The sequence below is a fragment of the Chiloscyllium punctatum genome, chromosome 45 (genome assembly GCF_047496795.1).
Source record: "Chiloscyllium punctatum isolate Juve2018m chromosome 45, sChiPun1.3, whole genome shotgun sequence".
NCBI lineage: Eukaryota > Metazoa > Chordata > Chondrichthyes > Orectolobiformes > Hemiscylliidae > Chiloscyllium > Chiloscyllium punctatum.
In genome coordinates this window covers 58,013,216-58,301,573 of record NC_092783.1, presented here as the reverse complement: position 1 = coordinate 58,301,573, position 288,358 = coordinate 58,013,216, and the positions used below count along the sequence as shown (strand labels likewise).

At 42.7% G+C, this 288,358-nt stretch overlaps 2 protein-coding genes across 8 annotated transcripts in view; both read left to right on the top strand.

Moving 5' to 3' along the window:
* Nucleotides 1-76,124: 76,124 nt before the first annotated feature.
* LOC140467470 (uncharacterized) lies at nucleotides 76,125-212,153 on the top strand. Of its 5 annotated transcripts, XR_011955470.1 has the most exons (3): nucleotides 76,137-76,385; nucleotides 76,610-76,713; nucleotides 199,004-212,153. XR_011955470.1 is itself a non-coding variant. In XM_072563872.1 (2 exons), exon 2 carries the CDS (start codon nucleotides 199,045-199,047, stop codon nucleotides 199,144-199,146), a length of 102 nt encoding a protein of 33 aa, XP_072419973.1. In that variant the 5' UTR covers nucleotides 76,139-76,713; nucleotides 199,004-199,044; the 3' UTR covers nucleotides 199,147-212,153. The 5 variants fall into 5 exon arrangements, 2 of the variants coding, with proteins under 2 accessions (XP_072419973.1, XP_072419974.1); XR_011955472.1 differs by lacking the exon at nucleotides 199,004-212,153 and adding an exon at nucleotides 190,009-190,174 and having other exon boundaries at nucleotides 76,125-76,713; XR_011955471.1 differs by lacking the exon at nucleotides 199,004-212,153 and adding an exon at nucleotides 122,356-122,691 and having other exon boundaries at nucleotides 76,125-76,713.
* Nucleotides 212,154-268,661: 56,508 nt separating this feature from the next.
* LOC140467469 (lamina-associated polypeptide 2, isoforms beta/delta/epsilon/gamma-like) overlaps nucleotides 268,662-288,358 on the top strand; it is a 63,270-nt gene continuing 43,573 nt past the window's right edge. The window contains exon 1 of one of the 3 annotated variants that reach the window (XM_072563870.1): nucleotides 268,662-268,793. In XM_072563870.1, the coding sequence (XP_072419971.1) occupies nucleotides 268,698-268,793 (96 nt within the window). In that variant the 5' untranslated portion in view covers nucleotides 268,662-268,697. The other 2 variants (XM_072563871.1, XM_072563869.1) reach the window with 2 other exon arrangements.

Genomic DNA, 288,358 nt, shown 5'->3' with positions numbered 1-288,358 from the left:
CCTGTTCAGCCTCTCCCTATAGCTCAAATCCTCCAACCCTGGCAACATCCTTGTAAATCTTTTCAAAACCCTTTCAAGTTTCACAACATAGGAAGGAGACCAGAATTGCATGCAATATACAAACAGTGGCCTAACCAATGTCCTGTATAGCCACAACATGACCTCCCAACTCCTGTACTCAACATTCTGACCAATAAAGGAAAGCATACCAAATGCCTTCTTCACTATCCTATCTACCTGCAACTCCACTTTCAAGGAGCTATGAACCTGCACTCCAAGGTCTCTTTGTTCAGCAACACTCCCTAGGACCTTACCATTGAATGTATATGTCCTGCTATGATTTGCTTTCCCAAAATGCAGCACCTCGCATTTATCTGAATTAAACTCCATCTGCCACTTCTCAGCCCACCTGGTCCAGATCCTGTTGTAATCTGAGGTAACCCTCTTCGCTGTCCACTGCACCTCCAATTTTGGTGTCATCTGCAAACTTACTAACTGTACCTCTTACGCTCACATCCAAATCATTTATATAAATAACAAAAAATAGAGGACCCAGCACCGATCCTTGTGGCACTCCACTGGTCACAGGCCTCCAGTCTGAAAACTTACCCTCTACCACCACCCTCTGTCTTCTACCTTTGAGCCAGTTCTGTATCCAAATGGCTCATTCTCCCTGTATTCCATGAGGTCTAACCTTGCTAATCAATCTCCCATGGGGAACCTTGTTGAATGCCTTACTGAAATCCATATAGATCACATCTACTGCTCTGCTTTCATCAATCCTTTTTGTTACTTTCATCGTGTCCATAGTGTCTAGCTGGACTAGCCATGGGAAATGCAGGGTCACAAGGAATAGGGGAGGGGAGTGAATCTGGGTGGGATGCTCTTCGGTGTGGACTCTATGGGCGTAATGGCCTGCTTCCACACTGTATTCTATATTCTATATTCTATATATAGAATATTCTAACTCAATATTCTAACTCAATATGTGTGGTAGCACTGCTTTATTTACATCTGTACACAGTGAGTCTCAGATAGCGATAGATATGTTTTCAATAGTTCATGCCGTTTGGGAAAATTTTGAACTGATCTGGCCGTGGGGTGGGGCACGTAAAATCAGGAATAAGGTTCAATCAGATATAGAAGGAATACTAGGACAGTACAGTAGGTGGAGAAGTCAGGGACAGGATCAGGATAAGGTACATGGGAGGCCCAGAAAGCTAAGTTACATCTATTTTAATGCAAGGAGCCTAAATGGTAAGGCAGATGAACATAGAACATCGATTAACAAATTAGAATATGATACTGTTGCAATCAATGAAATATGGTTGAAATAAAACCAAAAGAGAAAATGCTGGAAAATCTCAGCAGGTCTGGCAGCATCTGTAAGGAGAGAAAAGAGCTGATGCCAGTCCTGCGGAGGTGTTCCAGCATTTTCTCTTTTGGTTTCAAAATCTGCACTAATTTTCTTTTATCCATATGGTTGAAATAAAGGCAGGGCTGGCAACTCAACATTCCAGTATATAGAAATTTCGGGAGTGCTGGATGAAGTGTGAGAGGGATGGGTGCATTGCGTTATTGATAAACAAAACCATCACTGCACTAATAATGAAGGATGTTCAAGAAAAACCCTCAAGTGAGGTCATCTGGGTAAATTATTTTGCTGGAATTGCACAGGTCTCCCAACAATCAGAGGAGCAGATAAACCAGCAAAACACAGAATGGTGTGAGTAGATCAGTGTTATAATCGTAGGGATTTCAATTTTGTTAACATTAATTGGAACCACCTTAATGTGAAAGAATTGATTAATTGATTGATTGATTGATTTTTATGTTGGAGAGGGTTCTAAATAGATATCCCAGGATGTTACTGGGAATGGCAGTTTGAGTTATAAAGAGAGGGTGGAAAGGCTGGGACTTTATTTTCACTGGAACATAGGGGGTTGAGAGATGACTTTATAGGAGTATATTAAAATGATGAGGGGTATAGATAAGGTGAATGATAAGTCTTTTCCCTAGTGTGGGGGATTTCAAGACTGGGGGCATATTGTTAAGGTGACAGGAAAGAAATTTTAAAGACTTGGATCTGGTGGTGGGACGAGAGGGATTGAGGGTTTATTGGATCCTGTAGGGTGGAGATGGAGGGACTGGCAGGGAGGGTAGGAAGGATGTGTGGAGAGGGAGAGGCATATTAGGTTCACTTGAGAGAAGGGAGACATCATGCATGACAAAGTAGAGGGAGTGGGTTGTTGGGTCCTGGATGGAATGGTGGAATCATGTTGGGTTGAGGTTTCAGTTCTGGAACTGGCTTGTTATGGCTTTGTAAGAGCTCAATGGAGGGTGTAGCTGAGGGGTGAACATTGAATCTGGCATTCAGTTTAATAATTAACCAGGAGTTAGTTTAGGTTCTTAATCCTCTAATTGTTTTTCGAGTAACTATTAACTTCATTTAAGCAGAACCCTCCGACCCCTCTAAATTCAATAATTTTCATTTGGAGACTTCCAGATACAGGAGAATTCCTGAGGAGGCTGCTGCATCTGGGAATCTGTGCAGTCCATTCTATGCTGTTCCAAAGACCATCTGTCCATTGGCCAATGTTTCAGGTCCAGCTTTTGTCGGAGGTTTCTGTCCACAGATGCTGCCTGAATCTGCAGACTATTTCCAGCATTTTCTGTTTCTTATTTCAAAATTTCCAGTGTCTGCAGATTCCTGCTTCATGAATTATTTCATAATATAACCCCGTTGTTGAAATGACAACTCATCAGAAAGCAAGATGTGATCTGAAGTGAGCAAAATGGCAATGTGATAACGGTGTATTCAAACTTACTTCACATCCTGCAGTCTGAGTGCAGTCTTACTGCAGGATATAAGCTTTGCCAATAGAAAGCCACCATCCCTAGACTGGTGCATGTTGGTTGTCTAGAGAATGCGCAGTCTTAGTGTAGCGGAGATGAAATGGTCTATGCTATTATTGATCATGTAAACTGTATGCATGTGAGTCTCCATCTAATATCTGTGAAATGGAGGGGGGTGGAAATTGGCTTCCTTGCCATTTCTTGTAATCAGGCTTTTATTAAATATTTGCTTCTGACAGAAAAAGACAGTGAGCTTCGATGATGAAAGGAATTGTCCAAAACATAACCATGGCAACAGAAGAGTTTGCACTTTAATGATTATTAATCTATAATGAAACTGTAACAGTGTTGAAAGAAAGGAGAAAGGTGTGAGAGATATTTTTAGACGTAGCTGTCATCCTGGCATATCCTGAAACTACATCATAATTGTAAAATGAATGAAACCACAGCAGCTTTGAACATTTAGTTACAATGGGTACAATATATAGGCTGTACAGCATGGTCTGTTAAATCACATGAAAAACTAAACAAAGAAAACTGGATAGAGTCCTACAGTCATAGAGATGTACAAAATGGAAACAGACCCTTCGGTCCAACCCGTCCATGCCAACCAGATATCCCAACCCATTCTAGTCCCACCTGCCAGCACCCTTCCAAACCCTTCCTATTCATATATCCATCCAGATGCCTCTTAAATGTTGCAATTGTACCAGCCTCCACCACTTCCTCTGGCAGTTCATTCCATACACGTACCACCCTCTGTGTGAAAACATTGCCCCTTAGGTCTTTTATATATCTTTCTCATCTCACCCTAAACCTATGCCCTCTAGTTCTGGACTCCCCCACCCCAGGGAAAAGGCTTTGTCTATTTACCCTATCCATGCCCCTCATGATTTTATAAACCTCTATAAGGTCACCCCTCAGCTCTGATGCTCCAGGGAAAACAGCCCCAGCCTATTCAACCTCTCCCTATAGCTCAAATCCTCCAATCCTGGCAACATCCTTGTAAATCTTTCCAAACCCTTTCAGGTTTCACATCATCTTTCCGATAGGAAGGAGACCAGAATTGCATGCAATATTCCAACAGTGGCCTAACCAATGTCCTGTACAGCTGCAACATGACGTTCCAACTCCTGTACTCAATACGCTGACCGATTAAAGGCAAGCATACCAAACGCCTTCCTCACTGTCCTATCTACCTGCAACTCCACTTTCAAGGAGCTATGAACCTGCACTCCAAGGTTTCTTTGTTCAGCAACACTCCCTAAGACCTTACCATGATGAAAGACAGATAGACTGAAAGAATGGAGGGATAAGGGGAAGAAGGAATAAAGGGAGGAAGGAAGGTCAGGAGGTGTAGTGATTGTAATGAACCAATGGAATTTGAGTTCCCTGATTATCTGTTAATCTGGTCCAATCAGGGAGCCTTGGCTGGCAGGTTAAAGGGTGAGTGTCAGAGATAATGACATTTTGGTACCTGACTCTCAATGCAGCAGTGTTAAAGTCAAGGATTAGTGATGTGTAAATAAAGGGTGACTTATTGATGGGATAGACATAGAACATAGAACAATACTGCACAAAACAGGCCCTTCAGCCCTCAATGTTGCGACGACCTGTGAACTATTCTCAGCTCCCCACCCCCCCCCCCCCCCCCCCACCCCCATCCCACACTATCCCTTCATCATCCATGTGCTTATCTAAGGATTGTTTAAATGCCCCTGATGTGGCTGAGTTAACGACATTAGCAGGTAGGCCATTCCATGCCCTTACCACTCTCTGAGTAAAGAACCTGCCTCTGAAATCTGTCTTAAATCTCTCACCCCTCAATTTATTGTTATGTCCCCTCCTACAAGCTGACGTCATCATCCTAGGAAAAAGACTTTCACTGTCTATCCTATCTAATCTTCTGATCATTTTGTATGTCTCTGTCAAATCTCTCTTAGCCTTCTTCTTTCCAAAGAAAACAGATCCAATTCTCTCAGTCTTTCCTCATAAGACCTTCCCTCCAGACCAGGCAACATACTGGTAAATCTCCTCTGCACCTTTCCCAATGCTTCCACATCCTTCCTGTAATATAACGACCAGAATTGGATAAAATATTCCAAGTGCGGCTGCACTAATGTTCTCTATAGTTGCAGCATGATATTGGAACTCAATCCCTCTACCAATGAAGCCTAATACACCATATGCCTTCTCAACAGCACTATTAACCTGAGTGGCAACTTTCAGGGATCTATGCACACGGACTCCAAGATCCCAATTGGATATTGGCTTTTGTAGAGTCTTTTCAGGAGGGATGAAGTAAAGGAAGGAAGGAGGAAAGAAAAGAAAGGAGGAAGGCAAGAGGGAAAGATGAAAGGAAAAAGGGGCAGGTGAGAAAAGTGGAGTAAAGAAGGCTGAAGGAAGCAAGGGAGGGTGAAGGAAGAGAAGGAGGAATAGAGGAGAGAGTTAGAATAAGGAAGGGAGGAAGAACGGGAAAGAAGGAGCTTGGAATAATATACAAGACCTTAACACGTCATCAGGATGTTCCTGATGTCAATTAATTGCATTTTCTTGAAGGTCTGATATAGTTGAAAAGTTATTAGCAGTAAAAGGTTGATCAACACGTTTGTGAACAGATATTAAAATCAGTGGAAAAAACAGAATGGATTGAGTACTCTGAGGGTAGAAGTAATTTACTTCATCCATTTAACAGGTTGAAGCTTTGAAGCTGGTAGTTATCCTTGTGCCAATATCTCTGAGTCAAGATCTAAATCCCATGCAGGTTAATGGGTATCCAGTGGTTGCAGTTTCAACATTAAATGACAACATGGAAGATTTTTCCACCAGTGTTTAATGGCTGTAACAGTAAAAATTGGCATGACAGTAGGAAAAAATCTATGGGAAAAGCTAAAACCATGGTGCAAACTATTGAAGTATAAGATTCTCATTCTTATTGTTGGGAAATTGAAAACCTCAAGGTTTCGAATTTTGAAAACAAATCAATGGAAATATAAGAACTAATCAAGAAAGTAATTTCAATATATGATTTTCATAACAAGCATTTTGCTTCTGAATTAAAAATTCTGCATTGTTTTTAATTCACCGTTTCGATCTCCATGATCACTTTCACTGATATTTAATTTTAATCTGATAGATGTCATGTTTCAATTATCCACTCCCTGGAGTTGTGATGGATATTTACTACAAACCCACAGACTCCCATAACAACCTGGACTACACCTCCACCAACCCAGTATATAGCAAGAACACTATCCCATTCTCCCAATTCCTCTACTTCCACCACATCTGTTCGGACGAGGAGACAGTCCACTTGCGAGCATCCCAGGTGTCCACTTATTTAGAACAACGTGCTTTTCCTTCCTCTGTCATCCAGACAGCCCTCCACCACATTACCCCCATTCCCCACTCCACTGCTCTAACCCCCCCCAACGCAATAAAGACAGAGTCACCCATGTCCTCACCTACCACTCTGCCAGCCTCCGCACCATTGCATCATCCTTAAACACTTCTCTGCCAACTCCAACCAGACCCCACCACGAACATCTTCCCCTCCCCACCCCTCTCTGCTTTCCGTAACGACCGTTCCCTTTGATATGATGTGGAGATGCCGGTGTTGGACTGGGGTGTACAAAGTTAAAAATCACACAACACCAGGTTATAGTCCAACAGGTTTAATTGGCAGCACTAGCTTTTGGAGCGCCGCTCCTTCATCAGGTGGTTGTGGAGGACACAATTGTAAGACACAGAATTTATAGCAAAAGTTTACAGTGTGATGTAACTGAAATTATACATTGAAAAATACCTTGATTGTTTGTTGAGTCTTTGTTCGAATACCATGATAGTTTCACTTCTTTCGTGTGTAAATCACAAAACCTTTTTGGATACTGACCCATTGATAATGAAGGAATGGGCTAATATATACAAAAACAGAAATTGCTGGAAAAGCTCAGAAGGCCTGGCAGATTCTGTGGAAAGAAATCAGAGTTAATGTTGTGGGTCCAGTGACCCTTTCACAGAACCGTTCTGCGAAAGGGTCACTCTATCCAAAATGTTAACTCTGATTTCTCTCTATAGATGTTGCCAGACCTGCTGAGCTTTTCCAGCAATTTCTGTTTTTTTCTGATTTACAGCATCTGCAATTCTTTCATTTTTGTTATAGTTCAATATGAGGTCCCTTTGAGATGGTGTGTGCCCTGTGAAGAACTTGGAGATGATACTGCTCCCATTCACATGTTGCCCTTGTCTTTCTCTTCATAGTGGCCCCAGGACTGGAAAATAAAGTGAGGTTAGCTGTGGACCTTGTGTAGAGTGGCTTGTCTTTGATTATTCTGTATCCTTAGTGCTGAGTAGCACAGAAGTTTCTGGTCTTCCTGTTAAAAAAAAAGGAAGTAATAAAAGATTTATAATACATCAAAGAATTTTTCATTTCTCATTAAAAGACCAAAACTGACTCCCACCCTTTGCCTCCTTCCTGCCCCAACACACTGCGCTATTCAATAAGCTGCTTGTTATATCTTAACATGCATGCAGTGGATAAATGACAATATTTGATTAATATGTTAATAACATAAACTGCAATTTGCAGCAAACTTGTCCTGGCAACTTATGAAATTCTTTTGACTGCCTTCATTGCAAAATCTTGTTGAATTAAATGCTGCATCTTCCATTGATTCAGGGTCATGATAGATTTTATTTTCATCGCACAGTGACACACAATTACTGTAAGTGAAGATTTGCATTAGTGCAGAGTAATAATCAGTTCAAATGGGTGCGTGCTATCAATTGTTCCATAATTAATCTTTCAAATGTCCTGCATCAGACCTGTAATTGTTCTGTTCCGTTAATGAGTTGTAATTTAACAATGATGTTTATCTCATTACAAACATATTTAAGTATTTGTCATTCATTCATGCAACTGGAAGCTGAATGCAACATCACAGCTAATACTTGGTTACATTGTGTGTTTGTTTTGCCTTCCTTGCCAGCCATTGTTTTCCATAGTCTTCCATAATAATAACTAAGGTACTCGATGTCAGTAGTGTGGGAAACATCAAAGTCAAGACCAATGTTGCCCTAATCCAGTATTTACACACAGCTGGGGTTTGTGTGTGGCGATTCCTATTATTTATTCCTTTGCAAGATGTGTGTATGACTGACAAATCCATAATTTGTTGCCCATTCCTAACTGACTTGGAACTGAGTGGCTTGCTGGAGCCATTTCAGAGTCAACTGCATTGCTATGGGTCTGGAGTCACTTAGCAGATCAGATCAGGTAAGGATGGCAGATTTTCCTCCATGAAGGGCATTGATGAATCAAGTGGGTTTTTACACTACTTGATAATTTCATCATCTCAGATTAGCCTTATTTTTTTCGATTCATTGATTGCTTTTAAATTCCATTACTTGCCAAGGTGGGATTTGATTCCTGATGAAGGGCTTTTGCCCGAAACGTCGATTTCGCTGCTCGTTGGATGCTGCCTGAACTGCTGTGCTCTTCCAGCACCACTAATCCAGTAAAGTGGGATTTGAACCATGCCCCTCTGGATTACTAGTCCAGTGACATTTCTCTATATCACCTTCTCCCCCAAATATTAGTGAGATATAGTGGATTATGTAATCAGTGCAACTGCATACCCTGGCTGTACTCCATTGAGTATAGGAAACTGAGGTGATCAAATGTTTAGAAAACTCAATAGGATCGAAACAGAGAATTTGTTACTAATAGCGGAGGAGGGGGAGAGATCAACGATAAGTAGGTATACACTAAGCAACTGAGGATTAAAATCAGGAATCACTTTCTTACACAAAGGGTAGTGGAAATCCAGAACCTTCTCACAAAAAGGCTATGAAGGTCACTGAGGGATAATTAGAAATTTCAAGACCATGGTCAATCAACTTAAGATGCTGCAGATATTCTGGTTGTGGTATAAAATTGTGGCAGATCAATTTGCCTCAAATAGTACGTTAGGCTAGAAATTAGGTTTGGAAAATGGACTTGAAAATAGAAAGGTAGGATTCAGAAAGTGGAAAAACTAGGGGTCCCTCTTTTCTAGAGGAAGGAAAGTTGAGCCTAATCAGCCTAATAGATGGCATTTTAATTGACTGCAGACTGAAACAGAATGACCATTGCTGAATCAGCCATTCTTAAAACCAATCAATATTTGTAATCCAACTGAATTTATTAATAGATCAAATAAAATGCTTTGAAAAAGAGACTTGATAATTCCTGCAGGATACTTTGACATGTCTTTCATTTTCCAATATGTAAGTACTAGAATGCTTACCTTGTGAATTTTTTTTAAATTTTATGACTCAACCTTTTCTGAGTGTTCAGTATTGTTATTTTATTGATTTGTTAACAAAAAAAAATTCAGAGTTGCTGGGATAATTTATGAGAGTCAGATTAACTGAGCAGGTCTTGCAGCGAGCCAGCATGGGAGAAAACAGGCTGAGTGGTCTCCTTGTTGTGTTGCAACCAATCTATGATTCTAAGGTGAGAACTGGCCTTCTCAAATCTTAATCCCCTTGACCTTTCCCTTCCTGCTTGGAAGGCTGTGTTGGGTCAGATGTGTGGAGTATTATTGCAGTTACAAATTAATGTTCCATGAATGTGTAATGAGAGTCTCCAAGAGCTGCCAGAGCTCTTTGTAAAAGGGCTTTGCAGATATTTCCACAGGCTGCCATGGTAGCTCAATGTTCAAGGTGAATTAAATAAACAGAGAAAAATAAACAGACGCATCTCAAGCTCAATTTTGTAGGGCTTTTAGATTTCTGTCTGGCATGCAATAAACATTATACTGACTAAAAGGGAATGAAAGTATCGAGCACATGTTGAAAAAAGAAAGAATGAGAGAAAGAAAGAGGAAGAAGTAAGGATAGATAGAATAAACAAAAGTATTATGGGTCAATTTATACCTAAAATGTAATGTTTTCCCTCTTTTTTTTGAAAGATGACTTACAGATGTAGGAATACCCTAATATCTGTGACAAGTTGCTTGTTTTCCACATTGAAACTTTAGTTGGGAAACATTAATGCATTGAGTGACCTTCGGGGTCAGGCAGAAATATTGATTATCTCTACGCGTTAAAGTGGCAGAACCTATTTCAGCAATGGTAATGGAGATAAATTACAGCAGCCCCTCTCTCAGCGCTGCTGCTGAAGCTGCTCCAATGAAAGGAAGATATCACTGGCTTCTGTGACACCAGGTTATTTATGTGGTGGCGGCTCTCTTCTTTCTGCAGTAGGCATTATTTCATTGGCCTTAATGAAGAAATATGGAAACAGATATGGATTGTCAACCCCATGAGAACCTGTGAGGAGAGGGCCAGGGAAACTGGTGATGCAGGACCTGTGCTTTTATTATTCTAAATGTAGTCATGCAAATAGAATTTAATGAATGACAAATTCAGCAATTGAGATGGCTGTTAGAAACAGAAAGAAAAGTTAGGAGCAGGAGTAGGCCATTTGGCCCTACAACCTGCTTCGCTATTTAATATGATCATAAATGATCATTCATCTTGGTCCCCCGTGCCCACTTTCTCCCCATACCCATAGAACCCTTTAGTCCTAAGATTTATAGGTACGTTGTTCTTGAAAACATTGAATGCTTTGGCTTCAACTGCTTTCTGTGGCAGAGAATTCCATAGTCTCCCCACTCTCTGGGTGAAGAAATTTCTCCTTATCTCAGTCCTAAGTTTATCCGGTATCATTAAACTGTGATGTCTGGTTCCAGACTCCCCAGTCATCAGGAGCACCTTTCCTGCATCTACCTTATTTAGACCCATCGCAACTTTACAGGTTTCTTTCAGGATCTCCCCCTATTCTTCTAATCTCCAGTGAGTATAGTCCTAACTGATCCAGTCTCTAGTCATTCACCAGTACTGTCATTGCTAGGACTCAGAGTGGGAAAGCTTTGTTGCACTCCCTCCATAACCAGAACATCTTTCCTCAGGTAAGGAAACCAAAACTGTATGCCATACTCCAGTATTGGACTCACTAATGCACTGTACGATTACAGTGACCCATCCCTGTTCACCGCCTGCTGTACCTGCATGCTTACATCCAGCAACACCCAGGTCTTGTTGCACCTCTCCTTGTCCCACTCTATCACTTTCAGAAAGAGGATAGCCTCACATTTATCCACATTATGCTTCATCTGCCTTGCATTTGCGCACTCGCTCAACTGGTGCAAATCGCACTGAAACATCTCTGCATCCTCCCCAAATGATTTGGAGATGTCGGAGTTGGACTGGGGTGTACAAAGTTAAAAATCACACAACACAACAGGTATTGTGTGAGTTTTAACTTTGTCCTCCCCACAGTTCACCCTCCCAACCAAGCTTTGTGTTATCTGCAAACATCGCGATTTTACATTTAGTTCCCTCATTGAAAATATCAGCTGAATCCGATTATTGATTTGGTTTTACATAGAACATAGAAAAGTACAGCACAGAACAGGCCCTTTGGCCCACGATGTTGTGCTGAGATTTAATCCTAATGCAAAATATAGTAACTTAACCTACACACCCCTCAACTCACTGCAATCCATGTGCATGTACAGCAGTCGCTTAAATGTACCCAATGATTCTGCTCCCACCACCACCGCTAGCAAAGTATTCCATGCATTCATAACTGTCTGTGTAAAGAACCGACCTCTGACATCTCCTTTACACTTTCCTCCTAATATCTTCAAACTATGACTTCTCGTACCAGTCAATCCTGCTCTGGGGTAAGGTCTCTGGCTATTGACTATCTATTCTCCTCATTATTTTGTACACCTCAGTCAGGTCTCCTCTCTTCCTCCTTTTCACCATAGAGAAAAGTCCAAGCTTATTCAACCTTTCTTCATAAGGCAAGCCCTCCAGTCCAGGCAGCATCCTGGTAAACCTTCTTTGCACCATCTCCAAAGCTTCTGTATCTTTCCTATAGTAGGGCGACCAGAACAGGACACAATATTCCAAGTGCATCTCACCAGGGACTTGTAGAGCTGCAGCAAAACCTCACGGCTCTTAAACTCAATCCCCCTGTTAATGAAAGCCAAAACACCATATGCTTTCTTAACAACCCTATCCACTTGGGTGGCAACTTTGAGGGATCTATGTACTTGCACACCCAGATCCCTCTGTTCCTCCACACTGCCAAGAATGCTGTCTTTAATCCTATATTCAGCACTCGAGTTCGACTTTCCAAAATTCAAAATCCATCTGTATTTCTCAGTCCAGCTCTGCATCTTGTCTATGTCGCGCTGCAGCCTGCAGTAGCCCTCTATATTATCGACGACACCTCCAACCTTTGTGTCATCTGCAAATTTACTAACCCATCCCTCAACCTCCTCATCCAAGTCATTTATAAAAATTACAAAGAGCAGAGGCCCAAGAACAGAGCCCTGCGGGACCCCACTCAACACTGACCTCCAGGCAGAATACTTTCCATCTACAACCATTCTCTGCCTTCTGTCAGCCAGCCAATTCTGAATCCAGATAGCCAAATCTCCCTGTATCCCATACTTCCTGACTTTATGAATGAGCCTACCATGGGGAATCCTATCAAATGCCTTGCTGAAGTCCATATACACCACAGCCACTGCTCGACCGTCGTCGACCTGTCTTGACACCTCCTCAAAGAACTCAATAAGATTTGTGAGGCATGACCTGCCCCTCACAAAGCCATGCTGACCGTCTTTAATCACACTATGTATTGCCAAATAGTCATAAATTCTATCCCTCAGAATTCTTTCCAAAACTTTACTGACCACAGACGTAAGACTGACTGGTCTGTAATTGCCAGAGATTTCCCTATTCCCCTTCTTGAAAAGAGAAACAACATTCACCTCCCTCCAATCCTCCAGAACGATTCCCGTGGAGAGTGAGGAAGCAAAGATCTTCGCCAGCAGCTTAGCAACCTCTTTTCTCGCTTCCCGGAGCAGCCAAGGAAAAATCTGGTCTGGCCCTGGGACTTATCATTCTTAATGTTTTCCAAAATTTCCAGCACATCAACTTCATCAATCTTGATCTGGTCAAGACTGTATCCCAGCTCCTCTACGTTTTCATTTACAACAAGTTCCCTTTCCTTGGTGAAAATCGAAGCAAAACACTCATTTAGGACTTCCCCTATGTGCTCCAAGTACAAGTTCCCTACACTATCCCTGATCAGCCCTACCTTCTCCTTGATCATTCACTTATTCCTCAAGTATGAGTAAAATGCCTTTGGGTTCTCCCTCATCCTTCTTGCCAAGCCTTTTTCGTGCCCCCTCCTGGCTCTCCTCAGTCCAATTCTGAGCTCCTTTCTAGCAAGCCTGTAATCCTCTAAAGCTGTGCTAGATCCTTGCTTCCTCCACCTTATGTAAGCTGCCTTCTTCCTTTTGACGAGAAGTTTCTCTGTTCTTGTCATCCAAGGTTCCTTAATCTTACCCCTTCTTTCTTGCCTCAGAGGAACAAATTTGTGCATCACTCGCAACAATTGCTCCTTAAATAGTCTCCACATGTATGCTGTGCTCTTTCTGTGGAACAATTGCTCCCAGTCTGTACTTCCCAACTCCTGAATGATAGTGTCATAATTTCCTTTTCCCCAATTAAATATCTTCCTTTGGTAACTGCTCCTTTCATTCTCCAAGGCTATGCTAAATGTGAGGCAGTTGTGATTGCTGTCACCAAAGTGCTCTCCCACCGTGAAATCTGACACCTGTCCTGGCTCATTGCAGAGCACCAAATCCAAAATGGCTTCTCCCCTTGTCGGCCTGTCTACATACTGAGTAAGGAAACCCTCCTGCAGACACCTGACAAAAATGGCTCCATCCAAACCATCTGCACTTAGGAGGTTCCGGTTGATATTGGGAAAGTTGATCTCATCCACTTAAAACCTTCCCAGAAGTCCCTCGCTCCTCCTTCACATCTCTCGGTAAATGGAGGCCCCAACATCTGAAGTAAGTCTGTTAAACAGTTAGATTCACCTTCCCAGAAGTCCCTCGCTCCTCCCTTGCACCTCTCGGTAAGGTGCGAGGTACATATCACAAGGCATTGTGTTTACAGTGCAGAATTTGGACCAACGTGTCTCTACAGCTGTTCTGCTCCATTTGGGCCTCTTCATATCATACCACAACCTTAAGACCCAATAATCCTGTCCCTTCTCAACAGATCAACCCAATTATCGACTCGCTTACCACACCCCATAGCCAGTTCTCACTTCAGTAATGTATCTGATTCGTTAAACTTCCTTGATATTAGAAACCTTCAGTCCCAAGAATAATTTGCCTACAACACTTAGTCACTTAATAGCCCTGGAAGATTTATTTATGCCACAGAGCTTTGCATGATTTTTCATACCCACACTTTATTCTAATCCCATTTCTAACTCACCTCGAATTTGAATCGCTCTGTATTAATCCATCGAAATTGTTTTCCTGCTCCCAATCATTATCCCAGCACTCTCGATGGTCGTGCAAGGGTGGGATCGGCAGTGAGTTGATTAGTCTTACCTGTTCTGGGTTCACACTCTGGGGTGAGCCAATCAGTGTTTACCATCTCCTGTGGAACTGTATTCCAGTCAGAGCCCATCCCAAGTTTAAAGTAAAGGGAGCAAAGTGGAGAAGGGGGAGAAAAACATGATAAAAATAAAGAGATGCCTCATGCTAGAAAATGGAACATGGATAATTAACGTTTTATTGCTCTCAATGCTCTGACAAAGCCTGTTAAATTGTGAGTCAGACATTAAGAGCAGGGCTCAGCAACAATCTAATCACTGTTCCTGCACAGTTTGCTCACTGTGTGTGTGGCGGGTGGCTGGGGGGGGAGGGTGGCTGTTCTCAGACTTTGGTGGGATTCTACTAACCAATAGTACTCTCCATCTCCAATACTGTATTGGTTCCAATGCCACTGAGAGACCTGAGCATTAAAACTGGGCTGACATTCCCAGTCAGGGGGACCTTGCTGGTGGGAATGCCTACTTTCAGATGTGATATTAAACTGTCAGGCTTCCCAGCTGGATGCACAAAAATATCATGGCACTATTCCACGTTTCAACAGTGACTACTTTTCAAAATGAATTGGCTTGAAGCTTTTCCAGATATGATGATAATATAAAAAGTGTTGAAGAAATGAAAGTCCTTCTTTCTTTTTGATTCATTGAAAGGGAAGGGGAGAAAATATAAACTCAGTGGTATTGTTTGAAGAGGCGTGCAGGAACAGAGTTAATTGGAAATGTGCAAACACAAAACGTTGAAGGTGACAGAGCAAGATGAGAAGGTATGTGGGATCCGTAGCCTTACCAAGACAGTAGAAATGAAAGTTATACCAAACTTCCATAAAACTCTGGTTTGGAGCCAGGTGGAGTATGGCATTTGATTTTGGACCCTACACATTTGGAAGAATGTTAAAGCCTTGTTGAGGATGCAGAAGAGAACCAAATGTGACAGACTTCCATCCCTGAAGAGAAACTAAGATTACCTGCTTGATGACACATACAATTGGGAGGAGAGAAAACAGAGATTTTCAACATAGTGAGGACTTTTGTTAGAATAGGTAGGAGAAACTAATGGCAGGAGGCTTGGGAACATTAGAGTGAGTTGGAATACGCTGCCTGTAAAAGCAGTGCAAGCAGACTCAATAATACCTTTCAAAAGAGAACTGGAGGAATATTAGTAGCTATATAAATGTAGCTGCAGGGTAAGAGCAGGGCTGTGGAATGAATTGCATTGACTGTAACCCCAGAGATGGAGGCCATTCAGCCCATCAGGTCTGCTCTGCCATTCAGTGAGATCACACCTGATAATCCTCAATTCCACGTTCCTGTCATTTCCTTTGATCCCCTCACCTTTTAGAAATCTGTCCATCTCAGCCTTAAATATGCTTAATGACCCAGCCTCTGTAGCCCCATGCAGCAAAGAATTCCACAGATTCACTACCCTCCCAGAGAAGAAATCCCCCCTCATTTCTAATACAAACAGGTGACCCTTTATTTTGAGTTAATGCTTTCTGGCCCCAGACTCTCCCCACAAGGCGAACCAACCTCCTCCAATCTCCTCCAATCAATCTCCTCCAAGTCCCCTAAGAATCGTGTATGTTTCAATAAGCTGCCCCTCATTCTTCTAAATTCCAACAAATGGAACACCTTCAAATTCTCCTCACAAAACATTCCATCAAAATGAGCCGAGTGAACCTTCTCTGGACTGCTTCCAATGCTAGTACATCGCTCTTTAAATAACAGGCCCAAAAACTATCATCTAGCCTTGTATAGTTTTAGTAAGACCTCCCTAACTTTATATTTCATTTCCTTTGAATTAAAAGCCAATATTCCATTTGCCTTCCCCATTATTCACTGAACTTGGGTCTATTAAAAAGACAACACACTCACGATGCTACAGCTCCCTGTTCTGTATTATTTAATGATTCTGAGCTTTTATATTGAAGCCTTGTCACGGGTGCACAGAGTCCATGCAACTACACACAGCACCAATGATTTTTAATAATGTTTATGTAAGCTGTGATGTGCCAATACTGAGTTCTTTTTTTCTTGAACAATGATTGCAATAGTGGAGCATTGGAAGACTAAATTCCCAATGTTAACCTTGATATTTTGTTCAAATGACATTTCTTGCAAGACCCTTTTCAGGTTTTCAACTGTCCCAGCACAAATTCTTCCCAGGTGCTGGACTTGCACAGTGCAGGATGGTGCAGTGGCACAATGGTAAGCACTGCTGTCACACAGTGCCAGGGACCTGGGTTCGATTCCACCTTTGGGTAACTGCCTGTGTGGAGGTTGCACATTCTCCTCATGCCTGCCTGGGTTCCCTCCAGGTGCTCTGGTTTCCTGCCATGGTCTAAAGATGTACAGGTTAAGTAGATTGGTTATACTAAATTGCCTATAGTATCCAGGAATGTGTAGGGTCAGTGAATGAGCCATAGGAAATATGGGGATAGAGTGAGTCAGTGTCAGTGTGGGCTGAATGGCCTGCTTCCACAATGTAGGGATTCTATGTAGAGTCGTGCTCAGCAAAAGCACAGCTCCCAATCTCACATTTGAATTGTTTTGCTCAAACTACTCCCAAGCTAATCACCTAACCTAGACTGATCATCTTCTCCACACTGCTCCCCACTCCTAGCTCTCCTCCACCCATCCCCTGAGCAAGACCCATTCAACTAGGGCTCCCAGAAAGTTGGACAATCAGACCTCGAGCCACGAGTGGATAATGCACACCTGGGACATATCATTCATAGAATCAAAGAACTCCAAGCAAGGTAAGAGAGGTAGGCAGCTAGTGGATAGCCCCATTTCAAACAGGTGTGCTGTTTTGGAAAATGTTGGGGATGATAGATTCTCAGGGGAATGTAACACGAACTGCCAAGTTTCTGGTATTGAGACTGGCTTTAATGCAACAAGGGGTATGTCAGGTTCCAAGAGATCAATTGTGTTAGGGGATTCTGTAGTCTGAAGTACAGACAGACGTTTCTGTGGCCAGCAGCAAAAAAGCCAAATGGTGTGTTGTTTCCCTGGTGCCAGGATCAAGGATGTCTCAGAGAGGGTGCAGAATGTTCTCAAGGGGGAGAGGGGCCAGGGAGAGGTCATTGTCCACATTGGAACCAACGACATAGGAAGGGAAAAGGTTGTGATTCTGAAGGGAGATTACAGAGAGTTAGGCAGAATTTTAAAAAGGAGGTCCTCAAGAGTAGTAATATCTGGATTACTCCCAGTGCTACGAGCTACTGAGGGGAGGAATAGGAGGATAGAGCAGATGAATGCATGGCTGGAGAGCTGGTGTATGGGAGAAGGATTCATATTTTTGGATCATTGGAATCTCTTTTGGGGTAGAAGTGACCTGTACAAGAAGGATGGATTGCACCTAAATTGGAAGGGGACTAATATACTGGCAGGGAAATTCGCTAGAGCTGCTTGGGAGGATTTAAACTAGTAAGGTGGGGGGGGGGCACCCAGGGAGATAGTGAGGAAAGGAACCCAGGGAGATAGTGAGGAAAGGAACCCAGGGAGATAGTGAGGAAAGGAACCCAGGGAGATAGTGAGGAAAGGAACCCAGGGAGATAGTGAGGAAAGAGAGCAATCTGAGACTGGTACAGTTGAGAACAGAAGTGAGTCAAAGAGTCAGGGCAGGCAGGGACAAGGTAGGACTAATAAATTAAACTGCATTCATTTCAATGCAAGGGGCCTAACAGGGAAGGCAGATGAACTCAGGGCATGGTTAGGAACATGGGACTGGGATATTATGGCAATTACAGAAACATGGCTCACAGATGGGCAGGACTGGCAGCTTAATGTTCCAGGATACAAATGCTACAACAAGGGTAGAAAGGGAGGCAAGAGAGGAGGGGGAGTGGCACTTTTGATAAGGGATAGCATTACAGCTGTGTTGAGGGAGGATATTCCTGGAAATACATCCAGGGATGTTACTTGGGTGGAACTGAGAAATAAGAAAGGGATGATCACCTAATTAGGATTGTATTACAGAACCCCCTAATAGTCAGAGGGAAATTGAGAAACAAACTTGTAAGGAGATCTCAGCTATCTGTAAGAATAATAGTGTGGTTATGGTAGGGGATTTTAACTTTCCAAACATCGACTGGGACTGCCATAGTGTTAAGGGTTTAGATGGAGAGGAATTTGTTAAGTGTGTACAAGACAATTTTCTGATTCAGTATGTGGATGTACCTACTAGAGAAGGTGCAAAACTTGACCTACTCTTGGGAAATAAGGCAGGGCAGGTGACTGAGGTGTCAGTGGGGGAGCACTTTGGGGCCAGCGACCATAATTCTATTTGTTTTAAACTAATGATGGAAAAGGATAGACCAGATCTAAAAGTTGAAGTTCTAAATTGGAGAAAGGCCAATATTGACGGTATTAGGCAAGAACTTTCGAAAGCTGATTGGAGGCAGATGTTCAGAGGTAAAGGGACGGCTGGAAAATGTGAAGCCTTCAGAAATGAGATAATGAGAATCCAGAGAAAGTATATTCCCATCAGGGTGAAAGGGAAGGCTGGTAGGTATAGGGAATGCTGGATGACTAAAGAAATTGAGGGTTTGGTTAAGAGAAAGAAGGAAGCATATGTAAGGTATAGACAGGATAGATAGAGTGAATCGAATATAATGGAAGTAGGAATATACTTAAGAGGGAAATCAGGATGGAAAAAGGGAAAAAGATAACTTTGGTAAATAGAATTAAGGAGAATCCAAAGGGTTTTTACAAATACATTAAGGACAAAAGGATGACTAGGGAGAGAATAGGGCCCCTCAAAGATCAGCAAGGCAGCCTTTGTGTGGAGCTGCAGAAAATGGGGGAGATACTAAATGATGATTTTGCATCAGTATTTAGTGTGGAAAAGGATATCGAAGATATAGACTAAAGGGAAATAGATGGTGACATCTTGCAAAATGTCCATATTACAGACAAGGAAGTGCTGGAAACTGGTGAAAGTGGATAAATCCCCAAGACCTGATCAGATGTACCCGAGAACTCTGTGGGAAGCTAGAGAAGTGATTGCTGGGTCTCTTGCTGAGATATTTGTATCATCGATAGTCACAGGTGAGGTGCCGGAAGACTGGAGGTTGGCTAACGTGGTGCCACTGTTTAAGAAGGGCAGTAAGGACAAGCTAGGGAACTATAGACCAGTGAGCCTGACATCGGTGGTGGGCAAGTTGTTGGAGGGAATCCTGAGGGACAGGATGTACATGTATTTGGAAAGGCAAGAATGATTAGAGACAGTCAACATGGCTTTGTGCGTGAGAAATCATGTCTCACAAACTTGACTGAGTTTTTTGAAGAAGTAACAAAGAGGATAGATGAGGGCAGAGTGGTAGCTATGATCTATATGGACTTCAGTAAGACATTCGACAAGGTTGCCCATGGGAGACTGATTAGCAAGGTTAGATCTCACAGAATACAGGGAGAACTAACCATTTGGATACAGAACTGGCTCAAAGGTAGAAGACAGAGGGTAGTGGTGGAGGGTTGTTTTTCAGACTGGAGGCCTGTGACCAGTGGAGTGCCACAAGGATCAGTGCTGGGTCCTCTACTTTTTGTCATTTACATAAATGATTTGGATGTGGTCATTGGAGGTACAGTTAGTAAGTTTGCAGATTACACCAAATTTGGAGGTCCAGTGGACAGCGAAGAGGGTGACCTCAGATTACAACAGGATCTTGACCAGATGGGCCAATGGGCTGAGAAGTGGCAGATGGAGTTTAATTCAGATAAATGTGAGGTGCTGTATTTTGGGAAAACAAATCTTGGCAGACTTGTACACTTAATGGTAAGGTCCTCGGGAGTGTTGCTGAACAAAGAGACCTTGGAGTGCAGGTTCATAGCTCCTTGAAAGTGGAGTCACAGGTAGATAGGATAGTGAAGAAGGTGTTTGGTATGCTTTCTTTTATTGGTCAGAGTGTTGAGTACAGAAGTTGGGAGGTCATGTTGCGGCTGTACAGGACATTAGTTAGGCACAGTTGGAATATTGCGTGCAATTCTGATCTCCTTCCTATCGGAAAGATGTTGTGAAACTTGAAAATGTTCAGAAAAGATTTACAAGGATGTTGCCAGGGTTGGAGGGTTTGAACTATAGGGAGAGGCTGAGCAGGCTGGGGCTGTTTTCCCTGGTGTGTCGGAGGCTGAGGGGTGACCTTATAGAGGTTTACGAATTATGAGGGGCGTGGATAGGATAAATAGACAAAGTCTTTTCCCTGGGGTGGGGGAGTCCAGAACTAGAGGGCATAGGTTTAGGATGAGAGGGGAAAGATATAAAAGAGACCTAAGAGGCAACTTTTTCACACAGAGGATGGAACGTGTATGGAATGAGCTGTCAGAGGATGTGGTGGAGGCTGGTACAATTGCAACATTTAAGAGGCATTTGGATGGGTATATGAATAGGAAGGGTTTGGAGGGATATGGGCCAGGTGCTGGCAGGTGGGACTGGATTGGGTTGGGATATCTGGTCAGCATGGACGGGTTGGACCGAAGGATCTGTTTCCATGCTGTACATCTCTATGACTCTTTGACTCTAACTCCTACAGTGTGGAAATAGGTCATTTGGCCCAACAAGTCCACACCAGCCCTCTGAAGAGTAAACCATCTAGGCCCATTTACTACCCTAATATGGTACATTTAACCCTGACTAATGCACCTAATCTATACATCCCTGAACACCATGGGTAATTTAACATGGCCAATTCACCTAACCTGAACATCTTTGGATTGTGGGAGGAAACCCAAGCACCTGGAGGAAAGCCACACAGGCTCGGGGAAAATGTGCAAACTCCACACAGACATTGGTCTGAGGCTTGAATTAAACCTGGGTCCCTGCTGTGAGGCAGCAGTGCTAACCACTGAGCCACTGTTTCACCCATTGATTTGATTATCATTGATTCGACTTATTTGTCACGTGTTCCAAGGTACAGTGTAAAGTGTTGTCTTATGTGTTTTACAAGCAGATTGTACTATACAAGGGTATCAGGGTAACAGGAGTACAGCATACAATGTTACTGCTGCTGAGAAGGTGCAGAGAGGGATCAACAGTAACAAAGAGGTCCATTCAAAAATCTCACAACAGCGGGGAAGAAGCTGTGCATGAATCTGTTCATACGTACATACAAACATTGCAATCAGAAATCAGTCCATCATTGATCACCCAATCACAGCCTGAAATACCATCGATCACCTCCAGTCTGATCATTCTGTCCTAGCACAAAGCTCTTTGGTCAATGAATAGACAAATACTTAAGTGATCAGCCACCTTCAGAATGATCACCAACTCCAGTCACCATTCATCCACTCCTGATCACTCAGTCTATCAGGAACCCTAGCTGATCTTTCCCATTCCCAATACAGCCTCCCAATTCACATTGAAGCTGTGATCCCAGGTGACTGTACGCAGGATCGTAGCCTTCCTCCTTTATGTAGTTATGTGCCATCTTGGGCATGAGGGCTTTTTGAGTAATTGTGGAATGTTTTGTGACTTGGAGATGGGGTGTGAATTCTTGGATTCACTTGTATACATGAATTTGTAGTAGCCAATTTGGCAGCAATATGATATTTATTTTTGGTTTAAGAGCTTTTTATCAAAATATTACTTGAAGCTTCATCTTCTTTGTAATGCCCCCCCCCCCCCCCCGTATACAGAGCAAGAAATCATGGAGGAATTTTACAAGTGTCTGTTCCCTAATTTTCTTATGCTTTTAACCTTCTAGGATTGTTCTGAAGTCCACACAATTCTTTGCATTTATATAGCACCTCCAAGAACCTCATTTCCCATAGTGATTTTCAGCCACTGAAGTGGTCACTGTTGAAAAGTAGGAAGCATAGAAGTCAATATGTGTAGAGCAAGCTTTTGCAGACAGCAGTGAGATAAGGAGCAGGAATTTGTTTTTCTGTATGGAGTGAAATCTCAATGAGGCAAAACCAGAAATTGCTGGAAAAGCTCAGAATCTGTGGAGACAAATTAGTTAATGTTTTGGTTCAAGGGACCGATGGTAGCTAGGAAAAAGTTGTCTTTTTATGCAGAAGATAAGGTGGAGGGAGGGGGTAAGCAGTAGAAGATAGGTGGAGATAGAGGTGGAAGAGAAACAAGAACAAATGGACAGACAAGGCAGTGAATAATGATCAGCCTTGGGAGAATGAACAGCTACAAATGGGGAAAATTAGTGGCTAACAAAACTCTGGCAGTGGTGAGATGGTCAGCCATCCCTACAAGCAGAATAGAAGGATCCAACAGAAGGATGACCGCAAAACAGTGAAGACCCAGACAGTGAATGTTGGATTAGCCAAATGCACACACACTTGTCATTTTACTGTTTGAACTACCCCAAGTGAATTTAGAGCACCCCTACAGCTCAACATCACAGGTAAGCCTTCAGCAGAATGGTCTCACCCACATCCGAAATGAGTACACAGCAAGAGACATTTTTTAGCAGAGACAAAATTGGATTGTTTTGCCATCTATTACCATATCGCTCTTTAATGTTTGAAAACAAAGCCTGTAATGGTGGAAACCAAAGCAAAGGGAACTGCTATGGGCTCTGCCAATGGGGATGACACCCAGAAGCTGTCACTTCCTGTGACTGGAAAGTCTAAGAGGCCACATTTAAAAAAAAGTCATCACCCAATCAGCATGAGGCTAACAAAACCAATGGATAATCTCCAGCATCTTCCAGGTATGGATCAGGCAAGTGGACAAAACGCATCATCAGAAGAACAGGAAGGTTCTCACCCTGATGACCCTGAAGAAGCAGGTGAATGCCTATCCCCACTCACTCGCCTGTTTACTTGGCCAAAGCCTCAAGGTTGTGGAGATGTTTCGGGAGGCCTCACTTCAGTACAGAAACACAGAGTTTTTAACGACATGGACAACACAGCATACCCATCTGAAGACAGCACGCTAAGCAAGCCAAAAGTTTTGTGTTTTTCCAGAGACAACTCCAGACATTCTTCACTGCCTAAACTAAAACAAAGAACTGTAGAAATTTAAAACAATTTCTGGAGAAACTCAGCAGGTCTGGCAGCACATGCAGAGAGAGAAAGCAGAGTTAATATTTCGCATCCAGTCACCATTCTTCAGAACTGGTTTGAAACGTTAACTCTGATTCTCTCTCCACAGATGCTACCTGAGTTTCTCCAGCAATTTCTGTTTTTGTTGTGACTCGGTGCCTTTTTACTGTACGAGGTCAGACTACTGCAGGGTGTGAACAAATTGAAAAATGCAGCTTTCTCATATATTTACAGCAGCATTGTGTTTTCATTTTTGTTTTGACATAGAGCCCATTTGTAGGCAAACTGGGTTACAAAGGGGCATTCTGAGTTACTGCAAAGCTCCATTTAACACAAATTTGTTGGCAGGCTTCCTGTGAATTGATATATTTTGATTTTGCCACATATTCAGTGCAGATTGCACGCTCTCGGTATGCATCGTAAATACCTGGGGTTTTATAAGGTATAAAAGTCTGATTTATAAAATGATCCCATTGAAATCTAGACAAGTGAAAATGTAAGCCAAGGCATCCAATTGCTTCTTTATAAACCAGAGCAATACATTGCTATGGAAACAACAGGAAGAAGTCCAAATATGGTCATTCAGCGTTGGAGATGGACAGCAAGCTTGACATGAAGAGAGCGAGAGAGAGAGACAGGTATCTGCAATGTCCTGTGAAGTGTGATATTTACTACAAGGAATGAATCTGTCTGATTAAGGCACAATGGCAGGGTTCTGAATTCCCTCTTTGATCTGTATTCTTGTCATCAGACTTTCTAACAGGGAGGTAATTACAAGACTGAAAATCAATCACAGGAGGTGGGCAGTATTTTGTGAAGGCAATCAAGTGGCTTATGAATGTCAGCCAAAATCCCAAGAATCTTTAACTCTTGTAATCCTTTTCAAGTCACATTCTATTTTGTGTCATAAATCCTCAAAATGTACAAACATGTTCCCTTTTTGTTCCCCTCGCCCCACTATTTCCCATGGAGAGGGAAACATCACAGCCCACTGTGGATGTGATTCTTGGGATTGTCAGTATGAGGCACTCTAGAGCAGCTGGGCATTGGTTTTCATTTGCACCTTTGTCCAGTAACGACCACACTGACGAACCCCTGCTTCTCGTTTTCTTTTCTGGTAAGGAGCAGCAGTGAACACAAAGCTCTCAGGCTTCACTTCAAGCTCTTCACCTGGTTAAACAGGCCCATTCAGGGAGACAGTGAAGGTTTACAAATTGGTTCAGTGTTATTTTTATTATTGCACAGATCTCAGAAAGGCACTGTACCTTTTTAAACGGCTAGATGACATCATGAAATGTGATGATCTACTACAAGAGATCTTTGTTCCTCTCTGTTCATTCAGTTAAGTGACAAGCTAACAGCTACTTGGCCCTTCAGCACATCAGTCAGTTGGCTATATATGTAATATAATGGTAGGGTGTCATGGTGGTTAGTGCTGCTGCCTCACAACACTAGGGACCTGGGTTCAATTCCACCCTCAGGTGACCGTCTGTGCGGGGTTTGCATGTTCTCCCTGTGTCTGCATGGGTTTCCACCAGGTGCTCCAGTTTCCTCTCAGTCCAAAGATATGCAGGCTGGGTGGATTAGCCACTGCAAATGCAGGGTTGTGGGGATAGAGTGGTGTGTTTGTTCTGTGTGGGATGCTCTTCAGATGGTTAGTGATGACTTGATGGGCTGAATGGCCTCTTTCTACACTGTACGGATTCTATGATTCTAACTGCAATCAAAGCAAACATATAAGCCAGACAACATTCATAAGTCTGAGATGTCATCTTAGCTGTTAGTAAGCTTCCAGATTCTGACTCTCTCTATGTTATGTGGCCTGACATACAGAAAACATCAAGCATGTCAACAATATGCACTGGAAGGCAGTGACAGTTGGCAGGAACTAGAATCTGCTAACAGTAAGTTGACACCAAAATGGCAGTGTGCAAAGTTATTTCCCTGTTAGTCATCCATCACATATCTGAGCTCAGAGCTGAAGTTACCAGTACAGCTAAGACTGAAGAATACAAGATTAGTGAAGTAAGAGGCAACTTTGGGGTATTTTTTTCTCTCATTAAACAAAAATGGATAACTACCACTGTTATGATTTTTTTTAAAATACAGCTTTTGGAAGATGACTAAAGGACTGCTACAGCCTAAAAAGAAGTTCCTAGAATAAAAGGCAGAAAAAAAGAAACAAAAAACTTTTTATATTGAAAAGTCACTATCAATGTCCAGAATTCAAACAATTCCATAATCTTTCTTCTTGGAGCCAGTGCAAGAGTATTTTTTGACAAAGTGAATGTGACATTACATTGCTCTGTCTTGGGGCAAATTCCACCTATAGCCACATCTTTCATCCAAGGTGGTGGTGGAACAGCAGCACAATGTACAGGCTCCTTAGCCTGGGAGCTCATCTACTCCCTCAGCTATTTTTCTCTTTTTATGCTTTTTAAAAAAATATTTTCATTTATTATGTTACCTTGCCTTCTTTTAACATCTTCCCGCTGGCCCAGGCCAAACAATGAGGTGGCTTCCAGCAGCCCATAATGGTGGTAGACATCTGGCACTTGGAGGGGTGTCAGTTTTCTTCAGGAGGGCAGTTTCAGCCAGGCATAGTGCACCATGGAGGTCTCGTCCCGATATGTAGGTCTTCTTCAGTAAAGTCCGGGTATTCCAGCAGCCTGCATGAAGGTCTAGGCCTCATGCAGAGGTGTGGTCTTGGTATGGAGGTCTCATCCTGGCTTTGGAATTGGCTTTCGGGGTCTTCCAGTTGCCCAGTATGGAGGTCTAGTTCCAGTATGGTGGGGTGGTCTCATCTCAATGTGATGGTCTCCGCCCAGCCTTGTGTGCCCAGTTCTCCAGCATACCCCAAACCCAGGAACCATTAATTGAACTGTGATGAACCTTTTCTTGTTTTTCTTCTTATTTATGACTTCTGTCATTAATTTAGATGCCATGGTATGGCAATTTACAAAACCTTTCGCTGTTCTTTCTTTTGTAGACATACATGTGATGATAAATTGCTACTTATTCTAAGACTGCAACTTTAAAAATAACTGCAAAAAGAAAATTGAAAGCAGTAAAAATAACAAAAAGCTGGGAGGGGTGGGGACGTTGCGAAGAAGAAAATTCAGCAGAAACAAAGGTAAGAGAATGTGGCGCAGATTACTTTACTTCCTACAACTTAAACAACGAAGAAGTGCAACAAAAAGGGAAACAAATTTCCAAACATGGATTGACAGTCCACTGATATTCTGTCTAAATTCCAATTGTTCAAGAAAAGAATGAATACTCGTTTTATAGAACAATAAATCACAGATAAAGAGAGACAGGATATTTGCTTTGGGAATGAAAAATTGAGAACAATTAGAACATAGGAGCATCAGAACTAGGAACAGGAGTAGGCCGTCCGGCCCATCGAGCCTGCTCCACCATTCAATAAGATCATGGCTGATCTTTTCATGGACTCAGCTCCACTTACCTGCCCTTTCACCGTATCCCTTAATTGTATTATTTTTCAAAAAAAATCTATTTTAGCTGTAAAAATGTTTACTGAAGTAACGTCAACTACTTCACTGGGCAGGAAATTCCATCGATTTACAACTCTCTGGGTGAAGATGTTCCTTCTCAATTCAGTCCTAAATCTGCTCCCCCTAATTTTGAGGCTACGCCCTCTTGTCCTAGTTTCACCTGCCAGTGGAAACATCCTCTCTACTTCTATCTTATCTATTCCCTTCATCATTTTATATGTTTCTATAAGATCCCCCCCTCACTCTTCTAAATTCCAATGAATGTAATCCCAATCTACTCAGTCTCTTCTCATAAGCCAACCCCCACAACTCCACAACCTAGTGACCTTCCTCTGTACCCTGTTTAGTGCCAGTACATTCTTTCTCAAGTAAGGAGTCCAAAACTGGATACAGTACTCTGGGTGTGGCCTCACCAGTACCCTGGACAGCTGCAACGTAACCTCCATGCTTTTAATCTCAATCCCTTTAGCAATAAAGGACAAATTTGCATTTGCCTGCCTAATTACATGTTGGACCCACAAACCAACCCTCTGTGAGTCATGCACAAAGACACCCAGGTCCCTCTGCAAAGCAGCCTGCTACAAATTTTTTACCATTCAAGTAATAATCCTTTTTACTGTTACTCCGACCAAAATGAATGACTTCACATTTATTAACGTTGTGTTCCATCTGCCAGACCTTTGCTCAGTCATTAAAAGTATCTAAGTTCCTCTGCAAAGTTTCACAGTCCTCTGCACACTTTGCTCTGCCACTCATCTTAGTATCGTCTGCAAACTCTCGCACTGTACCTGTGGTCCCAAACTCCAAATCCTCCTATATTCTGAGTGATGACTGCAAAGATCCTGACAAGATTTTGCAAGTTCAAAAAACTAACTTAGGTCTGAGTCACCTCCAGCATTCACAGACATCAGTTCATGCCCTACTGCAGGAAACCAGGCCACAATATTGGCCAATTCATATGCATTCAGTTGATCCATGAGCAAGCATACTGTTTATGGTCATTTAGAGATAAACCAGAACTCTTTAGAAACATAATTTTCATAGATAAATATGTGATTGTCCCACAGAGATTAGCATGTGAATTATCTGTTGGACAGGCATCAATAAGGGCATCAGTCAATGAAACAAGTTCTACAAAAGATGTCAACTCCATCAACCACAACAATCAACAGAACTTCTGATTCCACACAATGTTTTTCAGTGCCTTAGTGCAAGAATTCAACTGATATTTTCCACATCCAAGTATATAACTGGATTCTGATAACTGACTATTTCACCAAATTCCATTTTATGAGACAAATAAAGATTCCAGCTGTTGTCAACATAGTAACTTTTATATTCTGCATATTATTTTGTTTGTTTTGAACCCTTTCAAGAGATACACAGGATGTGGGGTGTTCAACACATTATCTCCTCTCCTCAATAGCATTAATCAAACTGTCTCATGGAATGCACTGTTTGTAAGGTTAAGTTCATGATCATGAAACACAAAGCTTTTTGACAAGATTTTCAGATAGTTATGTTAAATCAATGACCTACTCCTAAAGGCAATGGCTTACCCTCACCAAGCACTCTCGTGTTAGGAGAATAGACACACGTATTCCTTCAATCACACACTCTTACAATGTAAGCACATGCACATGATGTAGCTTTGGGAGGAAGGGAGAAAATCGTTCAAGAGCATGGGACCAGGTGAGTGAGCAGACAGTTATCCCAATATGAACCAAGGTCAGGGTTGAGACCTTTGTCTGAATAAGTGGGTGCATGGAAAGATGCTGCAGCATTGTCTACAGTCCAAACTGCTTGATGTTGATATAAACAATGAAACAGTGAAACAGATGACACATCTGAATTGTACATGAGCAACCATCTTTCACACAAGATGCTGACTCTGGTATTGAATGTATAACACAAGACAGTAACTATGCATCCACACCCATGGTGTACATTTGTCTACAAAGACAGCACACCGCAATGAGAAACTGCACAACCAAGCCATGATAATTATTTAAGGACTAGACACAGTCACATTGTACATCTGCTAAAAGCATTATCCAAATGTAGAAAGGAAATGGAACAATGTGTATCCTTGTATATATTTATCAGAACAGGTATCTATTCCTGGTTACCAAGTCCTCATCTAACTGTTCACCAAATGGATCCATGTTCATGAAAAAACAACTTTCCATTGTCCACCAGTAAAACAGAATCACTTGTAATTGGGGAATTAAGGAGTAATGTCTGGCTAATGCCCAGGCAGCATTGGTTCCTGTCCCACCATGGGCAGCTGAATCCAACTAATCAAGTCCAAAACCGAAAACTTATCTTATTAATGGTGATCATGAAATGATCACCAATTGGAAATTTGCCATCCTTCCCTGGTCTGACCTGAATGTGACTCTAGTTCCACAGTAATGCGATTGTCTCTTAACTGCCCTCTGAAATGGCCTAACAAGCCCGTCAGTTCAAAAGCAATTAGGACTGATCAGCAATTAAGGACTGATGCCCTTATTGATGCCTGTCCAACAGATAATTCACATGCTAATCTCTGTGGGTTTTGCTAGCAGTACCCCTGTCCCAAAGATTGGGAAAAATCACAGAATGATGGGAATGTGGAAATCATAATAGCAGGGAGTGGCTGAACTGGACAGCTTCGATTCTTTGAGGACAAAGCTGGACAAACGCATGAGGGAGATTCTCATGGAAGGCTGTGCTGACAGGGAGAGGTGAAACAGAGTTGGAGGAGGGGAGAGTGTAAACATCAGCTTAGACTAGATGGGCCGAATGGACTGTTTCAGTGGTAGAGCTCAAGTCCAATCTCCACTGGTGACTGGAGGCTAACAGCATTTTTTCTCTCATTCCGTATGTTGACAGTGAATAACCGAAGCGTTGAAAAATTTTAAAAATGAAGACAAGTTCTTTTGTGAACATAAAGATTTTTCCCTCGGCTTTGTTCACAGTCAACATTCTGCAGATTGGTCTTTAATTCCTGGAAACTCCTGAGCAAGCTGACAAGGTGACGTCAACCCAGAATGCCCCCCACCCTCAGCTCATTGGAGGCTATCAGTGAGTAATTGACCCTGGGGGAGGGGAGGTGGAGGGGGGCAGAGGTCAAAGGTCAGGGAGAAAGCACTAAGAAGCTGTAGGGTGTAGAGAGGCTACACCCTCCTGTTCTGTAGCGTCATCATAGGTCGCCATGTGACCTCTACGGAGATTAATATTCTAATCACACAGGACACTGAGCAAGGAGAAACAGGTACAGTGACTTCAAACACATGCACAGCTGGCATGCTAAGTTACCAGGCAACTAAACTGGGTGATCAAAGCTTGACACTCTGACATCAGGGTAGGGCTGCATTTACACAGCAACACCTTACTGCAACATCTACAGTTGCTGGGACAGCAACTCCATCCAATATCAAGGAAGGCAAACAAGGAAGGTGGAAGGAGGAAGGCCGAGAGGAAGACTTGGAGGAACGAGATGGAGGGGGCTGTGGAGAGACGGATGGAAAAAAAGAGGTGGAGGAGAGGAGGGGAGGGAAGTCGGAAGGTAAAAGGTAGAGGGAATTTGGGGGCGGGGGCAGAAAGAGGAGGTGCAGTGATGATGAAACAGAGGAGAAGAGTAATTGGAGGGGAGGAGGGTGTGAAGTATGGGGATAGATTAAGAGAGAGGGAAGAGAATTGGCAGAAGGAGAAAATGTTGAAGAGAGGTGGAGGGATCTATCAGGGGCTTCCACAGGGGGTCAATTCACATGGGACTGGATCACAGACATATTGGGGAGCTAATGAGAGCAGTTTTTGCCTGGATTTTGAATTAAATTTCGCCTTCGTTGTCATGTCACTTTGTTAGGGCAATCTTCCCAATCAATCAAAAGCCCAACTGTTCTACAGCCTTCAGATGTCTCTGTCTGGAGGATGCCCTGCACAGTGACACAAAATCAGGCCCCCCCCGCACAGAGTAACACTGCCACAGGGACCCCCTGAACAGAGTAACACCGCCACAGGGACCCCCTGCACAGAGTGACACAAACTCAGGCCCCCCTGCTGCACAGAGTGACACAGTCACAGGGACCCCCTGCACAGAGTGACACAAACTCAGGCCCCCCCCGCACAGAGTAACACCGCCACAGGGACCCCCTGCACAGACTGACACAGTCACAGGGACCCCCTGCACGGAGTGACACAAACTCAAGTCCCCCCTGCACAGACTGACACAGTCACAGGGACACCCTGCACAGAGTGACACAAACTCAGGTCCCTCTACATAGAGTGACACTGCCAAAGGGACCCCCTGCACAGAGTGACACAAACTCAGGCCCCCCCTACACACAGTGACATAGTCACAGGGACCCCCTGAACAGAGAAACACAATTTCAGGACCCCCTGCACAGAGTGACACAAACTCAGGCTCCCCCCTGCACAGAATGACACTGACACAGAGACCCCCTGCACAGAGTGACAGAAACTCAGGAACCCCTACACAGAGTGACACTGTCACATAGACTCCCTGCACAGAGTGACAATGTCACAGGGACTCCACTGCAGAGTGTGACACTGTCACATATACTCCTGCACAGAATGACCCTGACACAGGGACCCACTGCACAGAGTGACACAGTCGTACAGTCTCCCTGCACAGAGTGACACTGTCACAGAGACTCCCTGCACAGAGTGACACAGTCGCAGAGACCCCCTGCACAGCGTGACACTTGTCACAGGGACCCCCTGCACAGAGTGACACTGTCACAGAGACCCCATGAACAGAGTGACATAATCTCAGGATCCCCTGCACAGAGTGACACAGTCACAGGGACCCCCTGCACAGAGTGACACTGTCACGGAGACCCCCTGCACAGAGTGATACAATTTCAGGACCCCCTGCACAGAGTGACAAAGTGACAGGGACCCCCTGCACAGAGTGATACTGTCATAGAGACCCCCTGCACAGAGTGACACAAAGTCAGGACACCCTGCACACAATGACACTGTCACAGAGACCCCCTGCACAGAGTGACATTGTCACAGGCACCCCCTGTACAGAGTGACACAATCACAGTGACCTCGTGCACAGAGTGACACAGTCACATAGACTCCCTGCACAGAGTGACAATGTCACAGGGACCCCACTGCAGCGTGTGACACTGTCACATAGACTCCTGCACAGAGTGACCCTGACACAGGGACCCACTGCACAAAGTGACACAGTCGTACAGTCTCCCTGCACAGAGTGACACTGTCACAGAGACTTCCTGCACAGAGTGACAAAATCTCAGGACCCCTGCTCAGAGTTACACAGTCACAGGGACCCCCTGCACAGAGTGACACAATCTCAGGAACCACTGCACAGAGTAACACAGTTACAGGGACCCCCTGCACAGAGTGACACTGTCACAGAGACCCCATGAACAGTGTGATATAATCTCAGGACACCCTGCACAGAGTGACACTGTCACAGGGACCCCTGCACAGAGTGACACAAAGTCAGGACCCCCTGCACAGAGTGACACTGTCACAGGGACCCCCAGCACAGAGTGACACAAAATCAGGACCCGCTACACAGAGTGACACAGTCACCGGGACTTCCTGCACAGAGTGACATTGTCATAGGGACCCCTGCACAGAGTGACACTGTCACAGGGACCCCTGCACAGATTGACATAAACTCAGGACCCCCTGCACCAAGTGACACAGACACGGGGACCCTATGAACAGAGTGACATAAACTCAGGACCCCCTGCACAGAGTGACATAGTCACAGAGACCCCCCTGCACAGAGTGACACTGTCACGGGGACCCCCTGCACAGAGTGACACTGTCACAGAGATCCCATGAACGGAGTGACACTGTCACGGAGACCCCCTGCAAAGAGTGACACTGTCACGGAGACCCCCTGCACAGAGTGATACAATTTCAGGACCCCCTGCACAGAGTGACATAGTCACAGGGACTCCCTGCACAGAGTGACACATTACAGGGACCCTCTGCACAGAGTGACACAGTCACATAGACTCCCTGCACAGAGTGACAATGTCACAGGGACCCCACTGCAGAGTGTGACACTGTCACATAGACCCCTGCACAGTGTGACACTTGTCACAGGGACCCCCTGCATAGAGTAACACAGTCACAGAGACCCCATGCACAGCGTGACACAATCACAGTGACCTCCTGCACAGAGTGACACTGTCACATAGACTCCCTGCAAAGCGTGACACTGTCACAGAGACCCCATGAACAGAGTGACATAATCTCAGGATCCACTGCACAGAGTGACACAATCACAGGGACCCCACTGCAGCGTGTGACACTGTCACATAGACTCCTGCACAGAGTGACCCTGACACAGGGATCCATTGCACAGAGTGACACAGTAGTACAGTCTCCCTGCACAGAGTGACACTGTCACAGAGACTCCCTGCACAGAGTGACACAGTCACAGGGACCTCCTGCACAGAGTGACACAGTCACAGGGACCCCCTGCACAGAGTGACACAGTCACATAGAGTCCCTGCACAGAGTGACACAATTTCAGGACCCCTTGCACAGAGTGGCACTGACACAGAGACACCCTGTACAGGGTGACACTGTCACAGAGACACCCTGCACAGAGTGACACAATTTCAGGACCCCTTGCACAGAGTGACACTGACACAGAGACACCCTGCACAGGGTGACACTGTCACAGGGACTGCTGCACAGAATGACACAGTCACAGGGACACCCTGCACAGAGTAACACAGTCACAGGAACCCCTGCACAGAGTGACACTGTCACAGAGACCCATGAACAGAGTGACATAATCTCAGGACCTCCTGCACAGAGTGACACAGTCACAGGGACACCCTGCACAGAGTGACACAGTCACAGTGCCCCCTGCACGGAATGACACAATTTCAGGACCCCTTGCACAGAGTGACACTGACACAGGGACCCCCTGAACAGAGTGACACTGTCACAGGGACTCCCTGCACAGAGTGACAATGTCAAAGAGACCCCATGAACAGAGTGACATAATCTCAGCACCCCCTGCACTGAGTGACACAGTCACAGGGACCCCCTGCACAGAGTCACACTGTCACAGGGACCCCCTACACAGAGTAACACAGTCACAGGGACCCCCTGCACAGAGTGACACAATTTCAGGACCCCCTGCACAGAGTGACACTGACACAGAGACCCCCTGCACAGAGTGACATAATATCAGGACCCCCTGCACAGAGTGACACTGTCATAGGGATCCCTGCACAGAGTGACACTGTCACAGGGACCCCCCTGCACAGAGTGACAGTGTCATAGGGACCCCTGCATAGAGTGACACAAAATCAGGACCCCCTGCACAGAGTAACACTGTCATAGGGACTCCTGCATAGAGTGACACAAAATCAGGACCCCCTGCACAGAGTGACACTGACACAGGGACCCCTGCACAGAGTGACACTGTCACAGGGACCCCTGCACAGAGTGACACTGACACAGGGACCCCTGCACAGAGTGACACTGACACAGGGACCCCTGCACAGAGTGACACTGTCACAGAGACCCCTGCACAGAGTGACACTGACACAGGGACCCCCTGCACAGAATGACACAAATTCAGGACCCCTTGCACAGAGTGACACTGTCACAGAGACCCCATGAACAGAGTGACATAATCTCAGGGCCCCCTGCACAGAGTGACACAGTCACAGGTACCCCCTGAACTGAGTCACACTGGTACAGGGACCCCCTGAACCGAGTGACACTGTCACATGGACCCCCTGCACTGAGAGACACAGTCACAGGGACCTCCTGCACAGAGTGACACGGTCACAGTGAGCCCTTCGCAGAGAGTCACAAATTCAGGACCCCTTGCACAGAGTGACACTGACACAGAGACTCCCTGCACAGAGTGACAGAGTCACAGGGATCCCTGCACAGAGTGACACAGTCACAGAAACCCCTGCACAGAGTGACACAAATTCAGGGCCCATTGCACAGAGTGACACTGTCACAGAGACCCCCCGAACAGAGTGACAGAAACTCAGGAATCCCTACACAGAGTGACACTGTCACATAGACTCCCAGCACAGAGTGACAATGTCACAGGGACCCCACTGCAAAGTGTGGCACTGGCACATAGACTCCTGCACAGAGTCACCCTGACACAGGGACCCCCTGCACAGAGTGACACTGTCACAGTGACCCCATGAACAGAGTGACATAATCTCAGGACCCCCTGCACAGAGTGACACAGTCACAGGGACCCCCTGCACAGAGTGACACAGTCACATAGAGTCCCTGCACAAAGTGATACTGTCACAGAGACGCCCTGCACAGAGTGACACTATCACAGGGACCCCCTGCACAGAGTAACACAGTTACAGGGACCCCCTGCACAGAGTGACACTGTCAAAGAGACCCCATGAACAGAGTGACATAATCTCAGGACCCCCTGCACTGAGTGACACAGTCACAGGGACCCCCTGCACAAAGTGATACTGTCACAGAGACGCCCTGCACAGAGTGACACTGTCAAAGAGACCCCATGAACAGAGTGACATAATCTCAGGACCCCCAGCACTGAGTGACACAGTCACAGGGACCCCCTGCACAGAGTGACACAGTCACAGGGACCCCCTGCACAGAGTGACACGGTCATAGGGACCACCTGCACAAAGTAATACAGTCACACGGACACCCTGCACAGAGTGACACAGTCACAGGGACCCCCTGCACAGAGTGACACAGTCACATAGAGTCCCTGCACAAAGTGATACTGTCACAGAGACGCCCTGCACAGAGTGACACTATCACAGGGACCCCCTGCACAGAGTAACACAGTCACAGGGACCCCCTGCACAGAGTGACACTGTCAAAGAGACCCCATGAACAGAGTGACATAATCTCAGGACCCCCTGCACTGAGTGACACAGTCACAGGGACCCCCTGCACAAAGTGATACTGTCACAGAGACGCCATGCACAGAGTGACACTGTCAAAGAGACCCCATGAACAGAGTGACACTATCACAGGGACCCCCTGCACAGAGTAACACAGTCACAGGGACCCCCTGCACAGTGTGTCACTGTCACAGGGACCCCCTGCACAGAGTAACACAGTCACAGGGACCCCCTGCACAGAGTGACACTGTCAAAGAAACCCCATGAACAGTGTGACATAATCTCAGGACCCCCTGCACAGAGTAACACAGTCACAGGGACCCCCTGCACAGAGTGACACAATTTCAGGACCCCTTGCACAGAGTGACACTGTCACAGGGACTCCTGCACAGTGTGACACAGTCACATGGACCCCCTGCACAGAGTAACATAATCTCAGGGATCCCCAGCACAGAGTGACACTGTCACAGGGATCCCCTGAACAGAGTGACACAGTCACAGGGACCCCCTGATCAGAGTGACACAGTCACAGGGACTCCTGAACAGAGTGACACAGTCACAGGGACCCCCTGCACAGAGTGACACAAATTCAGGACCCCTTGCACAGAGTGACACAGTCACAGGGACCTCCTGCACAGTGTGACACTGTCACAGAGACTCCCTGCACAGAGTGACACAAAATCAGGACCCCCTGCACAGAATGACACAGTCACAGGGACCCCCTGAACAGACTGACACAGTCACAGGGACCACCGGCACAGAGTGACACTGTCACAGAGCCCCCCTGCACAGAGTGACATAGTCACAGGGACCCCCGAACAGAGTCACACTGTCACAGGGACCCCCTGCACTGAGTGACACTGTCACAGGGACCCACTGCACAGAGTTACACTGTCACAGGGACCTGCTACACAGAGTGACACAGTCACAGGGACACCCTGCACAGAGTGACACTGTCACAGAGACCCCCTGCACAGAGTGACACAGTCACAGGGACACCCTGCACAGAGTGACACAAAGTCAGGACGCCCTGCACAGAGTGACACAGTCACCAGGACCTCCTGCACAGAGTGACACTGTCGCAGGGACCCCCTGAACAGAGTCACACTGGTACAGGGACCCCCTGCACTGAGTGGCAACAAATTCAGGACCCCCTGCACAGAGTGACACAGTCACAGGGACCCCCTGCACAGAGTGACACAGTCACAGGGACCGCCTGCACAGAGTGACACAGTCACAGGGACACCTGCACAGAGTGACAAAAAGTCAGTACGCCCTGCACTGAGTGACACAGTCACCAGGACCTCCTGCACAGAGTGACACTGTCGCAGGGACCCCCTGAACAGAGTCACACTGGTACAGGGACCCCCTGCACAGAGTGACACAGTCTCAGGGAACCCCTGAACAGACTGACACAGTCACAGGGACCACCGGCACAGTGTAACATAGTCACAGGGACCCCCTGCACACAGTGACACTGTCACAGAGCCCCCCTGCACAGAGTGACATAGTCACAGGGACCGCCAAACAGAGTCACACTGTCACAGAGCCCCCCTGCACTGAGTGACATAGTCACAGGGACCCCCGAACAGAGTCACACTGTCACAGGGACCCCCTGCACAGAGTGACACTGTCACAGGGACCCCCTGAACAGAGTCACACTGGTACAGGGACCCCCTGCACTGAGTGGCACAAAATCAGGACCCCCTGCACAGAGTGACAGTGTCACAGAGACTCCTGAACAGAGTGACACAGTCACACGGACCACCTGCACACAGTGACACTGTCACAGAGGCCCCCTGAGCAGAGTGACTTTAACTCAGGACTGACTGCACAGTGACACAGTCACAGGGACCCCCGAACAGAGTCACACTGTCACAGGGACCCCCTGCACAGAGTGACTCAGTCACAGGGACGACCTGCACAGAGTGACACAGTCACAAAGACCCCATGAACAGAGTGACATAATCTCAGGACACCCTGCACGGAGTGACACTGTCACAGGGACCCCTGCACAGAGTGACACATTACAGGGACCCTCTGCACAGAGTGACACAAAGTCAGGACCCCCTGCACAGAGTGACACTGTCACAGGGACCCTCAGCACAGAGTGACATAAAATCAGGACCCCCTGCACAGAGTGACACAGTCACCGGGACTTCCTGCACACAGTGACACTATCATAGGGTCCCCTGCACAGAGTGACACTGTCACAGGCATCCCCTGCACAGAGTGACACAGTCACAGGGACCCCTGCACAGATTGACATAAACTCAGGACCCCCTGCACTAAGTGACACAGACACGGGGACCCTATGAACAGAGTGACATAAATTCAGGACCCCCTTCACAGAGTGACACAGTCACAGAGACCCCCCTGCACAGAGTGACACTGTCACGGGGACCCCCTGCACAGAGTGACACTGTCACAAAAACGCCCTAAGCAGAGTGACACAGTCACAGGAACCCCAAGCACATGGTAACACAGTCACAGGGACCCCCTGCACAGAGTGACACAGGCACGGGAACCCCCTGAAGAGTGACACTGTCACAGGGACCCCCTGCACAGAGTGACACAAAATCAGGACCCCCTGCACAGAGTGACACAGTCACAGAGACCCCCCTGCACAGACTGACACGGTCGCCGGTACCTCCTGCACAGAGTGACACTGTCACACAGACACCCAGCACAGTGTGACACTGTCACAGAGACCCCCTGAACACAGTGACACAGTCACAGGGTCCCCCTGCACAGAGTGACACTCTCACCGGGACCCCTGCACAGAGTAACACAGTCACAGGGAACCCCAGCACAGAGTGACACAGTCACAGGGACCCCCTGCACAGAGTGACACTGTCAAAGGGACCCCTGCACAGAGTGACTCAGTCACAGGGAACCACTGCACAGTGTGACACTGTCACAGGGAACCCCAGCACAGAGTGACACAGTCACAGGGACCCCCTGCACAGAGTGACACAGTCACAGGGAACCCCAGCACAGAGTGACACAGTCACAGGGACCCCCTGCACAGAGTGACACAAAATCAGGACCCGCTGCACAGAGTGACACAGTCACAGGGACCACCTGCACAGAGTGACACTGTTAAAGGGACCCCTGCACAGAGTGACACTGTCAAAGGGACCCTGCACAGAGTGACTCAGTCACAGGGAACCACTGCACAGTGTGACACTGTCACAGAGACCCCCTGAACACAGTGACACAAAATCAGGACCCCCTGAACGGAGTGACACAGACACGGGGACGCCCTGCACAGAGTGACACTGTCACAGGGACCCCCTGCACAGAATGACAATGTCAAAGAGACCCCCTGCACAGACTGACAGAGTCACAGGGACCCCTGCACAGAGTGACACTGTCACAGAGACCCCCTGAACACAGTGACACAGTCACAGAGACACTCTGCACAGTGTGGCATAGTCACAGGTAACCCTTGCACAGAGTGATAGAAACTCAGGACCCCCTGCACAGAGTGAAACAGTCACAGGGACCCCCTGCACAGAGTGACACAGACACAGTGACAGGGGCTCTGTGACAGTGTCACTGTGTGCAGCGGGTCCCTGTGACTGTGTTACTCTGTGCAGGTGGTCCCTGTGACAGTGAAACTCTGTGCAGGGGGTCCTGACTTTGTGTCACTCTGTGCAGGGTGTCCCTGTGACAGTGTCACTCTGTGTAGCGGGTCCCTGTGACAGTGTAACTCTGTGCAGGGGGTCCCAGTGACAGTGTGACTCTGTGCAGGGGGTCCCTGTGACAGTGTGACTCTGTGCAGGGGGTCCCTGTGACAGTGTGACTCTGTGCAGGGGGCCCCTGTGACTGTGTCACTCAGTGCAGGGGGTCCTGAGATTATGTCACTCTGTTCACGGGGTCTCTTTGACAGTGTCACTCTGTGCAGGGGGTCCCTGTGACTGTTTTACTGTGTGCAGGGGTTCCCTGTGACAGTGTCACTCTGTGCAGGGGGGTCCTGATTTTGTGTCACTTGGTGCAGGGTGTCCCTGTGACTCTGTCACTCTGTGCAGGGGGTCCTGATTTTCTTTCAATCTGTGCAGGGGGTCCCTGTGACTGTGTCACTCTGTGCATGTGGTCCCTGTGACAGTGTCACTCTGCAGGGGGTTCCCGTGCCTGTGTCACTCTGTGCAGGTGGTCCGTGTGACTGTGTCACTCTGTGCAGGTGGTCCGTGTGACTGTGTCACTCTGTGCAGACAGTCCTGAGTTTATGTCACTCAGTCACAGGGACCCCTGCACAGAGTGACACATGCACAGGGACCCCTGCACAGATTGACATAAACTCAGGACCCCCTGCACCAAGTGACACAGACACGGGGACCCTATGAACAGAGTGACATAAACTCAGGACCCCCTTCACAGAGTGACACAGTCACAGAGACCCCCCTGCACAGAGTGACACTGTCACGGGGACCCCCTGCACAGAGTGACACTGCCACAAAAACGCCCTAAGCAGAGTGACACAGTCACTGGAACCCCCTGCACTTGGTAACACAGTCACAGGGACCCCCTGCAGAGTGACACAGGCATGGGAACCCCCTGCAGAGTGACACTGTCACAGGGACCACATGCACAGAGTGACACAGTCACAGGGACCCCCTGCACAGAGTGATATTGTCACAGGGACCACCTGCACAGAGTGACACAGTCACAGGGAACCCATGCACAGAGTGACACAGTCACAGGGACCCCCTGCACAGAGTGATATTGTCACAGGGACCACCTGCACAGAGCGACACAGTCACATAGACACCCTGCACAGAGTGACACAAAGTCAGGACCCCCTCCACAGAGTGACACTGTCACAGGAACCCCCTGCACAGACTGACACTGTCACAGAGACCCCATGAACAGAGTGACATAATCTCAGGAACCCCTGCACAGAGTAACACTGTCACAGAGACCCCATGAACAGAGTGATATAATCTCAGAACACCCTCCACAGAGTGACACAGTCACAGGGACCCCCTGCACAGAGTGACACTGTCACAGAGACCCCATGAACAGTGTGATATAATCTCAGGACACCCTGCACAGAGTGACACTGTCACAGGGACCCCTGCACGGAGTGACACATTATAGGGACCCTCTGCACAGATTGACACAAAGTCAGGACCCCCTGCACAGAGTGACACTGTCACAGGGACATCCAGCACAGAGTGACACAAAATCAGGACCCGCTACACAGAGTGACACAGTCACCGGGACTTCCTGCACAGAGTGACATTGTCATAGGGACCCCTGCACAGAGTGACATTGTCACAGGGACCCCTGCACAGATTGACATAAACTCAGGACCCCCTGCACCAAGTGACACAGACACGGGGACCCTATGAACAGAGTGACATAAACTCAGGACCCCCTGCATCGAGTGACATAGTCACAGAGACGCCCCTGCACAGAGTGACACTGTCACGGGGACCCCCTGCACTGAGTGACACTGCCACAAAAACGCCCTAAGCAGAGTGACACAGTCACAGGAACCCCAAGCACATGGTAACACAGTCACAGGGACCCCCTGCACAGAGTGACACAGGCACGGGAACCCCCTGAAGAGTGACACTGTCACAGGGACCCCCTGCACAGAGTGACACAAAATCAGGACCCCCTGCACAGAGTGACACAGTCACAGGGACACCCTGCACAGACTGACACGGTCGCCGGTACCTCCTGCACAGAGTGACACTGTCAAAGGGACCCCTGCACAGAGTGACACTGTCACGCAGACACCCAGCACAGTGTGACACTGTCACAGAGACCCCCTGAACACAGTGACACAGTCACAGGGTCCCCCTGCACAGAGTAACACAGTCACAGGGAACCCCAGCACAGAGTGACACAGGCACGGGAACCCCCTGAAGAGTGACACTGTCACAGGGACCCCCTGCACAGAGTGACACAAAATCAGGACCCCCTGCACAGAGTGACACAGTCACAGGGACCCCTGCACAGACTGACACGGTCGCCGGTACCTCCTGCACAGAGTGACACTGTCAAAGGGACCCCTGCACAGAGTGACACTGTCACACAGACACCCAGCACAGTGTGACACTGTCACAGAGACCCCCTGAACACAGTGACACAGTCACAGGGTCCCCCTGCACAGAGTGACACTCTCACCGGGACCCCTGCACAGAGTAACACAGTCACAGGGAACCCCAGCACAGAGTGACACAGTCACAGGGACCCCCTGCACAGAGTGACACTGTCAAAGGGACCCCTGCACAGAGTGACTCAGTCACAGGGAACCACTGCACAGTGTGACACTGTCACAGGGAACCCCAGCACAGAGTGACACAGTCACAGGGACCCCCTGCACAGAGTGACACAGTCACAGGGAACCCCAGCACAGAGTGACACAGTCACAGGGACCCCCTGCACAGAGTGACACAAAATCAGGACCCGCTGCACAGAGTGACACAGTCACAGGGACCACCTGCACAGAGTGACACTGTTAAAGGGACCCCTGCACAGAGTGACACTGTCAAAGGGACCCTGCACAGAGTGACTCAGTCACAGGGAACCACTGCACAGTGTGACACTGTCACAGAGACCCCCTGAACACAGTGACACAAAATCAGGACCCCCTGAACGGAGTGACACAGACACGGGGACGCCCTGCACAGAGTGACACTGTCACAGGGACCCCCTGCACAGAATGACAATGTCAAAGAGACCCCCTGCACAGACTGACAGAGTCACAGGGACCCCTGCACAGAGTGACACTGTCACAGAGACCCCCTGAACACAGTGACACAGTCACAGAGACACTCTGCACAGTGTGGCATAGTCACAGGTAACCCTTGCACAGAGTGACACTGCCACTGAGTCCCCCTGCACAGAGTGATAGAAACTCAGGACCCCCTGCACAGAGTGAAACAGTCACAGGGACCCCCTGCACAGAGTGACACAGACACAGTGACAGGGGCTCTGTGACAGTGTCACTGTGTGCAGCGGGTCCCTGTGACTGTGTTACTCTGTGCAGGTGGTCCCTGTGACAGTGAAACTCTGTGCAGGGGGTCCTGACTTTGTGTCACTCTGTGCAGGGTGTCCCTGTGACAGTGTCACTCTGTGTAGCGGGTCCCTGTGACAGTGTAACTCTGTGCAGGGGGTCCCAGTGACAGTGTGACTCTGTGCAGGGGGTCCCTGTGACAGTGTGACTCTGTGCAGGGGGTCCCTGTGACAGTGTGACTCTGTGCAGGGGGCCCCTGTGACTGTGTCACTCAGTGCAGGGGGTCCTGAGATTATGTCACTCTGTTCACGGGGTCTCTTTGACAGTGTCACTCTGTGCAGGGGGTCCCTGTGACTGTTTTACTGTGTGCAGGGGTTCCCTGTGACAGTGTCACTCTGTGCAGGGGGTCCTGATTTTGTGTCACTTGGTGCAGGGTGTCCCTGTGACTCTGTCACTCTGTGCAGGGGGTCCTGATTTTCTTTCAATCTGTGCAGGGGGTCCCTGTGACTGTGTCACTCTGTGCATGTGGTCCCTGTGACAGTGTCACTCTGCAGGGGGTTCCCGTGCCTGTGTCACTCTGTGCAGGTGGTCCGTGTGACTGTGTCACTCTGTGCAGGTGGTCCGTGTGACTGTGTCACTCTGTGCAGACAGTCCTGAGTTTATGTCACTCAGTCACAGGGACCCCTGCACAGAGTGACACATGCACAGGGACCCCTGCACAGATTGACATAAACTCAGGACCCCCTGCACCAAGTGACACAGACACGGGGACCCTATGAACAGAGTGACATAAACTCAGGACCCCCTTCACAGAGTGACACAGTCACAGAGACCCCCCTGCACAGAGTGACACTGTCACGGGGACCCCCTGCACAGAGTGACACTGCCACAAAAACGCCCTAAGCAGAGTGACACAGTCACTGGAACCCCCTGCACTTGGTAACACAGTCACAGGGACCCCCTGCAGAGTGACACAGGCATGGGAACCCCCTGCAGAGTGACACTGTCACAGGGACCACATGCACAGAGTGACACAGTCACAGGGACCCCCTGCACAGAGTGATATTGTCACAGGGACCACCTGCACAGAGTGACACAGTCACAGGGAACCCATGCACAGAGTGAAACAGTCACAGGGACCCCCTGCACAGAGTGATATTGTCACAGGGACCACCTGCACAGAGCGACACAGTCACATAGACACCCTGCACAGAGTGACACAAAGTCAGGACCCCCTCCACAGAGTGACACTGTCACAGGAACCCCCTGCACAGACTGACACTGTCACAGAGACCCCATGAACAGAGTGACATAATCTCAGGAACCCCTGCACAGAGTAACACTGTCACAGAGACCCCATGAACAGAGTGATATAATCTCAGAACACCCTCCACAGAGTGACACAGTCACAGGGACCCCCTGCACAGAGTGACACTGTCACAGAGACCCCATGAACAGTGTGATATAATCTCAGGACACCCTGCACAGAGTGACACTGTCACAGGGACCCCTGCACGGAGTGACACATTATAGGGACCCTCTGCACAGATTGACACAAAGTCAGGACCCCCTGCACAGAGTGACACTGTCACAGGGACATCCAGCACAGAGTGACACAAAATCAGGACCCGCTACACAGAGTGACACAGTCACCGGGACTTCCTGCACAGAGTGACATTGTCATAGGGACCCCTGCACAGAGTGACATTGTCACAGGGACCCCTGCACAGATTGACATAAACTCAGGACCCCCTGCACCAAGTGACACAGACACGGGGACCCTATGAACAGAGTGACATAAACTCAGGACCCCCTGCATCGAGTGACATAGTCACAGAGACGCCCCTGCACAGAGTGACACTGTCACGGGGACCCCCTGCACTGAGTGACACTGCCACAAAAACGCCCTAAGCAGAGTGACACAGTCACAGGAACCCCAAGCACATGGTAACACAGTCACAGGGACCCCCTGCACAGAGTGACACAGGCACGGGAACCCCCAGAAGAGTGACACTGTCACAGGGACCCCCTGCACAGAGTGACACAAAATCAGGACCCCCTGCACAGAGTGACACAGTCACAGGGACACCCTGCACAGACTGACACGGTCGCCGGTACCTCCTGCACAGAGTGACACTGTCAAAGGGACCCCTGCACAGAGTGACACTGTCACGCAGACACCCAGCACAGTGTGACACTGTCACAGAGACCCCCTGAACACAGTGACACAGTCACAGGGTCCCCCTGCACAGAGTAACACAGTCACAGGGAACCCCAGCACAGAGTGACACAGGCACGGGAACCCCCTGAAGAGTGACACTGTCACAGGGACCCCCTGCACAGAGTGACACAAAATCAGGACCCCCTGCACAGAGTGACACAGTCACAGGGACCCCTGCACAGACTGACACGGTCGCCGGTACCTCCTGCACAGAGTGACACTGTCAAAGGGACCCCTGCACAGAGTGACACTGTCACACAGACACCCAGCACAGTGTGACACTGTCACAGAGACCCCCTGAACACAGTGACACAGTCACAGGGTCCCCCTGCACAGAGTGACACTCTCACCGGGACCCCTGCACAGAGTAACACAGTCACAGGGAACCCCAGCACAGAGTGACACAGTCACAGGGACCCCCTGCACAGAGTGACACTGTCAAAGGGACCCCTGCACAGAGTGACTCAGTCACAGGGAACCACTGCACAGTGTGACACTGTCACAGGGAACCCCAGCACAGAGTGACACAGTCACAGGGACCCCCTGCACAGAGTGACACAGTCACAGGGAACCCCAGCACAGAGTGACACAGTCACAGGGACCCCCTGCACAGAGTGACACAAAATCAGGACCCGCTGCACAGAGTGACACAGTCACAGGGACCACCTGCACAGAGTGACACTGTTAAAGGGACCCCTGCACAGAGTGACACTGTCAAAGGGACCCTGCACAGAGTGACTCAGTCACAGGGAACCACTGCACAGTGTGACACTGTCACAGAGACCCCCTGAACACAGTGACACAAAATCAGGACCCCCTGAACGGAGTGACACAGACACGGGGACGCCCTGCACAGAGTGACACTGTCACAGGGACCCCCTGCACAGAATGACAATGTCAAAGAGACCCCCTGCACAGACTGACAGAGTCACAGGGACCCCTGCACAGAGTGACACTGTCACAGAGACCCCCTGAACACAGTGACACAGTCACAGAGACACTCTGCACAGTGTGGCATAGTCACAGGTAACCCTTGCACAGAGTGACACTGCCACTGAGACCCCCTGCACAGAGTGATAGAAACTCAGGACCCCCTGCACAGAGTGACACTGTCACAGAGAACCCTTGCACAGAGTGACACTGTCACTGAGACCCCCTGCACAGAGTGATAGAAACTCAGGACCCCCTGCACAGAGTGGCACAGTCACAGGGACCACATGCACAGAGTAACACAAAATCAGGACTCCCTGCACAGAGTCACACTGTCACAGGAACCCGCTGCACAGAGTGACACAGTCACACGGACCACCTGCACAGAGTGACACAGGCACGGGAACTCCCTGCAGAGTGACACTGTCACAGGGACCACATGCACAGAGTGACACAGTCACAGGGACCCCCTGCACAGAGTGATATTGTCACAGGGACCACCTGCACAGAGTGACACAGTCACAGAGAACCCATGCACAGAGTGACATAGTCACAGGGACCCCCTGCACAGAGTAACATTGTCACAGGGCCACCTGCACAGAGTGACACTGTCACAGTGACCCCCTGCACAGAGTGACACAAAGTCAGGACCCCCTCCACAGAGTGACACTGTCACAGAGACCCCATGAACAGAGTGACATAATCTCAGGAACCCCTGCACAGAGTAACACAGTCACAGAGACCCCCTGAACACAGTGACACAGTCACAGAGACACTCTGCACAGTGTGGCATAGTCACAGGTAACCCTTGCACAGAGTGACACTGCCACTGAGACCCCCTGCACAGAGTGATAGAGACTCAGGACCCCCTGCACAGAGTGACACAGTCACAGGGACCCCCTGCACAGAGTGACACAAAATCAGGACTCCCTGTACAGAGTCACACTGTCACAGGGACCCCTGCACAGAGTGACACTGTCACAGAGAACCCATGCACAGAGTGACACAGTCACAGAGACACTCTGCACAGTGTGGCATAGTCACAGATAACCCTTGCACAGAGTGACACTGTCACTGAGACCCCCTGCACAGAGTGATAGAAACTCAGGACCCCCTGCACAGAGTGACACAGTCACAGGGACCACATGCACAGAGTAACACAAAATCAGGACTCCCTGCACAGAGTCACACTGTCACAGGAACCCGCTGCACAGAGTGACACAGTCACACGGACCACCTGCACAGAGTGACACAGGCACGGAAACTCCCTGCAGAGTGACACTGTCACAGGGACCACATGCACAGAGTGACACAGTCACAGGGACCCCCTGCACAGAGTGATATTGTCACAGGGACCACCTGCACAGAGTGACACTGTCACAGTGACCCCCTGCACAGAGTGACACAGGCATGGGAACCCCCTGCAGAGTGACACTGTCACACGGACCACCTGCACAGAGTGACACAGGCATGGGAACCCCCTGCAGAGTGACACTGTCACAGGGACCACATGCACAGAGTGACACAGTCACAGGGACCCCCTGCACAGAGTGATATTGTCACAGGGACCACCTGCACAGAGTGACACAGTCACAGGGAACCCATGCACAGAGTGACACAGTCACAGGGACCCCCTGCACAGAGTAACATTGTCACAGGGACACCTGCACAGAGTGACACTGTCACAGTGACCCCCTGCACAGAGTGACACAAAGTCAGGACCCCCTCCACAGAGTGACACTGTCACAGAGACCCCATGAACAGAGTGACATAATCTCAGGAACCCCTGCACAGAGTAACACAGTCACAGGGACCCCCTGCACAGAGTGACACTGTCACAGAGACCCCATGAACAGTGTGATATAATCTCAGGACACCCTGCACAGAGTGACACAGTCACCGGGACTTCCTGCACAGAGTGACATTGTCATAGGGACCCCTGCACAGAGTGACACTGTCACAGGGACCCCTGCACAGATTGACATAAACTCAGGACCCCCTGCACCAAGTGACACAGACACGGGGACCCTATGAACAGAGTGACATAAACTCAGGACCCCCTGCACAGAGTGACATAGTCACAGAGACCCCCCTGCACAGAGTGACACTGTCACGGGGACCCCCTGCACATGGTAACACAGTCACAGGGATCCCCTGCACAGAGTGACACAAAATCAGGACCCCCTGCACAGAGTGACACAGTCACAGGGACCACCTGCACAGAGTGACACTGTTACAGAGACACACAGCACAGTGTGACACAGTCACAGAGACACTCTGCACAGTGTGGCATAGTCACAGGTAACCCTTGCACAGAGTGACACTGTCACAGAGACCCCCTGAACACAGTGACACAGTCACAGAGACACTCTGCACAGTGTGGCATAGTCACAGGTAACCCTTGCACAGAGTGGCACTGTCACTGAGACCCCCTGCACAGAGTGATAGAAACTCAGGACCCCGTGCACAGAGTGACACAGTCACAGGGACCCCTTGTACAGCGTGACACTGTCTCAGTGACCCCCTGCACAGAGTGACACTGTCACAGAGACACCCTGCACAGTGTGGCACAGTCACAGGTAACCCCTGTACAGAGTGACACTGTCACTAAGACCCCTTCCACAGAGTGACACAAAATCAGGACCCCCTGCACAGAGTAACACTGTCACAGAGACTTCCTGCACAGAGTGACACAATCTCAGGGACCCCTGAACAGAGTGACACTGTCACAGAGACCCCTTGCACAGTGTGACACTGTTAAAGGGATCGCTTCACCATTAAGGTATGGCCTTAGCTTTGACCACCATTACCTGTGGTGCTGTGATACTGTTCCCCTGATTGGCCAACTAGTCCTGACCAGGCTGGGGTTATTGGGCAATCCTTCATTCCTTGGGACGGCCACTCCATTGATTACCAGAGAGGAGATCCTGCCCTGGCATCCACTAATCAGCAAAGCCATTGGATCCCTCCCGAGCTTTGATCCCAAGTGACAATACCCTGATCCAGCACTGTGTGAGTAACAGGAATCTAAATGAACCCCATAGTCAAGAGCAGACAAAGACAGAGAGAGAGAGAGAGAGAGACTCTGTGCATTAAAACTACCCTAAAGGTTGTGAGTGAACTGTAATGATAATTGGCATAAATTAAAAGAGCCAGGATGTCTATGACTCATTTTCTAGCTAACTAATCAAATGCACAATTAGCCACATCTGTTTTTCCAATTAGAGCAATGTGGCAGGAGGCTAATATATTAAGCAATATTGTCCTCTCCATGGTTCTAACAAATTAACTGGTTACTCACTCGCTGACTTTGGGATCTTCCTGTGTGCAAACCAGTGTCCACATCACCCAAAAAAGCATGAATTAACTAGATGTGAAGTGTTTCAGACAACAGCAAGAGGTGTTACAAATTATTTCCTTGTTCACACGCTGATACTTCACGTTATGGGAGGTAAGATGACTTGCATTAAACAATAATCCCAAGTGAAAATAATAAATAATAAAATAGCTCTAACAGCCATGATTGTAAATTAAAATTTCTAGATCTGTAATTTTCTTTCTTTCTCTCTGTGCATCTGTATGCTTCAAGGTGATGGGTGACAGTACTGGGAAATTAAATGTATTAAATAGCAGGGTGAGGTATTCCTGGAGCCTTCAGACTTCAGTAGGTCTTTCTATTGATGCTAATTATCTTTCTTTAAATTTGCTCAGTAGCTTTAGAACAGCTTTAATCTACATTCATTAGATTCTTTCCGTTTAGTATTGTTTAAATCCAATGAACTGTCATCAGTAGGTTCAATTGGATCACTACAACCAGAGCTGTCTCCCACTTTGTTCCCCGAAGGCAGGTTTAGTATCATACTAATCAAGGGAAGTATTAGAGTGTCTTCAATCCAAACTATAATTCTGTTTTCATTGAAAAGTGGTTCAAGGAACAGGAAACACAGATGTAATGTTTTAGTCGAGAGAAACAAGGGTGAGCGGGGTTTGTGAGGAAATACATCTTCCTGCAGTAGCTGCCAATGACCTGGAATGTCATTCGGATGCTGGTGCAGACAGTAACAATAATTTAAACAGGAAGTTGGATGTCAGGGAAATACACTTCCAAGGGTGTGTTTAGAATGGGGAGCTAGGGCTGATTGGGTTACTAAACAAAGAACCAGCATTGACCCAATGGGCCAAATGGCCCCCATCCATGCCATTATCTCCAGAATTCAGTAGGTGGCAAGAGTTGTCAAATACTGAGGCCACACAGCCAACATGTTGATCAGTCTTTCCTCTTCAAATACTCTGTGTTTCTAGAACTTTCTGCTATTCATCATTACCAGCTAAAACTGTACCCGGATATAATGGGCTGAATGACTTCGTTTTGAGATCTAAACTTTGCATGATTTCTCATTTGCTTTGCATTTAGAGTATGAGCTGCAACTTGAAAATAAATTCTTTGTTTTTTACTTAGCAGCAGAGAGACAGAAATAAAGAGATTCACTGAGATGGGAACACTACGTACACCTCACTCCCTTCAGTTTCTCAAGGATGGAGAGAAAAAGAGAGAAGGAGAGGGAGATAGAGAGACAGAGTGTGGAAATGGGGTCTTCAGAGATTGGGTTCATTACAGATTGGCATTCTCCCAGCTCTTTATTCAAACTTTTAAGTGTTGCATGGCCTATTGAGGCAGACTTCATAATAGATTGGCATCTGTCCAGCTCATTTACTCAAGCAAGCAAGAGTGTGAGAGATTAAATATAGAGATAACGGTCATTTATGGCCTGGCACCAGTTCAATATGAACAAGAAAGAAAGTGAGTAATAGGACCTAAAGGGACTGACCTCACCACTGAAATGTACCAACCTAGTTAGTTATTGCTTAATAGGTCTCTGGTGTAACTTAATTTATTTTCTGCTTACTTTCTCCTCCTTTTTTTTTCTAATAAGCATCTCTCTCACAATGTTTATATTCCACATTATGGATTGAACTGGAGAGCAATTTGGGGAAAAAAATAGAATTGTGTTGAACCAAAGGAAAATATTGGCTTATTGTGTGTGTACCTGTCCTTTGGAAGGGTTATTCAATTAGACCCACACTCCCGCTCTTGCCTGGTAAATCGTTCCCCTTTCATGCACAGGAAGCCTCCATGTTGACTTTGGAAGATGTTCAGGCCCTTTAAATGACCTGTTAAACAACACCATTGTTAAAATTACTAAATATTCAAAAGGGCAAAAGCAGAAGACATGAGGGGTATGGATAAGGTTAATGGAAGGTACCTTTTCCTAAGGATGAGGGTTTTCAAGACCAGGGGGCACATTTTTAAAAAGAGAGGAGAGAGTTTTAAAAAAGACAATATTTTACACAGAGGGTATGGACTGAGCTTCATAAGGAGGTGGTGGATGTGGGTACAATTGCAACATTTGAAAGACATTTGGATAGGAAAGGTTTGGAAGGATATGAACCAGCAGCAGTCAGGTGAGACTGGTTTAGTGTGGGATTACTTTCAACATTGACTGGTTGAACCAAAGACTCTATCTGTGCTGTATGATGCTATGACTCAAAGATGAGCAAACTTTCACTAGAGTCAAAGTGCTAGGGAAATTATTAAGGCTAAAGACCAGTAAGTCTATTGGACCTGGTAGAATACATCCTAGGATATTAAAAGAAGTAGTTACAACAATAATGGATACACTAGTTGGAATCTTGCAGGGATCCTTGGATTCTGGAAAAGTTCCAGAAGATTGGAAAACTGTCAGTGTAACACATTTATTTTAAAGAGGGAATGAGACAGAAAGCAGGTAACTATAGGCCAGTTAGCTTCATAACTGTTATTGGGAAAATCGTAGAGTCTATTATAAAGGATGTAATAGCAGACTATCTCGAAATACATAATATGATCAAACAAAGTCAGCATGGCTTCATAAAGGGGAAATTTTATGCATGACAAATTCACTAGAATTCTTTGAAGAGGTAACAAGCTGGATCGATAAAGGGGAAGCAGCAGATGTAACATATTTAGATTTTCAGAAGGCATTTGAGAAGATACAACACATCCAACTATTTATTAAGATCAGGGCCCATGGTGTTGGAGGTAGTATATTATCCTGTTTAGAGGACACAAACTCAGTATAAGGGATCACACATTTAAGACAGAGACAAGGAGGGGATGGTAATGAATGTGGGGAATAATTCTCTGCAGAAGGCTGTTGAGGCTGGGTCATTAAATATTTTCAAGTCTCAGGTAGACAGATTTTATAATTAGCAAGGGAATCAAGGGTTATTGGGAAAATGTAGGTAAGTGAAGTTGAGGATTATCAGATCAACCAAAATCTCATTCAATGGTGAAGCAGAGACATTGGGCTGAATGGCCTACCTTTGCTCCCACATCTATGGCCTTATGAGGTAAGCCATTTTCATGGCTTTCAAAGTCTGGAGAGAGACTTGAACCCAGAGCCTTCCAGCTCAAAGGTAGGTGTACCACACCCACTGAGCCACAGACTTCTTGGTAATAGTCCTTGATGCACATTGGAATGATTAATTACATTAAAGGTGATGCATTGATCTTGGTGTTGTCACAAAGCTCGTCTCTTTTTTTCCTACACACTGTTCCTTGACTCAAAGAGACTCTGTCCTTGGTTTTTTTCAGAGGGGTAATAAATCGGGCTATGCTCCAATCAGTATGGTTTGGTACAGCGATGATAAGGATTTTGACAGACCTTTTGTCTATATGTAAACAGATGAAACTTCAGGCCAAAGTGGTCATGTTTTAGAAGTGACCTGTATAATGAAAGGGGAGTGGTCAGCTCTTTAGCTAGTTGAGTTGAGCTGAGCATTTTTAGTTGAGTCTTGACCTGGGAAGTTCAACAGGGAGCTGTGTGGAAACTCACTCTCTTTTCTGCCTTTCAGCTTCAACCTGTAAGGATGTGTACCATTTATACTGGTTTTTGAATAAATTGGGACTGTTGTGTATATTTGAAACAGCATAATTAAGTCTAGTTGGATAGATTGAGTTCTGTGGGGGTTCTTTATTCTGTTCTTTGTGTTTCATTGTGTAATTTTGTGAATACATTTTTATCTGTTTTAGAATCTAACTTACTCCAGGTAATTTTCACTGTACACTTACCGAAACAAATTGCAAAGTTATGGTCTGGGGCTGCCTGCTTAAGAATGTTTTGAGTGATCTGGCTTAGTCCATAACAGTGTACATACGCAAAATAGTTTAGACAATCGACAAGAATTTTTATCTATAATCAAGAGCACAAAGGCATTTTCTGTTTGTCTAGGTCAATGGGGTCAGTAAGACCTTGGTCTAAAATTGTCCTCAGTGCATCATGATACTATGTTCATCGCTTTGACATTCAGCCCATGGACTTCCTCTGGAAAAGATATCATCATTACTCGGTCTTGGGCTAGATTTTATCTGCATCCTACCACTTCATCTGATGAAGGAGCAGTGCTCTGAAAGCTTGGAATTTCAAATAAACCTGTTGGACTATAACCTGGTGTCATGTCACTTTTGACCTCTTCTTCAGAGATCGAAGAGATGGTTTCTAGCTGCTTTGAACTGTGGACGTTGTGGACATCACAAGGCACAAAGGAGAGATATATCATCTCTCCTTTGAAGATGGTACTTACTCTGTTGGCTGGGCACAGATGTTTTAGCATCCCCACAGGAGTGATCCTATCCTATTCTTCTGAGGGCCAGGACACTCTCCTTGTAGGGGGTGAGGAACCTAATGTCTGGCACCCCTCCACCCATATCTATCCCTTTACCCTCTCTGCCCTTAGCCTTAGGCTGTACCCGCCTGTAATTGTAGAAGAGGAGGCATTGAGTGAAATGAAGGTAGGTGTCTCAACTATTAGTCCTGGTGCAGGTGAGGGAAATATGGTGAGGTGTCCCAAGAGAATGAGGAGGCAGAGCAGAGGGAAGGCAGAGTGAGCGGTTTGGGGGTTCAGGGGTGGCACAGTGAGAGTGACCTAGAGCAACAGTGAGAGAGGTGGAGCGTGAGCTTGGATAGGAGTTGGCTGAAGTAGCAGAGATGGGGTGATTGTGCAATAGCAGAGTAAAAGAGTGTGGGATTTACCCTGACGGAACAGAGAACGTTATTGACCTTCTAATGGTGCTGTTGGCTGTTCCTCCAGACCATTGAGGCAACATTGACCTAGGTTGTAACCTCCAGCCTGTGGTTGGGATTGTGGCTTCCTTGGCTGGTCCTCTGTGAAAAGGACTCCACCTTCTGCACCAACCCTTAACCAGGGCATCCAATTCCCGTTTTTAGCATGGCAGTGCCATCTTCTCCTTCTCCGGCATGTTCCAAACATATCCAAGACAGAGAAAGGCAGCTTTGAAATACCAGTGCTTAGCCAGCTACACAGTAGCTTTTCACACGTCCCTTGGGCAGCAGGGATGTCAACCTTTGAATGGATGTCAAGTGAATGTAAGTTATTCTGGGAGTAGTATGTGTTATGGTGGGGTTAGAATCCGAAATGAGGGGCACCAACAAACAGGTTGGGTAGTTAACGAGGTGAGTTTAGTAAGATATAGTGAGAAAATCGACTGGGTCCCACAACAAAAATCCCTCCAAAAAAACTCAACACAACTCACAATCAGCCAATAAAACCTAAGATTTAGCCCAAAGTAGCTAAGGATGCTACCAAGGAGGCAGTAATCATCATGTCAGACAACGTAACAGCAATATTCTAAAGAGTGACAAAAGCATTAGAAAGATAAGAGTCCTCATCTCATTCTAATTGTCTATTTAATGTGATCATTTAAAAACAAAATAAACTTACTACAAATATCTCCTGATAGAGCTGATTGTCACTTCATAAACAAGAATGTCAAATATGTTTGGAGGTTTTAGCAATCTTAAGGTTGTTAAGCTGAACAAAATCTCTGGACAGTGAATAAATAGGGAAATAAATATCTTATGGTTGAACTAAAATTCAGTTACTCAATAGCTCGCTCAGCCAGGAACTCCAATTTAACAACTCCAGCCTTTTATTGTCACTGTGTCGCCTTCTATTTTGAACACTAAGTTTCATCAAAGTATTGAGTTAATTAAACTTTCCCATCCCAGCTCTCCCAGGCCAGCTAATATGCATGGTAAGTCAGATCCAATCAAACTCAGTTTTTCCTATGCTCCTCATCATCGCAGTAGAGAGCTTCCTTAATATTGCTGAGACAATGCATTTTGTTTTTATACTCCATGACAGCAGCAAGCTCTCCATTGCCAAATGCTATATAATACAGACAGAACCATGAGCCAGGCTGCCTCCTCTTTAACATTGACAGTGTGCCTCATCTTTTAAAGCAAATGAAAAATCAGGTTCATACTAACCTTGGCTAAAATACAAATTTATTAATTTCTCTGACATTAATTCTCTTAGCTTTTTAAGAACACAAGATCAGCAAATATTTCTGGACTTCATCTTTTCAATGATAATGCATTCAAACAAAGGTGTGTCATTTTGCTCTTGTTAACCAACACCAATGGGCCTATGTAAGGGCAGGAATGATTCAAGAAAAGTTGATCAATTTAGCAGAGAAAGGCTCTTTTGTATAATTTGGGTCAGATACAGTTCAGAGCTCTTCTCTATTACTCTGACAACAAGCCTTATCCTCACACTCCAAAGGGCATCTCTGACTGCACCAGTGTTAGATTACTAATTCCCACACTGCTTTCTTGAGCCATATCTGACTGAACTCGAGCTAAACTCTGGCAGTTTACAACCTCATTAGAATCCCTCAATTGTATTACAACTTTGCAATGTACTTCAGCCTATCTATTACCTCACATGTGATACACTCTCAAAAAGGCTCGATACAAAACCTACTGTCCTTGCTCAGTTGCAGTGTTGCCCTGAAGGCCAATGTTTGTTGGAGGAAGAGTGTCCAATTTTCTATTTAGGCACTTCACAACCTTCTGGACTCAACAGTAAATTCAACTCTGTATTCTATCTGTCCTCCATTTTATTTTCCTCCACCTCGCACCCCACCCCCTCCAACTTCCCTCCCATTTTCTGGCTTTCTTGGGTTTGCTTTCAGTGCAGCCGGCCTGTAATTTGCTATTAACACCTACTCAGGATCTGTCTCACTTCTCCAAAACCATTTCAACTCCCTTTGCTCTTTGCTCTGTGACACCAGTGATCTTTAATCTCATTCCCTAACCTTCCCTGACCTCCCTTCTGTTCCACTCTCCCCTCTCCACCTTGAGCTAAAGTGTAAAATCCATCACTTTTCCACCTCCCTCTTCTCTTCCAAAGAAGGGTCATAGTTGACTTAAACATTCATTCAATTTCTCCTCCACAGATTTTACCAGACCTGTTAAGATTCCCAAACATTTACTGTTTTTGTTTCGGGTTTTCAGCTCCTGTAGCGTTTTATTTCTGCCAATTAAAATTAAAATTTCTGTGCCACCTGATGAAATACTTTAAAGAACACTTTACTTCTTGTCCTACTAAGAACCATAAAAGCATGGAACAACCCAAATTGATTATAGAAGACAAAAGTCTCAAAGATATTGAATTCATTTTCCTCTGGGAATGTTCCAAGTGGGCTAGAGTGAAGGGTAGGATGGATTGTGGTCTTGTCTCCATTAATAGGTTCCTTTTCTTGTTCTGCTTTCTTAGGCAACAAACTAAGATTCCAATACTCAATTAGTGCTATGCCGTATCTCTTCAGAATAACATCAATTTTTTTCCTTCCCTGTGGTTTTCCAGCTACAGAAAAGCAGCCTTTTGGACTGCTCACCATAGCTTTATCATAATACACAGGCATACTCTGGTGAATAAAGAAGACATGCATTTATGTCAGAATTTGTCATGTTTGTTACAAACAAGGTTGGTTCACACAAATAACTTCAAAGTATAGACACTGTTGTTTGGTAGGTAACCATGATGCAGAGATGCCGGTGTTGGACTGGGGTGGACAAACTTAAAAATCACACAACACCAGGTTATAATCCAACATGTTTATTTGGAAGTACTAGCTTTCAACGCGCTGCTCCTTCATCAGGTGGTTGATGACCTGGTGTTTTGTGATTTTTAGTTTTGTAGGTAAACACAGCAAACAATCTACCCCCAACAAGATTTCATCAATCTCAGAGGTGAAGGGTCTGTTAATTTGTTTTTTGGGGTGTTATTGAAGGAACGGTGATGAGACAAGAGACAAAATTCCCTGCTCTGAGTTGAAATGCTGATGTCAGATTATTAAATCCAACAGAACATGTAAGCAAAGTCTGTATTTCTATATTTTTAAGATAATACAACATTTAACTCAATATTCAATGCTCATTTAACAGCACAGAAATAGTTGATCTGATCATTATCTTATTGCTGTTTGTAGAAGCTCTCCATGCATAAATTGTTTGTCACATTCCCCACATTACAACAGCAACTACATTTTAACTGGACACCAGTGGCTACAAAATTCTTTGAGATGCTATAAAAATTCAAATGTTTTTCTTTACCTTTCTTCCTCTATTGACAGCTCCTAAACCATTGTTTACTCAGTGCAGTCAACACTAGCAATGTTACAACTGTGCAATACAATGTAGAGAAATCTGGTATTGACTGAATTCTGTTACGTGGTCTCAATAGTGAGAAACACATGGGAAAAGCAGCAGAATGAAAAGAACCTAACAACTGGGAAAATAAACAGGCCTTGGGAAGAGATAGCTTTTGTCCAAGTAATCTCAAAATAGAGGAGCTGAATATTATTTACGTGGAGAGATACACAAAAAAGATACAGCACAAGAAGGATTTAGGAGTCCTCAGAAAAGATACTAACGTCTGAGTTCAGCAGATCATAAGGAAGGCAAATGAATGTTGGTCTTTATTTCAAAGGAAATTAGTATAAAAGTAGGGAGAAAAAGAGGCAAAGAACTGTGTATGCTGAAAGTCTGAAACAGAAACAAAATTTGCTGGAGGTTTGGCAGCCTCTTGGGAGAAAACGCAGAGTTAATATTTTAGGTAAGGACTGAAGAAGGATGACTAGACCTGAAACGATAACTCTGCTTTTTCTCTTTAAAGTGAAAAATCACTCAACACCAGGTTACAGTCCAACAGGTTTATTTAAAAATGCAATGTGTCCTATGTATCCTGCCCCACTAGCTACCTAATAAGGAAGCAGCCCTCCGAAAGCTTGTATTTCAAATAAACCTGTTGGACTGTAACCTGGGGTGTGATTTTTAACTTTGTCTACCCCAATCCAACACTGGCACCTCCACATCATTCTCTCTATAAAAGTAGGGAGATTTTGCTAGAACTAAACAAGGCACTAATTAAGAATGTTGTGAACAGTTTTGAACCCTTTACCTAAGGAAAGGCAGTTCAGAAAGAGTTTGCAAGATTGATCACTAACGTGGAGGGACTCTGTCTTATGAGGAGAGGTTGAGCAGGTTGGGCCTGTAGTTTAGAAAAGTGACAGATGATCTTAGTCAAGCATATACGGTTCATTGGGAGGTTGACAGGTTATATGCAGAATCGTTACTTCCTCATGTCGGAGAATCAAGGACCAGATGGCATAGAGTAAGGGGTCACACATTTAAGACAGAAATGAGGAGGATTAGTTTTCTCTCAGAGGGTAGGAAATCTGTGTAATTCTTTTCCGCAGAGAGCTGTTGAGGTTGGGTCATTGAGTATACTCAAGACTGAGATAAACAGATTTTTAATCAGTAAGGGAATCAAGAATTATGGGGAAAAGGCAGAAAATTGGAATTGAGGATTATCGGATCAGCCACAAAGCAGACTTGATGGGCTGAATGGCCTACTTCTGCTCCTAAATTTTATGATTTTGGCAAAAATGACTGACCTGTTTATTCCAAATGTAGCCGCTTCAAGAGTGAAGAGAATAACTTGAGACAAACACATTTCAATTGTACGTCACACTAAAATTACCACACCACTGTTTCCTTTTGAAGAAATTATACCTCTAATCAAATCCATCTGGTGTCATGTGCCTGGATCTCTAAAAGACCATTTGATAAAGTACACAAGAGACTTGTTTACAAACTGAAAAAAAAGTGTGGCTCAGTGGTTAGCACTGCTGCCTCACAGTGCCAGGGACCCAGGTTCGATTCTAGCCTCGGGCAACTGTCTGTGTGGAGTTTACACATTCTCCCCATGTCTGTGTTTCCTGGGTGTGCTCTGGTTTCCTCCCACAGTCCAAGGATGTGCAGGTTAGTTGGATTGCCCATGCTAAATTGCCCATAGTGTTCAGGGAAGGGTATGTTAGATGCCTTAGTCAGGGGTAGGGGAATGGGATTGGGAGGGATACTCTTCAGAGGGCCTGTTTCAACTCTAGGGATTCTATTCTGTAAAAGTACATGGATCAGGAACTGGCTATAGGCAACGAATAAAATCATTGACCAAAGGGAATCTGACGCAATGGGATAATTCCAGGAACTGCTTGGAGATCTTTCCTTTTCCTAACACACCAACAATCTGAGTGTGAGTGAATTACTCTAGGAGAAAGTGAGGACTGCAGATGCTGGAGATCAGAGCTGAAAATGTGTTGCTGGAAAAGTGCAGCAAGTCAGGCAGCAACCAAGGAACAGGAGAATCGACGTTTCGGGCATGAGCCCTTCTTCAGGAATGAGGAATGTGTGCCAAGCAGGCTAAGGTAAAAAGTAGGGAGGAGGGACTTGGGGGAGGGGCGTTGGAAATGCGATAGGTGGAAGGAGATTAAGGTGAGGGTGATAGGCCGGAGTGGGGGTGGGGGCGGAGAGGTCAGGAAGAAGATTGCAGGTTAGGAAGGTGGTGCTGAGTTCAAGGGTTGAGACTGAGACAAGGTGGGGGGAGGGGAAATGAGGAAACTGGAGAAATCTGAGTTCCTCCCTTGTGGTTGGAGGGTTCCTAGGCAGAAGATGAGGCACTCTTCCTCCAGCCGTCGTGTTGCTATGGTCTGGTGATGGAGGAGTCCAAGGACCTGCATGTACTTGGTGGAGTGGGAAGGGGAGTTGAAGTGTTGAGCCACAGGGTGGTTGGGTTGGTTGGTCCGGGTGTCCCAGAGGTGTTCTCTGAAATGTTCTGCAAGTAGGCGACCTCTCTCCCCAATATAGAGGAGGCCACATCGGGTGCAGCGGATGCAGTAAATGATGTGTGCGGAGGTGCAGGTGAACTTGGGATGGATAGGAAGGATCCCTCGGGGCCTTGGAGGGAAGTAAGGGGGGAGGTGTGGGCGCAAGTTTAGCATTTCTTGCGGTTGCAGGGGAAGGTGCTGGGAGTGGAGGTTGGGTTGGTTGGGGGTGTGGACCTGACGAGGGAGTCACGGAGGGAGTGGCCTTTTCGGAACGCTGATAGGGGAGGGGAGGGAAATATATCCCTGATGGTGGGGTCTGTTTGGAGATTGCGGAAATGACGACGGATGATACGATGTATCTGGAGGTTGGTGGGGTGGTAGGTGAGGACCAGTGGGGTTCTGGTCTGGTGGTGATTGGAGGGGCGGGGCTCCAGGGCGGAGGAGCGGGAAGTGGAGGAGATGCAGTGGAGAGCATCATCGACCATGTCTGGGGGGAAATTGCGGTCTTTGAAGAAGGAGGCCATCTGGGTTGTTCGGTATTGGAACTGGTCCTCCTGGGAGCAGATGCGGCGGAGACGAAGGAATTGGGAAATCTGGGATGGCGTTTTTACAGGGGGCAGGGTGGGAGAAGGGTGGCAGGGTGAATGACTCAGTGAATGTGTACGAGTGAGTGAATAAGGGTGAGTGAGTGACTGAGTGGAGTTTGGGTGAGTGAGTGCCTAAGACTGGGTGAGTGAGTGCCTGAGGCTGAGTGAGTGAATGAGTAAGGATGACAGTGAGGGGGAATGAGTGAGTGAGAGGGATTAGTTGGAAGTGGCTGAGAGAGGCTGAGTGATGAGTGAAGGTGACTGACAGAGTGAGAGTGAACCCTGCAGTGAGACCCCAGCTCGCTGGTTACGTGCCTCTGGTAAATCACAAGGTGGTCACAGTTGGCCTCTGCTTATATACTCAAGTGCAAAGTTATTTCTGGTTAGATTTACTGGTTTTACTGGGGCTTTTTGTTTGCAGCACAAAGCAGTTGCTCTGCTTAAAGGACAAGTGGACATAATTGAACTTGTCATTCAGTTTCAATTGATTTGTCTTTCTGGGCTGGAATCCGTTCCAGTGTGGAATATTATAAATTCTCGCAAATGAGAATGCAAATGTCAAAGCCAAGATCTTACAACGAGAACCTGACAAATATTCATCTGCCTTTATTAATAACAGCTGAAAGTTCAAAACAAAGACATGCCAGGCTTAAAATATAGCATGTATAATGCATCATTAAATGGAACAGAATATCCCAAAGCATTTCAGAAACCAGGAAGAAAAAGGATCTGAGGAACTGTCACTCGACCTGAAATGTTAACTCTGATTTCTCCCCACAAACGCCGCCAAAATTGCTGAGCTTTTCCAGCAATTTCTGTTTTTTGTTTCAGAAACCAGGAGAGACTGCTACTAGACCAGGATTGAAAACCGAGCTAAGGGAGGACCCTAAATCGTCATGCTGAGGAGAAAGCAAATTATAGCAGATACTGGATATCTGAAATAAAAACAGAAAGTGCTGGAGAAACTCAGCTGGTCTGGTAGCATCTGTGGAGAGAGAAACGAGAGTTAATGTTTCAACTACAATATGATTCTTCTTCAGAACTCTGTTTCTCTCTGCATAGATGTTGCCACCTGCTGAATTTCTCTAATGTTTTGGGACCATAAGAAATGGGAACAGGAGTAGACCATTCAGCCCCTCAAGCCTGCTCCACCATTCAATAGGATCATGGCTGACTTTCTATTTTTATTTAAACTTTTGGATAAACCCTGAAAAGGTGGCAGAGTTAAAGCCAAGTGACAAAAGTTCTAAATGACAAGGCCACTTGTGAGAAAAAGCAATATCAGTAAAGTTAGGAACAAAAGGAAAGGATTCCATATGGAGGTACTAACTGGGAATAGCTGAAGGTCCAGGATAGAAGTTCAGGATTTTGCAGGTGCAGCCTGCACAATGAGCCATTGTGAATTCATAGCTCTGGATGAGGATTGTGAAGTCACTATAGCAGGAGGTGCAAACACGTGGAATTAGCGGATAGGTTAACGGACAAGGATCCGTGGTCAGCTGATCAGATGGGCACAGAACTGGTTTGGTCATAAAAGACAGAGTTGCAGATGAAGGGTGTTTATCTGACTGGAGATCTGTGACTAGTGGTGTTCCACAGGGTCAGTGCTGGGATCCATTTGTTTGTAATATGTATAAATGATTGGGACAGGGATGCAAGTGGCCTGATTATTAGGTTTGCCAATGACACAAGAATTAGATGAGCTGCAGATATTTTCTCAGAGGAAGAGTTACGCGACCTGAAATGTTACCTGATTTCTCTCCTCAGATGGTGCCTGGCCTGCTGAGCTTTTCCAGCAATTGCTGTTTTTGCTTCTCATTTACAGGATCCACAGTTAAAACAAAGAACAAAGAAAATTTACAGCCCAGGAACAGGCCCTTCGGCCCTCCAAGCCTGAGCCGGTCCAAATGTACTGTCTAAACCTATCGGTCCAGTCCTAAACATCTGTATCCCTCTGCTCCCCACCTATTCGTGCATCTGTCCAGACGCATCCTAAATGAATCGACTGTGCCTGCCTCTACCATCTCTGCTGGCAGCGCATTCCAGATGCCCACCACCCTCTGTGTGAAGTACTTGCCACGCGCATCCCCCTTAAACTTTCCACCTCTCACCTTGAAAGCGTGACCTCCTGTTATTGAATCCCTCACCCTGGGAAAAAGCTTGTCTCTATCCACCCTGTCTATACCTTCATGATTTTGTAAACCTCAATCAGGTCCCCCCTCAATCTCCTTTTTTCTAATGAAAACAATCCTAAGCTACTCAACCTCTCTTCATAGCTAACACCTTCCATATCAGACAACATCCTCGTAAACCTTCTCTGCACCCTCTCCAAAGCGCCCACATCCTTTTGGTAATATAGGATCAGAACTGTACACAGTATTCTAAATGCGGCCGAACCAATGTCTTGTACAATGTTAACATGACTTGCCAGCTCTTATACTCCATAACCTGTCCACTCTATCCACTTGTGCAGCAACCTTCAGGGTACAATGGACCTGCACTCCCAGATCTCTCTGCCTATGAACTTTTCCCAAGGCTCTTCCATTCATTGTATAATTCGCTCTAGAATTAGTCTTGCCTAAATGCATCACCTCACATTTGTCTGGATTGAAATCCATCTGCCACTTTTCCGCCCAACTCTCCAATCTATCTATATCCTCCTGTATTCTTTGACAGTCCCTTATGCTTTCTGCTACTCCACCAATATTTGTGTCATCTGCAAACTTGCTGATCATACCAACAGTGCCCTCTTCCCCATCATTTATGTATATTACAAACAACAGTGGCCCCAATACTGACCCCCTGTGGAACACCACTGGTCACCTTTCTCCATTCAAGAAACTTCCTTCAACTATTACTCTCTATCTCCTGTTGCTCAACCAGTTCTTTATCCACCTAGCTAGAACACTCTTCACACCATGCGACTTCACTTTCTCCATTAGTCTACCATGGGGAACCTTATCAAATGCCTTACTAAAGTCCATGTATATGACATCAACAGCCCTTCCTTCATCTATCAATTTGGTCACTTCCTCGAAGAACTCTATTAAGTTGGTAAGGCACGATCTCCCCCGCATAAAACCATGTTGCCTAGCACTGATAAGCCCATTCTTTTCTAAATATAAATAGATCCTATCCCTCAATACCTTCTCCAGCAACTTTCCCACCACTGGAGTCAGGCTCATTGGTCTGTAGTTACCTGGAATATCCCAAATACCCTTCTTGTACAGGGGGGACAACATGAGCAAACTTCCAGTCCTCCAGCATCTCACCTGTATTTAAGGATGCCACAAAGATATCTATTATGGCCCCAGCTATTTCCCCTCTCGCTCCCTCAGCAACTTGAGATAGATCCCACCTGGTCCTGGGGATTTGTCCACCTTAATATCCTCTAGCCTATCCAACACATCTTCCCTACTTATGTCGATGTGATCCAGACAAATCAAACTTCTACCTCTAATCTCAAGATTCATCATGTGCCTCTCCTCAATAAACACTGATGCAAAGTAATCATTCAGAATCTCACCCATTCTCTTAGGTTCGACACTCAGCCTTCCTTCATTATCCTTTAGTGGACCAATCCTTTCTCTAGTTACCTGCTTGCTTCTTATAAAAAAAATAAAATGCTTTGGGATTCTCCTCAATTCTGCTTGCTAAAGCTATCTCATGACCCCTTTTAGCCCACTTGATTCCTCATTTAATACCTGTCCTACTCTTCCAATATTCCTCCAGGGCCCGTTCTGTTCTTAACTGCCTGGACCTAATGTACACTTCCTTTTTCTTCTTGGCAAGTCGCACAATTTCTCCTGCCATCCACGGTTCACAAATCTTGCCCTTCCTATCCTTTGCCTTCAACAGGACATGCCTATCCTGCATTGCCGTTAACCTATCTTTGAAAGCCTCCCACATCTCAAATGTGAACTTCCCTTCATATAGCTGTGTCCAATCCATATTTCCAAGCACCTGCCTAATTTTGATATAATTGGCCTTGGCCCGGTTTAGTACTCTTCCCTTAGGACCATTCTCATCTTTATCTACAAGTATTAGATGGCTGGTTCTTTCAGTTTTTCTTGGGTTTACCTGGGCAATGGAGTTCAGAGGGAAAATGTGAAAGATATATTTATTGACAGCAGCAAGAATGATTGTCAGGAAGGGTAACTAAGGTTACCCTTCCTGAATGTGGACAATATCATTTTTAGAAACAGAAACTTGGAGTAGGTGTAGGGAATTCTGTCTACGGAATGGGGACAGCCAATGGGCCCAATACAAAAATAGACAGGGGCCTGAGGAGCCCGGGCAGACCACTTGGAAGCCTTTATAGAAAGCCTATAGTATCTAACTTTTTAGCTTTTTTTCTTATTTTCCAAGCTTATACTATGTAAATCTGTAATGTAGTGTGACTTTTTTCTTTATTTTCTCTTTTTTTAAAGATTTGTACCTAAGATGGTGCCATGTGTTGGCAAAATTGTACTTTTCACTCAGTCCTTTCTTTTGTAACTTGACTACACGTGAATAAGTCTAATTTTAATTCTATTAAGATCTCTCTGTCATTCAACATGGCTGCCACTCTCCCTCAACTCCTGTTCTCTCCCCATACCCTTTGACAACTTTACCCTCTGTATATCTATATGCTACTTTCTTAAATATATTCAGTGACTTCACAACCTTCTGTGATAGAGAATCCCACAGGTTCGCCATTCTTTAAGTTTCTCTTCATCTCAGTTTAAAATGGCTGACCCCATGTTGTGAGAATGTGACCCTTTGTTGTCACCCCCTAGGCCTGGGGAAATAAATCCTCCCTGCATCCAGTCTGTCCAGCCCTGCCAGAATTTTATATCTTTATGTTTATTTTTTCATATTTTTATTTGTTTACATGTTTTCTTATGCCCAGCAATTATGTCAATTTTGGTAAAAACAGGATAACATAATTTCTTTAAAAACTGCCTTTAAATAAATTATAAGTCGGAAAATACACAAGCATACACAAAATGCTAATGTCACGTTTATTCAGTCATATGAATGAAAGGAAAAAATGCTGACAGCAAATTACAAAGTGCTAATGCAACATAAAGAGTTCTGATAATATTCATAAGCCATCACAGTCAATCTTAAGTGCTTTGATTGATAATTGAAACCAAAGGCAGGGTCTTTGCCAGACATGGAGTATTTATTTTTTTATAATAGGTGTATGTAATGTTTTCTTCACTAGTTAGGGCCAAAACATGATCTGACTGTATATCAAACTGTGATATGGAGTTATAATGGACACTTTGAGTTATATTATCAACCTCAAAGTTGGTTTGAACAAATGTACCATGAGTCATTTGCCACTCCACTTAGACATAATTAACTATATTGTGAATCACATGACAAATCAGACTGCAGTAGTTATCACATGATACAACAATGTACCTCTGTCCTGATTTGGAAATCCAGGAGGAAGGAGCTCACTCTCTCTCAAGATAGGGTTTAATGAATATGTAGATGAGCTTCTGAAGTAAGCTGTGATGTAACTGTGACCTCAGTTGTCATGTGACAGTAATTTGCTGAAAGGTTGGAATCTGTATATTTGGTTTTTGAAAAAAATGTTATTCGTTCACAGTATGAGGATATTGCTTGCCAGGTCAACATTTATAGCCCATCCCTAATTGGCCAGAGGACAGTTAAGAGTCAACCACATCGATGTGGGTCTGGAGTCACATGTAGGCCAGACCAAGAAAAGATGACAGATTCCTTCCCTGCAGGATATCAATGAACCAGATGGTAATGAATTCATGGTCATTATTAGACTCAACTCCAGATTTTTATTAAATTCAAATACCACCATCTGTGGCAGGTTTCAAACACAGGTCCTCAGGAACATTACTTGGGTTTTCTGGATTAACAGTTCAGCTATATTACCACTAGGACATTACCTCCCCTATGCATCAAAGCATGCTGCTCTGTATTCTTCCCATCCTGTACAGTGTGTTGGTAAACATTATTTCAAAGAAACTTTGAGCTGTAGCCTGAAGTTAGATGAAGATCCTACACTGGAACACACAGATCTGACGAGAAAGGTAATTTGCAGGATTCCCCAATGTTACAGGGCAGGACAGCAGACACACACATTCAATCATTCATACTGTCCAGGTGCATAACATCTTGGCATAGCAACTGCTCTGCCCAGGGTCAGAGGAAACTACAGATGGTGGTATGCACAGCCCAGGCCGTCACAGGAGCCAACCTTACATCCATTTACACCACTCACTGCCATGGAAAGGCTGTCACAAAGACCCTTTGCACTCTGGTAATGCTCTCCTACAACCTCTTCCATCAAACAGAAGATAACAGAAGCATGAACACATGCACCAGTGGGTTCAGGGACAGCTTCTTCCCAGTCATTAGGCTATTGAATGGGCTCTCTAGCCTCAAATAATGCTGATCTTGCTAACATTGATCTCTCCTGTACGCCCTGTACAATGTTAACTGTACGCCTCCGTCTAAATCTTTTTGTTCTGTATATCCTTGTTTGTTATTAGATTAGATTACTTACAGTGTGAAACAGGCCCTTCGGCCCAACAAGTCCACACCAACCCACCGAAGCGCACCCACCCATACCCATTCCCCTACATTTACCACTACGGGCAATTTAGCATGGCCAATTCACCTAACCTGCACATTTTTGGACTGTGGGAGGAAACCGGAGCACCCGGAGGAAACCCACGCAGACACGGGGAGAAGGTGCAAACCTCAAACACAGTCAGTCGCCGGAGGCAGGAATTGAACCTGGGTCTCTGGTGCTGTGAGGCAGCAGTGCTAACCACTGTGCCACCGTGCTGCTCACCTATGATCTGCCCTTGCTGCTCATAAGAGTTTTTCACTGTACTTCAGTACACATGACAGTAAATCAATCAATAAGCACTGCCCACTATCTTGTTGTCTTATGGATTTGTTGGCTGAACAGCTCAAGATCTTGAAGGAGTGAATCCACCATCTGATCGTCCTCAAGGCCTCTGTCACACTATCTATCATATTCATGTAATCTGTAATTAGTCACTAACATACAATAAACTAAATCTTGTTTTCTAGTTAAAATGGTAAGTGTTTTCTCTCTACAACATGGTACCAAGCAGTCTTTTAGTTTTCAATACTTAGAGGTTGGTGGCATTAACCTTCATCACTCTTTTATCGTGTGATTTGAGTTTGAGTTCAAGACAGACTGGCCAAGGAGAAAATACAGACAAGAAATGATCTTCAGACTTAGACTTCAAAATAACTTTATTATACATTAATGCTAAATACTGATAATCACGGATATCCCTGGCTCTGACATAATGACTAATTAATCTTATTTGTATGTTCATGCCATTGTGCTCATGTGAGTCTCCCAGAGAGTTCTAATGATGTCCACACAGTACTATTTATATTCGATGATGTGCAGCTCTGTGACATCATCGCAGGTTCACTCCAAGGTCCTGAATCCCTTGCACAATAATCATGAGCAGCAGCTCATACAGTGTAATGAGCTGCTATGTCCCAACAATGACCTATTGCCAAGCTCTCCTTCTGTGATTGAAATAGTCTTAACCCCACCCCCCACAACCCCATGGTCAGCTTCAATTTAAAATTTTATGCTGCCCTGCCTCTTCTCAGGCAAGAGCTTCCTTGTTTATATTTCCGGTCTGTCATATACTTTCCCAGATTCACTTTCACTTCCTGGATTGTGCCTCTTTCCTAATTTCCGTCTCTTTTTGTTCTTTTACCATAAACGCGCTCACTCTCTTCAGTCTTTGTGATTGCATTGACCCCACAGGCTGTATACTGATTAGTTCAGAAATATTGATTCTCCATTGGCCTAGATGTGACAAACAGAGAGCAATGTTTTTATAAACTTTTATGGTTGGGAGGTTCAAATGCTTTTGCCCAAATCCTCTATGTATATAACCTTTAGAGAGCGATACTGACAGGGCACAGGCATCATGACATATGGGGGAAAGTAAGAGGGTCAGTAGTATTAAATGAGAGAAGGTATCAGTTGTGTCAATACAAAATTTGTATATGGTATTCTAAAGTATGTGGTTTACAAACTGTCTCTCCTGGCATCTGTACAGTGCAGGATCTATGATTAAAGAATTTAGGTCTTTATTTTGAAAGAGAAAAATCTTGCATTTATATTGCAATGTCCAAAATAACTTTGGAGTCACTTAAGAGCAGATTGTTCTGTTATAGTGCACATTTCATTAACACAAATTTGTTATAACGTGATTGATGAATTGGGGACACTGTTTCTAAAGCACAAAATTTTAAAGCATGTATTGGTTTTAAAGCGATTCTACCCCCATTAGTTTAAATGGTGCTGATATTACGCAATTTTTTTACAACATGGGATTACATGAGAACAGAACTACCACGTCATAACAGAACTGACTGTACTGTTGAAGGGTGGCCATGTTGGAGTGCAGGGAAAGGTGGCAGGAAGATCCCATTAACAAGACTATAGCTCTGCCAATTGATGGTGGATTTCTTAAAATGTTCTGCAACACTCCCATTGTAACAGTGTCCAGAGTGCTGCAGAATTCAGTGGTAAAATAAGAAGACTGGAGGGGTTTGATTGAGGTGTAAAAGAATGAGGGATACGGACGGGGTGGATAAAGAGCAGCTGTTCCCCATGGTTGAGGGGTCAGTCACAAGAGAAACTAGTATTAAGGTAAGGAGCAAGAGTCTCAGAGGGGATTTGGGAATAAAAACGTCTGCACTCAGTGGGTGGTGGGAATCTGGAACACCCTGCCTGGGAAGGTAGTGGAGATCAGAAACCTTAAAATCTCTTCCAAAAAGAAACGAGTACTTCAAATATCATAACATTCAAGGATATGGGACCAGTGCAGGAAATTGGGATTAACACACTTTTTTAGTGGGAGTTTTGTCTGTGCAGACTCGTTGGGCCAAATGGCCTGTTCTGCACTGTATGATTCAATGAATAAGGGCATTTTGGTCATCCTGGGAATTGACTGACTGGAGTTGGAATCGGCCTTGTGAAGGGTGGGCCCTCTGTTCATCCTTTTTAAAACCATAACGGCAGAGCCAAGGGCAAGGACTCCCTGTATTGCCTCCTTGTTCCATTGGTTTAGACTAGACACAGTGTATCACAGGAGGCTGGCAAACTGAGACAGAAGAAGTGTCCAGATGGATTTATGTGGACCTCATATTTTGATGGAGAACGATGGGTCCAGGTTACAGTAGCTGCCAGGACCCCCCAAAAACAGGTTAGTGGATTTTTAAAAGTAACTTGGATCTGCCTTACCCTCTAGGGAGGATGGATTGAAACTTGAAACTCAACTGAAGCTCAGAGAAGACCTTGGGCATCTCTTTAGTTTTCCAGTTGTCAGGTACTGGGCATGTACACACAATGGTGCAAGCAACCACTGGCCTCACAAAGATGGCAGATCTACAGAGCACTCCCTAGGAACTCAAGCATAATGATGGCCAACAAAAGGCTTGGTATTTATTCCAAAGAATCAATTTAAGCGGAAGAATAATAAATTAATAAATAAAGAGGAATACACTGCATAACTTCCACCGTTTTGGAATAAAAATAACAAGTGAATTTTTGGGATCTATTTTAGAGATCTTAAAACCGCATCCTCTAAACATTCTACATGGAGAACAAATTTTCTGTTGTCAAACTCTGTCTCACTACAGCAATATCAGTAAACTACATCACCTAAATATATTGGAAACACAAGCTATATATTCCAGACACTCACTCAAGCATCAATTACAGGGATGGGAGGTGTCCAATGTCCCTTGTTAGTGAGAACTCAGAGCCAGAGCCTGAATCAGAACTATTGATATCGACACAAAGTGAGAATGTCTGTGAAATAATGGTGTATTTTCACTGCCTCCAGCTGTCAGCTCACAAAGATACCAATCTGATGCAACTTTATCATGACTCATTCCTATTGGGCAATAAGATGGGAAAATATTTCATTTAGCAGCACTGATTTCCTATAATGGAACTCTAAAACTCATCCTGCTAAAGAACAGAAATATAAATTGACCCATTTACCAGTCATGATGAGCCTGAAAGAAATGTTATTGATCTCTGAAAGAATTAAACAACTAACTGCATCATTAATATAATTATGGTTATTTGAGAGATCATCTGTTGAAATGAATAAAGTTTAAAACAGTCAATATTTATTTCTGTCTTGCTTTTTCTTTTCATCAAAGTGAGGAATGTTTGGGCTGAGAAATGATGCACTTTTCATTTAGGATTTAGTGTAAACATTGAATATTCTTAAGTCAGTTGAGGAACTACACCATGCACATATTTTTACTTGTTCGTCTGTTGTGGGTGTCATGGGCAAAGCCATCACTTATTGTTCATTCATAAGTGTCTTTGAGAAGGCAGTCCTTGTGGTATAAGTATGTTTATAGTAATGGTAGTTCTTGGATTTTGACTGAGCAACAAGAAATAATTAGATTAGATTCCCTACAGTGTGGAAACAGGCCCTTCAGCCCAACACCGACACTCTGAAAAGTAACCCACCAAGACCCATTTCCTTTTGACTAATGCAACTAACACTATGGTCAATTTAACATGGCCAATTCACCTGATCTGCACATCTTTGGACTGTGGGAGGAAACCAGAGCACCCAGAGGAAACCCACACAGACACAGGGAGAATGTGCAAACTCCACACAGTCACCCAAGGCTGGAATTGAACCTGGGACCCTGGTGCAATGAAGTAGCAGTGCTAACCACTGAGCCACCGTGCCAAGTCAGACTGATGGGAGTGGCCTGGAGAGAAATTTACAAGTGATGGTGTTTCTATGCACCTCCTGCCCTTAGCCTTTCTAGATGGTAGAGTTTGTGACATTGGAAATACTGACAAAGACACTTTGAGTGGCTGCTGTGGATCTTGAAGGTGGTACCTTTCAAGAGTGGACTACCTGGGTGGAGGCAAGAGTGATTTTATTTTTAAAATTGTGGATGGGGTGCCAATCAAGTAAGCTGCTTTGACCTGGACAAAGTTGAGCTTCAAGTGTGTTTCGGACCTACGATTATCCAGGCACATTGAGAGTATTCCAACAGATTCCGGACTTTCAGAAATTCGGTCTGATTCTGAGTTGTCAGAAAATGAGTTACTCCCAGAATTCACATCCTTGATCTGCTCTTAATTGACTCGTTCAATTCAGTTTCTGGTAAGTGCTGCCTACTCCCCAAACTTTTACCAGGATGCCAATGGTGTTCCAGCAAGGTATCTCAGTCCTAGCTTCACTTCAGTCTCTTCAATTACATAAGGAACACCTTTTACCATTTCTCTCACTAACCATCTCTGACATTTCCAAAGGCTATTATTAACTGAACAGCCATTAGCTAGAGTTTATTCTGGATTGATGGGACCACTGAAAGTTGTCATTTTCTGAGACACATTAATGTCAGCAACTACTTTGGAAACTGGTGAGGGTGGGTTTCTTAGGGCACTTCCAGCATAATACCACAGGCAATTCAGCTATACAGGGGAGGAGGAAGAAGACTGGAAGGGTAATATTGATTGTGGGTGCCATATCAGGGATCAGACAGATGTTTCTGTGTCAGTAAAGCTGACCCTAAGAGGATGTGTTGCTTCTTTGGTGCCAGGGTCAAGGATGCCACAGAGTGGCTGCAGGGCATCCTTCATGGGAGGGAGGGATCAGCTCCAAGTTATGGTCCACATTGCTACCAGTGTGACAATGCTGTCCCTTTAACCAGGTTATTTTGTCCTTGGGTTTTCTTTAAGAGAGGTCGTAAAGGCAGAGGTGCCAAAATGTCTGGGAAAGAGTATAGTTTATCAATGGCAGGGGAGTGACCAGTTCTCCCAGTTCAGGGTTTTTCTAGTCTCTTTTTAATTGTAACAGCGAGAAGCCATTGCAATCCAGAGAAATATTCTAAGCTTCAGCAGATGATTCTTGAATGGCTTCTCTCTCTGAAGTCCTTCCTGCCTATAAGAACCTGTGTTTGAATATTCCTTTTGCCAAGGGGTATGTTTATAGGATGTGATGGGAATTGGAACAGCTCCTTTGTTAAGTTGCGGTATCGAGTCGGTTGACTTTTCATATAGTTAAGTTATTCTAAATTCTGTTTTCTTTTGTTCATGTTTCAGCTGTAGTGTTTAAATCAATTCTGCTTTGCTTAAAACCGAGTGGTTTGACCAGCTGCATCACACCTGAAGTATCCACTACACATCTGCCTTTAAAATAAGAAGTTAGAGACTGGGCTATCTTCTTAACATATCTTGAGAGGGTCTGGCCTGAACCATAACACCAGAAATATATTATGAAGAGGGATGAGGACTTGAACGCAGATTTCAAGGAGTTCAGAAAGAAATTAAAATGCTGGACCTTAAGAGCAGATAGCTCAGAATCACTCCCAGTGCTTCGTGTTTAGTGAGAATAAGAACAGGGGAATTGATTGATTGAAAATTTGACTGGAGAACCGGTGTAAGAGGGAGAGTACCATGAAACATAAGGACTGGTTCTGGGGTAGGGGGGACCTGTACCAGCTGGGTGGGTTACACTTTAAGAGAGCTGGGATTGATATTCTCACTGGGAGATTTGTTCATGCTGTTGGAGTGTGTTTAAATGAACTTACCAGGGAGGATGCCCACCTGAAGGGCAACATGAAAGAAGCAAGCTGGGAACAGGAAGTCGAAAAATGTTAGGGTGACTAGAAGATAGGAGAAACAAAGATAAGCATTGAGAATACTTTGAAAGAGGAATGATGTTGAAAGACAAAGAAAAGGACAGTCTACCTGAAAGCATGCCACATTCACAATAAGGTAGATGGTAAAGATAGCTGCATTGGGAACTAAAAACTCAAGGATGCCTTATCTTTAGGAAGGACAAACAAGATGGTAAAGGAGGTGGATTGCACTGATAATAATGAATGGGATCAGTGCATTGGTAAGTGAGAGTCTCAGATTGGACGAATTATGTGTAGACAGTGTTGCTTTCTGAGGGTGCAGCTAAGAAACAGCAGACATTGATTGGAAGCCACCAGGTAACCATGGTAGTGTAGTGGTTGTTATTAATTGGGAGAGGATAGAAGGATGCATTGTGGACAACTCAGTCATCATTGGTGACTTCACTCTGCATGTGGAATGGATAAACCAATTCAACACTTTAACTGTGGATTACGGGCTTCTGGAGTTTGTTAAGGAAGGCATTCTAGGGCAAGAATCATGCTATTTCAGCTCTATTACTATATGATGAATAAATACTATTTAACAATTTTATTGCAAAAGAACCTTTAGGGATGACTGCCCACACTATGGTAGAATTTTACATTATGCTTGAAAGTGAGGTCATTCATTTTGAAGCAAAGGTGCTAAATTTAAGTAAGAAAACTTATGAAAGTATAAGGCACACATTGGCTGAGGTGGATTTGGAAAATATATTAAAAGGCATGACTATACACAGGCAATTGACAGTCTTTAAAGAGCTATTGCATCCCTTAGAGCAATGATACATTCCTTCAAGGAGCAAAACCTCAAAGAAAATTCATTCAACTAACTTTGTTAGTCAGCTAACAAAAGGAAGTAATAGACTGAGATTTTCAGAAGGCTTTTGATAAAGTTTCTCACAGGAGGCTGGTTAGAAAAGTTAAAGTACAGGTATAGAAGGTAACATATTGGCATGGATTAGGATTGGCTAACAGACAGAAAACAAGCAGTAGGAATAAATGGGTCATTCTCACATTGGCAGGATGTGACTCATAAGGTACCACAAAGATCAGTCATTGTGAACAGTCCCAGGAGTTCACAAAATATAATCAATAATTTGGGGACCAAATGTGATATTTCTAAATTTGTCGATGATCCAAAGCTAAGTGGGAACATATGTTGTGAAAGAGATGTAAAAGCAGCTTCAGGAGGTTTAGTGAATGGACAAGAACATGGCAGATGGGATATAATGTGGAAAAATGTGAGTTATCCATTTTGGTCAGAGAACCACTTGTGCTGAGTATTTCTTAAATGGTAAGCTGTTGGCAAGTGTAGGTGCACAAAGGGATCTAGATAGCCTTTTCAATAAGTCACTCAACACTAACATGTCATTGCACCAAGCTATTAGGAAGGCCAATGGTATGTTTAGGGTTCACAAATAGAGGATCTGAGAACAGGAGCCATGAAGCTTTGCTTCAATTGTACAAGAGCTTGGTTAGACCTCCCCAAGAATATTATGTGCAGTTTTTGTTTCCTTCTCTCAAGAAAGATATTATTGCCATAAACAGAATGCAGTGAAGGTGCACTAGCCTTGTTTCAGGATGGCCCAATGCCCTATGCAGAGTGATTGTGCAAAATACACCTGTATTCTCAAAAAAAATGAGAGGTGATCTCATTGAAACATGCAAAATGATTAAAGGGAAAGACAGTGTTGATGTAGGTTAAATGTTTCTCCTCATTATGGAGTCGAGAACCAGGAAGGACAGTTTTCAAAATAATGAACAATGCCACTTAGATCTGGGACAGAGAGAAAATTATTTACTAACAGAGTTGTGAACCTTTGTAATTCTCTATCACAGAGAGTTGTGGAACCTCAGACTTTGAGTGTTTAAACTAAAGATCGATAGATTTCTGATTACCAACAGCATATGGAATTATGGGGGTGGGATGGGTAAAAGGCATTGATTGTATTGAATGGTGGGCCTACTCCTGTTCCTATGTTCTGACAGACCTCTCAGTCTAGATTTGAAACCATCGCTTAGAAAGCTAGTTTCGAAACCATTACATTTTCTCAGTCCCAAAACGATTATTGGGAATAAGTAATTCCGCAAGTTCAAACAAATTCCTCCCACACTGATTTAAAAACAGGGGTGGTGTATTTGTATAAATATGTTTGCGACTGGCCTTGGTATTTTCTCTGTGTGATATGTGTGATTAAATCCTAAGCCCATTTTAAAATAACAAATTTCTAATTTTTTTAATATAACCTACAGGGAAGTAACTTGGTAAATTATTACTTGTGAAATTCTCAGGTTCTTATAGAATCCCTACAGAGTGGAAAGACGCTATTCAGCCCATTGATTCTGCACTGACCCTCCAAAGAGCATCCCACCCAGACCCAGCCCCCTACTTATCCCCATAACCCACATTTACCATGGCTAAGCCACCTAGCCTGCACATCCCTGGACATTGCAGGGCAATTTAGCATGGCCAATCCATCTAACCTTTAAATCTTTGGACTGTAGGAGGAAACCCGGAGCACCCGGAGGAAACCCACACAGATACAGGGAGAATTGCAAACTCTATACATAAACTGAAGGGTGGAATCGAATCGAGGTCCCTAGCACTGATACGCATTCTTTGAGAAAATTATTCTATATATTTAGTTATTTATAAATTTTACTTTCCCAGTGTGAGTTTGAAGTTCAATAAATGTATTGTTAAAGCATTGAATCACAGAATTGTTATAATGTAGAAGCCATTCTGCCTACACTGGTTCTATTACGTAGTGACAATCTCCTGCCTTTCCCCCCATCCCTGTACGTTATTTCTATCCAATTCCCTCTTGACTGCCTCAGTTGAACCTGCCTCCACCACCTTTTCAGCCTTATCCTGGACCTTTGAATCTCAAGAATGTGTAGGGAGTAGCTTTTCTCTCAACGTACAACCAGCGAAAGCGAGCAAATTCGCTGCCTTCTCTCCCCTGCACTGTGTTGTGGGAGTGTCACTAATGTATTTGCATCTCTGATTCCTACTCTAGGGAGAAGAGAGAGAGAGACGTTGGAGCAGAAATGTACAGTCGTTGCCTATTATTTTACAACTGCATGAGGTGCAAGCTATGTGGTTGCTGGTTTGCTTAATTTCTGCTGTAGCTGCAGCCGTGATGGTGTGAGCGAGTCGTTGCTGAATTTGTCTCTCAACATCGACTGGAGGCAAGAGGGGAAAGCGTAAAAACAAAGATTTAAAGTGAGCAGGGCGGAAAATGTTTTACGTGCAAATCTCTCTCCTGCAAAATCTCTGGACCCTGTTGATTTTTTTTTAAAACAATCAATATCTATAGTTATTAGCCTAAGCTGTTAAAACAGAATTGATGTGTGTCAAAGTGGCTATTTTGCTTACTGCACATTGATTGGGTGCCTGAATCTTAGGCTGCTCTCTTGGCTTTTGTGTGTGTGTGTGTGTGTTCACAGAGAGAGAGAGAGAGAAGGAAGCTTTCAGTGCGGAGCTCACAAGAGCTAAAGCGAGGACCCAGCAAATACCAGTCGCTCACAGGAGAACCCCGTGGAACACTCGGGTGAGTAAAACAGCGTTTTTGCAATGGGTGGCGACAGAATAGAGAGGAATGGGGAGAGGGCTGGCGAGAAGAGAACTGGGGCTAGCTCAGGGTGTGTATATAATGCAGAGGGAAGAGAGAGAGAGAGAGAGAAGTCAACAACTGGACAGTAAACAAGATGCTGGGGGAAGGGAGAAACAGTCCTTTTTGTTTGGGGAGGGGAGCTGCTGGGCGTAAGGATTTTAATAAGATGCAGTATTTCAGTTCTCTGACGGTAAGATTACTTTCCAGTGCAGTTCGCATTTTAAAACGAAGTAATTGTTCGATCCTCCTGTACCTGCGCGTTTCACCTCTTGAAATGTGTGTTTGTCTGATTTTAATGCATGCTACAGGGCCATGTTTATAAATATGAGCGACGCATAGTAACTAGCACAGCTTTTAATTCCAATCAGATTCGCTCTGAGCTGAGGTTCGTGGAGGTTTTGATTTGTTTTTTTTAATTGTGTGTGCATGTTTTATAAAGAAAAATCTGCAGTGGATATATCACCGGTCTCAAGGTTTCCATATGCGCTCACCCTTTCTATTGTAGAGCCTTGCTAATGTGCAGCTTACAGAATCCTGAATACATAGATGTAAAGTGATGCAGGGAGATGTTAGTCTAATATAATATTCAGGAGCAGCCAAATTTCACCCAGAGGTTCTCCAATGCTCAATCCAAGCCAACAGGATTTGTACACTGCATTGGAATCTCTATGGATATTGGTAATGGTTGGGATGGGTGGCAGGGGGTTTGTTTTGTGTTCACACTGTATTATTTGGTACTGGGTATCATGGGCACAGTATATGTCTTTGTGAGTCATGTTGAAGTTACTGATAATTCTGAAGCCATCACTGCAGGTTTATCAAGTGTTAACTTGTGCTTGTTTACCAGTAAACAGTTTTGTGTATATATCTGTTTTTAAAATGCAGAATTGCATAGCATAGCTAGCCATTCTGCTAATGTTGGTCCTTGTGAAAGGGCTATCCCAATGAACCCCAATGAATCCCAGTCCTCTGCTCTTTGTCCTTTGACCTGAAATCATTTTCTTTTCATGTTGTAAAGTCTGTACCCAATATATGAGGGATGGGGTGCATGTGGGGATGGGGAGGGTGGTGGTAATTGTGTTAATTAGCTGGATCATCATGTCAAGTGATGCTAACTGCATGGGTTCAAATCCTGCACCACCCTGAAGGGATGTCCTTCTCAACCTTTCCCTCACCTGAGACATGGTGACCCTCAGGTTAAACCAAAAGATAATATGCTGGAAAATCTCAGCAGATCTGGCAGCATCTGTAAGGAGAGAAAAGAGATGACGTTTCAAGTCTAACTGACCCTTTGACAAAGCTGCTTTGTCAAAGGGTCAGTTAGACTTGAAACGTCATCTCTTTTCTCTCCTTACAAATGCTGCCAGACCTGCTGAGATTTTCCAGCATTTTCTCTTTTGATTTCAGATTCCAGCATCCGCACTAATTTGCTTTTATCTCAGGTTAAACCACCAACCTCTAATGAGAGAGCAGACCTATGGTGGTATTATATCCAAAACTCTTGCATTTAGAAAAAAAACCACAAATTGCTGGAAGAACTCGGCAGGTCTGGCAGCATCTGTGGACAGAAATCAAAAGTTAACGTTTCGGGTCTGGTGACCCTTCCTCAGAGCAGTCAGTCACTTGAGCTGAAATGTTAAATTTGATTTCTTTCCACAGATGCTGCCAGACCTACAGAGTTATTCCAGCAATTTTTATTTCTGATTTGCATCATCTGCAGTTCTTTTGGTTTACCTTTTCACTTAGGATTGGTTGAGCAGCCACGCAACGGACCATAGAACCTATGTCCGGTAACTTGGAACTTTCTTGCTGCGCGAGTGTACTCATTATCAAGTGATTGCCAAAGACGACAACCTTTTTCAAAGTGACCATTGAATCTGCTTCCACCAACTTTGCAGGCAGCACATTCTCAATCATAAGAACTCATTGTCCAAAAAACAATTCCCACTGCCTGTCAGGATATGGCATTTCCCTAAATCTGCATTCTCTGTTCACCAACCCTCCTGCCAATGGAAACTGTCTCTCCCTATCTATGTAGTCAAATTGTAATTTGTGTAAATATATATACAACAATTACATATTACAAATGAGACAATACTTATAATAACAAGACAAAGTGAACAACATCTGACGATCAATTTGAGTTAATCTTTTCAGGGCAATTCTTCATATACACTGGTTTTGCGTTATTTATATAGATGTTATTGTCTTCAAAGAGTTAAGAAGCACTGCCAAAAGAGAAAATCCTGGTCACCACTTGGAATACCAGATTTTTTCCTGAAGGCATTAGCCTCTGATGGAATCCAGATCTTGGATCCTGTACACTTGCATAGGTTGTTCTAAAACCAAACAATGCAGATCTGGCAGCATCTGTGGAGTGAGAAACAGAATTAACATTTTGGGTAGATGACTCTTCATCAGAACTTGGAAAAATTAGACATGTGATAGGTTTAAACCAAATGAACAGAGGAAGAGGGTAAGAATAAAAGGACAAAGGGAAACATCTGTAATAGGGTGAAGGACAAGACAGAGTAAATAAAAAAGTTTTCTGATGCAAGACCAAAGAAAATGATAATTGGACCAGTGAAAGAAAGAAAAGATTTATCTACATGAGGTTTGAATAGAAAAATAAGCTACAGGTAAACAAGAGAATGGATCAATTTGAAGACAGAGGTTTCAGTTGGAAATTGTTGAATTCAGTTGAGTCTGGAAGGCTGCAAAATGCTTAATCAAAGGATCTGTTCCTCAAATGTACTTTAAGCTTGATGTTGTAGTAATGCCTGTTAGTTTCTCACCCAAATGGACTTTCTTTGTGTGCGACTTTAGACAGTGAAATGTTTACTTCCTGATAATCACTGGCACTGACTACTCACACTGCTGGTCATCCAAGCTAGAAAGTGGCCTGCAATAATCAGAAATGATTTGGAGGTGTCAATGTTTGAGGTAACCTTGTGTTGTGCAATAATTGGAAATGCACTGATGGTAGGTGGGATTCTTTTACCAGTCATCTTTGGAGAGTTAAAACTTGAGTTTACGATATTCGATCATGAGGAAAGAAATATGTCCATTCTGATACTGTCCTTGACTAATATCCATCTTAAAAAATGGATTCAGGATCAGGAGTACAACCCCTGCAACTTTTCCCTTTCTGAACCAAGGTGGTTGAAGTCAGTTTTATCACATTGACTTCTCTCCGTAACCATGAACAAATCACCAAATGCAGACTATCAGTTGGGACAAGATGAGTTTCATGGCTCTGAGGTCTTCCACTGAGGAAAGTGGAAATGACCCAGGTGCTCCTCTTGATACCTGTTGTAATTCATTTCATTTTTTTACACTAAACAAAGCATTTTCTCTTTTTTTTTGACTGAGTGGGAATTTCGGTGCTGAAAATCAGAATACACCTTCGAGAGTTACGGTTTCCTGCCTCTCTTTTAAACTGCTTCATTCAGAATTTAAGGAATGCATGTAGAAACAAGGTTGTCAAAATGTGAAGCAGGGGACAAAGAAGCTTAGCACAAACCAAACATCACATCCAGTGTGTAACTGCTGCCAACAGCAAGATACAGCATTGTTCTTAATCTTATTGTTAATCTGTTCATCAGATGTACAAATATGAACAAGTGAGGTTCAGGAAGGTGGGTTTTGTAGGTTTTTGTATGTTTTGACCAGAGTGCAATCTTCCTTTGTACTGTTTTTGTTTTGATTTTTGGAGAAAAGAAAAAAAGTAATGTTTGTGTGTGGACGGCTGGGAAGAGAATGAAAAGACAAAATGCCTCCTATTGCTAGCTCATCTTGTTTGCTACGTTGGAGAGCTGTTACAATTTTGCATGCTATCCAGATGGTGCCTGTGTGAGATTTGAGCTGTAAACAGAGTCAAATCTGTAATCTAGGGAAAAAAAAACACAATATTCTCTTAACAGCTGAAATGATTTGGTAAACAGAAGCATTAATAGTGAACTCGAACAAAGGATGGTTTTGATTTTTTTAAAATGTCTGTTTACTTAAATTAATATCTTATCAGCAAGTGTTTAAGGTAAGTGGAGCTGATTGTATCTTGCAATTTATGCAGCACAGGCTGGAGGGAAAGCTAATTTTAACCCCAAATCTATTGTGCCCTATAAAGTAGAAGACCTAGCCACCCTTACTTAGTCGGGCCCATATGTGGCTGCAGTCCCTCAGCAATCTAATTGGAGTCTTTAATTTCCCTCTGACATGGGTGACCAATCTAGGCAGTTGAACCAAACATTTGGTATCCGAGGATTGAAACATCGGAGCAGCAACAGATCATTCAACCACTCGAACCTGACCCATCATTTGGGATCATTGCTGATTATCTCCATTATTGCCATCTTCCGACATTACTGCTATATCCCTGGATGTCAGCAATATCTAGTAATCGCTCATCCTTGCACCTTGAATATACTCATGATTGAGCTTCCACATCCCTTCTCCATTAGAGAATTCCAAAGGTGCACCCTCCTTAGAATCCCTACCATAGGAAAGCAGGCCATTCAGCCCATCGAGTCTGCACTGACCCTCCGAACAGCAAACCACCTAGACTTAGAACCCAGACCCCAACCGCCATCCTGTCCTTGTAACCCTGCATTTCCCATGGCTAATCCACCTAGCCTGCTCATCTTTGGAATGTGAGAGGAAATTGGAACACCCAGAGGAAACCCATGCAGGCAAGGGGAGAATGTGCAAACAGATGAATGAATGTCCATATAGACAGTCACCCAAGGGTGGAATTGAAGGAGGATCCCTGATGTTGTGAGGCAGCAGTGCTAACCACTGCACCACCATGCCAACACTTATCTCCGTTCTAAATTGCCTCCCCCTTATTCTGAGTCTGGATGCATGTTAAATGCCAACCTTACTGTGAATACCCACACCAACAAAATAAATGGTTAGAAATTTCATACATTTTTGTCTGGTTGTGAATTTTTTCAAGGCATGTCAGCCTGTTGTTGCAGTTGGAATTTAATTTGAAGCAAATTTGCAGAAGGCAACACAATGTTATTTCTTGATCTAGACACTGTTCATTTTAGGTTTATCTAAATGCACTGCTATTGGAGATAACTGGAGCATCTGTGGGGTAGATACAAGGCAAGAATACGACTTTTTAAATATCTAGTAGAATAGAAGATGAAACCATATCCCTGGGAGCTCACTGGGGAATATGTATCCTTTTTCTTGGACGTGGGTCCATCAGGCATTGAGTGTCTCTTAGTTTCTTTGTTAATCCAAGGTGTGGATTCCATTTATTATTTGAGTCTATCACTTTGTGGTTTAGTTGAGGTAAGCGTTTTCTTATTATCGTGCTAGTTGGAGTTGGGGGATAGAGGTGATATATCAATGGATGGAAATGAAATGTTTGGTTTCTGCTCCAGGCAGCTTTGAGATTGCATGTGCTCTCTTGGGAAAACTTAAAAGAAACAAAGTCAAGAGTCAAGCAAGTCAAGTCTGATCAAGAGCAAAAACAGTATTCAGTATAACTAGTCCCTAGATTTCATTGTTGTTGGTGTCATTGGTAGGGCCAGTATTTGGTACATGGAATGTAGAAACAGAAGTAGGCCATGCAGTCCATCAAGCCTGCTCTGTCAGTTGTTTAGATCATGACGGATCATCCAACTCAACACCATTTTCCCACAATCTCTCCATATCTCTTGACGTCATTAGTCTCTAGAAAGTGATCGAACCAGTCTTGAACCTGTTCAATGACTGAACTTCCACCGTCCTCTGGGGTAAAGAATTCCAAAGATTCACCAGTCTCTGAGTGAAGAAATTCCACCTAATTCAACCTTAAATGGTCGACCACTTATTATGTGACAATATTCCCTGTTTTGGATTTGGGGTGGCATGGGGGAGGCAATGATGTAGTGCCATGTAGTCACTGCACCAGTAATCCAGCACTCTAAGCTATTCTCAGGGGACATAGGTTCAAATTCCACCATGGTCGATGGTGAAATTTGAATTCAGTCAAAATCTGGAGTTAAAACTGGAGTTTCTAATGGTAACTATTGTCAATTCTCATTAAAAACTCACAACTAATGTGCATTATAGAAGGAAATCTATTGTCCTACCTGGTCTGGCCTGTAATTCCAGACCCACATCAATGTGATTGACTCATAACTGCTGTCTGAAGTGGTCCTAACAAGCTAGTCATCTCATGGACATTTAGGGATGGGTAATAAATGCTGGCCCAGCGTGTGAACCCCACATCCATGAATAATATTTTTCTTTAAATTCAGCAACCAGAGAAAACACCTTATCTGTATCCAGTCTGTCACACCTTATAAGTAGTTTGTGCACTTCAAATCAGAGCAGAGGAAATAGTGTCAATCTGAATGTGGATGATATGGACAAGCAGGAAGCAACAATGCAATTGGGCCAGCCTGGAACAAAAGGTTTGGTTTATCTGGGTGGAGACAAAACAGAAGGAATTCTGATGGCTGCATCAGCAATGTCTTTCGACAAAGGTAAATTACTCTCTCTTTCTTATTCAACTGGGAACAATGGCAACTGTAATTAATTTCAGCTAATATTGAGAAAGATCTTTAATAGAGAGAGTTGGTGAGTGAACTGAGTTAATGAGTAGATAAATGCATGATTGAGAAAGGATACACTGAGTTTGATGGATTAGAGTGGCAGGTGGTTTGTGTAGAGCATAAAGACCAAAATAAGCCAAGATGGCCTTTTGTGGACTGTAAATTCTGTTTATCACAGATGATAGAATATGGACTAGTACAAAGAATCAGTGATCACACTGTTCAAATCTGGTTGGTGGTGAAGGTAACAATACTAGAATATTTGGAAAGAGACCTTGGAGTGCAGGTTCGTAGCTCCTTGAAAGTGTAGTTGCAGGTAGATAGAATAGTGAAGAAGGCGTTTGGTATGCTTTCCTTTATTGGTCAGACTATTGAATACAGGAGTTGGGAGGTCATATTGCAGCTGTACAGGACATTGGTTCGGCCACTGTTGGAATATTGCGTTCAATTCTGGTCTCCTTCCTATCAGAAGGATGTTGTGAAACTTGAAAGGGTTCAGAAAAGATTTACAAGGATGTTGCCAGGGTTGGAGGGTTTGAGCTATCGGGAGAGGCTGAACAGGCTGCGGCTGTTTTCCCTGGAGCGTCGGAGGCTGAGGGGTGACCTTATAGAGGTTTATAAAATGATGAGGGGCACGGATAGGGTAAATAGGCAAGGTCTTTTCCCTGGGTTACGAGAGTCCAAAACTAAAAGGCATAGGTTTAGGGTGAGAGGGAAAAGATATAAAAGAGACCTAAGGGGAAACCTTTTCACTCAGAGGGTGGTATGTGTATGGAATGAGCTGCCAGAGGAAGTGGTGGAGACTAGTACAATTGCAACATTTAAAAGGCATCTGGATGGGTATATGAATAGGAACGGTTTGGAGGGATATGGTCCGGGTGCTGGCAGGTGGGACTAGATTGGGTTGGGATATCAGGTTGGCGTGAACAATTTGGACCGAAGGGTCTGTTTCCATTTTGTACATCTCTATGACTCGATCTCTCTTCAAAACTCTGAGGAATACAGACTCAGTTTATCCAATCTTCTGTATAAGACAGTCCTGCTACCCCAGTAGTTAGTCTGGTTAACCTCCATTGCACTCCCTCTATAGATATATCCTTTTCCTTTGTCCATTTCACTCTGTCAAACACGGTCTTGATGTCAATGGCAATCACCCTCGCTACCCTTGGAGAAACTACACCTGCAGTGCTGTGCAAATTTTTGGTCTCCTTTTCTTACATTGTCCTGTGCATAATAAAAAAAAGGTACAGGGCACATCCATCCCAACCAACTACCACCCATTAGTCCACTCTCAATTTTCAACAAGGTGTCACCAACACACTTATCAAGTAGCACATGCCCACTGACCCCCCCCCCCATTTTGTTTCCTCTAGGGTCACTCTGTTCCTGACCTCAATACAGCCAATACAGCAATACGTGAAAAATGATAACATCAAGGAGCTTTAGCAAAATTAGTCCATTGGAATAGGGGGGCCAAAAGTCTCTGGTAGTTGGAGGCATACCTGGGATATGATTTTGGTGGTTGGAGGACAGTCATCTCAGCTCCAGGACATCTCTGCAGGAGTTCCTCAGGGTAGTGTCCTCAACCCAATCATTTTCAGATGTATCATCGATGACCTTCCCTCTATCATAAGTTCAGAGAAGGAAATGTTCACTGACAACAACTGCAGGATGTTCAGTAATGTTTATGACTCCACTAATAGTCAATCAGTCACAGAGTCCTAGTTATACAGCATGGAAACAGACCCTTCAGTCTAACTCATCTGTGCTGACTGGATCTCCTGTACTGATCTAGTCCACCACTTCCTCTGGCAACTCATTCCACAGACACACCATTGCATAAAAATATATCCCTCAGGTTCTTTGTAAACCTTTTCCCCTCTCATCTTAAACCTATGCTCTTCAATGTTGGACTCCCCTACCCTGGGAAAAAGACCTTGGCTATTCTCCCAACCCATGCCCCTCATGATTTCATCAACGTCTACAAAATCACCCCTCAACTTCTGATGCTCCAAGGAAAAAAGCTCCAACCTATTCAGCCTCTCCCTAAAGCTGAATCCCTCCAATCTCAGTAACATTCTTGTAATTTCTTTCTGAACCCTTTCAAGTTTGACAACATCTTTCTATACCCAAACGCAACAAGACATGGACAGTATCTAAGCTTGGGCTGAAATACAGTAAGTGATATTTGTATCACATCTGTTCCAGGCAAATGACCATTTGCAACAAAAGAGCCACTTGACACCCAGTGCAGTGACCATTACTGAATCGTCCACTCTCAGCATCCTGGGGAGTGGGGCAGGGGTGGGCAACAGAGGGTTAGCCATTGACTAGAAGCTGAGCTTGATAACCATATAGTAAGATGTTTGCAAGAGTGAGTAAGAGGCTGGGAATTCAATGGTAAGTGATTCACCTTCTGACTCCTAAAAGCCTGTTCCCATCTACCATGGACAACTCAGGAGTGTGACGGAATACTCTCCACTGGGAAAAGAGCAGCTCCCACAAGCAGCTACTTTAGAAGCTTGACACCAAAACAGCCCATTTGATTGCACCCATTCATCACCCACGACACTTGTTTTTTTCTACGGCTAATGCACAGTGAAAGCAGTGTGCATCATCTACAAACTGCACAAGTCACCTAGACTTCATAGACTATTGTGCTGTCGTAAGGACAGACTGACGGGCAGAGGGGGTGGGGTGGCCATGTTGGTAAGGGATGGTATTCAGTCCCTTGTGCGGGGGGACCTAGAATCAGGAGATGTAGAGTCAGTGTGGATAGAGCTGAGAAATACTAAAGGTAAAAAGACCCTCTTGGGAGTTATCTACAGACCCCCAAACAGTAGTCGTGGATGTCGGATGTAAGTTGAATCAGGAGATGAAATTGGCCTGTCGCAAAGATGTTACTACAGTTGTTATGGGGGATTTTAACATGCAGGTAGACTGGAAGAATCAGGATGGTATTGGACCTCAAGAAAGAGACTTTGTGGAGTGCCTTTGAGATGGATTCTTAGAACAGCTGGTGCTGGCGCCAACCAGGGAGAAGGCAATTTTGGATCTGGTATTGTGCAACAAACCAGAATTGATCAGGGACCTCTAAGTGAAGGAGCCATTGGGAAGTAGTGACTATAATACAATAAGTTTCAATCTGCAATTTGAGAGGGAGAGGGTACAATCAGAAGTGACAATATTTCAGTTGAATAAAGGGAACTATGGAGTTATGAGGGAGGAGCTGGCCAAAGTTCAATGGTGCAACACCTTAGCAGGGATGACAGTGGAGGAACAATGGCAGATATTTCTGGGTATAACGCAGAAGATGCAGGATCAGTTCATTCCAAAAAGGAAGAAAGATCCTAGGAGGAGGCATGGGCGGCCGTGGCTGACGAGGGAAGTTAAGAAACATATAAAGTTAAAAGAGAAAAAGTATAACATAGCAAAGATAGTTGGGAAAACGGAGGACTGGGAAGCTTTTAAAGAACAACAGAGGATTACTAAGAAGGAAAAACGCAGAGAAAAAATGAGGTACAAAGGTAAACTGGCCAAAAATATAAAGGAGGATAGTAAAAGCTTTTTTAGGTATGTGAAAGGCAAAAAAAATGATTAAGACTAAAATTGGGCCCTTGAAGACAGAAACAGGGGAATATATTATGGGGAACAAAGAAATGGCGGAAGAATTGAATTGGTACTTCAGATCTGTATTCACTGGGGAAGACACAAGCAATCTCCCTGAGGTAACAGTGGCTGAAGGACCTGAATTTAAGGGAATTTATATTTGCCAGGAATTGGTGTCGGAGAGACTGTTAGGTCTGAAGGTTGATAAGTCCCCGCGGCCTGATGGTCTACATCCCAGGGTACTGAAGGAGGTGGCTTGAGAAATCGTGGATGCATTGGTGATTATTTTCCAGAGTTCGATAGATTCGGGATCAGTTCCTGCAGATTGGAGGGTGGCTAATGTTGTACCACTTTTTAAAAAAAGTGGAAATTATAGACCAGTTAGTCTGACCTTAGTGGTGGGAAAGATGCTGGAGTCTATTATAAAGGATGAAATTATGACACATCTGGATAGTAGTAACAAGATAGGTCAGAGTCAGCATGGATTTATGAAGGGGAAATCTTGACTAATCTTCTGGAATTTTTTGAGGATGTAACTCTGAAGATGGACGAGGGAGATCCAGTAGATGTAGTGTACCTGGACTTTCAGAAAGCTTTTGATAAAAGTCCCACACAGGAGGTTAGTGAGCAAAATTAGGGCACATGGTATTGGGGGCAAAGTACTAACTTGGATTGAAAGTTGGTTGGCTGATAGGAAACAAAGAGTAGTGATAAATGGCTCCATTTCGGAATGGCAGGCAGTGACCAGTGGGGTACCGCAGGGATCAGTACTGGGACTGCAGCTTTTTACAATATATATTAATGATATAGATGATGGTATTAGTTACAACATTAGCAAATTTGCTGATGATACTAGGCTGGGTGGCAGGGTGAAATGTGAGGAGGATGTTAGGAGATTACAGGGTGACCTGGACAGGTTAGGTGAGTGGTCAGATGCATGGCAGATGCAGTTTAATGTGGATAAATGTATGGTTATCCACTTTGGTGGCAAGAACAGGAAGGCAGATTACTATCTAAATGGAATCAATTTAGGTAGAGGGGCAGTACAGAGAGATCTGGGTGTTCTTGTACACCAATCAATGAAGGTAAGCATGTAGGTACAGCAGGTAGTGAAGAAGGCTAATAGCATGCTGGCCTTCATAACAAGAGGGATTGAGTATAGAAGCAAAGAGGTTCTTCCGCAGCTGTACAGGGCCCTGGTGAGACCACACCTGGAGTATTGTGTGCAGTTCTGGTCTCCAAATTTGAGGAAAGATATTCTGGCTATTGAGGGAGTGCAGCATAGGTTCACGAGGTCAATTCCTGGAATGGCAGGACTACCTTATGCTGAAAGACTGGAGCAACTGGGCTTGTATACCCTTGAGAGGGGATCTGATTGAGACATATAAAATTATTAAAGGATTGGACACTCTGGAGGCAGGAAACATGTTTCCGCTGATGGGTGAGTGCCGAAGCAGAGGACACAGCTTAAAAATATGGGGTAGACCATTTAGGACAGAGATGAGGAGAAACTTCTTCACCCAGAGAGTGGTGGCTGTGTGGAATGCTCTGCCCCAGAGGGCAGTGGAGGCCCAGTCTCTGGATTCATTTAAAAAAGAGTTGGATAGAGCTCTCAAGGATAGTGGAATCAAGGGTTATGGAGATAAGACAGGAACAGGATACTGATTAAGGATGATCAGCCATGATCATATTGAATGGTGGTGCAGGCTCGAAGGGCAGAATGGCCTACTCCTGCACCTATTGTCTATTGACTGCAACTTCCAAAACATTAATCTCTATCATCAAGAAGAAGGGCAGCAGATGCCTGGGAACACCACCGCCTCTAAGCCACATTTTATCCATTATCCTGACTTGGATAATGTCACCATTCCTTTACAGTTGCTGGAACACAAAACAGCACTGTGTGTGCGTTAGCACCAAACAAACTACAGCAACAATATGATGTGGGTCCAACCAGGGATCAAGCTATTTTGAACCGGGTGGTATATAATGAGATAGGTTTAATAAATGATTCTAGAATAAAAGATATCCTTGGAAACAGTGATCCTAACATTGTAGAATTAAATGTATAGTTTTAGGAGGAGGAATTTGGGCAGAAACAACTTAAATAAGGATAATTACAAAAGAAAGAGTATAGTGCTGGTTGGAATGGATTGGGAAAGGAGTTTAGCAGCAAAGTCAGTTGAACAATGGAAGACTTTGAAGAAAATAGTTCATATCTCACAGCAAAGACACATTCCAGTAACGAAGAAGGATTCTAACAAAAGGGTAACCCAACCAAGGTTTGCCAACGAAGTTAAGGATCGCATTAGATTCAAAGAAAAGGTGTGTGAGAAAGACTAGTGGTAAGCCAAAGGATGGAAATGTTCTAAAAACTAACCAAGGACAACCAAAGCAAAGAATAAAGCGAGAGAAAATAAACTCTTGAGAGCAAACTTGCAAGGAATATCAAGACAGACAGCAAGAGCTTCTTTGAATATATGAAAAGAAAGGGAGAAACTGAAGTGAACATGGGCCCTTAGAGAATGAGGCTGGGGAAATAGTAGTGGGGAACAAGGAAATGAAAGAGGAATTGAATAAATACTTCAGTCTTCCCAGGAGAAGACCCTAATAACATTCTCAAGGGACAAAAGGAGGAGAGGGAAGAAGTCCAAAATTGTCACTCGACATGAAATGCTAGGGAATTTAATGGGTCTGCAGATGAATAAGTGCCCTAGACCCATGGGATATATCCAAGGATATTATGTAATTCCAGAGATAGTGGATGCACCAGTGGGTTTCTTCCAGCAATCCTTAGATTCTGGAAAACTCCCAGAAGTCTGGAATCTGCCAATGTAACACCTTTTATTTAATAAGGGAGGGATACAAGAAAAAGGTAACTTTTGGCCAATTAGCTTAATGTCTGTTATTGGGAAAATATCTATTATAAAGAATGTAAAAGCAGAGTTAGTTAGAAATTCACGGTATGATCAGGCACAGGCAGCATGGCTTCATAAAAAGGGAATCGTGCCTAACAAATTTCCTATCATCCTTTTGAGGAGGTTACAAACAGGATAGATAAAGGGGAAGACATCGAGATGAGATAAGGGGGATGCTTTATGGATGGCAACCTGTAACTAGTGGTGTGTCACAAGGATCAGTGCTGGGGTCTAAGCTATTTACAATATATAGATGATTTGGATAAGGGTAGTGAATATACTTTCGCTAAGTTTGTGGATGACACAAAAATAGGTGAGCAGGCAAGTGGTGAGGATGCCACAAAGAGTCTGCAGAGGGATATAGACAGGTTAATGGGCAAAAACCTGACAGATGGAATATAATGTGAGGTTATGGACTTTAGCAGGAAGACTAGAGGAGCTATATTTTATTTAATGGGGAAAGACTTCAGAAAGCTGCAGCACTAAGGGATTTGGGAGTCCTCCTCCATAAATCACAAAAGGTAGTATCTCAGTTCAACAGATAACAGGGAAGGCAAATGTTGGCCTTTATTTCAAAAGGTATGGGGTATAAGAATAGGGAAGTCTTGCTAACAGTATATACCTGGGATACCGCAAACAGTTTCGGTCCCCTTATCTAAGGAAAGATATACTAGTATTGAAGGCAGTCCAGAGCAGGCTCACTAGTATGAAGGTGTATATATAGAGAGATTATCTAATGAGGAGAGGTTAAATAGTTTGGACCTGAAGTCAATGGAGTTTAAAAGAATGAGGCAATCTTCTTGAAACATACAAGATTCATAGGGGGCTTGACGGGATAGATGCCGAAAGATTTCCCCTTGTGGGAGAGTCTATTACTGGTGGGGTAACATTTTAGAATAAAGTGTCAGTTAGTTAGGACAGTGATCAGAAGGAATTTCTTCCCTCAGAGTAGTCAAAGTGTGGAATTCTTTACTGCAGGCGGCTCAAAAGGTTGTATTGCTAAATATATTCAAGGCTAAGATAGACAGATTTTTAATCAACAGGGGATTGTGTGTTCTGGAGAAAAGGCAAGAATGTAGAGTTGAGGATTATCACATCTCATTGAATGGCAGATTAAACCCGATGGCCTAAATAGCCGATTCTGAGCCTATATTTTGTAGTCTTACCATCTTCCAGAATGTGTGTATGTGGACACCAAGCAATCTTTGCTATCTGTACCTTTTCAAGATTGTGACATTTATGATGTACAGTATTACTTACCATATTAGTTTTCCCAATGCATACCACATCGCACTTCTCTCCACTGAATTTTATCTGCCACATTTCTGCCCATTTCTGTTTGTTAGCCTGAAGTTTGTAATTATCACCATCACTCTTTTTGCCCAGTTTTGAATTATCTGTAAACTTTATAATGCTACTGTCTGCATCCAAGTCTAAGTCATTTCTAAAAATTGAAAAAGAGCAGTGGCCAAAGATTGGGGAGTGGCAGACTAACCACCTCCCCAGGCTGAAAAATGTCTGTTCAACAGCTTGCAGTTACTGAGCCAATTTTGGATTCTTCCTGCCACTTCCCTTTTAGTTCCAGGGGCTTCTACCTTCTTAAGTGTCCTCCTATATGGCAGTTTATTCAATGCCTTCTGAAAGTCCAATGTCTTCCCATCACGTGGCTGCCCAGGAATCTCTCTTGCTCCATTAGCAGGACCTACACGTAAATAATTTGTCAGTGTGGCCTCAAACCCTGGGGTGGGTCGTGAACTTTTGGAACTTCTGGTTCAGTGGCAGGGATATTGATGACCGCACCACAACAGCTCCAACTTTTATTTTAATTGACTTTGTTTGAGCATGTTATAACATATATCCATTGCTCGCTGATCCTCAGATGGGACTTGGACATGGACCCTCATTCTCAAAGTCCATAGATACATTTGCTGCACCATGTTGATCAATCAATAAGACATTGTATGCCTTTACCAAATCCATGTTATCTCTCCTAGAGTAACCCACGCTTTTCCAAATGCATGGTTATTTGATCCCTCATGATTGTTGTCAACAAACTCCACCACAGGAGTTACTGGACCTAAACCATTAACTTTGTTTCTCTCTGCACAGATGCTACCAGATCTGCTGAGTTTTTCCAGCAATTCCTATTTTTGTTCCACCAATACGGAGTTGTTTCATCCCTTTCCCCTTTCTTGGACAATCATGGCACGTCAATACTCCTCGAAAGAGGACAGAAAAATCGTGAGCAACTCCTGTACTCTTTCTTCGTTTGTTTCTTTTTCAGTAATTAGGATAGATCCTATCTAAATCAGGTGACTTACCTATTTTCAGGCATGCTAATCCTTTCAACAGGTCTTTCTTATCTGTTAGTAGCTCTCTCGTCTTTTATGGAACCATTACATCACCTACTCCTATTGTAAAGAAAAAATGTAGAAAATTCAGTTCATGAGCCAGGCTCGGCTTCGATATGGAAATATAGAAAATAGGAGCAAGTGTAGGCCGTTTGGCCCTTTGAGCCTGCTACTCCATTCGATATGATCATGGTTGATCATTCAACTCAGTCCCCTGTTCCTGCTGCCTCCTCATACCCTTTCATTCCTTTAGCCCTAAGAACTGCAGGTATATCAAATTCCCTCTTGAAAAAATTCAGTGTTTCAGTGTCAACTGCTTTCTGTGGCAGGGGATTCCGCAGGGCTCTCTACTCTCTGACTGAAGATATTTCTCCTCATCCAGTCCCAAATGGCCTACCCATGTACTGAGACTGTGACCCCTGCTTTTGGACTCCCCCCATCACTGGGAACGTTCCTCCTGTATTTGCCGAATGATCTCCCGTTGGCTGCTTAATAAAGTGATTTGTTTTCCATGAACATACTTTGTTTGAAATTATTTTCAGGATTAGCTTAACGGTGTCCAATACATCTTTTCTTGTACTTTTTCTTTGCCTTCTGTGTTCATGTTTTAGATTTCTTCCTGTACTTTCCATGTTTTTGGGTTATTAACTGAATCTTCTTGCTGATATTTTTTGGCTACTGAATCTTTACCCAGTTTTCCCCGGAACTATATTGTCCCTGACTTATTTCTTTCCTGAAAGCCTTCCATGGTCATTCCCATGGAATCATACCTGACAGACAATATCCCAGGCCCCACTGTCACCATCCCTGGGTATGTTCTGTCCCACCAGCAGGGGATGGTGGGGAGTATTCCATCATACTCCTGACTTGTACTCATCTATAGTCTTCTTGCTTCCTGGAGCTTTATATTGTAAAGAAATCAAAGCAAAGTAATCGCTACTCCTCTGTTCCAGAACTCAAGCCAAATAGTTCCATGCTGGAAGAGCACAGCAGTTCAGGCAGTTCCTGATGAAGGGCTTTTGCCCGAAACGTCGATTTTGCTGCTCGTTGGATGCTGCCTGAACTGCTGTGCTCTTCCAGCATGGAACTATTTGAGTACAAGTCAGGAGTATGATGGAATACTCCCCACCATCCCCTGGATGGGTGCAGCTCCAACAACACTCATGATGCATGACACCGTCCAGGATAATTGGACAAACAGGAGGCTGGAAGAACACAGAAAGCCAGGCAGCATCAGGAGGTGGAGAAACATTTTGGGTGTTAACCCCTCTTCAGGACTCCTGAAGAAGGGTTAATACCCAAAACACTGACTTCTCTACCTCCTGATGGTGCCTGGCTCACCATGTTCTTCCAGCCTCCTGTTTGTCAACTTTGGATTCCAGCATCTGCAGTTTTTCTTTTACCTTTAACCATCCAGGATAAGATAGGTCCCTTGACTGGCACCACATCCACAGCCTTCAATGTTCACTCCCACCACTACCATCACCTCACAGTGGCAGCAGTATGTACCGTCTACAAGATGCACTGCAATAACTCATCCTTAGCACCGTCCAAATCCACACCCACTTCCATCTGGAAGGACAAATATAGCAGATACATAGGACCACCACCATGACCGGCAAGACACACCATCCTGACTTGGAAACATATTGCCATTCTTTGACTATCACTGAGCCAACATTCTGAAACTCCCTTCCTAACAGCACTCTGGGTATCCCTACATCTGGCGGACTGCAGCGGCTTGAGAAGGCAGCTCACCACCACCTTCTCAAGTGACAGAAAGTTATTGACAAATCTCTCAGACATGCAACTAAAATCGAGTAATAGTGTTAAGAAATGTTCATTTCCCTATGCGCAATGAACACATATTGTTAAGGATAGGAAGGCAAAGGAACTTCTGATATATGTGTACAGGGGAAAATGTTCTCGACCATCGGATGGCACCTTACCAGGTTCTGGGTGACATGGCTATGGTGAGATGTCTGGCAGAATCAGCGAGGCCTATCTCCCCTTCCAGATCATCCTGCTGTATCTTGTTTGCTTTTCTCAAGTGGTGTGGTGAGATTCTCACTAGGCAGTGGGGAATTCCCAATTGACTTTCATCACTGCTTGTTAAATGCCCCGTTAACAGTCCATCTGGCCACTGGTTGTTATCTCACTAAACTCACCATAAAATTTAGCCTTTGGGAAAACTTGACAAGTAAACCAGAGCAGGTTCTTTTGCCCGAAACGTCGATTTCGCTGCTCGTTGGATGCTGCCTGAACTGCTGTGCTCTTCCAGCACCACTAATCCAGAATTTGGTTTCCAGCATCTGCAGTTATTGTTTTTACAAAATAGTTCCATTCCCAGTTCCATTAAATAATCCTGTAGAATTCTAAGAAAACAGTAATCAATGCTGCAGCATGTTACTTGGAATACTTGGCAAACAGGAGTATTAGGAAGCCATCTCCCTAAATGTAATTTAATTCCATGGTAAGTAATGTCTGCAGCTCACCAACCACATTAGGTATTTACAGAAATTGAGGTGGTGTCTCCTTAGTCACTTCACCTCAGATCTCCATGTTCTGCACTGCTGTCTTCTTTGACACATCCACAGGAGTTGGATGTTGTTGGCTAAGCCAGCATGTATAACCCATCCCAAATTGCCCTCAAGGCAGTAGTGAGCCATCTTCTTGAAGTTGCTGCCCTGTGACATAGGTGCTGTTAAGAAAGGAGTTCCAATATTTTGCGACCGTGAAGAAATAGAGATATATTTCCAAGTCAACAGGGTGCGTAGCTTGGAAGGGAACTTGCAGTTAATTGTGTTCCCATGTACTGTGTCTGCTGCCCTTCTCCTTCTAGAGGTCACAAGTTTGGAACATGCTATCGCAAGAGCTTTGAGTCACTGAAGTGCATCTCCTCGATGGTACACACTGATGCTGGCTACTGGCTGATGGTGAAGGAAGTAAATTTGGAAGGTGTTATGTGAGGTGCTAATTAAATGGCCCACTTTGTTCTGCTCTTCGCGTTGTTGTAGCTGGACCCATCCAGACCAGTGGGGAGTATTCTATCAAACCCCCGAGTTGTGCCTTGCAGACAGTGGACAGAATTTGAGGAGTCAGGAGGTGAATTGCTAACTTAGGATTCCCACCCTCTGATCTGCCTGTGGAGCCACAGTATTTATTTGGCTCGTCCAGTTCAGTTTCTGGTTAATGGAAACCCTCAGAAGGAGTGATTCAGTGATGTTAATGCCTTTGAATGTCCATGGGAGATGATAGGATATTTTTGTCTTTGTAAATGGTAATTGTTTGGCTGCTGTGCAGCGTATACATTACCTGCCACTTGACATTGGTCTGGCCTCTATTCAGATGTGATCCATGCAGCCTGTTGTCTCAACACTTCTCAGATTGCATCTTCCAATGTAAGGTGAAGTCCTGCCACCTGAGCTACTGTCTAATTGAAGGCTATATCCTTCCCCCACCCCCGCCCGCCCCCGCCCACTACATGAGCCAATATATGGGCTGCAAGTCTTCGATGCGATTGTTTCAATGGTAACATACCATTAAAAACAGGTGGATTGATGTAGGATGCCAGATTTGGGGGGAGGAGGGGTGGCACTCAACTGACTGTAGAATGTAAACCCTGCTTTATCTGGAAGAATGCTCATAAAGGTGGGAAGTGGCCCTGAATTGGTCACTTGATAGAGTTGGCTCTGCAGCCACTTTTCCAACCTATGGCAATATGTCAGGGCATTCACTTCCCATCCTGACCTCTTCTGCTGCCATCTTAGTGCCAGTCCTCTCACCTGCCATGCCTGTTGCCTGTGCTCTAAGGATCTGAAACCATCCTTCTTGCACCAAGTCTCCAGTTACTGATTAACCTCCTTTAACTGTAGCCCCAAGCACAAAGCTTCTGGAGTCATCCTGAGATGACATCATAAATGTGCTGATTTTCTTAAGCTCCTGAAATTCTGCATGAAGGACCTCAGTACATTTCTTACCCATGATTCCAACAAAAACCACAATTCATGTGCATTTCCAACAGCTTGCAAAATGTCCTCAAGTTACACAATTTTTTTTGTCAAATCTGCAAATAAATGTCCTATTGTTCCACTAAGGCCAAGAACTGGGCCTTATCCAGTTCATTCTTGCTGTGTCGGCCACTGAGGCTGTTGAGAGGCTGTACAATCTGCTTGAGTCCATCAGGAACTCCATGTTCTCAGAAGGTGACATCCGAAGGCCCTTCTGAAGGTTCCTCTTTGTAACCTGAAGCGTCCTGGTGTGTTGAGGAACACCTATTCACTAAGTACAGTTTGTTCAGCTTCGAAAAGTCTGGTGCTGGAAAAGCACAGCCGGTCAGGCAGCATCCAAGAAGCAGGAGAGTCAGCGTTTCGAGCATAAGCTGTTCCTGATGAAGTGCTTATGCTCGAAACGTCGACTCTCCAGCTCCTTGGTTGCTGCCTGACCGGCTGTGCTTTTCCAGCACCACACTCTCGACTCGGATCTCCAGCATCTGCAGTCCTTGCTTTCTCCTTGTGGGTCAGCCTGTCTGCTCCTTTTTCTCTCAGTCTATGTAACAGTGGAGAAGAGGGGAGCTGGCCTGAGGGGGGAAGCACAGCTGAAGAATTTCAGCTGGCATCAGCAACTCAGTCATTTACAGTATAGATGGAGGCTATTTGGCCCATCATGTCTGCACCTGTTAACAAAGATTTGACGTCACTAACCCCATTTACCAACTCTCCTCCGCACCCCTGGAGAGAAATGAGTAAGACAAAGCATTAGGTGATTCATATACATCAGTTTAAAGCTCGAGTCCTTAATCCTAACAAGCATTTCTTATAAAATGTTATAAGAACAACTCATATTTACGTGCTCCCTTACATGTCAGGATATTCCAAAGTTTTTACAACTAATGAAGTACTTTTTTTTTAATATCCTCTTGTGATGAGGGAGACACAGCAACCCGTTTGCGCATAGCAAGCTCCTACAAGCAATAAGAGCCAATTAATCTGATTTTGGTAATGTTAGTTAAGGGATTAATTCCTTTCTCACCTTTGACATTTTGTTATGGACATTCAGTGCCTATTTGAGAGGGTAGACAGTACTCAACTTGACCTTTGGTATGAACAAGAGCATTTCTGACACTGAAGCACCCCCTCAGTGTTGTCCAAACACAAGATCTTTTTGTGTCAGAGCTGACTCATGAAGCCGTACTCCTTGTTCCTGAAGAGAAGTGACCATTTCCGTGTTCTAAGTCGTCCCTTGAATTTATAACCCAGTTAAATATCTGTAACAGGGTGGGGTTTGGGATTGCGTTTTGAATCATCATCACTGACGCCGATGAAAATCAGATTTCCAACAATGTAATTCCAGTTGACATCTTCACTTGATGCCAGGGGCAGATACAAATAGGCCAGCAATCTTAGAAGTAACATGACTGCCATTGCCATTGCCAAAAGCCCAAGATATATTAGGCCAGTGAGTGAGTGACTATCGTTTCCTCTGATGTCACTCTGTCCATGGAAGTATGGCAGGAGAATCAACCATCACCACGTCCCTTGATCCAGTGTCCTTAGTACCACCATGTTTTTCCATAAGCATACACTTGTCCAAAGTTCTGTCACACCCATCCTAATTCTTAGCAAGTATGTCACCCATCACCCATGTGTGCACTAACCAACACTGGCTCTGATTGAGCAACAGTTTGGTTTTAAAATTCTCATTGTCCTATGATCTTGTCCCCTCCCAACCTCTACCAACTCCTCCAACCGTACAAAACCTCTGAACACTTCCATGCTTCTCTAAGTCAGGCCTCCTGCAGGTCTCCAACCCGAAACGTCGATTTCGCTGCTCCTTGGATGCTGCCTGAACTGCTGTGCTCTTCCAACACCACTAATCCAGTATCTAACCTTAATGGCCAAGTCTTCATTTTGTTCACCCTAAGCCCAATCTTTCCTTCACTGAGCCTCTCTGTCTTGACTCCTCAATTTCCTTCATTGACCAAACTTTTGGTCATCTTCCCCACTGTCCTTTTACATGGTTTTGTGTTGAAGTGTGTTTGATAGCACTCAATGAAGCATCTTGGGATGTTTTATGTTGAAGGTGCCATACAAGTGCAAGTTGTGGTCACCTAGCCTATCTCCTTTTCCACCTATCCACTCCACCCTCTCCTCCTTGACCTATCACCTTCATCTCCTCCCCCACTCACCCATTGTACTCTATGCTACTCTCTCACCACCCCCACCCTCCTCTAGCTTATCTCTCCACGCTTCAGGCTCACTGCCTTTATTCCTGATGAAGGGCTTTTGCCCGAAACGTCGATTTCGCTGCTCGTTGGATGCTGCCTGAACTGCTGTGCTCTTCCAGCACCACTAATCCAGTATTTGCTTTCCAGCATCTGCAGTCATTGTTTTTACCTCACCTAGTTAATATCACAGTCTCCTCTCCAGAGGGAGGGGTGACTCAGTTTAATCAATGCTTTGAACTGTGATGCTTTGCTCCTGGCTGTTAGAAAACGTTAACTCCACAACACCACATGGTGCGGAGAGGAAGGAATAATGACATTGATGTGTGTGCAGGTTTGGTTTAGGAAAACTTGGACAAACCAATCAACAATGATTTTGCACAATGCATTTCTCAGTTGGAGAAAGTTAACAGAAAAAAAAGTGCAGTGCACTTAAAATGCATAATACAAATGGAACTCAAGGTGGCTTATATCCTTCCTGAAGAAGGGCTCATGCCCGAAACATTGATTCTCCTGTTCCTTGGATGCTGCCTGACCTGCTGCGCTTTTCCAGCAACACATTTTCAGCTACATGCTTAATGAGGATGGCATATCACTAATGGGTGATTAAAGGCGCCTGTGATTTCTGAGATAAGCCTGGCTCAGTAGAAATTATAGTGTCTTCATGCATTTCCATTTGCTATTCTCTCAATATCACAGAGAGGGAGTGTTTATTCAGCTACTTAATTAGTTCAAATATTTTGCCTGCTGTAAATCCACTGAGACAGTCCCAGGTGACAGAGACAGTGCACGCAAGGAATACCGTGTTCTCCCTTGGATTTCTGTCAGGCACATCGATCGGTCTGTGGAAGAGTTGGTGCTTTGTGTTCCCTGGGTCAATACGAAGAACCTAGTAGTATCATTTTGGAAGTTTGTTTCCTGGTTGCTTCAGATTAATGATTTGAGCTGCATTGTGGGTGATTGCAATGAAAACATCTTGTGATGATTCATTAAAGAAAAAGTTATTGCAACAGCAGTAGGGTGGAAAAAGTTCAATGCACCTGAAGCCAAGCACAAGTAAATGACCACTCACCTGTAATGCATGAAAAGTCAAGCACATCTGACCTCTAGCAACTAGATACAAACTGAGGCCAGACAGAAGAGATGAAAATCTCCAATCAGAGCTTTCTGTGCTTTAGAACTCAGTCTTTGTGCACATGTCTCGTGGCTTTGACAATTTCTAAAAGGGATCCTGTTATCCTTTCAGCCATAAGACCCAGGGTTAAGTTCAAGACAGTGTAATATTTCTCTCTAGACATGGCATGAGATATCTATGATCTAGGAGCAAAGTTCTTGAGGTTCTTGTTATAATGAATTTTATGAGTCTTGATAGAAATTACAATCTATACTGCACTAAATTCACTTTCTATCTGCTTGTAAATCCTTCCTCTTACTTTAAGTTTAGGGTCATAGAAGCCATAAAATTCATTATTGAAGGTACCACCATTCAGTCTATCATGGCTGCACATGCCAAATCTCTACAAGAGACATTTAATTAGACTCAGTCCCTTGACCTTCCCTCTGCAAATATTGCCAATTTCAATTATAACTTAATGTGCTGTTGAAATTAAATTGTTAGTACGATTAGAAATAATGGCGCATGTATTGGCAACTTGTTTTTTAACTCCAGTAAAGACATTGCTGTCTGGCTGAGGTATAGGTCCGTTAATGTTGGGCACTCTCGGTGCCTGCTGTTCAGGTATGAACTCTGAATGCTATCAATGCAGCTTAATTGGAAGAAGCTTTCATAGCAAATCTCCAATATTTGCACACTCACTTTCAATTGGGATAGTAACTCTCAACATTGGGGAGACAGAACACTAGCTTGTGGATCATTTCAGAGAACATCTCTGGGACACCCGCACTGATTAATCCCACTGCCCTGTGGCTGAACTCTTTAACTCCCCCTCCCAATCCACCAAGGACATGCAGGTCCTGGGCCTCCTCCATCGCCAAACCCTTACCACCCAATGCCTGGAGGAAGAATGCTCCATCTTCCACCTTGGGACCCTCCAACCACATGGGATCTATGTGGATTTCACCAGTTTCCCCATTTCCCCGCCCCTCCACCTTATCTCAGTAACAACCTTCCAACTCGGCACCACCCTCTTGAATGGTCCTACCTATTCATCTTCCTTCCCACCTATCTGCTCCGCCCTCCTCTCCGACCTATCACTTGCACCCCCACCTTCATCTACCTATCACATTCCTAGCTACCTTCCCACCACCCCCCCCCCCCCAAACCCCGCCACCAGCCCCACCCCCCCTCCCATTTACCCCTCAGCCCCCTGGCCCACAAACCTCATTCTTGATGAAGGGCGGGGTTTGAAACGTTGACTCTCCTGCTCCTCGGATGCTGCCTGACCGGATGTGCTTTTCCAGTACCACACTCTTCGACTCTGATTATCCCCCTCCAATTATTTGAGAACAAGGGCCTATACCTCAAATCAGCCAGCTCAGCATAGCCTGGGCATTGAACCTGCAAGATACTACCTGGTTCAACCACTCACTGGCAAAAGTCATTGAGCCATTAGCAATCAGATTGGACTATTATCTGGAATGGGCAGCTTCTCTTATGAGGAAAGACTGGAAACCTTGTCTTTATGTGCTGGAGATTAAAAGAGTGAGAAACTACTTGATTGAAACATTAGAAGATCCTGAGGGGTCTTCACAGGGTGGATGTGGAAAGGATGGTTCCTCTTGAGTGAGAATCTAGAACTGTTTAAGGGTAAGTTGGGAGGGTCAGCCATGTAAGATGGAAAAAAGGATAAATTCTTTTTCACACAGTGTCATGAGCCTTTGAAACTCTAATTCTCAAACGGAGTAGAAGTCAAATCTTTGAATATTTTTTAAGACAGATACTTAATAAGAAGGGATGAAAGGTTATAAGGGTTGGCTGAAATATGAAGTAATCAGATTATCAAAATCCTAGTGAATAGCTAAACAGGATCAAAGGAATAAACAGCCTACTCCTGCTCCGAACTCATATGTTCACATGAATGTTCCTAACAATGTCAATTTTTACCAATGTCTAGAGGTTACAAGCATCTGGAGTAAAATCTAGGGCAGCACAGTGGCTCAGTGGTTAGGACTGCAGGCTCACAGCACCGGGGACCTGGGTTTGATTCTAGCCTCAGGTGACTGTCTGTCTGTGTGGAGCTTTCACATTCTCCCTGTGTCTGTGTGTGGCTTACCTCCAGGTTCTCTGGTTTCCTCCCATAATACAAAGATGTGCAGGTCCGATGAAATGGCCATGTTCAATTGCCCATAGTGTTAGGTGCATTAGTCAGGGGTAAATGTAGGGGAGTAGGTCTGGGTGGGTTACTCTTCAGAGGGTTTGGGTGGACTTGTTGGGCCGAAGGGTCTGTTTCCATACTGTAGGGAATCTATCTTAAGAAATAACTTTTGGACAGTGAGTTTCCACTTGATATTCCAAAAGGTGTTTGACGTCAACTTGAGAATAGAGTTGCACAATTTACATCAAAGCCACAGTTCTCCCATATAGTTGGTTTATCTTCCTTCATGTGGATTGAAAGCTCGTATTCAAGGCTGTTACTCCAGTGCTGCACTATTGGGAATGCTGTCCCTTTGATGTGACTAAACAAAGTCCTGCCATCTTGGGTAGATGTAAAATATTCCCTGTATTATTTCAAAGGAAAATCTAAGATTGCCATAGTCTTCCAGACCACAAGGCTGCTGTCCCATTGGAGAGAGAGAGAGAAAGAGAGAGAGAGAGAGAGACACACACACACACACACGATAGGTGGTGGTCTAACCTAAGGGTCGCAACATCTTAAGAGAGGGAGAGGTTGAGCAAGTGAGATCTTCAGTGCTAACCTCAGCCAGTATGGGAATTGAACCCCTACTGTGAGTGTCACCCTATGTCATAAACCAGCCAACTGAACTAACTAATCCCTGTAAAAGGAATTGATTCATCATTTGTGTCTTGGACACTTTTTGTCCCTTAATCAAGATCACAAAACATGATTATTTGGTCATTGTCAGTTTGCTTTTTGTGGAAGCCTGCAGTACACTTTGACTACCACGTTTCCTTAATGGCGGCAGCTTCAGTCATGCTCATTGATTGTTCTGAAATGCCTAGTACTCCCAAACAATATTACATAAATAGAATCGATTTCTCTGTTTCACTCTCCTGAAGAGGTTGACCCTCTCTTCAAATGGCTTTTAGATGCCAGTCGGACTCTTATTGCTGAGTTATAAAGGTTGTGAATTCAAGCCCATTCCAGAAATTTGGAGCATTAAATCGAGGCTGGTTGGTACTGAGGTCAAGGATTCTCACCAGAAGCCGTAACTCAGCAAGCACAGGGATGTTGGGTGAATTAGACTTGGTACAAGCAAGGATCAGGCTGCAGAATTTTGATTGAGTTAAAGTTTATGATGGATGAGAGACTAGTCAGGAATATCTTGGTACCGTTAAGTCTAGAGGTAACAAAGTGATGGGATGAGGGTTTCAGTGGTAGATGAGGTGGCAGATTTGGAAGTGGTTTTTTTTAACTCACTCGTGAGAATTGGGCATTGCAGAATGGGCCAACTTTTATTCCCCATTCCTAGCTGCCCTACACAATATGGGGGTGAGCTGCCTTCTTGAACTGCTGCAGTCCATGTGCTGTGGGTAGACTCACAAAGCTGTTAGCGAAGGAATTCCAAGATTTTGATCCAGCGACACTGAAGGACCAGTGATATATTTCCAAGTCAGGATGGTGAATGGCTTGGAAGGGAACTTCCAAGGAGTGGTATACCCATATATGTCCTGCCTTTGTCCTTCTAGGTGGAAGTAATTGTGGGTTTGGAAGTTGCTATCTAAGGATCTTTGATAAATTTCTGTAGTGAATCTTGTAGATAGTACCCGCTGGTGCTACTGAGCATCGGTGGTGAAGGGAGTGGATGTTTGTGGTTGTGGTGCCAATCAGGTGGGCTGCGTTATCCTCGATGGTGTTAAACTTCTTGAGTGTTGTTGGGGCTGCACCCATCCAGGCAGATGGGGAGTATTCTATCACATTCCTGACTTGTGCCTTGTAGATAGTGGACAGGCTTTGAGGAGTTAAAAGGTACAGGATTCCTAGTTTCTGACTTGCTTTTGTAGTCATTGTATTTCTTTGGCTAGCCCAGTTCAGTTTATGCTCAATGAAAGCATCCATGATGTTGATAGTGGGGGTTTCAGTGATGGTAATACCATTGAATGTTAAGGAGTGATAGTTAGATTGTCTCTTATTGGAAATGATATTTGTTTAGTGTTTGTGGAGCACTCATTTTACTCGCCACATCTCAGCCCAAGCCGAGATATTATCCAGGTCTCGCTGCATTTGTATGTGGACTGATTCAATATGCGATGAGTTGTGAATGGTGCTGAACACTGTACAATCATCAATGAACATCCCTATTTTTGACTTTATGATGGAGGGAAAGTCATTGATGAAGCAGCTAAAGACAATTGGGCCTAGGACACTACCCTGAAGAACTCCTGCAGAGATGTCCTGGAACTGAGATGACTGACCTGCAGAATCACAACCGTCTTCTTTGATCAGAGTTTGCCTCACTTCCCCCCACCCCTGATTCTATTGCCTCCAGTTTTGCTCAAGCTTCTTGATAGCACATTCAGTCGAATATGGTCTTGATGCCAAAGGTGGTCATTCTCCCCTCCCCTCTGGAATTCAGCTCTTTTGTCCGTGTTTGAACACACGGCTGTAATGAGGTCAGGAGCTGAGTGACCCTGGTGGAACGGGGCGTCACTGAGCAGGTTATTGCTGAGCAGGTGCTGCTTGATGGCCCTGTTGATGATATCTTCCATCACTTTAGTCAAGATCAAGAATACACCGATGGGGCAGTAATTGGGTTGGGTTTGTCCTGCTTTTTGCGTATTAGTCAGCCTTGGTGATTGAGCAGCTATAAGACAGGAAGCTTATTTAAAGGCTAGCTGTGCAGTCAAGGTTGTGACCAGTCTGGTTCCCTCTCGCAATGTTAAAATGCCAGTAAAGCTACAACACACAAACAGGACCATTCAATCCAACTCCTCCATATCATTGTTTACCCTCCACTAAAGTGTCATTCTATCTAGTGTAGAGATGCCAGCAGGTTCTGCTGAGAACCTCTTTGGGTAGAACTGCTATGACATCCCTTCTTGTAGCCCTGCTTTACGGAGTTACCACTATTAGCAATAAAGGATTAACTCCGAATAAGTTTTCTACCACTCTGTATGCATTGAATTTTGCATCCTCAGTACACTGATAACAAATCCTTTCTATATTCCAAATCTGACCAGTTGATGGTTATCTTATATTTTTGTGCTTTTCATCTCAAATAGCTCCCAAGTGGAAACATTTGAGATGTGATTTTGACCTGGCCTTTTGACTGGATCATGCAGCAGTGAATCGGCTACATTTTCTTTCCACTCTGCCCAATCACCTTTCCCACCATAAAGCTGGTGAAAACCCTGAATGAATGAGTGGACACAATAGTTTGGAAGTCCTGATCTGGCTGGAAGACTGCTCGAGGTCTGTTTCATTTCTATAAGACTGGCTTGTCCAGACACAGGCCTAGTTTACTAAAAGGTAACAGTCAGCATCATCAAGTTTCATTGCTGTAATGTTTGCTGCAACTAACAGCCATTTGCCAACATCTCCCCCCAAGTGTCCGTTGTGTGAGTGGTAGCGCTCACACATTTTGAGTCAGGAGGTTGTGGGTTTAAACCCTATTCTAGTGACTTAAACACATATTTTAGGCTAACACTTCAATGCAGTATTGTCAGAGGTGTTGTTAAATGATCAATATTAGACAGGAGCTCCGTTTTCACTCTCATGGTATTTCATGAATACAGGAATTCTTCCTGGAGCCGGAACCAGTTCCCATTGATTAAGCAAAGCAGCTTAGCTGGTCGTTGTCTTACTGTTGTTTGCGGGATTTTGCTATGTACAAATTGGCAGAGTGCTTGGCACTCTGGAATGTCCTGAGGTTGTGATAAGTGCAATATAAATGCAAGTCTTTCCTTCTTTTAATCTCTTCCAACTTCTTCCATCAGGCAAAGGATACAAAAGTTTAAACACACGTCCCAACAGGTTCAAGAACAGCTTCTTCCCTGCTGTTATTAGACTTCAGATTGGACCTCTCCAATATCAAATCTAATGTTGATCTTGGTTTTGTTTGCACCTGTTTTGCCGCCGAAACTTTGTATTCCTCACTCTTCCTATCACCCTGTGTGACCTTGGTATGGTATGATCTGCCTGTAATGCATGCAAAACAAAACTTTTCAATGTACCTAGGTACATGCGACAATAATAAATCACAGTTAAAAACAATGGGAGAAATCAGCTCTTCAGATATAAGCTCTCCACAAAGCTAGAAGCACTAACAGTACCGCTGAGAGTGATGTATTTACCATCGAAGTTTTCATTTTGTTTTCAGGTCATTGGTGATCTGGAGTCCTAACTCCTGTAATGGCACTACCCCTTCCTCCATTCGTTGGTAGATTATTAACAGGAATCTGGATTCTCACAGTTCCAGTGAGGTTGCAAGAATTGCCTGTAGCCTTGTAAGCAAATTTGTCTTGTGATGGGGAGGCCAGTCACCCTGCTGTTACACAGGCTCAAGAGTAAATGAGAGTTTTTCCGTCTCGACATTAAACAAAGCGGACAATTTGTGTGTATGAGGGCAGCTAATTAAGAGATAATGAACATGGCCAATTAAACTACAATTATTAAAACTCTGCATTAATTTTTGAGTGACAAATACATTGAAAGGTCAGGTTGAGTCAGGTGGAAGGAATGCATGCTGATTTCAGCAAACCAGAACTCCAGCTACAGTGTTCTCCCCCCGCCCCCCAACCACCCTTTCAATTAATTGATGTAATTACTTTTGTGTGTTACGTAACTGAAAAGCCTAATCCTGGTCCAAAGTGAATCTATCACTAGTGACAGTGAGTGAGGTTCTTCAGGACTACACAAGCATGTCCTTTTATTCACTAGAAAGGGCAAATTGTCAGCTGACAGATATTTGAGTCTCGGGTCTGAGTAAAGAGCTGGAATAGAATCAGAGAATCTTCCTGCACAGAAGGAGGCCATTCTAACCATTGTGCCTGCATCGAGTCTTTGAAACAGCTGCCCAATTAGTCCCAGTCCCCTGACTCTTTCCCCACAGCCCTGCAACTTTCTCCCTTTCAAGTACATGTCTCATTCTCTATTGCAGCCCACTATTCAATCTGCTTTCAGGCAAAGCATTCCAGATTGCAACAACTCACTGTGCAAGAGAAAAGAAAGCCTTCATTCCCCCCTTGGATCTTTTGCCAATTAATCTTAAATTGATCTCCTCTAGTCATTGCTCCTCATGCCAGTTGAAACAGTTTCCCCTCGTTTACTTTTCTCATGCTAGTTGAAACAGTTTCCCCTTGTTTACTTTCATCGAAACCTTTTGTAATTTTAAACAAAATCTCCCTCACCCACTCCATCACCCCGAACACCCAGGCAAACCTTTCCCCCTGACTTGCAGATGAAAAGTAAAGATGCTTACATTTCTTTTGAAGTTGCATTGCTTCTGCTATCATTCCCAAGTCCATTCCTTGAGTCCTCTCAATGTACATTCACAGTCATCAGCACAGATTCTGCAACTGATTTCAAAAGGAGGTGGCGCATTAGCTCAGTGTTTAACACTGCTGCCACACTGCACCAAGGATCTGGGTTTGATTCCAGCCTCGAGTAGTTGTTTCTGTGCTGTTTGCATATTCTGCCCATGTCTGTATGGGTTTCCTTCGGGATCTCCGGTTTCTTCCCACATTCACAGAGCTGTGCAGGTTAGGTAGATTGGCCATGCTAAATTGCCCACATTGTTCAGGGATGTGATAAGGGGTGTGTCGGCTAGGTGCATTAGTCAGGGGAAATGTAGAGTAACAGGTATAGGGGAATTGGTCTGAGTGGGATACTGTTTGGGCCAAATGACCTGTTTCCACCACTGTCGGGAATCTAATTTGAATTTAGTCGGTAGAGCCAATATTTCAGTGTGGAAAAGATCAATCTATGGAACAGACCCATATCAAGAGGGTGGAAGTAGTTAGTATTGGTTCATTCCAATACAAACACTGTAGTGATTATAACAAGGTCAGCCAGGTGGACTTCATAGAATATGAGTTCCCTAATTGGGGCTGTTAATCTGGTCTCATCAGGGAGGCCTGGCTGACCAATAAGATCAGGAATGTTAAACATCCTGGCACTCTGAGACCTGGCTCAGTCTCAAGGACTTTCCATGTATAAATAGAGAGTGATGTTGTGATGAGATTTATTTCATGGAGTTATGTTTTTTTGAAATAGGTTTTACTATCTGAGTAATTTAAGACATAATTTGTGATGAGTATAACATGGCTTAGAAGAAACAGATGACTTTGGTTTATAGAATCTGTACAGTGCAGAAGGAGAACATTTTGCCCATCGACTCTGACAAAAATATCTCACCCAGACCCACACTATCCCCTCATGGGACTTTTACCATGGCTAATCCACCTAGCCTGTGCATGATGGGCAATTTAGCATGGCCAAGCCACCTAACCTGCACATCTTTGGACTGTGGGAGGAAACCAGCACAGACATGGGGAGAGAATGCAAACCCCACACAGACAGTCACCCAAGGCTGGAATTGAGCCCAGGACCTGAGTGCTGTGAGGCAGTTGTGCTAACCATTGTGCCACCATGCTGTTCTTAAAGCATTTCACTACTGTGGTGTTTTCTTATACGCACGTACAAACAGATTCAAGAGCAGCTTCTACCCTGCTATTATTAGACTTCTAAATGGACCTCTCAAATTTCAAATTTAATGTTAATCTCGCTCTTTGTAAACCTTCTCTGCAGCCATAACATTATATTCCTTGCTCTGTTCCATTGCCTTAATGCAGTTAGTATAGTAATGTCTGCCTGTACTGCATGCAAAGCAAAACTTTTCACTGTATGTGTGACAATAATAAATCAAATCAAAATCTTCACCTCATCTGGGTCTACTGTGACTAAACTGAAACAAAGAATTACAGATGCTGGAGATCTGAAACAAAAATAAATGCAGGTGGAAACTAGCAGGTCTGACAGCATCTTCAGGAAGAAAGCAGAGTTAATGTTTTGAGGCCAGTGACTCTGTCAGAACTGTTAGTAGCTAGGAAGAGGTGGTATTGATGCTGAAGATGAAATTGGGTTGCTGGTGGGGATGGGGAGGGGGGAGGTTGTCGGTGACCAGTTAGGCGGAGATAGAGATACATCAGAGGGACAAGTAAACAAATGGATAATGGGTAGCAGGCCAGGGCAGAAGAAAAACTGAATAAGAGATAATGAGAGGAAGAGTGCGAGAAAATGGGTGAGCTGTGCTGAAAGCCACTGATATAATGTGATAATGAGACGAGAGATATGTGAGAATGGGCGACTCTGCTAACATCAATCCATGTCATAACATGACTGGGTGTGGGGGTAGGTAAAACACGTGGAAGATTGGAATCAGGCTCTAGATTTTCCCACATCCATTTTCCCATACTTAGACCTCATTATCTCTTATTCAGCTTTTTGTCTGTCCTGGCCTGCTGTCCACTATCTTCTTGTTTACCTAGCCCTTTCATATCTCTCTCTCTCTCTCTCTCTCTCTCTCTCTCTCTCTCTCTCTCTCTCTCTCTCTCTCTCTCTCTCTCTCTCTCTCTCTCTCTCCCTCCCTCCCCTCAGCCCCATCTCCATCTATTCACTGACCTGTCCCCTTTCCTCCCTCCCCCCCCCCCCCCCCCCCAACCCATTTCAGCTTCAGAGAAATAGTCTTTTTCCCAGCTACTAACAATTCTGATGAAGAGCCACCAGAGTTGAAATATTGACTGGGCTTTCTTCCCAGCCCTGTTGCCTGACATGATGTGTTGAGCAATAATGGTGACATGAAGAACACAAAACCAGTTCATTGCTGGTTTTATAGCAAGGAATACAAAACCACAGAGAGGAAATTTATTTGAAATAGGAACGGTTCATTATGGGACTGTATACACTTAGTGCACATTAGGAAAGAAAGGGTTAAGCAATGGATATACAATAGAGATTGTGGATTAAGCAAGGGGAGCAGAATGAAAGAAATGGAAGACATTGCACATATGTAGCACCTGGTCAGGAACTATGGACATCTCAAAGTGCATTACTGCCATTAAGTGTAGTTTTGTTGTTATGTACGGAATGGACAATGGACATTATTTTTAATGAAAGGTAGATATTAAGGAATTGTGGATTATTCTAGAATTGCACCTCAAAAAACATGGCTACATTGAGATTAGGCAAATGAGAAGAGTAGTTTGCATTAAGGTTATGCAGGAAGGATACTGGTGTATGGCAGTGACAGCAAATGATGTGAAGGTTACCCAGTAGGCAATGAAAACTGAGTAACAAGGGAGCATTAGTCACTGTATGGAGCTAAGTGGTAGGGAACATTTGGAGATTAAATCTGATCATTGTTTGACCTTAGAATGACAATCAGTGAAATATTCATTGTCCTTATCCCTAGTGAGACCTCATTAATGGAATTATGTACTCAGATGTCCCAGTCTTAAACTTGCATGCTACCCTGAATATTAATTTTGGTGAAAAACGTGTGAAAAAAAGAAAATGGGGTGTGCGTAGCTAACTGGTAATTGTTTTCATGCACATCTTTGACTAAACTGATCTCGTTCTTCGCTTGGGCAGAGTGTTGAATGAATGACAATGGGACCTAGCTCCAGTACTCTGGGAAAAGTAACTGATTAACTCTCCATTATTGCGATTGAGCAAGGAAGGGACAGAACCTGCCTTCAGGCAGCATAAACATATGTATGTGTTTTTAAAAAATCATCTGATTTATTTAGGTTATCCCAGTGTCAACATCAGTTAAACAAGTCAGCCAGTAAGCCCTCATGAGAAGCTAAATTAATAAATTCAAACATAAAATCTGTTTTAAACAAAATTTGTGCAGGGCAAGCTCCCACAAATAGTGATGTGATAAATACCAGATGAGGTAGGGGAATGGGTCTGGGTGGGTTGCTCTTCGGTGGGTCGGTGTGGGCTTGTTGGGCCGAAGGGCCTGTTTCCACACTGTAAGTAATCTAACCTAATCTGATTTATTTTGTCACCTTGATTGCGGGATAAAGGGTGTCCACAGCAGTCAGGATAATACCCCTCCGCGACTTTGAAACAGTGCCATGGGATATTTAATGTCCACCTTGAAAAGGCAATGGCGCCTTGATTACTCCAACTTGAATACTCGTTCCTTGGTGTTGTATCACATTGCTATCAAGATTTTCAGCTTGGTTTTCTGGAATGGGACCTCATGCAAATGGTGACAAGCCCCAAATAAACTTACCGGATCTGTTAAACCTGTCCCACATGAAGACACACTCCCAACAGGTTTTCCAAGCAGTTGTTCTCTAAGCGAAACCAGGAGAAAGTGAGGACTGCAGATGCTGGAGATTAGGGTTGAAGAGTGTGGTGCTGGAAAAGCATAGCAGGTCAGGCAGCATCCGAGGAGCAGGAGAATTGTGTTTCGGGCATAAGCCTTTCATTAGGAATCAATTCCTGATGAAAGGCTTCTGCCCGAAAAGTCGATTCTCCTGCTCCTCGGATGCTGCCTGACCGGCTGTGCTTTTCCAGCATCACACTCTTCAACTCTAGGTGAAACCAGTCAGTTTCGTTTTGGGGATTACCACTCATTGCATGAAGTTCATGCCTCAGGAATCAGGCTGTACTGATGACTTGTGATATAGAAGCAGCTTGAATATTTGCCAAGAGAAGGATAGAAGGGACAGCTTTTCTGTGCCCTTTAAGTAAATACCAGAGTTGGCTAACCTAACAGAGTTTCGATGAACAGAATGAATGCAGCACTTCACCAAGAGATCCAAGAATATTTGAAGTCCTCCTTGTCATTTCAGGAAGATAAGAACACAGCAAAGCGTTGAGTATCCTGAATTGTGAAATCTACCTGTCTGGAAAAATGCAGTCTACTCGATCCCATAATCTGTTTGGGCAGATACAAAGGGTCACTTAGACAGTACAAGCTCTGATACAGCAAAACTGAATTGTAATTCAATTCTTGCAATGGTGACTGAGACACAAAGCTCTGTACAATCAAGTATTTCTTTCCCCATTATCACCCTGCAAAGGGGAAATAGTCTATTTTATGTATCGCATTCATTGTTTCTACATGAGGTGAGTACCTGAGTTACTGTTGGGTTTGTCTCTATCTATGAGCCTTTTAGAACCCGTTGATGTGGTGTAGGGTGTGCTAGGGAAGTGGGGGCATGGGTTTGATAAGCTCCCTGAAGAAAATATATTTTTTCTTTCAAATATCAATTGATCTCACACCTAGAGAGACACCACCAACCCCATTAATGAATAGATAGGGGTAGACAACCACTGGAAAGGATCTGCCCCAGTTCTCTGATGCCTGTCATTTTGCTGTTAGTTCTTCTGAACTTGTAAGAACATGCGAAATAACAAGAGTAGACCATTCAGCCCATCAAGCCTGCTCCCACATTGGGTTTCACCTCCACTTGTCACCCACTCCTCATATCCCTTGATTCCTTGACAGACCTAATACCTGTTTTAAATACATTAAAGATGTTTATACATCTACATCTCCTGGGAACAGAGAATTCCAAGCATTCACAACCCATGAGTGAAGTAATTTGTCCTCACCTAATTTCTGAATTATTATCTCCACATCCTGTACCGTGTTCTGGATTTCCCAGACAAGGGGAACAATGTCTCAGAATCTTTCAATATGATCGTCCCTCATTCTTCTGAAATCCATCGTAGGACTACCCTCTCATATCAGGGGCCAGGGGAATATCCTTTGCTGCACTGCCTCCTGCACCTTCCCTTGAAAAAATGGAGAACAAAATTCCATACAATATTCTACAGCAACAGCAAAGCCTGAGCAAACCCTGGACAACTGTAACAAGATCTCCTTATTCTTATATTCCAATCCCCTTGCAATAAAAGCCAAGCTTCCATTCTCATCACTTTGTGTACCTGCACACCACCGTTTTTTTAATGTTCCTTGACTGTGAAAATGTTATTTATATGGGCTGGTCCAATTAAATGCTGAAAAATGTGTTGCTGGAAAAGCGCAGCAGGTCAGTCAGCATCAAAGGAGCAGGAGAATCGATGTTTCTGGCATTAGGCCTTCTTCAGGTATTGGCCCAATTAAGTGTCTGGTCTCTGGTGACTCCCAAGACGTTAAGTTTTGGTGAATGCAACGTAAAGGTTCCAGATTTTTTCCATTCTTTTGCTTGGAACCTTCAGCAAGACTGACTGCATCTGTGAAGAGAATCAAGGTCTAATCATGGATCAAAATGGAAATCGCAGGAGAAACTCAGCAGGTCTGGTGGCGTCTGCGGAGAGAGAAGGCAGAGTCAACGTTTCGAGTCCAGTGACCCTTCTGGTTGTGGATCAGTGGTCAGAGCACCGAGCTATGACCTGAAATGGAGAACATTTAAAATGGATCAGAAGAGAAGGTAGGACAAAGGTACTGACAGGTTCATGTTTATAAATATGTTGCACATGCACAAATGGGTAAGTGCAAGTGGCCGCACAATTGCATACAATGCTAAAGTTCAATTAGGGTGAAGTAGCAGAAGCGATATTGGAAGGAAACAATAGGGTCATGATGTGAGATATCAAAGAAATATGAGAGGGAAAAATAAGAAACAAAGTAGGATTTAATGTCATTTAATGTGGCAAGGCTACATTCAGCTCGATTACCAGTGTCACCTCTTTTCGGGAATGTTCCAATCAGGCAGTACCATTGTGGAAAATGGGGAAGAGTCAGTACAGACACTGTGTGCCGAGTTGCCTCCCTCAGTGCTCTGTGATTCTCAGAGCAAAAATCAATTCTTAGCAATTAAATTCCACTAAATGACAGATATTTGGCTGGGTAAAAGATTTAATATTTTTTGAATATTAATGCATATTAGTCAGGGCCATCAGAGGATGCATCGCTGAACCTAGCAAGACCTTTGTCCCTCAGACAAGGGCAATGATGATGGCTTAGAAACACTAGCTTCACCAGTGACACTCCCATCTCATGAACAAAAATAATAAAAAGAAGTCAAGGAGAAGGGAACACTTCAAAGCTGTCTGTATGCTCGCAGTCTACATTTCCACTTGTTTGTAAGTCTGGAATGTTAATCCTACTTTGATAAATGGGTCGACCCCGTTGCCTCCCACATATCTCTCAAACGACCCCTGCTCCTCCCATCCCACCATTCCCACTTCAAGGAGAATGTGCTGTAACTTGGGAACAAGTCAACATGTACACTTATCACCCATCTCAAACCGATCTGTTGACTACTTTCACTCTGGGAACAGAAGAAATGAATAAGTGGCGAGTCTGTCTTGTAAAGCCTATTAGCTTCCTCAAGACACACTGCTGCAGGATCACGTTAAGATTAAATTTGTGTGGCATTGGTAGTGTTTCTGCATGACCAGAAATACAGAAAAGATAAATAGTGATTTGGTTAATTAGAGAAGGGAAAGAAAATATGTGCAGTCACTGTGAACAATGGTCGTATAGATCTGTGTGCCAGCTAATAACGGAGCTCTCCTACACTGCAGTGTTTATATTTAATCCTCACGAACTGCCATTATTGCAGACATCCAACATCAATGGGCCAGCAGGGCTCCCCAGCAATACCCCCTCCAACAGTTAGTGTTGGGCCAGTGAAGTATATACAAGGGTTTTCTACTTCACAGACCAGAAACGCTATGTAATCAAAGGACGCTTTTGTTCTGCAGCTTTATAAAATCTGGGGCTTGGCAAAGAAACCTGAGATCGGGTGGGTTAAAAACAAATTTGCAAGTCCAGCAGAGGTGCCCATGCTGAGACAGAGAGGTTTTTGCTGCTGCTCATGGATCAACAGTGCAGTTGGCTGTCAGCAATCAAATTATTTTCGAACCTCCTTATTTTTCACGTTCCTTACTTAATTTATTTAAATAAGTTTGCCTTTATCCTGGTTTACTCAATAGCAATTAGAGTTATATGTCAGGTGTACCCTGTCATGGGGAATTCTCTTCTTGTAGTCCTGGGTCAGACATTGACTGGTCTTCATTTGGTGGCCTGCGACCTCCGACGTTTTCTACCCTTTCTAATGGGATATACAATGCAATGAGCTTTGCCTTTGCTATCCAAGAAAGGGAGCATGAGATATGGGAGCAGCAATAGGCCATTCAGCCCATCGAGTCTGTTCTGCCATTCAATTCATGGCTGATCCGATAATCCTCAACTTGTCTCTTCCCTTTTCCCCGTAATCCTTGATTCCCTTACTGATGAAAAAAATCTGCCTATCTCAGCCTTGATTATACTTAATGACTCAACCCTAATGGTCCTATGTGGTAAAGAATTCCACCTTCTAAGAGAACAAATTCCTCCTCATCTCTGTCTTAAATGTGCAAACCTTTATTCTGTGGTTATGCCCTATGGTCCCAGTCTCTCCCATGAGGGGAAACAACCTCTCTGTATCTACCCTGTCAAGTAATCTAAATAAACAATATCTCCTCATAACTCAGTCCCTCCACACCCAAAAACACCCAGTGAACTATAGTGATTGGAACTAAGTGGATCTCGTTGACTTCAAAATCCTTGATTGGGCCAATTAGGAGGCACTGGCTGACCAATATTAACAGATGCCTAAAATATAAGCATTACCACAGTTAGGCAGTAGTGTGGGGGAGAAGAAAAAAAGGAACAGAATTAACAGATTCCTGATGAAGGGCTTTTGCCCGAAATGTCGATTCTCCTGCTCCTCAGTTGCTGCCTGACCTGATGTGCTTTTCCAGCACCACACTCAATACTTTCAGGGATTCCAGTGCTGGAGCCTGGGGCCTGCTGATGCCCTGGACTGTTGCTTTAAAAAACTTAACGGGATTTGGGAATCTCCTCCATTTAGGGCTCTGAGCTGGCTGGCTACAGCCAGTGTACTGTGTACATTTAAATAAAGGGTGACTTGGTGATGGGATACTGGCCTCTGTGCATTTATATCATGAAGCTTCTATACTGGCCTCCAACGCCAATCTATCCCCCCTGAGGTGAGGGGTCCAGAATTGTTCACAATATTCCAAATTTGGTCTGACTTGTGCCTTGTTTAGTTTTAGAAAAGGCTCCCTGTTTTGATATTCATTCCTTTTGAAATAAAAATTGACATAAAAACCACCTTCCCTATTACTGGCTGAACTTGGACGGTACTTCTTTGTAATTCATGGACAAGGTCGTCCAAATCTCCCTGTTCTATAGCTTTCTGCAGTCTTTCTCTATTTTTCCTCTATTCTTCCTTCCAAAGTGCATAACCTCACATTTCCACATCTGCAAAGTTTTTCCCAATCACTTAACTTGTCTATCTCTGCAGACTTTTCTCACCTACCATGTGCAAACTTGGCTATAGTACAATCATTTTCCTCATCCAAGTCATTAATATATATTGCAAATAATTGCAACTCCAACACTGACCCCTGTAGAACACCACTTGACATGGGTTACCATCCTGAAAATGCCCCTTACCCCTACTCCCTGTAATCTGTTTATTAGCTAACCCTCTAACCGTGCTAATCACAGAATCGCTACAGTGTGGAAGCAGGCTACTCAGCCCATCAAATCCATACCGACCTTCCGAAGAACATCCCATCCAGACCCACTCCATCCCTGTAACCCCATATTTCCCATGGCTAATCCACCTGGCTTGCACAGCTTTGGACTATGGGGGAAAACTGGAGCACCCAGAGGAAACCCACACAGACACAGGGAGAATGTGCAAACTCCACACAGACAGTCGCCTGAGGGTGGAATCAAACCCTGGTCCCTGGTGCTGTGAAGCAGCAATGCTAACCACTGAGCCACATGCCACCCCAACTCCTACACCTTGAGCTTTTATTTTATTAAGTAGCCTAATTTGTGGTACCTTAACAATATGTCTCAAAATCCAAAAATATTACGTCCACTGCTTCACCTTTATCTATCCTGCTTGTTAACTCCTCCCAAGAACTCCAGAAGATTTGTCAGGAATGATTTGTGAAAGATTTTCATTTATATCGTGCCTTTCATGTCCTCAGATTGTCCTGAAGCACTTTGAAAACAATGAAACACATTTGAACTGTGTACACTATTATAATATGAGAAATGTGGCAGCCGATGTTAATTCAGCAAACTCCCATAAACAACAATGTTAGGGTGAAAAGATAACCTGTTTTCATTGATGTTGATTGAGGAATATATATTGGGCAAGACATCAGGGAGAACTTTACAGCTCTTCTTCAAAATAACGCTGTAAGGTCTTTTGTCTACTGGAGAGGATACGTGGGTCCTCAACCTGACATTCAACCAAAAGATGGCATTGCAAGCACTCCAGTACTTCCTGAATACTGTGGCTGTGTCAGCTCAGATTACCATGCTCAATTCTCTGCCAATGGACTTGAAATGTCAACCATTTGACTCAGACATGTGTGGTATCTACTAAGCCACAGCTGACATCCATTGGCTGGACCAAGTTGTGTTTGTGAACTTGGTGCTGCATGAATTTACAGGCTAAAAAAAGTCCATGTTCTTCCACAATTTCTATTCCCTGGTTGTCAAATGCCGCATTTATCATGCAGTGCTAATGCTGACTGAAGCAACAAGCAGAAAGGTCAGAAAGGAATATTGCTGTCTAGGTCTTGCCTATAGATACGACTTTACCTCTTATACCTATTGTCATTGCATTCTCTCCCCCAACGTAATAACAAGGTAGTTATAGACAGCCCATCTCTGTGGCTGGAAATAGACTGGGTTTTTTGACCCTTTGGGGCATATATTTGTTGATCTCAATGTGTCTTCAACCACTGGGGAAAATGCAATAACCAATCACAAGAAGAAAGACTTGCTTTCATGTAGCCCCTGTCACAGCTCAGCACAGTCCAAAGCAATGTACAAACAAATCAGTACTTCTGAAATGTAGTCACCCCAATCAATATACAGCAAGCTGAAACAACTGACCATGAAATATGTTATATTGAGTATTGAGTCTTAAAAGGTTAACGTTGGACTTCTCCACTCAATCTTGCATTGGAAAAAGAGGAGTTTAATTCAGAATCCTGATGGAGACAGATGTGTCAACAGTGACTCCTGATAGTCTATTGTTATATATTGTAATTTGTGCCTGGTGCTACCATCTTGTTAATACAAGCACCTCTCCTTGGTAAGACTCGCTCGTGGTTCATCCTTTACCACTGTTAACCAAACAGGTCTTTGGACTTAAATTGAAAAAGTGGATTGATGGCAGCAATATACTGTAGCCATCAGCAGTAGCTTTGTGGGAGACTAGGGAAGAGATTGTTGGTCCCCTTGCTGCAATATTTGTATCATCAATAGGCACAGATGAGGTGCCAGAAGACAGGAGCTTGGTGAATGTGATGCCATTAATGCTGTATGAAAAAGCCAGGGAACTATTGACTGGTAAGCCTTGTGTCAGTGGTGGGGAAGTTGTTGGAGGGGATTATGAGGGATGAAGTTTACATGTATTTGAAAAGGCAAGGATAGTCACCATGGCTTTCCAGCGTAGGTAATTGTCTAACAAACTGATTGAGTCTTTTTGAAGAAGTGACAAAGAAGATGGATGAAGACAGAGCAATAGACGTTGTCTATGTGGACTTTAGTAAAGCATTTGACAAGGTTCAGTATGGTAGACTGGTTAGTCAGGTTAAATCACATGAGATCCAAAGGGAGCTAGCCAATTGAATACAAAATTGGTTTGAAGGTAGGAGACAGAAGGTGATGGTAGAGGGTTGTTTTCAGACTGGAGATCTAAGACAAGTGGTGTGCCATAAGGATCAGTGCTGGGTCCACTGTCGTTCATCATGTATATAAATGATTGGATGTGAATATAGGAGGTATGGTTAGTAAGTTTGCAGATAACACCAAAATTTGTGGGGTAACAGAAAGTGGAAAAGGTTATCTCAGAGTACAATGGGACCTTGATCAGATGGGCCAATGGGCCAAGAAGTAGCAGATGGAGTTTAATTTTGATAAATGTGAGGTGCTGCATTTTAGGGAGGCAAACCAGGGCAGGACTTATGCACTTAATGGTAGGGCCCTGGGGAGTGTTGCTGAATAAGGAGACCTTGAGGTGCAGATGCATAGTTCCTTGAAATTAGAGTCGCAGGTAGAGAAGGTGATGAAGAAAGTGTTTGATAGGTTTGCCTTCATTGGTCATAACATTGAATGCAGGAGTTGGGACATCATGTTGTGTCCCCAAATTGGTGAGGCCAATTTTTGAATACTGCATACAATTCTGGTTGCTCTTCTATGGGAAGGATATTGTTAAATTTGAGATGGTGCACAAACGATTTACAAGTATGTTTCATGGATCTGGAGGATTTGAACTATAGGGGGAGGCTGAGCAGGCTGGAGCTTTTTTCCCGGAGCGTCAGAGACTGAGTGGTGACCTTATAAAAGGTTTATAAAGAGGTTTATAAAATCATGAGAAGCATGGATAGGGTGAATAGCCAAAGTATTTTTCCCTGGGATGAAGGAGTCCAAAACTATAGGGCACAGGTTTTAAATATTTAAAAAGGACCCGAGGGGTAACTTTTTCGCATAGAGGATGGTGCGTGAAGGGAGCAACCTTCCAGAGGAAGTGGTGGAGGCAGGTATAATTACAACATTTAAAAGGCATCTGAATGGGTATGTAAATAGGGTGGGTTTAGAGGGAATTGGGCCAAATGCTGGCAAATGGGGCTAGGTCAGATTCTGGTGGGTGCAGATGAGTTGGACTGAAGGGTCTGTTTCATGCTGTATGAATGAATAACAGTAAGGTTAATTCTAGAAATACTGCACATTTAAACTAGCTCTAAAAGAAGAAAGATAAGTAATCACATTAAGAGGAAATTAACAGGAGAAATAATACTGCCTGAAAGATTCAATGTTGGAGATGGGTGGAAGAAAACATATGAGTAAACAACTCAGAAAAAAACAATTGTTAAGATACAGAATTGCTTTAAAATTAAATACAAAATCTCAAGTCAAACTAGATTATTATATTAAATCACCATAATATAAAAGACACAGATGATTATTAAGCAGTTCTTGAAGATCTTCACAATTATGTTAATCTCTGAATAAATATAGCTATTGAAAGAGAAAGATTTAACAAAACAGTTCAGCATCCACAGGAATCTGTAAATAATCTAATTGATAATCTCTACATGTTAATGGAAAACTATAACAATGGAGCTTTAAAATTAAAATTTCATAATACTGTAGATCAAAGTATTGTTGGAAGTACTGATGAACCTTTGTCAGATTTATCACAATTCAAAGAAAATCTGACTTTGAAGAAAATTATTCAAAATGTGTTAGAAGCAGAAACCATGAAGAGTCATAGATCATTTTGAGAGGAGAGATATAAAACCTTACCACAGGTGAGCAACAGAACCTATCCACTTTTTAAGCTACAAGCAATCTACAGGCACACGTGATAAACCAATAGAAAGCATAGGCAAAATAGCAGATACTAAGAGTCCGTGTCAGCTCTAGAACAAAAAAAGTCTCACATGCACAATCAGTGCCCGGCTATGACAAAAGAATGCCACATCTATAAAGCCATAGTTCACCTTGAGAAGGTCTGCAGATTAGATTAGATTAGATTAGATTAGATTCCCTACAGTGTGGAAACAGGCCCATCGGCCCAACAAGTCCACACTGACCCTCTGAAGAGTAACCCACTCAGACCTATTTCTCTCTAACTAATGCATCTAACACTGCAGGCAATTTAGCATGGCCAATTCACCTGACTGGCACATCTTTGAATTGTGGGAGGAAACTGGAGGACCCGGAGGAAACCCACGCAGACACGGGAGAATGTGCAAACTTCACACAGACAGTCACCTGAGGCTGGAATTGAACCTGGGTCCCTGGCCCTCACCGTACTGCCCATGTAGGATATAGTTTCAGAGGAGTAATAAGCCAAATGTTTACACACTCAAAGATGTTAATGAAATAGAACTTACATCATCAGGAAAGATCCGGAGACATTCCTAAAGGAGGTTTGTGAGTTTGATCGGACCTGCTGACTTTATAGGTTTACAAAATTATGAGGAGCATGGATAGGGCAAATAGACAAAGTCTTTTCCCTGGGGTCGGGGAGTCCAGAACTAGAGGGCATAGGTTTAGGGTGAAAGGGGAGAGATATAAAAGAGACCGACGGGGCAACGTTTTCACTCAGAGGGTGGTATGTGTATGGAATGAGTGGCCAGAGGAAGTGGTGGAGGCTAGTACAATTGCAACTTTTAAAAGGCATTTGGATGGGTATATGAATGGGAAGGGTTCAGAGGGATATGGGCCGGGTGCTGGCAGGTGGAACCAGATTGGGTTGGGATATCTGGTCAGCATGGATGGGTTGGACCGAAGGTTCTGTTTCCACGCTGTACATCTCTATGACTGAATGACTCTATGCTAATGCCCATTGACATCATATTAGCTTTAAGATTGAAACGGTGGTGTGTCATTATCCAATCACAGCAAATATCTTGACAGAAAAAATTACACGAACTCAGGTTGGGGGGGGGGGGGAAGAACTCGCAAGAATAAAAAATAACCTACCAGTAACACTGTACAACAGAGTGTAAGAGAGTTGTCAATGTATATATGATTCACAATGAACGTTTCTCTCTTTTGAGCCTGCACCCATCTTGAACTCAACACCATTGAGGTAGTAGAAACAATTCAAATAGAACAAGGGAACAACTAGTCCAGAACAGAATGTTATCAATGAACCAGTCAAGGGGCAACCTAGAGAAGATCTCATTGACTCTTCCGAGACACTTGGTGGAGCTTTAAAAACATAAAGAATATACTGACATTCCCAATTTGGCAGAAGAAAATTGTTTCATACTGTAAACAAGGAGGAGGTGTTGGTAATATTTTCCATTCCTATCACCACCGAAGAACCTTCAGATGTCAAAATTTAGTGAAATTTGCCAAGAATCATCAAAGTAAATACTGAGAAAAATTATGAGCTGTCCAACCCACAACCTCACTGAGGGACCTTTAACTGAAGCTGTTCAGACAGCAAAATGCAATCTGGTAAACTGATACAGGAGATGGTTGAATTTAAATTTGTTGAGCTGACTCAGCTCAAGAGCAGTATCATAATCTTTTGTCTTTCAAAGAAGAATTATCAATACCAGTGACAGAGATATTGCAGTTGTGCTACAGTTAGGCGATTGAGGTGGTGAAAGTGTCTCGTCCACCAGGAAAACATCCAGGGAGGGTGAATGAATGAAGATGCCCAACCTACTCAACAAGTTGGAATAAGGAGCTTACATATTTCAACACAGACCCATCAGCAAATTGAAAATAAAGATTTGTTTGAGCAAAATGGAGAAGAGCTGTGTGCAACTCGATGGAAGACAAACTAACAGGCACAGGTTCTGTACAGGGTCAAAAATGACAAATTGCCTGGTCTAAAAATCCAGAATACAGAATTGCTTTAAAATTAAATACAAAATCTCAAGTCAAACTCTATTATTGTATTAAATCACCATAATATTAAAGACACAGATGATTGTGAAGCAGTTCTTCAAGATTTTCTCAATTATGTTAATCTCTGAACAAATATAGCTATTGAAAGAGTAAGATTTAACAAAACAGTTCAGCATCCACAGGAATCTGTAAATAATCTAATTAATCATCTCTACATGTTAATGAAAAACTGTGACAATGGAGCTTGTATTGCTATTTTGCTTATGCTTTCTGTTGGCTTGTCACACGTGCCTGTAGATTGCTTGTAGCTTAAAAAGTCGATAGGTTCTGTTGCTCACCTGTGGTAAGGTTTTATATATCTCTCCTCAAAATGTTCTATGACTCTTCCTGGTTTCTGCTTCTAGCACAATTTGAATTCACAAAGCCATTAGGACAGCCAAGGACCAATACCGATCCAAACTAGAGACCCAGACAGACACTCGGCGACGATGGCAAGGACTGAATGACATCACAGGTTCTAAAAAGAGACAGTGCAAGATAGCAGACAATGACATATCCCTCCCAGACCGTCTCAATGCCTTCTATACCCACTTCGGGCAGACTTCCGGTGGAGAGGTAACACCAATTCCGACAAGTCCTGACAAATCTATCCCAACAGTCACTGCATTAGAGGTCAGATCAGTTTTCCTTCATGTGAATCCAAGGAAAGAGATGGGACCAGAAGGAATACCAGGCCATGCACTCAGGGCATGTGCAGATCAATTGGCAGAGGTCTCCTTAGGCATCTTCAATCTCTCCCTGCAGCAGGCCTCTGTCACTGCCTGTTTCAAGAGGGCCAACATCATCCCTGTGCCAAAGGCGGCTCATGCAGCATGTCTCAATGACTACCGCCCAATGGCCCTAACGTCAGTTGTCATGAAGTGCTTTGAAAGGCTGGTCATGGCATTAATCAACTCCAGCCTCCCCACTACTCTTGACCCACTCCAATTTGCCTATCGCACCAACAGATCCACGCCAGATGCCATATCACTTGCCCCTCATTCCTCCCTAGAGCATCTTGACACCAAGAACAGCTATGTAAGAATACCATTCAATGCCTATAGTTCAGCCTTCAACACTATTATCCCCTTAAGACTAATTACTAAACTTAGTGATCTCAGACTAAGACCCACTCTCTGCAACTGGAACCTCAGTTTCTTTACCCACAGGCCACAATCAGTGAAGATTGACGACAATATTTCATCCTCACTAACACTCAACATTGGAGCCCCCCAGGGATGCATACTCAGCCCCCTACTGTACTCACTGTATACCCATGACTGCGTCGCCAAATACCAGACTAAAGCCATTTACAAGTTCGCTGATGACACCACCATAGTCGGTCAAATCTCAGATGGCAACAAAACAGACTACAGACAGGAGGTGGAAGACCTGGAAAAATGGTGCACTGAGAACAACCTAGCTCTAAATGGCAGCAAAACCAAGGAACTCATTATTGACATTCGGTGGGAGTTACTCATGCCCCCTATACATTAAATGCACAGAGGTGGAACGAATGAAGAGTGTCAAGCTCCTGGGAGTCGTCATCCACAACAAGCTTTCTTGGATTCTTCATGTGGATGCACTGCTTACAAAGGCCCAACAACATCTCTTCCTCAGGCAGCTGAGGAAATTTGGCATGACGGCGAATACCCTTGCCAACTTTTATAGGTGCGCCATCGAGAGCATTCTGCCTGGATGTATCACTACCCTATATGGGAACTGTACCATTCAAGATCGGAGACGGTTACAGAGAGTGGTGAACTCGGCCTGGACGATCATAAAGGCCAACCTCCCATCTATAGAATCCAGCCGGTTTCAAAACAGTTTCTACCCTACTGTTGTTAGAATACTGAATGGACTCACAAACTCTTAACATTCACCTGTACCTGTGTTTTTGTTTTTGCTGCTGTTTACCTATTATTTATTTACCTGTGCTACTTAACTCTGTGATCCGCCTGTATTGCTCACAAGACAAAGCTTTTCACTGTGCCTCGGTACACGTGACAATAAATTCAGTTCAATTCACTAAGGAAAGAAGTCTTGCTTTGACAAAGAAGCCATCTTCAATGATGGGCATTGAGGAAATAAAGGTTTCCCCAGATGATATTATGGGACAACCACATGAATCTTCAGGGAAGAGCTCCTATGCAAAATGAATTCAGGAAATTGAGTGTCCAGGTAAGATAATGGACCAACCACTGGGTTTAGGAGGAAGAACATTCTCTGTGAAGGACCTCAAAAAGATAAAAGATTCTCTACCAGAAGAATAATTCACAGAAAGTCAGAATGAATCACATTGTCCTCAAGACCTACCAATCTTCCAAGTATAAAGAGAAGCCATTCTGGAAGTGGGACCATCTGAATTTGTGAATATAGAGACTCTGGGAGATGGGGTAGTGATAAATGTAAAAATAGCTATGTTCCTGAAAGGATAGATGTTAAATATGTGGGGAAGGAAAGGTTAGGAGGTGACACAAGGTAACGATTCTGAAAGGGTTAATGTTGGAGACTGTATTCATCTCCACCCAATCTGATGATATTAATCTTGCCTGTGGGAAAGAGAAATCTTGTTTAAGATCCTAATGGGCCAGATGGCTTTTTATAGCTTTAGTAATTATGCTGAAAAGGCCAAGGTAAGATGTAATTGTTGCCACAATGCATTGAGCTGCACCATCTTGTGAAAACAAGGGACTCTTCCTGTTAAGACTCACTAGTGGTTCATTCTCCCCAACTGTTAGCCAAATGGATCTTAGACATAGTATAGGAAAGAGGATTGGTGACAGCACTGACCCCAACTATTAGTTGCTGGTGGTTGGCTCCACAATCTATCCATTTTCAATATTTGTTCATAGATAAGTATTGCCTGGGCACTAAGGAGAATACCCAACCTCTTCTAGTAAAATCTTGGGAGTAGAACTTGACTTTTGATTCCAGTAGAGAGATACATGAGTTACGGCCCTATATCCTGCATTAGCATACTGTGCTGTATGGGTATATCTTCTCCTGGGCCATTGCAATCAGATTGTTTGTTTGTTTGTTTGTTTGTTTGTTTTTTACTTTTTCTTGAGAGTTTCCTTGCGAAACAATTTCTGACTTTCCTCTGCTGTTTGTTGCTCAATTTAGGATGTGACACTTCTGATGCCTGCGTCCTGGCTGGTGGTGCAGGAGGATGCTTTCCGAGCCTGGGAACAGTGGTACTTCTGGGCCCAAATACCAGACTCCAGGCCTGTAGAGGGCTCCACTGTCTTCAGTCAAGTGTAGGCCCTCTGGGGTCAGGGCCAGGGGCCATAACAGGGCACCCTACCTGTGCTTTCACCAAGTGGAGTCCATTTGCAAGTTATATAAATGCCTTTGCAAGCAACATAAATGGTTGTTCCTGAGCGCATGATAAAAAAACTTTGACAGTATGCATCTTTTATCAGCAATAATTGGATGTAACTAACTTGACCTGCTGTGATCCATATATCCACTTCTAGTAAGCACATGAGTCATTAGGAGTCTTGTCTCTGTGCTCTACTGGAGCTTATTGATTGCCTTCAAAAAAATCAAACAACTTCCTTCACTGGGCCCCAAGAAATTTATTCCCCTCTGGATTTTTGCTTCTTGTAGATGACTGTGTGGCTGTTGAACGGGAGTAGAGAGGGGGAGCTCCATCGTTGCCATGATGCAACATAGCAGCTCAGTGGGCTAGGTGTTTTCTGCCTGAATTCCAAAACTCACGTCTTTAATTCTTAAAGTTTGAAAGAAAATCAAGTATCGATCTTCAGAAGGTCACACATTTCCATAGCAGTTGGGTCTCTCATATGCCACCTCATCATAGACTAAAAACGAGCTGAGAAAAGTCAATAATGTCAGATTCATTTTGGTAGGATTAGAACCAAATTAATGGATGTGAAAAATCATTATTCCCGTACCATTCCTGTCTGTATTCTTCCAACACATCTAGGAATATTGGATGGTATTGGTGAAAATGAGGAGTCTCTACCTACACAGGCAGCTGACAGTCAGCCACAGCTCAGTTCCTTGCATTCTCACCTGTCAAATTTAATCATCTTGAGACCCAACTCAGAGACTTGAATACATAATCCAGGCTAGCATAGCCATGCAGTCCTGAAGGAGCTGGAACTCTTTTAGATGGGATGTTAACTGTGACCCCATGACACTACTATGCAGGAGATCAGGGAAACATACGCTAGTGTCTCGGCCAATACTTATCCTCAAACAACATTATAAGAACCATCTAATGGCTTAACCATAATCTCTGTTTAGGACACAGTTAGGACACTTTGTTCAACAACAATGACTATGTTTCAAAGGTAGTAATCAGTTGTATAACACTTTTAGATATTGTAAAAGGTAATTCTTTATTTCTTAAACTTTTGTTGTGATTGACCATTGCCATGTAGACTGAATCTCTTCTACAAGTTTCAGAATTAGTCAGCACTATTTTTGTTCGCTCATTCATGGGATGAGGACGTCGCCGGCTGGCCAGCATTTATTGTCCATCCCTAATTGCCTAGAGGGCAGTTAAGAGTCAAACACATTACTGTGGGTCTGAAGTCAGATGTAGGCCAGACCAGGTAAGGATGACAGTTTCCTTCCCTGAAGGATATGAGTGAACCAGTTGGGTTTTTCCAACAATTGACAAATGGATTCATGGTCATCATTGGACCCTTAATTCCAGATTTTTGTTGAATTCAAATTCCACCACCTGCCATGGCAGGATTCAAACCCAGGTCCCCAGGACATGACCTGGATCTCTGGATTAACAGTCCAGCAATAATACCACTAGGCCATCATTTGCCCCTATCTTTAATTGCTTCCTCAATGACTTGATGCATGCATAATGGAAAATCTGACCTTTGATCTTCAAATTTGGTTCATCCCAGACTTGGTTAAATTGGATTGCTGCCTGGGGAAGGGCAGAGCTCTTGATCTGAAATCAGCAAGAGTGTACAGATTAGTGAATACTGGCTTGGGACACAATACAGTTCCCCTGAAAAGACTTCCAGATTTGCTGTGTAGGTTTACATGAAAAGACTATTTGAGCACTATATCCTAGGATCAAAGGATATTGATTGCAAAATGAAGGCAAGTAAATGGAGTTAAGGTACTGATCAGCTTTGAATTGAATGATGGTACAGGTTTCACTGTCTTTTTGATTATGTCATGGGATGTGGGCATCATTGGAAAGGTCTGCGAATACTGCACGTCCCTAATTGCCCTTCAGGTGCTAATGGTGAGCTGCATCCCTGAACCGCTGCTAACCATGTGGTCTAATTAATGCTGTAAGGAAGGGAGTTCCAGGATTTTGACCTAGCAATATATTTTCAAGTCAGGATGGGGAGTGGCTTGGAGGGGAACTTGCAGGTGGTGGTCCCACGTATTTGCTGCTCTGTCCTCGTGGGTGGTAGAAGTCACAGGTTTGGAAGGGACTGTTGAAGTAATGGTGGTGATAGACAGTCAAATCAAATCAGTCTTCCTACCTCATAGGAATTGCGGGTTCCTACCTGTATCTGCAATGCAGCAAATTTCAAACTTTCAAAGACCCTCAAAATTGACCCCAGTGGCTCTTAAGCAGACTTTTGAATTCCAATCCCAGACTCTGAGAATAATCAATTCTAGACACCAGCTTTGTAGCTTAAACAAAAGACTTAACCACGTATTGACAGTATGTTAACTTTAGAAGAGCTAAATTAACAACAATGTAATCTAATTGATGTCTATGACTCATGCCCAATAACCTTTGTTTTTTGCCCCATTCACAGAGAAGTCAGACCGACCAACAAACATAGTTCAGAGATAAATAAAAGCAAATAACAAATCTGGCTAGATTACCGGAGCAGTTGTTCCACAGGCCTATATAATTGTTTCTTGGTTGGTTTTCTGAATATGTCAATCAAGGCTAGCTTTTCAGTCCACTCAGAGGAAGTCAGTGATACTTAAACTTAGTTTCTATTCTCTGAATTTCCAGTAGCTGATAATAGGAGGTTAGAAAGGGTGCTTTCAAGTCTTCATGCTGTAGCAACAACAGCCAAACTACCTTCTCCCAGAAATACAGTGAATAGACCAGTTCAAACTTTAGCCATCCCTTTGTTGAACCATCATCTTCCCTTCCATCTGCTCTCTGGTCAAACGTACTACTTTCCCGTGCTGTCAAAGAGTCTGTGGAATCATTTTGATAAAGAATCAATCTGCAATTAACTTTCAGGCCTGGCCTCACAAACAAACCATAGCCCATTTGTTTTTTTTATTATCATGTTTTTAACCCAGGTGCTGTTCACGGTCCATAGGCCATCTTCAGCTCACAGCTCTCAGTTCACAGCTCCAAACCAACATTGATAATTGAATGAAATAAAAATAATGAAAAATTGACAAGGGCTCAAATGCCACTGAACTAGCTGAATAGCTTACTTCTGTTCCTCTACTCCACAGTGTTCAAGAGAAAGTGAACAAAGTGGACAAAACCCACTCTCTGTTATCAGAAACTCACCATGTGGAGAAGCTGGGGCTCAGAACTCAAACTGTACCAACTTGTCAATTTCTAGGGGAGAGGCATTTTGACCATATATTTGCATATAGGCAATTCTGGTATCCATATCGCCAATATTTAGGTTAAAAAGCTTGAACGTATCCTTCTTGGAACCACAAAGCACCTCTTATTCCATTTAATTCCATCAGATGTTTTAGAGTCATACAGCATTAGAAAAAGGCCCTTTGGCCCATCATGTTTATGCTAACCAACAAACACCAGACTGCACTAATCCCATTTACCTGCAATTGGTCAATGACCATTTTATGTGCTCATCCAGATACGTAAGTGTTGAGGGAGTACCTGCCTCTATCACCCTCTCAGGCAGAATGTTCCATATTTCTACCACTCTGTGGGTGAAAAAAACATTTTGGATCCCCTCCCAACTATAGAGGAACCTCAATTATCCGAATGAAATGGGCGGGCACTATTTCGTTCGGATAATTGATTATTCGGATAATCGATTTTACCTTCAACAAGGGAAGCCATTTGATCTAACACTGTGCTCTACTGGAGAATTTATTTAAATATACAATTGTTATGTATTGCGAGCAGGAGGACACAGATTTCACATGATGAACAAAATAAAGAACAAGAACAAAAAACAAAGAACATTCCAGCACAGGAGCAGGCCCTTCGGCCCTCCAAGCCTGCACTGATCCAGATCCTCAATCTAAACCTGTTGCCTATTTTCTAAGGATTTGTATCCCTTTGCTCCCTGCCCATTCATGTATCTGTCTAGATACATTTTAAATGACACCATCATTCCCGCCCTTACTAGCTCCACTAGCAACACGTTCCAGGCACCTATCACCCTCTGCATGAAGAACTTTCCACGTATATCTCCCGTAAATTTTTCCCCTCTCACTTTGAACTCATGATCCCTAGTAATTGAGTCCTTCATTCTGGGAAAAAGTTTCTTGCTATCTACCCTGTCTTACACCTCTCATGATTTTGTAGGCCTCAATCATGTCCCCTTCAACCTCCTTTTTTTCCAATGAAAATAATCCTAATCTACTCAACCTCTCTTTGTAACTAGCACCCTCCATATCAGGCAACATCCTGGTGAACCTCCTCTGCACCTTCACCAAAGCATCCACATCCTTTTGGTAATGTGGCGACCAGAACTGTACGCAATATTACAGATGTGGCCGAACCAAAGTCTTATACAACTGTAACGTGACCTGCAACAGCTTCTATGTTCACAACAGGAACGCGGTCTCGTGATAGAAAGACAGAAGCACTGCCTCATGCATATGTTTATGTTCTCGGCCTTTTTTTTTTTAAACGAATGGCCTGGTAAAGTGATGGGAATATCTGTACAGTAACATAAACCACTTCACTTTTGCAAAGGGCTGTGGAACAATCCTTACCTAAAAAAAGTATCCAGTCGCTGATGCTTGAGCTGCTTGCGTTTCTTTGTGTTTGGCAGCATTTTCATATCTTCTTCAGTGAAGGTAATCCAAGTACACTTACCTCTTTGATGTAATGTTTTTGCGTGACCTTGAAATCATCTTCAGATACTGCAAAATTTGGTTAATCGATATTTGGATAATCAAGTTTCCTCTGTACCCTCTCCTCACCTTAAACGTATGCAATCTGGTCTTAGATGTGTACCATGGGGAAAAGGCTCTCAGCGTCTACTTTGTCTACGCCTCACATAATTTTGTGTACCTCAGTCTGATTCCCCTCTCAGCCTCCCTGCTCCAAGGAAAACAAACCCAGCCTATCCAGTCTCTCCTCATAACTGAAACTTTTTCCAGCCCAGGCAACATCCTGGTGAATCTCCTCAGCATCATCCCCAGTGCATTCATGTCCTTCCAATAGTGTGGCAATCAGAATTGCACACAGGATTTCATCTGTAGCCCAACCAATGTTTGTAGAGTTGTAACAAGACTTTGCTGTTCCCATATTCTATACCCCAACTAATGAGGCAAGCATCCCTTTTGCCGCCTTCACCACCCTGTCTACCTGTGCTGACACCTTCAGAGATTTGTGGATTTGTACACCTTTTGTTCCTCAGTACTCCCAATGGGTGTACCATTATCGCATCACCTCGCATTTACCAGGATTAAATTCTATCTGCCATTTGTCTTCCCAATTTACCAGCTGATCAATAAAAGACTGTATCCTCCCCAGCATCAACAACACCCCCAATTTTCATGTCATCTACAAACTTTCTAATTATACCTTCTACATTCTCATTCAAGTTGGTAATGTCCATAACAAATAACAAGGGGCCCAGCGCCAATCCGACGGTTATGCCTCTGGTCACTGACTTCCAATCACAAAAACAGTGCTCCACCTTCACCGTTTGCCTCCCATTTGTAAGCAAAGTAGCTAAATTTCGAGAGAGTTTGTGATCAAGACTCATTTATAACATCAGGTACTTATGCTGACTCCATCTGGAAACATAGGAGGCCTCCTGCTCTGCTAAGCCATTTCAATTGGAGAATATTGATAATTGACCTCATGGTACATATGGATCATGCCTCTGTTGGCGTGTGCAGAGTCGCTGCTGTGCTCTATGGCTTTTTATTCCTATGTGATAGTATCTTGGTCTCACGTAGGGGTGAAAGCCATGGGATACACAGTGACAAATACATCTGCAGTTACCGATTCCTATCATTACCAACTTTGTATTGCAGTACAGCCTCAGGAGGGGCTTTGTGTGTTTTATGGGCTTTTTTTCTGGTAGTAAGTGTACTCATAGCATCTCTGTTTAAAAGGTTTCAGTGTGAATTAAGCAGGGATGAAGATTTTATTTCTTTAATTCATTCACAATTTGAGGGTGTCGCTGGCTAGGGCAGCACTTTGTGTCCATCTCTAATTGCCCAAAGGGCAGTTAAGAGTCACTGACATTGCTGTGGGTCTGGAGTCACATGTAGGCCAGACCAGGTAAGGATGACAAACAGGAGTCTGGAAGAACACTGCAAGCCAGGCAGCATTAGGAGGTGGAGAAGTCAACATTTCGGGCCCCGAAGAGGGGTAACACCCGAAATGTTGACTTCTCCACCTCCTGATGCTGGCTGGCTTGCTGTGTTCTTCCAGCCTTCTCCTGCTTGTTTACCTTGAAATCTGTAGTTTTTTTTTGTCTCTGACCAGGTAAGGATGGCAGTTTCCTTCCCTAAAGGACATTAGTGAACCAGATGGGTTTTTCCTGATAATTGGCAATGGGTTCATAGTCATCATTAGACACCTTAATTCCAGATTGTTTTTATTGAATTCAAATTGCACGAACTGCTGTGGCAAATTTCGAACAGGGGGTCTTGGTCTGGATTAACAGATCACTGATAATACCATTAGGCCATCACCTCCTCTTGGTGTTTGTTACTGTTTACCAGAAGTATGTGATACAGTAGCAAATTGTGTCATGCAGCGCATGTTTTAAGTTTGCTAATTGCTTGATTAATAAAGGAACCCCTTGTTAACCTCATAGCAGCAATGAGGAGTTATCAAATGATATAATGAGAGGTGTGGTGTATCGTAAAATGTATAAGTGCAAAATATATTTTTTTATCTGACGTTTATATTTGAGGGGAGTGTTGATGCAGATTGCTATGAGGGGGGAAGTAACGTGTATCCTGAAAGATTGCAAAGGGCAGTGCTTAGGAGGGGTGGGTTGTTGGTAAAGTCTGTGTAATGCAGTTAATTACTGTGAAGTAGGAAAGACAAATAGATTGAATTTTGCCTTCAGGGATCAGAGGCTGTTTTCAAACCAAATCTCATGGTGTTGTATGTAAGGGGCAAACACAATGAGTTTTTATGGCCTTTTTGCATTCTCGTTGTGGCATTTTCTGTTTTAGAATTTACTCTCAGGGATATGGGCATCATCAGCAAAATTAGCATTTATTGGCTTTGAGAATATGATGGCTTGATTGATCAAAACTGAATGACTGGCTTAACAGTTTCAGAGACAACCACATTGTTGTGGGTCTGAAGCCAGGCCCAGTAAGGATTTCTGAATCAAAAAAGCAAATTGGGGAGGGTAATGGTCTACTGGTATTAATACTGGACTGTTAATCCAGAGACCATGATAATGTCCTGGGGACCTGCGTTCGATTCCCGCCTGAGCGGATGGTGGAATTTGAATTCAAATTTAATAAAAGTCTGGAATTAAGAGGTTAATGATGGATATCAATTGTCAGGAAAACCCCAAACTGCCAGAGGAAGTGGTGGAGGCTGGTCACATGTAGGCCAGACCAAGTAAGGATGGCAGTTTCCTCCCCTGAAGGACATCATAGAGTCATAGAGATGTACAGCATGGAAACAGACCCTTCAGTCCAACCTGTCCATGCCGACCAGATATCCCAACCCAATCTAGTCCCACCTGCCAGCACCCGGCCCATATACCTCCAAACCCCTTCCACTCATATACCCATCCAAATGCCTCTTAAATGTTACAAGTGTACCAGCCTCCACCACTTCCTATTGCAGCTCATTCAATACACGTATCACCCTCTGTGTGAAAAGTTGCCCCATAGGTCTCTTTTATATCTTTCCCCTCTCACCCTAAACCTATGCCCTCTAGTTCTGGACTCCCCTATCCCAGGGAAAAGACTTTGCCTATTTACCCTATCCATGCCCCACATAACCTTGTAAACCTCGATAAGGTCACCCCTCAGCCTCTGACACTCCAAGGAAAACAGGCCCAGCCTGTTCAGCCTCTCCCTGTAGCTCAGATCCTCCAACCCTGGCAACATCCTTGTAAATCTTTTCTGAACCCTTTCAAGTTTCACAACATCTTTCCGATAGGAAGGAGACCAGAATTGCACACAATATTCTAACAGTGGCCTAACCAAATGTCCTGTACAGCTGCAACATGACCTCCCAACTCCTGTACTCAATGCTCTAACCAATAAAGGAAAGCATACCAAATGCCTTCTTCACTATCCTATCTACCTGCGACTCCACTTTCAAGGAGCTATGAATCTGCACTCCAAGGTCTCTTTGTTCAGTAACACTCCCTAGGACCTTACCATTGTGTATAAGTCCTAGGAGAAAGTGAGGACTGCAGATGCTGGAGATCAGAGTTGAAAAATGTGTTGCTGGAAAAGCGCAACAGGTCAGGCAGCATCCAAGGAGCAAGAGAATCAACGTTTCTGGTTTGCTTTCCCAAAATGCAGCACCTCGCATTTATCTGAATTAATCTCCATCTGCCACTTCTCAGCCCACAGGCCCATCTGGTCAAGATCCTGTTGTAATCTGAGGTAACCCTCTTTGCTGTCCATGACGCCTCCAATTTTGGCATAATCTGCAAATTTACTAACTGTACCTCTTATGCTCACATCCAAATCATTTATGTAAATGACAAAAAGTAGATGACCCAACACCGATCCTTGTGGCACTCCACTGGTCACAGACCTCCAGTCTGAAAAACAACCCTCTACCACCACCCTCTGTCTTCTACCTTTTGAGCCAGTTCTGTATCCAAATGGCTAGTACTCCCTGTATTCCGTGAAATCCAACCTTGCTAATTAGTTTCCCACATACAAATCCATGTTGACTATCCCTAATCAGTCCTTGCCTTTTCAAATACATGTACATCCTGTCCCTCAGGATTCCATCCAACAAAGTGCCCACCACCGACGTCAGGCTCACCGGTCTATAGTTCCCTGGCTTGTCCTTACCACCCTTCTTAAACAGTGACACCACATTTGCCAACCTCCAGTCTTCCAGCACCTCACCTGTGACTATCTATGATACGAATATCTCAGCAAGAGACCCAGCAGTCACTTTTCTAGCTTCCCACAGAGTTCTAGGGTACACCTGATCAGGTCCTGGGGATTTATCCACCTTTACCCATTTCAAGACATCCAGCACTTCCTCCTCTGTAATCTGGACATTTTGCAAGATGTCACCATCTATTTCCCTACAGTCTATATCTTCGATATCCTTTTCCACAGTAAATACAGATGCAAAATACTCATTTAGTATCTCTCCCATTTTCTGTGGCTCCACACAAAGGCCGCCTTGCTCTTCTTTGAGGGGCCTTATTCTCTCCCCAGTTACCCTTTTGTCCTTAATATATTTGTAAAAACCCTTTTGATTCTCCTTAATTCTATTTCCCAAACTATCTCATGTCCCCTTTTTGCCCTCCTGATTTCCCTCTTCAGTATACTCCTACTGCCTTTATACTCTTCTAAGGATTCACTCGATCTATCCTGTCTATACCTGACATATGCTTCCTTCTTTTTCTTAACCAAACCCTCAATTTCTTTAGTCATCCAGCATTCCCTATACCTACCAGCCTTTCCTTTCACCCTGACAGGAATATACTTTCTCTGGATTCTTGTTATCTCATTTCTGAAGACTTCCCATTTTCCAGTCGTACCTGCGAACATCTGCCCCCAATCAACTTTTGAAAGTTCTTGCCTAATGCCGTCAAAATTGGCCTTTCTCTAATTTAGATTAGATTAGATTACTTACAGTGTGGAAACAGGCCCTTCGGCCCAACAAGTCCACACCGCCCCGCCGAAGCGCAACCCACCCATACCCCTACATCTACCCCTTACCTAACACTAGGGGCAATTTAGCATGGCCAATTCACCTGACCTGCACATCTTTGGACTGTGGGAGGAAACCGGAGCACCCGGAGGAAACCCACGCAGACACGGGGAGAATGTGCAAACTCCACACAGTCAGTCGCCTGAGGCAGGAATTGAACCCAGGTCTCTGGCGCTGTGAGGCAGCAGTGCTAACCACTGTGCCACCGTGCCTTTTAGATCTGGTCTATCCTTTTCCATCATTATTTTAAATCTAATAGAATTATAGTTGCTGGCCCCAAAGTGCTCCCCCACTGACACCTCAGTCACCTGCCCTGCCTTATTTCCCAAGAGTAGGTCAAGTTTTGCACCTTCTCTAGTAGGTACATCCACATACTGAATCAGAAAATTGTCTAGTACACACTTAAGAAATTCCTCTCCATCTAAACCTTAACACTATGGCAGTCCCAGTCGATGTTTGGAAAGTTAAAATCCCCTACCATAACTACCCTATTATTCTTACAGATAGCTGAGCTCTCCTTACAAGTTTGTTTCTCAATTTCCCTCTGACTATTGGGGGGTCTATAATACAATCCCAATAAAGTGATCATCCCTTTCTTATTTCTCAGTTCTACCCAAATAACTTCCCTGGATGTATTTCCAGGATTATCCTCCCTCAGCACAGCTGTGATGCTATCCCTTATCAAAAATGCCACTCTCCCTCCTTTCTTGCCTCCCTTTCTATCCTTCCTGTAGCATTTGTATCCTTGAACACTTGCACGAGAGAATATTCTGGTTATTTGAAAGAGTTATGGAAAAAATTTATTTGAGATGACATCAGAAGACAGTTTCTTCAGAGGCTGACAGTCTCGAAGCCTGCTACCAAGAGAATGCAGCTGAAGTGACCAGTGGTAGATGTTGCTTAATGTGGTTTGCACCTGTCCAGAGGGGAGACGGAGCTAGAATATCTTACAGAAACTATGAGCTCCATTTAATGACGCAGCAAAGGACACACACGTGAATGTAGAAAATAAAAACAAAACATGCTGGGAATACTTTGCAGGTCAGCAGCACCTATGGAGAGAAAAACCCAGTTTGTGTTTCAGATCAATGACCATCCATCAGAATTGGGAAAGGAAGTGATGCAGTAGGCTTTGTGCTACAGCTGGATTGGACAGGAACAAATCAAAGGACTGGGATAGAGTAGACGACTGGAGACATTGAATGACAAAAGTGAAATTCAGAGACAAACTGCAACATGCAAAGAGAGGAGTCAAAATAGGGAGACTGAGTTTGACAAGTTCAAGTCATAAACCCAGTGTTGAGTCTGGAAAATGCCTAGTTGACAGACAACATGCTGTTCCTTCCGTTTATGTTGAGTTACTACTGGAACAATGCAACAGGCCAAGGACAAAGATGTCAAGAGTGAGAGAAAGGTTGGGGATTAAAATGACAGACTGTTGGACGCTCAGGGTCATACTTAATATTCTGATTAGAGATGTTCCACAGAATGGTCACCAACCTACATTCGGTCTGCCCAACAGATCCCATTTTGAACAAAGAATAGGGAAGTGCACAAAAGTTGATGCTTGACTTAAAAGGTGTGCTCATGCTTGGATGCTAAAGAGAAAGGAGGCAAAAGGGAAGCTGTCACAGCTCCTATATTTAAGTGAAAAGGTGAGGGGGAGGTGGTGATAATCGAGAAATGGACCAAGATATCAGAATGTTCTGAGGAAGCGTTACCGGATCTGAAACGTTAATTCTGATTTCTCTTCATAGATGCTGCTAGACCTGCTGAGTTTTTCCAGCAATTTCTGTTTTCATTTGTGAAAACTAGATTAAAACTAGATTTGTATTTAAGAATCGGTACCTTGGTACCTAACATAGTGCCAACCTGGAAACTTTTCACTGTACATGTGACAATAATGCTAATTCTAATTCTAATTCTATTCTAAAGGTACAGGTCTTAGATTTATGCCAAATTTCTATTGCAGCAACCTCCATTTTTTCCCCAGACACAGATATCTAAGAACTTTGAGTTATAAAGAAAGGCTGGGACATTTTTCCCTACATTGTAGGAGGCTGCGAGGTGCCCTTATAGAAGCTTATAAAGTAACGAAGAGTATAGATAGAGTTAATGATAGTTGTCTTTTCTCTTGGACAGGGGATTTCAAGACTGGGGCATATTATAAAGATGAGAGGGAAAGACATGAGAGACAATTTTGTTTTACACAGAGGGTAGTTTTTTCTGGGATGAACTTCCTGAGGAAATGGTAGATGTGGGTACAATTAAACAACATTTGGATGAGTGCAGAATAGGAACTGTTTAGAGGGATATGGGCCAGGAGCAGGCAGGTGGGACTAGTTTAGTTTGGGATTATGTTTGGCATGGACTGGTTGGACCAAAGGGCCTGTGTCCATGCTGTATGATTCTATGATACTATATCTAAAGAAATAGGAACAGGAGAGGACCATCTGGCCTCCATATCCTGCTTTGTTCTTCAGTGTGACCATGACTAATCTTCTGGCTCAGTGTCATTTCCCTCCTGTTCCCTCATATTCCTTGATTCCCTGAGAAATAAAGACCTGTTGACCTTGGCTGTTATACCTCACTGGCACAGTGCACTGTGCTATTCCTGAAGTCATTATAAAAGTTAAAAATGTTTTCAAAGTACACAAAGTCTCTAATTTACCTGTCTGATGGTCTCTGGTTAATAGAAAACACAGATCAGGTCTCTGTACTTATTGAGAATTTCTATTTGTTGCAAATACATCGATTGTAACCCCAAGTAAACAACAATGAACAGTTGACATTTTACTTTCTAAAACTTTAATCCCCTTCTAAAATCCCTCTACACATATAGACAAAAACAAATGGTGTTATAAATGGAGGGAAAATGTATTGGGAAAGCAGCCCAGTAGCACCAGTCCTCAGGATTCGATAGTGTGTTCTTTTTCTTTTCCAAACCTTTCAGTTCTCTGGTCTTTTCCTTCAGGTCCTGTCACTTCTTCCCAGGAGGCACAGAGTGACTCGTTCACCAAGTATGAAGTCTTTAACTAATTGGTTAAAAACACCCAACTACCAGTGGCTAGTGGGAGAAAATGACTATTTTTCTTTAGGTTCTGGTATTTCATTGGAGAGAGCGAGAGACTCTATGTCCCCTTCGAGAGGTCTGGAGCCTTCCCACTATATTATTCACACTCACACATTGACTAGTTCCTGGGCCGCTGAACAAAGAGTTATTATCTGTCTGATTGATGACCTTTGGCTGGAAGAACACAGCAAGCCAGGCAGCGTTTCCAGCCTCTGGCTTGTCTACCTTGGATTCCAGCATCTGCAAGGGTTTTTTTTGACCTTTGGTATCCATGACTGGTTGAAATTGCACAAACCATTCAACCACTTGTTGCTGACCAAATCTCAATTTGTACACACACCCTGGTGCCATGCTGTCTATTTACATTTGCCCCTCTATTTGCAAAGCAACAGTGTAAGCATGACTCGCTATGAACATAGAACATAGAACATAGAACAATACAGCACAGAACAGGCCCTTCGGCCCACGATGTTGTGCTGAACTTCTATCCTAGATTAAGCACCCATCCATGTACCTATCCAAATGCTGCTTAAAGGTCGCCAATGAATCTGACTCTACCACTCCCTCGGGCAGCGCATTCCATGCCCCCACCACTCTCTGGGTAAAGAACCCACCCCTGACATCTCCCCTATACCTTCCACCCTTCACCTTAAATTTATGTCCCCTTGTAACACTCTGTTGTACCCGGGGAAAAAGTTTCTGACTGTCTACTCTATGAGTTTCAATGCCTTGCCTTTTTTTTAAAAGTACAGTAATTCTTTCTTCAAGCCTTTGTTGTAAATCATAGATTTCCCCAATTCAGTCAGTCCACAACCAAAAATACAATTTATAAATAAATAACTGAACATCCACACCCCTTTGGAACAGAGAGTTAAAATGATTCACAATTTTCTGAGTGAACAAATATCTCCTCATCACAGTTTGAAATAATCAACCCCTTGCCCTGAAATTCTGGATGTCTCAGTTAGACGGAACAATTCCTCAGTTTTGATCCTGTCAAGCACTTTCAGGGTTTTGCAGGTTTTAATAAGAATCACCTCTCAATCTACTTTTGCGTTTCCAGATATGGGGTTCAGGTTTCTAGAATGAATTATTTTCCATTCATTAATGTAACATATCTGGATTACTCAACCAGTGCTGTGCAGATAAGCTGCCAGTAATTTAATTGCCGTCAGTAGAAGGGAACAGTGAAAAAGCTGCCTATCCAGCGAACAACACAATACACAATCACGAAAGTTGTCGTATCCCTGGGCTGGTGATCCAGATGAGCCTGTCTAGCCTCCTCAAGTCCAAAGTAATCTTTGTGCTCTTTGTCTGCTGTCTAATTTAGAACCACTTGTTGCATGGATAAATTAATCCTCAGGCTGACTCTTCTCTCCTTCACAGTACACCTATCAGGTGATGGTCTGCGTTTGCAGAGGTTATAAACTAAAATTAGTAAATGAGGGAAAAAAAATTCATGGATTTAATCATGTTGCAATCTGATGACTTTGGTCTTTAATAAAATGAAATGGTCCTGCCAGAACCATATTCTTCACGTATTGACTTGTTCCAAAGCATCTAGTTCCCGACAGCAGAGTAAAGGGGCATTAATTGTATCTAATACCAGTCACAGAATCATACTGTACAGAAGACATCGTTTGGCCCATTAAGTTTGTGCTGACATAAAAGATTCTGAACACTAGTCCCACTTTCCAATGCTTGATCCTTGAATAGTTAATTTTGACCTTTGGCCATGCTACTGACTGTGGCCTGACCAGACCCAGGTTATCAGACTTAAATTACATTCTCTACTGTGTGGAAACAGGCCCTTCAGCCCAACAAGTCCACACCAACCCTCCAAAGAGTAACCCACCCAGATCAATTTCCCTCTGACTAATGCCCCTAACCCTATGGGCAATTTAGCATGGCTAATTCACCTGACCTACACATCTTCGGACTGTGGGAGGAAACTGGAGCACCCGGAGGAAACCCACAAAGACACTGGGAGAATGTGCAAACTCCACACAAACAGTCATCCGAGGCTGGAATCAAACCCAGGGCCCTGGTGCTGTGAGGCAGCAGTGCTAACCACTGAGCCATTGTGCCGCCCATAACTGTTGTAACTGTTATCAGCCCATCTCTTCACATGAACTCAGACATCAAGTGCTAATGGGCTATTTAACTATGGGTAGCATCACAACCAAGCTTGCTCCTATTCTTTTTCTTCATAAGACCTTGGCCACATATTCCTCTTCCAAGCGTAGGGCAATTTGACGAACTGCCTTTGTGCTCGCTGTCAGATGCTCAAAAAACAAGTGTCTGAATATTTACACATTTACATTCTGACCAATGGTGCATATCATGTAAGTACATCATGAACCAAACAGTTTGTGAACACAATGTCATTTGACACTGATCTGTGCTTCTGAGCCCGTACCTTCTCCATCAGCAGAACATGGAGTAGATTGTGGTGTTACTGTAATGTCTCGGATTATTAATCCAGAGGCACGGGCTACTGTTCTGGGGTAGCTAGTAGAATCTAAATTAAATTAATTACCAAATCTGGAATTGAAACCTAGTGTTGCCATGAGATTATTAATTTGCCATGATGCCATGAGATTATTAATTTTTCTAAAGAAAAATGGCTCATTCATGTCCTTTCGGGATGGAAATCTACCCACCTTATCTATTGATGGTTAACTGCCCAGGTGAAATAGCTTAGCTTGCCTTACTAACAATATCCACATTCCATAAAAGAAAAAAAATCTGCTTTAACAACAAATTGCATTTATGTAACACCTTTAGATCATAAAACATCTCACCTCTGTGATGCTATTTCTAACTGCCTTTGTACACCTGCTTCTAAAACCTTCATTTGTGCCTTTGTTTTCATTTGACTTAACTATTTCAGCATGCTCCTACCCAGACTCCCATCTAATCCCTCTATAAACATGAGCTGGAGTTTTGCTGTGCATATTCTAATACACAACTGATTCAAAGTTCACCCCTCTCAGTTCTGTGCTTGCTGACTAACATTGGTTCCCAGTTAACCAACATGTTGATTTTCAAATCCTTAAGTTCAAATATCTCAACAGCCTTCCCCTCTCCTTAATCTCTCAAGCTTCCTCAAACCAACAACCCTCCATGATCTCAGCTCTGACACCCTGGAGGCAACATACCATCCTGGAGCTACATCCTTGGGTGTCAAAGTTCCCAACTCCATGTCTACACTAATGACTCTCTTGAAACCATTGCCCTTCCACATTTCATCCTCTGTCTCTGAACAGCTGGTCCACCCAGAGTGTATTGGCCTTGGTTCTGGCTGGCTTCCACAGAGGATCAGTCATTCTCGCTGTTTTCCACAGCCAATAACTGCTTTGCAACCTCAGAGATGTGACAGTGAGTAGGTTTAAAACAGAAAGTGCGAGGTTGCTGGAGACTAATAACATAAAGTGGCATTGTGAAAATAATCAATCATGATCTAGAATGGTGAGGCACACTCAACGGGCTGAATGGCCTACTCTTCCTGTGTTCTGATGTACATTTCTACCACACTGCCTCTGTCTCATTCTCTAAGGCATCCAATGAAACTTATTTCTTTGACCAAGCTTTAGCCACCTTCTTAATGTCTCCTGCTTTGGCTCAATGTCTTTTCTTGCTCGATTACACCCCAGTGAAATACTTTGAGTCTGTATCAACACTCAAGAAATGTTTACAGTGGTCTGTGATCTGTTTGGTTACCACACGCATCATCAGACCCAATATCGTTTCCAGTGCACTGTGCCTATAGGCTGCACTATTCACGATGTTAACAAACAGCAACCAAATCAGCCTCACGAAAACTGTACTCACAACACAGTAAAGTTAAAACCATCAAAGACTGTAAAAACTGACTTCAGTGTTTCCTAGCTGAACTTTTTGATGAACTAGCGTCAGACTTTGTGAATAACCAACACACCAGGTTTCTTGGATAAACAAAATATTTAGCAATTTGTTAATAATCTATTAGCTTTAGCAAAACACAGTTAAGCAACAAGGTAGTCTATTTAATGTATACAATTTAAACTCAAACTCCCTTAATTCTAGCCCCCACTCCCACACAAAGACAATCAGACACAGTTAAGGAATACATCAAAACGGAAGAAATAAACGAGATGTAATCAGCCAGTTCATTTAATCAGACTCCACGATCCGTAACATCACCAGAATATATGACAGGATCTTACTTGCTTTATGACAACACTTCTGCATGCTGATAGCTTCCAGTAGGCTCCAAAGAATATTCATTTAATTCTATAAACAGAGATTCTATTCTCTGAACTTTCAACAAGTTGATGGTGGGAAGACAACCAGGGAGTAATCAAGCCTTTGTCCTGTGGCTTTCACAGGCACAATCCCTCTGCCTCAAACACATTCCGGAAAGCAGTTCAAACGCTGGCCTCGCTTTGTTAGGTTGGCTTTCTCTCAATGAGCCCATTACCATTCGAACATCTGCCATGTATACTTCCTGTCCAGCATTAAAGCATCTATGGACCTCTGATCAAGAACCAGCCTGCAATTAACTATCAGATGTGGCCTCACAAACTACCAACAGCTTATTTGTTCATTTTTTATAGCACAAACTGGTGTTCACTGCTCAAAGGTCATCTTCAGCTCTTAGCTCACAGTACACAGCTCCAGACTAAAAAAATGGTTTAAAAAGTAAAATAATGAAAAGCCAGCAAGGGTTCTAACAACAGAAGTACTCACCAAGAAAAACTTTACTCAACGTTTTTACCACCAAAAAGGGGAAGGAGCAGTAATATTATGGGAGCCCCATGTTATTTTTATTCAGTGATGGGATGTGGGTATTACTACTAGGCCAATATTTATTGCTCATCCCTAATTGTCCTGTAGGAGGCACTGCTAAGCTACTTGCTTAACTGCTGCAGTATGAGGTGTGGGCACACCAACATGCTGTTAGAGAGGAAATTCCAGGATGTTGACTCAGTGACAATGAAGGAATGGTGATCAAGTTTCAAGTCAAGATGGTCTATTCCTCCATTTTCCCTGCCAAGATATACACCATCTTGCCTTGAATGTAGACCTCCATACTTCTTATCATCACAGTTAACATTCTGGAATTTCCTACATTTGAAGAGCATCACAAAGTTGAAGATTGCAACAGTTCAAAAGGAATTACCCTCTGCCACTCTTCAAAGAAATAGGAGATCAGCAATGACTGCCCATTCTGCCTTCACCACCTACAGCCTGTAAACCACTTCGTTTTTAAGCAGGTGAGGATATTTTCACAGATTAAAACTGGGCTAGTTCACTGAAGCAGACTATACAATCTGTAACATCACTGGCATTTGTGCTTGCGGCTTGCTTGGTTTCTGATGACTGTAATGCATGCAGATAGCTCCCAGTCAGCTCCGAGAAATATTCATTTAATTCTTATAACTGAAATGAAAAGTGCAAAAATATTCTTACAGTGATTATAAACAGTTCTATAATTAATAAGGCTCTGGGAATAGGTGCAAAGCCCTGAAAGAGCATTGGCAGTTGGTCGACTTGCTCAGCAAGCTACTGTGTTGGTTTGCCATTGCCTTCTGCAGGTAGCTGGCCAGCAGTCTCTCCTGTCTTACCACCTGCCAGTGGCATCGGTTGGCAAGATTTACAGGTTAATATTCAACCTGATTGCCAACCTTCTTTAGCCATCAGGTCCTGGAGTGAGACTTGAACTCTGGAATTTTGGCTCAGACGTAGGGACACCACTCACTGTAGTACTCTGGGAATATAAATAATGAAACAGACATAAATCAGGGAGCTGTTCTGCAGTGAACCATCATAGAGTCATAGTCATAGAGATGTACAGCATGGAAACAGACCCTTCGGTCCAACCTGTCCATGCCGACCAGATATCCCAACCCAATCTAGTCCCACCTGCCAGCACCCGGCCCATATCCCTCCTCACTGTGGATTATTTTCTGTAAATTCTATGTATGTTGACCAATGCGCTCCAAAAGCTAGTGCTTCCAAATAAACCTGTGGTGTTTAACTTTGTACACCCCAGTCCAACACCAGCATCTCCAAGTCATGGCCCAGTGTAGTGTCAGCCTTAGCTCAGTTAGAAACTTCTAAGATGGAAAGTCCTGAGCTCAAGCCATAACCTATGCAGCCACTCACAGTTCAGTACTGAATGAGTGCTGCACCATCAGAGATACTGTGCTTTGGATAAGACAAAAAAGTTCGATTGAGCTCCTTAGATGGACATAAAAGAAATCCCACGACACTATCAGGTTAGGAATCACAGAAGTTCTCCCACATTTATCTCTCAACCCACATTACTGAGGCATATCATTATTTCATTGCTGTTTCTGGAAGCTTGCTATGTACAGACTGGGTCTGTGCACAGATCTACAACAGTGATTACACTTCAAAAGTACTTCATCGATTGTAGAAGGCTTTGGGACATTCTGAGATTGTGAAAATCTTCACACACAAAAAAAATGGATTTATTACAAGTTACAGGTCTGCCAACGGAGAGATTGGAGGTGTTAACAGCATGAATTTTCTTCAAATGTGTCTTATCTGTGATTCACATGCAGTGTGGATCCTCCATGTATCACTCGTTATTGCAACAAAATAAGCTGACAGTTTCTATCAGAAATGCAAGCCTCCTCTGACAAATCGTTGTCTGTCTCCTGAGCTAATTCCTCATAGCTGTAAAGATTTCAATTTACTGGGGCACCATTGAAATGGTTGATGGAGCGTTAAATTGTAACTGGTTTCTATGTAACATATTGTTTTGTGTGCATTTACTGAACAGCCTGAGTTCAATGATATTTATTATTGCGGATATATATATCCCTGTGAAAGAGATTATGCTAGGACAGATTCTGCTGTTCTACTGAGTCATTTGATGAGGTAAGTAATGGAAAATCAGAGAAGCAGAGTCCTTTTCAACTTAGTTAAATCAATGGACGAGAATGCAAATAGGTTTTATTTGATGGTGCTTTTCATTCAACATGATTTTCCTGCACCTGGACAATGATTTGAGTGCAAAATCTTAACTCCCAATTCCATGTAGGACTAAGGGAGTGCTGCACAGTTGGGAGTGGCTGTCTTTTATGAAAACATGAAATAGAGACCCTATTTTCTGTCTAAATGGATGTAAAAGAGCCCTGGACACAATTACAAAGAAAAGAAGGGGAATTATCCTTGGTTAACATTTATCAACAACCAAGATCATTAAAATAAATGCACTGGTCATTGTCACATTGCTTACTGTGGCACTGCAAGCTTGTTTTCTTCTATGACTACACAATTCATTGATTATCAAGTGTGTCTCACACACGCAAACACATGCACACAGATATAGGTGTTCGCACGTGCACAAACGCACGCGTGCACACACACACACACACTCGCACAGGAATTGTTCCGCGAAGCTGTTGCATTTGCTTTTACTGTTTTACAGTACAGATTGAGCAATGTTCCTGTAGTATGTGATTTAGTTGCACATCATGCAATAATATATTTACTCTGTTGACCACAGTCAGTTTACAGGTGGAACCGTGAGATACAAACACCAAATATATTAAATTTTTCTCGCCATCTCTGGGTGGCTATTTACAAGAAATGGTCATTTACAAGAAAATCAATTGCAGTATCAAATCCACTGGATTTTTATCATTTAGCTACAATCTCTCTTTCCATTTCCATTATCTGCATTTCTTGAATCTTGGCCTCTTACGTTTTCAATTTCCTTCACGCTGGCAGCGATACCTTCAATTAACCAGTTAAACTCTGAAATTCTCTCTCCTCCTTCAAAATATTCCTGAAAGGAGAGACTAAAGGCTTTTGGTCACTTTTTCTTGTTGTATAAACCTAAGCTTTACATATAAATGTTATAGTTCCAGGGAACTGCATCAGAGAGATAGAGATGACTCGTGGTGAATTTAATTTAAGGGTCACCACAGTTCAGGTGAGGGTCAAGGTTAAGAAGGCAAGACCTTCAGCGATTGTGGGATTTGACTGTTGGTGTTACTAACCAGTTGTCCAGCGAAAAGAGCTGACCAACACACCCCTCCATGCATTTAGCAGACTGCAGGGTAAATCTTGTGGCAAGCTCTGTTCATCTGGTCTTTCTTCTGACTTGTAAATTCCATTAAACCAGCCTGCACTTTTCCTTACATTAAACACTAAACTGCTTTCACTCAGGGAACCTAGTGGGTTCATTCAGCTTAGAGTGCTGGATAAGGGAAGGAGCAGGGGCTCAGATTCAGCCCTATACTTCCTGCAGGGAGGACTAACACAATGGCAACTGAGGCTTTGGACCAATCAGTCCAACAGAAAGCTCCCCAGCTTTATTGCTGTAGCAGGAGTGGGGAAGATTTACAAAAGTAGGAAGGGGGGTTTGGGGGGGGGGGGGGGGGGGGGTTAGGGAGGGGAGTTTGCCAACCCTTTAGGAATGGGGTGGGACTGTGGCTCAGTGGTTTGTCCTCCAGCCTCACAGTGCCAGGGACCTGGGTTCAATTCCAGCCTAAGACAACTGTCTGTGTGGAGTTTGCACATTCTTCCTGTGTCTGCGTGGGTTTTCTCCAGGTGCTCTGGTTTCCTCCCACAGTCCAAAGATGTGCAGGTTAGATGGATTTGCCATGGGAAATGCAGGGGTGGTGGGTCTGGGTCTGCATGGGATGCATTTCAGATGATTGGTATGGTCTGTTTTCACACTGTAGGGATTCTATGAATGGACCGGAGTCTCCAAGAGTTGAAGATCAAACTCAAAAACACTCCTTTGTACAAACTTGGAGAAAAATCATAAAGACGTGTTTTTTTTATCAGAAGTAAAACTATTGAAATTGGAGTTGGGAGCAGGCCTGATGAGCTGACAATCAAACATGGCAAAAGTGAGGACTGCAGATGCTGGATTTGAGATGAGGGAATTCCTGATGAAGGGCTCCTGCCCGTAACGGCGATTTTCCAGTTCCTCGGATGCTGCCTGACCTGCTGTGCATTTCCAGCACCACTCTAATCTTGACAATCAAACATTATTGACTTGATTTGGAGATGCCGGTGTTGGACTGGGGAGTACAAAGTTAAAAATCACACAACACCAGGTTATAGTCCTACAGGTTTAATTGGAAACACACTAGCTTTCGGAGCGACGCTCCTTCATCAGGTGATTGTGGAGGGCTTGATCGTAACACAGAATTTATAGCAAACATTTACAGTGTGATGTAACTGAAATTATACATTGACAAATTGATTGTCTTTTAAGTCTTTCATCTGTTAGAATACTCGGCCACTTTCCTCTGCACATAGACACCCACACTCCCATACATGCACCCCCTCACAGACTTAAGACACTCTGCACTCACCACACACACACACACACGCACACACACTTTCTCACACTCACAACCCCCAACACACACACACACACACACACATACACACACACACACACACACACACACAGACAAAGACTCACATGCACACATATATTTTGTGGGGTGAATTTGTACTTGCAGAGTTACATTGCACTTTGCTCAAAAACTGCATGCATTCATGTAGAACTCTGAGCTCAAAAACTGCATAAATTTATGTAAAACTCTGTTATCTCACTTTTTAGATTAGAATCAATCTAAACATCAGGTCATAGACAGAGAACACAGGGGGCTAACACCTTCAACATATTGTCTGGCTATCACCATTGTTAACAGCTAACCTGAGAATGCAACTTTTAAAAAAACGTTTTGTGATTTACACATGAAAGAAGTGAAACTATCACTGTATTCTAACAGATGAACGGCTTAACAGACAATCAATTTTTCAATGTATAATTTCAGTTACATCACACTGTAAATTTTTGCAATAAATTCTGTGTTACGATCGAGCCCTCCACAATCACCTGATGAAGGAGCGTCGCTCCGAAAGCTAGTGTGTTTCCAATTAAACCTGTTGGACTATAACCTAATGTTGTGTGATTTTTAATTTTATTATTGACTTGAGTTGTTTTGCTTGCCACTTGGTCTAGGAAGGCAGTGTGTCACACGATGGATGTCTTGGTGAGCTAATGGGTGGAACTTGGGAACATGTTATGAAGTGAAACCCCCAGAAATCAATTCAATTAGACTTATCCACCATAGGGAAGAGTTTGGGAATGAAGAAATCAAAATCAGGTGGTAAACCAATAGCAGAACAGGGTGGTGACAAGGGAATAATGTGGTGAGCAGGGGGCTTTTGTTATTTTCATGTTCGTCAATCTAATATTCTGTGTATAGCGGTTGTTCTCCTCCACCTGTGAAACCTGTAATGAAGTATGGCTGAAGCCATCGGCTCCAGTGCAATCAGCTCAGAACCTAGAGATCCAAATGTTATTTCAGATGTTAGTTCCCAGCTGACAATGTGATTACCCCCTGGGAGTCTGAAACTCCTGCCTTGAGCCTTCATTTGCATCAGCAGAATGAAACAGCAAACTGTGCCTTTGACCAATATTCTCTGTGTGTTTATTTATCTATCTCTGCATTCCCAAGAGTTTTGAACTTTCCACTGATTGGCAGGTGGAGCAGTTTGACTTGACTTGCTGTAGAAACCAGACACTGCAGATCTCTGCCTCATATTCTACAGCACAATACAGTACAGTGCTTTATAAGGGCATTGTGAGGTGGCATGGTGGCTCAGTGGTTAGCACTGCTGTCTGACAGCTCCAGGGACCCAGGTTTGATTCCAACCTTGGGGGTAACTGTCTTTGCGGAGTTTGCACGTTCTCCCTGCATCTGTGTGGGTTTCCTCTGGATACACCAGTTTCCTCCCACAGCCAAAAATGGGTTGGCATGGTGGCTCAGTGGTTGGCACTGCTGCCTCACAGCACCAGGGACCTGGGTTCGACCCTAGCCTCGGGTGACTGTCTGTGTGGAGTTTGGAGCTGAAAATGTGTTGCTGGAAAAGCGCAGCAGGTCAGGCAGCATCCAAGGAGCAGGAGAAGGAGGAAGAGAGGGCTCATGCCCGAAACGTCGATTCTCCTGCTCCTTGGATGCTGCCTGACCTGCTGCGCTTTTCCAGCAACACATTTTCAGCTCTGATCTCCAGCATCTGCAGTCCTGTGTGGTGTTTGCACATTCTCCCCGTGTCTGTGTGGGTTTCCTTTGGGTGCTCCAGTTTCCTCTCACAGTCCAAAGATGTGCAGGTCAGGTGAATTGGTCATGCTAAACTGCCCATAATGTTAGGTACGTTAGTCAGGGTTAAACGTCAGGTAATGGGTCTGGGTCGGTTACTCTTTGGAGGACCTGTTTCCACACTGCAGGGAGCCTATCAATGTGCAGGCTAGATGAATTAGCAATGAGAAATGCAGGGTTACATGGAGAGGGTAGGATTGAATGGGTTGCTCATCAGAGGGTCAGTATGGGCCAAATGCCGCCTTCTACACTGTAGATGTTCACTGATACTTAATTTCCAGAGAGAGAAGTGATGGCCTAGCAGTATTTTCCTCAACTATTAATGCAGAGACCCCTGTAGTGATCTGGAGATCTGGGTTTAAATCCCACCGTAGCAGGTAGTGAAGTGTGAATTCAATAAAAATCTGGAATTAAGAATCTAATAATGACCATGAAATGACTGTTAGGGAGAGAAAAAAAAACATCTTTTCACTCCTGTCCTGTTAAAAAAGGAAACTCATTGCTGCCTGGCCTGGCCTCCGTGTGACTCCAAACTTATAGCAGTGTGGTCAAGTCTAAACTATCCTCCAGGTGATTAGGGTTGGACAATAAATGCTGGATGGGCCAGTGGTGTCTGCATCCCATGAATGAATATTTCAGAATAAATTATCTTTCATGTAATAAAACTTTCCAATTTGTTTCAAACAACAAAAAGAAACGAGAGTTAGGCCAGAATTTTCAGATTCCACCGAGACTCAGAAACTGAGGTAGATAAAAAATGCTGGCTTCAATCAGTCTCCCCAAGTCCCTTTGTACTGTAGGTTTCTGCACTTTTTCTCCATTTAAATAACAATATCAGCCACTTCCAACTGATGGCCTGTTCCTGTGCTATAGACTTTTATGTATAATGAAGCAGTACATTCTTGCAGTTAATAAATACAGTACTGACCAAGGAGGTCAGCACAATTCCATTTCCAAAACTTGCCTGTGCTGAACTAATCAATAGTAGTGGGATTCCCATAATTATCCTCAGTAATCCCTTGTTTAGATATTTAGAAAAGCCTGTCTCATAAATGCACACGAGGGACATTTCGAAGCTTGACTCTGCCATCAATACTGTACAGTGCAGCTAGATCGTATCTTCAACCAATGATGGCACCTTGTCGAATGAATATGTGATGCCAGCCACTGGTTACGTGTGATTGGGTAGATTGCTAATGAATCTGCAGTGCCTATTTTGGTGGAATGTGGTTCGGGAAAACCACTTGTTATTCTAATGAGAAGAGGCTGTTGTCTTAAATGAGATATAGAAAATTGTATGATTGCAATCTTGTAAAAATTACGGTAATAAGATAGAGCTGTTGTGTCAATGCCCTGCTTCTAGACCCGAAGTCAAGAGTGCGGAGCTGGAAAAGCGCAGCAGGTCAGGCAGCGTCCAAGGAGCAGGAGAATCGACGTTTCGGGCAAAAGCTTTTCATCATACAATCCTGATGAAGGGCTTTTGCCCGGAATGTTGATTTTCCTGCTCCCCAGACGCTGCTTGACCTGCTGTGCTTTTCCAGCACTACACTCTCAACTCTGATCTCCAGCATCTGCAGTCCTTATTTTCTTCAAGACCAGAAGGTGCAGTTTCAAGTTCCACCTGCACTGGAAAATGTATCACAACATGCCCGAACAGGTTGATTCAGAATAATTACATTAATAAGGTAGATTTTTTAATAAAACCTATGTTCCTTAAGATCCAGAGCTCTTCTATCCTTCTCCACCCAAGTTTTTACAACACTGTCTGATTGACTAGTACTTAATACAGAGTTCATTTGGTGGGAAACCTCCTCTCAACTACAGTGCAGTGACCCTCGGGTTAACCCACTATCTCTGTTAGAGTAGGATGATGGTGACTTTATCTAGTAACACAGCCTTCAGCATTACCTGTTTCAGAACCATTACCTTATACAGCAGTCTGACAACTGGTTGTGTGTGAATTCAGTTCTACCATGTGGATGACATGAGGGTTTTATTGTTAGAACATCACAGGTCAGGAACAGGCCCTTCAGCCCAACATGTCTGTGCTGACCATGATGCCAGTTTAACCTAATTCCATCTGCCTGCACATGGTCTGTATCCCTCTATTTTCTGCCTTTTCATCTGTATGTCCAAATTCCTCTTAAATGTTACTATCGTATTTGCTTCTACCGCCTTCCCTGTCAGCGTGTTCCAGGCCCCTACCACCCTCTGCGTAAAAAACTTGCCTTCACATCTCCCTTAAACTTTTCCCCTCTCACCTTCAACCTATGCCCCCTAATATTTGACATTTCCATTCTGGGAAAAGGACTCCAACTATCCACCCTATCAGTGCCTCTCATAATTTTATATCCTTCTTTCAGTTTTCCCCTCTGCCTCTGACACTCTAACGAAGACAATCCAAGTTTGCTCAAACTCTCCTTGTATCTAATACACTCCAATCTGGACAATATCTGATAAACCTCTTTTGCACCCTCTCCAAAGCCTCCACATCCTTCCTATAGTGCGGCAACCTATATTTCTCTGTTGATCAATGCTCCTAAGGGTCCTGCCATTTACTGTATACTTTCCTCCTACATTTGACCTTGCAAAATGCAACACCTCACACTTGTCCGGATTAAACTGCACCTGCCATTTCTCCTCCCAGCTTTCCAACTTATCTAAATCCTACTGTGTCCTTTGATAACCTTCCTCACTATTCACAACGCCAGCAATTTTCATATCACCTGCAAATTTACTAATCAGACAACCTACATTTTCATCCAAATCATTTATATATTGCAACAGAGATCCCAGCACTGATCCTTACAGAACACTGGTCACAGATCTCCAGTCAGAAAAACATTCCCTACAGATACCCTCTGTCTTCTATGACCAAGCCAAATTTGTATCCAACTTACCAACTCACTGTGGATTCCATGTGTCTTTATCTGCTGGACCAGACTACCATCAGGGAGGGACCTTGTCAAATGCATCACATGATTGGGAGCAGCCAAGCTGCCAAGTACAGGCGAATGTGGACGATACCACCTGATAGAGCTAAAACATACTCTATTATACCACAAAGAGGAGGGAGTGCGCTCGTGGTGTAAGGGTAGTGTCCTCTACCTCTGGACCAGGAGGCTTGGCTTCAAATCACACCTACTCCAGAAGTGAAATATAACATGTCTGAAGAGTTTGATTAAAAATATCTATGTCAAAGTGAGTACCCATCGAAATATGAATGCTGCTAAACAACTTTAGAAAGGCCCCATTTTTAAAAACATCACAGGGCAATCTATATCTCTTTGCAACACCAACAGCTGCTGAAGGGGAAAAATGCACAATAATTTACTGTCTACCTGTTCCATTGTGACCACTTCCTTCAAGGGAACGAGCAATAACTCTATAAAATTGAAGGGAATTCAGAATAGGAAAATATTGTCAGAGTTAGCTCGCAATTTTCATTGCATTCTGTCTAATTCTAGGTAAAACTCATTAGGAAAGATGTCAAGACTTTGGAAATAATGCAGAGGAAATTTATTTCAACATGATCAGGGATGAAAGACTCAGTCACATAAAGCAACGAAGGAAGTTGCAATAGGTCTCCTTGGATCAGGGATGATTTTTATGGTAGCTTTAATCAAGGTGTTGAAAACGATGACCGGTTGTGCTAGTTGGTCCTCTGTTTCCACTGACTGAACGATCTAAAACCAGAACATGCAGACTATAGTTGGCAAAACAACCAGTGAGAAGTTGAAGAAAGAATTTTATTTACAAAAACCATGAGTTTTTGCAATCTAACATGTGCTGTTTAAAATGATTGAGATGATTCATAGCTAATTTTCAAAAGGGATTTGAATATGAACATGAAAAATTTGCATTTGAAAAAAATTTATGGAAAGAGTTTACACAAACACAGTGGCACAAATGGTCTCCCTCTGTCCTGCAAGTCTCTGTGGTTCTAAATGTTTAGTTACTTTAAATCAATTTGCAAATGGTAGAGCTGTGGGGGAGGAAGTAATGAGGCAGAACATGAAGCTAGAGGAAACACAATGTCTTCTGTTAGGTTAACCAGTTTAAGAGAGTTTTGTTATAGAATTGATTGTAGAAAAGCTACACTAACTTTAGAAACAGATTACAAAACATCTTAATTGTGTGACAAGTCAATCATGATTGTCCCACAGTTGCCCTGACAGACGGTTTCCCAGCTATGAGCTGTCTCTCTCACTCAGTTACTCATTGACAGGTAGCAGGTGTGTGACTAACATAGAATACTGCACCTGTAACCTGTCAATGGAGTCTTGACCCATGGCAGGCAATTTAAAAGAGCCATGCCTTGAGTAAACAATTGCCCAAATTTCCCCACGCCAAGCTTAAATTAGTGATTCACAGATGTCGTTACGATCGTTACCAGAAATAAAAACATTCTGGGCTTTGTTTAAAGTAATGCTTTCACATCCCCGTCTCCCCAGCCTCTCCTGAAGTGACAGTTTCAAAAGCACTGACTGCCCCTACTGTGTTTTTCCCACATGGGCATTCATTGTGGGAGAGCCTGGGGTCTGTGAGGTGGCCAGCAAGTTATTCTGTGGATTTTGTATTCACTCAGTGTTCATTTCCCAGCAGTGGATCACTGAGTGGAGATTGGGAGACAGGAACACTGACCAATAATTCCCTTTTCTAAATGGTGTTGGGAAGTGAATCTGACAGGGTAAAACTGAGGGTAGTTATGACCCCCTATTCTGACAATGCTGGATACTAATACAGAATAGATAAGTTTTGGAGCAGGAACCTTGTTCGGTTCAGTGCCAAACAAGGGACCACATGAATGAATAGTGTGCTCAATGTAACAGTAAAGTAGAAACAGTCCATTTATATTTCTGTTATTTCATTTATTTCCATCTTCGAATTGAGGTAGTGGTGCTGAGCTGCCTTTTTGAATTGCTGACATTTATTGGGTGTCAGTACACCCATAATGCTCTTAGGAAGAGATTTCCAAGATTTTGACCTGTTGACACTGAAGGAATATTTCTAGGTCAGGACAGTGAGTGCTTTGGAGGGGAATTTGCAAGGGGTGGTGTTCCCAACTATTGGCTATCCTTATAGATGTTAATGGTCATGAATTTGGAAGGTGCTGTCTTAAGGCATCTTGGTGAGTTTCTACAGTGCATCTTGTAGATGGTTCTCACTGCTGCTACTGATCTTTGGTGGTGGAGGGAGTGGATGCTTGTGGGTGGGGCACCAATCAAGCAAACTACTTTGTCCTGGAAAGTGTTAAGTGCTGTTGGAGCTGCATCCATTCAGGCAAATGGGGATTATTCCATCACACTCCTGACGTGTGCCTTTTTCAGGAATGAGGAGATGAATTACTTGCTTTTGACCCGCTGTGGTAACCATGGTATTGATATGACTACTCCAGTCAGTTTCTGATCAATGGTAACCTCCAGGATGTTGATAGTGATGATAATACCATTGAATGTTAAGGGGATTGGTTAGATTCTCTCTTGAAATAATCATTTCCTGACACTTTGGGGCATAAATATGACTTACCACTTGTCAACTAAAGTTGAAGAGTGTGGTGCTGGAAAAGCACAGCCGATCAGGCAGCATCCAAGAAGCAGGAGAATTGACATTTTGAGAGTAAGTCCTTCATCAGGAATCCTAATGAAAGGCTTATGTTTGAAACATTGACCCTCCTGCTCCTTGGATGCTGCCTGACCAGCTGTGCTTTTTCAGCACCACACTCTTCGACTCTGATCTCCAGCATCTGCAGTCCTCACGTTTTCCTGCTTGTCAGCTAAAGTCTGGATGCTGTCCAGATCTTGTTGACGTTGAAAGTGGACTGCTTCAGTATCTGAGGAGTCATGAACAGTGTTGAACATAATGCAATCATCAGTGAACATCCCCACTTCTGACCTTACAGTGGAGGGAATGTCATTGATGAATCAGTTGAAGACAGTTGGGTCAAGGATACTGATCTGAGGAACTTCTGCAGAGATGTCCTGGAGCTGACCTGACAGACCTCCAGCAATCACTGCCACCTTCCTTTTGGCATGTTAAGATTCCAACTAAAGGAGAATTTTCCCCAGTTTCTACTGATTCCAGTTTTGCTAGGGCTCATTAATGCCATACTACAGCCTTGATGTCAAGGGCAATCACAATTTATAGTGCACCTTACACAATCTCAGGACATGTCAAAGTATATTTCAGCCAAAGTAGTAGTTTTAAAGAGTGTTCACTGTTGAAATGCAGCAGCCTGTTTGCAAAATTCTGCAAATAGCAGTGTGAAGATGCTAGATAATCTGTTTTTAATGGTGCTGTTTAAGGGATAAATATTTCAGGAGAGACAGGGAGGGGAACTTCTCTGGTTTTCTTCAGGTAGTGCTGACAGAACCTTCACATCCACCTAAGAGGTCTTACAGAACCCTAGTTTAACATCTGATTTGAAACATACAACCTCCGATGGTATAGCACTCTCTCAGTACCTAGCTGGAGTAAAACATAAAACTTGGACTCAAATTGAGCTAACACAGAGGCAATAATGCAATAAATTGAGGCACAGTGGACACTAAAGATGCTCGCAAGGTCAGCTTACTTGTTCCTAACAGTGGAGGAAGGTTGACGGTGTGGTGTTTCATTAGCCAAGGTGTTCCAGGCCCAGTTGAACACTTGCTTTATTTTTCAAGAATGCCACAGTCAAGACAGCAGGTAGCTAATTTGCCTTCCCATCTCCATTATTATTGTTCTGAAACTGCCTACCACTTAGTTGCACAATTCTTTTATTATTCATTTATTGTATTTAATGTGATAATAATATGGCCAGCTCCCAATAGCCAGTTGTTGATTGTGACTGCAGAGTTTCAGCCACTCTTGTGGCCGAAGCTTTGTTTCAGAAATAAGTTTTTTTTTTGTTTTAATTTTCCTGGCTCACTGAAGTGTCTCAACCCATGTTTGCTGCTATTCGTATGTTGTTGAATTTTATCAACTGGCTTCAGAAACCCATCATTGTTAAAATGCTACAGTTTGAGTTTTAAAATGTAGTAAGTGAAGTCACAGGTTAACAATATGCGATAAATGTGGCAGGTCTGAGGTTTTCTTTATAGAAGGGTATTTAGTGACGGAAATTAGTCTTACCATACTGAATGAATGTAAATGGCTTCACTGTTTTCACTTTACTTCCAATCTTTTTTTGTTTAAATGAATAATTTTCCATAAAAATTAATGCACCAATCTGTGTGGAAAAATCTAATAGATTATTTCCCATTTTGTGTTCCATCCTACTGCCTCAAATTCTCATGAAAACTCCTTCAGTCCCATTGCTCAAGTGAAGTGAGTGACTTGCTATTAATTTCCAAATAATGATGTGGAGATGCCAGTGTTGTTCTAGGTTGGACAAGATTAGAAGTCACATGACAGCAGGTTATAGTCCAAAAGGTTTATTTGAAATCACAAAAAAATGTTTGACGTGTCGTATGACTTCTGACCTTTTCCAAATCATAGTATTTCAATGGATCAAACTCCTTTCCATTTATTCTCATTGTAAGATAATGCACTCACCCCCAATGTATAGAGTATCAGGGAATGTTTAATAAGTGATAATGGGAACTATGAATAATTGTGGATACTGGAAACAAAAACAGAAATTGCTGGAGAAACTCAGCAGGTTTGGCAGCATCTGTGAAGAGTAAGCAAACTTAATGTTTGGGGTCTAGTGACCCTTCTTCAGAACTTCAGAATAGTTATAAATGGAAACAAAAGTAGAAATTGCTGGAAAAGCTCAGCAAGTCTGGCAAAATCTATGGAGAGAAAACAAAGTTCATGTTTCATGTTGAGCGACCCTTCCTCAGAACTCCGAATTCCATACAGAACAAGGCCTAAGAGTGTGGGGCTGTAATGGCACTGGATGAAAGTGCTCATACTCTGAAATTGTTGAACTCAGTGTTGAGCCCTGGAGGCTGGAGGGTATCTAGGCAAAAGATGAGGTCACCCCATCAGCCTCCTCATCTAAAGATCATAAGGCACCATTTCCACCACCTCCAGTGAGATGCCACCATCACACACATATCCTTCTCCCCTCCTTGTCAGCTTCTGCAGGGACCATTCCCTTCAGGACACTCTGGTCCACTCCTCCCCCACTCCCAACAGTTCCCCACACCCCACGGCATCTTCCCCACCAATTGCCGAAGGTGTAACACCTGCTCATTTATCTCCTCCCTCCTCAGTCTCCAAGGTCCCAGGCACATCTCCAAGATGAAACAGCAACTTAACTGCACTTCAGTTCATCAGGTCTGCAGTATTCACTGCTCGCAGTGTGGTCTGCTCTGCATCAACCAGATGAAATGCAGATTGGACGACCACTTTGCTAATCACCTTTTCTATATCCATGAAAATAGCTTCCCATTGCCAGCTCCTTCAGTACACTACCATGTTTTCATGCAAACATTTCTGTCTCAATGCTCCAGCACAAGCTGGCACATCCACCTCGGTACCTTCAGGACTCAACAATGTGATTAACCATTTCAGAGCGTGAATACCTCCTTCCATGTTTATATCCAACCCTCAAGCCTAGGTCCCATCCTATTCTGTATGGGTTGTTCCCAGTACGGGCAGCATGGTGGCTCAGTGGTTAGCACTGCTGCCTCACAGCACCAGGATCCCAGGTTCGATTCCAGCCCTGGGCAACTGTCTGTGTGGAGTTTGCACGTTCTCCCCGTATCTGCGTGAGTTTCCTCCCACAGTCCAAAGATGTGCAGGCCAGGTGAATTGGCCATGCTAAATCGCCCATAGTGCTAGGTGCATTAGTCAGAGGGAAATGGGTCCGGGTGGATTACTCTTTGGAGGGTCAGTGTGGACTGGTTGGACCGAAGGGCCTGTTTCCACACTGTAGGGAATCTAATCTAATCACAGTCAACGCATTTACAACAATTCGTAGTTCCTGTTACCACTATTCCACATTTATTATTTCCTGGCTCACTATTGGCAATCCCCTTTGTCTGTTTCCTGTCTTTGATTTCTTTCTGTGCATCATTTCCATTTGTTTGTTTCATTGGCTTCTTGCACCCCCTTTCCCCCCCCCCACCCCCCCCCCTCCACCAACTCCCCATCATCTATATGAATACCACCATTTCCCAGCTGCTTCCAATTTAGATGAAGGGTCACCAGACTTGAAGTTCTCACTCTGATTTCTTTCCGCAAGTCAGACCTGCTGAGTTTCTCCAGTGCTTTCTGAACTTGTATCTGTCTTGGGTTTTTCAAACCTCTGCTGCCTCTGGGTGAAGCACCAATCTTCATCTGCTGCTGTTGAAGAGAGTATCGTTAGTTAGTTTGAGAATGAAAGAAGGAGAAGCAGCCAGTGTGTGAGTGGATTTGGGGAGAGGAAATTTGTTGCCATCCTCATTATACCTTTAATATTCAGAGGAATCATGCCTGTAGGAATAATGAAGATTCAGACAGCATTCTACCATGTGCACCTTGGTTCATACAGTCATTTACTGCACAGGAGGCCACTCATTCCATCAAATCTTTGCTAGATCCCCATGGAGTAATCCAGTAATTGCCTCACTCCAGCCATGTAGCCCTACAAATTTACTTCATTCAATTTCCTTTTGAAATCATTGATCATTTCTCCTTCCATCATTCTTCAGGAAGCAACTTCCAAACCATAACCTCAAGTTGCATAAAGAAATTCCTTCCTAAATTTCCCCTTTTATCTCTTGGCCTAAACCTTCTATCTGTGTCCTCTAGTCCTTATACAATTAGTAATGAGTTTTGTTCCCCGTCCTTCTCCATTTAAACCTCTCGCAATCCTCGATCAAATCTTTTTGTTCCTAATGTTTTGTTTTCTGAAGAGTTTATTCACTTGTACATGTTTAGTTGAATGTAGCTTGTCTGAGTGACGTTTTGTAAATGTATCAGGGTCAGGCCAAATGGAACTGATTAAAGCTCCTGCTTTTCATTTTTGTTTCACTTGCTGCAATTGCTGATAATGCAGGTCCTGCCTCTCCTCCAGAATCGAGTCACTCGGGTGTAACATATTGGGAGAACATTTTGAAATCAGACATGACAGTTTGGGCAGACAATTTATCGAGCTAGTGCTGATGAGAGGCAGCAGGAAGAACCAATATCATCTGCTTCTTTACTTTTGAAGTGAATCAATAAGGTGTCTGTGATTACTATTCCAACACCTTCACACCGTCTGATGCACAGCAGAGCTGCAAATCTCAGATTGTCCATTAACCCTCAACACCACGACTTCTAAGCACACTAAACCTGCACTCTAAACAAACTGTGAAAGCAAATGGAACTTTTCTCTGTTACGATCAAGTTCACTATTTTGTTTATATCATTCTATTTTTGGGACTACATTGCTATTATTTTCAGATTTATTGTCAAAATGTGATCTTCACTGTCAAGACGAACAACATTCATTAAAACTGAAGGAACTATGGGTGCTGTGAATCAGAAACAAAGACAGAAATTGTTGGATGAGTTCAGCAGGTCTGGCAGCATCTGTGGAGAGAAATTGGAGTTAACATTTCAGAACAAGCGATTCTTCCTCAGAACAGTTCAGAGGAAGGATCGCTCGACCCAAAATGTTAATTCTGATTTCTCTCCACAAATGCTGCCAGATCTGCTGAGCTTTTCCTACAATTTCTATGTTTGTAGCAACATTTGTTCCCTACTCTTTGGTGCCTGTAAAAGTTGGCTCGTCTTCCCCTTAAATATCTGTAATAGAGTCATTTTCTGGGCTGTTTCAGAGGGCAATTAAGAGACAACTGTGTTAGTTGTGGGATTATGATCACATAAAGCTAACAATGTCAGATTTCATTCCTTAAACAGTGGAAATAAACCCCTTAAAATCGGACAATTTTATATTCACTTTCTCCAAATGTTTCCAGATTGCATAAATTCTATTTTTGCTTCTTTCTGCACTACCATGCTGAGGCAAAGTCTCAGCATTTGGATTCAACTCCTTCAATTTCAGGGCACCAAATGTGTGAAACTTCTCCCTGTTCCCACAATTCACAAGACATTTAATTTTGAATCTTAAAAAGGAATTCATGCTGTGCAAGGGACCATGTTCATACTGTTTATGAATGATTGTGTCCCACCACATTTCTCATAACACTTGTCCATCAGATCTTAACCCAGGTTTTTAATCCAGTTGTCTCTACAAATTAATGCACCCTCCATTAGAGAGATTATTCAATATCCCTGATGAAGGGCTTTTGCCCGAAACGTCGATTTCGCTGCTCGTTGGATGCTGCCTGAACTGCTGTGCTCTTCCAGCACCACTAATCCAGTACATAGACTATTCAATATGTCCATCATCTTCTGTGTAAAGTAGGAAAATCTAAACTATCTTTTCACTGTCTCTCTTTTCTAATTTGGAGACTACCCCTTTGGTCATAACTTGGTGTTACCTAATTATTATCCTTTAATTTAACTCATCTTTCAGCGAAACGTTTTGTGTGTTGCTCTATGGAATTTGAACCTTCACCCGAATTTTGCAATGTTCAAAAAACTTGCAGAATGACACACCAACCATCTTGTACTGATTAGCATTTCCCTTGTCCTGGAGAAACGATTTAATGAGTTGATGCACTAAAAGAGGAAATGATAATTTCCACGAGGCGGTTTGATCAAATGTGTTGCTATTAGAGTTCTAACATGCAGAGTGTTCAAATCCTCTTCCTCCTTATCCCTGTAAACCTTCTCCAGTCCGTCTGCTTCAGGAAGATCTTTCAATTTACATTCCTAATTTTCATAGCTCAACCATTGCTGGTAGTGGTTGCAGCTGCCGAGGCTCAATGCTCAGAATTCTTCCCAACATATCTCCACGTTTCTCACCTCCATTTAAGACACGTCTAAAAATGCATCTTTTTGACAAAGGTTTTGATCATTGTCCTTGTGTTTCTTGATATGATTTAGTGTTAGATTCTGTTTCTTAGGAATTGTTGGGAATGTTTGAATATGCTATATTTGATGTTTTCATTGGTACAAGAGACTAGGAACCGAGGGCATAGCCTTAGAGTAAAGGGAAGGCCTTTCAGAATGGAGGTAAGGAGAAACTTCTTCAGCCAGAGAGTGGGGAATCTATGGAATTTGTTGCCACAGAAGGCTGTGGAGCCCAGATCATTGAATACATTTAAGATGGAGATAGATAGGTTCATGAGTATCAAGGGTTACAGGGAAAAAGTGGGAGAATGGGGTTGAGAAATTTCTCAGCCATGATTGAATAGCAGACCAGACTCGATGGGTTGAATGGCCTAATTTCTGCTCCTGTGTATTATTGTCTTATGTAGATGCAAGTCATGGAGTCATACAGCATGGAAGCAGAACCAAACTCTAATCCCAAACTAAGCTAGTCCCACCTGCCTGCCCCGACCCGTATCCCTCCTATTCATGTACTAATCCAAATGTCTTTTAAACGTTGCATTTGTACCCACATCCACCACTTCCTCAGGAAGTTCATTCCACACGCGGACCACCCCCTGTGTCTGAACTGTGAATAAAAAGTCCTCAGCCGTTCACTCCAGACTCTTTAAAAACTTTTTTTATAAAAGTCCATTTGAAAAAAATCATGATTTATTTGTTTGGATTGTTTAGGGTTTTTTTGCATGTTAATAAAACAAAATGGGGGAAAATTGTATATTAGTAAACTATAATGACTATAATAACTGCAAAAAAACTATAATAAATCTTTTAACTAAGCCTGCAATCCCAGGAGCAGCTGCAAGACCCACGCTGTTCCCTCCAGTTAAGTGTGCATCAGTGTTAATGATGAAACACCAGGATTGCTTATTTTTCTAACCACTCTTCCACAGTCATATTTCTCCTTGGATCACCCTTATTTACTTTTGTATTTGTGCTGGCCAATGTTGAGATGAAAGGTAAACTCTAACAGGATTTGGCTTCCTCCAGCAGAGACAATTATGCATTGTCCCATTGGTGGCAAGGAATATAGAGTCATAGAGAGGTACAGACTGGAAACAACCCTTCAGTCCTACCCGTCCACGCCAACCAGATATCCCAACCCAATCTAGTCCCACCTGCCAGCACCCAGCCCATATCCTTCCAAACTCTTCCTATTCATATACCCATCCAAATGCCTTTAAATGTTACAATTGTACCAGCCTCCACCACTTCCTCTGGCAGCTCATTCCATACATGTACCACCCTCTGCATGAAAAAGTTGCCCCTTAGGTCTCTTTTATATCTTTCCCCTCTCACCCTAAACCTATGCCTTCTAGTTCTGGACTCCCCGACCCCAGGGAAAAGACTTTGCCTATTTACCCTATCCATGCCCCTCATAATTTTGTAAACCTCTATAAGGTCACCCCTCAGCCGCCTCCCTGTCCAACTGGAGCAGGAGATGACGGAGGTTGAGAAAACATTTTCCTTATCCTTGTTGACAAGGAAGTGTGCAGGGTGAGGGACACAGAGACCTTCTGAACAGGTGGGAATTACATAGAAGAGAGAGAAATTTAAGAAAGATCACCTGAATGTGGAATGAGCTGCCAGAGGAAGTTAAAGTATTTAAAAGGCATATGGATGGGTATATGAATAGGAAGGTTTTAGAAGGATATGGGCAAAATGCAGGCAAATGAGACTCAATTAATTTCTGAAAACTGGTCAGCATGGACAAGTTGGACTCAAGGGTCTGTTTCTGTGTTGTGCATCTCTATGAGCCAATGACTCTAAGTGCAAGGATCTTTGAACAGCATTTAGATTATCGTCTTTAATTTCCCGTATCACAACACTGAACATTAGTAATTTTTTGAACAAAGAATAAAGAAAATTTACTGCCCAGGAACAGGCCCTTCAGCCCTCCAAGCCTGAGCCAATCCAAATCGACTGTCTACACCTGTTGCCCAATTCCTAAGCATCTGTATCCCTCTGCTCCCCACCCACTCATGCATCTGTTTAGACACATCTTAAATGAATCTACCGTGCCTGCCTCTACCACCTCTGCTGGCAATGCATTCCAGACACCCACCACCCTCTACTTACCGCGTGTATCACCCTTAAACATTTCACCTCTCACCTTGAAAGCGTGACCATTGGTTAGAAAGCACTTTAGACATGTTGAGGTCATGAAAGGAGCAATAGAAAGGCAAGGTTTTTTTTAATGATGCCATGTGCAAGATAATAATAATCACACACAATACGGTTTTATCAAAGTTTCAGATTTAATGATGCATTCAAAATGTTGCCACTAGTCATTAGCTGACACTATAACGTTTTATGGTTTATGACAAGCTACCTGGGTCACAAAAGGTTACAGTCATATTCTGTTGCTTCATGAGACTCTAAGATTTTTCATGAAGTTTCATGGTGACCTTTAATTTTCATCTCGTGATAACTCATCCAACTGTTAGTTTAAAATGCCAAACACTGGGCAATATAATTGGCTGAGCAATAATAATCAAAGCACAAGTTTTACCAATGGTGGAATTTTCACTGTGGTTGATATTGTGGAGTAGTTATATTAGTTCAGGCTTTAAGGGGATAGTTCGGTGGGACTCAGGATGTCTTGTCCATTTTGAATCTTGCAAATAGTAAATGAAAAGATAAGACTCATTCATGATGCGTCATTCTACTGCCCCAACCTAATGACTTATTTTTTCATTCATCTCGTGCTTAACCTGTGAGTTGCAAGACATTCCTGGTTCTCCTTGCCCTACGAGAATATTTTAAATCAAAATTGCAAGTCTCCTTCTGGCCCCATTGTATTCCCATGGTGGGGATTCCTGGTAGGAATTTGCTGCTTTCTCCTCAGACTTCCTGGTGGATATTGCACTGTGTGTCTCAATGAGGACTTTACTCAGAGATTGTCACTGCCAGCTTAGTGAGTGAATGCAGTACCTGGAGAATCCAGGGCGAATGACCTGGATAATTCTAAACCCCCACCTGCCCACTTTCGACTTTGTGAATTCCAAATAGTTTGAAGGAATTAATGTCATGAAGTAGCAGCCAGAGGAAGTGGTGGAGGCTGGTACAATTACAACTCTTAAAAGACATCTGCATGCATATATATAGGAAGGATTTAGAGAGATCCTTCTAAATGCCAAATGCTGGCAAATGAGACTAGATTTATTTAGAATTCCTGGTCAGCATGAACAAGTTTGACCAAACGGTCTGTTTCCATGCTGTACTATTTGTACGACTTTATCTCAAAGGGAATAGTAAGGATCCTACATCATACCAGAGATGTCCCTCAGAATAATTCACATATTCTCTCAAGTCAGAGAAAGTGGTAGATGTAGGTACAGTTACAACACTTGAAAGACATTTCATAGAATCCCTGCAGTGTGCAAATAGGCCATTTGGCCCAACAAGTCCACACCAAACCTCTGAAGAGTAACCCACCCAGACCCATTCCCCATTACTCAACATTTACCCTTGACTAATGCATCTAACCAACACATATCTGAACACGATGGGCAATTTAGCATGGCCAATTCATCTAATCTGCACATCTTTGGATTGTGGGAGGAAACCGGAGCACCCGGAGGAAACCCACACAGACAGGGGGAGAATGTGAAAACTCCACACAGACAGTCGCCCAAGGCTGGAATCAAACCTGGGTCCCTGGCGCTGTGAGGCAGCAGTGCTAGTCACTAAGCCACCGTGCTGCCCCATTTGGGCAAGTACATGAATAGGAATGGTTTGGAGGAATATGAGCCAAATGCAGACAGCTGGGACTAGTTTAGTTTGGGAGTATGGTTGGCGTGGACTAGTTGGACTGAAGGGTCTGTTTCCATGCTGAATGATTCTATGACTCTGTATGTGGATGTAGACTAGAAAAGAAGGAACTTGCATTTAGGTAGAACTTCTCCATGTGTGTGCATCAATGCACTTACAGCAAATGAAGTACCTTCCAATGTAGAACTACTGTTGTAGCATAGGATAAAAATGTGCCTGGGAATTAACAGAGATATTTATTGTGTGCTTGAGGCATTTTGTCTCAACCCGTAAAGCAGAGCATTTAATTTGGAAGAAATGGCTCCCTTCAAACAACCAAGAGATGTAAAATGTGAACGTGTGTTACTGTGTGAAGGGAATAGTCAGGATTTTAATGATGCCATATGGCTTCTAATTATGGACCAGAGCAGGAGCTGAATTTACTGCTACTTTCCCTAATCTGCTATTCAGTGCCTGCTGCTGCAGACCCTATTCAATTGGGGAGTTGAGCAATAGTTTCACAATTAGTGATTGATAACATAAGGCACTCACACATTATAGGAAGAACACGTGAAGAATGCAGCAGAATTGAGGCTTACAAAACAAAAACAAACACAACATTTGACAGGCTCCGTTTGTCAGCCGCATTATTTCTTGAGTGTATCTGTCGGCTCAGTGGATAATACTCACGGTGCTGAGTCAGAAGGTAGCAGGTTGAATGGGAACTAAGAAGGTCGCGGTTTTAACATAAGGGGTCACCCATTTAAAACAGAGATGAGATTTCATTTTTCCTCACAGAAGGTCTGAGTCTTTGGAAGTCTGTTCCTCAAGAGAGAGAGAAGCAGAGTCTTTTTTAAGGCAGAGGTAGATAGATGTTTAATAAGCAAGGGGGAGGAAACTTATTGGGATTGGGCTGGAATGTTGTGTAATCAGATCAGCTATAATCTTATCGAATGGCAGAGCAAGCTTGAGGGGCTGAATAGCCTAATTTACATGTTTGTATGGATTTACCTCACTGTCCAGGGACTAAAGCACTCACGCATCAATGCAGACTGAGGGAATGTTGTATTTATGGGAAGTGCTGACCTCGAAATGAAGACATTTAACAAAGGTAATTCCGAAGAAAAACCATTGGATTCAAAAACGTCCCTGTCCGTGGATGATGCCAGACCTGCTGACCTTCTCCCAGCACTTTTCAATTTTATTTCAGATTTCCAGCATTCACCACATTTTACTTTTCCTTCATTAAATCAAGGCCCCGTTCCCTCAGTTGGATGTTAAAGATCCCACAGCACTACTCAAAGAAGAGCTAAAGTGTTTTAGTGTCTATGTTCCTGCTTATCTTTAAAATAGAGGGATTGCTTGCATTAAATAAAGCTAATCCATAATGTTTTCTGTTATCAGGTTTGGGATCCCCAATATGGGATTTCATCATTCAACACCAAAATCAGATTATCTACTCCTTATTGCTGTTTGTGGCAATGTGCTGTGTACAAATTAAATGTCATATTTGCAACATTACAACAGTAACTACAATTCAAACATGTTCCATTGGCTGTATAGTGCTCTGGGGCTGGTCAAGGATATGAAACAAATGCAGTTGTTGCTTTGTTTATACCATTGGCTTCTTGAAGATATGTGGCCCAGGGTGCAGTGCTGGACAGAGACTAAGTGCACATGGGTCATGAATGCAGTGCTTTCAATATACAGCAGAGATGTGAGACTGCAGGGTGCTGTATATTACAGTCACCGTCTGAGAAGTTTACAAGGCACACGATATTACAGTGTGACAATGAGGACCAATGTGCTACACGATACTAGAGGCATGTGTCAGCATTGCTATCTGGTACAGCAGAGGTGTTACATTCTCACTGCATGATACAAGGGCTAGAACACAGAGAAAGATGCAATGTAACTAGTTAGGCAAGCAACAGAACATATTAAACACTCCTGCTTATCTTTAAAATAGAGGGATTGCTTGCATTAAATAATGTTTTCTCTTATCAGGTTTGGGATCCCCAATATGGGACTTCATCAGAATAAAACAAGGAACTATAGATGCTGGAGTCGAAACTAGCAAACACAAAAATTTGCTGGAGAAACTCAGCAGGTCTTCAGTCCTTCTTCAATTCTGACATTGCTCCAGCAGTGTTTGTTTTAGGGCCTCACCAGATCTGATTTGCTTCGTAATGTTATCCAGTCTGATTTGTTGATCCATTGCATGATCCTCCCATGGGCTCCTTGAATTCAGAAAATAGCTATGCTGTGATCTGATCCTTCCTATTCCAGCACCAAACCATAATTCAAATGTTGTAAATTAAAAATATGTGAAGAAAATGAAATTTTCTTTTCATTCATTATATATTTAAGAGGCTGCCAGGTACAAAATGGTGGACTGATCTACAAGTAGAAAGAGTTGTCAGTCAGGTTTAGCAAATGAAGAATGGAGTGGCAGTATAACTAAAACAATTAATTGGGCAGAAAGTCAAAAGAAATGCAGATGCTGGAAATCTGAAGCAAAAACAGAAAATTCTAGAAAATCTCAGTAGATATCGCAGCAACTGTGGAGAGAAATCAAAGTTAATATTTCAGGTCCAGTGACCATTCTTCAGAACTGAAACATTAACTTTGACTTCTCTCCAAAGATGCTGCCAGACCTGCTGAGATTTTCCATCAGTTTCTGTTTTTGAATTAATCAAGCAGCTTTTGAAGATTATTGTGCCAACACAGAAGTGCAGAGAAGCATAATCAACTGTTACAGATTGCTTCCAATGTCCCATTGGCTAACAATGTGTTAAATTCCCTGCTGTCAAAACTATGAGGACCATCATTGACCAGAAACTCAACTGTACCAGCCACTTCGGCCACCGGGTTCTTGAACAAGTCACAAACTTGGTATCATTTGATGGGCGGATCAGCCGACACCCTAAAACGTCTACATCATTCTCAAGGCCGAAGTAAATTGTGTGGAGAATGGAGTATTCTCACTTGCTTTAATGTGGTCAGCTGCAACAGTACTCAAGAAGCACAACAACATTCAGAAAAAAGTAGTCTGTTTGATTGGCCACCTCGGGTATCAGCTGGTTTTATATAGTTGCCCTGTGCAGGATGCATTACAGCAATGCACCAAGGCATCTTCAGCGACACCTCCCAAATTGGTGGCTTCCACCAACTGGAAGGACAAGATAATGGAAATTTTGAGTTCCCATACCATCACATGCTATCCTGACCTGGGCAAATAACATAATTGCTTCATCATCGCTGGACCAGAGCCTTAGAAGATCCAAACTCAAAAGCATTTCTCACATCACTCATCAAGACACCCACCGCCATATTCTCAAGGACAGCTGAGAGTTGAGTAACAAATGCTGGCCTTGGTAGCAATGCTCATATCCCAAGAGTGATTTTTCTAAAAGCCATTTTAGAAAATGGCATTTCAATACAATGATAGTTAATTCACTTCCTATTAATGTTATGTAATAATGTAAGCATGTACATAAAGCAAAATATTGCAGTATATTTTAAATATTTTAGTTTTGATGTGCAGCAACTTCTATGTTGGAAAATATCCATGGACACAAACAACACAGCTTGCTGAAATATAAAAAAAAGCTGTACTGACATTTCTGGTTTCAGCTGGTCTAAAATCCCCAAATAATCAATAGACAATATTTGTGATTTCAACCCCAAGGAAAACACCTGCTGGTTGCTGTCAGGTATCGCCAGTTAAAACCCTCCAGATACCACTGAATAATGCATGGCATCTGTCCAGCAGAAATGTAGTATCAGGAATTAGCAGTTGAAGCCTCCAGGTACCATAGAGTGACAGCTGGCAGCTGCCCAACATCAGATAGCATCAGGTACTGGCAGTCAGAAATCTCCAGATGCCATTGAATGATACTGCAAATATATCCCAGTGCCAGCTGGTACCCAGTATTAGCAATTAGAACCTTGTAGATAGCAAAGGATTTGCTTTATAATCCATATAATTACAGAAATGTCACTACCCCTAGGAGTTCTATGTTAATTCTGCAACCCAGTGAGTTATGAACATTTGTTTAATGAATATTATAATAAAAGTGGCAAAGTACACTTTCAAATTGTAGCTCTTTAAAGTTGAGCCTCTTTGCATGCTTGGCAGCAGAGTCCAGAAGAGGGTGGGAAGAAGGAGGATACGCTAAATGCTAAAGATCTGTCTTGTGTTCTGAGGGAACCAAAGTTGGGAGACAAAGCCTTGCATAATGACTAACTCTCCACATTTGAGAGACAGAAACTGTGATGAGCTGCTACTCCAATCAGAGGTTGCCTTCTCCCCCATCTGCTGTTATTGGATTCATTAGTGAGTCAATCACCATTGAATACAGGAGAAAAGTAGCTTTTGATTAGAGGAGCTGTTTGGAGGGTGAGTGGCCGCTGAATGCTGCTCATTACATATCGCCAACCAGAAAATGACCCATTATTACTGACTTGGTTTTCTGTTAGCTAGCCAATCCACGCCAATATGTTACCACCCCCCCATGCATTCTTTTATTTTTCACATCTCAGGGCAGTGGGTTCATGTCCCACATTGGTGCCTTCATTTGTCTGGCAGCATGGTGGCTCAGTGGTTAGCGCTGCCACCTCACGGTGCCACGGACGTGGGGTCAATTTCAGCCTCAGGTGACATGTCTGTGTGGAGTTTCCTCTGGGTGCTCTGGTCTCCTCCCACAACCCAAAGGTGTGTAGGTTAGGTGAATTGGCCATAGTGTTCAGGGGTGTGTAGGTTAGATGCATTAGTCATGGGAAATATCGAGTAATAGGATAGGGCAGTGGGTCTGGGTGGGACACTCTTTGGAGTCTGTATGATGATAGCAATAACCTTTTGATGTGGCATATTATTAAATGCCTTCTGGAAAAATGAAAATCTAAGTACATTACATCCACGGGTTCCTCTTAATTCACAGCAATTTCTTGAAGAGAATTTCTGTTTCGTTAAATCTTTTTGACATTGTTTGATGACTCTCAGTCTGTCTAAGTATCCTGCTATTGGCTTTTTAATAATTGTTTCTAATACCTAGGACTAATGTTAAACTAACTGGTGTTAGTTTCCAGCAATGGGGAAACAATATCTTAACCGGAATCAATATCTGCAGGACAGCAAGTGTAAAAAATTGGCTGAAGCAAGTGTCCTTATTGTAACTTAAACTTTGTTTCATGATTGAAGTAAAATTCTTGTCTTTACTGATAGAAACAGCCATGAACTTGTGACAAGAATAGAAATTGCTAGAAAAGCTCAGCAAGTCTGACAGAAACTATGGAGAGAAATCAACCCGAAACGTTAAGATTAGATTACTTACAGTGTGGAAACAGGCCCTTCGGCCCAACAAGTCCACACCGCCCCGCCGAAGCGCAACCCACCCATACCCCTACATCTACCCCTTACCTAACACTACGGGCAATTTAGCATGGCCAATTCACCTAACCTGCACATCTTTGGACTGTGGGAGGAAACCGGAGCACCCAGAGGAAACCCACGCAGACACGGGGAGAATGTGCAAACTCCACACAATCAGTCACCTGAGGTGGGAATTGAACCCGGGTTAACTCTGATTTCTCTCCACAGATGCTGCCAGACCTGCTGATCATTTTTCCAGCAATTTCTGTTTTTGTTTCTGGTTTGCAGCAACTGCTATTTCCGTATTTTTAGCTATGAGTTTGTGTCTTTCACATCAAGAGTTAATTGTGAGGTACCCCATATCAGAAAACCACATATTATGACTGAGGCAATCTTTATTTTAATTGTAAGACGACTTTAATTCATCCCACATCATACATATTAAAAAAAAATTTTGCTTGGTTCAAAGAATGAAAATTAACTGCTTTGAAATACCATTGCTTTATTTTTCTACTCTAAACAGAAGTTATTGGGCATTGGTTAAACCCCAAAGGGCAGTTCAGCGCCCGTGAAAATACAATTCAAATTCCATCTATCAGGTGAAATGGTTAGATTGAAGTGAATGATTTCTTTGTAATGCATCTCTGAGGAGCATTAGATTGAAATCTGTTCACTTTCAATCCATTAATTTCATCTCTAAGGACTCTCTTAGCTGAGGTACTGTATCTACAGTTTGATTACCCAGTTGGAGTGGCCATATTAGTATCTTGCTGTTGCAGCAGTGTTTGTGAAGAGAAGTCGATGATACGTTGAAAATAGATCAGTGATGAGGCATTGTCTGCAGCGAACACAGACAGGGTGAAGTCGGGGTTGGGGAGGAACAATACAAAGCAATTGAGCACTCACTATCATTTAGCCCTCCTGCAGTAATTGCTAGACACACATTATAGTGACAAGTGAAAAGCAGAGGAGCTAAAATACAGGCCATCTGCTGTACAATTACCAATATTGGTATAAAGAGCAGAAAGGTTACAGACAGTGTGCAAGAGTACAACAGTAATGGGCAGTAAGTGGTGAATTTGACTACCTAAATCCTTCACCTTATTTCTTCTAACATCCAGCTGTCCTTTAAATGCCCCTTAGTGCAGCACTGAAGGGTCATTCTGGGTTTTATGCTGAAGTGAGCTTTGAACCCAGGCTGGAGTTTCCACCAGGCAGTTGTCTTGTGTGGCAAGACTGGGGGTGAGGGGCAGCAGCCATGGCATGCTGGGTAATGGTAAAATGGCATAAAAACTGACATGTTAAAAACTGACAAATAAAAATGTTATTGAGATTTGTTTGTGAGCAGCTGCACCATAGCATATTCTTGGGGAGAGCAGGACACTTCCACCTCCCATCCTCCCTCTTACCCGTTGAATCCCAGAAATTGGTTTTGACCAGGAAACAGCAGCAAATAGTTTTTACCCAGCTCTGACTCCTCCCCTGCGTGTCCATTGCCAAACTCCAACCCTGCACATCACAGGCTCCTGAACTGAGCATTTCCCCTCACTTTACCAAGTGATTCTTGATCTTGCCTCCCATCTGGCATGTGCTGACTGATCCGCCAAGCTTATTTGTTCTGTAATCCCATAGAAACCCTGTTACGTGACCCAACCTTGTTTGCCTCCACCACCTATGTTTGGTATGCCCTGGGTTTTGATACCTCTTTGACTCATCTGCCTATCAGCCCTTTTTCAGCCAATTTCCTCAATGGACAGCATGATGGCATAATGGAATAGCACTGCTGCCCCAGAGTGCCAGGGACCCAGTTTGATTCCAGTCTTAGGCGACTGTCTGTGAAAAGTTTGCATATTCTCCCACTGTCTGCATGGGTTTTCTCTGGGTGCTCTGGTTTCCTCCCCCAGTGCAAAGATGTGCAGGTTAAGTGGCTTGGCCATGATAAATGTGGGGGTAGGGTAGGGATTGAGTGACAGGCTCTGAATGGCCTCTCCCTGCACTGTAGGGATTCTATGAATGCAGCATTGGATTTCTCCCATGACTCATTCTCAAGCCTCTGTGCCAAGCACGCATGTGATTTTATAGATTTGTTGTGCTATTGGTATGAGTGAGTCAAGCTTTGCTCATGGTCAGCCTGCCCCTTCAGCCAGCATCACTCTTCAATAATTCCAATGGTTGCAACTCACAGAGCACTGCTCGACCTGCAGCTCAAAGGCAACTGGCAAGTGGGGCAATAGGCTTGCTATGGAGATATGAGAATTAACGAAAAATGGACCAGAGCAGGAAGAGAAACGCAAAAAGCCGAAGGGTTTCCTGGACCACCATTTCCACTGAGACTGGGATGAGGAATGCTGAGGATTTTGTGAACTTCAGCTTCCTCTAGTCAAACCAAATCCAGCGAAGGCTTCAGATCACATGGCATCCTGACAGATAAACATAGAAAAAGAATTGTCTGAGGGCACAATGTGTTAAATGGAAAGCTGAAAAGGAAACAGGACAGGCGATGCCAGAAAGCTTTGTTCTGAAGTATTGAATCCCAACAGTACAGATGGGGGCCACTTGGCCCACCACATCTACACTAACCCTCCAAAGAGCATCCCACTCTATCCTCAAACCCTGCATTTCCCATGGTTAACCCACCTAGCCTACACATCCCTGGACACTGTGGGCAATTTAGCATGACCAACTCACCTAAGCTGCACATCTTTGGACTGTGGGATGAAACCAGAGCACTCAGAGGACACCCACACAGCGAATGTGCAAATTCCACACAGTCATAGAGATATACAGCATGGATGGAATAGAACCTGGGTCCTTGGTGCTGGGAGGCAGCAGTACTAACCACTGAGCCACCCTGCAACCTTGTCCAGAATATCAAGATGATGCAGATCACTGGAACTCAAAGGATCAACCTGAGACTGAAGCTGAGGTGATAGTTTGGCCTCCAGTCTCATAAGTTGAAATAGAGTTTAAGTACCATCTGAATGTAAAAGAAGATAAAGTGAATGAAGGACATCTTGCCAAGGATCAAGATTTGAAAAGATGTGAGCCTTGCCACAGTGTGACCAGCTTGAACTGTGAAACGGACTGATAAGCTAGAAGAGATACCTGTTAGGAAGGAAGATGTGTTGGACATTTTGAACAACTTGCGGATAGATAAGTCCCCCGGGCCTGACGGGATATATCCTAGGATTATGTGGGAAGCAAGAGAGGAAATTGCAGTACCGTTGGCAATGATCTTCTCTTCTTCACTGGCAACGGGGGTGGTACCAGGGGACTGGAGAGTGGCGAATGTTGTGCCCCTGTTCAAAAAAGGGAATAGGGATAACCCCGGGAATTACAGGCCAGTTAGTCTTACTTCTGTGGTAGGCAAAGTAATGGAAAGGGTACTGAGGGATAGGATTTACGAGTATCTGGAAAGACACTGCTTGATTAGGGACAGCCAGCACGGATTTGTGAAGGGTAGGTCTTGCCTTACAAGTCTTATTGAATTCTTCGAGGAGGTGACCAAGCATGTGGATGAGGGTAGAGCAGTGGATGTAGTGTACATGGATTTTAGTAAGGCATTTGATAAGGTTCCCCATGGTAGGCTTATGCGGAAAGTCAGGAGGCATGGGATAGAGGGAAATTTGGCCAATTGGATAGAAAACTGGCTAACCGGTCGAAGGCAGAGAGTGGTGGTAGATGGTAAATATTCAGCCTGGAGCCCAGTTACAAGTGGAGTTCCGCAGGGTTCAGTTCTGGGTCCTCTGCTGTTTGTAATTTTTATTAATGACTTAGATGAGGGAGTCGAAGGGTGGGTCAGTAAATTTGCAGATGATACAAAGATAGGTGGAGTTGTGGACAGTGAGGAGGGCTGTTGTCGGCTGCAGAGGGACTTAGATATGATGCAGAGCTGGGCTGAGGAGTGGCAGATGGAGTTCAACCCTGCCAAGTGTGAGGTTGTCCATTTTGGAAGAACAAATAAGAATGCGGAATACAGGGTTAATGGTAGGGTTCTTAGTCAGGTGGAGGAACAGAGGGATCTTGGGGTCTATGTACATAGATCTTTGAAGGTTGCCACTCAGGTGGATAGAGTTTGTAAGAAGGCCTATGGAGTATTATCGTTCATTAGCAGAGGGATTGAATTCAAGAGTCATGAAGTGATGTTGCAGCTGTACAGGACTTTGGTTAGGCCACAGTTGGAGTACTGTGTGCAGTTCTGGTCGCCTCACTTTAGGAAAGATGTGGAAGCTTTGGAGAGGGTGCAGAGAAGATTTACCAGGTTGTTGCCTGGAATGGAGAGTAGGTCGTACGAGGATAGGTTGAGAGTTCTCGGCCTTTTCTTGTTGGAACGGCGAAGGATGAGGGGTGACTTGATAGAGGTTTATAAGATGATCAGAGGAATAGATAGAGTAGACAGTCAGAAACTTTTTCCCCGGGTACAACAGAGTGTTACAAGGGGACATAAATTTAAGGTGAAGGGTGGAAGGTATAGGGGAAATGTCAGGGGTGGGTTCTTTACCCAGAGAGTGGTGGGGGCATGGAATGCGCTGCCCGTGGGAGTGGTAGAGTCAGAATCGATCAGGTACCAATGTTCTAGCGAAGAGGATAAATAGGGTGGTCAGTAGGACTTTAAACTTCTGAGTTGGGGGGAAGGGAAAGTGAAAGCGACAGGGAGTATGGAGGTAAATGGAAAGATAAGCAGCAGGATAGCATGTTTCCAGGCGGATTTAAAATTGAGGCAGACTGAGAATGCAGAAAAAAGCAAGGATAACTTAGGACATATGACTTCCAACATCTCTAATGATAAGGAAGTTAGCATTAAGGCACTTTACCTGACTGCTCGTAGCATTCATAACAAAGCCGATGAACTAATGGCACAGATAATAGTGAATGATTATGATGTAGTAGGCATCACAGAGACTTGGTTACAGGGGGGTCAGGACTGGCAGTTAAACCTCCATGGTTTTTCAACTTATCGAAAAGACAGAGAGGTGGGCAGAGGGGGTGGGGTTGCCTTGTTAGTTAAGAACAAAATTAAATCTATGGTATTGAATGACATAGCATCGGATGATGTGGAGTCTGTGTGGGTGGAATTGAGGAACCACAAAGGCAAAAAAACCATAATTGGAGTTGTGTACAGACGTCCTAACAGTGGTCAGGACCAGGGACGCAACACGTACCGGGAAATAGAGAAGGCATGTCAGAAAGGCAAGGTTACATTGATCATGGGTGACTTCAATATGCAGGTGGACTGGGTAAATAATGTTGCTAGTGGATCTAAAGAAAGGGAATTCATGGAATGCTTACAGGATGGCTTTTTGGAACAGCTTGTCATGGAGCCCACAAGAGAGCAGGCTATTCTGGACCTAGTGCTTTGCAATGAACCGGACTCTATAAAAGATCTTAAAGTAAGGGAACCCTTAGGAAGTAGCGACCATAATATGGTAGAGTTCAGTCTGGAGTTTGAAAGGGAGAAGGCAAAATCTGATGTAATGGTGTTACAGCTGAATAAAGGTAATTATGAAGGCATGAGAGAGGAACTGACTAAAATAGACTGGAAGCAGAGGCTAACCGGGAAGACACTAGAGCAAAAATGGCAGGAGTTTGTAGGTATAATTGAGGACACTGTACAGAGGTTCATTCCCAAGAAAAGAAAGATTAACCGGGGAAGGATTAGACAACCTTGGCTGACAAAGGAAGTCAGGAAATGTATTAAAGAAAAAGAGAGATCCTATAAAGTGGCTAAGAACAGTGGGAAATCAGAAGATTGGGAAGGATACAAAAGCCAACAGAGGATAACAAAGAGTGTAATAAGAAATGAGAGGATCAAATATGAAGGTAGGCTAGCCAGTAATATTAGAAATAATAGTAAAAGTTTCTTTCAGTACATAAGAAACAAACGACAGGCAAAAGTAGACATTGGGCCACTTCAAACTGATGCAGGGAGCCTAGTGATGGGAGATAAGGAAATAGCAGGAGAACTTAACAAGTACTTTGCGTCAGTTTTCACAGTGGAAGACATGAGTAATATCCCAAAAATTAAAGGGTGTCACGGGGCTGAGTTGACTATGGTTGCCATTACGAAAGAGATAGTGCTAGAAAAGTTAAAAAGTCTTAAAATTGATAAATCTCCTGGCCCCGATGGGATACACCCTAGAGTTCTGAGAGAGGTTGCTGAGGAAATAGCAGAGGCATTGGTTGAGATCTTTCAAGAGTCACTGGAGTCAGGAAAGGTCCCGGATGATTGGAAGATGGCTGTAGTAACCCCCTTGTTCAAGAAAGGATCAAGGCAAAAGATGGAAAATTATAGGCCAATCAGCTTAACCTCGGTTGTTGGTAAAATCCTAGAATCCATCATTAAGGATGAGGTTTCTAAATTCTTGGAAGAGCAGAGTCTGATTAGAACAAGTCAACATGGATTTAGTAAAGGGAGGTCATGCCTGACAAACCTGTTGGAATTTTTTGAAGAGGTAACAAGTAGGTTAGACCAGGGAAACCCAGTGGATGTGGTCTATCTGGACTTTCAAAAGGCCTTTGATAAGGTGCCACACGGGAGGCTGCTGAGCAAGGTGAGGGCCCATGGTGTTCGAGGTGAGCTGCTGGGATGGATTGAGGATTGGCTATCTAACAGAAGGCAGAGAGTTGGGATAAAAGGTTCTTTTTCAGAATGGCAGCCGGTGACGAGCGGTGTCCCGCAGGGTTCGGTGCTGGGGCCACAGCTGTTCGCATTATATATTAATGATTTGGATGAGGGAACCAGGGGCATTCTAGCGAAGTTTGCCAATGATACGAAGTTAGGTGGACAGGCAGGTAGTACTGAGGAAGTGGGGAAGCTACAGAAGGATCTAGACAGGTTGGGAGAGTGGTCCAGGAAATGGCTGATGGAATTTAACGTGAGTAAGTGCGAGGTCTTGCACTTTGGCAAAAAGAATAAAAGCATGAACTACTTTCTAAATGGTGAGAAAATTAATAAAGCCAAAGCACAAAGGGATCTGGGAGTGCTAGTCGAGGATTCTCTAAAGGTAAACATGCAGGTTGAGTCTGTGATTAAGAAAGCGAATGCAATGTTGTCTCTTATCTCAAGAGGGTTGGAATATAAAAGCAGAGATGTACTACTAAGACTTTATAAAGCTCTGGTTAGGCCCCATTTGGAGTACTGTGTCCAGTTTTGGTCCCCACACCTCAGGAATTACATACTGGCACTGGAACGTGTCCAGCGGAGATTCACACTGATGATCCCTGGAATGACAGGTCTAGCATATGAGGAACGGCTGAGGATACTGGGATTGTATTCGTTGGAGTTTAGAAGATTAAGGGGAGATCTAATAGAGACGTACAAAATAATACATGGCTTTGAAAAGGTGGATGTTAGAAAATTGTTTCTGTTAGGCAAGGAGACTAGGACCCGTGGACACAGCCTTAGAATTAGAGGGGGTCATTTCAGAACAGAAATGCGGAGACATTTCTTCAGCCAGAGAGTGGTGGGCCTGTGGAATTCATTGCCACGGAGTGCAGTGGAAGCCGGGACGCTAAATGTCTTCAAGGCCGAGATTGATAGGTTCTTGTTGTCTAGAGGAATTAAGGGCTACGGGGAGAATGCTGGTAAGTGGAGCTGAAATGCGCATCAGCCATGATTGAATGGCGGAGTGGACTCGATGGGCCGAATGGCCTTACTTCCACTCCTATGTCTTATGGTCTTATGGTCTTATGTCTTATGGTCTAATCATTGGCGACCTTTCAGCGGCATTTGGATAGGTACATGGATGGGTGCTTAATCTAGATTAGAAGTTCGGCACAACATCATGGGCCGAAGGGCCTGTTCTGTGCTGTATTGTTCTATGTTCTATGTTCTATGTTCTATGTTCTATGTTCTAACTATAGTGGCCTGCTACTGAGCCCAACTGTGGCAATCAGGTTTGACACACTTGGGGAAATATGAGTCTGAAAATATCCAGCAGTTCAATTTCTCTAAAGATCATAATTAAGGAAAGTTCCCAACAAATCACAAAGAAGGGTCACTGGACTCAAAACATTAGCTCACTTTGTCTCAACAGATGTTGCAAGGACTGCTGAGTTTCTCCAGCAATTTCTGTTTCTGTTTCAGATCTTCAGCATCTGCAGTTCTTTGTTCTATTACAAAATAGTACTTACCATTGGAGAAGGAACTCGCTGTCAATTGTTACATAATTCTATGTCAAAGGACTTTGTGGGGTGTAGGTTTGCTCGCTGAGCTGTAGGTTTGATATCCAGACATTTCATTACCTGGCTAGGTATCATTATCAGTGGTGACCTCCAAATGAAGCGAAGCTGTTGTCTCCTGCTTTCTATCTATATGTTTCCTTCATTAGTCAAAGCATTGAGTATAGGGGTTGAGACATCATGTTGCAGCTGTACGTAACATTGGTGAGATCACTTTTGGAAAACCGCAAACAATCCTGTTTTATCCTGCTATAGGAATGATGTTGTTAAATTAGAAAGGGTGCAGAAAAAGGTTACAAGTTTTGGGATTGGAGGGTTTGAGTTATATGGAGAGGATGGATAGACTGGACTTATTTCCCCGGGGCATTGGAGGCTGATTGGTGACCTTATCGAGATTTATAAAACCATGAGAGGTGTAGATAAGAAGAATAGCTAAGGTCTTTTCCCCAGGATAGGGCTTGGATTTAAGGTGAGAAGGGAAAGATTTAAAGGGGCAGCTTTTTCATATAGTGGGTGGTGCACATATGGAATGAGCTGCCAGAGGAAGTGATAGAGGCAGGTACAGTTACAACATTTAAAAGACAATTGGACAGGTACATGAATAGGAAATGCTTAGAGGGTTATGGCCCAAATGGGGCTAGTTAAGTTTTGGATACCTGGTCAGCATGGACAAGTTGGACCAAAGGACCTGTTTCTGTGCTGTATGACTCAATGAGTAGTGGTGGTTTAACCAGAGGGTCACCGTACCACAGGTAAGGAATGAAGTTGAGAAAGAGAGCCCTTCACGATAACCTCAGCCAGTGCAGGATATGAATCCATGCTGTTGGCATCACTCTGCATTACAAACCAGCTTCTGGATTAGTGGTGCTGGAAGAGCACAGCAGTTCAGGCAGCATCCAAGTAGCTTCGAAATCGACGTTTCGGGCAAAAGCCTTTCATCAGGAATAAAGGCAGTGAGCCTGAAGCATGGAGAGATCTCACTGCCTTTATTCCTGATGAAGGGCTTTTGCCCGAAACGTCAATTTCGAAGCTACTTGGATGCTGCCTGAACTGCTGTGCTCTTCCAGCACCACTAATCCAGAATCTGGTTTCCAGCATCTGCAGTCATTGTTTTTACCTCATTACAAACCAGCTGGCTAATCAATTAAGCCCCTGACCAACTGTATGCCACGTTGAACAAATCACCATGATCATTAGTTTGATGGACATAGCTTCAGATATTGATCATTGGGAACCTAAAGGAACATATTTTGGGTTTTGTAATACTAAAGAAAATGACTGATGCTGGTATGACAGACATTATCCTGCACACATTAGAAGACATTTTACTGCCTACTGGAAACATATGGGCTAAAGGCTATGACAATGGAAGCAATATAAAGACGAGAGAGAGGAGTGTCCAATAAAGAATTCTGAGTATTATTGCATGAGCCCTACAGTAGACATTTCTTGAATTTTGTTGTTAATGATGATGCAAAGTGTCACTTGGAGACGGTGGCTTTCTTAGATCTAATTCATGGAAGTTCTAAAGCATGTGTTTAATCTTATAATGGAACCATTAATAGAAGAAGATGAGAAAGTAGAATTAATGCCTTGAAATGTCTTTGCTGCCAGCTAGATGTTATCTATAATGTACTAACTGAAATCTCTGATGACACTAGCGTAACAAAAGAATTCAGCAAAAGCTCACAAGTAGATGCACAACTCCTTGGAAAAGGCACGTTTAGTTTAGGTTTTTGGTTTTTCTTGATGTGTGGTATGGCATTTTCTTTGAAATTAGCATGAATAGCAACCCAGCATTTGCAATGTCATAGCAACTGAGAGAAACCAAGAAATTTCTTGTAGACTCCAGGAGTGATGAAGATTTTAAGAAAATGATGTTGGATGTACATTAACCACTTGGCAATTTGGACATATTGCACACTTCAAACCAAATCTGGACCCTTGTAGGAGAAAGAGAAAACAGGCACATGAAGCAGGTGATGAACCTGTTCAAAACCCCAAGGAAAACAATCAAAGTCCATTCCAACTTTGTTGACCTTAACACAGCTGTCGAGGCTGAGGGATCACATTCTTAGAAAACGTAAGAAGCCAATCTGAGCAGTGGGGCATGTGGGAGCCTGAGACTGGAACAAGGGCTGAGGGCAGAGCAGTTCATAGATTTGCGCTACCCACGATTTCGGCAATGTTCATCATAGAATCCCTACAGTATGGAAGCAGGTCATTTGGCCCAACATTTCTACACCGACCCCCCCGAAGTGTAACCCACCCAGACTCATTCCACCACCCTATTACTCTACATTTACCCCTGATTAATGCACCTAACCTACACACCCCTGAATGCTATGGGCAATTTAGCATGGCCAATTCACTTAACCTGCACATCCTTTGGATTGCGGGAGCGGTTCTGTCAAAGTGGGACCACTTTAATGTATTCATTTTCAGAAGAGCTTGTGAGGTGGTGGGGGATGAGCGTCAACACTTAAGTTCATTGGGGTAAAAGCAGTCTTGTGCCAGCTCTATTTAAATGGGCATATGTCTGGCTCAGATGTGAGCATGCTACCCACTGAGCTACAACAGATACTGTGGCCTGCATTGATCGCAGCTTGGTCCCACGCCTGTTGGGAATACTGCCTTGACTTTGTTCAGAGAAAACTTATTCTCTCGATACTGCAGTGGGGTTTAGCATGGCTGTTACTCGTCTTTAAAAGGCAATGAGCAATGCAAGGAGGTTATAAGCAAAAAGAAGAATGGACGTAAGTGTAAATGTGGATATAATGTCCATTGAAAGAAGTTAGCTTTTGATCTATGTGACATAAATAAGCAATGTCTTGGAATTATTAAACTTGCAATGTTCAAATGTCCCTTGTGGCAACATTGTCTCCATGTGTTGGATCAAAGTATCAAGGTCCATGCCTGTCGGGCAGAAAGCTCATTGTGAGAGCAGCCAGAATCTATCAGCTCCATCCTCAGTTGCTGATGATGCATCCTTGTTTTCTTTATACAGCAACAATATTTTGCATGCTTATTATAAAGGAGGTTTTGGACTGACTAATCCATCATATTAAAAAAAAAGTAGCATCAGTTTTTGTGCCAATTCTAATTTTACCCATTCGAGTGTAAAAGAGATGCATAATACGAAAATCACTATGGTTTTACAGTTACACGGGGAACTGCAAACTGATTTCAACATAAACAAAGAAAATGATTTTGGCTGCAAACACAGGAACATAAGATTAGAACATGAGTAGGCCATTCAGCCCCCTCTAGCTATTCTGGAACTCAACTAGACTGTGGCTGCTCTGAATTTTGATTCCCTCAAATGCAGCAGGAAGATGCAGCTCCTAAAGAAATAGGCAACACACTGAGTCCCCATGTACCTGGCACAGTCTAAGCTATGGCACCAATGATCACAGCTAGGTTAGACCATAAAAATAGGAACAGGAGTAGGCCATTCAGCCCCTCGTGCCTGCTGCACCATTCAACAGGGTAATGGCTGATCCGACATTCCTCACATTTACTTTCCTGTCCTTTCCTCATTATCCTTCATTGCCCCCACTCCAACTACCATCAAAAACCTCTATGTCAGCCTGAAATATACACAAGGACTCTGCCCCACAGCTTTCTGAAGAAATTCCGCCTCATCACAGAATTAAATTAGTGCTCCATTATTCTGAGACTATCCCCTCTGGTCTAGACCTCCCATGAGAAATATCCTCTCAGCATTTATCCTTAGGAATCCTAAATGTTTCAGTGAGATCACCTCTCACGCTTCTAAACTTCAGTGGGTAGAGATCCAACCTGTTTCACTTTTGTTTATTGGACAATCCCTCCATATTAGTTTTAAGTTACACAACACCAGGTTATAGTCCAACAGGTTTAATTGGAAAAGCACTAGCTTTCGGAGCGCCGCTCCTTCATCAGGTGGTTGTGGCATACACAATTGTAAGACACAGCTTTTATAGCAAAAGTTTACCATGTGATGTAACTGAAATTATACATTGAAAAATACCTTGATTGTTTGTTAAGTCTCTCATCTGTTAGAATCACCATGATAATTTCACTGCCTCCATATCAGGGATTACCCCAGTGAACCTTCTGTAAACTGTCTCCAATGAAACGATATCTTTCCTGAAATAAGGGGACTAAAACTTCTCATAGTCCTCCAGATGTGGCCTCACCAGCACCTTGTACAGTTGCAGTAAGATATCCCTGCTGTTTTACTCCAATCTCCTAGAAATAAGAGTCAACATTCCATTAGGAAACTCTTTCTATTGATGAACTCAACTGTGTTCTGATAAGGCACTCTCCACATAATGTATGTAAAAACTATTACATCCTGTGCCTGGGGGAATTTAGCTATGTTGCCAAACTCGACTGCCTCTGTTATGATCCAAACTAATGTTATTATTTGACACATCAGATTCCACACTGGCTCATTAGATCATATTTTGATTTTTTTGATTTTTAGCAATATGGTCTCTCACCAAAACACAAACATACAATGATACAGATTTAGGTTCAACAATGATACAGATTTAGGTTCAACAATAAAACAGAAGTTTATTATACAAAAGAAATGGAAGGAAAATGGAACAAAATCAAACTTTAACCAGAACACGTTTAAAGTTTTGAAACACAATAAAAATACAACCCTATTGTGTTACTCAATACCAGAAAGAAATCCCTCTCGCATAGGATATGACTTAGCTATGGCATCAATGCCCAGTGCTGACAATCTGATCGCCTTGTCCTTGATTTGTTGTATAACTGAGCATAAACTTTCTCGGCTTCAAATAACACCTTTGGGTTTTACCCAAACACTTCTAAGCCAGAATTTACTAATCTCTTCACACTAAGATAACTCATTTTCAACAACTCTAAATTATTTTCTCCCTTTGTCATGCATATTTGCTTTACATATCCTTACGTAAAGCCTTCAGCTTTGACATTTTGCCATTATTACTTATTCTGGTCCTAATGCCTGCTGCATTCTTCTGCTTCTATGATCTGCCTTTTCCCAGCAGGGTTTGATTATTGCTTACCTCTTCATTACCCCACACCTCTACTTTCTGATGACTACTTGATTTTTTCACAACATCCCTGCAATGGAACTCCCCTCTCCCAACACCTTCCACTTCTCCCCAGTTAGTTTAAAGCTCCGTCTAGAACTCTATTGATGATTCACTGGTCCCAACATCGTTCAAATGAAGCATGTCTCAATGGAACAGCTCCCTCTTTCTCCAGCACTGAGGCTACTTCCCCATGAATCAGAAACTATTTCTCCCTCACCAATCCTTGAGCTAAGCATTTACCTCTCCAGTCTTATTTACCCTATGCCAATTCTCATGTGGCTCAGGTAGGAATCCTGAGATTAATCACCTTTTTGGTTCTGGTTTTCAATTTAACCCTAAGCTGCTTGTAATTCCTCAGCAGAACCTCCTTCCAATGTCATTAATACCTCTTTGGACCACGACAACTGGATCCTTCCCCTCCCACTTCAAGTTTGTCTCCAGCCCAAAAGATATGCCCTGAAGCTTAGCACGAGGTGGACAATGCAACCTTTGGGACCCGGTCCTTGCTGCGAAGAACAGTATTTATTCCTAGTATTTACGCTACCCTCTATTACTGTTATAGAGTCATAGAGTCATAGAGCACCAGTCCCAGCCTGTTCAGCCTCTCCCTATAGCTCAAACCCTCCAACCCTCGCAACATCCTTGTAAACCTTTTCTGAACCCTTTCAAGTTTCACAACATCTTTCTGTCAGGAAGGAGACCAGAATTGTATGCAATATTCCAACAGTGGCCTAACCAATGTCCTGTACAGCCACAACATGACCTCCCAACTCCTGTACTCAATACTCTGACCAATAAAGGAATGCATACCAAATGTCTTCATCACTGTCCTATCTACCTGCGACTCCACTTTCAAGGAGCTATGAGCCTGCACTCCAACGTGTCTTTGTTGTTACCTCTCTTTTCTTGTCATCCTCCTCACACCAGAATGGTGCTTTGTACCATGGTGTTGTGATCAGTTCACTCATCCTCCCTGTAGTCTGTTCCCTCATCTACACCAGGAGCAAGAACCTCGCACCTTTTGGACAAGGTACTGGCTGAAGCTCCTCCAAAGCTAAATTTTGGATCCCCATACCTATCTGTCCTTCAGACATACCCTTCTGTGCCTGATGACAGACGAAACTTGATGTAATTAATCTAAAGAGTATGACTATCTCCTGAAACACAGCACCCCAGGTAGATCCCACTCCCTGATTTGTCACAAAGTCTGCAGCTCAGACTTCAGCTCATCAACTCTGAGCTGAATTTCTTTAAACAGCCAACTCTTATGATGTGGTCAGCATGAATCACACCAGTATCCCACACACTCCCCCACACTACAGCTGCAACACTTCACTATCTCTAATCTATGTATTTAATCAATATTACTGTTAAATACTTTAAAAGTGAATTTCCTAGCTATACCCTTAGCCAATAGTATTATCTACTGATTTAAGCCACTTGGACAATCATCTTTCTCACCAATCACCTATCTGTTATCCAGTAACCTCGCATTTCGGCTCTGACAGGGAGCAACATAGAAGGGACTCTTATCATTTAGTTTTTAATCTCCTGCTGCCACTGTCCTTTCTCAGCTCAGCTCTCCTGTCCCAACTGAATAATTATCTGAAGAGAGAACAATTTCAGAGCTATGTAGGAGTAAGATTAGGTGAGCTGTTCTTGTGGAGAAACTGGCATTGAGATGATAGTCTTCCTTCAGTGCTGGACCCATTTTATTACTGTTTTAAATGTAATAGAATTTAATGGTACTTGCAGAATCTGCTGTGTCCTTGGATTGCCAATGCTGTCAAAGATTCCAATTATGTATAAGAAGATGCAAAGTGCCACACCATTCCAAGACAAAACACCATTTTTAATTTGCACCATTGTAAATCCCATAAAGCTCTGAATTATTATTTGGTAGTACAGAAATTAAACATTGCTAAAAGCTTTTTGTTTTGAACTCATCAGAACTAGAACACAAGAAACAGGCTTGAACAACTGAACTCCATTTCATGCAACATAAGAAGGAGGTGCTAATTGGGTGAGCTATCATTAACGTTGACATGCAGAAAATATGGTTACCTGTCAGCCTTAATTCTCAGACCTGGCAGGTAGATTCTGATTGGTCAGAGTGTTGCCATGAGGATGTCGCAGCAGAGATTGTTTCTTCTCTTTATGGTTAGGGTGTTCCATGAGGATATTGTAACAGAGATTGGTTCTCTCTCTGATTTGTCAGGGCATTGCCATGAGTATATTGCACCAGACATTGGCTCTCTCCATTACCCCAAACAAATTCCCTTTCGTCTCCAGAATGCTGTGTATTTATATAGGCATCCCACCTGGCAATGTTTTTCGACAACCTCTGCCATTGGGGAGAAGGTACAGAAACCTGCATACACGCACTATCCGGTTTCAAAACAGCTTCTACCCGACTGTTGTTAGAATACTGAATGGACTCACTAACTCTTTACATTCACCTGTACCTGTGTTTTTGTTTTTGCCACGGTTTACCTATTATTTACTTACTTAGGCTACTTAACTCCGTGATTTGCCTATATTGCTCACAAGACAAAGCTTTTCACTGTTGGTACACGTGACAGTAAACTCAATTCAATTCAATTCAGCTGCAGGCACATAGGAGAAAGTGAGGACTGCAGATGCTGGAGATCAGAGTCGAAAGTGTGGTGCTGGAAAAGTACAGCAGGTCAGGCAGCATCCAAGGAGCAGGAGAATCAATGTTCTGGGCATTAGCCCTTCATCAGGAATGAACCTCATTCCTGATGAAGGGCTTATGCCCGAAATTTTAATTCACCTGTTCCTTGGATGCTGCCTGATTTGCAGTGCATTTCCAGCATCACACTCTTGACCCAGCTTCAAACACATGCAAATGCATCACTGTGAGGCTAAATGATGATTTTGAGCAAGGTTTCATGCGAGGGAAACCGTGTCCCACAAACTTGATTGAATTTTTTGATGAAGTAACCAAGAAGGTTGATGAGGGCAGAGCAGTAGACATTTGTTTACTTGGACTTTAGTAAAGTTTTTGACAAGGTTCTGCACAGTAGACTAATTAGTAAAGTTAGATCACATGGGATTCAGGGTGAATTTACCAATTGGGTACAAAACTGGCTTAATGACAGGAGACAGAGAGTGGGTTAGAGGGTTTTTTTTTTGGACTGGAGACCTGCTACAAGCAGTATTCCACAAGGATTGGTGCTGGGTCCACTTTTGTTTGTCATTTATAAAACTGGTTTAGATGAGAATATAGAAGGCAAGGTGAGTAAGTTTGTGGATGACACTAAAATTGGTGGCAGAGTGGACAGTGAAGAAGGTTATCGAGGATTACAAAGAGATCTTGATCAATAGGTTCAATGGGCTAAAGAGTGGCACATGGAGTTTAATTTGGAAGAATACGAGGTATTGCATCTTGGCAAAATGGACTTATACAATTAAAAATAGTTCCTTTGGTAGTGTTGTAGAATAGAGCAACCTAGAGGTTCAGGTACATAATTCTTTGAAGTTTCCATCATCTACAGAGTGGTTAAGAAGGCATTTAACACACTTGCATACCTTGCTCAGACCTTTGAGTTGAGGAGTTACTGATTGTGGCCTTTGGGTCAGGAAGCTGAGGATCCAGTTGCAGAGAGTGGGTCTTAGTCCAAGATCAGTCTCTTTAGTAATCAGTCTCGAGGGGATAACAGTGTTGAAGGCTGAACTGTAGTCAATGGATTCTTACGTAGCTGTTCTTGGTGTCAAGATATTCTAGGGAGGGATGAAGGGTAAGTGATATGGCATCTGACATAGATCTGTTGGTCCAATAGGCAAATTGGAGTGGGTCAAGGGTAGTGAGGAGGCTGGAGTTAATTAATGCCATGACCAGCCTTTCAAAGCACTTCATGACACCATAGTTATGGCCACAGATGGTAGTCATTGAGACATGCTGCATGAGCCTTCTTAGGCACAGGGATGATGTTGGCTGTCTTGAAACAGGCAGGGACAGTGGCCTGCTGCAGGGAGAGGTTGACCTCAGCCAGCTAATCTGCGCCATGCTCTGAGTGCACGGCCTGGTACTCCATCTGGTCCCATTGCTTTCCTTGGATTCACATGAAGGAAAACTGATCTGACCTCTGATGCAGTGACTGTTGGGATAGGTTTGTCAGGACTTCTCAGAATAGGTGTTACCTCTCTGCTGAACATTTGGTCAAAGCAGGCATAGATGATCTGGGATCATGTCAAATGGCTCAAATCAGCCGTTGAGATGATCTGGGAGGGATATGTTATCATCTGCTATCTTGCACTGTCTCTTTTTAGAATCTGTGATGTCATTCAGTCCTTGCCATCGTCGCCGAGTGTCTGTCTGGGTCTCTAGTTTGGATCGGTATTGGTCCTTGGCTGTCTTAATGGCTCTGTGAAGGTCATACTTGGATTCCTTATATTTAAGTGGGTCTCCTGATCTGAAGGCCTCACACCTGGTTTTTAACAAGTTCTGTATGGAGGGTTTGAGTTATAAGGAGAGGCTGGATAGGCTGGGACTTCTTTCTCTGGGGTGTAGCAGGTTGAGGGGTGACCTTATAGAGGTTTAAAGAATCTTGAAGGGTATAGCTAGGATGAATGGCAGGTATCTTCTCCCTGGAATGGGGAGTTTCAAGACTGAGGGCATATTTTTAAGGTGAGAGGAGAAAGATTTTAAAAAGACATGAGTGGCAATTTTGTTTTACACAGAAAGTGGTTCTTGTGTGGAATGAACTTCCAGAGAAGTGGTCGATATGTGTACAGTCAAGTTTAAACAATTTAGATAAGTCCATAAATAAGAAATGTTTGGAGGGATATGGGCCAAGCATAGGCAGGTGGGGCTAGTTTAGTTTGGGATTATGTTCGACAAGGACTGGTTGGACCTAAGCGTCTGTTTTCATGCTGTATGAATCTATGACTCTACAATGATCTTAAATTAGCTTCTGGTGTAAGGCTTAGCACAGTTTGGATATTTAACAAATAATTTCCAATACCAAAAGCACTTCTAATCGTAGATATGCTTTTCTAAAGCTTGTAAGCACAGGCATAATTGGCATGTAGCCCACTGTGAATGGTCAAAGGAACATGTGGTTGGGTACACTCTGCCAATCATTGGGATGTAGCGCCTACGTACAAAAAGACCTGAGACAAATTTCTGAGACTAGCCAAGGCATATTCAGAAAAATAATTCCTGCAATTCTTGAAACCAACAGGGAAGATATTGCAACTTTACAGAGAGCTCAAAATCATATAAAGACATTGAGCCATTTGAGATGAATTTGATGATGGTGGAGGTCATGAAGGCTGGCGAGTGGGGTGGGGAGGGAGGGAGACCTCCAAGCTCTTGTCAATAAGCTGCTTTGTCTCTTAGTATTTTGCTGGCAATAGCCACGATGTTTTTGTCGCTTTGCAGCAGCAGGCACATGCCAAACTATGTGATGCAGAGGAACTGTGAGAATGCTAAAATAGACTATTCTGACTACCTGTGCATATCGATCAGAACATTTTGTGCAGCACCACCTTTCAACACCGTTGACTCCTGTACTTCAGAAACAAAAGCATAAACATAAATTTGTTTCAAGTATTTTCATTCCACCTTGTTGTGAAATACACAAAATGTAAGTATGTATGTTTTGGAAAAATGTTAATCCTTAACCTCAATTATTTATTTATTTCACAAGCACAGTTTAGAAATTATGTTTCCATCATTTTTTGCTGGCAATTTTCTTGAAATCATTTGAACAGCTGAGTAAAAAGTGACATAATCTTCGATGGGCACAACCTCCAGTATCACATCCAAGAGCATATTTTCAAGTATTGTTCCCTCTCCTTTTAAAACTTCTTTTATTGATCGCACTTAAAAGGAATGCACGATGCATGGTGCAGAGGAGAGGTACAAATTGATTTCTGGGGACAAGAGAGAGCTGACTCCTGAGAATAGATTGAGTACAGTGGGCCTATATTTCCCAGTATTTAGACAAATAGGAAATATTACAATTCAGAGGGTTAAATTAAATTTCCTGGAGGGTTTAACAGCTGTACATGCTGAGAGGCTGTTTCTTGGGTTAGACGGTCTAATCCTTGGGGTCTTAAAGATCAAGAGATCTCAGAATAACAGGTCGTCCATTTACAATTGGTGATAAATAATTTCTTCACCCAAAGGATTATGAGTTTTTGGAATTTTTTCTTCAAGGGGGCTATGGTCACTGAGTCAATGAGTATATTCAAGACTGAGCTGAGTCGACTTTTGGGGAGAAAGTGAATCGAGGAATGGAGTGTGAGATGGGTTGGTACAAATGATCTTATTGAATGAATGAAGAGTCAGAGACTAAGGCCAATAAGAAGAACAGACAGAGGGAGGTAACTGAACGCAACAGGACTGGCGGTCTGAAATGTATTTGTTGTAATGGGAGGAATATGACAGGAAAGGCAAATGACATTAGAGCTAGGATTGTTGTGTACACAGGAAACTTGATTATCTGAACATCAAATATCTGAATTTCGAATTATCCAAACAAGATTTCAAGCTGGAATTAAAACATTACATCAAAGGGGGAAGTGTATTCGGATTACCTGTACTGAAGAAGATATGAAAACGCTGGCAAAAACAAAGAAACACAAGCGCCTCAAGCAACAACGACTGGATTTTAATTTTTACGTAAGGGTTAGTTACTTTTGCAAAAGTAAGTGTTTATTCCCATCAATTTAATGGGCCGTTCATGAAAAAAATGGCAGAGGAAGTAAACACATGCGCAAGGCGATGCTTCTGTCTTTCTATAGCGACACTGAGTTCATCGAAACTGACAAATACTCTTGTGATTGTAGAAACTGTTCAGGACCTTGTTTAATGTTGGGGTTTCATATATTTATGTGATGGTAAGGGTTTAGTCCTTCTCAATTTAACCTGCAATTTGCAGAATGCAAAGATTAGTTTGTTTAATTAGCTGACTCATCAGAATTATAGATTTTTTTAAAAATCTCTGATAGAGCATGGCATTAGATCAGTATGGCTTCCCTTGTTTGAGGTCAAGTTGATTATCCAATTATCCAAGTTGATATCCATCCAACTCGTTCGGGTAATAGAGATTCCTCTGTATAATTGTGTTGCAGCTGTTACAGAGGCTTGGTGGAGACAGGGCCAGGACTGGCAGCTTAATGATCCCAGAGTTAGATGTTTCAGGTGAGATAGGGATGGATGTAAAAGTGTTGAGGGAGTTGTATGACTGTGAAGGGAGAAAATCGTGACTGTACTGAGGAAGGACACCTTGGAGAGCTCATCCAGCAAGGCCTTTTGGGTAGAGCTCAGGAATATGAAGGGCAATCACCTTGATGGGGTTGTACTACAGGCCTCCCAACAGTGATGGGGTGCTAGAGGATTAGATGTGTGGATGAATTATGGAAAAATATAAAAACAATAGGGTTTTTGTGGTGGGTGATTTTAACTTCCCCAAATACTGGGACTTGCTTAGTGCCAGGGGCTTGGATGGTGGTATGTGTGGGGTGGTGGGGGGGTGGGGTGTGCAGTGATCTTGGAGCTTGTAAGGTGAGTCCAGGATGGTTGTTTGTAAACAATGTGTGAATAGTCCAACTCAGAAAGAGCTCATACTCTGCCTGATACCAGGGAATGAGCCCAGCCAGGTGATCAATATTTCGGTGGGGGAGTATTTCAGGAAGAGTGATCACAATTCTGAAAGTTATAAGTTACTTATGGATGAGAATAAGAGTAGTCCTCAGGTGAAAGTACTAAATTGAGGTAAAGTTAATCACCATGATATTTATCAGGAACTGGACAATGTAGATTGGGGACAGCTGTTTGAGGGTAAATCAACATCTGTCATGTGGGAATCTTTAAAAGACCAGTTTGTTAGAATTCAGGATCAATGTGTTCCTGTGAAAATGTAGGGTAAGGGCGGCAAGATTCAGGAACTTTGAATGACAAAAGAAATTGAGAGCACAGTCAAAAAGAAAAGTGCGGTTTGGGAAACTGAAGACAAACAGAGCCCTTGATGAATACAAAGAAAGTAAGAATTAACTCAAACAAGGAATGAGGAGAGCTAAAAGGGGCCAAGAAATGTTGTTTGCAAAAAGGATTAAGGAAAATCCCAAGGCATTTTATACATGCAGTATAAAAAGAGAAAGGGTAGCTAGGGAAAGGATAGATTCACTCAGGACAAAGGATGGAATTCATGCCTGGAGCTGGAGGCAGTGGATGAGGTCCTTAACAAATTCACATCAATATTCACCAAAGAGAGGGACATGCTGGATTTGACTTGATTTGATTTATTATTGTCACATGTACCGAGATACAGTGAAAAGTGTTGTCTTATGTGCTTTACAGGCAGATCATACTATACAAGTGCATCAGGATGGTGAGTCTCAGTTACAGTTCTATGTTGATATTCATAGAATCACTACAGTGTGCAAGTAGAACATTTGACCCATCATGTTCACACTGACCCTCCAAAGAGTCTCCTACCCAGTTCCACTCCATTCCTGTAACCCTGCATTTCCCATTGCTAATCCACCTAACCTACATATCCCTGGACACTGTGCAATTTAGCATGGCCAGTCCATCTGACCTACACATCTTTGGACTGTGGAAGGAAACTGGAGCACCCAGAGGAAACCCACACAGACACTGGGAGAGTGTGCAAACTCCACACAGACAGTTGCCCAAGGCCCCGGCCTGAAATGTCAATATTCCTGTTCTTCGATGTTGTCTGACTTGCTGTGCTCCTCCAACTTCACATCTATTGATCTCAGAATGCTGTCAAAGATCTATTCTAGCCCTGCATTAGCACAGTCAGTATTTTTCAATTATAATGGGTCAAACGTATTTTCAAAGGTCTCAGAAAAGAAAAGCCACAATTAATCATAAATGTTTAGGTAATATTTATAGACAAACACTTGTTTTATGAAGGAAGAGCTGTCAAACTCACCATTACAGAACTGTATTGATTTCAAAACCACTGATTTACAGAAACTGTGTCTGCAGGTTTGACAGAACTGCGTCCCAAAACGGCAGAAGATGTGTGCATTAGATTGCAACAGTATCTCCTCCTTGGAACTTTTTGTGCTTGTCGTGGTTTTTGAAAGTCTAATTACATAATTTTTTCTAATATCACATGTATTATTTTTGGGAGCTACTCTGAGGGGCTGATTTTCACTGTCAGAGCAGGTCATAGACTGAGCGGCAGATCCACCTTAATGGGTTTCATTAGACCCAACTTTCACTCCAGACAAACGGGAATGAAATCATATTGGGTCGTCGGGTCACCATGGGTGGGTAGAGTGTGGTATTGATGACGGACGGAAAGCTGATAGGAAGATGAAGCAGATAGGCAAAAGGATTCCTCAGGCTTAATTACATGCACATACTGGAAAGACATCCTTAATTTCCCTTCCAATCTGGTGCCAGTGGAATAAAAAATCCCTGCGTCACAGTCTTTGGCCATCTGCATTCAAATATCATGTTATTAAAAAGCTTATGTTAAATGTCTAGACTGCAAGGAGGTAAAGGGATTTGGTAGAAGTTACAGGACATGGTGCTGAAGTGCTTGAGGATATTATTGCTATGTTAGACCTATTAAAGTTAATCAATATTTCCACTTTCCAACATTGAGTATAAATTTGTTGTAAGAGATGTTGTCAATTGGTAGCTGGTTCTGCTGAGATCTCCTTTGCTGCCTCTTACCTTGTTCATTTTAAACAAGAAACCCCAAATACTAAATAGTGAGGATAACCATTTGGAAGTCGCTGCACAAAAGACACATTGTTAAGTTACCAAAATGCTATACCATGGTACGATAGATAACACGTTACAGGAGAACATCTCCAAAGAGATATCAAGCTAGCAAGTTTTAAGAAGATTTGTAGCTCAAGCTGAGGTTCTGGATGTAGGTTTGCTCGCTAAGCTGGAAGGTTCATTTTCAGACATTTCATCACCATACTAGGTAACATCTTCAGTGAGACTCCGGACAAAGCTTTGTCTGAAGGCTCACTGAAGATGTTACCTAGTATGGTGACAAAACGTCTGAAAGTGAACCTCCTAGTTCAGTGAGCAAACCTACATCCAGATACCAAGCTGACCTATTTACATGATTCTTAACAATTAAATAAGTATAATTGAATGAAATGATCTAACTAGCCCCTCCCAGAGGCAGTTACCTCTATCCTTTCAAAGCAACTGCATTATATAACAACATTAACTTGCGGTAAATAGCTCCTGTGAAAACGTACTTGAAGCTTTTACACTTCACAAATAAAAATACATACAAACATATTTCTTGTAGGCCACCTTATTGAACCAACTAGTTTTTTCTTCTGATCCAGGAAGTTATATGATCGTTCACATGCTATATTGAAAACTCTCAATGTTTAGTTCAATTTCACAATTTACTGTAGAATCCCTACAGTGTGGAAACAGGTCCTTCAGCCCAACGAGTCCACAGTGACCCTCCGAAGAGTAACCCACCAAGACCCACTCCCCTAACCTAACTTTACCTCTGACTAATGCCATCTAACCTACACATCCCTGAACATTATGGACAACGTAGCATGGCCATATCACCTAATCTTCAATTCTTTGGACTGTGGGAGGAAACCAGAGTACCTGGAGGAAGCCCACACAGACACAGAGAGAATGTGCAAACCGCACACAAACAGTCTCCCAAGGTTGGATTGAACCCAGGTCCCTGGCGCTGCGTGGCAGCAGTGCTAACTACTGAGCCACCCAATGGTTGGACTTAAATGTACAACGATTAGATTATTCACTTAATTCCATAATCACCAGAGAACCTTACTGCACCTACAGGATCATTCATAAAGCAGCCCATTTTGTTGGTCTGGATGGCTATTTTCAATGCCTCAATGTCATTGTTTGTAGCTCTGTGATACCAGATTGTGAATTGCAGATGTTGGGTTATTTGGCTGATTGTGCAGATTAGATTCCCTACAGTGTAGAAACAGGCCCTTCAACCCAACAAGCCCATATTGACTCTCCGAAGAGCAACCCACTGTGTGGAGCCGCAAAAATTGGATGAGATACTAAATGAGTATTTTGCTTCAATATTTACTGTGGAAAAGGATAGACTGTAGGGAACTAGATGGTGACATCTTGCAAAATGTCCAAATTACAGAGGAGGAAGTGCTGGATGTCTTGAAATGGGTAAAGGTGGATAAATCCCCAGGACCTGATCAGGTGTACCCTAGAACTCTGTGGGAAGCTAGAGAAGTGATTGCTGGGCCTCTTGCTGAGATATTTGTATTATCGATAGTCACAGGTGAGATGCTGGAAGACTGGAGGTTGGCTAACGTGGTGCCACTGTTTAAGAAGGGTGGTAAGGACAAGCCAGGGAACTATAGACCGGTGAGCCTGACATCAGGGGTGGGCAAGTTGTTGGAGGGAATCCTGAGGGACAGGATGTACATGTATTTTGAAAGGCAACGACTGATTAGGGATAGTCAACATGGCTTTGTGTGTGGGAAATCATATCTCACAAATTTGATTGAGTTTTTTTGAGGAAGTAACAAAGAGGATTGATGAGGGCAGAGCGGTAGATGAGATCTATATGGACTTCAGTAATGTGTTCGACAACATTCCCCATGGGAAACTATTGGAAAGGTTAGATCTCATGGAATGCAGGGAGAACTAGCCATTTGGATACAGAACTGGCTCAAAGGTACAAGACAGAGGGTGGTGGTGGCAGGTTGTTTTCAGACTGGAGGCCTGTGACCAGTGGAGTGCCACAAGGATCAGTGCTGGGTCCTCTAGTTTTTGTCATTTATATAAATGATCTGTATGTGAGCATCAGAGGTACAGTTAGTAAGTTTGCAGATGACACCAAAATTGGAGGTGTAGTGGACAGCGAAGAGGGTTACCTCAAATTACAACAGGTTCTTGACCAGATGGGCCAATGGGCTGAGAAGTGGCAGATGGAGTTTAATTCAGATAAATGCGAGGTGCTGCATTTTGGGAAAGCAAATCTTAGCAGGACTTATATACTTAATAGTAAGGTCCGAGGGAGTGTGGTTGAACAAAGAGACCTTGGAGTGCAGGTTCATAGCTCCTTGAAAGTGGAGTGACAGGTAGATAGGATAGTGAAGGCGGCGTTTGGTATGCTTTCCTTTATTGGTCAGAGTATTGAGTACAGGAGTTGGAAGGTCATGTTGCGGCTGTACAGGACATTGGTTAGGCCACTGTTGGCGTATTGTGTGCAATTCTGGTCTCCTTCCTATCAGAAAGATGTTGTGAAACTTGAAAGGGTTCAGTAAAGATTTACAAGGATGTTGCCAGGGTTAGAGGATTGGAGCTATAGGGAGAGGCTGAACAAGTTGGGGCTGTTTTCCCTGGAGTGTAGGAGGCTGAGGGGTGACCTTATAGAGGTTTACAAAATTATGAGGGGCATGGATAGGGTAAATAGGCAAAGTCTTTTCCCTGGGGTCAGGGAGTCCAGAAGTAGAGGGCATAGGTTTAGGGTGAGAGGGGAAAGATATAAAAGAGACCTAAGGGGCAACATTTTCACACAGACGGTGGTGCGTGCATGGAATGAGCTGCCAGAGGATGTGCTGGAGGCTGGTACAATTGCAACATTTAAGAGGCATTTGGATGGGTATATGAATAGGAAGGGTTTGGAGGGATATGGGCCGGGTGCTGGCAGGTGGGACTGGATTGGGTTGGAATATCTGGTCGGCATGGACAGGTTGGACCAAAGGGTCAGTTTCCATGCTGTACATCTCTATGATTCTGACTAATGCACCTAACTCTATGGGCAATTTAACACAGCCAATTCACCTGACCTGCACATCTTTGGACTTTGGGAGGAAACCCACGCAGACATGGGGAAGAATGTGCAAACACCACGCAGACAGTCGCCCGAGGCTGGAATTGAACCTGGGACCCTGGTGCTGTGAGGCAGCAGTGCTAACCACTGAGCCACCGTGCCGCCCAAACTTACAGAAGGTGCTCATGAAGCTGTCGTAAATGTCATACCTCTGGCCCAGGAGCTCTGATTTAAAGTCCTACCTGTACCAAATATGTCATAACATGTCTGAACAGGTTGCTTAAAAATTTCTGCACACTTACATGAGAAGCCAAACCTCAGGGACCATGAGTTGCAGTAGATTGCGCTGATATCTGGATGGCTAATCCATTACATAACCACTACAATACTATACCCAAATTCATCATGTTTGTGCTTGCTTTTGTAAATTACTGAGGAGGTGGACTAGCTTCAGCTTTTTTCAAAGTAAAATCAAATCAAATTATAATGAAATAACATCTTTTTGTTTTGTAAATTTAAAAGCTGTGATACAAAAAATTAAATAAAAACTTTGTATCTACAGATAATAATTTTGAAGTGACTTATTCTGAAGTTGGGCATTGTACAGAAACATTGGGCAGAATGTTTGTCTTGTTGGGGAGGCAAGTGACCAATGTACCCAACCATGGCCATCATGCCATTTCTGATGCCAATGAGTTTCACCAGGACAGTATGGGAGAATGGGGTCAAGATTAGAGTGATGCTGGAAAAGCACAGCAGGTCAGGCAGCATCCGAGCAGCAGGAAAATCAACATTGCGGGTAGGAGCCATTCCTGATGAAGGGCTCCTGCCCGAAACATCGATTTTCCTGCTCATCGGATGCTGCCTGACCTGCTGTGCTTTTCCAGCACCACTCTAATGTTGACTCTAATCTCCAGCATCTGCAGTCCTCACTTTTGCCTAGTATGGGAGAATGGCCTTCGGGTCTTGCCCAGTACATTAACTAAGCCAATAAAGAACTTATTAGGGGTTCAGCGATGGGCATGTTTGGATTTTATGGGGTAGCACAGGCCACGTACACTGGGGCAGACAGAGGCATCAGGTGAATACACAGCTGAGAACCAGTCATGGTCAGCCTAGGAATTCAGCGGGTTGCATTAAAGGGTGAACAATATAGAGGGGCCTTAGCCATAGGCATCCAGGTGCCATTGGGTCGTCCAGGTGCCATTGGGTCAATGCAAGCTACATAAGAAACAGAAGCAAGAGAAGGCCAAATGGCTTGCCAAGCCATCTCACCATTCAGTATGATACCTTCAGCTTCAACTTCACGTGCCCACCCACTCCTCACATCCCTTTTTCCCCTGAAGATGTGAAATTCTATCTCAGCCATAACTATGCTCAATAATAGAGCATTTACAACACTCTAGAGTCAACAACTGCAAAGATCCACCAGCTTTTGAGTTAAGAAATTTCTCCTTACTTTAGTCCTAAATGATTGGTCTCCTTATCCTGAAACTGAAGCCCTGTGTTTTAGAATCCCCAGCCAGGATAAGAATGTCTCAGTGTGCACCCCGCCAGACCATTCAGAACCGCACACAGTTCAATGAGATCACCTCTCATTCTTCTAAATGCCATATATTTTAGACCCAATTTACTCAGCCTCTTGACAGCCCCATCATCTAACAGGCACCAATCTCGTGAGCCTTAGTTACTCTGCTTCCACTGCAAGTAAATCCTTCCTTAAATACGGTGATCAAAACCGAACACAATGGACTCACCAAATACTGTGGTAATTTTAGCAATGCAGATTTTACTGCAGGCCCCTTGCGATAAAGGCCAGAGGGCCATATGCCCTCCAAATTGTTTGCTCTGCCTGCATGCTAACTTTCTGCGTTCTGTTATGAGTACATCCAAATTCCTCTGAACATTAATAGTTTGCACCTTCTGCTTCTCTCTTATTTCCATATTCAATAATCTCGTATTTCTCCATGTAATACTCAATCTGTCACCATGTTGTCCACTCACCTAATCTGTCCATATCTCTTTACAGTCTCCATATATCTCCTTCACACTTTGCATTTCCATCTATGGCAGCAGGGAGAATGACCGATAGTGACCTCAAGTAGTGAGGCCCCCCCCCCCCCCCCACCCTCACCCTCACCCTCACCTTGGGTTTCAGACCTCTGTCATTCCTAAGACATCTTTCCAACGCAAGGTAATGCAGTGCATGCCTTCTTAAAACAGACTCATAGTTGCACAGATCCATCTCCATTCACACAGCTGAGCCGACGAATTAGCAGCCTAAGCTACCAAATAAACACATTGCCAAAACCATCTCCGGGCCAATTAAGCAGGTATCCACATCAAAAACGGGACCAAAATTGACTGTCACATCCTAGTAGTCTCCTCTGGTGCAGCCTCAGGACCCAGTAACAGTCCCAATCTAAGTTCAGAGCTGCTGGAAGGGAATTCCTGCCTATCGGCTCACAACTCTGATTTGAAGAGATTGTCGTATCAAACTGAAATGAGAGGGATAGGCACAGACAGCAGCCTTTGGGGATATCACCAAAGATCTCATGTAACGGTACAGCAAAATCAGAACATTAGCTGGTATCTATAAGATTCCCATTAATCATCCTGTCCTTAATATTTCCCACATATTTCTCTCAAATCCTGAAAATATTTCAATTTATTTTTCAGATCAACGTTTGTGCGATACCATGCACTGACTCTCATAGGTGATGCCCCAGTTCACTTTTGCCTGCTTCTGTGGACTCCATGGCTTTTGCAATTCTAAGAAAAAGAAGGAAGAACATGGCTCTGAACGGGAAACATCCGTGTAAACATGGGCTAAGGATTATGAAATACTCAACAGGGCCCCCACTTACAAAGGGGACCAAGTGTATCTCTTGGAATCCAACATGAGGCTCTTGCTTCATAACAATGAACAAACCATCAGGGGTATGAGATAGACTGCATTTGACATTGTCCTTCTAGAAAGCAAGACCACTGTTCTGCTGACCTGTTGGCGTGTGCATTAATGTCTGTTTTGCATAAACAGCCTATAGGAAATAGGTTGTCACAATTTATGACAGGAATACATGGTTTATGTGTCAACAATTCCACTCAAAAGAAAAATGCCACAAATCATGAAAATCTTCTAGTATCTACTGTCTTTGTACAGATCCATGTATTTCAAGATATCGGCTTGGAGTATCCAAATATTTTCCTGAAGAGTGCAACTTAATCTGAATACTTAATTTCATTTGATATTTCTTATGGAGATGGACAGTTGGTAATGTTTTAAACACAGTTACATTTTCTTAAAAAAAAAGTACTGGACATATTGGAGTTATTTCCCATGTTGGAAGGAATGCAACTATGCTTGCACTAGCAATGCCCGATTGCCACTGATTTATAAAGGAATATTAGTTTTATTACACCTTCTAAGATTAAGAATTGTGGTATGTCTTGGTTATATCTTCTTCCTTGTTATCAGCAAAGTAGGACTTGCACTGTAATTCCTATCGCATGCATTATGCCCTGTCATTCTCACTGGAAGTTAAGGTTGCCAATTGTTGTTGGATGTATTCCTGGAGTTTCATCATGGCTCACAGGTCCAACAGACTAGTCAAATGACCTTTTTCTCCTAGCTCTAATATTTTATGCCTAAGAAGTGAAGATGTTCAAAAAAAAAGTTTTATTTTTCTTTTTAAGCGCCTTTATTATTTTGTTGCAATGTCGAGTGGATTTTTTTAATGGCTGGAGAGTTGGCAGCCTTATTGGAAATCTGCAGTGCAGACGTTACCAGATTATGCCATTAAACACCAATTATTACTGTAGTGCATTGAGGCTTTTGACACAATCTTGGCATTCAAATGCTGTTTATTAAGTGCTTCAGCTTGATCTCCCCATGGAGTCACAATGCAATTGAGAATCTCACCCGCAGGTTAATGTCATGATTTTGCTACATAGTCCTACCAAAACATATGAGCTGGGCACCAGGTTTGCTTTTAATTTTAAACAGATTAATTGTGATGGCAGTGACACCTTGGTTTTCCACAATTACCTCATCTTACTTTGCAACATCTGGATGTTTGAAATGTAAAGAAAAAAAAAATTATTGCTATGCAGCAGCTTTTAAAGCTGGCAAAGGGATTCAGTAAGTACAGTATTTGTCAGTTTCAGTGAATACCACTTGTTACTTTGGAGCAGACTGTAATCTCTGTTGTGCTTGCACTTTTCATATTACATGAGTTTGACGGGCTGAAGGGCATTTCTGGTACCTGCAGAGCTGAAAAACGAGTCAAACTGAACCATAAATGTATTTTAAAAAAAGAAAAATCAAGGCTATATATTGCTTTTAAACCCTTCTTTGATGGTATGCTTTGCAGAACATCTTTCTTAGTTGAAGTAGGTTGGTTTAGCTGAAGAATGGCTTGTACAGGGCACGAACACTGATCCAGAGCAGTTGGGCTGAATGGCCTATTTCAATATTGTAATTTATAATGACCTTGTCACAACTCAAAGTGTAATCTGAGGAACACAGCTGCTTTTAATAGCATATAGTAAGAATTACTTAAAGTAATCTCATGTAATTTTCATGTTTCTATATCTCTGTAATTGTTTAATTTAGTTGATTATATTTGTAAACATTTTCCCTTCCTTTCTATTACATTTCTTACCTCTACATCTTCATTCCTGGAAGCAATTGCTCATCATTAGGTACAGCTCCATGGAGTCCAAGCAACCTTAAATAACTCATCAAGTATCCATTCATGAAGTGAAAATCTGCGCAGTGAGTAAAAAGAAAATCTGCAAGTGCTGGAACTCTGAAATAAAAGCAGAAACTGCCACAAATTTACATGACTCTGAATCTATGTATTGGGTTTTGAACTTGTGAATTCAGCTGAAAGATCGTTTTCAGTTTTCATCCTCTCTCTTGAAGCTGACTAACCTACTATATCTTTGCAGCATTATCTAGCACTACTCATAGACTGCTAAAATTAGAAGCAGTAATTGTCAATGGCCTGAAGCTGAGTCTAGAACTATCTTCAACTTTATGTCCAGTGACATGAACTAGAGGACATCAAGAGAAGGATTATTTAACAGTTTAAAAGATTTTTTTATGAAAACTGACAATGTTATGTGCATGTGGGACAGTTTTACAACAATATCCTTGGGATATTGGGCAGAATTAACATTACTGATTGAATTTTGCCTCTTTGGTTCAAGGATACTGAGGCCAATTGTAATGTACCAACCAATGTTAGCTGAGATCAAGCAGTTTTGTAAATATATCAAAACCTTTTCAACCACACCAGTTTTTGTTAAATTCTGACTGAGATGGTGTCCTGTGTGTCTGTCTTGACTCCTGTCCTCATTCCTAAGGACATGGACTTCCTTTGGATTGGTCCACACTTGTGGGAAAAATCCTAAAGTGATTTTGTTTCAGAGAATTTCCTACTGTTAATACCTACAGCAGACACATTCAAATTGTTTACAGACTGAGAATTAATCTATTTGGCGACTTCACAAATACATCTTTCATGGTCAACAAGTCCTGATGTGGGACTTGAACCCAGAGTTTCTTGCCCACAGGTAGGGACATTGTCACTGTGCACAAGAACTCCTAATGTGGTGTTTCCATAGTCTAAAACATTTCAGACACGTGACATTGTATGCTTGACATTACATAACATCATTTGTTGCAGCAAGACAACCAGAAATCAGAAACCAACTAATTCAAAGGGCTGATCCTTCTCTATTCCTGCACGTCATTTTCCCTGCATGTCATTTTCAATGCAGCACTGTAGGGAGTCGAGGAGGCAGAGCCTTCTGGCTGGATACATGATGCAGCGTGGTGTATCCCAATAAAGTAAAAGGAGAAGGAGACGATTACAAAAATGGTTACTATCGAATTCCAATATTTTCTATGGAAATGCTTAAAGATATTTCTTCAATCATTTGTTTTCTTTAATTTAATTTCTTCCTTATTAGAAGGTAATCATTGAATCGCTCAGCTCAAAATGAGGTCGTTCAGCAATTAATTCCTGTGCCTGCTCCTTTGAAGAACTATCCAATTAGTCCCCATTCCCTGTTCTTGTCCTGTATCACTACAAGCTTTTCTCCTTGCAGTATTTTTGGTTTAATTCAATTTATTTTTGAAAATTACTACAGAAATTGCATCAATCATACATTCAGGCTCAGAATCCTCATAACTCATTAAATAAGATTCTTTCTCTCACCCAAACAGATATATTTGTCAAATTTCATATGAAATTTTTAATAAAATTAAGGCTGTTTTAAATTCATGGGATGAGAATGTCACTGGCTAGGTCAGCATTTATTGTCTATGCGTAATTGCCCTTGAACCGATTAGCTTGTTAGAGCCATTTCAGAGGGTCGTTAAGAGTCACCTGATGTGCTGTGGATCTGGAGTCACATGTAGGCCAGACTCAGTAAAAACAATAGATTTTAGTCCTCAAATGAGAACAAAGAACACTCCAGCACAGGAGCAGGCCCTTCAGCCCTCCAAACCTGCACCGATCCAGATCCCCTATCTAAACCCGCTGCCTATTTTCTAAGGATCTGTACCCTTCTGCTCCCTGCCCATTCTTTTAACTGTCCATATAGATATTAAAAGACACAATCGTGCCCACCTGTACAACCTCTGCTGGCAACGCATTCCAGGCGTCCACCACCCTCTGCGCAAAGAACTCTCCACGCCTACTTCCCTTGAAGTTTTCCCCTCTCACCTTGAATTCGTGACCCCTAGTCATTGAGTCTCCCACTCTGAGAAAGCGCTTCTTGCTATCCATCCTGTCTATATGTCTCATGATTTTGTGGGCCTCAATCAGATTCCCCCTCTACCTCTGTCTTTCTAATGAAAGTAATCCTAATCTACTCAAAGTGGCACTCTAGATGGATTTTAAATAACATTCACATGGTCACCATTAAACTAGCTTTTAACATCCTGTTTGGATTCAAATGATGGTAGGATTGAAATCCACACCCTGCAGCATTAGCCTGTGTTACCCGACTGCTAATTTAATTACAAATGTACTATTTCATCTTGAGTGAATACATGGTGAAGGCACAATGTTGAATTAAATATTTCAGTCCAAATAAGCAATATTTATTGCAAAGAAGATGGGATACATTTTCCAATGCCATTGATAATCAAAAATGTAATGTCTTTTCTTCTGCACACTCACAGTTGTGTTACAGTGACCACATGTGTGGCCTTGGTACATGGCTCCTAAATTTCATTAACTCACAAGCAGCTGCTTGCTGATTAGAAAATCACTAACACTATTAACTTCAAAAGATAGAAAATAGTGAGATTTTCGAATAAAGGTTCTGAGGCGTTTCGAAAATGTGGACCTACATTTTTCTACAGAAAAAAAGATTTAGAATAAAGATCAGGCAAAAGTCTATCTTCTAAGGGAAGAATATTTCTTATACTTGAAAGTAATATGTAGGATCTCATTCAAACCAGCACTGCACTCCAAACAAATATCAACTTTCATTGAAAACTATTTACTTAAAGTTATAGGATATCATGATTATTTTTGATTACTTTCAGGCACACACATTAGGTTTCATTATAAGTGGTCAAAAACTAAGCAAGGCTTCTGGTCATTGTGGTCACGAAGACAATTGCTTTTGATACCCAAAGTCACACCATTTACTTGTTTCCAATACTTGCAGTTACTACGGTCACTACTTAGTTTCTAATATTGATGTTGCATGGTTGTCTCTCTATAGCGTTCATAAGATTCAAAAACAGATGTTTATCCACACTTTATAATCAGGGGACAACATCATAAAAAGATCCAAGACCTGTAATTACACAAGCGTAGCACATCACGAATGGAAATTTTATCCAGTAATCATCTGCAGATGTTTTTCTGAACTTAACTATGATATTAACATCACAGTTATTAATCAAAAATTGTGAAAATCATCATACCAGCAGGTAAGGAGATGAAGGATCAACAAATTTGCAGTTTCAGCTTTAACTGTGCCTTTCTCACTAGTAGATACACAAGATCACCATCTGTAATTTTGTTACTGTTGTGTGTTTATAATGAACCAGCCTGAACTGTGCTTGGAATGTTCTGTGCAATTTCAGTCATTTCCCATAAATTAACCTGAATTGGGAAGATTGTTTGAACTTCCAGATGTATCTGTGGTTTGTGTTAGAATCTTGTAATACATTCTTAATTTGTGTTTTGGCCTACAGGAGGGGAGATGGTGAAGTAGGGGCATTGCTGCTAGACGAGTAATCTAAGATCACAGGTTCAAACCTCACCATTGCAGCTGGTGGAATTTAAGCTCAATTAATACAATATGGAATTGTCTCCCTTGCCTTTGGTGGTCTGTAGTGTGTGCAGTTTCATCAATTGGAAACATTGATGACTTGCTGTGGCAGATAATGGGTGAAAGTAGCGAAAGAAGTATGGATTTGAAAACTTGAGTAGGGTTGTGCAGTCTGTTCAACTGGCTTGTTAAAATGTTGTGGGTGACCTATACAACCTCCAACTGATATTTCTCGCCATTTCAGGAAGGCGATCCCTGCTTCAGAAATTCTGCCAGTGTTAGTGCTTTGTAGTTTGGACTGTAGGTGGACCCATGCACGAAGCCCCATGGATTTCTCGATCCAGGTAAATTCAAGGGCTTTGGGGCGGAGTTGCTTTAAGGACTGAGAAGGATGGTGCAGTGAATTTTAAAGATCATTTAGATGGGAAGGGAAGAGTGGTGCTATCTTCTCAGTGAGTGTGCCCAAAAGGATCAAAAGCAGAAAACACTTCTCAATGACAGCAAACCTCCTCAACACCCCACTCCCCCCAACAACCATTTTAGGTGCTTGAAAAGAATTGTGAATCCCATCACATCCAACTGCCCATGTCAGCAGCATTATGACGTGGACAGCAATAATGTTGGAATTAATTGACCTTTTGAAAGCCAACCTTTCTATATTGCATGCCACGACCACCCAGTGGCAGCATTTAATATCTAGCCCTTAGTCTCAGTAATGGTCCCTATGAAACTTAGTACTGTATTGTAAACGTCCATTTGGTTCACTGATGTCCCTCAGGTTTGCCTCCTTGCCTAGGTCTGGTCTACATGTGACTCCAGATTCTCAGCATTGAGGTTGTTTCTTAACTGCCCAACAAATCACTCAACTCAAGGATAATTGGGGGCATGCCAGTGATAGCCACACACCATGAAAATAATTATTTTAAATGAAAATTTACATCAGGAGAAAGAACTGGTTACTCTGGAGTGTATAATTATGATTTGTCCCTATCCAGTCATGTAAAAATTAATTTCTGTGTAATATGAATACATATATACACATATAGATAGCCACTATAGTCCAAACAATTCTACTACCCTAATACACTTTTACATGTGTAGCCGGTATTTTAATGCTGTACAAAGTGGGAGGTTTGATCAATAAAAATTGAATCCCTAAGAATGTCAAAATAGCTGTCAAACAGAAATGCACTATTGATCGTGTAAACGCTAGAAACTAAAGATAGCTGAGAGAGGTTGTATACAATATTTATGCAGATCAGCCTGTGCAACTATGTTCCCATGATAGTTATCATACCTCTTGACCAGGAGGCCCAGGTTCAAGTCCTACTTGCTCCAGAGGTGCATAATGGCATCTCTGAACAGGTTGATAAGAAAAATAATATGCAGAGCACCCTCAGTGAAGCAGGAGTAGCACAGATCCAGAGCTGCATCCTACTTGCATCTACAAATAATGCTTGGGAGGTGTGCTTCAATGGGGAATGATGGTTTAGTTTAGAATGAATGTAAGAGGTTATTTAGCCAATATTGGTCATCTATTGAAAGTGTCCTCGAAGTTTTTCCATTTCCACTGCTTATTTGTTTCTGGGATTGGAAGATATAGATTGGTGGGGGCACTTTCGTTCATGTTATTGACATGGATTTTAGTCAAACATTTGACAAGTCCCACATGGCAGACTGGTCAGAAAAGTAAATAAGCTGCATCCAAAATTGGCTCAGTAAGACGAAACAAAAGCAAAATACTGCAGATGAAATCTGAAGTAAAAACAGATAATGTTGAGATACCTCAGTAGGTCGGTGAGCATCTGTGGTGAGAGAAACATAGTTAATATTGCAAGACTTCTTCGAAACTGAAGAATACCGAAGTGCTTTTTTTAATGCTGTTGATAAAGGAGGTGGAGAAATGAGTGGAACAGATGGCAAGGATGCAGAGAGCAAAAGTCAAAAAGAGAGATGTGAAATAGTATTAGTGGTAGGATTGAATAGGAGAAAATGGGGGTAATCAAAATGGAGGCCAGTGTTCATGCTCTGGAGTTATTTAACTCAGCATTGAGTCCTGAAGGCTGTAAAGTGCCTAAGCAGAAAATGAGGTCAGTAAGGTGACTCAGTGGTTAACACTGCTACCTCACAATGCCAGGGGCCTGGGTTTGATTCACCCAGCCTTGGATGACTGTCTCTGTGGAGTTTGCACGTTCTCCCAGTGTTTAGGGTGGTTTCCTCTGGGTACACTGCTACCTCCCACAGTCCAAAGATGGGCCATGTTAAATTGTTAGTAGTATCCAGATGTGCAGACGAGGTGTATTAGCCATTGTATGAAGGATTACAGGTAGTGCTCTCGGTTTGGGTTGGATGTTCTTCAGAAGGTTGTTGCAGACTTGATGGGCTCAATGGCGTCTTTCTGCACAGGAATTCTCGGTGCTGTTTTTCAAGGTGGATCAAGTGGAAAATGAGGACAAGGGGAACTCTATCACGGTTCTGGCTGGGAGGGAAACTGTAGGAAATGGGTTAAATATGGCTGAGATTTCTGACAATCGCAGTCGGATGGGAGAAATGGGAAATCCTAGATTGAGGAAAAAGAGGGACATGGTAATAATTAGATATTTTCATGAATGAAAACCAGTTTTCATTGGGATTCCACTGTGCTTGGTGTTTGGTTCTTCTCTTTATTTTACATGTTAGTGATTTGCTTGGAAATGAGAGGGGCATGATTGGGAAATTTGCAGATGACACAAACATTGACCAGATAGTTGATAGTGAAGCAGATAACTGTTGAGTCCAGAATTATATCAATGGTTTGTTTGGGCAGAAATGTGGTAAATGGAATTTAATACACAGAAGCACCTGGAAATGCATTTGGGGAAAGGTAAACAAAACAAAGGATTTCATGCCTTCATCTACATATTACATTCTCAGCTCCCTTCCTCCCCCCAGCCCCACCCCCCTCCCATTTATCTCTCAGCCCCCTTGGCCCACAAGCCTCATTCCTGATGAAAGGCTGATGCCCGAAACATCGATTCTCCTGCTCCTCAGATGCTGCCTGACCTGTGCTTTTCCAGCACCACACACTTGACTCTGATCTCCAGCATCTGCAGTTCTCACTTCCTCCAAGGGATTACACAGTAAAACTCATGAGACCTTGAGTGCAAACCTCCTTTAAATCAATATTCAATACACCTAATCCTTATAGCTATTGTTTTGTTCTCTTCAGATCTCTTTTTTTTGCCAGTTTCTCGTTATGACCACCAACAGCTCAGTCATTTAAAAACAATTGAAGAACTAACTAAATAGCATGAACCAGGTTTCAACTAAGGCTGTGGACTGCACACGAAAACTGTAGTTTGTTTTTGTTGTTTCAAATGCTGCCAGGTATGGTTTGCCTAGAATCTAATTTGTATTATTCTGTAAATTCTTGTTGCATTAATCAGTAGCAACCTTGTTATGGTACATCAAGGTAAAACAGAAAGCTAAAATATGACTTCAACAGAAAATTTGAATTGCGATGTACAGCAATAAGTAGGTGATATGTTTCCAGTAGCTTTTACTTTTATTTATAAAGGCCAGTAGAAGCCAGAAATATGCAATGCACTGCATTCACAATTTTGATTGGTTCTGACAGAAAATAAAGGAAATAGGTAATCTGACAGCATTTAAGGAAGGAGAGTTCATGTTTCATTTTGATAACCTTTCATCAGAATCTTTTGTTACTGATTGGAACATTGAATCAGTTTCTTTTTCCACAGATCCTTCTTGATTGGGTACTTTCAACATTTTCTGTCTTGATTCTAGATTTCCAGCATCTGCAGGGCTTTGCTTTTGACTTTTCATGTTCTCCATTTGGATTCACAGTTATTCGGACATGAGGGAGGCAAAGTTGTTCCATTCCCAATTTATTGCTTCCTTTATCTTAACCTTTCATTGAGTTTTTAACTAATTAACTTGAAGAGAATTTCACCTCCATGGTGGAGGTAATATAAATAATAAGAATATAAATAATTCTTGTGAAATAAACACATAGAATTATGTAATTTCTCCAAGGTATTTCTCCAACAATGTTAATTGTTGAAGAGTGTATTAGACCTCACTGTTAAAAAATATCTACAATGAAAGAAGTTGTTAAAGTTAATTATTCCAATTGTTTGAAGTTTATAATCTTTTACAAGTAAGAGTTACTTAAAGACAAGTGAAACTTTCAGTTATTTCCAGCAGTGTATTGTCGTGATTTATTATTTAACAAAATGCATACAATCTGTCAGGATTTCTCTGCAATATAATCTGTAGATTTCGCAATTGCCTATAGATGTGCCTTTTTAATAAACGTGAATTTTCTTTTGAATGTCTGTGTCCCAGTATAGTAAAAATAGTGTTTTACTTTAGATTCAGATGATTCAATTTAGATTTTAAAACTGGTAAAGCTTTAACAATGAGAATATTGATGTGTATTAATTAATTTCATTTGATAAACTTCTTAATTAGTGTGAAAATGTGAAATGTGCTATGGAGAATGTAGTGTCCATATCTCTGTGTCAGGAGACCTGGCTGCAAGTCTCACCTGCTCCAGAGGTGTATAATAACAGCCCTGAACATGATTAGAAAACTACCTGAGAGCACTAATGAAGGTTCTCATGGTGTAGTGGTAGTGTCCCTATCTCCAAACCTGGAGACTCAGTTCCCACTTGCTCCAGAGGTGGTACGATCACTCAGCAGTTAGCACTGCTGCCTCACAGTGCCAGGGAACCAGGTTCGATTCCACGCTTAGCTGACAGGGAGTTTGCATATTCTCCCTGTGTCTGGGTGGGTTTCTTCCGGGTGTTCCAGTTTCCTCCCAAAGTCCAAAGATATGCAGGTTAGCTGGATGAGCCATGCTAAATTGCCCATAGTGTCTAAGTATGTGTAGGTTAGGTGGATTAGTCATTGGTAGTGCAGGGTTACAGGGATAAGGTAGAAGCTGGGTGTGGGTGGAATGCTCTTTAAAAGGCTGGTGTGGATTTGATGGGCTGAACGGCCTGCTTTAACACTGTAGGAATTCTATGAAAACATTTCTGAACGGTTAGTTAAAATATATATGACACATTGCATTGTGGTGACACTACCCTCTTCAGACTGGGATGGACTCCTATGGTATTTTTAGTTAAGAATATTTTAGCATGGCACAAAGATTAGGATTCTCCAACTTCCGGACCAAGTTTAGCTCACATATGTAGAACTAGTATGGTTCTCCATTTGTAATTCAATTATATTTTTATTAATATTTTTCTTTGCTTATTAATGTATCTTATTATTTTGAATGACATGCAGTTAACTGTCTTGAATCATTTCTGAGACAACTGTGTATCTTCTGAATTCAAGAGCTGCATGGAATGCTGTCACTCTCCCATCAAGAAGCAGCTTTCCCATCTAAGCCTGCAAGGGAAAAAGCTAGCATTTATATAGTGCCTTTTACATGCTTGTGACATCCAAAAATGTTTTGCATTCTGTAAATTACTTTCAATCATTTGAGTATAGCAGCCCACAGGCCAGCACTATGAGCAGAATGGGCTGGAGTTGGTGGAGGGAGTTCTCAGGAACTATTCCTGTTGCCCTTGGCTCCATAGGAAGGTATATTTGATTTTTTTGTTAATGAATTTTTGCTATGGGCAGCCATGGATGATGGCCTGAGGAATGTGAACCCAATACACAACTGATTCAACAGTGCATCCGCCAACAATCATCAGGGCCTTAATGAACATATTCCAGGGGCTGAATACCTATTTGATATAACAATCCAGGCTACCGAAAAGGTCATACTTGCAATGGGGCCATCAATATTGCAGATGAACCACAGACCATTCTACTAAACTGATATGTTTTGCGAATGTTTTATTCCTGTAAAATAAACTGAATGCACATTAGTTACTAGCACACTTGTATTCATGTGGTGTGTATATATGGAGACACATAAACAGCCATACATATTGCTTATCAGACATTGTCTTTCACATTTTGCACATCTGTTCAGTTATTTCTTTATGTTTGAAACACACTGGAACTAATGATTAAACTTTCAGAATATATTGCAGTAAGATTTTGGAAATATATTTTCTAAATTTTATGTTACAGGTTTATTCCAGTCACTTTTGCAAAAGTAGGGTATTCCAAACAAACAAGATTTATAATTTACTACCTGGCATTCTGGCCGCAGCTCCAGAATTTTCTCACAAATTATAATTTCCTGTGCGGAATGAACTTGGTGCTTTGACAGCTTTTGTTCCTGAAATGAATTTACAACTAAGATAGGCGTATAATTTAGTCTTGAGATAGTGGCAAGTAATAAAAACAATTTAAAACTGAGGCAGAATGTGTATAAGAATCAGTGATAAAACTTGCAGCCCTTTATTCAAGATGGTGTGAATTAGGGATAGTTTTATAACAAAATCACCTTAAAATGGAGTGGGCAGGATCCTTTTATAAGAAAGCCTTATTTTGACTCTGGGATAAATGTACAGGATATTTTAAATGCTTGGAACTTTATGCTTAGCATTTTTAATGTAGACTGCTATAATTAAAAATCTTATACTGAGATAGAGGGTGTAATAAAAGAATAATAAGTAACCTTGTACTTAGGTAATAAAAATAAAATTATTGCATTGGTACAGTTATTTCCAAAACATTCCATGTATATTCACAGCAAGTTAATTATTTTTCATATGAAATGTAATGAACTATAGCCAAATAGTGCACAGCAACCTCCCACAGACAACAATGAGACAAGTGACGAGGTAACTTGCTTTAATGTTGTTAGTTCAAGGATCAATGTTAGTCAAGGCACTCTGAGAACTCTGCTGTTCTTCTTTGATTAGCATCAAAAGATCTTTAATGTTCTTGTGGAGGGCACATAGTGCTTTGGTTTAACATCTTGTTTGAAAGACAATACATCTAACAGTTTAACACTTTCTCAGTAACACATGGAAGCGGCACTCTACAGCACATGCGTTGGCTTCTTTTACAAGAGTTAAAAATCATACAACACCAGGTTATAGTCCAACAGGTTTAATTGGAAGCACACTAGCTTTCGGAGCGACGCTCCTTCATCAGGTGACTTTGTACACCCCAGTCCAACTGTACACCGGCATCTCCAAATCATGTTTACAAGAGTTGTGTGTCTAATTAGTCACGCAGCCCTACTTGCTCCCCATATCCCTTCAGATCGTTCCCCTTTTTAAGTATTTATCCAGTTCTTTTTAACAAAAAAATGTTGAATCTACTTCCATAAGCCTTTTAGGCAGTGTCTCTAAGATTCATTGTTCAAATCTTGGAAAATGACTTAACTCAAAACTTAATTTTATTAGAGGCAAGTATTCTATGACCGAGACAAAACTTGTAGGTATAATTACTGTGACAATGGGGAGGCTTGGGAGAACTCCAATAAAACTTGTTCTTAACTAAAAGGAATGGGTGTCTTAGAAATATTAAGGTTGTATATGAGTTTCTTGTATAATCATGCATTGTACACTGAAGTGAATTGTATTATTAAAATTGTACACTTAAATTATTATTTAAAGCTTTAACTGGAAGCAGTGTGTATAATGCAGATTATTTTATAGTTAAAACGTTTACAAAGGTAGGATGTGGAAAAGAGATTATTCCATAATTGAACATCTTGTGTTGGAGTAGAATGGGTCCTAGGAATTGTTTTACATGGAGGTAGAATTTGTAGGACAGAATGTTCTATTGTCAAAATGCAGTAATAGGCAACAGAAATTCTGCAGTTATTTTCAATAAAGCATTGCATTAAGCCAAAATTCAATACTATCAGAAAATCTTACACTGGAAGATAGAGTTGCTTTTATAATTGTGTTTCTACAGTAAGATCCTCAATGTACTACACAATAGTTACAATTCAGAGCCTTAAGCAGAGGGCAGAATATGTAATGGGGAGTTTTGGAACTCAAATCCTTAATGTAGAGGTACATTAGGGTTTTTGTGTTAAACATTTTACACAGATACCTTGGAAGCAGGCCATTCAGCCCATTGAATCCACACTGACCCTCTGAAGAGCATCCCACCCAGACCCACTCTCCTCCCCTATAACCCTGTATTTTCCATGACTAATCCACCTAACCTACATATCTTTACACTATGGGAGGAAACCAGAGCACCCAGAGGAAACCCACACAGACATGGGGAGAATGAACAAACTCCACACAGACATGAGAGTGGAATCGAAACTCAGATCCCTGGTGATGTGGGGCAGCAGTGCTAACCACTGAGTCACCAGGCTGAATTGTTCAATAACTAAAAGTGTTGGAGATATAAATCTTTAGACAAAAATGTTTAATAAGTAAAAGCTTTGTGTCAGGTTTAAAATACATTCACAATAAAAAGTAGGCTATAAAATTACAGAAATGACACAGATCTAAGGTGGCCATTCAACCCATCAACTCTGCTCCAGCTTTAAAGTCATTCACGAGTGTCGCTTGTTGGTCCAGCATTTATTGCCCGTCCCTTGTTGCCCCTTGAGAAGGTGGTATCGAGCTGCCTTCTTGAACCATTGCAGTCCATGTGCTGTAGGTAGACCCACAATGCTGTTAGGGAGGTAATTCCAGGATTTACTCCCATTGACATTGAGGATCATACCATTTTGGAAGAATAATCATGTTAGTCCTAATCACTTTATCTCCAAGAACAAAGAAGTAGGAGCAGGAATAGTCCACATAGCTCATCCAGCCCTGCTCTGCCTTTTAGTAGGATTGTGGCTGATATTGGAAACTCCATTTCCTGCATTCTCCCCATATCCCTTAATATCCTGGGAGACCAAAATCATTCCTAATATCCCTGCAATTTTTCTCCTTGCAGTAACTATCCATTTCTTAGTTTAACAAAAAAAATTACATAACCAAGAGTGCTTCACTGAGGGTGGGCATAATTTTACAAACCTTATATGAACAATGGGGTTCACGATACAGAGTTATAATGACAGTGGAATATGTGACAGTGACTGGAATGCTCTGGCTCTGCATTTAGAGGGGTGGATGGGGTTACCTGACAGTATTGGAGGCAAGAAATCAGCTACCAAAGGCTGGTTAAAAAAAGTTTTGTAATTAAATTCTCAGACCCTTTATGATTGGTTGGCCTTCCTCCACCTCTGTGGATGTACTCTTGTTATCGAGTCATAGAGCTGTACAACACTGAAACAGACCCTTCTGTCCAACTCCTCCATGCTGACCAGATATTCTAAATTAATCCAATCCCATTTGCCAGCATTTGGCCTATATCCCTCTAAGACAGTCTATCCTATTCAGATGCCCATCCAGGTGCCATTTAAATGTTGTAATTGGACCAGCCTCCACCACTTCCTCAGGCAGCTCATTCCATACACGTACCACCCTCTGTGTAAAAAGGTTGCCCCTTAGCTCTCTTTTTAAGTCTTTCCCCTCATCTTAAACCTATGCCCTCTTGTTCTGGACTCCTCCAGCCTGGGGAAAAAAAGACTAAAATTAAGAAAAACTTACATTCACAAAACCGACTGTGTATGTGAGGCATGCACTTGCGCGATAGGCCTCTTCCTCCAAGAGGTAGTGAAACTCCTTCTGTTACTTATTTGTGTGAATATTACAGTACAAGGGCTGAAGCCTTTCTAGGTCAACCAACTCATGAGAAGTTTCAGTCATAGCCAGTCCTTTGTTTTGCTCTTAAACACCTACAGTTGAGAGGAAGTGGTGGATGTAGGTACAGTTCCAATATTTAACAGATATTTGGATGAGTACATTAATAGGAAATGTTTGGAGGGATATGGGCCAAGTGCAGACCAAGCACATTAGCCTGCCCGAGTAAGGCAGCAACACTGACCGACAGCAGCAAACCTGGCCAGGCAGGCAAGTGGGGCTCAACTGAAGAAAGGTCTGAAATGAAAAGTGGGACTTTATTAAACTGGGAGCTCCTATTTGTGTTTTTATAAATGTAGGCTGGATGGAGACAAACAGGGAGTGGAGCTTACAGAGCATGATTAACAAAGGTGCTAGCAGGATCCTGAGGGAATGGAGGGACCAACTGGGAGGCAGAGGGGAAATTCACAGAGATAGGGACAAGAAGGACAAGGAAAGGTTGGAGCTACATATTAAGAGTGATGACTGGGTAGTTAGGTCAACTGGGGAGGGAGAATGAGAGGTGAACTAAATGAGGGTGAACTGAGAGGTCCTGGGGATCAGGATGAAAGTGGATCAGAGAGAAGGGTCAAAATGTTAACGGAGCAATGAAAGGTTTGAGAGTCACAGAGGGAGATTGAAGAAAGGCAGAGAAGATGACCATCTCCATAGAGTCATACAGCATGGAAACAGACTCTTTGGTCCAACCAGTCTCTGTTGGCTATGTTCCCAAACTAAACACGTCCCACCTGCCTGCACTTGGCCCATATTCCTCCAAACATTTCCTATTAATGTACTTATCCAAATGTCTGTTTAATATTGTAACTATACCTACATCCACCACTTCCTCTAGCTGTTCATTTCACACACCAACCACTCGCTGTGTAAAAAAGATTGCCCTCATGTGCTTTTTAAAACTTCCTCTTCTTGCCTTAAGAATAAACTTCCTAGTTTTGAATTCCCCCACCTGGTTATTCCCCTCATGATTTTACAAACCTCTATATGGTCACCCCTCAACCTCCTACACTCTAGTGATAAAAGTCCCAACCTATCCAATAGTTATAGTGGAGTGCTGGGGGAAAGGTTAGAGGATGAATTTCCAACACCCCTCCCCCAAGTCCCCCCTCCCTACCTTTTATCTTAGCCTGCTTGGCACACTTTCCTCATTCCTGAAGAAGGGCTGATGCCTAAAACATCGATTCTCCTGCTCCTTGGATGCTGCCTGACCTGCTGTGTTTTTCCAGCAACACATTTTCAGCTCTGATCTCCAGCATCTGCAGTCCTCACTTTCTTCCAGTCAGATAATGGACATACCCTCTACAAAATAATAGCAAGTAAGCTCTAATAGCTTTTAAACACCAACCATGTCTAGTCAATCAGTAACCTTTGATAAGAAGACCACCTAAGAATCATCAGCCATGAAAACAGTTCCATAAGAGGTTATCCATATTTAGCCATGCAGGTGCATTAGCAAGCCATTATATATACACATTAAGGGCATGGGGATGAAACCATTGTGCAGGCTGTAGATTGCAAGGTCATGGGGCTGTATTGAAGTGGATAATGAAGGCCATCAAGAGTCAGATTGTACTAATTGCGATGATCATGGAAAGTCAGGTACGATCAATACTATAAATACCTTGCACATGGCAGCATCAGCAGAGTGCAAACTAGTCACAGGTTATACCTCATTGTTTATAGGGGCTATGACACAGGTTTTCAAACGCATACATAGCCTGATCTGGACCCAAATGGTAGATTGGTTATACAGCATTCCTGATATTTCTTCACAGATTGGCAATTCCAAGCTGAATGTTTGTCCAGCTTAGCAGCTGTACTGGTTATACAAAGGTTACGGAGGAGGAGGAATGAATGTACAGTGGTAACAGAATCAGAGATGCAGGTGGCTACAGCTATCAATGAGCAAGCAGACTGTGAAAAGGGGAGCCAGACCTCCTCGTGTCATTGAACAGTCTATCGAGCGAGGAGGTAATCAAAGGTAGCTGCAGCTACCTACAGGCGATTAAAGGAGAGTGTTGAAGGCATCTTCATGTGACCGGCAAAGCTGTCACCTACATCTGCTATCTTTTGCAAGCCATGCTATGTGGGAGGAAGGGATATATCTGTTTCACTGAAGATGGCACCTGTGTTGAAATTCCCAGCCACTTGCCCCTTCCAAATCTCAACTGGGGGTATGTGTGGCATCTCCCAAACAGCAGCCACAAGTAACCTTTACAGGAAAGCATTACGATTTGTCCAGTTCATCATGGACCCAGACAGCTGAGGTGCCCAATCTATCTCATTTGCAACAATCGCTTGGTTGCATCAGGTCCACAAGGCTATCAACTGCTCCCACGTGGGATTGAGAACTCCATGCCATGGCTCAGGCCAAGTTCCTGAATGGGAAAGGGATTTAATTTCTTCAATGTCCAGTTTGTTTGTGATCACAGCCAACAATTCTTGCAGATGTGCACATACTATGCAGGGAGTTGCCATAATACTTACCTTCTATACAATTGCTCGGTTCGTCCCCAGAGTATGTGCAATCCTTAGCATTTCCAGGGCTGGCTCATGGGTGACAAGAGGTAGCCCCAACACCCCACGCTCCCAATATTACCATCACCCTCAAGGCATAGCTAATGATCCCATTGCAAACTCCTCAGACCAATGCTGAACACCCTATGAAACTGTCCATGCAGTAAGGCTATTATTGAACAGATAATCAATCCTCTGAAGCTGCCTGCACCTTTCAAGAGAAGTATTCTTCTACTCATTGGACATGGTCTGCAGATTAATGACTGATGCTGTGTCCTTCACAAACTTACTCAACAACAGGAAGAAATGGATCAGAAATTTACTTGTAGAGGTGCCTGGCCTGATGGAGGTATTTAGGTCCCTGGCAGAGGGAAAGTGGTGCAAGTAGGGCACCTCTGGAGTGACCTGAGATGACAGTCTTTGTATACCTATCTCCAAAACTCAGTGCACAGTGGTAATTCAGGGGGTGAGGCTCAAATATTCTGATAACCAGATACTCACTGGACAATGCAGACTAGAGTTGTGCATTGAGACCACATGATACCCAAGATGCAGCTGACTCAGTGGGAATCGCCATGGAAATTGAAATTTGGTGGGCAACTTTCCTGCACCAGCCCCCACCCCTCAATAAAGCCCTTCAAAGTCAGATTAAAAACCCACCTGGATCACTATTAAACTGAACCCTGACTTAGAATGAAGCCCCAACTATATCTCCCTCGCCCAGTATCAAATATCCTTCCCACCAGCCTGATGTCCTCAGCTCCAAATCCCACCTTACTACCGGATCCAACACTTTTCTATGTCCCTAACAACTCCACCCTGCTGGACCCAACACCCTATCTACTCCCCCAACCTGACACCCACTAACTCAAGCCGACTCTATGTGTGATTGCCCCAACAAGGCCCATAACAAATCAATAATTAATCTTCCTGTTGAGTTCATTGAGTATGAGATCATTTGGTAACAGGCAATGGCCTGCCTGGCTGGAACCCATCACCTGAGCCCTTTATAAAGCAGACCCAGAGGGGTATTGTAGTGTAATGCCTATGAACCAAAAGGTTTGAGTTCAAGTCCTACCTGTTCCAGGGATGTGTCATAACACCTATAAACAGGGTGATCAGAAAATAATATAAAGCAGACCTGGGGGTTGGGCTCCTATTGTGCAATGGTAGTGTCCCTAGCCCCAAGCCAGGAGGTCTGGGTTCAAGACACAGAGGTGTGTAATAATATCTCTGAACAGATTGTGTAAAATAAATATAACTGATTGGAAAAGAAGTGCAGAACTATATGTTCTGGCCTGGGTCTGGCCTATGTACACCACAAGTAGTGGCTCTATTTTGATGTTCAATAGTAAATGCTGTTCCTTTCCAGTCCAGTTTCCTGAGTTGTCATACCACCCATTCCAAATGCAACCCCCCCCCTGCCACACTCCCTATCAACACTCCCTATCAACACTCCCTAACTTGACCATGGTGGAATGTGAGGATAAAGAGAATCTTATAGTCATTCAAGGAGGGAGGGGGAAGAATGAGATCAGAACAACAACAACTTACATTGGTAAAAACAACTTTCACAGAAATATTCTAAAACAACATATGACACAAACCGCATAAAAATATTGATTGATTGATTGTCACATGTACTGAGGTACAGTGAAAAGCTTTGTTTGCAAGCAATACAAGCAGATCATAGTAAGCAAGGATGTACAGATCAAAAAGACCTAAGTTTAAAAGTGCAGTTCTCACTCATTCCCTCCTTCTCAGAACAATGACTGTTTCCTCTTTGTGCTCATTTGCTACTCTGCAAGTCATCTTTAGATAAATCATCCTCTGTTGTTTCAGCCAATTCCATATTGCTGCCACCACCAAAGACATCTTCATTTCCCATCTCTCTTTTCAACATCCTGAAAGAGCTTTCCCCCATTGACACCCTGGCTCATGCCTCAGTACCCCAATAGCTCCTCCCTTTTCTCTGATGCTTTTCCATGTGGTGTAGTAAAGACAAAACATCCCTTCTAAATGTTCAATTCCCTAAAGTCTTTCCATGTGAAACAGCAGTTTACTGACCATCTTTTAACTTATTGCATTGTATTGTGTGCTCAATGTATGATTTCCTCTAGAATAGATACATCACACCCAAGCTGGGTGCTTACCTTATCGAACATCTTCATTCAGTTCTACAAAAATAGTCCTGTGTTCCCAGCAACTTATCATTTTAACTCTCCTTTGTTCCCATTCTAACCTTCCTGTCCTGGCCTGTCATAGAGTTCCAGTAAAATTCAGTGAACATTTGGGAAACAGCACCTGATTTTCACTTTGGGCACTTACATCCTTCTAGTCTGAACACAGCGTTTTGCAATTTTAGATCCTAACCTTTGCTCACCATTCTCCATTTGCTTTGCTGCTTTTTAAAAACAATTCCTTTTGTTTCTCTCTTACCTCTTTACTTGCAAAGGGCAACTGTCCTGTCATTCCCATCAACCTTTCTTTACTTGTTTCACTATGTCAAGGAAAGGTCGCCAAAGTCCCCTCATTAAAGGTAGAAAGAGAGAACTGCTGGTGGTTAACCTGAGGGTCACTGTACCTAAGGCAAAGAGAGTCCTCATGGTACCCTCAGCTGGTGTGGGGATGAACCCCATGCTGCTGGCTTCACTCTGCATTGTAAGCCACCTATCCAGCCAATTGAGCTAACTGACCATGCCACGACCACTGCTCTTGTGCCATGAAACCTCACACCGCATGGTGGCTCAGTGGTTAGCACTACTGCCTCACAGCACCAGGGTCCCAGGTTTGATGCTAGCCTTGGGCAACTGTCTGTGTGTGTGTGCTTCAGTTTCCTCCCACAGTCCAAAAATGTTCAGGTCAGGTGAATTGGCCATACTAAATTGCCCACAGTGTTAGGTGCATTAGTCAGAGGGAAATGGGTCTAGGTGGGTTACTCTTTGGAGGGTCGGTGTGGACTTGTTGGGCTGAAGGGCCTGTTTCCACACTGTAGGGAATCTAATAATTTTATCTGGCATCAATCATAGACATTTTCTTTTATTCTTTGCTCCCTCCCTCGTTCAGTTGTTGAAAAACCAATTAAATTTCTAACTTTTCTCAGTTCTGATGCAAGGTGATAGATCTGAAATGTTAAATGTATCTCTTTCCATTGCAACCAGGCAAATTCAATATTTTCAGTGCTTTCTGCTTTCACTTCAGAGTTTCATCCTCCACAGTATTTTGTTTTTATATTTACGGTAGTACTTAAGTATACTTAACGCTGCTTAGTTTTTTTCATAAATAAAAGCTAATTCAATTGAATAGTCATTGACCAGAGAGACTGTTTCTCTCCTGAAAGACACTGCCAGACTCTGAGGATTTCCAGCATTTTCTGGTATTATTTCAGAATGGAACTGGGGGTTTGTAAATGTTCGAGGAGGCTAAAGCAGCCAGTGAATCTCTCAAAACAATTTGACCACACACCTTGCCTTTGTCACCAAAAGACACAAATTTAAGGCAATTGGCAACTGAACCGGGGATGATTTGAGGAAAGTTTGTTCAAATATGGCAAATTGTGATCTGGAATGCATCATCTGAAAGAATGATGGAATTAGCTTCAACATGCAATGTGCAGTAAAGGAATTCGAGAGATGCTAAAAGGGAAAACATTTACAGGCTGTCTGGAATGGGACTTACTGGATAGTTCTATCAAAGGGTTCACGTAAGTATGAAGGATTGGAAGGGCCCCTTCTATGCGGTGTGATTCTCATGATGGCAGTTTTGTCAGAGTTTGCTCCAGCATCAGAATCTCATTAATCTAATTATTTCTACTGTTCAGCCCGTGACCTCTTTGCTGAATGTCATTCAGGATGGTGCTGGCTCTGCAGTTTGTACCTTCAGTCATTTAAGAGGATTAATAAAATGAGAACATAAAATTAAGTATTCGCAGAAAGACATAACCTGTCTTTCCTTTCTTACTTTCATTATCTTTGACTGAGCACAGGGTATTCTTTGCTGTTGCAGTTGAGTTGATTAGAGTTTCAAAGAGAACAATGCCATGTAATATATTTTGAACCAGAAACTGTAGCACTAAACAGACAAAGTCAAGATTTTTACTAAAGTTAGACCTGAGATGATTATCTTGCTGCATCATCTGAAAATAAGATTTCAGGTTTCAGCAAGAAATTCAACAGCACCAAAAGCTACAGAATAGATTCAGAAGAGAGTTATATGCTAGAATCAGTCAGTTCAGGTGGTACACACTGATCTCCCAATACATAACTAAGTTTTGTGTGCATCGCATCCTAAATCTGAATACCAACCTTCAAAAAACTGAGTGTCACAATTTAAATTTGTATGAAACATTTTAATAGATTTGATTACTTACAGTGTGGAAACAGGCCCTTTTGGTCCAGCAAGTCCACACCAACCCTCCGAAGAGCAACCCACCCAGACCCATTCCCCAACATTTACCCCTTCATCTCACACTACAGGCAATTTAGCATGGCCAATTCACCTAACCTGCACATTTTTGAACTGTGGGAGGAAACCGGAGGACCCAAAGGAAACCCACGCAGACACGGGGAGAATGTGTAAACTCCACACAGACAATTGCCTGAGGCAGGAATTGAACCCAGGTCTCTGGCGCTGTGAGGTAGCAGTGCTAACCACTGTGCCACCCTCAAATAATAATAATTGGACTAAATACATAGGATGTGTTCAGTTAGCCATTTGTAATTTATGAAATATCTAATATTGAACACTATCATTCATGTCATTCTGTGAGTTTCTGTTCTACAAGATTATCTGCCTACTTCTCATCTGTCTTCTTCCTTGTTCATGCTGCAAGACAAAGATGACCATATTTATCATTTGCGGTCTTTAGTAGGACTCTAATGGGTACATTGATAATTGTTAAGGCCAATCTGTACCAGGAATATCCTGCTGAAAATAGGACAGGACACAACAAATGATTTGTGTTTGGATGAGTTGCTGCTAGCTCAGATTTCCTCTGCTTTTGTTTCCTTTCTATTTCTGATACACAGTAATTTTGGGTGAGCCGCTCCTAGGACTCATAATTGATATTAAAACTAAGTGAAGCCACAAGAGTTTTCTTTAACACAACAAGAGTGCATCTGACACTCGAGCTTTCTATGGAAGATCTCCTCTATTGAGTTAGTGTCATGTATTCTTCTATGTGGCCAGCTCAACTCAGTTGAAAGTATCTCAACATGACATGAATGTTTCAAATGCTAGCTCAAGGGAGAACCTCAATGACTGATGTTTTTCCCTGTTATTTCTCCTTCAGTAGCTTCTGCAGTTAGTTCAAGTGAAAATGGTTGAGCTTCTTGGCATGATGATGCTGATTCAGAGTTCAAAACTCTCATGCTTAGAGCACAGACTATTGCTCTGTAGACTTTCAGTTTGGTGCACAGACTTGTACCTCTTCATTCTCAGATTGATGTTGAAAGTCTGCTGAAGGCTACACTTGTCTTGGAAATTCTTGCATGTGCATTATCAGTATTGACAGCTGGATAGAGTGTGCTGCCAAGTTAAGTAAACTCATCCACTGCTGACAGAACCTAGGCGTAGACTGAGAACTTTGGTACGAGTCAGGGTTTTCCTGGATTAGGCTTGTACATTGCTCCAGTTTTATCATAGATAAACACATTGAAAAGAACCAAAGAGGAGAAATTTCTTCATGCAATGACCTATTGTGACCAGCAATACACTGCTCCAAAGGAAATGGAAGTAGATTCAATTTTCAAAAAAGAACTTGCAGACCTATAGGGGAACAGCAGGGTGTGTCGGTCTAATTCAATAGCTCTTACAAAAAGTCAATGGGCCAAATGACCTGCTTCTGTCCTGTATGAATTCCACAATCCACTTCACAGAAAGCAAATATTAATGATTATCTTGTATTGTTTACACTATAATCTATGTATTCAGTTACATTACATATTGGACATCCAAGAACAAGTTACAGGGTACAGTCTAATCTGAGCATTTGAATGATTTTAGGTAAAGAACAAAAGCAATATGGGAATAAGTCACTATTTAAGCTAACCTAAAGATTTGGTTGACTTATTTGTGTAAAATAATGGTTAACTACCAGGGAGGAACAAGCTGGAAATTAATCTTTAAATGGTTTACTTAGTCATTTCCTAGTTATTTAAACAGAAGAGCAATTATAGGAAGACTTGCATTTTTATGCAAAGCATCTTACTGCAAATCAGACACTTTTAGAGTATAGTCATTGTTGTAATACTGTGCAAGGAACACAACTGACAATCTTTGCATATGACATTATCACAAAATGTAATGTAGCTGTTCTAAGGATAGCAGTTTAGGGACAAATGTTGACCAGGAAATCAGGAAAAGCTCTGCAGATTTTGATGAATATTGTCATGGCACCGTTTAAAAATTGACAAAACTGCATACAGGCCCTCAGTTTAAAAGATGCCATTTCTGACAATGCAGCACTCCCCCATGTGTACTGGGAAAATCAGTGTGCTTAAACATTTCACTGAACCCTTAACTTTTTATTTGAGAGAGCTAAGGGCAACACCAAGTGAGCCATTGTAGTCACATTAGTGTGATGTAGAAATATAGCTTTTTAAATATTGGCCCCCTGTCTCATCCCTCCAGGGAGAGGTTAACCCATTTTTCAGGCCAGGACTCAGTAACGCTGCTGATGACTTGAATGCCTCATTGATGCAACTTCCTGCAGCTCGCTGTCTTTGTGTGAGATATCTCCAGAGGTACAGCCAGAAAGATGAAAGCAAAATGTAGGAGAGATAGTTGCCAATACCAGAGGTAGATGAGAAGAAAGGAGCTTACTGAGAATGGTAGTAGGCTGCATTCTTCTTGGGAAGGTCAGAGGACCTACCCAGATGAAAGCACCTGTTCCTCTTAGCCCCAAACAAAAAGTTTTAGATTATTTTTATTCTTAAACTTAGAGGCCTCATTTTTCACCATCAGTTTTTATGGTGAAGAGCAACCACTGAGGATGCTGTCATGCAAAATAAAAACAGAAAGTGCTGGAGTATTTCAGCAGGACTGGTGGCACCTGTGGAGAAATAAAGCAAATGGTCATGAGTCCATGAAATAGCGAATGCTCTGCCTGGTAGTTTAATCAGTAAGTCCACAGCACCCAGATCTGCATGTTCATGAGGCTTCTATTCATTTCTATCAGAAGACCATGGGGGAAATGCCAACAGAACAGTAACAAGTCAATATGTTGACCAACTGAGCTTTTAACTCCACCGCTGCTTCATTTTTGTCAGTCTACCTTTTGGTTCAGATAAGGAAATGTATGAATATGGAAGACCTGAACTAATAAAATCAATTGATGGAACCATACTGCAAATTTGCTTGAATTTGCAAGATCGATGGTTCAGGTACCACTTGAGAATCACATTCTGTTTTGGATGTGGTTTGACCTAAAATGGCTGCCTTGCCTTCTGCTCATGCTTAACTTGCTCTTAGTTTTCAATGCAAGAGGTTGGTTTGCAGTTATTAGCAGGTATCATAGTTGAAAGGTACTAGTTGGTAAAGACAACTTCATTCGTACCTACTGTGCAAATATAGCAGGTCCGCAAATCCACAAAAAGGCATGTCCATGAAACTAAAGGTGGAGCAGAGCAGCTCAGTCAGCAACTTTTGGATATTGGTATTTTGCCATACACCTGTTCCTTGTCTGAAGTTGCTGCATCCTTTACAGTAAATAATAGCAAGTGTCATTGTTTTGAGCGCAACATCTGGCCCAGTAGTCAATATGCACTGTCATGCAGTGTAACAAAGAAACTGACTTCAAAAGAAAACTGTAAAACTTAATATTTCACCAGAATTATTACCTCATGATGTGAATTTTGGAAGTAATATCCCCTTTGTAATTATTTAGAGCTTATTGCGTCATTCGTTTTACACTGTTTGGCATAAAAATATTTTCATATTGTGTCCTGGAAAATGAAGGACTGAACAAGTAAATTGCTGCTGTCTATTGAATGTAATTATTATTTATTATGTAATGTACTTCAATGACAAATCTATGCAGTGTGAGTGAACACTTTTGGTCGAACTTTCAGCATGTCCAATAAATCTATGTACTGATGGATTATGTGTCGTCTGTTAATTGCTTGATTCTTTTATGCTATAAAGTCAGTGAAATTGTTTTAGTGAATCACTGGTGCAATTATAGCAGTTATAGCCCAACTTGCTGTCAGCTAAAGGCTGTAATATTTGCTGATTCCTAGCAGATATCAGAATTTCCTTTAATTTAGGTCAAATGAGTAGTTGTCCATTCACCAGCCACTCTTAATGTGCTAGACTATGACATAGAGTTTACATTTACTATGGAAGGCCAAAGTGGGCCAACTGTTAGTCTCCAACATACCTGTGGACAGGAAGACACAGTCAAATCTATCACATCCAGCTGTTAGAATTTCGCCTTCTGGGGCTACCAGTAGTCGACCATGGGAGACTTGGCAAAGGACTTGTTCAGTGCCCCTCATATCGTTATGGGGAGAAGAGTAGAGATGTAGAAAAAGATAACTTTGAAGGTTGAATTCAAAAGTTGTGATCAAATAGATTTCTGCATGAACAATTGTGTTTTTATACTGTAAAGATATTCTGTTTCTTGTCAAGTAAACAGAACTAATTTTAGCCTTCCTCAACCAAATCAAACTTCTCCAATATTATTAATTAAAGGAGATTAATTCAGAGGTGAAATCTATTTTATCTGCATGTAATGATGGTGGTGAAAGCTACGATGACTCCTAAGGGATAAGGAGCAGCAAGAATGCTGCCAAGGCCAGAGATTTCACTGATGCTAAAATTTCAAATGCTGGTGAAAGTGTAAAGTAGGTGATATTGATTTGGTGACTTGTTCCATTCTTCTCTCAGTCCTTGTTTCCATTACTGTGGAGAAGGTATCAGAGAGGCAAAGCATTACTTGGTAATAAGGGCGATACTGGACAGTATTCAGGTGAAGGAAATTGATATACAGGGTTCAGAAAGGATTTACAAGGATGTTGCCAGGGTTGGAGGATTTGAGCTTTAGGGAGAGGCTGAACAGGCTGGGGCTGTTTTCCCTGGAGCGTCGGAGGCTGAGGGGTGACCTTATAGAGGTTTACAAAATTATGAGGGGCATGGATAGGGTAAATAGGCAAAGTATTTTCCCTGGGGTCAGGGAGTCCAGACTAGAGGGCATAGGTTTAGGGTGAGAGGGGAAAGATATAAAAGAGACCTACGGGGCAACTTTTCACACAGACGGTGGTGCGTGCGTGGAATGAGCTGCCAGAGGAAGTGGTGGAGGCTGGTACAATTGCAACATTTAAGAGGCACTTGGATGGGTATATGAATAGGAAGGATATGGGCTGGGTGCTGGCAGGTGGGACTGGATTGGATTGGGATATCTGGTCCGTATGGACGGGTTGGACCGAAGGGTCTGTTTCCATGCTGAACATGCCTATGACAAGATCAAAGGTGGAAAGGAATTGTATTATGAAATGGGTAAGATCAATTCCAGGGAGTGTGTACTATACATAATTATATATGTGCTGATGTGGATGTGATAAATCAGAGATCTATCTGCCTGTTTGGTTTTGTAAAATTGCTGTATTTATACTTGTAGAGAAGATTCCACTACACTAATGTTGCGATTACATTATCAGTAATCCAGTTACATGTTGAAAAAAAATTCTGCTGCCCTTGTTTTTCAAATGGAGAAGGTGCAAATTTATTGAAAAGCTTTAACTGGCCAAGATAATCAATTCCAGTCAGACTTGATCACATTGAACAAGATACAAAACCAGTTGATAGAAACATTTAAAATTGTTTATGTTTATTCAATCCCTTTTCCAACTGCCCCATCAGATAGCTCTGTGAACGAGGTTCAACAGCATAGCTATATTTTTTAAGCATTGATTGTCTATCAAGATGCTAGGCAAAGTCTAAAAACGTATTAAGATTTACATCTTTATTTAAGTGTCAAAAATACCCTTCTAATTTTCATTTGTTCTAATTTTGACTTTAAAAAAAATTATCAGGTTTTTTTTTCAGTGAATATCTGTTGGCAAACTGCTGCTAAATATTGCCAAAAGAGCTGAAGAAGTCAAAGCTTTTCATCCTTCATGTATCATGTCAAGACACAAAAAACAGACTTGAAAAAAAAAGGACACTAACTTATACAGCTGGAGAAAAGGATACAGATTGGTCGGGCCATCTTTACTGTGAAGATGCAGCAGGAGCTTTCAACTGTCAACCTTAGTTCACAGACCAAGCAGGAAGACCTGATTGGTCAGGAGGTTGCCATAGGAATGCAGCAAAAGCTGAGGTAGACTGAGCACCATTCTGGGCAAGAAGTAGTGGATGTCGGCCCTTTCATGAGTTTTCACAATATACATTGAGTAATAATTTGTTCTAGGTAGCCATTGTGATACAGAATACTTTTTAAATGCACAGGTATGTTAGGCCAAATGGCCTACTGCATCATTAACACTTCTTGATATCAAGACTAAAATTGATCCTCTCGCACACTGTAACTGTTATTATTGGATCGCCTCCTGATATTCTCAGTTTCAAATATAAACTTTGCACAACACAAATACTTGCTTTTTAATCCAAAATGACTTGAGACTTTTGTTTTGCGTATGTTGTGTTTTTTGAGGTGCTTATGATTGACATCCAGTTGGATATTCACAAAGGTCAGTTCCTGCCCACCATGCCATGCTTTCAAAGAGTTACACAAAACTGAAAGAATATGACTGACTGAAAAGAATAATAAATATTTATTAAAAAGCCATGTCTTTATTTCTTGTCATAAATACAAAATAAAGTATATATTAGAAATTATTCTAGTATTTTAACAAATGTTAAATGTGAGTCAGCTGCAGCCTGCTCCATCTATGTTATGATTAGTATCATTGTCCTCTCCAAAGCTTTATGATTAAGTAACTTCAGTGCCTTCAGGAACACTGCTGTCTTCTCACAATCAATGTTAGTCATCCCTGGGGGCAGGGTATTTTGCAGAAAAGCAAAAGCAACAGTTGCCATATATCAGCATTTTCACAAAATGGAAAATGTAGCCTCCAAGCTAATAACAGCATGTTTTGTTACCTAGCAACCCCCATGAGTTGCCAGCTGCTGAATGAAACTGTTATTTTCATGTAAGCACTAAATTTGGATAATTTGGAAAAAAAATATTTTAATAGCCTTACACTTCTTTTTCTAATATGAATCAGCCAAAGATAATAAAGGTTTGTAAATGCTCATACTGTGTGTTGATTGAATTGACAATAATACCAGAAGATTACAAAATCATGCATCCACTGCTTAAGTTTTAAGTTCATCAAGAGACATCGTTACCAGAAAATTGAACATATATCTGCAATTGGGAGGAGACATTGTAGGCTGTACAAAAATGTTATCTCACTCTGAATTCAAATGATCAGAATTCAGTTTCTAACATCATCTGAAACATTTGATTAGATTACCTCCTTGTAACATCTTGCCAAGAATCCATTATTTTATATGTAAATTACCTTAGCTCCACGATGAGATTACAGTCTTAGTCATTCTCAGAGACTCTATTCTATATTTAATACAATTCTGCATTTATGAAACCTTCAACTAAACTGTCACTTCTTCCTCCGTTCTCGTGGCTATATGAGAAGTCAAAATTTTGATGCAAGAGTTCCTCAGGGCAGGGTCCTAAGGCAAACCATCTTTTGGTAATTCATCAGTGGGCTTCCTTCCATCATAAAATTGGAAATGGAGACTGCGAATATATACTATTCAATTACATTTACAACTCCTTGGATAATGAAAAAGTTATTCAGCATGAACTAGACAGTTTGGACCTAAATCCTACAATGCTGAAGCTCTGAAGGAGAACATTCAGCCCATCCTGTCCATGCCAGCGCTTTGAAACCTCCCCCCCACCCCCCACCTTTTACCCTGGCCATGTAAACTTTTCTGCTTGATTTATTCATGCAATTCCCATTTTGAAAATTCTTCTTAAACCTCCTTCCACTGCTCTCTTGGGCAGTGTGCTTCAGATCACAATAACTCATTGTATTAAAACAATTCTTCTGAATTGCTGGGAAAAGTAATCAGTAACACAAATGACCATTTCTGATAGTCTGGCCACCTCCTCACTGAATTTCAGTGAGATTATTGGCACTTAATTACTCACTATCAACATCTTAGGGGTAACATTCACGAAAAAGATAACTGGATTAACCACTGGCTACAAAAGCAGATCAGGTGCTGGATATTCTGTGGTGAGTAAGCTTCCTAAAACATTTCTATCATCTGTCAGATACAAATCAAGAATGCACTGGAACACTGTTCACTTTCCAGGATAACTGCAGCTATGATAATACTTTATCAAAGTTAATAATGCAGGTATAGCAATCAATTAGGAATGGTATGTTGACATTTTGTTACTTGGATATTTGAGTATGAAAGTTGTCCTATTACTATTGTTTAGAGCCTTGGTGAGACCTCCTGTAGCGTGCAGTTTTGCCTTGTGAAATTAATTCCTGGGATGGAGATTGTCCTTTGAAGAATGAATAAATAGACGAGGTCTTTACTCTTTGGAGTTCTGAAAAATAAGAGGAGATCTCATTGAAACACTTAAAATTCTTAAAAGGTTCAACAGGGTTAATGTAGGAAGGATGCTCTCCCTACCTAGGGGGTTTAAAACCGCGGCAGGGGACAGTTTCAGAATAAGGGTAAGGCTATTTATGGCCAAAATGAGGAGGAATTTCTTCACTCAGAGAGTGATAAACCTTTGGAATTCTCCTACCCCAAAGGACTGTTGAGGTTCAGTTGTTGAATATGTCCAAGTCTGACATCAATAGATTTCTCCATATCACTCCATATGGATAGATGACAAAAATTGTGTTGAGAAAGAAGATCGGCCATCTTCTTATTGAACAGGGTTGGCTCAAAGGGTTTGATGGCCCTCTTGCGGTGATATGACTAGGTGAGAGCAACTCAGCTCCAAAAAAACCATGTCTAATATTGACAGGACATGTAAAGGCGACACAATTTAAAAGTCCTTAAAATTTTTGAGGTGCAAGATATTTCATTTTATCCAGTTGTTTAATTGTTGACTGGTATCCTCAGCCACATCTATAGATATCTTTAATTTCTTGAATGGTTGGTTCCTCAATTTGCTTTTATCACTGGGTGCTGATTATAAGAAAGTGAGGGGATAGGGAGAGTGAGAGCAAGCCTTCCAGATGCTGCTGTCACAGGTCCAACATTCCTCTCTCTGCTCTGCCAAGTAGTTACTGAAATATGTTTTTTTTGTATATTTGTAAGTCTGGCTCCATTATCTTTCCCAGCTGGCTAACTGGGAAACGTTTCATCTCAATGTGGGAAATTGTCATACAAGTGTGAATTAAAACAGGAGATGTGAATTTATTAGCAACTACCCATTTGTCTAGGTTCAAGGCCCTTAGATAACATGTTGCTTTTGGTGCAGATATTTTCATTTATTTCACATGGGTGTCCTGGACTTACCTCAATTTCAGGTCAGGTGATCACAGCAGCCATTTTAGGCAAGTAATTGTCCTTGTTCAAAAACTATTTTAGTCAATGCAAGTCTCAGGTATTAATATCAGACAATGGAAATTGAAAATTGATGATCCAACTCGTCCACGCCGACCAGATAGCCTAAATTAATCTAGTCCCATTTACCAGCACTTGGCCCATATCCCTCCAAACCCTTCCCATTCATATACCTATCCAAATGCCTTTTAAATGTTGCATTGTACCAGCCTCCACCACTTCCTCTGGCAGTTTATTCCATACACACCATGCTCTGTGTGAAAATGTTGCCCCTTAGGTCCCTTTTATATCTTTCCCCTCTCACCTTAAACTTATACCCTCTAGTTCTGGACTCCCCCACCCCAGGGAAAAGACCTTGTCTATTTACCCTACCCATGCCCCTCATCATTTTGTAAACCTCTATAAGGTCACCCCTGAGTCTCTGATGCTCCAGCAAAAACAGCCCCAGCCTATTCAGCCTCTCCCTATAGCTCAAACCCTCCAACCCTGACAACATCCTTGTAAATCTTTTCTGAACCCTTTCAAGTTTCACAGCATCCTTCCTTTAGCAGGAAGACCAGAATTGCAGTATTCCAAAAATGGCCTAACTAATGTCCTGTATAACCACAACATAGCCACTCAACTCTTGTACTCGATATTCTGACCAATAAAGGCAATATACCAAATGCCTTCTTCACTATGCTGTCTAACTGTGACTCCACTTTCAAGGAACTATGAACCTGTGCTCCAAGGTGTCTTTGTTCAGCAACACTCCCCAGGACCTTACCGTTAAGTGTATTAGTCCTGTTTTAGTTTGCCTTTCCAAAATGCAGCACTTCACATTTATCAGAATTAAACTCCATCTGCCATTCCTTGGCCCACTGGCCCATCTGATCAAGATCCCATTGTACTTTGAGGTAACCTTCTTCACCGTCCACTTTTGGTGTCATCTGCAGACTTACAAAACATACCGCCGATGTTCACATCCAAACCAATTATATAGATAATGAAAAGCAGTGGACCAGCACCAATCCTTGTGGCATACTGCAGGTCACAGGCCTCTCGTCTGAAAAACAACCCTCCACCACCACCCTCTGTCTTCTACCTTCGATCTAGTTCTGTATCCAAATGGCTAGTTCTCCCTGTATTCCATATGATCTAACCTTCTATCCAATCTCCCTTGTCAAATGCCTTCCTGAAGTTCATACAGATCAGGTCCATCACTCTGCTCTCACCAATTGTCTTTGTTACTTTTCAAAAAGCTCAACGAGTCAGTGATTTCCCACGCACAAATACATGTTGACTATCTGACCTTACCTTTCCAAATATATATAAATCCTGTCCCTCAGGATTCCCTTCAAGTTGCCTACCACCAAAGTCAGGCTCACTGGCCTATGGTTCCCTGGTTTTTCCTTACCACCTTTCTAAAATAGTCGCACCAAGTTAGCCAACCACCAGTCTTCCGGCACCTCACCTGTGGCTATCAATAATAGAAATATCTCAACAAGGGGCCCAGTAATCACTTCCCTAGCTTCCCAGAGAGTTCTAGGGTACACCTGATCAGGACCCGAGGATTTATCCACTTTAATGCGCTTTAAGACGTGCAGCACCTCCTCCTCTGTAATATTGACATTTTTCAAGATGTCACTATTTCTATCCCCATGGTCTCTATGCAAAATGCTCATTTAGTATCTCCCCCCTCTCCTGCAGTTCCACACATAGGTGGCCTTGCTGTTCTTTAAGGGGCACTATTCTTTCCCCAGTTACCCTTTTGTCCTTAATATATTTGTAGAATCCCTTTGGATTCTCCTTGACCCTTTTGCCAAAGCTATCTGATGTCCTCTCTTCTGTACTCCTGATTTCCCTCTTAAGTATATTGCATTTTTCATGAAAAACGCAATGAGACTTATATTATAAGTGATTTATTTTTAAACAAAATCTATTGTAGAAATCTAGTTTGGCTGATGTAACCCATTTGCTTAGAAATTTCAAATGCCTATAATAACAGCTTTCTCTGTTAATAATGTCTTTTCTCAGTTCTTTTCGGAAATATCTTTGTTTTACTCCCTGAGGAATATCTTGTCTGCTTGAGGGTGTGGAATGAAATTAAGGATCCTATGGGGTGTTAAAAGAATAACAGGGTACTTTCCCAGTGTCTTAGTTAACGGTCTTCCCTCAAACATTACCACTCATCAAAATAACTTTGTTACTACATTTTGTATATGCAAAATAGCTGCTATGTTTGCCCACATAACACCAATCTTTGCAGATCAAAATATTATGAGGAACACCTCCAGGCATTTTTGAGGGATTAAAAGGATGTTATATAAATGCAATGATTTTTTTTCTAGTCTCTTTCCACCTCACATTCCCACTAAGCTTTAAGTGGATTGAATATTGCATTAAAACTAAGTCTGAATGCCCTCTGCTCTTATTTCTGTACTGGATCAATGGATGTTGATCTTAATAGTTGATCAATTAATTTGAAATACATTGAATTAAATATTATATATTAAGTTTACAATTGGTAGGAGAGGTTTTGCTGTCTTCTGCGAATCACTGTTCAAACTTTTTATAAACTTCAACTATTCATTTGATTCTACCACCCCCCAGTGGCTATACTGCAATGTTTGTTAATATCTCTGCTTGACTTTTTTCACATTGTAAATTAGCACCTGTTTATTAATAGAGAAGATACATTAAAGAAATAAGATTTTACTGGCATTGTAGACAGAATGAAAGCTAAGATTCTGTTTTTGTCACAAATATTACCATTCAGCATGCTGAATAAGTTGGACTTGAATTTGTGTTTTCTCAAATGATTGAGCAGCATGAGTCATACATCATTCCTTGCATTTAATCTTGCACATTTATATTAGGAGTGATTTTGATTTCAGCTATACCATTAGGCATGTAGCACTAGCTGAAATCAGGCTTTTCCCAATAAAATGTTAAAATTTTAACAAATTTACATCTTTAAAATGATTTTTCAACAGGTTTAGAAAGTTTCTTTCCCCCAATTAAGGCATCATAAAATCTACTGAATGGGTTTATTACACTCACTGAACTGCTTGAGTAGATTTAAGTACACTGCAATGCACTCTATTAATAGAAAGGATAGTGATCACGAAAAATTAGAGGACACCATGGTTTGATGACGAATTTGGCCAAAGAAAAAGGGATTGATAGAAACAGTATATTTGATGTAATCTGTATGGATTTTAGAAAATATTTTGACAAAGTCCCACATGGCGGACTAGTCAGAGAAATATAAGTGCAGGCCATGGAACAAGTGGGATCCAAAGTTGGCTGAGCAAGAAGTAAAGGGTAATGATCCATGGTTATCTGTGAGTGGAAATATCCCAGTGGGGTTCCACAGGGCTTGGAACAAGGACAACAATAGAACAGGGAATTATAGACTAGTTAGCTGGTCATGGGCAGCAGGGAAAATACTAGAGTCCACTATGAAAGATTTATTACCAGAATACTTGGAAAACATTGACAGAGTCAGACAAAGTCAGCATGCATTTATAAAAAAGGAAACCATGCTGACAAATCAACTGGAATCTTTTGGAGATATAACTAGTAAAGTTGATAAAGGAGACCCAGTCAATGCGATTTACTTGGACTTTCAGAAGGCTTTTGATAAGGTCACACATAAGAGATTAATATGTAAAATTAAAGCACATGAGTATAAGGGTAATGTACTGAGACGGATAAAGAATTGATCGATTTCTTGTATGCCGAAGAGCACGAATAAACAGGTCTTTTGTTGACTGGCAGAGAGTGAACAGGGGCGGCACAGTGCCTCAGTTGTTTAGCACTGCTGCCTCACAGCACCAGGGTCCCAGGTTCAGTCCCAGGTTCAATCCCAGCCTTGGGCGACTGTGCAATCTCCACACAGACATTCTCCCCGTTGTCTGCGTGGGTTTCCTCCGGGTGCTCTGGTTTCCTCCCACAGTCCAAAGATGTGCAGGCCATGCTAAATTGCCCTAGTGTTAGGTGCATTAGTCAGAGGGAAATGGGTCTGGGTGACATCCTTAGTGCTTTGGAGTCTCCTGTGAAGTGCTGCTGCACTGTGTCTTCTGGAATTTATTTGGTTTTATTCTTGCTGCTTCCGGTTGTTTGTTGCAGTGGTCAGTATATTGGGTCTAGGTCAATGTCCATGAATGAGTGCATGCCTCTAGAAACTATCCAGCTGTCCTTTTATTGTTGTTTTATCCCAGTCGAATTTGTAGTCCTTGTCATTTGTGTGCATGACTGCCAGGGACAGCTGGTTATGGAGTTTAATGGCTAGTTGCTGTTCATGGATGCAGACACAGTAAAGCAGCGCTTCATGGGAGTCTCAAAAACACTGATAATATCACCTAGAAAGGGGACGAAATGTCTGCAAATCAACTTCCCAGCTCAGCGAACATACCTAGAACTATGGCAACCGGCACCTGAGCTACAAATCTTTATGCAAACCTTGAGAGGATTTGAGTTCAGGAGCAGAGATGTCTTACTGAAATTGTACGGGACCTTGGGTGACAGCATACCTTCAAGTATTTTGTGCAGTTTTGATCTCCTTATCTGAGGAAGGTTACTCTGACTATGGAGGGAGTGTGTAAAAATTTACCAGACCGATCTACGGGATGACAGGACTGACATATGGAAGAGAGATTGGGTTGGTTAGGATAATATTCACTGGAGTTCAGAACAACACGGGGTATCTCATATAAACCTGTACATTTCAAATAGGACTTAGGAAAAATGTTTCTGATCATTGGGAAATCCAGAACTAGGGTGCACAGTCTTTGGATACAGGTTTGAAAAGTGTGGTGCTGAAAAAGCACAGCAGGTCAAGCAGCATCCGAGGAGCAGGAGAGTCATCATAAGCCCCTCATCAGGATACAAGTTGGCCATTTAGTACAGAGATGAGGAGATATTTCTTAACTCAGGTCAGTTAGCCTGTGGAAGTCTGCCACAGAAAGCATTTGAGGCCAAAACATTTTAATTTTCCAAGGAATTAAACGCAATTCTTAGGGCTAAAGGGATCAAAAGGAAGGGAGAAAAAGGGAACAGGATACTCAGTTAGACATTTGGTCATGATCATATTGTTTGCTGGAGCAGGCTCAAAGGGCTAAATGGCCTACTCATGTTCCTATTTTCTATGTTTATGTATCTCCTCCTTTTCATGTTAATTATCAATGACTTATACATAATTTCTAGGTGCCTGGTTCAAAATGTTTTCAGTTGGCACAAAAATTGGGTATATCAATATTTGTGATGAAGAAAGCTGGGTACTTCAGGAAACATTCGCTGGTCAGGAAGGCAGAAAACTGGCAAATAGGATTCAAACTAGAGTACTGCGAGATACTATATTTTATGACAGCAAAGAAGGCAAGAGAATAACAAAACTTCGTATGGCATATAGAAGGACAAGGACTCCTTGAAGTGCAGGTTCTTAGTGTTATGACAGAGAACTCTCTATTATATAAAGAAAATAATATCAATTCATTCTTTAACTCTAAAAGTGAACATTAAACAACAATTATACACAACTCTAAGTCCCCCCCTTTCTCTTAACTGCTCACTACCTGCCTCAAACTCTATAACAATATACTGTTCAAATAAGACACTTATTAAAATTACATCAACTTAATTTCAAAACCACACAGCGGCTGTCATCTTCTGTGTCTTTCTTCTTCCAGCTGATGATCTCCCTGGGTCTTCTTTCCTTTTACTACAGATATGTTTCACATGAAAAGGTACCTTTGATAGAGTGTGTTTCCTAATTTCTTAGATATGTGTTGACAGCAGTTGCTCTGTCCAATTTTCAAAATACCTGCATTTTTATATCCCCAACATCAGATTGTCTCATTGGTTCAATGTTGGTAAAACAATAAATTCAAACTTGATTGGGTTTTAGCATTCTGGGGCATAATTTAAATTGATTGGTTAAATTTGAATTGTTGTCAAAACAGCAATCAACTCAGGTATCCATTTCACAGCCAAATGTTACATATTATCAATTTTCCAGTACACTCTAGGACTGCAATCTAGTCATATCACACAGGTGCTTGTAAGCTCTCAGTTCAGAAAGCATTTACTCTCTTTTGAAGGTATAGCACACGCCTTCAACTCCATAACACCTTAGAAAAAGATGAATCATCATAATGAAAAGATGGCTTCATTTTTTTTTCTAATTCTTAATCCCATTACAATGAAATACATGGGTCATTAATCTAAGTTATACTTTCATATTAATTTCTGCACACATATATATAAAACATTGGAATCTCTCTCATCTTAACTATAGTTTATCCTTTAAATCCTCGATAATGCATCTGCTATCACATTTTTATGACCCGCAATATGTACAATTTGTAAATTAAAAGTCTGTAAGATAAGACTCCAATGAAATAGTCTCATACTTTTGCCTTTAGATCTTTCTAAGAATGTAAGAGCATTGTGGTCATTGTACTCAACTATCTCTAACACATTGTTTGTCACATTAAAATGTTGTAAGGCCAGTACCAAACGCAATAATTCTTTTTTGATGTTTCCGTGTTTTCTCTGGTGGGTGTTGAGTTTCTTTGAAAAGTTGCCAATTGATCATTCAAATTCATCATCTTCCTAGCAGTACAGCTCCAACTCCTATATTGCTAGCATCGATTGCAACTTTGAAGGGTTTCAAAACATTTGGTGCAGCTAAAACTGGTGTGGAGGTTAATACTGCTTTTAAACTCTCAAATGCCTCCTGGCATTGTGGTGTCCACCAAAATTTTATGTTTTTTTTGTAGTAACTCTGTTATCGGAGCCAACATGCTGCTGAAGTTTTCCTCACACCTGGGTGACCTCCTACTGGTAATTCATGTGCTACCTGTAACACTTCCTGTCTGTATGCTACCGTCTACTGGTGCATTTCAGCCCATTCCTCCTCTGCAATAAGCTGCCATGGTCTCTATTTTCATCTTAGGATTCAATCTTTAAGATAATAACCCTCAGGAATGTTCTCTGACTTCTTTTCTGAATATGCATCAACATATATATCTTTTATTATCTTGTCTTTCTGTTGTAAATCCATTATCCTTTTAGGACAAAATATTTGTGCCTGACCCTCAAATATTTCCTACACATTACATGAAACAGAGAGTCCACTAACTGAACTTCAATTCCTTTGTCTTTCTCTTTAGTTTTTGCTTCATGCTTTGACTTCTGATAATGGGATCGAGTTACAACGCAGTCTGGAAAAAATTCTAGGTTATTTTTCTTTTAACTCCTCAGTTCTCTGGTCTTCCTTTGGCTTGTCCACAAGGGGTGTCACTCCCACATTGGATCCTGCTAAATCATTCCCAAGAACAAACTCAATTCCTGGAATTGACACAGTCAATTGTTCTGACTGTTACTTCCCCAGTCTTGATTTGGCCCTCCAGTCTGATCTTACACGGGGGAACGCTACATTTCTGTCGATCTATTCCGTAAATTACTGCTCTCTCAGGTAACGTGTCAGAAAGAGTGCAAATAAAGTCATGTCTTACTATTCGAGATTAATTAGATCCCTTATCTCTTAAAACTTTAACTTCTTTCTCTTCTCCCCCATTCTTCCTGAGTAAACTTTACCCACGGAGGCGAACTCTTTATAGAGATTGGGAACTAAATCAATACGCATCCCCTGCCTTGGCAGTGCACTTTCCTAAGGCCCCTTGAATTTTCTTGAGGTTTCCTTTACTACTTTCACTAATGCCACTGGATTAGCCTCTTTTACTACATTTTTTCCCATAGTGCCTTTCTTCAACGACCAGCATTGTGACTTTGTGTCCTACCTTCTGGCAGTGAAAACACCTTTTCCCAGTGCTCTACTTAAACCATCGGCACTATAATTTTATGTGCCCCACTCCATTACAGTGAAAACCCCTGAGGCCTTTCACCTCCTTTCCACCCTCTTGGGTTTCCTTTTTCACCTGTGGTAAACTATTACTAGTGTGTTCTACTCTTTGTTTTATAGTGTAGGATCTCCCCTTCTTCCAATTTCTATCCCTCACCAAATGAAATTTTTGCTGAAAGCTAAATTTTGCCTTATGCACCAATACATATTCATCTGCCATCTCTCCTGCTCTTCTCACTTCTTGAACTTTCTGTTCATCCATACAAATTTGTATTACCTCTGGAAGCGAGTTTTTAAACTCCTCCATCAGAATAATCTCTCTTAGACCCTCACTTTTATTTTTAAGGCCCACACCCATCTATCAAAATTATTATGTTTCATTCTTTCGAACTCAACATAAGTCTGAGCTGGTTCCTTCTTTATGTTTCTAAACCAATGTCTCTACACTTCTGGTACCAATTCATAAGCACTCCAAATAGCCTATTTGACATCTGCATAATCTCTTGACCCTTCATCTAACAGCAGTGCAAATACTTCACTAGCTCAGCCTACAATCTTAATCTGAATTAGTATTACCGACAGTTCTCTGGTCACTCCATCTGCCTGGCCAATTTTTCAAAAGAAATAAAGAAAGCTTCAACATCTTTCTCATCAAAACATAGCAATGTTTTAACATATTTGTATACATCACTACTTTCCCTCTTCATCTCCATCCTGGTAACTTGACTTTCCTGACTAATTCGCAACTTCTGAAGTTCAGATTCTCTCTCCCTTTCTTCTTCTTTTGCTTCTCTTTCTCCTTGCTCAGCTAAGAACCTTCTCTCCCTTTTTCCTCTCTCTCTCTCTTTCTTTACCTTTCTTCTCTCTTTCTCTTCTAACTCCATTTGCCTCAGTTGCAATTTAAGGTATTCTAACTCTACTGCCCTTGTCTGTTTCTCTGATATACCTAAGTGCTTGACCAACTCCATCACAATTTCAGCTTTCCTTTTGTCACTGGTTAAACCCAATATTAACTATTTGCTAATTCTAAAAGTATGTTCTTCCACTGTCTTTCTATACTTTCTTGGCAAATTTGGGAAGCACCTTCAAACCCCAGAACCTTTTTAGCAATCTTAAGAGCCATTTCCCTCACTTTTAATTTAACAAACCACAAGTAACCAAAATTAAACAAATTGTCTCACCTATGTTTTACTTGAAGATCGAGGACACTAATTGGCAAGTGTTTAAATCTGCTGGGATCTTTCATACCCCAAATCTGTTCAAATCTGTCCAAATCTTAGACTGGATCTGCCTAAACTTGTCCAAATCTATTCAAATCCCGGACGAGCCCTCAAATTATTATGACACAACGGTGAACCCTTCTGTTAATGAAACCAAACATCCAGAAAAGCTCACCTCACCTCATAATCTGTTAAAATATGAGTGACAGAGAACTCCTAAATTCTACTATTTTAAAAAAATCAATTTATTCTTTAACTCTAAAAGTGAACATTAAACAACAACTATTCACAACTCTAACCCCCCCCCCCCCCCACTTCTCTTAACTGCTTATTACCTGCCTCCAACTGTTACAGGGGAACCTCGATTATCTGAACGAGATGGGCAGGCACTATTTTGTTTGGATCATTGATTATTTGGTTAATTGATTCAATGCCTTTTTTCTAGGGCTCAAAGTTTTCTATTAAGTCTGCTCTTCATTCAGGAGATGAGGCAGCAGCACAGCACGCGTGAACACCCCCCGCCCACCACACTTTCCCCCAAAACCTGTCCAACACCACCTCCACAAACCCGCCCCCGCCTGCCCCCTAACCCTGTCCAACACTGCCCCCAACCCATCACCCACACCCCATCACCCAAACACCCATCCAACATCAACCCCACCCATGCCCCCAAACCTCCCCACCCTTGCTCCCAAACCCCGTCCAACACCACCCCCACCCTGCTCTCCAAACCCCATCCAACACCGCCCCCAAACCTAATCCCACCACCCTGCCTGCCTGTTCCCCAACCTCCATCCAACACCACCTCCACCCAGCCTCCGTACATCTGCCCCCTAAAACCCTATTCAATATTGCCCACAACCCCACACCTGCTCCCCAAACACCATTCAACACCGCCCCCAACCCCTGCTCCCTAAACCCTGTCCAACACCGCCCTCCCCAAACCCACCTTCACCCCGCCACCCCATACCCTGTCCAACACGACCTCTGCCCACCCCCAACACTGCTCCCCATCCGCCCCAACACTGTCCCGCCCCAACACCATCCCACCCCTGCCCCCCAACACTGCCCCCACCCCTGACCCCCACCCCATTCCACCCCTGCCCCCTCTCTGGGGTAGCTGACTGGACACCAACAACAAGACTGCTGCTACTGCCTTTTGGAGAGGGGGGGAAGTCTCCAAATAGCGCACACACACACACCTTTTTTACTGCAACCTTTTGACATGTTCCACCTTTGCCCTGCACAGGACAATGTTAGAGAGATTATCTGGGGAAGGGGGAGGGTTTAGGGTACACACCTGTGTAATACCCCAGGGAAAGTGTGGGGAGAGAGAGAGTGAGTGTGGGAGGTCAGTTATTTAGAGAGGGTGCCTGCGCTCCCATCAGTCCAGGACTGTTCTTGGCAACACTTTTAATTACTGTAAACAAAACATGCGATCAATGTTGATACACGTCTTTGATGTAATGTTTCTACCAGGACTTCAAAATCTCCTTCAGCTAATCCTATTTTCGGATAATTGGTATTCAGATAATCAAAGTTCCTCTGTAATATGCTGTTCCAATAAGACACTTAATTTCAAAACCACACTGTGGTTGTCGTCTTCCGTGTCTTTCTTCTTCCAGCTGAAGATCTCCCTGGGTCATCTTCTTTCCTTTTACTGCAGATATGTTTCACATGAAAAGGTACCTTCAATCAAGAGTGTTCCCTAATTTCTTGGATTTGTGTTGATGGTAGTCGCTCTGTCCAATTTTCAAAATGCTTACTTTTTTTTATATCCCCAACATCAGATCTTCTCATTGGTTCAATGTTGGCAAGACAATAAATTTAAACTTGATTGAGATTTATCATCCTGGGGCATAATTTAAATTGATTGGTTAAATTTTAATTGTTGTCAAAACAGCAACCAACTCAGGTATCCATTTCACAGCCAAATGTTACATATTTTCAATTTTCAAGTATACTGTGACTGTCATCTAGTCACATCACACAGGTGCTTGTAAGCTCTAAGCTCGGAATAGCATTCACACTCTCTTAAAGGTACAGTACATTCCTTCAACTTCATAACATTAGATCCTAGAAGGTATGCAGGGCAAATAAATACATTGGTTAAGAAGGCATAACAATCCTTGATTTACTAGATTTGAATACAAGAGCAGGGAGGTTATGGTAGAATGGCTCAAAACATAAGTTAAGACACACCTAAAATATTGTTAAACTGGCTAATCACCTAGGAATGATGTGTTCATACAAAAGAGAAGACATAGTGGACATTTACAAGGAAGTTGTCAAGAATGGAGAATTTCAGCTTTGAGGAAGGATTGAATAGGCTAGAATTGTTTTTCATGCAAACAGAAGGGTTTGAAGAGAGATTTAGCTTAGGTTTATGGCATTTTGAAAGCTCAGAGTCAATAGAAAAGAACAATTCACTATCATAAAAGTCAATAATCAGGAGAGCAGAGATCAAAAATAATTAATAGAAAGATTTTTAAAAATCAAGGTTTTTTTTGCACCGAGGTGGTGGCATCCAGAACTCACTGCAGAAATCCTCATTGCATTAAATAAAAGCTACTTGGATATGCAACTGAAGTGGCAAATACTACAGATCTGCAGATGAAGAGACAGAAAATAAGGTTAAGATGCATGATGAAGGGCTTTTGCCCAAAACATTGATTCTCCTGCTCCTCTGACGTTTCCTGACCTGCTGTGCTTTTCCAGCACCACACTCTTGACTCTTAAGATGTACAATAATTGGTTAGCCAGAAGGGACACAATCGGTAGAATGGCCTGTTTCTAAATTTATGTTTCTGTATCAAATTAGTTGTGTTCCAGTAAAATTAAGTTATTTTGGAATGAATTCATGTCATACAGTCATGGATAGCCAACTTTCTTGATGTAAATGTAAAGCCTGGCTGCCTCAGGATTCTATATGTAAATACCATGAACACAGGAATTAAAGTCAGGAATCTGGAGATATAAAGTAGGAAAGGAAAATGGGAATCATGGAGATGTAAACTTATATCTTCCAACGTGCAACTCTGCCACCTGGAAAGGAACAGCAACAGATACATGGGAAGACCTCAACCTAAAAGTTTTGCTCCAAGCCACACATCATCTTGACTTGGAACTATATCACAGTTCTTTCACCATAATTGGATCAAATGCATTTCTTAACTTCACTGAGTGCCATTACCACAAGAACTGGATCCCGTGAAAGAAAAACGAAGAGCTGCACAATTTTCCATTGGGATAAAAAGGGAAAACATTGTGCATGATCTTCCATCTTTTATCACATCGCTACTCAATTGTAGCATTTCTTACAGTTAGAACAATTATGACCTCTGCACGCTGATTGTTGGAAGAGGTGAACAGAAATTAAAGCTCAGCTGACAAGAAGTGATGTCGAATCTGTGAGGGTAGACTTGAGGAACTGCAAAAGTAAAACAAAAATAGTTGGAGTTATGTATTGGCCTCCAAATAGTAGTCAGGGGTTGGAGCACAAGGAGATAGAAAAAGTGTAAGAAAAGCAAAGTTACAGTGATCATGGGGAATTTCAATATGCAGGTAGACTGGGAAAATCAGGTTGGTAATGGATTGCATGGAAAGGAATTTGTGGAATGACTATGAGATGGCTTTTGGAGCAGCTTGTGGTGGAGCCCACTAGGGGATAGGCAATATTGGATTCAGTGTTGTGCAATGATGCAGACTTAATAAGGGAGATTAGGGTAAAGGAAGCCATCATAATATAGTTAAATTTACTCTGCAATTTGCAACGGTATGACAGCTGAATAAAGGCAACTTCAGAGGCTTGAGAGAGGAGTTCAGAAGATTGACTGGGAGAGGAGCCTAGCAGGAAAGACAGTGGAACAGCAATGGCAGGAGTTTCCGGGAGTAATTCAGGAGACACAGCAATCATCCCGAGGAAAAAGAAGCATGGTACAGGGAGGATGAGGCAACCATGGCTGACAAGGGAAATCAGGAATATCATAAAGGCAAAAGAAAAGTGAAGGGCAGTGAGAAACCAGAGGATTGGGAAACTTACAAAGACCAACAAAGGGCAACAAAAAAAGAAATAAGGAGGGAGAAGATTAAACATGAGGGGAAGCTAGCCAGTAATGTAAAGGAAGACTAAGAGTTTCTTTAGATATATAAAGGACAAAAGAGAGGCAAAATGGACATTGGGTGGCTGGAAAATGATGCTGAAGAGATAGTAATGGGGAACAAGAAAATGGTTTGAGGAACTGAATAATTATTTCATGTCAGTCTTCACGGTGAAAGACACGAATAATATCCCAAAAATTCAGGAGAGAGAGGGGACAGAGCTAAGTATGATGGCAATCACCAAGGAGAAGGTGCTAGAAAACTTGAATGGCCTGAGTGGATAAATAGCCTCAGACTTCTAAGGGAGATAGCTGAAGAGAGCACGGAGTCATTAGTAGTGACCTTTCAGGAATCACTAGAATTAGGTAGGGTCCCAGAGGACTGGAAAATTGAGAACATGACACCCTTGTTTAAAAAGGGAGTAAGGCAAAAAGACTGAAAATTATAAACCCATTAGCCTAACATCAAACATGAGTAAGATTCTGGAATCCATTGTGAAGGATGAGATTTCTGAATACTTGCAAGTGTATGGTAATAGAGGGCAAAGTCAGCATGGTTTCATCAAGGGGAAGTTATACCTGACAAATCTGCTAGAATTCTTTGAGAAAGTAATGAGCAGGTTAGATCAAGGAGAGCCAATGGATGTTATCTACCTGGACTTTAAGAAGGCCTTTGACAAGGTGCTGTACAGGAAGCTGCTGAGTAAGGTAAGGGCCCATGGTGTCAGAGGCAAGCTGTGAACATGGATAGAAGCTTGGCTATCTGGCAGAAGGCAGACAGCAGGGATAAAAGGGTCCTTCTCAGGGTGGCAACTGATGACAAGCTGCAAGGCTCTGTGTTGGGACCATAACTTTTCACTTTATAGGGATTCTGGGTAATCCAAGATGGAGGACGGGAAAAATTTCTGGCTGTAAGAGCTGCTCCTTTTTTTTGAGGTATTTTAGGTGCTGGAGGTGATTTCCTCAAAGTCCAGGAGCAGCAATTACTGTTTTATATGCTGTTGCATTGTTTTGGAACTTTGGGGAAAAAAGTCAAAGCAACAGCAGTTTTAAAAGGAAGAAGAGCAGACAAAGGAAGCACATGGTGAGGACAGTTCAGGAGAGAGAGAGAGAGAGAGAGAAAGAGAGAGATAACCTGCACAGTTACTGCCTTTGCTGTTTTTGAATTCATGTGTTGCTAGACATCAGAGTGCATCTGGGAAAATTAACAAACAGTGAATTTCACAACTAATCTTGAGGAACCAGTTTGGACGAAGTTCACAACACAGAATCAGATGAGTTAATTGTTGTTTTAAGTCTGTCCAAGAGATAGGCTGTATTAGTGAGTACAGTGGGTTCTTTCTTGATTATATGTTTTTAGAGATAAGTCTCTTGATTAAGCTTAAAATATAAGCCATACCTCTTAATTTAACCTGGGGCAGTGTTTTGTAGAGGAATAAGATGGTGTTATTTTCTGGGTCTGTAGATTGTGAAGGACTGAAAATAGCCTTTGCAGTGATATGTACTTCTTGTCAGATGTGGGAGTCTAAAGAGAGTTTAAGGGTTACTGTGGATTATATCTGCCATAAATGCTGTTGGATGCAAATCTTATCATATTGAGTGGGTCGGTTGGAGAGACAGATAGAAGTGATGAGGAATTTGCAACAGCAACAGTATATGATGGATGGCAGTGATAGGAAGGGGGGAAGTCTCAGATACAGTCACATAGATGGGTTAACTCCAGGAAGGGTGAGAGAGGTTGGCACCTAGGGCAGGAATCTTTTGTGGATATACCCATTTCAAACAGGTATGCTGTTTTGGAAAATGTAGGGGATGATGGATTCTCAGGGGAACATAGCACGAACAACCAAGTTTCTGGTATTGAGACTGGCTCGAATGTAACGAGGGGTACATCAGCTTCCAAGAGATCAATTGTGTTAGGGGATTCTGTAGTCCAAGGTACAGACAGATTTTTCTGTGACCAGCAGAGAAAAAGCAGAATGGTGTGTTGTTTCCCTGGTGCCAGGATCAAGGATGTCTCTGAGAGGGTGCAGAATGTTCTCACTGGGGAGAGGGGCCAGCAAGAGGTCATTGTCCACATTGGAACCAACGACATAGGAAGGGAAAAGGTTGAGATTCTGAAGGGAGATTACAGAGAGTTAGGCAGAAATTTAAAAAGGATGTCCTCAAGGGTAGTAATATCTGGATTACTCCCAGTGCTATGAGCTAGTGAGGGCAGGAATAGGAGGATAGAGCAGATAAATGCATGGCTGGAGAGCTGGTGTATGGGAGAAGGATTCACATTTTTGGATCATTGGAATCTCTTTTGGGGTAGAAGTGACCTATACAAGAAGGACGGATTGCACCTAAATTGGAAGGGGACTAATATACTGGCAGGGAAATTTGCTGGTGCTGCTCAGGAAGATTTAAACTAGTAAGGTGGGGGGGAGTGGGACCCAGAGAGATAGTTAGGAAAGAGATTAATCTGAGACTGGTACAGTTGAGAACAGAAGTGAGTCAGTCAGGGCAGGCAGGGACAAGGTAGGACTAATAAATTAAACTGCATTTATTTCAATGCAAGGGGCCTAACAGGAAAGGTAGATGAACTCAGGGCATGGGACTGGGATATCATAGCAATTACAGAAACATGGCTCAGGATGGGCAGGACTGGCAGCTTAATGTTCCAGGATACAAATGCTACAGGAAGGATAGAAAGGGAGGCAAGAGAGGAGGGGGAGTGGCATTTTTGATAAGAGATAGCATTACAGCTGTGCTGAGGGAGGATATTCCTGGAAATACATCCAGGGAAGTTATTTGGGTGGAACTGAAAAATAAGAAAGGGATGATCACCTTATTGGGATTGTATTATACAACCCCTAATAGTCAGAGGGAAATTGAGAAACAAACATGTAAGGAGATCTCAGCAATCTGTAAGAATAATAGGGTAGTTATGGTAGGGGATTTTAACTTTCCAAACATAGACTGGGCTTGCCATAGTGTTAAAGGTTTAGCTGAAGAGGAATTTCTTAAGTGCATACAAGACAATTTTCTGATTCAGTATGTGGATGTACCTAATAGAAAAGGTGCAAAACTTGACCTACTCTTGGGAAATAAGGCAGGGCAGGTGACTGAGGTGTCATTGGGGGAGCACTTATGGCCAGCGACCATAATTCTATTTGTTTTAAAAGCATGAAGGAAAAGGATAGACCAGACCTAAAAGTTAAAGTTCTAAATTGGAGAAAGGCCAATTTTGACGGTATTAGGCAAGAACTTTTGAAAGCTGGTTGGAGGCAGATGTTCGCAGGTAAAGGGACGGCTGGAAAATGGGAAGCCTTCAGAAACGAGATAACAAGAATCCAGAGAAAGTATATTCCTGTCAGGGTGAAAGGAAAGGCTGGTAGGTATAGGGAGTGCTGGATGACTAAAGAAATTGAGGGTTTGGTTAAGAAAAAGAAGGAAGCATATGTCAGGTACAGACAGGATAGATTGAGTGAATCCTTAGAGTATAAAAGAAGTAGGAGTATACTTAAGAGGGAATTCAGGAGGGCAAAAAGGGGACATGAGACAGCGTTAGCAAATAGAATTAAGGAGAATCTAAAAGGTTTTTACAAATATATTTAGGACAAAAGGGTAAATAGGGAGAGAATAGGGCCCCTCAAAGATCAGCAAGGCGGCCTTTGTGTGGAGCCACAGAAAATGGGGGTTATACTAAATGAATATTTTGCATCAGTATTTACTGTGGAAAAGGATATGGAAGATATAGACTGTAGGGAAATAGATGGTGACATCTTGCAAAATGTCCATATTACAGAGGAGGAAGTGCTGGATGTCTTGAAACAGTTAAAGGTGGATAAATCCACAGGAACTGATCAGGTGTACCCGAGAACACTGTGGGAAGCTAGAGAAGTGATTGCTGTGCCTCTTGCTGAGATATTTGCATCATCAATAGTCACAGGTGAGGTGCTGGAAGACTGGAGGTTGGCTAAAAAGGTGCCACTGTTTAAGAAGGGTGGCAAAGACAAGCCAGGAAACTATAGACTGGTGAGCCTGACCTCAGTGGTGGGCAAGTTGTTGGAGGGAATCCTGAGGGTCAGGATGTACATGTATTTGGAAAGGCAAGGACTGATTAGGAACAGTCAACATGGCTTTGTGCGTGGGAAATCATGTCTCATAAACTTGACTGAGTTTTTTGAAGAAGTAACATAGACGATTGTTGAGGGCAGAGCAGTAGATGTGATCTATATGGACTTCAGTAAGGCGTTCGACAAGGTTCTCCATGGGAGACTGATTAGCAAGGTTAGATCTCATGGAATAAAGGGAGAACCAGCCATTTGGATACAGAACTGACTCAAAGGTAGAAGACAGAAGGTGGTGGTGGAGGGTTGTTTTTCAGACTGGAGGCCTGTGACCAGTGGAGTGCCTCAAGGATCGGTGCTGGGTCCTGTACATTTTATCATTTATATAAATGATTTGGATGCGAGCATAAGAGGTACAGTTAGTAAGTTTGCAGATGACACCAGAATTGGAGGTGTAGTGAACAGCGAAGAGGGTTACCTCAGATTACAACAGGATCTGGACCAGATGGGCCAATGGACTGAGAAGTGGCAGATGGAGTTTAATTCAGATAAATGTGAGGTGCTGCATTTTGGGAAAGCAAATCTTCGCAGGACTTATACACTTAATGGTAAGGTCCTAGGGAGTTTGCTGAACAAAGTGACCTTGGAGTTCATAGCACCTTGAAAGTGGAGTCGCAGGTAGATAGGATAGTGAAGAAGTCGTTAGGTATGCTTTCGTTTATTGGTCAGAGTATTGAGTACAGACGTTGGGAGGTCATGTTGAGGCTGTACAGGACATTGGTTAGGCCACTGTTGGAATATTGCATGCAATTTTAGTCTCCTTCCTATCGGAAAGATGTTGTGAAACCTGAAAGGGTTCAGAAAAGATTTACAAGGATGCTGCCATGGTTGGAGGATTTGAGCTATATGGAGAGGCTGAACAGGCTGGGACTGTTTTCCCTGGAGCGTCGGAGGCTGAGGGGTGACCTTATAGAGGTTTACAAAATTATGAGGGGCATGGATAGGATAAATAAAAAAAGTCATTTCCCTGGGATCAGGGAGTCCAGAACTAGAGGGCATAGGTTTATGGTGAGAGGGGAAAGATATAAAAAAGACCTAAGGGGCAACATTTTCACGCAGACGGTGGTACAAGTATGGAATGAGCTGCCAGAGGATGTGGTGGAGGCTGGTACAATTGCAACATTTAAGAGGCATTTGGCTGGGTATATGAATAGGAAGGGTTTGGAGGGATATGGGCTTGGTGCTGGCAGGTGGGAGTAGATTGGGTTGGGATATCTGGTCGGCGTGGACGGGTTGGACCGAAGGGTCTGTTTCCATGCTGTACATCTCTATGACTCTATGACATTAATGATCTCGATGAAGGAACTGAGAGGATTCTGGCTAGGTTTTCAGATGATACAAAGATAGGTGGAGGTACAGGTAGCATTGAGGAGGTCGGGAGGCTGCAGACGGGTTTGGCCAGGTTAGGAGTCTGGGTAAAAAAATGGCAGATAGAGTACAATATGGGAAAGTGTGAGGTCATGCACTTTGGTGGGAAGAGTAGAGGCATGGACAATTTTCTAAATGGGGAGAAAATTCAGAAGTCTGAAATGCAAAGAGACTTGGGAGTTCTAGTCCAGGATTCTCTCAAGGTTTACTTGCAGTAGTTAGGAAAGCAAATTCAATCTTGGCACATATTTTGAGAGGACTTGAATATAAAAGCAGGGATGTACTTCTGAGGCTCTATAAGGATCTGTTCAGACCACATTTTGAGTATTGTGTGCAGTTTTGGGCCCCCTATCTCAAGAAGGATGCACTGACCCTGAAACATGTTCAGAGGAGGTTCACAAAAATGGTCCCAGGAATGAAAATCTTAACATATGAGGAATGTTTGAGAACTCTGGGTCCTCAGAATTCAGAAGAATGAGGGGAGAATCTAATTGAAACTTACGGAATACTGAATGGCCTGGACAGAGTAGATGTTGGGAAGTTGTTTCCATTGGTAGGGACCCAAGGGCATAGCCTTAGAGTAAAGGGAAGACCTTTTATAATGGAGATAGGGAGAAACTTCAGGCAGAGAGTGGTGAATCTGTGGGATTCATCACCACAGAAGGCTGTGAATGCCAGGTCATTGAGTATATTTAAGACTTCGATAGATAGGTTCTTGACTATCAAGGGGATCAAGGGTTACGAGGAGAAACCGGAAAATGGGGTGGAGCAGGCTCGATGGGCTGAATGGACTAATTTCTCCTCCTATGTCTTATGGTCTACGAGGGCCCAGAGAATCAAGCACCTCTCAGTCATTGTCTCCTTCTGTAGCCAATCCCACTGAGACTGCCATATCAGACTAAGGCTTTGGAGTCACACCAGATGACACTTAAAGATTGACCACCATGGCGCAAATCATTACCTTACAAGAGGTAAGGGGGCTTGAAATGTATTAGAGAAGTGTTAACTACGTTTTAAAGCTTAAATGCATTGGACATGCATAGTTTTATCTTATCCTCAGCAAAATGCCTCAGCAGGAGTCACTGAAAAAGAAAAGTCTGCCATTGGTGTGTAATTGTTGTTTTTAATTATTATTTTATTCCTAAGTAAGTGCATCAGCCAGCTACTAAGATAAGCTAATGAAGCACCCATCTCATCAAATTGTGAAAGTTTATTTTAAGATTTTTATTCTTTACAAAATTATAAAATTACAAAAAAACTGAGAGTATAACAATAATAAACTACTACTCTACTTTAAAAAACAAATTTTAAAAACTACCCATACCACAATTCAATTTATTTTGTGTAATTATTTATTAAGTTGAATTAAAATAAGTTAAATTACACCACTCAGCGCAACCCCAGCAAAGTTCCCTATCATCGGGAGCATCAGTTAGCATTCCCGTATTTCTTCGGGATTCTTCCTCTCAGGGCACCCGGCCATCAGACCCAGGTCTCGTGGCTAAACAAAGTCCCTAGTTAATATAGCTGACAAGTCTGCTTCTATATAGTTCAGAAAGGGCTGCCACATCTTATAAAAATGTTCAGCTTTTTGGTGCACCATACTTGTAAGGAAGTGCAGGGGGACATGTTCCATAACTAACCTACGCCATCCCGATAAGCCTGGAGGACTTTCCAAGATCCAACTCATCAGAATGTTCTTCCTCATGCAATATGTAAGAATATTAAACAGTTTCTTCCCTTGCTCATCGAAAAAAGGCAGATTCAGTCGACCCAAGAAAAGAGATGCCAGATCTACCTTGATTTCAGTCCCCAGGACCCCCTCCAAGACACTTGCTGCAGCACATCAGTACTTCCAAAGCTTGTGGCACAAACAATGGGTAAGAGTGCCAATACTTATTTTGCACTTGGGGCATATTGAATTTCGCAAGCTGCTCTGGGGCCAAATAGACTCAATGACTTCAGCTGCATAGCCTGTGTTCTATTACAAATCGAAATCTTTATCACGTGCTCCCAAATGTTCTCCCATACCTCTGATGAGATCTTTACTCCCAATTCTTGCGCTCAGACCCTGCAGAGCCATTCAATATCTTTCTAGGTGCCACCTTCCAGTAAATGGCAGAGGGTGCTAATTGAGAGAGCATCTGTAGTCTGATACAATCCCCCCCTCTATATCAGACCTATAAGGATCAACCAACAGTGTGGTCTTTTTCTAGATAAAGTCCCTGATCTGAAAATAACGAAAAAGGTCCTTGTTGGGCAATTCATATTTGCAGGTCAACTGATCAAAGGACACCATGACCACCCCCTCAAATAAGTGTCCAGTCAAGAAACGCCCCTGGTCGCCCGTAATCTAAAACCAGAATCCATCAACCCTAGCCAAACTCCTGGCATTCTACCATGGGGGTGAAAAAGAAGGTTTTATATAAACTGCCCTCGCTTTATTGCATCATTCTCCATACTTTAACCGTGTTAATGACAATCGGGTTCTGACAATAATCAGTGACTGTCCTCATCTTATCCATAAATAACAAATTAATAAGGGGACATTTTGCCTGGGAGGCCTCAATATCCAGCCATATTGACATCGGACCCTGACAAGCCCAATCATTCACAAAAGATAACAGGGAGCTTATTTGACATCTCTTAAAATCTGGAAAGTCTACCCCACCCCAATTCCCTGGGGAAGCTGCAATTTGGCAAGCTTAATGAGAAGCCACCTGCAACACCAAATAAAAGAATCGAACCAACCATTAAGTCTCACAACGTTTGCCTAGGCAGAAGGAGTATTTGCATGGGATATAATAAGCGAGGAAGAACATTCATTTTAACAAGAGTTATTCGACTCTTGGAAGAACCTCCCACTGCTGAAGGTACTGCCTTATCTTCTCAAACACATGCACAAAATTAGTCTTGTATAATTGATTAAAGGCGGGAATAATGAAAATGCCTCGGTACAGAAAACCTCTGTGTGACCACCTGAAAGGGAATCTGATTGCACCTTCGAGATCGGGTACTCCCTAACATCCCCCATAGGCATGGCCTCCAGCTTCATAAAATTAAACTTATATCCCGAGAAATAACCGAATAACACATGTCTGATCCTCCTTTACAATAGAGGGCAACACCTTCTCCAACCTCAAGACAAGTATCTTACTCAGAATTTTAAAATCCGAGTTTAGCAGCGACATGGTCCTGTATGAAGCACAGTCCTTGGGCTTTCCCTCTCTTAAAAATGAGAGAAATATTATCTTCTCTCAAAGAGGCCGGGAGGCAGCCCTGACTGTATGAATAATTGTACATGTCCAGCATTGACCTGGCCAACATATTCATAAATTCCTTATAAACTTCACTCAGAAGGCCATCTAGGCCGGGTACCTTACCACTTTGCAGCTGTCTTGCAGCCTCCTATATCTCTTGCACTGTCAAGGAAGCATTCAAAAGGATCACCTGCTCCAGAGTCCGCGCCTGGAAGGTCCATGTTCTTAAAGAAGGACTCCATCTTCGCCAACCTGTCCTCACAGCCCTCTGACCCATTCAGCTTGGAGTAAAATTTCCTGAACTCCACGATGATCTTTTTGGAATCACAAGTGTACCGGTGCCCTTTCTAATAGATGTAATAGATGAGTGGCACTCTTCTTCCTAGCCATATATGCCAAGTATTTACCCGGCTTATCACCATACAGAAGTATCCTTTGTTTCACAAAAGACATCTCTCTCTTCACTGTCTGAGGAAGCGCGGAGTTCAGAGCAGCCTGAAGAGCTGTGATCCACTGTAACTTAATCACAGATGGCCTGTCAAAGTATGCAGTCTCCGCTGCCTTCAGCCATGCCTCAAGCATGCATTGCTGCTCTCCCCTCTGTTGTTTCCGACTCACTGAATAAGAGATAATTATACCCCTTGCATAGGCATGGACAGTGTCCCAGAGCACTGACGGGTTACTGGCCGTACCTGAATTGATATCCAAGAACATTTTAAATGCCCGCGAAAAGTACTCAATAAGCTTACTGTCCTTCAGGAGGAAAGGGTCCATGCGCCAATGTCACAAATCTACCCCATTACCCCTGGCCTTAACCTCCAAATACACTGCAGCATGATCAGTAATGGCGATGTTCCCAATTTTACATGACAACACCAAATCCAAAAAAAACACTGATGGAGCAAGAAACAGATCAATCCTTGTGCAGCACTTGTGTGGATTGGAGGAAAAGGTAAAGTCCCTACCCACTGGGTGAAGGCATCTCAAGACATCCACCAATCCCAACTCCCCACATAAATCCACTAGTTGTTTAGATTGCAGGGAGGTGCCTGGGAGTCCCCTGGGCATCCTATTCACTGTGGGATCCATGAGATGATTAAAGTTTCCCCCTATAATCATACGGCACACTCCAAGGGCCACCAATCTGAAAAGCGCATCCATTAAAAATTTAAAGGTGTGTGCCAGGGGGGTGATAGTAAACATTCAGAATACTATACTCCTCACCATGATGATCACAAACCATCTATATTCATCCTTAATTTGACCTATCAACTGAAGGGGGAGATTCTTCTGAACGAGTATAGCCACTCCCCTGATTTTAGAACTAAAAGATGGAAAAAAACACCTGGTCGAACTCTCCCTGCTGCAACTTTAGATGCTCCTTGTCATCAAGATGGGTTTCTTGCAACAGAGCAACATCATTCCTCTCCTTTCTAAGACTCGAAAGTACTTTTTTCTCTTAATCGGTGAGTGACTCCCCTTAATGTTCCAGGGGCACCATTTAAACGAGCAACTAGCCATTGCCATCTGAAACAGCCCATGAACTCCCGAGAGGAAGAACTCTACTCACAATACACCAAGTGGAAACAACAAGACTCAGAGTCTAAAACACACAACTACAGAAATGGCCGAAACAAAACTTCTAAACACTACACCTACAATAAACCAATTTTAAAAAAGGAGACTTTCCCTCTTGCCCATAGGGGGCACTCACACTACCCACAAACACATCCATGGCTCCAACTAGCTGAAGCCACACCCCAAATTCAGGCAAACAAGAAGTAAAGAATCACCTATCCCATCCCTACATCGACCCCCGTTACTACTGGTAAAAATCAAACCAAAAAAACAATTCCAACAACAATTCTCAAACCCCAAAAAAGCGAAAAGGGAAGAGAAAGAGAAACATATTAAAGGGACAAAACCAAACGAACAAAGCAAACAACAGAAATACAAAAGAACCATTATTGTCCATGTTTCTTGATCCAGCCTGTCTATTTTAAAGTGCCCAAAAAGTCCTTTGTCTTTTCTGATGAATCAAAGAAATGCACGGACACTCCATGGCTAAAACATAACACTACCAGGTACTTTACAGAGTACTGAATATCTGAATCCCTCAGCCTCTTCTTTACTTCATCAAGGGTCTTCCCCTCACAGATCACAGCCGCAGAAAAGTTGTGAAAAAACATAATCTTCGATCCCTTGTAAATCAAGGCCTGCGGATCCTACCCCAGCATTCTGGAAGCTTCCAATACCTTTTGCTTGTCTCGGTGAGCTTGTTTGATTCACACCCGGCCTGCCTCGGCTTCCCATCCCAAGAACCGTGGCAGCCATTGCTCAAAACAGCTGACTGGTTGATCCCCTTCCTCTCACTCTGGCAGCCCAATAACACAGATATCCTTCCACTGAACTCTATTTTAGAGATCGTCAAACTACTCCACTATGGACCATACCTGCTTCTCCGGGGCCTGGATCCATCCACACATGTGTCCGTTGCTGCAGAGGATTGCCCTGCTTGTAGCGATCCACGCGGTCCTTTACCTTTAGTCATTTTCCCTAATCACTAAAAATATACAAAGATTCTAGGAACTTAAAACTACTGATTTTTACCAAAACAGCTAGTAAGGGGAGAGTAAAAGCACCACTTTGCCTGAGTTATGATGCAGAGCTCAGCAAGGTAGACCTGTTAGATTGCCACCATCTTGAATCCCCCATCAAATTGGAAACTTAGTGTTGCACATCACAGGAAAAGACTTGCCAGATAATACTGTTGATGCTGTAGATCTGAAACAAATACAAAGTGATGGAGAAACTCTGCAAATCTGGCAGTTTTTGTGGACAAAGCAACAGTTAATGCTTCGAGTTTGATGTGACTGTTCTTTGGAACTCCAAATTTTACCAGGTGTCACCTTAGGCTTAATGGTAATATTGTCACTTAAGTCAAAGATATTCGGGGGGGATGGCATTTTTTCTTTTTTGGATGTTAAACCAAAGACCTTACTCAGCCTTAACTCAGATGAATCTAAATTTTGGCATGGCACTATTAGGAGTAAATTTTCCCTGCGGTCCTTGCCATCATTATCAATACAGAATTGTCTGGATTTGCTTGAAGATTGTTTTTATGAACAAACAAGCTGCTGATATTGTGGAAAAAGCAACTGAACAGTTTGGAAAAGCATATCAATGGCTATATAAGATACAACATACAGACACAATGGGCCAAATGAGATCATTCGATCAGTGTCTGGTGTGAAAACAATTTTATTGTGTATACAGCGCATAGCCACAGCCAAAAAAAAAGAGATAGATGTGATGATGATCCTGGCCTGAAACAGTATGTTTTTGTTTTCAGACCTGCTACTGATTTCCAGCATTTAGTCTTTTGCATACATAATTATCCATAACTTTCGATCCATGTTTCTTCCATAAAATTTGGATTTCTTTTTCTCCAACACTCAAAGACTGCGTTGGTGATTGGGGGACAGGGGCATTGGGATGGGATAGATTATTGGTATGGGTAATCCACAGACCAAGGCAGAGTTCTCGAGACTGGGCTTCAAATTTGACTATCATCCTTATGTGACTCCAAACCCACAGCAAAGCAGTTGATGCTTCAGTGCCTTCAGAACTGGCCCAGCAACACATTAATTTGTATCAACCACTTGAAAGAATAAAACAAACGAAGCTGGACAGATCACCTAGCATTGACTAAGGCAGCAGAAACAACAACAGGGCACACAGCTTTGTCAACCTGTATTCCTTCCTAGTATATGGGAATTAGTGTCAAATTGGGAGAACCAGCTCAGACCAGTCAAGCGTACTCCTTATACAAGCTCCAAGAAAACATCACTACTATTCCTGGGTACTTGGCAAGCAGGCTGAGTGGAGGTGGCAGCACTGTAGCATAGAGTCAGAGTCATACTGCATGGAAACAGGGCATTGAATCCAACTTGTTTGCATTGACCTGACAACTCAAACTGACCTAGTCCCATTTGCCAGCATTTGGCCCACATCCCACTAAATTCTTTGTATCATACACCCATCCGGATGCCTCTAAACATTGCACTTGTGCCCACCTCCACCACTTCATCTGCCAGCTCATTCTATTCATGCACAACCCTCTGCATGAAAAAGCTACCTCTTGTGCTTTTTAAATTTCTTTCCCCTTTCATCTTAAACCTATGCCTTCTAGTTTTGTACACTCCACCCTATGAAAAAGGCCTTGGCTATTCACTTTATCCATGCCCCTCATTATTTTATAAACCTCTATAAGGTCATCCCTCAACTTCTTGATGCTTCAGGGGGAAAAAGGCTCCAGCCTACTCAGCCTCTCCATATAACTCCAAGCAATAGGAATCCTCAATGTTGACTCCAGACTCTATAATGTTTCATGACTTCTGGTCAAACATAGGCAAAGAAACATGCTGCAGCCTTGGATCTCGCAACTAAAAATTGGGCATCCATGGGGTGATCTGGTCCATCAGCTGCAGCAAACTTTTACTGCAACACAATCTGCAACCCCATGGCCCAACATATCCCCACCCCACCATTATCATCAATTTGGGATTCATTGAGACCAACCCTAGTTCAATGAAGAGAGGAGGAGGACATGCCAGGTGCAGCACCAGGCATAGCTGAAAGCTACAAAACAGGACTACATGCATGTCAAACAGTACAAGCATGAACTGACAGATAAAGTCAAGCGAGTCTACAACCAACAGATCAGATCTAAGCTCTGCAGTGTTGCCACATCTTGTAATGAATGGTAGTGGACAATTCAACAACTCACTGGAGGAGGCAGCTCCAAAACTAGCTTGTTCCTCAACAATGGAGAGTCTAGCATATTGGTGCAAAATATAATGCTGAAGCATTTGCAGCATTCTTCAGCCAGAAGTACCAAATGGATAATCCATTACAACCACGCCAGAGGTCCCCAACTTCATATGTGCCAGTCTTCAGCCAACTTGATTCACATCATTGGAGGCATTGAATATTCCAAATGTGATGATCCTGACAATAATCTGGCAATATGCTGAAGGCCTGCGCTTCTGAACTTGCCAGTTCCCTATCCAAGCTGTTCCAAAACTACAATGGCATCAACCCAACAAAGTGGAAAATTGACTAAGTACATTCTGTACACAAAAAGCAAGACAAATTCAACCCAGCCATTTACAGCCCATCAATCTACTCCAACAGTAAAGTGATGTAAGGTGTCATTAACAGTGCTATCAAGCAGCACTTGCAAGGCAATAACTTGCTCACTGATGCTCAGTTCAGGTTCTGCCAGGGCCACTCTGCTCCAGGCCTTATTACAGGCCTTGGTCCAAAAATAGACAAATGGATTGAATTCCAGAAGAGAGATGAAGAGTGACTGCAATTGACATCAAGACATTTGACTGAATGTGGCATCAAGGAGCTCTAGCAAAACTCAAGTCAATGGGAATCAGTGGTAACCTCTCTTCTGATTGGAGTCATAGATCAGCCATCTCAGCTTCAGGACATCTCTGCAAGAGTTACTCCGGCTGGTATCCTTGGTCTAACCAACTTCACCTGCTTCAATAACCTTCACTTCATCATAAAGATGATAAGTGGAAACGTTTACTAATGATTGTACAAATGTTCAGCACTATTCACGACTCCTCATACTGAATCAGTCCATGCCGAAATCTAGCAAATCTTAAATAATATCCTGCTTTGAACTGACAAGTGACAAATAATATTCACCACACAAATGCCAATATAATATCTATTTCCAACAAGAAAGAATCTATCCCTCCTTCATCATCATCATCATCAGCAGGCTTCTGTCCCTGCCTGTTTAAAGAGGGCCAACATCATCCCTGTGCCTAAGAAGGCTCATGCAGCATGTCTCAATGACTACCGCCCAGTTGCCCTAACTTCAGTGGTCATGAAGTGCTTTGAAAGGCTGGTCACAGCATTAATCAACTCCAGTTTCCCCACTACTCTTCACCCACTCCAAAGCCACTCAGATGCCATATCAATTGCCCTTCACTCCTCCCTAGAACATCTTAACACCAAGAACAGCTACGTAAGAATCCATTGACTACAGTTCAGTCTTCAACATTATTATCCCTTTGAGACTGATTATTAAACTTAGTGATCTCGGACTAAGCCCCACTCTCTGCAACTGGATCCTCAGTTTCCTGATCTACAGGAGACAATCAGTGAAGATTGGGGACAATATTTCATCCTCACGAACACTCAACATTGGAGCCCCCAGGGGTGCGTACTCGGCACCCTACTGTACTCACTGTATACCCATGACTGTCTTGCCAAATATCAGACTAGTGCCATTTACAGGTTCGCTGATAACACCACCATAGTCAGTCGAATCTCAGATGGCAACGAAACAGACTACAGACGGAAGGTGGAAGACCTTGAAAAATGGTGCACTGAGAATAACATAGCTGTTAATGCCAGCAAAACCAAGGAACTCATTATTGATTTTCGGCAGGATACTATTCATACACCCCATACATTAACAGCACAGAGGTGGAATGAGTGGAGAGTGTAAAGCTCCTGGGAGTGGTCATCCATAACAAGCTTTCTTGGACTCTTCATGTGGATGCACTGGTTACAAAGGACCAACAATGTATCATCTTCCTCAGACAGCTGAGGAAATTTGGCAACGACAGCAAATACCTTGCCAACTTTTATAGGTGTGCCATCGAGAGCATTCTGTCTGGATGTATCACTACCTGCTATAGGAACTATACCATTCAAGATCAGAGATGGTTACAGAGAGTGGTAAACATGGCCCAGATAATCACTAAGGCCAACCTCCCATCTAGAGAATCCATCTACAAAGCCCACTGTCAAGGAAAGGCCACCAGCATTCTCAGACATCTATTCCACCCTGGCAATGTTTTTCTACAACCTCTTCCATCGGGGAGAAGGTACAGAAACCTGAACACATGCACCAGCCGGTTTCAAAACAGTTCCTACCCTACTGTTGTTAGAATACTGAATGGACTCAAACTCTTAACATTCGCCTGTACCTGTGTTTTGTTTTTGCCACTGTTTACCTATTATTTACTTACCTGTGCTACTTAACTCTGATCCACCTGTATTGCTCGCAAGACAAAGCTTTTCACTGTGTCTCGGTACATGTGACAAGAAATTCAATTCAATTCACTAAGGAAAGAAGTCTTGCTTTGACAAAGAAGCCATCTTCAATGATGGGCATTGAGGAAATAAAGGTTTCCCCAGATGATATTATGGGACAACCACATGAATCTTCAGGGAAGAGCTCCTATGCAAAATGAATTCAGGAAATTGAGTGTCCATGTAAGATAATGGACCAACCACTGGGTTTAGGAGGAAGAACATTCTCTGTGAAGGCTATCAAAGAGATAAAAGATTCTCTACCAGAAGAATAATTCACAAAGTCAGAATGAATCACATTGTCCTCAAGACCTATAAATCTTCCAAGTATAAAGAGAAGCTATACTGGAAGTCGGACCATCTGAATTTGTGAATATAGAACATAGAACATTACAGTGCAGTACAGGCCCTTCGGCCCTCGATGTTGCGCCGACCAGTCATACCAATCTGAAGCCCATCTAACCTACACTATTCCATGTATGTCCATATGTTTGTCCAATAACGACTTAAATGCATTTAAAGTTGGCGAATCTACTACCGTTGCAGGCAAAGCATTCCATACCCTTATAGAGACTCTGGGAGATGGGGTAGTGATAAATGTAAAAGTCGCTAAGTGGGGAAGCAAAGGTTAGGAGGTTACACAAGGTAACTGTTCTGAAAGGGTTAATGTTGGAGACGGCATTCATCTCCACCCAATCTGATGATATTAATCTTGCCTGTGGGAAACAGAAATCTTGCTTAAGATCCTAATTCAATTCATCATTAAATGCCCCATTATCAGCATCTCAGGGGTCACCATTGACCAGAAACTGACTAGAATAGTAATATAAATACGGTAGCTACCAGAGTAGGTCAGAAGTTAGGAAACCTGCAGCAAATAATTCACATCCTGACTTGCGAAAGCCTGACCATCATCAACAAGGCCCATGTCAGGAGTATGATGGAATAATCCTCATTTATCTGGATGGGTACAGCACCAACAACATTGAAGAAGCTTGAAACATGTCTCAGGGATGGGCAAGACTGGCAGCGTAATGTTCCAGGATACAAATGCTACAGGAAGGATAGAAAGTGAGGCAAGGGGTGGTGGGCGGGGAGGGGAGCATTTTTGATAAAGGATAGCATTACAGCTGTGTTGAGGGAGGATATTCACAAAAATACATCCAGGGAAGTTATTTGGGTGGAACTGAGAAATAAGAACGGGATTACAACCTTATTGGGATTGTATTATAGACCCCCTAATACTGAGAGGGAAATTGAGGAACAAACTTGCAAGGCAATCTCAGCTATCTTAAGAATAATAGGGTGGTTATGGTCAAGGATTTTAACTTTCCAAACATAGACTGGGACTGCCATGGTGTTAAGGGTTTAGATAGAGAGGAATTTGTTAAGTATGTACAAGACAATTTTCTGATTCAGTATGTGGATGTATCTAATAGAGAAGGTGCAACGCTTGACCTACTCTTGGAAAATAAGGCAGGGCAGATGACTGAGGTGTCACTGGGGGAGCACTTTGGAGCCAGCGACCATAACTGTATTCGTTTTAAAATAGTGATGGAAAAGGATAGACCAGATCTAAAAGTTGAAGTTCTAAATTAGAGAAAGGCCAATTTTGACGTTATTAGGCAAGAACTTTCGAAAGCTGATGGGATGCAGATGTTCACAGGTAAAGGGACATCTGGAAAATGGGAAGCCTTCAGAAATGAGATAGAGAATCCAGAGAAAATATATTCCTGTCAGGGTGAAAGGAAAGGCTGGTAGGTATAGGGAATGCTGGATGACTAAAGAAATTGAGGGTTTGGTTAAGAAAAAGAAGGAAGCATATGTAAAGTATAGACAGGATAGATTGAGTGAATCCTTTAAAAAGTATAAAGGAAGTAGGAGTATACTTAAGAGGGAAATCAGGAGGGCAAAAAGGGGACATGAGATAGCTTTGGCAAATATAATTGAGGAGAATCCAAAGAGTTTTTACAAATACATTAAAAACAAAAGGGTAGCTAAGAAGAGAATAGGGCCCCTCAAAGATCAGCAAAGCAGTCTTTGTGTGCACCCGCAGAAAATAGGGGAGATACTAAATGAGTATTTTGCATCAGTATTTACTGTGGAAAAGGATATGGAAGATATAGACTGTAGGGAAATAGATGGTGACATCTTGCAAAATGTCCATATTACAGAGGAGGAAGTGCTGGATGTCTTGAAATGGGTAAAGGTAGGTAAATCCCCAGGACCTGATCAGGTGTACCCGAGAACTCGGTGGGAAGCTAGAGAAGTGATTGCTGGGCCTCTTGCTGAGATATTTGCATCATCGATAGTCACAGGAGAGGTGCCGGAAGACTGGAGGTTGGCAAACGTGGTGCCACTGTTTAAGAAGGGCGGTAAGGACAAGGCAGGGAACTACAGACCAGTGATCCTGATGTCGGTGGTGGGCAAGTCATTGGAGAGAATCCTGAGGGACAGATGTACATGTATTTGAAAGACAAGGACTGATTAGGGATAGTCAACATGGCTTTGTGTGTGGGAAATCACGTCTCACAAAGTTGATTGAGTTTTATGAGGAAGTAACAGAGGACTGATGAGAGCTGAGCAGTAGATGTGATCTATATGGACTTCAGTAAGGCGTTCGACAAGGTTCCCCATGGGAAACTGATTAGCAAGGTTAGATCTCATGGAATACAGGGAGCCATTTGGATACAGAACTGGCTCAAAGGTAGAAGACAGAGTGTAGTGGTGGAGGGTTGTTTTTCAGACTGGAGGCCTGTGACCAGTGGGGTGCCACAAGGATCGGTGCTGGGTCCTCTTTTTGTCATTTACATAAATGATTTGGATGCGAGCATAAGGGGTACAGATGACACCAAAATTGGAGGTGTAGTGGACAGCGAAGAGAGTTACCACAGATTACAACAGGATCTTGACCAAATGGGCCAATGGGCTGAGAAGTAGCAGATGGAGTTTAATTCAGATAAATGTGAGGTGCTGCATTTTGGGAAAGCAAATCTTAGCAGGACTTATACACTTAATGGTAAGGTCCTAGGGAGTGTTGCTGAACAAAGTGACCTTGGAGTGCAGGTTCCTAGCTCCTTGAAAGTAGAGTCGCAGGTAGATAGGATAGTGAAGAAGGCATTGGTATTGTAAGAAACAAACTTAATAAAATTTAGACGAGACCAACAAATCTGGAAACAAGACAATTTATTACGAACTTGCAAGTAAGGGCTTCAATTGCATAAGCAAATGAGCAAATTAGAACTCAGGTTAGTGTACAGTTATACCCTTTGAGCTGAGTGAGGTCATCTCTCCAGACTCCTAATTACCCAATCTCTCTTACTGTGCCATACCACAGCCCAGCTGCACTCCACCCTTATTACTTCCCCCTTCCCCAGGTTGGCAACCTTCCTCTCTATAAGTGCTGACACACACGTTATTTTGTCGACAGTACATCAAGATCTGGTTTAACATTTTGTATCATTTCTGCAGGTACATTCCATCCTCGGACATTTCATTAACTTGTATCATTTTGTATAGCCCAAGCATTTCGGTTATCTCAGCTTTTTGCTGAAAACATAACTTTTTAAAAAGAACTTATTTGCTGTAATAATTACACACTAAAGTTAGTATTTAATTAACCACAATTATACACTGAAGAGTAGAGATACTCTTCCTTAAATACCTGCAGAGTTAATAGTTCTCTTGCTGTACCCCTTTTCTGTATGCTTTTTCTATATCTGCAAAAATAACACTTTTCCCCATTTCTAACAACTCCCCCATTTCTTTTCTTTTACCATTTGTTGTTTTTGCAATTTTTATTTTCTGCCCCCTAAGGTGTAGAGGTTCACAATCTTGCCGTTTCTGCTCTCCTAAGTCTTTTTTTTCAAACTCTAGGAGTAATCTATTACTCTCTCTTTCTTGTGCGCTTACTTTTGTCATGACCATCATTGATTGTTGTCCTCCTAAGGACATTATCAACTTATTCATTATCCACTTTAACACGTTAAATCCTATTATTAAACCTACTATTATCAGTAATACATAAATGCCTAAATTAGCTAACAATTTTCCCCAATCGGTCAGTCCCCATTTCTCATCTTTTTGAAGTTTATCCTCAATTTCTTTTATATTCTTTATCTTTTTCTTTACTATTTCTGCCTTATCTTCCACTAGGGAAGAAGCGTCTGGGATGAAGGTGCAGCATTCCTTACCAATCAGTGCACAGGTTCCCCCTTTTTCGGCCAAGATATAGTCTAGAGCCATTCGATTCTGTAAGGCTGTTCGTCTTGTGGCAATCATTTCGGTGGCTATGGCCGATATTTGGGACTGAGTTTCTCCCATTACGTCGGCGGTATTATTAATTAATTTCTCAAGGGCAGCCGCCAGTTTATGTATCTCTACCCCTGCCCTTGCAGTGCCGTAGTTTGGGAATAGTGTCCACAACAGACGGTCAGAGACCTCTCAGGCCTTACGTCTTATTCCCCCTTCCTTCCTCAGGTTGTGTTCATGTTTTTCTAATCGGAGGTGAGGGACTATATAAGCGAGGTAACGGCAGCCACTCCAGCCTTTCTGGCTTTGAGGCAGTGATTCATCAACATCAAAACATGCATTTATTCCTATACATTATGTCACTCAAACGTATTTTTCCCCAGGAATAAATGGATAAGCCTTCCGGCCGCATACCCAATATGTTCCGTTCAATATTCGGGGAATGGTAGTGGCAGTGGCTTGGCTGGTGTAGACTCAAGATGATTTTTCTAATTGGAAGGGTGTGGCGTCACTCTGATTACACTGCTCCTTTCGGTGGTATTCACTGCTCCTTTGGGTGGGGAAATTATAAGGCCACCGACAATTCCCTGGGTTTTTCGGAGCTCGTCTAGGGAACCATCCCACAAAGTTATATTTACCCCTGTCAGATTTCCACTTTGTATCATTTGAGCCTGAGTCAAATTGTGGTACATCGTACACTTCCTTTTTGGTGAGCAGTATTACGGAGGTGGGGATCCCAGGTTCGCCATGGTGTGGGACCTCTGCACAGACTCAACAGTTGGTAAGTCCTTCTTGTTCAGCATAATTTTGGCGTAGTGTAGTAAAGTGATTTTTCCTGTCTCCTTGAATAGTTAGTACTATTAACGTTACAATACTATACTAGTACCCGCCCATCTCTAACTCTGAAGTAAAAACAATGACTGCAGATGCTGGAAACCAGATTCTGGATTAGTGGTGCTGGAAGAGCACAGCAGTTCAGGCAAAATCCAAGGAGCTTCGAAATCGACGTTTCGGGCAAAAGCCCGATGAAGGGCTGATGAAGGGCTTTTGCCCGAAACGTCGATTTCAAAGCTCCTGGGATGCTGCCTGAACTGCTGTGCTCTTCCAGCACCATTAATCCAGCATCTCTAACCCCTGTCTACCGTCCTGCCTATCTGTCTTAATTTTTTAGGCACCAGGGAGAGATGAGTCCACACAGCCCTTACAATCGATAACAATATATATATCAGCAAACGTTAAAAGAGTCTTTTGTCTCAGTTCATTCTTTCTTTCTCAGCTTAACTTTCAGAGGGTTGTCTGTAGGATGAGCGTGCCACTCTGCCAATGGGGCGTTCACAGGACCTTTAACGCAAGTGTGATGACTCCACCCTTTCTCAGCAGTCCGAATAGCTGTTTCACTAGCTAGGAGGGTTAGGAATGGTCCCTCCCAGCTCGGGTGCAGTTTGGTATCTTTCCAGGTCTTGATCAGGACCCAATCACCCGGTTGTATTCGATGTACTGCAAACTCGAGTGGCGGTGTCTGTACCAACAGGCCTTTATTCCTAAGAATAGACAAAGAATAGCCGAGCGCCACAATATAGTTCTTTAAAAACTTATCACTTAACTCTGACCAGCCGTTAGGCAGTCTTTCAGCCTCGATGATGCTTCCCTCTATCCTGTCTACTACAGTATATTCATTGTGCTTTTTACCCTCAATCATCCGGGAGGACCCGTCGATAAACAACCAAGCTCTCGCATGCAACGGTACGTCTCTTAAGTTCATTCGCACTTTAGTCTGATATTCAGTACTATCAAGGCAGTCATGTTCTGGATTTCCAGGGGCCACCCACCATCTCCGCCACAAAAACGCAGCTGGATTCAAGCAACTGTCTGTGACTAACACAAGGTCATCCTGTTCTATTAAGATTGTCTCATATTTCAAGATCCTAAAGTCTGTGAGCCATTGTCCTGCATTCTACTTAAGAATTCTTTGCGCCTTTTACTCCAGAAACCTTGAGACCTTTGTTAGTTAATTTAACACCGTTAGGTCTAAAGCTTAGGGATGATCGTGCTGCTCCCGTATCCACTAAAAACACTGTTTTCTCTCCTTCAGATCCCACCTTTAGATTTATCAAGGGTTCCCGGTGGGTCTCAGGAAGAAGGAACCCCTGACTCCCCTATTCTTCATCAAAAGTCATCAATGAAACTGCCTGTCTCACTTCAAAGGCTTTCACAAAATTCTGAGATCTAGGTGCCACCTCTTTAATACCCAAAATGACCATTTCTCGAAAGTCCCTCATTTTTTCTCGACCGTGTTCATCCATACCCTTCCAACGTGGGTCCACATTGGGGAATTTGTTTTTGGCTGGTATCACTCCCTCACCCACCGGATGTCTCTTTTCCATTCCCTCAGAGCAGCTCTTCTAATCATGCCCCTTTCTTCTCCTGACCGTACCTGATGTGGGGTGCTGACTACTAAGGCTCCCCTAAAAGTAAATTTCAGACTCTCCTCCACCAATAAGGCTATTGCTACCACTGCCTGCACACACTCTGGCCAGTAATGTAGCTTTCCATTCTTTAATTAACAATGAATTAATGCAGTCATGTTTTAAATTAACCATGAATCAATATGACAGGTCACAGGTCATGAAGGAATCCTGCCAATTAATATTGATTCAGGCTAACATAATTGAATTATTATAAATATTAATTATTAATTATATATTAGATAATTCAGGATGGAAAAACAAGTGATTAAAACATTTTAAAAACTGTAATTGCGCAGTTCTGTTTGTTTACCAGTCACTTGTGACTTCTCATTCTGTTTCTGTAATTGTTTTGCTCGAGCACATTCATTTTTAAGAACCTCAACAGATTCCATAGCACCTTTTGCAGTTAATTCAATCCCCAATTTGGTGGCAATATCTCGTCATGAACGCAAAACTGATTCTTCGTGCCTCTCATCACAAAACCATTGCCATAATCCAAATAATTTTTTTTTTTCATTCCCATTCCCTTGGGCTTAAAATTTAAGGATGACCTTGCTGCCCCCGTATCAACTAGGAAAACTACGTCCTCTTTGTAAGGTCCCACCTTTAAATTTATCAAGGGTTCCTGGTGGGTCCCCGGGGGCAGGAACTCCTGACACAGCTATTTTGCATCAAGGTTCATAAACGGCACTGCCTTTACTTCCTTTTTCGGATCTGGACACTCTCTCTTAAAGTGACCTGTCTTTCCACAGTAATAACATCCCGCCTGTGGGGATCTCCACTTTGATCCTTGTTCCTGTCTACCAGACCCCTTAACATCTCTTCCCAGATCCCTTCTCCTCCCTTTATTTTCAACATGCTGCCTGCCACCATTCCAGTTTCCTTATCCTTTTAGTTTTGTCCTTTTCTTTATTACCTCATCAATCGTGGCTTATCATTAATTTTGCCTTCTGTTTCTGCTTCTCATGTTACGTTGCCAGATCAATTGCTGAGTCGATTTAACCAACAGAACAGCTTTAGGGCAACCTCATGGCCATTCCTCATCTCCCAATGTTTTGTTTAGACCTGGATTTTTAAAGAAATATTGCAATATTTCTTGCTCCCTGTAATCTCAAATACAATTTATCAATTTATGCTTGCTTTTCTTTAAAGCCTGCTCCTAACTATACATTTTGGAATCTTACATTTCTAACAGTATGCTTTCCTTTGTTGGTCAGAGTATTGAGTACAGGAGTTGCTTGGTCATGTTGCAGCTGTACAGGACATTGGTTAGGCCACTGTTAGAATATTGCGTACAATTCTGGTCTTCCTATCGGAAAGATGTTGTGAGACTTGAAAGGGTTCAGTAAAGATTGATAAGGATGTTGCCAGGGTTGGAGGATTTGAGCTATAGGGAGGGGCTGAACCGGCTGGGGCTGTTTTCCCTGGAGCATCGGTGGCTGAGGGGTGACCTTATAGAGGTTTACAAAATTATGAGAGGCATGGATAGGGTAAATAGGCAAAGTCTTTTCCCTGGGGTCAGTGAGTCTAGAACTAGAGGGTATAGACTTAGGGTGAGAGGGGAAAGATATAAAAGAGATCTACGGGGCAACTTTTTCACACAGAGGGTGGTACGTGTATGGAATGAGCTGCCAGAGGAAGTGGTCGAGGCTAGTTCAATTGTAACATTTAAGAGGCATTTGGATGTGTATATGAATAGGAAAGGTTTGGAGGGATAGGGGCCAGGTGCTGGCAGGTGGGACTTGATTGGGTTGGGATATCTGGTTGGCATGGATGGGTTGGACTGAAGGGACGGTTCCATGCTGTACATTTCTATGACACCATCCAAGACAAAGCAGCCTGCTTGATCAGCACAATACCCACAAACATAGCATCTCCAAGATATACTCCAGAAATTTACCAACGCTCATTTAGACAGCATCTTCCAAACACCACCACTTCCACCTCGAAGGTAAAGGGCAGCAGATACATGGAAACACCATCCCCTCCAAGGCACTCACTACCCTGACTTGGAAATATACCATTGTTCCTTCACTATCACTGGGTCAAACGCCTAATAGTACTCCCCCAACATTGTTGGTTTATCAATTATCACATGGACTGCAACCGTTCAAGAAAGCAGCTCACCACCACCTTCTCAAGGGCAATACCGGTGGACAATAAATACTGACCCAGACACCCACGACTCATCAGTGAATAAAAGGAATTATAACATGCAGCAAGGAATTCGTTTAACCAGTTCGTAATTTTGAACAATTTGGATTTAAACTCCACGAAATAAAACCCCCTAAAGAACCATCAATTAAACAAAATCCCTCCAAAAACATTCAAAGCGAAAAACCGTTAATGAAAATGGCGCCGAAACCGGGCAATGCAACTTGTGTGATAGAGGGGAGGTGATGTTATAATACCTCACAAAGGTTGAACCGTTTTGAAAAGTCTCTTCAAAAGAATCATTTAAAACTGTTAATTTCAATTTAAAAAACGATCAATTTTTAAAAAAAACTAAATCTTCCGCTGTAGCGTTGCATTTCTAATTGTGTGTGTTTATCGAATCTCCCCTCTGTGCGGAATGGTATTGCCGGTTGTCCGCGAATGACGGTTTTAAATGGCGGATGCAGTAGCCAGGAAAAAGTATTTAAAACTCAGCAAACGTTTGGGAGTAAAGAAAAGTATTTCGTTCTTTATCAGGTTAGCGTTTTAATGAAATTACGCGATTTCTAAATACTAGTCGTAAATTTCTGTTCAGACTATAGCATTTTGAGAGCTTGGTGGAAGATTCGGGTGTGAAGACCATTTTGGGTGTGGTAAAAGTGCATTCAGGATAGAATACAAATAAATTTATATCTTCAAAACATGTCACACAGACTCTTAACATGTAAATGACACTCAATGTGGTTTTAAAAGCATTGCTTAGTTTGATGTCTAATTCTTCAAGTGAGGATGCTTATTACAGTTTATGATCTGAAACCTCATTCTTCTATGTTTATCCTACACTGACAGTCTAGTTTAACGTCATTGAATGGTACTAAATACACAGCATTTGTTCAGTTACAGATTATTCAGGAAGGAGAGAATCTGAATTGTTTTAAAATTGATTTTTCTCAATACTTTCATCTGTATCATTGTCATATTGCACAAGGGGTGAAAATGTCTTTGTCATTTGTTACTCAAGTGTTTTGGAATTATTTGAACTTAAAGTGGCAGACATTAGGGATTGAACTCTGCTACTTCTTGCTCTTTCTGTAGTGATGATGGCTTTTTAAAGGGTGGGGTTCTTGCCACATGCCCAATGCTCCTCCTTCCCAACTTGGCTTGGGCTCGGCTTTGACTCCAAGATGCTGTACAGGAGCTGATTTACGGAAGGACAACAGGATGCTGCTTGACTGACAAGGAGCTGGAGATGAGGTTGATAAAATGCTTTTGGGAGATTTTTGATCTATCCAACCTCCCTCTATGTTTAAGTTTGACAGAATTGATGTTTAGAAGCTGAATGCCAGCCTGTAAGAAATGAAAAATGTGTTGCTGGAAAAGCGCAGCAGGTCAGGCAGCATCCAAGGAGCAGGAGAATCGACGTTTCGGGCATAAGCCCTTCTTCATTTGCCCTTATGCCTGAAACGTCGATTCTCCTGCTCCTTAGGTGTGCCTGACCTGCTGCGCTTTTCCAGCAACACATTTTTCAGCTCTGATCTCCAGCATCTGCAAGTCCTCACTTTCTCCTAGCCTGCAAGAAATGACAATGTCAGACTTCAAAAGAACCAGCAAGAGTGTGAAGAGCAGGTGATGTTCTGGGATTGATGAGTTAACAGCAGATCTGTTGAAACATGGCAAGAACATAGTTAAGATGTACCTCACACACCTTTTCCACAAGGACTGGACTGCTGAAAATACCCCAGAAAACTGGAGGTGAGGAACAATTGTCAAGCTACTAAAGAAGGGAAACATTGATTACAACTACTGCAGAGTTGTAACACTGCTATTTGTAATTCACCAAAGTCTTCACCAAAGTGCACCTTAACAGACTTACTTCAGAAATAGATGGAACCCTTTGTGAAGTACAGGCAGAGTTTCAGGCTGATGGTTCAGTGAATATATCTTCATACGTCATTCTTTATATATCACCAGGCAGAACTTGGAAGCCATTTGTAAACACCTACATAGAAGCTATCAAAAGCCTCCTTCAAAATCTATCATCAAAATATTCTGTTAATCTACTACAACCAGTGTGGCATCCCCGAATGATATTATTAACATCTTCATAGCCTTATACGACAATTTCAGCAGTTGTGTTGAGACCAGTATTGGCCTCATTGTAGTCTTGTGGTATTTTTATGATGATGATCAATCTTTTCCATTCTTTTCCTTTTTGTTATTGATTTAATTGTGAAGAAGAGGATTGTAGATGCAGTCTTTGGTGTTCTGGTGTCCAGCACATGGACTCTAGTTCTGCAGACCACACTTGCTTTGCTGGCTGAAAAATCATAGTAGCTCCAAGACCTGGCCACCCACCAGCCTTTGGATTTATACTGTACTTCAAAGTACATATTATTGATAGCAATAAAGCCACTTCCAATTGGTACAAAACTTTGAGGATGTCACCCACTTCCTCCACCTAGGAAGGAATAGATCCTGTGGAGGATGATCGAGATTGATATCAAAACAAGATTTGACAAAGGAGCATTGGTCTCCCAATGGCTCCACACAATGTGGGCATCCAACAACATCATAAAGGCCTTGAAGCAGCTACTCTGCGTGCCATTGCTAATACCAACAGCAATCTATGGGAGTGAAATATGGAAGAGAACAGCAAAGCTCTCTCTCAAGCTGGCATCTTTCATCACCGTCAGTGTAATACTTCCGTACTGCAGCCTCTACATATGATACCCAATGAGGAAATGCTATAGAAGACTGGTCAGAGAGACCTGCAGAACATCGTGGTGAAGCAATGATCGATGGTGGCAGGACACCTCTTCTGCATGCCCTGCCAATTTGGCAGTAGATATCACCAAGGAAGATTGGGATGATCAAAGAAAACCCTGGCACTGTATGTTGTTGATGAAGACCTCCAAGAGCAGAGCAGGGTAGGAGCAGAAAGAAGGCAATGGATTGTGGCTGTGACAGAATCTTGCTGTCTATTGTCTGAAATGGAAGTGAAGGAACTAAATCTAAGTAAAACATTAATGGAAGGGTATGGCACATGACCCATGCACCTTCACTCAATCCATTATTCATTCTGAGCAATGAGTTTGTACAAACCTATTGCTTGTACTAGTTCTTTCTTGAGTTGTAACCAGCCAAAAATTCTTGACCTACTACTGTGTGAGGGGAAAGGAGACAACTATTAGTTTTCTTTGCATTCTCTCCTTTTGGCATTCAACCCTTTGGTCTCATTCCCCTCCTATAATTAACTAATTCTCTATCACTTTTGCACTCGCATGAGATTAATAACTATTTAGTTGTAGTGAGATAAATCACAGAAGCAACAGAAACCAAGCTTATATCAAAATCTACTTTGGATAATAAAATAGACATTAGTATAATTAACTCAGTATGATTGCAATTTAGGAAAATAGACAATCAAGCAATAGTTCACCTCCCACAGAAATGTAAATTATCAAGTTCAGACTGTGTTCTTTCATCCTTGTAACTAGAATACAACAGAAATGTATTATTATGTAAGCTTTTACATGAAAATTCAGTGAAAGGTTTTAAGTCGTCCTATCATGACACTTACATCAATGACAGAAGTCATACAATAATTTTTTTTTAAAAATGTAAAATTTAACACCAAGTTCATCATAGTTCAGTTAACGACTCCTGGGCTCAGAGAAAGCTGACTTCGGAACAATGGAATATCCTTAAGACACGCCAGGATGAGACTGCCATGCCAGGCTCCTGGCTTCTAGTCTGGAAGCCTCATAAGAGTCATAGGGATGTACAGCATGGAAACAGACCCTTTGGTCCAACCTGTCTATGCCGACCAGATATCCCAACCCAATCTTGTCCCACCTGCCAGCACCTGGCCCATCCAAATGCCTCTTAATGTTGCAATTGTACCAGCCTCCGCCACATCCTCTGGCAGCTCATTCCATACACATACCACCCTCTGTGTGAAAACGTTGTCCCTTGGGTCTCTTTTATATCTTTCCCCTCTCGCCTTAAACCTATGCCCTCTAGTTCTGGACTCCCCGACCCCAGGGAAAAGACTTTGCCTGTTTACCCACTCCATGTCCCTCATAATTTTGTTAACCTCTATAAGGCCACCCCTCAGCCTCCGACACTCCAGGGAAAACAGCCCCAGCCTGTTCAGCCTCTCCCTGTAGCTCAGATCCTCCAACCCTGCCAACATCCTTGTAAATCTTTTCTGAACCCTTCCAAGTTTCACTACATCCTTCCGATAGAAAGGAGACCAGAATTGCATGCAATATTCCAACAGTGGCCTAACCAATGTGCTGTACAGCCTCAACATGACCTCCCAACTCCTGTACTCAATACTCTGACTAATAAAGGAAAGCATACTAAACACCTTCTTCACTATCCTATCTACCTGCGACTCCACTTTCAAGGAGCTATGAGCCTGCACTCCAAGGTCTCTTTGTTCTGCAACACTCCCTAGGACCTTACCATTAAGTATATAAGTTCTGTTAAGATTTGCTTTCCCAAACTGCAGCACCTTGCATTTATCTGAATTAAACTCCATCTGCCACTTCTCAGCCCATTGGCCCATCTGGTCCAGATCCTGTTGTAATCTGAGATAACCCTCTTCGCTGTCCACTACCCCTCCAATTTTGGTGTCATCTGCAAACTTACTAACTGTACCTCTTATGTTCGCATCCAAATCATTTATGTAAATGACAAAAAGTAGAGGGCCCAGCACCGATCCTTGTCGCACTCCACTGGTCACAGGCTTCCAGTCTGACAAACAACCCTCCACCACCACCCTCTGTCTTCTACCTTTGAGCAAGTTCTGTATCCAAATGGCTAGCTCTCCAGTATTTCATGAGATCTAACCTTGCTAATCAGTCTCCCATGGGGAACCTTGTTGAACGCCTTACTGAAATCCATATAGATCACATCTACTGCTCTGTCCTTCTCAATCTTCTTTGTTACTTCTTCAAAGAACTCAGTCAAGTTTGTGAGACATGATTTCCCACACACAAAGCCATGTTGACTATCCTGAATCAGTCCTTGCTTTTCCAAATACATGTACATCCTGTCCCTCAGGATTCCCTCCAACAACTTGCCCACCACTGACGTCAGGCTCACTGGTCTATAGTTCTCTAGCTTTTCCTTACTGCCCTTCTTAAACAGTGGCACCACCTTTGCCAACCTCCAGTCTTCTGGCACCTCACCTGTGACTATTGATGATACAGATATCCCAGCAAGAGGCCCAGCAATCACTTCTCTAGCTTCCCACCTAGTTCTCGGGTACATCTGATCAGGTCCTGGGGATTTATCCACCTTTACCCATTTCAAGACATCCAGCACTTCCTCCTATATAATATGGACATTTTGCAAGATGTCACCATCTTCCATGTCCTTTTCCACAGTAAATACTGATGCAAAATACTCATTTAGTATCTCCCCCATTTTCTGTGGCTCCACACAAAGGCCGCCTTGCTGATCTTTGAGGGGCCCTATTCTCTCCCTAGTTACCCTTTTGTCCTTAATATATTTGTAAAAACCCTTTGGCTTCTCTTTAATTCTATTTGCCAAAGCTTTCTCCTGTCCTCGTTTTGCCCTTCTGATTTCCCTCTTAAGTATACTCCTACTTTCTTTATACTCTTCTGAGGATTAACTCTATCTACCCTGTCTATACCTGACATATGCTTCCTTCTTTTTCTTAACCAAACCCTCAATTTCTTTAGTCATCCAGCATTCCCTATACCTACCAGCCTTCCCTTTCATCCTGACAGGAAGATACTTTCTCTGGATTCTTGTTATCTCATTTCTGAAGGTTTCTCATTTTCCAGCCATCCCTTTACCTGCAAAAATCTGCCTCCAATCAGCTTTCAAAAGTTCTTGCCTAATACCATCAAAATTGGCCTTTCTCCAATTTAGAACTTCAACTTTTAGATCTGGTCTATCCTTTTCCATCACTATTTTAAAATGAGTACAGTTATAGTCGCTGCCCCCAAAGTGCTCCCCACTGACACCTCAGTCACCTGCCCTGCCTTATTTCCCAAGAGTAGGTCAAGTTTTGCACCTTGGTAAAAACAATGACTGCAGATGCTGGAAACCAGGTTCTGGATTAGGGGTGCTGGAAGAGCACAGCAGTTCAGGCGGCATCCGAGGAGCAGTAAAATCGACGTTTCAGGCAAAAGCCCTTCAGGAATACAGGCAGAGAGCCTGAAGGGTGGAGAGATAAGCTAGAGGAGGGTAGGGGTGGGGAGAAAGTAGCATAGAGTACAATAGGTGAGTGGGGGAGGGGATGAAGGTGATAGGTCAAGGGGGAGGGTGGAGTGGATAGGTGGAAAAGGCAGGTAGGGCAAGTAATGTGGACAGTACTGAGCTGGAAGTTTGGATCTAGGGTGAGGTGGGGGAAGGGGAAATGAGGAAACTATTGAAGTCCACATTGATGCCCTGGGGTTGAAGTGTTCCGAGGTGGAAGATGAGGCGTTCTTCCTCCAGGCGTCTGGTGGTGAGGGAGTGGTGGTGAAGGAGGCCCAGGACCTCCATGTCCTCAGCAGAGTGGGAGGGGGAGTTGAAATGTTGGGTCACAGGCGGTGTGGTTGATTGATGTGGGTGTCCCGGAGATGTTCCCTAAAGTGCTCTGCTAGGAGGCCTCCAGTCTCCCCAATGTAGAGGAGACTGCATCAGGAGCAACGGATTCAATAAATGATATTGGTGGATGTGTAGGTTAAACTTTGGATGTGGAAGGCTCCTTTAGGGCCTTGGATGGAGGTGAGGGAGGAGGTGTGGGCGCAGGTTTTGCAATTCCTGCGGTGGCAGGGGAAGGTGCCAGGATGGGAGGGTGGGTTGTAGGGGGCGTGATCCTGCAGTGGCAGGGGAAGGTTTGCAATTCAAGTTTTGCACCTTCTCTAGTAGGTACATCCGCATATTGAATCAGAAAATTGTCTAGTACACACTTAAGAAATTCCTCCCCATCTAAACCCTTAACACTATGGCAGTCCTAGTCGATGTTTGGAAAGTTAAAATCCCCTACCATAACTATCCTTTTATTCTTACAGATAGCTGAGATCTCCTTACAAGTTTGTTTCTCACTTTCCCTCTGACTATTGGGGTGTCTATAAATACAATCCCAGTCAGGTGATCATCCCTTTCTTATTTCTCAGTTCCACCCAAATAACTTCCCTGGATGTATTTCCAGGAATATCATCCCTCAGCACAGCTGTAATGCTATCCCTTATCAAAAATGCCACTCCCCCTCCTCTCTTGCCTCCCTTTCCTATCCTTCCCGTAGCATTTGTATCCTGGAACATTAAGCTGCCAGTCCTGCCCATCCCTGAGCCATGTTTCCGTAATTGCTATGATATCCCAATCCCATGTTCCAAACCATGCCCTGAGTTCATCTACCTTTCCTATTAGGCCCCTTGCATTGAAATGAATGCAGTTTAATTTATTAGTCCTACCTTGTCCGTGCCTGCCCTGACTGTTTGACTCACTTCTGTTCTCATCTGTACCTGTCTCAGATCGATCTCTTTCCTCACTATCTCCCTGGGTCCCCCCTCCCCAACCTTACAATTTTAAATCCTCCCAAGCAGTTCTAGCAAATTTCCCTGCCAGTATATTAGTCCCCTTCCAATTCTGGTGCAATCCGTCCTTCTTGTACAGGTCACTTCTACCCCAAAAGAGATTCCAATAATCCAAAAATGTGAATCCTTCTCCCATACACCAGTTCCTCAGCCATGCATTCATCTGCTCTGTCCTCCTATTCCTGCCCTCACTAGCTCGTAGCACTGGGAGTAATCCAGATATTACTACCCTTGAGGACCTCCTTTTTAAATTTCTGCCTAACTCTCTGTAATCTCCCTTCAGAATCTCAACCTTTTCCCTTCCAATGTGGACAAGGGCCTCCTGCTGGCCCCTCTCCCCCGTGAGAACATTCTGCACCCTCTCTGAGACATCCTTGATCCTGACACCAGGGAAACAACACACCATTCGGCTTTTTCGCTGCTGGCCACAGACACGTCTGTCTGTACCTCGGACTACAGAATCCCCTAACACAATTGATCTCTTGGAAGCTGATGTACCCCTCGTTGCATTAGAGCCAGTCTCAATTCCAGAAACTTGGCTGTTCGTGCTACGTTCCCCTGAGAATCCATCACCCCTACATTTTCCTGTTTGAAATGGGTATATCCACAAAAGACTCCTGCACTAGCTGCCTTATCCTTTCTGGAGTTAATCCATCTATGTGACTGTATCTGAGACTTTCCCCCTTCCTATAACTGCCATCCATCACATACTGTTGATGTTGCAAATTCCTCATCGCTTCTACCTGTCTCTCCAACCGATCCACTCAAAATGATAAGGTTCATATCCAACAGCATTTATGGCAGATATAATCCGCAGTAACCCATAAACTCTCGTTAAACTCCCACATCTGAAAGAAGACTGCCATTCATGGATGAGATCATCTGCCAGAACACTAGAATACCTGGATGCTGAAGATGAAGAAGACCTCCACAGGGATGAGATCTCCACACAGGGAAACCACCACGCCAGGCTGAGACTGCCTTTCTCCTCCTTCAGGCACCCAGGCCTAGGTGCAAACCTGAAGCCTCAGCCCAGCCAGCACTGCTGGGCCTGGGATTTGGTCTGGGACCTGTTCCTTTATTGACAGGAAACCATGGGCTAGGGGGGGAGCTGTGTCTGGCTCATCTTGTTGTCACTGTTGCCTACTTCATCCTCAACTTTCCAGGCTTAAAGAGAAAACTAAGAAAGAAGAGAGGGGGGGAAGAAAGTAAAAAGAGGTGGGGAGGAAAGAAAGAAAAAAAGCCAACAAGAGTGAACAGGCCCCAGGCTCAGCACCCTCCTTCTCCCCACCCCCAAAATAAAAACTCTGCTGCCATCTTGAGGAAAAAGCATTAACTTTAACTCTGCAAGTTATCCTTTTTAGGATCTGTTCCTTATCAATCCTTGGAACATAGGATTGTTCTGTAGCCTAAGAGGTCATCTGGAGAATCGACCAAGTCCTTTTTAAAAAAAAAGAGAATTTGTGTACTGACAGTCTGTATCACTGAGGTTTCATGTCAATTTATATCCAGGTGAAAAACTAAGGTACAACTATAAACATACAGTCATTACTTTAAAATAAAGTGATATAATGCATTTTTGTACTAATGATAGTTATGAGGAAGATAATAGTAAGCTTTGAAAGGTTGTAAAACCCGATATAGACTGAAGAGATCAGACAGTGCAGAAGATCTGGAAGATTAGAGATGAAACTAATTTGTGGACATGTCACAAAAAGTCTTGGCTGCAAGATGGTGCTTTCTTTAATCCTGCACTGCTTCAGTATGAAGTGCCAGCCTATATTTTTGTATGCCAGTCTCTGGAGTAGGTCTTTAATCCACAACTCTCTTACCCAGAAGCATGTGCACTATATCTCACCTCTTTAAATTGTGTATACAGGGGTTTAATATTGCACATGGCCACAGTCAATCAGCATATCCTCTTTTGTCTGGTAAACCTGTACAGTCCTTCTGTCAGAAATGTGTATTGGTTGAAGCAATGAGATAACCACTGGTCTTTCACCTCTAAGGGTTCAAATTCAGTCTATGAATGTTTCTTCTGTTGCTTATGTAGTCATAAATTTAACATGTTAGAGGAAAACTATACCCAAATACAGAGGATTACATCTATCTGAGACTTTTTGATTGAGTCATAAATTGTTGCTTATTTATCTACGTATTTCCTGCTGAACTAGGATTGTTTTGGGCTTCTTAGTTTTAATTTTCCTTTTGTGATTTAAGCAAAGTATCCATTATCCATATGATTCTCCTCATTTAAGCGTTGTTCACTTTTGTCCCTTATCCAAAATTCACAATTTTTGAGATCCAAATCCAAAGAATGTGGGTGTCACTGGTTGGGCGGCATTTATTGCTCATACCTAACAGCCCAGAGGACAGTTAAGAGTCAAGGAGAAAGTGAAAACTGCAGATGCTGACGAACAGAGTTGAAAAATATGGCACGTGGAAAACACAGCAAGTCAGGCAGCATCCAAAGAGCAGGAGAATCTATGTTTCAGGCATAATCCCTTCATCAGGAATATCGGGGGAGAGGGGGACGTGGTTGGAGGGTGAAGTAGGGGCTGGTGGAAGGTGGCTGGGAAGGTGATAGGTAGATAGTATATTGCTGTGGGCCTGGAGTCACATGTACGCTAGACCAGGTGAGGATGGTAGATTTCCTTCCCCAAAGGCACTAGTGAAGCAACTGGGATTTTCTTAACATTTGACAATATTAAGATCATCATTAGAATCTTATTTCCAGATTATTTTTGAATTCAAATTCCACTATCTGCCATTACCCTATTGCCTACTGCATTTTCAACTAAAGCAATACACTAGAATTTACATAGATCTTTTTTATTAATTCAAATAAGATATCAAGGAGTCAATTGCAACAGGCTGTATTGGCGGTTCATTTATAGGTAAATTAAATGTGTAGAGATTTAGGAATATAGTATTTATCTGTGTATAGAGAGCACCTTTTTGAAGTAATAATCTGCTATGATTGATTATCTACAATTAATAGTCTTTTGTTGTTTAATGTCCAAAGTTCAGAATGCAATCTAGGTGGTGGGCTTCAACGTTCATCTCTCCAGTCATCACTACTGATCTAGCTAGCCAAGTCTTAAAGGATAGAGCTGCCAATTTGGCTCTGCACTAAATGATAAGAAGTTCATCTTGAGAGAAAAATCTACCTCCTGATCATTGTCTGATGCAGAAGTATTGACAATGAAGTGACCACTGCAAAACTCTCTTGTGGTAGCAGGCTGCCATCATCAGCATGAGGATATATTCAATTGTGTGTGTTATAACTGACATGATAAATTAGACGTATTCAGAATCGATCAAGCAACTCAAGTTGGCATCCATTAGTTGCTTGTAAACCTCAATTACAGGAAAATTTTATTCTACCAATCTGCAACAACTCAGCACGTCTCTCACTTCTCCTACCATTACATTCAACCCAGGCAACAAATCTTGGGAAAGCTCAGCAGGTCTGGCAAAAGCTGTGGAGAGAAAGCAGTTTTAGACGTTTCTTCAGAATGTTCATTACCATTAATGATGTACTGAAACAATTCAATAAAACTTATTTGACAATGCATTCCAAACCTCCAGCCTGTCCAAGGACAGCATATGGATGAGAACATCATTGCCTGCTCAGAAATTAAGGTAAAAGGTAAAGTCACCACAGTCTGATCAAACCATAGGACTGATCTCTCATTAGACAGAGCCAACTTGGGGTGATTTAACCTGAGGGTGACCATATCTCGGGCAAGGGGAGAGAGAGGTTGAGAAGGTGAGTCCTTCATAGTGACCTTAGTTGGTGCAGAAATTGAAACCATTGGTATAACTCTGCATCACAAACCAGCTAACTGACTCCCACATGAAAATAAAGGACTTTATAAGTTATAAACAAAAGAATAGTTCACATATAATAACTTGTTTGTCGGAAAACAATCTTTGAAAGTCTGGTGTCAGAGGAAGTCTTTCACACTTTTATTGTAGTTTAAATATCAGCATTATTGCAGGATTTTCTCAGAGATAAATGTTCAGTATATCATGAAGTTGCCTACTTTTTTTTTAAATTAGGAGATGCGGTTTATTTATAAGTAGATTTGGGAAATCAGACTGAGATGTTATTAAATACAGCCTCCACCACCTTAAAAGACATCAAGGACACTGTCTTTTCTACAGGCATTGTGGCTGTGATGATCTTTTGCAAGCTACCCAGCTCATTACTGGATCTTTAAATCAGAACATCTGATATGTAGCTGGTTTCAGCCACACAATGACCAATACTGATATTTCCTAACCATATTGGTCTGCAAGTTCAAGAAATCATTACACAGTAGGAAATAAGTTGTGGCCTTTCATACTTGTGGATAACTAATCTCATCAGTTTTTTGCTAAGATGAAACTTGAAAACGTGGAGATTTACCCCAATCTTTGCAGTAAATTTACTCCAATGACAGATGTGAATTCTACAAGGGGTGCCATCAAGGAACGTCCATTCAAGGATGTGTCCCTACAATGAAGATTCAGTTAGGATTCTGGACTTTGGAGATAATCTGTCTGTGAAGTTAATGTGCAGAGGTTTGTTCTGTTAACCTCTTAGCAGTCATCTTAGCTATCTTATTTATTTAATAAGCTTTTCAAGAGATCATGTTTAGAATAATGAAGAAGAAATACCTTAACTGGCCATGATATTTACTCTTAGGAGAGGCTAGGATTAGAGAGTGAAGGGATGATCCTTTAGAACTGAGATGAGATGGCGGTTTCTTCATCTAGAGGGAGTTGAATCTTTGGACCTCATTGCCAAAGTCATTGAGTGTATTTAAGATAGTGATCCTTGATTTAGTAAGGGGATCAAAAGAAAGCAGGAGAATAAGGTTGAAAAATATATCAGCCATCAGCAAATGGCGCAGCAGAGCTAAATGGCCCAGTTTCGCTTCAAAATCTTTTGGTCTTTATGTGCAGAGGTTTGTTCTGTTAGAATTGAGCAGAGAAGGACAATAAACATCTGTTGAGAGATGGTGTTTGTTTTGAGTACAGCAGTTCTTTTATTAAGTTGCAGAATCTGCTATTTGAAAAGCCATTTGCCTCAGTTGAATTCTCATTCCCAAATCTCGATTTTAAACATGACTGAATATTAAGACAGTAGAATTGTTAATCTTTTAATTTTAAAATAAACTCTAAGACTACAGTATGATGCTATTATTTTTAAAAAGAAACTTAATCAACTTAAGTAAAAGAAATCTTCATATCTAGTTTGTCCAATTGGTTTAATTGCAACAAACTGTGTCATATTGATCAGGAAAATCCAAGGTATATTTGCAAGGAGGAATTTCTCATTGTGAGGTGCTACAAAAGAAAACGGTAGCCTTATCAAAGATATATTTTATTGAAGATGTAAATAATGCTTGCTCATTTCTCTACTTCCCTCCTCTTCAGAACTTAAGGCAGAAGCTACTTAAATTTTCTCTTGTCTTTTTTTTTGTTTGCATGTGTTTGAACACATAAGTAGATATTTTCAAGCTTTACGTAGTAATACCTCAATTGAAACTGTCTCTGCTATGCTTCCAGGCAGTGCGTTCTGGAACCAAACAACTCTCTGTGAAAGCGTTTTTTCTCCATCACATTTACTACTTTTGTAAATCATTTTAAATTTGTGCCCTCTTGATTCTGATTATTTGAAAGCAGGATATCTTGCGCCTATGTATTCTGTTAGACCCCTCAATTTTGAAAATGTCAATCAAATCTCCTTTATAGTCTTCTGGCTGAGGAAACCAGTCAATTTCTCCAGTCTATTTCATAACTGGTTCCAGAGGTGAGAAAAGTCATTTTTGTAGACCTCTTCTTTACCTTCTCCATTGTGTTCATATGCATCCTGAAATGTTGCACCACCCACACGCCAGAACTCTAGACCTTTATGTGCAGATGACCTCCAACTAGTGCCTTATGCAGGTTCACCATAATGTCCTTGGTCATGAACCTTATGCTATTTTTAAAGAATACTGCAAAGGCTATGGACCTGATCATATTCTGCCAATTAGTACTGAAGACTTGTGCTCCAAAACTTGCTGCAACCCTAGCCAAGCTGTTCCAATACAGCTACAAAACTGACATCTACCCCACAATGCAGAAAATTGTCCAAGTGATTCCTGTACTCAAAAATGCAGGACAGATCCAACTCAGTCAGTAACAGGTAGTTCTTGTATAAAGTTTGTTTCGGCAGTGCGATTTGGCTATAACATCGCTGAAGTCTTAGGGAATGGTATTTTCAAGAACGCTTACCTCTATTTGCAGTAGCGCGATTCCAGCAGCAATCATTTTGCACGCTTTGTTCTGCAAATGTGCAAATGTGAACACTGAAGTCTCCATGTTATTCTGCACGTTTCAATGTCAGGTGCTGTCAGAGCATGTGAGAGGTACAGTACTATACATTGAGCAACTTCATCTCAAAAATTAAACTAATGAATGTTTATTGCTCTCCCTCTGAGAGAAGGTTCTTGTATAAGCCCTGTATATTTCCTGCAAGACTGCATTACTCTTATACATACCATTTGCCATTCTAATTTGTTCTTGTACCTGCATATCACACAATCTAAGCCAACCCCCAAGAAAGTCAGAAGACAATCAAACACTGCCATTCATTTCTGCAACCACAACTGCACCTGGAAGGTGGTGATGATGACCATCTGTCCCTGCATTAACAGTACCTTTTCAATGTAATGTGTTAAATTTACTTTTATTTCATTCAGAAATATGATTTAAATATCCATTCAGGCTATGTTAGGCTTTTGGTTGATTTTTGAGCAATCGTGTGAGTGATTTTTTTTTCTGTTTTGTCTCTACCCCACTTTTCCCATAGGCCCCATTATTTCACGAAAGCAATTTTCTATTAAGCGAGGTTTTGCTGGAATGGAATGCCAGCATTGTAGGAGAACCAACTATACCAACATATCAGTCTATTCATGATCAACAGTCCTAATGAAAGTGGTTATCAACAGTCTTATCAAGCTGCACTTTGTTTGCAATAACCTGCTCACTAAACTCCATTTGAGTTCTACCAGGGCCACTCAATTCCTGACTTAATTACAGCTCTTACTAAAATAAAAAAGCTATGCTCCAGAAAAATTGGGGTGGGGGCAAATGTTTGAGTTTTATATTATATGTAGGAGTCTTTTAAAGCCAGTTGTCAGAGTTCAGGACGAGCATGTTCCTGTGAGGATGAAAGATGAGGATGGCAAGAGTTGGGAACTGTTGGATGACAAGCTGCCAGCAATGTCCCAGAAGAATAGTGAATAGCCAATGTTGTTCCTATGTTCAAAAGGGCAACTGGGATAATCCAGGAAAATACAGGATGGTCAGCTTTCAGTTAAAGGAAAATTTATTGAAAAAGATTTTTAGGGTCAGGATTTACTTGCATTTGGCGAAGAATGGAGTTATTAGGGATTGCCTAGCATGGCATTATGCAAGGGAGGTCTTGTCTGTTAAATTTGAATACATCCTTGAGGAAATTATGAAGACGAGAGATTGGGTAAGATGTTGAACGTTGTCTACATGGACTTCTGGTAAAGCATTTCACAAGGTCCCTTGTGGTAGGCTGGTCCAGAAGACCAAGTTGCATTGAATCATCGTGAGTTAGCAAGTAGTTCATAAAATTGGCTCATTAACTACAGTTCAGCCTTCAACACTATTATCCCCTCGAGACTGAGGAAATTTGGCATGACAGCGAATACCTTTGCCAACTTTTATAGGTGCGCTATCAAGACCATTCTGTCTGGATGTATCACTACCTGGTATGGGAACTGTACATCCAAGATGGTCACAGGGAGTGGTGAACTTGGCCCAGACAATCACAAAGGCCAACCTCCCATCTATAGAATCCATCTACAGACCTGCTGTCGAGAAAAGGCTGCCAGCATTCTCAAAGATCCATCCCACCCAGGTAATATTTTTCTACGACCTCTACGATCAGGGAGAAGGTAGAGAAGCCTGAACACTCACCAGCTGGTTTCGAAACAGTTTCGACCCTCCTGTTGTTAGAATACTGAATGGATTCACAAACTCTTAACATTTGCCTGTACCTGTATTTTTGTATTTTGCTGCTGTTTACCTATTATTTACTTATATATGCTATTTAACTCTGTGATCTGCCTGCATTGCTCGCAAGACAAAAGCTTTCACTATGCCACAGTACACGTGACATTAAATTCAATTCAATTCAAATTGGCTTGGCCATTGAAGACAGAGGGTACTAGTGGAGGGTTTTTTTTTGACTGGAAGTCTGTGACCAGTGGTGTTCTACAAGGATCGGTGCTTTGATCTAAATATAATGTTGGTGGTCTGATTAGTAAGTTTGTGGTAAGTAACATCTGACTCCCTTTCTCCAAGGAACAAGTCAAAGTGATGGAATACTGTCTATCTGTTCAGATGAGTGCTAGTCCAACAACACTTGAGTTCTTTTTTCATATTTCAGGACAAAGCAATTCTGTTTGATCAGCATTCTATCAATCACATTAAAACATTCCTTTCCATCATCAGTGTTCCAGGACAGCAGTGAATCCCAAATACAAGGTGCTTTACAGCAACTTGCCAAATCTCTTTTGACAGCATTACCTGAGCCTGCAATCTCTACCAGTACAAGGCAAGCAAACGCATAGAAAAACATCCTGATTTGGGATTGTAGCTTACTTTTTCACTTCAGTTGGTCAAAATCCTTCATGGTTCCACAATGTTCTGAGGCAATTAGAAATGAGCAATTTGTGCCAACCTGCCTGCAATGTTCAAAATTCACGAATTAGCTAAAGCACTTGTTGCACTAATTCTGATCATTTTCTTCTGTACTTGTAAGCATCTTAAGAGAATGTGTAAGCTTGTGTCTTGCCATCGGAATTTTTACTATGTGAATAGCTTTAGAGTCCCTGAAAGAGTCATTTGCGGTTTGTCCAATGGGTATTCTTTTTCAATCGCGTCCAATCCGCCTTGAACTTGTTTGTATGTACAGTTTGCAATTCGTACATGCGTGTGTGCAGTTGGGTATTGTACGCTGTTTCTTTGGTTAGTGTTTAACCTTAATTTATAAATAAAATAGTGATTTGACCCTTTTGCTGAATATGTCAGATATTGGGGTGTACCAAGATCCGTCATATTTAACTAAAAGCAAACTGAAGAGTGAATTAATTGCTCATAACGTGCCTTTACCACAGAGGGAGCAGAAGAAAGAGGTTTATGTGCAGCTCTACTTAAAACACATTACTTCTAAGAATAAGTCAGAATTAAGAGCTGATTTTTCCAGCGACGAAGAGGATTCTTCAGAAGTTAAAAGCACTGTGAGTTCAGGGGACTGGATGTGTTTTTTATATATTTGAGTGTGGTGATTGTCAGTATTCAACACGTTTAGTTGCGCGCCGAGTTGCGAGATTTGAATTCCTTTTGTTGGGTGGGAGTCGGTTTTGCTGTTGGTATACATGTACCTGAAAATGGGCTGTATGTGAGCACAGTTCCTTTGTTTGAAAGAAATTTGTTTCAAAATTCTCTGCTACATTTGGATTTACAGTTCTTTCGATGTATAAATTTATTGTGCACCTCGACATTTGTATTTCGTGCATCATTTCAAGAATGGCATTGAATTCGATACACGGTTTTCAAGTGTCTTCGGTTTTACATTATAAGCCTATACATTGACACATTAAGCTTAAGTACATTTTTCAGTTGGAAGTTGAGCAAGGAATCCTATATCGACTCATGCACAGTCTAGTAGGTTCTTTTTTAAAAGTAGTAACCATCCAAGGGAGAGGTTCCAAACTGGTAGCAAAGCTTTTTACTATTTAAGCTACAAAATGGCCGTTTCTACGTACTCGAAGCAGTTCTTATGTGTGAAGAGCACTGCAATAGAAACTTTTTCTGAGTTGCTGCAACGGACACTCTGTTTGATGCATTGAAATGCTGCAATGTGTTTTACATTTTTTAACAGTACTACTTGACGCTAACAAGTTTGAGTTGATTTGTTGAATTGGAATGTGAGGGAGGGGTTCATAAGTGCAAAATTGACATAATTTGTTCAGTTTGAAGTGCGTGATAACGACAGCCAGTTTCCCGATTTACACTATCAACACTTAATTAAAAACGGAATCATCTTGCCTTCCCTACTCCTAACCAGAATAAGCGTTGAATATTAACCACAATGTGCTGAAATAGGTACACAGCAAAAAAATTTCAAACTGTGTGCAAAGGCCATATGTGACCCCGTACTATGGCAAACTGGCCTTCAAAAACCAGTGGAGCTCCATCATAATTATAATTTTTTTTTAAAAATTGCCAGTATGTCTTACCTAACCATTGCAAATTGAACTTTGGAAATGCCTCCTTTTAGATTGCAGTTTTGATTTTTCTTGTTCAACAAATGAGAAAACAAACTATTAGCAAGAAATAAATCCAAATTAATCAATGTGAATTTTAACGTTGATGTATGGTCCATGAGAATCCACAATTTGCCCCTTAGCCCACAAAGCACAAAACCTTGACACTTCCACACTAAGCTGTGTAGTAGCTTGTTAGGCAACATTTCCTCGGCCACTACTATTGACTGCATATTTACAGAGTCATTAAGCAGGGAAACAGACCCTTCGGTCTATCAGTCTGTGCTGACCAGTTCTTACTGAATCCCATTTACCAGCATTTGACCTGTATCCCTCTTAAACTCTTCCTATTCATATATCCATCCGGGTGCCTTTTAAGTTATATAATTGTACCTCCCTCCACCACTTCCATTTGGTTCAAAAATAGCATTTGGGAAAACAGAGTGGAGGCAGGCAGTATGCAAATTAACCCTTTTTTTAAAATCCCACTTCTTTTTGCTCTCTTTTATCCCAGAACTTTATAAAGTTTAGAGGGTAATGCCATTTTTAAAAATCTAAACAAAACATTAGTTACTTCATGCAAAGCTGTCAGAGGAAGTGGTGGAGGCTGGTACAATTACAACATTGAAAAGGCGTTTGGATGGGTATGCAAATAAGAAGGGTTTAGAGGGATTATGGGCAAATGCTGGCAAATGGCAATGGATTAATTTTGGGATTCCTGGTTGGCATGGAAGAGTTGGACTGAAGGATCTGTTTCCATGCTGTCTATCTCATGCCTGCACCAAGTAGTTATACAGTCTATGTTTTCAATGAGTGATAAGTTTCTTCAGTTACATTGAAAATAATGCTTTGAATCAACACCATTAATTTCACTTCCCTAACACTGATTTCATATCCCTCATTGACTTAGCCTTCATTCAGTCTGAATCAGATTGTTTACAACATTTTTATCCTCTTTGATTCTGAGATGATTAACTTTTGTTGATTGCTAGGCTACTTATTTTTGCAACCTTGTCCCATTAAACAGTTTAACAAGTCTTTGACAAGTTCCAATATCAAGAATTTCTCATTCACTTCCTCTATAAATTACACCTTGTCCAAAAACTTAGGCAGGAAGGACAAAAGAAGATCTAAGCCCACATCCTTACTGAATAATAAAAAAAACTGCAAATATTGGAAATCTGAAAAGGAAACAGAAAATGCTAGAGAAGTTCAGCAGTTCTAGCAGCATCTATGGGCAGTTTCTGTTTTTATTACTCATCCTTGCTGACCTTCACTAGATGTGGTCCCTTCCTGTACTTTTTTTTGATTTACATTTCTAGCTCATAATCCAATTATGAGCATCAGAAACTAGAAATGAATTAAATAGACATCCACAAAAGATAACAGACACAAATTTTGAATTTTTAAGAAATAAGTAATTCAGGGCTGAAATGTGGTTCTTTTAAAATTTTTCTGTATTGTTGTTTTGTGATCGACTGGCCTTTTTTTTTGTAATTATAATGTGCATATAGATAAATGGTAGAACATAGCATTTTACAGTCTTCTGGACTCCTCACGAGTTCAGCAATTTCAGAACTGTCTGTTTATTCTCGGAATTACTCTCCCTCTGAATTAATGCTTTGACTGTTTGAATGTCTGTTTCTGTGCTGTATGACTATTTGCTACAAGCGGCTGAGTTGGCTAAACAGCCAGTTTGAAATGAGCCAACCTCATGCGTTCAATTCTTGCAGTTTTGAGGTTACCATGGAGAATTCTGCTTCTCAATCTCTCCCCTCCCCCTGAGCAATGGTGACCCTCGGGTTAAACCACCACCAGTTGTCTCTATCTCCAATGAGAGAGCAGTCCTGAGGTGCAGTAAGACAAAGACTAGTTTACACTCACTACCACACCTTTTGCATATTATCCATATTATCTTTGCCTTCTACCGCATCCCAGAATATCCTTTTCTCTATTCCCATCCTCAGTGGGCACCTGATGTATAACCCATTATATTTCTACCTGAAGAAAAGCTAGTTTTGACTTGCCGACCATTGGAGCTTTTGCTCTCTCCATAAATACTCAACAGATCTGGTGGCATTTCCTGCACTTTATTTCAATTTCTAGCATCGCTGTATTTTGCTTTTAATTTAACATGAGGAATAGAGAATTTGTTTATGTATGTACAACTTTGAAAAGGGACTTTCTCTATGCTTCTTAG

What these genes read in the sequence shown, in the direction of transcription:
- LOC140467470 (XM_072563872.1), top strand. Translation starts at nt 199,045, where the DNA reads ATGCCCCAGTTCACTTTTGCCTGCTTCTGTGGACTCCATGGCTTTTGC.